This window comes from Pleurodeles waltl, chromosome 5 (genome assembly GCF_031143425.1).
Source record: "Pleurodeles waltl isolate 20211129_DDA chromosome 5, aPleWal1.hap1.20221129, whole genome shotgun sequence".
Taxonomy (NCBI): Eukaryota; Metazoa; Chordata; class Amphibia; order Caudata; family Salamandridae; genus Pleurodeles; species Pleurodeles waltl.
The window spans coordinates 1,381,620,271-1,381,908,628 of NC_090444.1; positions in this window are offsets into that span (position 1 = coordinate 1,381,620,271).

Consider the following 288,358-nt stretch of genomic DNA (forward strand, 5'->3'; position numbering starts at 1 on the left):
ATGTTTGCATCTGTATGGGATTTCTCCATAACGAACATAGCTATTGTTGCATTCTATCAAATACCCTTAAAAGTTTCTTCAGAGCTGATGTTGCATAACCCCTCCCACAAAAGAGATCCAGTGTGCAGTGATGCACGTGTAATCAGTTGTATGACTACAGGTCCACATGTCTGCCATCAGGTGGATAGTGTGAACAGTACTGTGCTGCAAAGCTTGTCCAACCAATTGCAGCACATTATCATGTAGCTCTGGGACAGCAACTCTGGCAAAATAGGTTTGACAGGGAATTTTCTGTTTAAGACAGATGGCTGCCACAAATTCTAAAAATCACACTCTAAAAAACGAAGGAGGTCCCTCCCTAACATTTCAGCCAGCTTCCCATTGTATAAACATGCCATTGTATAGTTGCATTCGTAGGGCCACTCCTGTCTAAATTTTCCTGTAATGGTAGCCTGAATTTTTTTCTTTTCTGGTGCCACTGACACAGCTGACTTCTGAGAATTATGAGGTGGTAGACTCAATGTGCGTCTTGAGGCAGTCACAAGATGCTGTGGTGTCTCCATCTGACTCTTGTGCCATTTCGAGGTTGCTGAAGGGGATGATACTGATGTGTTGCTGGGGACAGGGCTGTTTTGCCTAAAGCACACACCATCTTCTTGATCATCACCTTCATCTTCTATAGTGATAGGAAACGATTTTCTTTTGTCATCATCACCTGCAGCAATTTTTTGAAGGTACTCATGCCCCCAGATTGAGTGATATTTTTTTCCATATGGGTCCTTTGGTCTCCAGTACCATAGTGTGAACCAGGCTTACCACGACGAACACTTGTTTGCCAAATTTAGCATATTGCAATGTTATCCTCCTGCTTGCTAATCGTAAAGAAGTCCCAAATTGGGGAGAATAACTTTTTAGTGGGTCATTGGTGCCTCTGTCAGTGCCCGAAGAACTTGAGATAGGTGTGTGTATCTACATTTTGCTCTTGCAGGGCGTACTTTGACTGAGGTAGAGGTGGTAGCAGGTCTCAGAGGAAGCCTTACAAATATGGGGCTGACAATGGTGATGGTACCATTGCCACCTCCCTCAGAGCAAGTAGAATAAGAGGGGTAACGTCAGTGTCCTCTGAGCTACATTCCATGACAAAAACTGGCTCATCGTCCTCATCCCCTTACTTAGTTGAACGACTTTCAGGAACTTTACTTTTCCCTTCTCTCTTGTGGTGGTTCTTAGACTCTGCCGGGATCCAATCCAAGTCCAGCTCATCAGAAGAGGGGCTTGGAGAAGATAGACTTTCTGCTTTTCACCATGATTGCAGTTGCTGACTTGCTGAGAGACATGGCTTTGTGCGTTGGACAGGGCGATGAAGTTGATGTGGAAGTGCTGCTCCAAGTTTGCTATCTAGAGGATGGTGTGGCAGGCAAATGTTTCCTGAAAAAGTTTTGGGCGGCATGCCAGTGGTGGAAATCAGATTTTTTTTCTCCTCTACACTGGAGACTTTTTTGGCTACACCTTTCTTTGAGGCCGTCTTCAAGCTCTGAGAGTTGGCTGTAACATAAGCAGAAGAGACTGGAAGGTGATGTCACTTGCGTACCTAAATGCAAACAAGCCAGAATTTTTTTTAGTGAAGCTTGGCATTTTTGCAGTTTAAATTATTCATAGCACAGACAACATAATTTAGTGTGGTTATTGGGGTTGGTGTGTCAATTCCAAAGTCTGTTTTGGGGTCCTGGCTAAAGCAGTCTATTAAGGTAAGCATGTTTTGGAGCTTTCACTTTTTGTACAGGAGAAGAGAAGGCCTGTGGATTGTAAAATAGTAACAATATCACAGAGTCAAGGAGAAGGAGAGAAGATGCACTTCATGAGGAGTGGATCAAGAGGCAGAGCAGAACATAGACTGCTGCAATAAATCACATGAGTCATCATAAGTAAAAGTGAGAAGTGAAAGCAATTTTACAATCAATCCCAGACAAGTAGCTGCCTGTACCCAGTTGATCAATCTGACAACTGTCATAAAGTTTTGCTAAGTGTGTCCATCCTGTAATTCTGATGATGTTACATCATCACATGTCTGTCAACAGTCATGGTCCCCAATCACAATCATATAATAAAGGAGTGCTGTCGTAGCATCACTTTCTTTTTACACTGTGGCAGCTCAAGACGTCCCCTACACTGTGCCACATTTACAAACAGGGGCAATGGGACCATTGCACCAGGTTGTAAAGCCTTGCACACTTTATAACTGCACCAGCTATAATGTATGCAAGGTAGGCGTTCACGGGCAAAAAGCCACACAAAACCGGTGATGTTAAATTTCCTACATTTTACTGCATCAATCTGCAAAGTCACTGTGTTAAAAATGCAACACCTGCTCCGAGCAGGTGTTAAACTGATGCAGGACTTTTAACTTGCCTTGCTTGCATTGCTGAAGAAGCATCATTTTTTGATGCTAGTCCAGCAATGCATCAGCTTAGTGCCACAGATGCATCAGAATTCCTGACACATCTGTGGAAAGTTGTGCCCTGGAGCTCTGTATTGTGAATACAGCACATCCATGGCTTCAATAGGGAATTGCAGGGCAGCCCAAGAAATCTGATGCATCTGAGCTGATGTGCCAGATTCTTGTAAATGAGGCCCTTAGAGTCATCATCATGTTGGTTTGGTTTCCCTTTGAAGTAGATAACTTCCTTCTTCTGGCTGTTGAGGTTGTCCTCCCATAGGTCTTGTCTCTGAGTAATGAATCAGTCTGACTCCCAACCCAAATGAGATTGAGATAGACCTGAGATAGACCTGTAGTGCACTTGTCTAGGTTTAAAAATACAAATTATATAGGAGTGATTGAACCTACACAGTTCTAAAAAGTTTGGTTGTTAAAAGTAAAATTATATGTATATAAATGCCAATTTGGCCGGTACATCTGTATTCTTCTCAGAATGTCTGGAATGTCTATCTCGGGGGGCTGGCTGAACCAGTCCGTTAAGGTAAGCATGTTTTGGGGGCCTGGCTGAACTGGTCCATAAAGGTAAGCATGCTTCGTGCAGGAGAAGAGAAGGTCTGTGGATTATTAAATAACAATGATATTGTAAAGTCAAGGAGAGGGATAGAAGGTAAGCTTCACGAGGAGTGGACAAAGAGGCAAAGCAAGGACCTAGGCTGATGCAATAAATCACACATGAGTCATTATGATTAAGAGTGAGAAGTGAGAGCAATTTTAAAATCAATGCCAGACAAGTAGCTGCATGTACCCAGCTGAACAATCTCACAATTGTCATACCATCTAGCTGAGTATGCCCATCATGTGATTCTGATGAGTCAGATAGGAGCCACAGTGCACAAGCATTTCCAGCACTGGCCCTGCCAGATCCCACAGGGCAGGATAGAGTGTGGATAGAGTGGTGGCTGTGGGAAAACTTTCACAAGTGGCAAGAGCTGCAGCACATGAGCATTTTGGGCACGGGCTTCAACAGCACAGTAAGCATCAGGGCACATACCCAAATGAAGACTGAGCCAAGAGTGGGCCCGTATGTACACATCTGTGACCATCCGCACAGGACAAAGCTGCACTGGGCCATCCCCTTGACTCTGCTTTGGCCCCTTTGGAGTCAGGGTGAGTGGCTTTTAAAACTTTTTGTCTGCTGTCCCTCTTTGGAGCATTTTATTACATTTGATGAGGAGTCTGTTTGGGTCCTGAGGCACTTCTTTTTCTCCCCTGTGTGGCTTGTAGGCGTGGTGTTTGGCATGTAAAAGAGGAAAGTAGAATCTGCCAACTTGACCAATACGTGGCTGAGGGCCTATAACCCAATATCAACTTTTCTTAATAACACATTGGGATTAATATCAAAAGACATTATCCATGTGGAAGATCCATTGGCTCTCACTCACTTTGTGGAAAACTCTGTAGTTAAATAAGTAAAGGATTTAGACAGTACTATGCTTATATGGGCCCCACTAAGTGTTAATGACAATGGTTCATTGATGGATGTAAAAGGCACAAGAGAATTCTGATGTAGCCCTTAGTCAAGCTTTGGTTAGACTTTCTAAAGAATCAGTTGGGGTAAAAAAAATGACTTTGTTGTTGCCTTATCGGCCTAATTTGGAAATCAAGTTGGGAAAAAGGAGGAAGAAGGTAACTTTAAATCATACAACCCCTATATCTTTAATATCTTGCAAATGTAACTGTAAACCGAAATCCAAGAGTTTGGAATTGAAAATGTTTGCAGCATTCAATACACTTAACACTTGCTTACTTAACGTGGATGAGAAGGTGGGAAAGTTGGGTAGGTCTTTGGTGTCCTTCTCTTGAACTATAGAGAAAGTGGACATTGGGTTGCATAGTATCAGTCCTAAGTCCAGCAATTCCCTTGATGTTATGAATGCCCTGCCCTAAGATTTGTCTGTAATAGTCCAAAAAATATTTCTTCCACAACTTGAAAGAGCTCTGGGATTATAGGAGGTACTCCCAAGCTTCCTCTGGAAGTCGTCCCCTTTTCAAATAATAAAGAGAAAGGCCCTTTGCTTTCGGCAAATTGTTCTAGTTCTAGTAACCATTTTTCTTCTAAACTCTCCCTTGTAACTCACAAAGAGAGTTAAGCTGTTGGTCTCCCAGAGGGAGTTGGTTTTGATTCTTCCCCTCTAGAATTATAAGGATTAAGCCCTCTCAGGTGGTTATTCAGTTGCCTCCTGCCTCAATACCTTATGTTCTTGTGCAGAATAATGTTCTTCCTATAAAAATAAAGTAATATATAAAGTTTTGAGCACCTTAAAAATAATTATATTGGTATGTACATTCAGCTGGATAGGAAACACCACTAAGCCGGGCACTAGAGACTGTGTAGTTAGAAACTTTAGACATGTAAAGTGTTGGAGGACAGATTTTATCTAAGCTTGAGTACAATTGGGCCCCAGGAAGTAGTATTTCAGCTCTTCCATTCAGTTAATTTTCTCCACCGTGTATGATTAGATCTGACCTGGGGAGGGGATTGCCTTTTAGAAAGCCATCTGAACCCTTTCTCCTGTCTTTGTACTGGTTACATGTCAGTATTCAGTCTCACAATAGGTTTGAGCCCCTGCCCCGGTTGCACAACCACAACTAATTGGCCTTCTATCGAGAGATGGCTATTCTGGATGGGGAATGGGACGTACCCTCTATCAGGGTTCTAAAGGTGGCCAGCTGGAATATAGCAAGGGTGAAGAGATAAGGTCTTGAATGAAGGATGCATTAAGTTGTCATGTTGTGTTGATATTATTTGTTTACAAGAGACCTGGGATGTCCAGGGATGCTGCCTTATAGATGGTTTCACTTCTTATTTTGAGTTCGAATTGAATTGTAAGGTGGAAAGAGTATCTTATAATTCCCCTAACATACTAATTGTCCTCCTGATTTACCTAACAGTTAGAGGTATTTTATTAGTGAAGGTTTATAATTCTGTTGTGAGAGTATCAAGGAATTTTATTTTGGATCTTAAGTTGTTTTTAGATCATACTTTTACAGGATCATCTTAAATTTACACTAATTCTGCTAGCGGGTGACTTTAACTTAAATCCTTGTTTGGATTGTCATGCTAATGTTGATTCATATAATTCTTCCTTTAGTTTGGAAATTGTCCATCTTCGGCATTCTCGCCAGGGCGATATTATTTTAATTCAATTCAATTCTTCTTTATTCAGTTATATAATAATAACCATAAAGTACATAAATACAAAGTACGTTACATACAAACATTTAAAAAGAACTTGCGTAGCTAAAATCCTAAAAATGTCCAATTTCATTTACAATCCAAATAAGATAAAAATGTTAAATAGATTTAAAAAATGTACGCTATTCCGCCATCATATAGCCCCGGACCATATATAGTCACAAGTAGGCAGGGCGATACTGCTCAAAACCGTATTTTTTAGTAGGGGGAGTAAAAATCTTTATCTAAAAGGTACATAAAAATTGCAAAACAGATTAAAATGAATTAAAGACTTTAAAGACACCTCATCACATGGACAAATTTGTATGGGTTTCATGTTGTACTTGGCAAACGGGAAGCACAAATTACTTCTAATTACTCCTAATTGGAAGCGGGTAATGAGTGACCTTTCCCAAACTTTTTGTACAGACAAAAGATGCATCTCAGGACCCGTCTGCAGCTTTAGGAATAAGAAATCCTTCACAGTTGGTTTCCCTAGCTCCTCTGCCTCCCTTTTTCTTCTCAGAATGAAAAAGAAAATCTCTTTTACCCACCATTTATCAGTATGTGTTAGACATTGTGGGGCATTAAAAATTTCTGGGTGACCAAGGGTTGTGGAGGTCAACCAAGTGATATCCTGAGCTCGGTCACACGCCAGACAATCACACAACATTTCCCTATTTAGGGAAGCACACTTATTTGACCAAACAGAAATCCACAGCAGAAGAGGCACAATCTTAATGCCATGCTCTACACACTCCAAATCAAGTTCCTCATGTAGGCAAAATCCGGAGATATTCTGTCCCACACCCAGTAACCTTCTGTAGAAGCGATTTATCTCAATCTGGCGGGCCTTGCTACCCGAATGGCCCCAGAGTGATGCCCCATACATAAGAACCAGGAGGCATTTATGTCTATACACCTCAAGCAGAGGCCGTATAGGCTTATTCCCCACTCTTAAAGCAAACTCAAAAGTAACTGCTACAATGGCATTAAATCGTGCAATTTGCCCCACAATGCAGGGCTTCCCTGTTCCTCTGTCATCAAAAGTTAAACCCACATAGGGAACCTCAAGCACACAGCTGATGATTTATCATCAAAGCATCTACTTTGCTCAGTGGTTTACAACAGGCCAAAAAGTGGGATGTGCTGCGGTTGACCTCTAAATCGAAATCAGACATAAAGTCGCCATACACCGTAACCACCTCACAAGAGCTTTCATAGTCCGGGTGAAGTAATCAAGATTTCCGTTTCTTGAAAGTTTAATCTATTTTATTAAGCATAAGTCCTATATATAGAAACCTCATCCTGTCAGCAAGACCTTCCACTCCAACTGCCCAAGTGAGGAACCTTGTTAGGTTCTTCACATTCTATGTTCCACATTCTTAGAACGGTCTTGTTCATAGCAATTAGAGCTTTTAATACAAACAAGTATATGTACAGTGCTTATCAACAAGTAACTTGGTACAACAATAAGAGTACAATACCACACCGGGCCACAAGCACCGCATCAGCCCCATATATCAGGGACGGGATACTCTTTCCAGGTATATTAGGAACATCTTTGCATCTTTCCACCAAAAAGTTGTGCAAGCCATTTGTGTACAAAAGAAACGAAGTGGGGGCCAAAACACACCCCTATCCCATGGCTCTTAAAATTAGAGGATTTCATGCACTCCCCATGGGTCCCATATCTCATGGGAGCATTTGTCCCTTAGTGTAAGTATCAGAGAAACTCCACAATTTCAGCTCCATGCCCATCGAGGTTAAGCATTCCCATAATTTGCTGCGCTTTACTTTGTCAAAAGCACAGCTGAGGTCCATAAAGGCAATACACAGAGTACCCCTCTTTGCCTGTGTTTATTTACCAATCAACATAAGCATGTTCAGACAAAGCTCCTGGGTCCCCAGCCATTCCCTTAAACCATACTACATCTTACTCATCCCATTATGCTCTCTCATCCGTTCCTCAATGTGCCGTAAAACAATTTGCCCCAGTATTTTCACTGAGGAATCTAAAAGTGAGATTGGTCGATAGGATTTGAGATCACTGTGATTTTCCTTTCTAAACATGTGGACAGTACACGCAGATTTCCAAAAGAGAAGGATTCCTACACTCATTGCCACATTTAAGACATTTAGCATTATAGGTGCCCACAATTGAGGATAGCTTTTGTACAGGTCCATTTGAAGTGCATCAGGACCCAGCGCTTTGTGGGTTTGGCTATCCTTCATAGCCAACATAACCTCCTCCAGTGTGAATCTGATTGCCACATTTGGAGTGTAACCTGACAGCTCATCCATTTCCTCTCCATAAAATCTACCCAGGAAAACACTGCAAAAATGACTCACCCACATGTCCGGGAATGTTACAGCCCAGTCCTTCAGATGTTTCTGTCTCAACAGGTACGCCTGTTTACTATCTTCCAGAACAGGCTTTAGTTTTTAATGCATGAGGCACACTCCAGATCCTCTAAAAGCCTGCTCCTTGAGCTGCTGTTTTCTCTCCTTTAGAGCAAATTTATACTGAGCCTACATTCTACTCACATATACCTTATCTCTGGGCTGTGCCTTCAATGCCCTCTTCAGGGTTTTCTTTGCTGCATAACAGTGTTTGCTGAACCATACTACTAGATGCTTAGGAATGGCCTCTTTATTTTTGGTTATGATATCTTTGATGGCATAATTTACTTTGTTTGCAGCATGAATCACTTCCCCCGGTGAGGGCGATTCAGCTAAAAGAATCCCCATTATCAGATTTAGATTTTGGCACACCACCCTCTTCACTACCTGTGGGATGCTCACCTGTCTCTAGCAAATTCTCCTGCCCGGATCTTTTATTCTCAGACATACCAGCCCGCCAATCACCGATGTGCACTTATTGCCTGGGAAGTTTAGGGACACCGTAAGGGGTTGTGATCACTAAAATACTGCCTTTGAACCTCTCCATTCTGGACCAATTTTCTCATTGATGGGGACATGAAAACATAATCAATTATAGACCCGGACCCGCCCTACAAAAGTTGGTACCTGATTTTTAGAAGCAGATTCCAGGTCAAAGATATTCAACAAGCCCAGGCTCTGTATCCCCTTACTAAGGAATCTATCCCTTGCATCCTCTAAGTCCTCAACTGCAGACATGCTCTGATCTTGCTCAAAAGGATTCTCAGCAGTGTAATAGCCTCCTGTCTTTGCGAGGTTTTAAATAGCTTGGTCGCAGAACTTAAAGTTAGTCAATTTGTAGTTCAGGTTGAGTAACCCCAACGAGCCGGTTCCTACATTTAAGGGGAAAGTTTATAACTCTACTATTGACCACATTTTTGTCTCTGCATACCTCTTCTCCTCCCATAATAATTTCAAGATGATTTGGGTTGCTTAGAGTGACCACAATCTACTGTTAGCATTCTTTTTTTGGTAGGAGCATACCCATGTGAAATGGCCTCATTTATACAAGAAGACAGTAGTAGCCACTGACTAGGGACATAGGATTGGCTGGAAAAAGGTGGTTCCTTCAGATCTACATTGTAGCTTGATTGCCTTGAGATACTCTGACTTCTCCACTTGCCTAAAGGAGGACGGACCTGACACTGGCATCCATCTCAGATTTTTTTCCTCAAATATATGCAGTTCAGTCAAATCTGTCCTTACTAGTTGGGTCCGACATTACCTCCACACCAGTATAAATGGTTTTATAGGAGACATCAGAAGACACATAAGGAGTTAATAGAAGCCTTGCTTAAAACTTGCATTTACGGGATGAGGAAAAGGAGGCTAGGGTCCCATATAATCCAGTTGTTAAAGCGTGAAAACAACAACCTTAAATGGGAGGCTTGGGATAGTTTACTTGCTGTCTGTGCCATAAGGAAGAGTGCAGCCTTTTGGAAATTGGTTAACCAACTCTCATTTTGCTTAGAATATTTGTCTAATTTGGCACTTACAGCCTCTGAAAATGACTGGATTTATCATTTTTTTCATACGGGCTCAAGGTCCCAACTGTCTACTACTTGGATGGTGGAGCCATTTAAAATTTAAATTGAGGAGGTGACAGCAGCAAGCAAACAACCATTTGCCAACAAGGAACACATGCAGGCCTATGGCAAAAGCACACTGACTGACTACACAAATGGCCTCCAGTCACATGGCCAAACAACAAGCATGGAGACATCGACAACAAAGAACACATGCAGTCCTATTGTAAAGCACACTGGCTGGCTACACAAAATGGCCAGTGGCCTTATGGACAAACAACAAGCACAGAAGTATGGATAAAAAAGAACCTAGGCCTATGGACACTGATTACACAAAATGGCAACCGGCCACACTGCATGGAGAACAAACAAAGACAAATGCTGGCCTATAGGAAACACAGACACACACTGGCCAGGGAAAGGAGACATGGTAACAATGAGGAAAACACCACCATTGATTCCATAGAGAGATAAATGAAAATTAAGTGAGCTATCAAAATTATACAACAACCCATATCCCCCAGAGACATCAAAGATTACCCCACCAACATACGTTTTTTGAAGGACAAAAGTGTGAAAATGTGAAATACAAAAAAACACATTTTCAATTCAATCCAATGGCATCCACGGCCTAAATTATTTTTGAAACTACACATACCTTAAACAGTTGCATCATGTATCTATGGCTGCTACTGACTGGATGGGTCGTGGGCAGACCATTCCACATAGTAAAATAAATGAATAGTGCAAAATTAACAAATATGGAAAAATGTGCTGAACTATGCCACCTTTTTTCCTTACAAAAGATTAAAAAAATAAATGCAAAATGATAACTAGACCCCCTAGTGAAACTCCAGGCTACCCCCACAGACAAAATCAAATAAAAAAATGAAAAGATACAAATGAATACTGATGCATGCCTCTATCAAACAAACAAAATCCTTAAACCAAAATGTTTCTACTTATTTGAGATATCACACAATCAGAGTCCTTAAAAGTGTAGGTGTGTGTGCAGCAGTAATTGCAAAGAGAATGATCCTTCTACCTCGAAATCCAAGTGAAAAGTGACCAATTGATTGATAAAGCACTGAAAGGAGTCTGCTCAACAGGAAGAGGAAGTTCCAGTATCTGGGGCACTTCCTTCCTTTTGGAAAAAAACAAAAATAAATTAAATGCTTTTAGCACTAAAAACAACCTGAATGGTCTGTTGGAGTAGATGTTGCTGCTTCCCAAAAATTTGCGTGAGAAGCAGCCACAGCCTCTCACGCTCGCCAATGTCACAAAAATGGTGCTGTAAGGCTTTGTGGTGACTGGAAGCTGTGAGAGCGGCAAGCAAATCTCGAATGAAGTCACTAGCGGTCAGCAAATCTTGCATGCGGTTGCAAGTGCACACAAAGATAAGTCTTGCACAAGCTAAGATAAGAGTCATGCAAGAACGGAAAAATAATTACACTTCGCTCTGGATAGTAAAATTTAGCGTGAACTCCATGTTACACGTGATGTGGAGTTCCCAAAATTGCCAATTTGACTAGCAGAATTATAGTTCTCCCAGACATGCATAATATGAACAATGTTTGAAGGAAATCAAAAGTCAAGGAATGTTCTTACTGTCGTTTTGTTAACGCTCCGACCCATGCAACATCTTGTACGCCAGTGGATTGGTTTTGTGCTAACTTCAGGAAGAAGGGACATTAGCTAAAGTCTTTAAAAGTTCCTCCAAGTCTACTGCTATAAAAGCATTGAATGTAGGTAATGTGCTAGGTAATCGTGTGAAGATACAGCTTCAGGTGACCAGAAACAAATTTTGTGTGTGGACTTCGAGAAGTACATCAGTAATGCAAAACATATTGATGGGGGAGCTTATTTAAAAAGACCTTTTTGCTTAGTAGAGATGGTTGAAAACATCTCATGATAAACCAGTGCCATATGGTGGTACACCTATTGAAGTTGTGGAGGAATTTGATAATGGGATTTCATTCAAAGACAATAATATTTCAGCATAGTTTATGTCGCACATTATAGGTCTTGTCTTCTGGGGTGAATAGAGCAAAATAATTTGAGGATTATTTTAGAGCCAAAGAACCCTGAACAAGTGATATTGAGAAATTATTTGTTAAGTGAGAGATGGGAGAAAGTGTGCTTTATGAGTGTTTCCGAATCGGAAAGCATATTTCCTCTACATTTTTTTCACGAGTTCAGTACATTAAAGTATTGCTGTACAAGATTGGATTCTTATTCGAGGGATGTGAGAGCCATTGTCAAGCAACAACCACAATCATTGTCAGGGTGAACCACAAAAGTCTAAAAATTAACCAATGCTTAACCTTCTGGTACTGTTGCACAAAAGCAATCACGCTTAACTTAGAGGCACCATTATTTAAGAATTTTTGCAGCACCCAAACCATAATGAAGTGAAGACACATCACAACAAAATTCTCATACCAATTAAGAAAAATAGACTACGTTTTAACAGAAAGACCTATCAGTAAAATCAAAATATGAAATTTCAAGGTTTAAGGTAAGAATAGCTCTTAAAAGCACAAAGCCCCACCCATGATCGTGGTTATGGTAGACTGGGAAAAAGTCACAATTTCATGTAGACCGTGGTGAAGCACGTGCTAGATAAATGGACCAGGGTAGTCCTGCTGAAAATATTACTTTCTCAAAGTCAGGCCAAAACATCGAGGTACATATTAACAAAGAGGCCTGCACTGCAGGTGCATCACTTTTTGTGATGCACCTTCACCGCAGGCTGGCTGCACACCCATATCTAGAAGGCCAAGCAAACCCACTTTGTGTGGCTTTACATGGCCTTGTAGATCTGGAGTAAGGCAAAGCAGCGCAAGTCACTGCATTGCCTGACTTTGAGTGAAGGAGGTGTTTCCATGGATTTTAATGTATTCCCAGAATTACAAGGATTCGTAAGCCTGGGAATGCATCAAAAGTCTATGCCTCCCCAGGGGGTGATGTAAGAGTGATGCAACTGGGAGAAATATCTTTATTTCTCCCTGTTGTTTCCTTTTTTCTGCAGCTCACATAGAAGGAGGAAAATACGTCCATTGATTTTTTTGTGCAGGAAGATGTCTCATCCGGCACAAAAATGATCATACCCCCAATTCAGGCTCCCTTGCACCACAGTGCAAGGGGGCCTACATTGGTGCATTGCAGCAATTTGTGGAAAGTCAACCCTGTAGTACCAATATCTGTCAGGCATTGCAGATGGTTGTTGGTTAAGCTTTCTTTTGACGGTCACAATGGGCTGCCATTTCTGTAGAGTGAAGTGCAGATTTCGCATTGCCAGTTGTCACTGACAGTCTGTGTAGCACACAAAGTTGAGTTAATTTGGAGCTTTGCATTTGTGTTTGTCATGGGCAGCAGAGACTCGCTGCAAATGGACCAGTTTATTGACAAGAAATGCCCAAAACATCAAGAGTGATCCTTTTTTGAGAGTGCACTCTCATGCCAGCCATGGGTCTGGGAGCTGTGGAGGCACCTCTTGGAAATCAGGGACCCACTCTAGCAGAGGCCAACAGGGTAAGTCAGGTACAGTTGCAGATTCAGGCAGGTCCCGTTGCCAGCAGGTCAGATAGAAAGCTGCAGGTGGCCTCCTGAGCTTGTTGTGTCACTGAAGCTTAGAACAGGGTGTTAGCCTACTAACACTTGGAGTCATTCAGGTTAGCCTCAGAGAAAGGGAGAAGGTCCAGTCTTCATTCACAGGGAGCAGGACAGGCCTCAAGAGCAGTGCAGACCTCTGGTAACAGCAGGACAGTCGTCTGAAGATCAAGACAGGCCTCAAGCAGCAGAGCCATTTTCTTGAGAACAGTACCTGTGCCCAGGGCCTGTGAATATAAATGCTATAAGTGGGCCTGCACCACTAATCCTGCCAACCTCCTAAGTAGCACTTTAACCATGTCTGGGATCTGCCATTGCAGCGTGTGTGTGTGCAGACTGAAAACTGTCATTTCTACCTGGCAAAACAAAACATTTTGCTGGGCCCCAACCATTCTTTTTAATACATCTAAGTCACCCCTAAAGTAGGCCCTGGACAGCCCAGATGGCAGGGTGCTGTGTATTTAAAATGCTGGACATATAGGGGGTCATTATGACCCTGGCAGAAAGCGGAGAAGCGGCGGTAAGACCGCCTACAGGCTGGCGGTCTTTTTTTTTGTATTATGACCACGGCGGTTACCGCCATGGTCATCCGCCGGTTCTCCGTTCCACCCACCAGGGCGGAGACGACCGCCGGGCTGGAGACCAGTGTCTCCAGCCCGGCGGCCGTCACTATACTGCCGCTGGTATTTTGACCCGGTTTAACGCCATGGATTTCATGCGGTTTGAAACTGCCATGAAATCCATGGCGTTAAGCACTATCAGTGCCAGGGAATTCCTTCCCTGGCACTGATAGGGGTCTCTCCCACCCCCACCCCAAATCCCTCCCCTACCCCCCACCACCCCAGCCACCCCCCAAAGGTGGCAGGACCCCCCTCCCCACCCCAACCCCCAACATAACAACACTCATACACACATGACACGCACGCAGGCACCACCAACACACATACACGCACACACACTGACATGCATGCAAACATCCACACACACAGTCAGACACGCACATCCACATTCAAACATACATGCACACATCCATACAGACATACCTACAGACATACACACACTCATTCCCATACACACAACACCCCGCAAGCATACACGCACTCACACACCCCCTCTACATACACACATGCACACCCCCACGAACGTACACAACACCCCCCTTCCCTGACGGAAGATCGACTTACCTGGTCCGACGATCCTCCGGGAGGGGACGGGAGCCATGGGGGCTGCTCCGCCGACACCACACCGCCAACAGAACACCGCCACGTCGAATCACAGGACGTGATTCACTGGGCGGGGTTCTGTTGGCGTTGCGGTGGAGGTTGAGCAACCTCCACTTCCTCGTAAAAGGATGGAGAACTGCCAACGGTCATAAGAGGCCGAGCGTCAAACCGCCACCACTGGCGGTCTTCCGCACGGCGGTCCCTCGGCGGTCTTGGAAAAAGACCTCTGAGGTCAAAATGACCCCCCTTATCTTTCGTTTTACATGTTCTGATAGTGAAAAACTTGGAAATTCTTTTTTTACCCCTGCAAGAAAAGACCTGCCTCTCTCATGAGATAACATTGGAGTTACTGTATTACATTTAATCAGTGTTATTTTCCAAATGGGAACAGGTAATCCATTAATGTTAGGACTAACTGGGTTCCTATAGCCTGCCCGTGCTCTACTGTGGTCAGTCAGAATTTTGTGACTTTGGCCCTCATTTTAACATTGACGGAAAACTCCGCCTATTGCTACAGCGACGGCCTCCAAAAGACCGTCACCATGGCTACCTACCGTCCACCATAATATGACCGTAGCCGGAATTCCACCAGAATGCTGGCGGAATTCCAGCTATGGTCATGGTGGCGGACAGCGGTAAATTGGCACTACTGCCAGCAGCAGCGTCATGCCAGGAGAACGCTGGTGACGTATCATGACCTTTGATATGGCCTGGCGGTGTTCTGCTGGCAGAGGCTGCTATTGTCTGCAGCGCTGCATCCTGTCTCCTGCCAGAGGAACCTCTGCAAGCAGGTAAGTCAGGTTCTTCAACAGGGGAGGAGGGATGGGTGTGTTGTGTGTGTGTGTGGGGGTGTTTGTTTAGGTATGCATGCATGTGGGTGTGAGTTGTGTGGAATGCGTGTGTGAATGAATGGATGTGAGTGTACGTGTATGTTGTGTGTTGTGAATGCGTGTGTGCTTCATTGTGTTTTGTGGTGTGTGTGCATGTATGTATGCATGCGTGGGTGGATGTGGGTATGCATGTGTGTATGAGTGGAATTCCCTGGCACTGATCGTGCCTACCAGCATGTTTTTCGTGGCGGTAAGATTGCCATGAAAACCATGGCGGGGTCATAATCCTGAGGATGGGATTGTGACGGCCACCTGGCTGGAGACCGAAGTCTGTAGCCCGGCGACTGTTACTGCCGTGGTGGACAGAGCGGTACATTGGTGGTTTGGCTTGAGCTGTTGGCAGTACCTTTCCCCAAAATACTGCAGTCTGCCAGGGTCGTAATGACCCCCTTTGTTTTGATCTGATGCAATCATATACAGTATTTACAGTAGGCGCTTTGTGCTTGAGGTACTATTTTCACTGTAATCTTTAAAAATGAATAACTTTAGTTCTACTGATTGGATTTCTGACATTTTGGTCTTTTTATTAAACTGTACTCTTTTTTCTAGATTGATGTGGGATTTTTCTTGTGTAGTGTTTTCACTCTATTATTGCTTGAAGTTCTGCATAAACACTTTACACATTGACTCTAAGTCAAGGCTGATTTCTCTGTGCCAAACCTGTGGATTAGGTGAGCATTTCATGTTTAGTATATATGAAATTGTAATGGTAAAGTCAGATTTTAAATTACAACTTTGAAAATGCTACTTTTAGAAAGTTGCCATTTTTCTTCCCTTAACCTTTTGTTTCATGAAGACTGTCTTATATCACATGACTGGGTGGACTAGATAGTCACCCAATTAAAGGATTAGGTGTGTCCAGAATGGGCCATTTACTGTCAGGATGGTGGAACAGAGCTGACAGCCCCACTTGCAACTGAATAGGCTGTTCATTGTCTTTACACAAAGGGCTTGTTACCTCCACTTTTTCTTTGCAGCCAGTTTGGAACCAGGAGAGTCAGAACATTCTAAGGAGTTTAAAAAACCTCTAGAAAATTCTCCCAATGTCTGAGGAGGCACAAGTTATAACAATAGGACCCTCAGTGCCACACTTCAGTTAACTTTCTAAACCTGCAGAAGGACTCTAAGAGGACTGCATTTTTCTGTGGTCCTCTGTGTACTCCACAAGTCTGCTTTGCCTGATGGCTGCCTTGAACCCTCAGGGGTCAGCCATGCTGTTTGAATTTGAGCCCTACATCACCACTTGAACCCAAGACTGTCAGAATGACTCCAATGACTAGTTTGCTTACATCCACAGGGGCATAAAACAATCCCACCATCTTGAACCAGCACTGGAACCCAGCCTGAGTGAGTCCTGAACTCCCAAGCGGTGTCCCACAGTTCTGGACCTTTAACTGAGATGCTAAAGATGCCTAGATGGCCAAAATCCAAAACTTTGACTTGTTGGCTAAAAATTGGTCTGAGAATCAAGGGAAAACCAGGACAACCCCTGCTCATTTATTTGCCCAAGGTGCATTGCGGGTTGTCCTGACTGTCCGGCTCTCCTGCTGCATTCCTCTCCGTAGTAGCAAATCCTGTTAAGCGGTCCTTGCCCAAAGGGGGTGTTCAACCTCCTGGAACTGTCTTCAGCGATAGCCTCCTACCTCGTCCTGCAGGAGATTTTTTAATGTAGAAATCTTCACCACAACTTTGTCCAAAGTTTCCCCGACGACAATGCCCGATCCTCAGATACTACCTGCAGCCTTGCCCCATTGAACCTTCTCAGAAAAATGTTTACAAAACTTCCAAGCCTGAAGGTAATCACTGACCGGATGCAATCCAATTCTTGTATCCAACCCATGCTTCAATGAGGTTGGTCATAGTTCTTTATTTTTACCTGATCTCATCCTACTCTGTAGTCTGTGGTTGGTGGTTTGATCAATTCACAACTCAGCTTCTATTGAGTGGATCTTGGAAGTTTTTATGTCAAATTATTTATTAAAATTGACTCTATTTTTTAATTGGTGTGGGGTTTTTCTTGTGTTGTCTTTTCACTTTAGCAATGTTTGAGTTCTGCATAAATACTTTACACCTTGCCTCTAAATTAGGCTTTGATGCATTTTGTGTGAAGCTGTCCTGGGTAAAGAACTGGTAAGTTAAGCTGTTCCTAACTAAAAGCTTTGGAATAATTGAAAATTATTATAACATTGTGCAATACCCCTCTGATAAAAGAGGTACAGCGGTAGTCATCTTGAGAGACATGTATGTAAGGCAGGTAGGCATATTACCAATTTTCTCATAAAAAACTGTTACAGTGACAGGTCCAGGCAACAGTATTTAGCTATTTGGAAAGAATACACTCAACACTTGGGGGAATGGCATGATCAAGGTCTCATTGAGTATGAAGAGTATGGGTTTTGTGGTCTCCCTTAAATACCCTTCCTCTACCTATTACCTAAAATTCATAAAGACATATTCACAGGGCAGACCCATTATTTCTTCCGGAGGCAGTTTCTTGGAGAATAGATTTGAATATTTTGGTTTCTTCCTACATTACTTTATAGGAGCCTAACCTGCATATATTGAGAATACCCATGACATTTTAGCACAGATAAAAGTTGTAGCATGACAGGGCACCTACTTATTGATCACAATGGATATATGTGCACTGTCTACCATCATTGATCACACAACAGTTGTTCAAGCATGTACACATTTTTTGCATGCCAAATCCATGGCATATACTCATCATACTGAGATGCTGCTAAATATGATTTCATTCTCCTTGCATTATAATTAATTTCTGTTTGATGACAAAATATTATTAAGGAAGCAGGGGATTGCTTTAGGTACCTGCTTCACCCCCATCTATGCAAATCTTCTGGTGGAATGGTAGAAGGAGCAGGTGGTCTGGGCATCTGAGATGAGAAATACAACTCTCAAATAGTGACTTGGATAAAGTTTATAGAAGATCTAAAACTATAGTATAAAAGGATGAGCATGTCGACCAGCAGAACAAGCCACAACATTAGGAAAAATAGAAAAAATGCATTGTTTGGAGAAAAAGGTGCCAATTAAAAGAGATCTGAATCCCACATGAGGTCATCTAACATAGTAGTAGTAGAGATAAAATCAAGGATAGACCCCAATTCACCAGACAATAAAATCACCATAATCTCATTAGAAACATAAAAGGAGCCCACATTATCCTTAGTCTTAGCCATGACCACAGCTGAGAAGACAGCGCCCCATGCTGTGCCAGATGCTAGGGCACCAGAAGCTAAAACAACTTGATATGAGAAGACTGGCTCATAGGAGGTGTAACGTAGCAACCTCAATCTCATGGGACAGCTCTCATCAAGAACATCATCAGATTTATGTCCACAGAAAGTATTTGTGGCAGGACCAGGCAGACATCCAGTGCATGTTCAAAAGAGCACCATAAGCAATGCAAAACAGGCTGCACACAGCAGAATACTGGTCAAAATGGCAATGACTAGTTATTATCAAGTTCTTTCAATAGTGCAACTCCAAAGTACTGTATTATGCGGTCAGGACATAGGTGGTCATTATGTACATGGCTGTGTGGCCCGTCATGCCGCGGTGGCGGGAAAACCCGCCATCCGGCATAGCGGGCCACACCTCCTCATAAACAACACCATGAGGACCACCATCAGCAGCCCTCACTCACTGCCAGCCTGCCTCCATCAGGCAGCCTGGCGGTGGTCAGAATCATTATCCGACAGGGCTGAAGTGCTGCCCCTCGGATAATGATCCCTAATCCTCCAGCCTTTCCCCGGCGGGAAAACCCACCAGGGAAAGGCTGGTGGGGGGGTGCACCGGGGCACCCATGGGAGCCCCTGCACTGCCCATGCCCCCGATTTTCGGGCAGTGATCTGCGCAATGGGTGCAGCTGCACCCGCCACACAGAGGCATTGGCAGTGGCTCCATGTGGAGCCGCTGTCAATGTCCCGGCCAGGCATTCCTCTGGGCAGGCGGGTGGAAAGAATGTTTCCGCCGCCAGCCCAGAGGAATGTTCCTAACACCGCCGGCAGGGATCCGGGGGCACTGGCAGTCAGTAGTTTGACCCCCAGCATGAACACGGTGGTTTTGACCACCGTTTTCATAATGAGGGCCATAGTTGGGCTGGCAGGAGCTCCATCACTCTTCTTGGTTGAGATGGGACAGCCATTATGAATTAAAAATAGCAACAGCAAGATACTGCCAATTAATGCCAGAACAATTGGGAAACCTCCAAAAACACTTAAAAAAAGCAAGCGAATGGCTAAAAGTATTATTTGAAGACAGTCTGTCATGTACTTACAAATATAGATCCAACAGCATAAAAAAAAAGTGTACACTGCCTACAGTGTTAGATATATTAAAAATGTGACTCATCAATTCACCATCGTGTTTTGGAAATGTATTTAAAAGGGAGTGTATCTCAGCAGATGACCATGCCACTTGCCGGTCAACTGTCTCGCGGGCAGATGTGAGCACCACTGTTTTTAAAACAATAGTGCTTTTAGTCTGCTCAGCAATTGACATCATAAGTAGCAATGTGAGGCCACAAATCAGCTACTTTTATCTCTTGCATGGGAGGGAAAAGTACATTTTCACAGCAGGTCTCTATTTGAGAAAAAGAAATCACATATGTGAAACCTGTTCTCATCCCACAGCAGCCTTGATCACTCAGCATCAAGTAACTCCCATTTGAGAGTAACTGAAAGTTCAAGTGGATCACAAATATAGGAATGCATTATAGAAGCAAAATAAGTAAGCTACCAAAGCATTGCAAGCACCATGCAATGCCACCTGTTTGCAAATCATTGAAAGGCTTACAAAAGTTTCACATTAGCTTCTGCTGAGAAAAACCTCAATTTCAGCACTCCCACATGCTAACCGCTCAAACCTGCGACCTGGAAAATGTTTAAAACACCAGGCGAAATCGAATGTTGCTATGGGCAGAGAGATCAAATGTAAGATTAAGGTGGTCATTACAACCCTGGCGGACGGTGTTAAAGCTGCGGTAATACCGCAAATAGGCCGGCGGAGAAAAAAAGGGAATTATGACCGGGGCGAAAACCGCCAACATAGACAGCCACTTTAACACTCCGACCGCCACAGCGGTTCAGACAAGCAGCGCAGCGGTCACCGCCAACAGACAGGCGGGAGACAATGTACCGCCCACACTATTACAACAGGCCAATCCGCCACCTTTTCCGGGGCGGATTCACCGTGGATAAAAACACGGCAGAAACAGCTTTTGCAATTGGAAAACGCTCACCTTAACACACTCCACGAGGAAGGAAGGCACCATGGAGACGGAACTCCAAATACTCCCTGCGCTTGTCTTCCTGCTCCTCTACGAACATCAGCAACGGCGGCGCCGAAGACAACGGTGAGTACTGCACCTACAACATAGGGGAGGGGGAGGCAAAAGTCAGGGGGACACAAACGCAACACCCCCACCTCGAACCTCACCCACTACAACACACACATTAATGCATATCCAAACATCACAATAACAAACCACAACCCCCCCGGAAGAATGCAAAGACAAAAGGGAATCAGTATAACTATTGTAATGAATAAAAATACAGTAAGCTCATATATACAGAAATATATACACATTCCAAATATATACATCACAATTAGTAGTGCAGGTATGCACAATTCAATGTCCGTGGACCACTGGGCCCAAAATGCATGGGCGAGGCCTACACAAAATAACTGTCCAGAAACGGAGAGAACACTGCAGGAGCATCAGATAGTAATACAACAGGCACCTCAGGGGGAAGGGAACGGTGGGCACCTCAGCCGGATGAGTGCAAAGCCAAATCCACGACGGGGCTCCATGCCCATTGATGTATCCTGGGGAGTGCAAAGCCACAGTCTCTCAAGTCTCTACAGTGGGTGGTTTGCCCACTGATCAATCCTGGGGAGTGCAAAGCCACAGTCTCTCAAAGCTCTACAGTGGGTGGGTTGCCCACTGTTACATCCTGGGGAGTGCAAAGCCACAGTCTCTCAAGTCTCTACAGTGGGTGGTTTGCCCACTGTACCATCCTGGGGAGTGCAAAGCCACAGTCTCTCAAGTCTCTACAGTGGGTGGGTTGCCCACTGTACCATCCTGGGGAGTGCAAAGCCACAGTCTCTCAAAGCTCTACAGTGGGTGGGTTGCCCACTGTTACATCCTAGGGAGTGCAAAGCCACAGTCTCTCAAGTCTCTACAGTGGGTGGTTTGCCCACTGTACCATCCTGGGGAATGCAAAGCCACAGTCTCTCAAAGCTCTACAGTGGGTGGGTTGCCCACTGTTACATCCTGGGGAGTGCAAAGCCACGGTCTCTCAAGTCTCTACAGTGGGTGGTTTGCCCACTGTACCATCCTGGGGAGTGCAAAGCCACAGTCTCTCAAGTGGATAACAGTGGGTGGTATGCCCACTGTACCATCCTGGGCAGTGTAAAGCCACAGTCTCTCAAGTGGATAAAAGTCTCCAATGGTTCTGGAGGGGGACTGGTGCCCAGAGTGCTTCATCCTGTGAAGGATTCAGGTAGTGGATGCAGTTCTCCACTTTTCTGGAGGGGGACTGGTGCCCAGAGTGCTTCATCGTGTGAAGGATTCAGGTAGTGGATGCAGTTCTCCACTGGTTCTGGAGGGGGACTGGTGCCCAGAGTGCATCACGCTTCTCGTGACGGTCCCAGTTCCGTCACTGTCCCAGCCGCACATGGGCTAACGATGCTTGACTTTGCCGTTTCTGACCTGTTCAGCGGTGCTTGCCATGTTCAGCGGTGCCTGCCATGGCGGTCTTTGACCTGTTCAGCGGTGCTTGCCATGTTCAGCGGTGCTTGCCATGGCGGTCTTTGCCCTGTTCAGCGGTGCTTGACTTTGCCGTTTCTGACCTGTTCAGCGGTGTTTGCCCTGTTCAGCGGTGCTTGCCATGGCGGTCTTTGCCCTGTTCAGCGGTGCTTGCCATGGCGGTCTTTGCCCTGTTCAGCGGTGCTTGACTTTGCCGTTTCTGACCTGTTCAGCGGTGCTTGCCCTGTTCAGCTGTGCTTGCCATGCCGGTCTTTGCACTGTTCAGCGGTGCTTGCCATGTTCAGCGGTGCTTGCCCTGTTCAACGGTGCTTGCCATGGCGGTCTTTGCCCTGTTCAGCGGCGCTTGCCGTGTTCAGCGGTGCTTGCCATGGCGGTCTTTGCCCTGTTCAGCGGTGCTTGACTTTGCCGTTTCTGAACTGGTCAGCTGTGCTTGCCCTGTTCAGCTGTGCTTGCCATGGCGGTCTTTGCCCTGTTCAGTGGTGCTTGCCATGTTCAGCGGTGCTTGCCCTGTTCAGCGGTGATTGCCATGGCGGTCCTTGCCCTGTTCAGCGGTGCTTGCCATGTTCAGCGGTGCTTGACTTTGCTGTCTGTGACCTGTGCAGCGGTGTGTGGCACGTGTGTGATAATAGTGCTGCCCTCCAGGGCACTGACTCTGGCGGTGGTCTCCGGACAGTGACGATAGTGCTGCCCTCCAGGGCACTGACTCTGGTGGTGGTCTCCGGACCAGTGACGATAGTGCTGGCCTCCAGGGCACTGACTCTGGCAGTGGTCTCTGGACCAGTGACGATGGGGCTGGCGGTGGCATCGTGGCCAGCGAGGAGGATGGCGGCCGCCTCTGCCGTGCTGCTCTTACCAGACTTTGGAGACTTCTTCTGCCTCTTCACCACCTTGGGAGGGGTCACAGCTGACTTGACACTCCCCCCGGGACCCTTGTGGGCGGCTCTTCCGGCAGGAGTCTTCACCCTTTCCCGTCGGGCACTGTCCAACTTCTGGTGCTTTACAGGGGGTGGACTGGCAGTGCGTTGGCTCCGTGTCACACTGGCTGCCCTCCACATACCTCTAACAGGCACCACTGGTACCGGACTTTTTTTGGCTGAGGTTCTAGTACGGGACCTATGAATTGGAGGGGTAAGGTTGGTGGGACAGAGGTCAAGGTTGCTCAGGAAAAGTTTCTGACGAACACTGGGATGGGTAGCTGGAGGGGGTCTGGGAGTGGAGGAAGAGGAGGTGGTTGTAGGAGGTGCAACTTTAGATGATTTGGGTGCAGGTTCTGGAGGCGGATGGATGTTGGGTGTGTGTGTGTCCGCGTTTGTGTACTTTGGGAGGGGGCGTCACATACACACTGGGAGAGGACACAGGGGACGTGTAAATGGTAGTGGGGGTGGTGAGTGAAGGTGAGCAGGGTGTGGTGCTGGGTGTTCTGGTGCGAGTCCTAGTGGCTGTAGTGGTAGTGCATGCAGGTGAGAGTGTAGACGACACTGGGAGGGAGGAGGGAGACGACGACGAGGGGGACACAGTGGAGGCAGTGGATGTTGCTGTGTCTGCATGTGGGTGATGCTTGTGTGAGTGCCTGTGGGATGTGTGGTGCCTATGTTTGCCTGAGCTGCCCTTGTGTGTTGAGGTGTGTGAAGGCTAGTCTGATGGTGTGCTTGGGATAGGCTGGGGTACAGGGGATTGGGTCTGGGTGGAGGAAGTTGGAGGGGGGAGGCTAGACACAGGGACAATGGCTGCCATAAGTGCTGAGGCCAGAGATTGCAGGGTTCGATGATGGGCAGCCTGACCAGAATGAATGCCCTCCAGGAATGCATTAGTGTGTTGCAACTCCCTTTCTACACCCTGGATGGCATTCACAATGGTAGACTGCCCAACAGTGAGTGAGCTGAGGAGGTCAATGGCCTCCTCACTGAGGGCAGCAGGGGAGACAGGGGCAGGGGCTGAGGTTCCTGGGGCGAAGGTGATGCCCACCCTCCTGAATGAGCGGGCACGGAGCGAAGGCTGAGGGGCTGCAGGGAGGGCGGTGCTGGTAGAGGGGGTGGCGGCTGTACCTGTAGAAGTGGGGGGCACAGATGGTGCCGCCACCACCAGGGAGCTCCCATCGGAGGACGAGTCTGTGTCGCTGTTTGCTAATCCGGTGACCGACGTGAAGCTCCCCTCGCCCTCCCTCCCACTGGTGTATTCTGTGTCCGTGGTGTGGCCCTCCATGGCCATGTGGACCGCAGACCCCTCGTGCTCCGGTGCCACTGTACCTCCGCCTGATGATGCTGATGCACAAAAGAACAGGGAGAGCACAAAAAGGGGGGGGCAGAAGAAAGACAGGTTGAGTGCATGGCTTACCGCTACCGTTGGCGGACAATACAGACACAGCAGCCCAATGCACTACGCCGTGCTCTTGGCCTCTAAAGATGAAATTCGTGGGATATGGCCTACATGGCTATGATTGTCATCTACCCACAGAGATGACACACGGGCATGTATACCTGTACTTGGTACTCTACAGAGGTGGGGTGGAGTGGCACATGACCTGGATTCCGTAGGGGCCTAGCCTACGGAACTCGCCCTGGTCTAGGGAAACCCACAGCCCTCCTCCCCCACCCAGACACCTCCACTGTGTGCAAAGTCATGAGAATGTGAGTGTACTCACCCCCTTGTGTCTGCTGTGATGTCCTCATGCGCCCATCTAACTCAGGGTAGGCCACCGCCAGGATCTGGAACATCAGGGGGGTCATGGTGCGACGGGCACCCCTCCCACGTTGGGAGGTCATCCCTGCTGAGCCTCCGCCGTCTTATTGCTCCAGCGGCCAATGTCCTCCCATCTTTTACGGCAGTGGGTGCTCCGTCTCTGGTGGACCCCCAGGGTCCGGACGTCCTTGGCGATGGCACGCCAAATATCCTTCTTCTGGTGGGTGCTGACCTACATGACATGTACAGGGGAAGAAGAGAAGTCATTAGCAACAGCACCGTCGAAGTGAGTGGCCCACATCCCTGCCCTTGCCACACTCCTGTGCAGTGAAGGCAGGGGCCCTTTCCCCAGACGCACCAGCCATTGTCTCTTCCAGACCGAGGTCACAGCAGCACTTGCAGTGTAGGTCCTCTCCTGTCGAAGATCAGGTATCGAGTGATTGAACAGATAGAAAATGGCAGTCACGTCCACGGCGGTGCGTGTCATTGGCTCCTGGGACCCATAGAGTCCAATGTTAACCAATGCAGCATTGCGCTGCGGTCTTTGACCGCCTACCGCGACAGTGTACAACGCCAGCGCAGTTACCTCACATCCCATTGTCCCACTTTAGAGGTCAGGCAGCCGCCATTTCAGGGGCCCACATGGCTTCATTTACAACTGTGTCACACATAGCTAGGCCTACACTCAACACACATACAGGAAGGATATTGTATTTAGTGTTGTGTTCTGTGTAGCTGTGGGTACATACCTCAGAATTTGTTGACTCTGTGGTCGCTGTTGTCCTTCCTAGGCACCGTCAGCTGGGACATGTGAGGAGATGGCGGAATCCTCCGGTGTACAGACCGCTGGTGGACCTGTTAACAATGGAGGAGCGACATTTAATCATCACCTACAGGTTTGACCGTGCCACAATCCAAGAACTGTGTACCCAGTTGGAGCCAGACCTGATGTCACCAATCTGCCATCCCACAGGAATCCCCCCTCAAGTGCAGGTGCTATCAGTGCTCCATTTCCTAGCAAGTGGGTCATTTCAGACAACAGTGCCCATGGCATCAGGGATGTCCCAGCCTATGTTTTCCAATGTGTTGTCCAGAGTGTTGTCTGCCCTCCTGAAACACGTGAGGAGCTACATCTTTTTCCCTCAGGTGGAGGATTTGGCTACAGTTAAAGGTGACTTCTATGCCCTGGGACATGTCCCTAACATCATAGGTGTCAGAGATGGGACCCATGTGGCTCTGGTCCCCCCTCACAGGAGTGAACAGGTGTACAGGAACCGGAAGAGTTATCATTCGATTAATGTACAGATGGTATGTTTGGCAGACCAGTACATCTCGCAGGTAAATGCTATGTTCCCTGGCTCAGTGCATGACGCCTACATCCTGCGGAATAACAGCATCCCGTATGTGACGGGTCAACTCCAGAGGCACTGTGTGTGACTATTAGGGGACTCTGGTTACCCCAACCTGTCATGGCTATTGACCCCAGTGAGGAATCCCAGGACCAGGGCAGAGGAACGCTACAATGAGGCCCATGGGCGGACTAGGAGGGTGATCGAACGCACCTTCGGCCTCCTGAATGCCAGGTTCAGGTGCCTCCATATGACAGGTGGTTCCCTATTCTACTCACCAAGGAAGGTGTGCAAGATCATCATCGCCTGCTCGATGCTTCACAATCTTGCTTTGCGACGCCAGGTGCCTTTTCTGCAGAAGGATGGTCCAGATGACGGTGTTGTGGCAGCTGTGGAGCCTGTGGACAGTGATGAGGAGGAAGCAGAGGAAGAAGACATTGATAACAGGGACTGTCATACAGCAATATTTCCAGTGACACACAGGTGAGATTTTTTTTTTTACTATTACATTCACTTTAACACTTCTACCTCTATCCTGTCTGTCAATTTGAAGTAGTATCTGCTAACTGAGTCATACATTTCCATTACGGTTTCACAGGTGTGGTTACCAATGTGTGTCATCTGCTTGCATCCTTCATGGACTTGTGATGTGTGACATAGGTATGTTGACATTACTATTGAGAACGGATTTTGTCACTGTCATAGCTAATACACATTTTCAAAATCACAGACTGACTCCAGATTGTTTTGTGGTTTAATGGTGTTTATTGAAGTGCTAATTATTGGAGGGGGTGGCAAAATGGTGATGGGTTATGGTGGAGGAATGTCCATGGCAGAGTCCAGTCTATTAGTCTCACAGGTGCATTGCCCATATGGGCATAGGAAGTGGAGCTGTGGCAGTTCCAATCTGGACAGGGTAACAAAGTGGGACAGTGGGAGGACAATCAGGGTGGTCTCATTTCCTGGCGGGGGCCTTGCCATTTTGCTCTGTCCTGTTCCTGGATCTCAGGGACCGGTTGCAGGGTGGTTCTCCGTCTGCAGGGGGTGGGGTGCTGGTGTGGTGGTCCTGTGGCGGGGCGTCCTGGCCACTTGCGCCCGCAGAGGTGGTGGGCAGTTCATCATCCATGCTAGTGTCAGGGGCCCCTTGGAGTGCCACGGTGTCCCTCATGGTCTTTTGTATGTCCTTCAGCACCCCTACGATGGTGCCCAGGGCGGAGCTGATGGTTCTGAGCTCCTCCCTGAACCCCAAATACTGTTCCTCCTGCATGCGCTGGGTCTCCTGAAACTTGGCCAGGACCGTTGCCGTCGTCTCCTGGGAGTGGTGGTATGCTCCCATGATGGAGGAGAGGGCCTCGTGGAGAGTGGGTTCCCTTGGCCTGTCCGCCCCCTGTCGCTCGGCAGCCCTTCCAGTTCCCCTGTGTTCCTGTGCTTCCGTCCCCTGGACCGTGTGCCCACTACCACTGCCTCCAGGTCCCTGTTGTTGTTGGGGTGGTGGGTTATCCTGGCTTCCCTGTAGTGGTGGACACACAGCTGACTGACGTGTCCTGGGTACGGAGGTATGGGCCCGCTGGGTGGGTGCTGTGCTGGTGTCTCCAGAGGGCGGAAGGTCAGTGTTGGGATGTGCCTGTGCGAGGGGAACCGACTGTCCCGAAGCCCACGATGGTCCAGGCTGGTCATCTAGATCCAGTTGGCCAGAGCTGCTGTCATCACTGTGGGCCTCTTCTGGGGGTGGAGTGGACATGGCTGGACCCTCCTGTCCGGTGACTTAACGTAGTGGTCCTGCATGGGTGTAAAAGCATGATTATTGCATGTGTGTGTGTCATGGTGTGCAATGGGTGGGTGTGCGTGTACCCCAGTGCAAGCATTCCTGTGTGGGGGCTTGTGTGATGATGGTTGGGGGGTGTTATGGGTATGTGCAGTGGGCATGCTTTAGTGATGGGTGTCCATGCTTAGTTGTGTCATGCAGGGCTTGGTGTTGGGATGGGTGGTTTATGTTATTAGTACATTAGTGAGCATTTGGAGTGATAGGGGAGGGGTGAGGGTGGGGGTGTGTGATAGCATGCAGGTAGGGTGGGGGATATAATAGTTAAGATTTGACTTACCAGTGTCCATTCCTCCACCGACTCTTCCGAGGCCCTCTGGATGCATAATGGTCAAGACCTACTCCTCCCATGTTGTTAGTTGTGGGGGAGGAGTTGGGGGTCTGCCGCCAGTCCGCTGAATCGCGATGTTGTGCCTGGAGACCACTGAACGCACCTTCTCCCGTAGGTCTTTCCCCCTCTTCCTGATGTCCTCCCAATTTCTTGGGTGCTGTCCCACTGCGTTTACCCTGTCGATGATTCTTCGCCATAGCTCCATCTTCCTGGCTATAGAGGTGTGCTGCACCTGTGATCCAAATAGCTGTGGCTCTACCCGTACGATTTCCTCCTCCATGACCCTGAGCTCCTCCTCGGAAAACCTGGGGTGTCTTTGGCATGCCATGGGGTGGTGTAGGTGATGTGTTTTATATTGTGTTGGGTGTGTGGGAGTGTTGTTTGTATGTGTATCAGGTGTGTGTATTTCGAATTGTCCAATGTGGCGGTGTTTTGGAGATGTGTGTGTATTTTGAGCACAGCGGTGTGTACCGCCAATGGAATACCGCGGTTGAAAGACCGCCACGTGGATTCGTGGGTCATAATAGCATGGGCGTGTTTCTGTTGGCGTGACGGTGGAGGATTTGTTTTCACCAGTTTATCACTGACCTTTGGTATGGTGGACTTGTGTGGGTGTCTGAATTTCGGTGGATTCTGAGATGTAGGTCATAATAGCTGTGGCGGAATTCCGCGGCTGCACGGTGTATTGGCGGTCTTCTGCATGGCGATAAGCGGATTTTACCGCCAATGTTATAATGACCCCTAGGTCTTCAGAAAGAAGAAGAGGTGTTCTTTTACAGCTGTTAATTTGGATGTTTGCAATCATTGTTGACATAATTTACCCAAATCATATGTGGTGACGATACCTGAATGTTGTGTGGTGATAGTTAGCAATATTTGCCTGGCATTTGATGTTGGAAATCTGAAAAAATATGCTTCAGCATTTGTGACATCATGCCCAGAAAAAAAGAAAAATTCTCTAAATATGTTTTGGAGCTCCCTACTGGTGGAGTCGGACAATGTTCCGACTTTGTGTAATTGCAAACATCCCTGGGGATAATAGCTCGATGTGAAAAATGGTGCCCATAATAATGATAACAGAACTGAAGTGTTCATACATAAAACTTAACATTCAAACACAGTATAATATTCAAGCTCAGAAAGTTGAGAATCAACGGTTTCAACATCCCGGTCATCAGAAAAAAAAACAAGTGTATTAACGTCATTCATAGAATTTTTAAAAACATATTGTGTTTGTATAATTTCAGTTGGTCTAAATATATCATAAGGAACTGGAACAGCAGAGATGTTCATAAGGGACAAGTCACTTCACACTTTATGGGAAGTCAGATATGGCTTTAAAACCTTATTTACCAGTTCAATGTGTTTAGGAGTATAATGGCCATGTATAAGTAGAAAGAAAACCATTACAAATTTAATCCATAGAAGGAAAGCAAGCAATGCCCATATAATCCACAGATTATCATGGACAAATCAAATTGTTGCATTGAAGCCAATTAAAAAGCTCACGGATTCCAAGTGTTGGTGCAATAGCTGGTTTTGAGGAGGTTGAACAAAAATCATCAACATCTGCAAAATGACCAAAAGTAGTCTGTGCAAAAACTGGAACTGGTGCAGGTGAAAGAACACTGTTAAATGTATCCAAAGGGGGTCTGTTATAGACAATCCCATCTGTTTGTGGTGGATTTGTAAATTGTGGATTACCATTTTGGATATTTCTTGTCAGTGTAGCAGCAACTGGAAATCAACAAAAGTTCATTGTCTACCCACCCCAACCCAACCTTGGGGAAATACTTTCAGCATTGTTTAATGCTTGAAGGGGTATCTGCTTTATGGTAGTGAGAGGGGCAAGGGAACTAACCAGGAAGCCTTGTGTGCAGGATCAGCCACATGATGAAACCTGACATTATCAATGTAGACAAAGCAGTTGTCTTTAGAACATAGCAGTGGTGGTGGAATAACAGTTCTTGTACCATTTATTCCAAGAAACGGCACAGGTGCTCGGTAAGATGGGCCAAATTCCTTCTTCACCGGTGTCTTTCCTCAGTTTAGGTCCCCAATTTTTGCAACCCAACCTGTGGATTTATGTCAAAAGGTGTTTCTGCCACCACGTCACCAGGACCATCAAGATCTGAAATGTACAAAGGGATTTAAAACAGGACTTCATAGGGAAGGTGGCCCCCAAAACATCTTCTATAAAGATTAATAAATGTAGTTACACTGAAACATACAAGGTATTAGACACATCCTCCTCAGCTAAATAGGTAGAACCTATCTTAGTCTATAGGTTATGAGGATACTCCATTTAGTGTTTCTATCTCTGAACTTTGCCCTTTAAATATGTCACAACTAGTGGTAATTCTAGGAAATTGTAGACAACGTGTCACACAACATTTACTTGCAAATGGCTTCCTAATGAGGGTGGAGATGTTACATTCGGGGTTGAAGCCCACAATGCATAGAGAACTGAAATCTTTTACTGGGTCACTTTTCCTGCAGTTAATGCAAATACAAACACCTTTCATAAATACATTATAGCAACTCCACCTGCACAGTACAGAGCATATCAATATTTAGAAATACCACCTACATATCAAGAATACACTGATTTTAAGGTGCATTCCACCCATAATTCAACACATTAGATTAAGTCCCCTAAGTAATAATGGACCTATCTGGGCAGAATTGGCGACATGTACATGACTTCCAAACATGCCTCAGCCATTACAGAATCATCATTTATACTGATGGTTCAGCTCAACCAGCTGTAGGTACCAAATACTAATGCTCCCCGGCTTGGGCAGCCATTTGTGTAGTATGAGGGATGGCAACTTCCACCCTCAACAAACCTAATCCCAGTCCCTAGGCGATTGAACAGCACAACTTGCTGAGCTTAAAGCATTGCTTTTGGCACTAGAACATATGAATCTTCATCATCCAACACGTATTGTGTGTGATTTGTATTATTAATTCCAGTCCTTTGATAAAATACTGTATTACTGGTGCATTAGTGGTTTCTGAGATTCGAAACTAAACACCATAATACACATCTTTTTGTAGGGAAACTGCCACAGACTCCTGTAAAACTTACACTGAGCTACCAATGTGTTGGAATACACATTGTAGGAAACTCATTGGTGGATGAAGCTGCCAAATCCACAGTTGCTACGGCTTCTTTTGCTGCAATAAATCAATCTCAAACAAGGGTGGATGATTACATTCTGGCTGCTGCGCATGCTACGGCTGATGGCGAGCCTTTACCAAAAGTATACCCTACCAGATTTTCCTACCACTTCTCCTCTGCTTTCAGAATGCAATGGAGCTCGAATGATGTGCAGGATCCTGTCCCAGAGACCCACTTCCATAAGGGCCAAATGGCCAAACTAACATCCAGCAGGGAGCCAAGCCCTGTATAAATATAAAACAAAATCAGAACCATAACTGATTGCAGTTCAAAACAAACTCTGATGATGAACATTCTACTACAGAGAAGCGCAGAGCTAAAAAATCAGTTATGCACAAACCCAACCATAGCAGACAACTACTCCTCCAAATGAATGAACATCTATTCATCTGTGTTTAATCAATCCAGGATCTTTGTGTTCAACTCCAAAATGTATCTAGAATCAAGTTGTCTGTGACTCTGTGTGCAACTCTCACCTCTAGGTGACAATCCAGTCTTGTTGATGGCATAGAACCAGGACCAAGTGGAAAGCTCTGCTCACAGAGTTTTCAGACTTCAGGCACTCCCCTCTACACAGTGCAGCATAGAAGCTGTGAATTCAAACATGCAGGGCCGTATTTATACTTTTTGGCGCACAACTGCGCCAACGCAGTTGTGCGTCAAAAAATTTAACGCCATTCCAAAGCGCCATGCGTGCGCCTTATTTATGGAATGACGTTAGCCGGCGGAGCTGCCTGGTGTGCGTAAAAAAAAATGACTTACACCAGGCAGCGCTGGCATAGGGGAAAATGGAGCTTGGGCGTCAAAAAATGGGGCAAATCAGGCTGAGGCAAAATTTTCGCCTCAACCCGATTTGCGCCATTTCTTTTTACTCCCAACCCCCATTTAAATGACTCCTGTCTTAGCAAAGACAGGAGTCATGCCCCCTTGCCCAATGGCCTTGCCCAGGGGACTTACGTCCCCTGGGCAAGGTCATTGGGCATAGTGGCATGTAGGGGGGCACAAATCAGGCCCCCTTATGCCACAAAAAAATAAATAAAAAAATACTTACCTGAACTTACCTTAAGTTCCCTGGGATGGGTCCCTCCATCCTTGGGCGTCCTCCTGGGGTGGGCAAGGGTGGCAGGTGGTGTCCCTGGGGGCATGGGAGGGCACCTCTGGGCTCCTTCCGAGCCCACAGGTCCCTTAACGCCTGCCCTGACCAGGCGTTAAAAAATGACGCTAAAGCGGCTGGACGTCATTTTTTTTTACCCGCCCACTCCCGGGCGTCATTTTTGCCCGGGAGTGTAAATACGGCGCACATGCCTCGGAGTCATTTTTTAGACGGGAACGCCTTCCTTGCATATCATTAACGCAAGGAAGGTGTCCACGCTAAAAAATTACGCAAACTCAAAGATCTTTGGCGCTAGACGGGTCTAACGCCAAAGTATAAATATGGAGTTAGTTTTGCGTCGGATTTGCGTAAAAAAAAACGACGCAAATCCGGCGCAAACAGAGTATTAATATGCCCCGCAGTGTGAAGCAGAGGTTTTTTTCATTCACATGTGTGAGATTTGTTTTGGCACACACTCTCTTGCAATTGCCATCCTATTCTCAGGATGCTAGAGAGTGTGCATAAGACTTTGCACCCGCTCACTCGGCTTCAGGCTGTGATGGCACAAATACTCAAGAAACATCTAAATCTACTAAAAAATACTTTTTCGAGTAGATTTCCTTCTCCAAAGAACCATTCACATTGTTTTTTTAGTGTGAAAAGCCTCTTTTAAACTTTTTTCCAACATGAATGAAGTGTCCCAGAGACTCCAACTTCCTGTTCCTTGTCAGCAGGCTCCAGCAGTGTTTTGACCCATGTCCTGTTCAATTTTCACTTGGATTTTGAGGTGGAAGGATGGTGGAAGAGCCCAACCTCATCCCTGAAATTGCTGGCAATCGTCCCAGTTGGCTGAAGAGTCAGTGCCAGGATCACTGAAACTGTCAATGAAATGGTGGACGTTCCTTAACGGCCATGACTGGAATGCCCTCTACTCTCCTTAGGCCTACATGGTGTTTACAGAACAAATATGACACTCTTCAAAGAACAGCCCTGACATGATAATATGTCTAGAACCAAGGGTTTTCTCTGTAACTCCTGGTGTGGCAATACTAGTTAGAATATCATGTACTAAGCATGACAGCCTTGAGCAGGGCACAGAGTGAAATGTGTGTGAAGTGCTAATAAAATATACAATGTGAACAACTATGTCTTCTCAGAAAAGGCAACTGATTAAAAAACATGAAAACAATGAGCTAAAAGCTAGCTGCACAAAAAATAATAAAATATGTATGTGTGTGAAAGGGCACAAGCTACAGGCCTAGAGCTAAAATAAAGGTGCCCAACCTAGATACTAAGGGAAACCCACTACGAAGGTGATGCAGCGGTTCCATCAGTTCAGCAACAGTAATATGCCGGGTGGATAGAGGATGTGTCTGTTCTGCTGAAGCAAGCACCTTAGGCCCAATTCCAAGGGAATAGGACTGGGGTGACACCACTTGGCAGAGCAGATTAACAGCTGGCAGAGTCCAGACGCAGAAATAGGTTCATTTCAAGTCTTTTATGTCCCTGAGAATTTAAATCAGCAGGCCACTCAGCTGGCCATTGAAGGTAATATGGGCTCTGGATTGGAGAGATGCAGATCCAGTCCTTTTCACTCCCAGGCAAGAGGGCGGAAGGCATCAGGTCAGCACAGCAAAGCAGGAGTCCAGCAGAGTCCAGAACTTATTGAAGTGCTAGGGACAGAGGTCCAGTTCTTATGCCCAGTGGTGCCTTCAAAGTGGGGAAAACTTCAAAGAAGAGTCTTTTAGGTGCACAAAGGCCTTCCCTACCTGCCCTGGCTCTAGACTCACTACAGGGGTACATGCAGCCCTTTGTGAGGGGACAGGACACAGCCTATTTAGGTATAAATGTTAGGATGTAACCAACTGCTCCCTCCCAGGATGGCCTATCAGGTAACACCTAAGCTCCCATTGTGTGTGGATGTCTAGAGGAAATACACAAAGCCCAGCTGTAACTGAACTGAGACATGAAATCAAAGACAGTCTACAGGCACACAGAGCTAAGAGCAGGGAAATGCCAATTTTCGAAAAGCAGCATTTTTAGGATTGTAACTGTTAGAAAGTGGATTATTGGTAAGGGCAGGTAAGTACCTACAGTTAGCAATAGGCCACTAACCCCACTTAGGTCCAGTTAGGCCTAAATAACATAAACCCAGCTGAATCCTTGGTAGCTTGGCAAGGAGCGACAAGGCTTAACTTAGGAGACAGGTATGTAAAACGTTTAAAAATCACAAAACAGTGAATGAGTAAAACAAAAAACAAAATAAAAATCGAACACCAAATGACACCAAAATGATTAAAATCAGATAAGGGGAACTGGAGATATTAATTTTTAAAGACTTAGGCCCACATTATGACTTTGGCGGGTGGCGGAAGCTGCCCGCCAAAGTCCTGTTTCGGGACTTCGGCGTTCCTCCGCGGTACCTATTACAAATTTCCTGCCAGCTCAGAGGGAAACACCAAAACATTGATGCCGGCTTGTAATAGAGGCGGTGGCAATGTTGCGGTCCGTTGGGTGCGACAGCACCTGTTGCACTTTTCACTGCCCATAATTCAGGATGTGAAAAAGCACAAGGGGGCTGTCCATGGGGGCACAGCCTTTCCCCCAGACTTTGCATGGCAGTGGGACCGCCATTCAAGGGCTGCGGAAACACGGGTCATGACGTATTGAGACCTCCGGCATCCCCAGGCTGTCAGCTGGCAGCAAACTAATAGTGCTGGCGGTTTGACCGTGGTAGCTCTGCCACGGTCATAATATGGCGGTGGTCTGAGCACCCCCACAAGACTGGCGGTCCAGGGATTGCCAGACTCGTAATGAGGCCCTTAATGTTTTCTAGTGCATAGATGCTACTAGCGCTCAAACAGTTAAAAAATAAAAAGGTCCCACTGGACAGGACAAAGTCCAGAGTTCAGGCTACCCATGAGGTAACACTGTTACACTTACTTTCAGAAGCGTTTCTTGATTCAGGAAAGTGCTCCACAGCACCAGCCAAGGGTTCAGAGGCTCTGATTTGCCTCTTGGGGTCTGGGACTAAAACTCCCACAATGTATCTCTTCAACTTATGGAGTTGCTCCAAACATCTCCAAACATTTTCCAGATGTCCTTTTAAGGTCCTTAGAGTGCCCATAACTTATTCCTAGGTTCCAGAAGCTCTGAGTTGCTCCTTTGGAATTGGGACTACAATTCTCAGATTGAACCTGGTCTGAATCCTCAAATGGTCACTGGACGCTGGTTAGCTGGGATCTGCTTTCAGTACTTGATGCAGGGGACTCTGGGCAGCCCCTTTGTACCTGTAGCAAATATGGAATCCCTTCTTGAAGTAGCAGAAGACAGGCAAAGTCCTTTTAGCGGTGAAGCCCAAGTGTGCAGCTGGTGCAGTCCTTCTGAGTGCAGTGTCCAGGTGCAGAGGTAGTAAGCAGGGGGGCTGACTGTCCAATTACAGGCAGACTCCTTTTCCCTTTGATGACCACTTCTTGGGAAGTGTGGGAAAAATTAATCCCAGGTATCAACATTCTTCAAAAATCCAACATAGCTGAAACTGATTTTCAGAGGTCAGATTTGGCTGAGCCCACCCACTGGTGTGGCTAAAAATCCTAAACACACCCCTATCTTGCCCTCTCCTAATCTAATCAAGAGAGCACCTAATTGTCCAGGGTTCAGGAAATGGGGGAGGTCCTGAGCTGCTCCAAATGTCCTTCCCTGCCTTTGAAGTCCAGTTTGGCTGCTTTCCACCCATCCTGTTTCACCGTCTTCTGAGGCGAATCACTTCTCCAAGGCACATCACACCTCATCAAGGCAGTCTGGCCAGGCTGCCAGAGGCCCTCAAGGGCTCCCCTGCGATCCCTATTTATTCATGTATTTTTTTAAATAAAATAAATAAATTGATAAAATGCCCTTTACAGGCTATCTGGGACAACGGCTCACCGCCCCTTCTTATATATATATTTACTTTTTAAAAAAAATGAATAAAAAGAAAAACACCCTTCACGGGCTATCTGACACTGCAGTGAAAGCCTTAAGGCTTTCCCTGCAGTGCCATTGCTTCAACAAACACAAAGCTGCTTTGACAACAGCTTTATGCTTGCTGAAGCATTTCATATCTGTCCTCTGCACACGGGCAGGGGACAAAGATGAAAGCTCTGCTGTTTGGCAGCGGGCCCTGCTTTACAGATCCTGCTGTCAAACAGCGTAGTGTTTGCTGTGGCTTGGATGAAGCTCCAGAGCTGCAGTCAAGCCACACCAAACAGCTGTGTCCCGGAGGCAGGTACCCCAGGACATAGCAGGTGGTGGCCCCGGGGGGTAGTGGTCCCCAGTGCCATCTGTGGCTCCACGTTGCCCATCTCCAATGTGAAGATACCCCGGGGGGTTGTTCCCCTGGGCGTGGGTGTCCATAGGGAACTCCTTTATATTTTTATACATTTTATGCCAGGGTGTTGGGGTCCACATAGCCCGATTAAATTCTAGCCCCAGAAATCTCATCCCCCGGAGCCACTTTATTTTTAAGCTAGATGGGGATTACAGCCCACCTTCGTGGTTCTGGAAAGGCCTCTGGGTCCCCTGTACTTGGGCCTAAAACACACTTATGTGGAAGGAAGAACTCCATTACCTGGGACTGGCTCAATCATTGTGTCCCAGAGAGCCCACCCTCAGACCACTGTTTTCCTGCCTATGAGAACACAAGCAGAGAAAACTTGTCTAATTCTGCCTGGTGAGAGCTGCAAAAATGTTCGTGCCAGGTGGAAGAACCCTTTTTTTTTTCACTGCCTGTGCACTTGCGGAGAAGGAAACAGAGATTGCTCATGCTCACTGGGAGCAGAGAAAAATGCCTGTCCCCACCAGGTGGAGCAATGCAGGCTTCCACTTACCCAGGATATATTATAGTAACATAAGGTAACTATAGCTTGCCCCCTTGCTATGCACTGCTTATTACCCAACATATTACATCACTCATGACATGATCTGTGACATCATTAATAACATAACTTCAACATCTGAAATGACATCATTGATGAAAAGACTGTGCATGGCAGGGTCATGCAATATAGTTGCCTTGCAGTTCGAGTAATAGCTACTTGAGATGACCATAATCTGTGTATTTCAGTGGCTTTGGTAGTTTAAAATTATGGGGCATATTTATACTCTGTTTGCACCAAATTAGTGTCATTTTTTTTTACTCTAATTCGGTGCAAAACTAACTCCATATTTATACTTTGGTGCTAGACCCCTCTAGCACCAAATTTATGGAGTTAAAGTAATTTTTTGAAAGTGGAGTCCTACTTTGCCTTAATGAGATTCAAGGTAGGCGTTCCCGTGCAAAAAATGACTCTATGGCCTTAACACCATATTTAGGGGCATATTTATACTCTGCGGCGTATTTATACTCTGTTTGCACCGAATTAGTGTCATTTTTTTTAACTCTAATTCGGTGCAAAACTAACTCCATATTTATACTTTGGTGCTAGACCCATCTAGCACCAAGGCCCTTATTTAAACTTTTTTTGCACTGCATTAACGTCATTTTATGACACAAAAGTGGCGCAAACTTACAAAATATTGGCCCTTATTTATACTTTTTGCTGCAAAACTGCACTAACTCAGTTTTGCACCAAAAAGTTGAGCACCGGCTTGCACCATTTCTGTGCACCAGCCGGGCACCATATTTATGGAATGGTGCAAGCCGGTGCAAAGAGTAGGCTAGAGTTTAAAAAAATGACTTTAGTCGGGTGGGGCTGGCAGTATAGAAGAAGAGGGTTTAGCACCAAAAAATGGCTTTAGGCAGGTTAGAGTAAAAATAAATGACTCTAACCAGATTAGCGTCATTTTATGGTGCTAAACCTACCATGCCACATGACTCCTGCCTTAGGAAAGGCAGGAGTCATGCCCACCACCCCAGTGGCCAGCACAGAGGACAGGGGTCCCCTGGGCATGGCCATTGCACCCGGTGCCATATATGGGGGCCCATTTCAGGGCCCCCTATGGCACTTTCAAAAATAAAATGCACTTACCTGTACTTACCTGGGATGGGGTCCCCCATCCTCGCAGTCCCTCTAGTGTGGGTGGGGGTGCCCCTAGGGCCTAGGGAGGGCACCTCTGGGCTTATTCCATGGTGTTCCACCATGGAAATAGGGCCACAGGTCCTCTAAGACCTGCCCTGACCCAGGTCTTAAAAAATAGGGCAAAGCAAGCTTTGCCCCATTTTTTGACCCTTCCTCCCTCCTTTGCACCATTTTTACATGGGAGTATAAATATGGTGTTAAGGCCATAGAGTCATTTTGTTGCACGGGAACGCCTACCTTGCATCTCATTAAGGCAAGGTAGGTTTCCACTTCCAAAAAATGACTTTAACTCCATAAATTTGGTGCTAGACGGGTCTAGCACCAAAGTATAAATATGGAGTTAGTTTTGCACTGAATTAGAGTTTTAAAAAAATGACGCTAATTCATTGCAAACAGAGTATAAATACGCCCCTTAGCGTCAAAAAATGATGCTAATCTGCTCAGAATCATTTATTTTGACTCAAAACTGCCTAATGTAATTTTTTTTTTAAGCTAGCCTACCCTTTGCACCGGCTTGCACCATTCCATAAATATGGTGCCCAGCTGGTGCTAAAAAATGGTGCAAGCCGGTTCAAAACTTTTTGGGGCAAAACTGCCTTAGTGCAGTTTTGCACCAAAAAGTATAAATAAGGCCCTATATGTTTTGAATGGCATTTTCATCTAACTATAGTGTTTCTCTCTTCCTCTCTCTCTCTGTCTCTCTGTCTCTCTCTCTCTCGCTCTCTCTCTCTCTCTCTATATATATATATATATATATATATTTTTTAACAGCACAAAATGCTGAGCCACCAGTTCAAAAAACATCCAAACATTTATTCACAATGTAAAAAGCAGCTCCCACAAAGTTTTCCTGACACGTTTCGGCTGGAATGGCTTAATCATAGATAAATAGTTGCAGGTGTCCATAAAGCTAGTCCTTCTTACTTGTAACCCATGTGACTTGATAATCACCAACTGGCTTTATGGGCACCTGCAACTACTTCCCTATGAACTTGTGAATAAATGCTTGGGTGTTTTTTGAACTGGTGCCTCAGTATTTTGTGCTGTTTAATGTTGAACTGGATGCTTTGCCTTAGAGCTGAGGCTGCCATGCAGGGTTGGTGGCCCCCTTACAAAGCGTGCTTGTGTCTGTGAATTAATTTAGGGGGGCATGACACGCTTGCTTCCTCACTATATGGCATTTAACCAAGACATTGAAATACAGAGGTGAGCAAGATATGAAGGGGATGTATTTTACCTCTCTGCTAGTAGTTCTAAAACTTCTTGGCAGTTGTGAATGATTACAAAAAGGATAACAGCTCTACAAAATAGTGCACTATTAAGAACTTGGACTGTAACTGTGGTATCTTTTATGCTATACCAGCATGATTAAGATTAAGTACTGCAGTGAAAAGGATGCAACAACATGGTGCACTAAGGGAAATGTAGTATTCTGAATGGTCAAGTCTTTTGAGGACTTGAGTGGAGATGCAAGAGAAGAGTACATTACCGTAGTCGAGGCAGCTGGTGACGAGAGCCTGGATGGTAGTTTTTTTGGTGTTGACTGTGTTCCATTTGAGAGTGTAGAAGCAAAAGGAGGCTATGCCATTGATTTATCACTTCATTGTCAGTTTGCTTTTCAGGATCATGCTGAGGTTGTGTTGTGTGGTCTGTGCCCATGGGTTGGGTCCGAGTTTGGCTGGCCACCAGCTGTGGTCCCATACAGTAGTCTTTCTCCCCAAGATCAGTACCTCTGTTTTGTTGAGTTCTGTATGGTCAAAGGTCTTTTGAGGAGTTAGGTGGAGGTGCCAGAGAAAACTGTGTTATCGTAGTCGAGGCGGCTGGTGACGAGGGCCTGGGTGATGTTTTTTTGGTGTTGACTGGGTTCCATTTGAAGATTATGTAGAACAAGCAGAGAGTGTGGAAGCAAAAGGACACTTTTCCATTGATTTGTCACGTCATTGTCAGTTTGCTTTTAAGGATGATGCTAAGGTTGTGTGCATGGTCCATTGGCCTGGCTGTGGGTCTGAGTTTGGCTAGCCACCAGCTGTGGTCTCATACAGAGGTCTTTCTCCGCAAGAGCAGTACTTCTGTTTTGTTAGAGTTAAGTTTGAGGCAATTGGCTTTCATCCAAATGGCTACATTGATCATGGCATCTCAGAAGTTTGTTCTGGTGGTGGTGGATGAGCTGTGTGTTGTCTGCGTAGGGTATAGTGTTGGGACCATGGGATCTCTTGATGTCCATGTCATGTAGGTGTTGAACAGTGTGGGGCTGAGTAATGACCTTTGGGGCTCACTACATATGTCGTTCTTGGGTCTGGAGGTGAAGGGAGACATCCGGAGGCTTTGGTATATACTGTAAGGAAGGAGATGGTTCATTTAAAGGCATTCTCTTGTGTGCAGATATTGTAGAGTCTGTTGATGAGGGGGTGGTAGGATACAGTGCTGAATGCTGCTGAGAGGTCGCAGAGGATCAAGGTAGCAGTCTCCCCACAATTTAGGTGTATTCTGATTACTTCAGTGGCTGCAATCAGTGTGGTCTCCTTGCTATGGTTGGCTTGGAAGCCTGATTGGGAGATGCCAAGCAGGTTCTTTTGTTCCGGATATTCGGTGAGCTGTTGATTAATGGCCTTCTCGAGTCCTTTGGCAAAGTAAGGGAGAAGAGAGATCAGTCAATAATTTTTGAGTTCAGTGGGTTTGGCAGAGGGTTTCTTTAGGGGGGGTCTGATCTTCACGTGTTTCCATCCAAGGCAGCTATGGTGATGGAGTTGTTGAGGAGACTGTTGAGTTCCATGCTGATGTGATCAGTTCCAAGGTTGAAAAACTGGTGGGGGCATGGGTCGGTGGGTGCTCCAGAGTAGGTAGACAACATGATGGCCATTGTGGTTTGTGTGGTGAGCGGTGTCCATGCAGTGATCATTCGGCTGGTCTGAGCTGGTTGACAAAGGCTAAGGAGGACTGTGGATTGGGGCTCGAAGTTTTTATAAATTGTGTTAATCTTGCTGTGAAAATAGTCTGGGAGGGTGTCACAGAGTTCTTGGGAAGGGTGGATGGTGTTCTCTGTGGCTGCTGGGTTGGAGGCTTCCTTGACTGTTTTAAATAGTGTTTTTGTGTGGTTTGCTTCTGTGTTGATGTGGGCTTTGATGGGTGCTCTCTTGGCTTCCTTTATTTGCTGGTTGTAGTCACTGAGGGCTGCTTTGTGGGCTGCTCTGTCATAAGGGTTCCTGATGGAATGCCTTAGTTTCTTGAGTCTGTAGCAGCTGCACTTGGTGGTTGTGAGTGCTAGGGAGTACAAGCTGACTTCTCTTAAGACTTTGTTGGTTCTCACTGGCGTCATCAGTGTGACTCTGTTAGCGCATTTGATGATCCAGTTGGAGACAGTATGGGTCTGATGAGGCTTTGGGCTGGTAGGTGCTGTGGACCTGAGTCCACTGTGTCTCTTTTACCTTGCCCAGCTGTAGTGGAAGAAGCCGTGGTACTCAGTGATTGTATACTGTGTGCTGGAGATGGTAAAGATGGAACCTTCACTCCAGACCAGGAGCAAACCTTCAGTGAGGATTCCACTCCTGCAAGTCTAAATGATATGGAGCAGCCTGGTCCATCTGGTCTGTCTGGACAGACAGCTCTAGTGAGTCTCACTCTGCCCACACCTCCCACCACCTCACATCTCCCACCCCAGGTGTTACAACCCATCAGCCAATGAACATTTCCACTTCCTGTGTCCAAAGGAACATCTTGCCAGTCTTGTGCTCTCCAGTCCTGGTAACTGTTTAACTAACACCAAAACTACCACCTCCAGTTCAGCTAGGACCTATTTGGATGGGACACACTGGCTCAAGGGCATAGGGTAGTGGGAGGAGAGTATGTGGGAGGCACTCTGGGGGCCATCATAATGATCATACTGGGTTTTTATCACCCAGACCACAATTGAGCAAGTCTTGGGATCCCTACATCCTTCCCAAGACATGATTGGCCAAGTCCTTACAGCGCTGGGAAGTTAAACAGTTGCAGAGGGAGCATAATGTAGAGATGCAGACTCTAAACTCAAATTTGAGCTCCCTTGCATGGGTTGTTTTCTGACATTTCCCACCATGTGTACAGGGCTTTCCAGCAATATCTATCCCTTTCTGTGGCCCTGCAACATCTGGGCCCACTCCAATAGCTCAGCCACAGATAGGGAGCCCCTGCCATAAGCAGAATGCAGAAACACAGGCAACCACTTTAGTCCCTGCAACTGTGGGCCCCCTCCTCAGGAAAGGACGGTCTTCTGGACCAGGAAAGGATGCCAAGACCTCTACCACAACCAGCAAGAGATGAATTACCTAATTTTCTCTAGTGTGTCAGCACCATTTGCTCTGTGGACTAGATTATGGACACATTTACCTTTGAGATGCCCGTTGTATTTTACAAATTGGACATCAAACCATTTTGCCTCTAAAATAATAGTTTTATTCACCATGACTGACTCTTTATTTATAGTTTTCTAGTTTGTCATTAGTTTTTCATCCTGTATTAGTTTATTTGAGTTTTTAAAATCAATTCTAAAAACACAAAGGGCTCCATTTTGAGATTGGGGAATGGGAAAGTCCATCCACCAAACTCCCGACAGGGTAGCCACTGCCTATGCGCCTACGCAGCTGCCTCTCCGCCGGTGTCATTAAGAGTTTCCTGCTAGGTCAGCGGGAAACTGGCTACAGCATTGTCTTTGACTCGTAATCAAACCAGTGACAATGTTGTAGTCAGTAAAGCAGACAGTGAACATTGCGATAGTGCTGGCCAAGGGGGCCCCTGTACTGCCCATTCCAAGTACATGGGCAGGGTAGAGTCCCCCTGGTCCCCCTTGCACCCATTCTCCACCAGCCTTTTCATAGCAGAGCTACTGCCATGAAAAGGCTGGCAGAGACCGAGGTTATAAACCAGTGCTTAATTTGTGTTTGTTGTTTCCGGTGCTGAGCACCGGCACTTATTTTTGAGGGCCGGTGCGTAGTCTTCCGCCACAAGCATTTGCTGCAAGCAAAAGACTCATTTGGGAAAGACGGAGGAAGAGAAAACTGAAAAAGCGTCACAAGGAGAGAAAGTAGAAAGCTGCAAGAGTGAGTTCAAGGGGCAGGGAGTGGCTTTAAATGGATTGAAAAGGCCCGAGATGGCTTCAGGATTGCTCTGTCTCAGTATTCTGTGTTCGCACATTTAATTGCAGCAGTCGCATATTTAAGATGAGGGCTTTGGGCACCGGCACCTTTTTGTTTACAAATTAAGCACTGTTGTAAACCCCAGGGAAGCGCTGCTTGCAGTGCTGCCATGGCAGATTAGTACCACCACCAACCTCCAAACCATTTGGATCTCTGATCCTGTCAGAGCTGGCAGTTCCCTGACAGCCTGCCTGCCAGGGCTGTAATGTGGCAGTCACACAGCCGAATTGGCCGGGGTCTTACCACCATCCGCGAGACTGGCAGTCTAGTGATGACCAGGCTCGTAATAAGGCCCAAAGTCAAGAACACTACAAATCTTAAAGTATTCATTTCATACTTTAGTAAGCATAAATAGTTTGTCCCAAGAAAAAAGCATGGAACATAGAACATAGAACACAGTTTATTTTTGTTTGTGAAATAAATTCTAAAAACACAAAGTCAAGGACTGGTGTTGTATATTTTACTTTTTTATTTCTTTGTTCCATCATTGTTTTAAAAATGCAAATAATCAAAACAATTTTTAACCCAAAAAACTATATTTATCCTATGTAGAAAAAAAGTAAAATATAACATACACCACACTTCTTAAATATTTATATAGTATGTGGACTAGATTCTGGACACGTTTACCTTTTAGATGCTGGATGTATTTTGTACATTGGGCATCAAACAATTTTGCTTCTAAAATAATAGTTTCATTCACCTTGATTTACTCTTTTTTTTGGCTTTCTACATTGTCATTAGGTTTTCATCCTGTATCGGTTTGTTTCTGTTTGTAAAATACATTCTAAAAACACAAAGTCAGGGACTGGTGTCATATTTCTAAACTTTTTTTTTTCTTCCTTCCATGATTAGTTTAAAAATGCAAATAATGCAAATCCATTTTAGTTTCACCTTGGGACACAGGAGTATGCTTAGCTTTGGATTGCAGGCCTTTTCCCCCCTTTACCTGTGGACCTTTTACCTACTTAGCTTGCTCTCTTTTATTTCATTTATTTTATTATTTCTTTTAGCTTTCACCAAGTGCTTCCATTTTTGAGAAAATGTTTTGATTTTTATTATCAGTGCCATTCTGAGAAGGCATCATTATCGGCGTCTCTATCAGTGATACACATAGGTATTGTCATCATGTCCTTTTCCCACTTACGTGTGATAGGAACATCATGCAATCTTGTTAGGGATTGTTTATGCAATTGCTGAAAACAAGTCTGCCACATTATCAGTTGTTTGTGAACATACCTGCTGCAGGAATCCAACATGATCTGTATAAATACACCTCACATGTACAAGACCATCAGATGAGTTCTTTTCAGATGCCATCTATACTGCATGTCACCTTGATGCAGAACTCAACCTTTGTGTCACCACAATGTCTGACCTAGAGACCTCATTCCAAGGTAACGAGGGTTGGGGGTGCTTCTCAAGGACATGGTACTGGCAGATTACGTTTATTATACCGAGCTCTTACCAGGGTAGAAATAGGTTTTCTTGGTTAGGAATTTCATATCTCATGTTTATTGGAAGATGGTAACGTTTTTATATTCCCAACTCTCATATTTGTAGCACATGCATTTTTTATCTTAGATTCAAGTCTTTTCAGTAAATATATTGAAAACTCTCCTTCATCTCTTTCACTGCCTTTTTGTGTATTAGACATATTGCTAATGAGAGAAAAGGGTAACATCTGTTTCACCAAGACTTCCCTGAGAGATCTGATCTTGAGCTCATTCATAAGGCTGCCAGAAATTACCCTTGCTTTCTGAGTTTTGATGAGGTACTGCTTGTGAGCCGGGAGGGTTGGGGCCACAGTTGCAACTTGTTGTAGGAGTGACTCAGTCATCTACAAACAAAAGTGCTGTCATCCCTAAACCAGCAGTCTTGCATGGGAGTGAGAGTCCAACTATGAAACATTGGACATCAAACAATTTTGTCTCTACAATAATAGTTTCATTCACAATGATTGACTCTTTTTTTTTTTCTTGGTCTTCTACTTTGTCATAAGGTTTCCATCCTGTATCAGTTCATTTGTGTTTGTAAAATAAATTCTAAAAGCACAAAGTCAAGGACTGGTATTGTATTTATTTACTTGTTTATGCCTGCCTTCCATCACTATTTATATGCAAATAATCAAATCACTGCTTAGCCAAAAAAAAATGTTAAATTTAGGTGATGTTTCTCCAATTTTCAGAAAGATAAAATATAACAAAGAACACAAATCTTAATGCATTAATTTCACACATTAGTAAGTAAGAGTAGTTTTCCCGAAGAACAAAACATATAACACATTAATAAACAAAATAGCCTGTCTCATTTTTGTTTTTACAGTTCCAGACCTTAATACCATGGAACAACAGGATATAGGGGGTCATTCTGACCTTGGCGGTCCATGACCGCCATGGCGGAGTGCGGCGGAAGCACCGCCAACAGGCTGGTGGTGCCTCCTGGGCGACCGCCGCGGTCGGAAAAGGGGAGCCGGCGGTTTCCCGCCGGTTTCCCACTGGCCCAGGGAACCCGCCATGGCGGTGCTGCAAGCAGTACCGCCATGGGGATTCCGACCGCCTTCCCGCCAGCCTGTTTCTGGCGGTGTCCACCGCCAGAACCAGGATGGCGGGAACGGGTGCCGTGGGGCCGGCTTCATTGTTGAAGGGGCTGTCCCGCTGGGCCGGCCGGCGGTCTTCTGGCGGTCGCCCGCCGGCCCAACGGGAAAGCCGGAATGGCTGCCGCGGTCTTATGACCGCGGTGCGGTCTTTCGGCGGGAACCGCTTGGCGGGCAGCGACCGCCGTCCGCCGCGGTCAGAATGACCGCCATAGTGATATAAAACAGATTTAATAGGCAAACTGGTATTGATTCCTGTCATCATATAGAGCAGTGGTCTTCAAACTTTTCAGTGCCGCGCCCCCCCAGTTGAAAAAAAATAATCATTGGGCCCCCTTCAGAATTTTTCACAATTATTTTAGAAAGATGGCAATGTTTAAATAGGTCTAAACCTATATAAACATTGCAATTAGGTACCGTTACCTTTTTAAAACTGCAATAACATGCTTCTGCTTGAAACAAAGGCATGTTATCTGTATAATATTTCTTTTGCCCAGAGTTTGGCGCCCCATCTGGGATCACTTGAGGCCCCCCAAGGGGGGCCCGCCCCCCAGTTTGAAGACCTCTGATAGAGCCATACCTCCTGCCTCACAATATGAATCCCATATCAATAACACCAATAGTCAAAATCATGGCAGTACACAATTGTGTGACCATGGGATCTTTCCAATACACTGTGGCAGTATCTAGTGTCTTGTCACAACCAACTTTAAGTGGTGTGCTACAAACAGTGGTTTCTACAATGATGAGACACATCAACAGCTTCATACACTTAACACAAAATGAGGATTGGCAACTGCGAAGGGGGATAGGTATTCTATAGTTTGACTTACACAGTGGTCAGAGCATGTTATGCTAAAATAAAATAATGGCTACCTGACTTTGTCAACATGACATTTGCAATCTTTCAACGGAAGTTCACCACATAGTGGGTGTAAAGCTGCACGACGGATGCATACAGTCATAGATTAATGTGTATGATACTAATGTATGAAAGCCAATGGCTGCGCCTGTGTCCTTAGGAAGGCTGTGATGATCAAGTCCTTGAAGCCTGCGTAGTGTGTAGGGAGGAAGAAAGAGAAAGCTTCAGAGGAAGGAATTGAGAGGGAAGATGCCTCTTCATCCCCCAGGAGGAGGATGATCACCTGTCGGTGACATCAGTAGTTATGGCCCTATCTAGAGCCAGTGGGAGGGGAGGGTCTGTGGCATCAGCCCTAGAAGAAGCAGACCTGGTCCTCAGGGAGAGGGAACCCGAGGCACAGGTAGCCCTCATAGCGATGGAGGCAGAGAAGTTGGCCCTAGAGAAGAAGAAGTGGGCAAAGATTGAACAGAGAGATGGTGGCAGTGACAGAGAAGTTGAGGTGTCCAAGAGTGATGGGTTCTGCCCCAGGCTACCCAAGATGGTTGTTTCTGCTTAGGTAGAGGGGGATGACATAGACAAATGGTTGGAGGCCTTTGAAAGGGCTCTCCAGTTGAGCAGGGTTCATCCTCAATATTAGGATTCACTCTTATGGGATGTGGTCCCAATATCTGGTAAGGATAAGCTCCTGTTCATTGGGAGAGGAAGCAGATTCATATCCTAATATGAAGAGCTGTTTTACCAAAAAGTTTGGTCTGACCACAGAGCAGTTCTGGACACCCAGAACATCAATACCTGGTCTTGGGTTGACTTTGTAGACACCTTACTAAAGACACTAGAGGGCTGGGTACATGGTAACAAAGTGAATACTTATAAAGGGTTATACAATTTGATCATGAGGAAGCACATCTTGACCAATTGTATCCAAGACAGGTTACACTAGCATCTGGTGAACTCTAAGCTGACCAAACCCAGAGAGCTAGGGAAGGCAGCCAGTGAGTGGTTGAGAACCAAGGTGGTTGTTAACCCCTTAGCTGCCAGGCCTTTTCCCCCTCCTGTGCCAGGCCTTTTTTTGCCTATTTGGGGCAGTTCGTGCTTAGGCCCTCATAACTTTTTGTCCACATAAGCTAACCAAGCCAAATTTGTGTCCTCTTTTTCCAACATCCTAGGGATTCTAGAGGTACCCAGACTTTGTGGGTTCCCCTGAAGGAGGCCAAGAAATTAGCCAAAATACAGTGAAAATTCTTTTTTTTAATTTTTAAATGGGAAAAAGTGGCTGCAGAAGAAGGCTTGTGGTTTTTCCTCTGAAAATGGCATCAACAAAGGGTTTGCGGTGCTAAACTCACCAGCTTCCCAGCTTCAAGGAACGGGCAGACTTGAATCAGAAAACCCAATTTTTCAAAACAAATTTGGCATTTTACTGGGACATACCCTATTTTTAAACAATATTGTGCTTTCAGCCTCCTTCCAGTCAGTGACAGAAATGGGCATGAAACCAATGCTGGATCCCAGAAACCTAAACATTTCTGAAAAGTAGACGAAATTCTGAAATTCAGCAAGGGGTCATTTGTGTAGATCCTATGAGGGTTTCCTACAGAAAATAACAACTGAAAAAGAAAAATATTGAAATTGAGGTGAAAAAACATCAATTTTTCTCTATGTTTTACTCTGTAACTTTTCCCTGCAATGTCAGATTATCGAAAGCAATATACCGTTACATCTGCTGGACTCCTCTGGTTGCGGGAATATATAGGGCTTGTAGGTTCATCAAGAACCCTAGGTACCCAGAGTCAATAAATGAGCTGCACCCTGCAGTGTGTTTTCATTCTATACCGGGTATACATCAATTCATTTGCTGAAATATAAAGAGTAAAAAATAGCTATCAAGAAAACCTTTGTATTTCCAAAAAGGGCACAAGATAAGGTGTTGAGGAGCAGTGGTTATTTGCACATCTCTGAATTCCGTGGTGACCATACTAGCATGTGAATTACAGGGCATTTCTCATATACAGTAGATGTCTTTTTTACACACTCTCCTATATTTGGAAGGAAAAAATGTAGAGAAAGACAAGGGGCAATAACACTTGTTTTGCTAATCTATGTTCCACCAAGTCTCCCGATAAAAATGATACCTCACTTGTGTGGGTAGGCCTAGCGCCCGCAACAAGAAACGCCCCAAAACGCAACGTGGACACATCCCATTTTTTTGAAAGAAAACAGAGGTGTTTTTTGCAAAGAGCCTACCTGTAGATTTTGGCCTGTAGCTCAGCCGGCACCTATGGAAACCTACCAAACCTGTGCATTTCTGAAAACTAGAGACCTAGGGGAATCCAAGATGGGGTGACTTGTGGGGCTCGGACCAGGTTCTGTTACACAGAATCATTTGCAAACCTCAAAATTTGGCTAAAAAAACACATTTTCCTCACAATTCGGTGACAGAAAGTTCTGGAATCAGAGAGTAGCCACATATTTCCTTCCACCCAGCGTTCCCCCAAGTCTCCTGATAAAAATTATACCTCATTTGTGTGGGTAGGCCTAGCACCCGCGACAGAAAATGCCCCAAAACGCAACGTGGACACATCCCATTTTTTGAAAGAAAACAGAGGTGTTTTTTGCAAAGTGCCTACCTGTAGATTTTGGCCTCTAGCTCAGCCGGCACCTAAACAGAACGTGGACACATCACATTTTTTCATAGAAAACAGTGCCTACCTGTGGATTTTGGCCAGTAGATCAGCCGGCACCTGGGGAAACCTAGGAAACCAGCGCATTTTTTAAAACTAGAAACCCAGGGGAATCCAAGATGGGGTGACTTGCGGGGCTCTGACCAGGTTATGTTACACAGAATCCTTTCCAAACATCAAAATTTGGCCAAAAAAACACTTTTTCCTCTTATTTTGGTGACAGAAAGTTCTGGAATCTGAGAGGAGCCACAAATTTCCTACCACCCAGTGTTCCCCTAAGTCTCTCGATAAAAATGGTACCTCACTTCTGTGGGTAGGCCTAGCGCCCACGAAAGGAAATGGCCCAAAACACAACGTGGACACAACATATTTTTTCACAGAAAACAGAGGTGTTTTTTGCAAAGTGCCTACCTGTGGATTTTGGCCTCTAGCTCAGCCGGCCCCAGGGGGGGGCAGAAATGGCTGATTTTAGGTCAATCTGCCCCCAAGGGGGCAGAAACCACTAGGCACCGGGGATTTGTTTTTTGGTGCCAATGTCACTCAGGGGGGGCGACCACGTAGGCAAAGGTCGCTCCCGGGGGCAAATTTATTTTAGGCCATTTCTGCCCCCCCTGGGGGCAGATCGGCCTATTATTAGGCCGATCTGCCACCATGGGGGACAGAAACCTCTTTGAAGCCTCTCCGGGCCTCCCCCAGTGATTGAAAGAGAAATGCTGAGCATTTCTCTTTCAACCCTGTGACAAATCAGCGCTCGCTCGCGTGCTGACATCACAGGGGGGATGGGGGGGTCGGGGTGGAAGGGGAAGGTCTTCCCCTTCCATCCCCGCCTTGGGGGGGAGAGGGGTGCACAGGGGGGGTGCGCTAGCGCTCCCCCAAGTTCCCGTGCTTTGGACGAGGTGACCTCGTCCAAGGCACACGGGAACTGTAGCCTTGGATGAGGTCACCTCGTCCAAGGCACAGAAACGGTTAAGTCCAGGGGTGAGACTCCAAGAAAGTGGGATCAGGTCCCCAAAAACATAACAAGGGAGGTGGTAAGCCCACGATAGAGACTCCTGCTGTACCACAGAACCCTAAGAAGGAAGGGAGTAAATCCCACTCCCACTCAGACAAGCAGAGGCAGGGAATCCCAAGGTTAAAGAAGCTGCTGGACAATAAGGCATGCTTTGATTGTCAGGAGACAGGTCACTTCAGAGAAGATGCAGCCTGTCCAAAGAGAGCGGTTAGCACTGGGCTGTCCAGTGTAGCCATGGGGGACCTCCCCTTAGATTGTATCCAGGGCAATAACCTCCCAAAGGTGAGTCTGATCCAAGAGGGGGTGGTTGCCCAGGGCGCCCTCCCCAACCCAAAGTCCTGGGAAGCCGGTCACTACAGTTAGGAGACAGGGGTCCCAAAGAAAAGGGAAGAAGAACAGGAAAGGTAGGCCACTCTTAAAGAGAGTTCCAGTGAGCCCAAGGCCTTCTGCCTCAGTAGGGTGGGGTGAGCCCAGAGTTGGCTCACCTGACCCCAAGGAAGTCCTGAGTAGTCAGGCAACTGTATAGCTGCAGGGTATTGTACTTGCACTGCCAGAAGGGCGAGTGGAAGGAGGGTGTCGGCTACAGGATGTGGTAGCCCCCACTCTAAACAGCAAGAGGGGTGCTAATATCCCACAGTTGCCCCTAAAGCAGCTCACCCACCTTTCACTGGAGAGCTTAGTGTGTGGTTCTTGGTTCTGACAGCAGTCAGTAGCCTCTGCTGAGTGCTTGGCACTGCACTTGTCCTGGGAGGCAGACCCCAGAGCCAAAAGCAAAGTAGGCCTTCTGACCCTGTTGGTCATGGTGGGGTTTCATGAGTGTTGGGTGACCTCTTTGGGGAAGTCAGGTGTTGCCCTAGCAACGTTAGGGATGAGGGGGTTGGGAACCTCACTACTCAAGTTGGCAGAGAGAGGAGGAAGGCCCCCCTAGAGGGCACTTACAGTTTAAAATGGGTCCTTTTACTGTTGTGATGGGTTCCCTACCCAGAGAGAGTGACCATGACAGAAGGATTTAAGGAAGAGTAGGCCCTGCGAAGGGCCAGACAGTTTTACCCACTGTCTTCCTCACCTGGAATGCCAGGAAGACCCCCATTTTTAAATTTTTACTGGTGTTTTCCTGACTCTGATGGTTTCCTGGGTACTGCTAACCAGTTCCAGGGCCTGTGCTCTGTGTAAAATGAGTATGCAAATTAGGTTTATTATAATTGGTAATGCCAAACCTACCTATAGTTTCCTAGTATATTGAACAGCATGTGGGTTTAGTGACCCTAACATAGGCAGTGTCCCATTAGTGCACTACTGAGGCACCCACAGTCATTTTAAAGGCAGGCCTGCCTTGCTGGATGCTAGTAAATTTACATGCAAATTCGACTTTTGAATTAAAAGTACTTCCATACACTTAAAATACCTTATTTTTACATATAAGGTGTGCCTTAGATGCCCTCAGGGTTAGGTGCAATGTAACTATAAGCATGGACCTTATAACATATGTTTCATAAGCCCTCATTGTAGTGAATAGGCTCCATCGGCTAAAATGGGGAGACTTTATTTTAATTAATAAAGCCTCCAAAGGACCTAGATATGGCACGTTTGGTCTCAAACTGATTCTTATAATAGATAAAAACAACTTGCCATTGTTGGATTTCATATAAATTTCACCTAGAAACACTTTTAGAACTCTTTCTAAAAGTTACCAGTTTCAGCTCTGTAGTACCCTTCTTTGATTGGCCATCCTCTGCCAGGCTGCCTTGATGAGGTGTGAAAGTGGCCTGGGCTAAGCACAAAGGATGTGCCTAGCGGGGAGATCTGCCTCAGCAGATGGTGAAACAGGATGGGGGGAGAGCAGCCAAACTGGTCTTCAAAGGAGGGAAGGATATTTGGAGCAGCTCAGGATCTCCCCCAGTTCCTGCAAACCCAGACAACCAGGTTCCCTCTCGATTAGACTAGGAAAGGGCAGGCGAGGGTTGTGTTAGGGAGTTTTATCCAAACCAGTGGGTGAGCTCAGCCAGACCTAATCTTCAAAATTCAGCTTCTACCATTTTGGATTTTTAAGAAATATTGCTCCCTGGGATTGTTTTTTGTCAAACTTTCCAGGAAGTGGTCGTCCAAGAGGGTAGTGGCCTGCTTGTGATTGGACAGTTTCACCCCTACTTTGCACCCCAGAAGCAAGGATAAATATAGCAGAGCTGCACCCACACCTCAGATCCCTACAAGGTACAACATTAGAAAAAGAAGGAACACCTTGTACACAGCACTCAGGTGGACTGCACCAGCTGCACACTTGGGCTTCACCACTAAAATTACTTTGCCTGTCTTCAACTGGTTTAAAAGGGGACTCACTGCTTGCTACAGGTGAAAAATAGCTAACCAGAGCCCCCTGCATCAAAGCCTGAAGGTTCTGACCAGGGGCAAATGGTTATTTTTGCATTTGAACCAGGTGCATTCTGGGAGTTGGAATCCTAACCTCTCAAGGAGCAACTCAGAGGTTCTGGAAACTTGGGGTGAGCTGTGGACTCCTACAGAACCTTCGAAGACCTTCTGGAAGAAGATCCAGAAGTTTGGAGAAGATTGGAGAACTTTTGGTAAAAATCTCCATAAAGGGACTGACCTGTTGTGGTGACTCAAGCCAGCTTACCTCAACTGCAACCCGGCCTGGCTTGCAGGTTCATCCCACTGAAAAGTTATGGAGCCCCAGACATCCAGGATTTCGCGAGGGGGCCCTGGAAAGGTAATCCAAAGACCTGCCATCAAAGTCGGCTTGCTATGGAGGGTCGACTCCAGTCAGAAGGAAAGAGCTCTAGAAAAGGGCTTTCCCGCGCAGCATATCTGAGGAGGGCTCCAGGGATGGCGGATCAAGACTCAGCTTTGGCCCGGATGAAGACTTCTGTCCTGAAAATGATCTAAGTCTGAAGGTAGAATTCTTCACCCAGGTCTCCTGTGACGTGTATCCGAAGAGGGCTCTAGGGAGGTCGGATCGGATTGGTGAATTCGTTCTGTTGAAGTAAATCACTGCAGCAGTGGCAAAGCCGCCATATTATAACAACGCAGTGATCCCACCGCAACACAGCCAAGATTCCGCCAGTACCGCCAGTGCGGTCGGACCTCTGCCAATGGCCATAGCCACCTCCAGGCCGAGTCAGCAGACCGGCAGGATTTCCAGGGCGGTCTGACCACCACGAAAAAACAGGCAGAAACGGTCAGTATTAAAGGAGACACTCAACTCCAGGTGCACAGACACATTCCGTGGCTGCCATGGAACCCGAACTGGAAGTCTTCCCACTGCTGTATCTCACCATACAGCTACAGGATCAGAGACAACGATGAAGGCGAACACCGTAAGTGACCCCACCTAGCACACACTGCGGGTAAGGGCAGTATGAAGCACCCACATACAACACACACACCAGGGACGGACAGGGACGACCACACACACACACAAACACCCGTATCAACACACACATCTACACACACACACAAACTACACAAACAGATACACACATCACGCCGAACAGACACGTGCCATATACTCACCACAATGCACAAGTACATCACCGCCACTGTCAAACACATCCATACACAACACCCCACAATCACACAACAACAACAATATCACAAACACACAAATGCATTGTCAGAAAGGCACATTGAACAACTCCACCTGACAACACATACTGGCAGCAATACATAGCAACAACACACAATCAAATAAATAGTGACACACCACGTCCAACCATCATACAAAGGACATCACAGATACATCACTTATCACACGGACGCACACACCACTACTAAACAATGCTGCACACCACCATGACAACCCCTCACAACAAGATCATGGCACAAGTCATCAACGCAGCGCATGCAGCAACACAGATACATCTAATACACATACAACACACACCAATCTATGAAGATATAACACAAACATGATAAAGGAAATCCAGGACGATTTCTTAACCTTGACACCAACATCTTAGTGGTGCAGATGTATTGAAATAATTTTACATTTTAAAAACTATGTACAACTTAGTCATACTGGCCAGTCCAGTTGTCAAAACTGCCCCAGGCACATTGGGCACAGTCACATGCCCCAACCTGACTCCTGACTGCAAATTGACCTCCTTAAGGCAGGAGCATCAATGGGGCAGGCAGGCACCTCAGGGGTGAGGAGGTGACAGTGGTGGGGCTTGGGCTTGGAATGGGGGTCCTTCGGTTTAGGTTTGGGGGTTTGCCTTTGATTATGATAGTGGGGGACAGGGTTTGGAACGTGGGGTAGGAGTACGGACCTTAGGGTTTGGAGGGTAATTTCTTTGCCAGGGGAGGGGCATTTGTACTACTAGGAGGCCATGGAGGACTAGGAGGTGGAAGGACTAGGTTGAGGCAGAGAGTCATCACGCTTAGGGACATCAGAGGGTGGGACAGGAGCAGGGAACAAGTCAAGATGGGCAAGGACATTTTTTTAAGTACACAGGCTTTCTTGGGTAAACGGTTTAGGAGTGGAGGTTGAGGGAGTGGTTGTAGGAGGTGTTGCTGTGCTGGATGTGGATGCAGGTCTGTGCAATGTGTGCTTGTGTGTGGTGGGTGTATGTTGGGTGGGTGAGTGAGAACGTTTATGTTTTTGGGAGGAGAGAGAAGAGATGAAGGAAGACAGGATGCAAGATGTGTGAGTGTATGTAGGGGTGGTGTCTGCAAGTAAGATGGATGTGCTGCATGTTACCTAAGGATGTCATGGTGAGTGCGGATGTGGTATGTGGGGTGGATGTTTGCAGGTCTGCTCTTGTGATGTCTGTGGTTATGACATGACTGGTGTAGTGATAGCAGGTGTGAGTGGTGATGTGACTATGAGGGAGCAGCGGGTGGGGAGAAAGTATAGGGAGTGTCTGTTGTTGTGTCTGCAGGTGTGTGTTGACTATGTGCATGCTTGTGGTGTGTCTTGTGGTGGGTGTGTTTGTCTTTGCGCACCTTGTCTGTTGTAGTGGGTGAAAGCTGGTCTGAATATGTGATCTGGATGGGTGAGGGGTGTAGGATTGGGCACAGGTAGCTGGAGGGGGGATGGATGATGAAGGGATACTGGCTGCTGTCAAAGAGGATCCAGAGTCTGAAATTATGTCTGCAGGCCAGATCGCTGAAGGCACTGTGAATACCTTCTGGGTAAGCATTACTTTGTTGCATCAGGGATGCCAATCCCTGGATGGCATTCGCGATGATTGACAGCCTCACAGAAATAGATCTCCGGAGGTCAAAACTCTCCTCATTGAGGGCAGCATGGCTGACTGGGGCAGGGGCGGAGGTGCCTGCGGTGAAGGAGACAACCACATTCCTGGGTGAGCGGTCAGAGGAAACTGGGTGGGGAGCCACAGGGAAGGCGGTGCTGGTAAGGGGGGGTCGTGGATAAGGATGGTGCTGGGATGGACCCAGATTGGTCCGCCGCCATCAGGGAGCTTCCATCGGAGGAGTAATCCAAAGATGAAGTAGCTGTTCCAGTCTCCCCCATGGTGCTCCCTTGACCTCCATCCCACTGGTCCCTTTGGCACTGGTGGACTCTGCCTCCTGGATCCCATGGGCTGCAGCTGCCCCAATCGTCGGTGCCTTTTCTCCTTCACCTGAGGATGCTGATTCACACAAGGATAGGAGAGGATAGGGAGTGAGGGTGGGAGAGAAAGAAAGGGAGTACAGGGTCAGCACCTACCCATCTAGTACACATACAAACAAGTACTCCACTCCTCCTCTGGCGTGGCCAGGAATTTCATGATACATTGTCCCCAGATATTGGTCATGTACACATAACCTAATATTCAAGCTCTTACCTATTATGGAAGTAATAGCCAGAGACTATTTTCTGCTCTTATGTACACACACACCTCATTATTACTTAAGTAATCTAACTGACACAATAGAAGCCCACCTTCTGGCTGCTGTGCTGCCCTCAAGTGCCCATCTATCTCTGGGTAGGCCACCACCAATATGCAGGCCATTTGGGGGATTAGGGTCCAACGGGCACCGTTCCCACTTTCTGAGGACATCCCTAGCCGGGCCTCTGTGGTCTTCCAGTCTTGCTTGCTCGAATGTCAGTAGTCAAGTGAGCTGGGCTATAGAAAATGGCAGTCACGGCCAGTGCAGTCATGACCATCACCACCGGCAGTGATCATCATTGGCCCCAGTTTCCCATAGACATCAATGTAACCAATGAGGAGTTGCACTGCGGTTCCGACCGCCTACCTCAATGACGACTAACTCCGGCAGATTGAGGTCACTTCCATCTATCCTCTGCATGCAGGACATACGGCTGCCATTTTACATATCTTTATGATTTCTATGTCATCCTAGTACATCATAGCATGATGTTAATCATGAGTTGCTTGATGTACGAGCTCAACTCATGTGAACTCACTAGTGAAGTGAGTGTCGCCTGCCAATATGTATGATGTATCATCTTGTCAATGTGTGGAAGTTTGATAACTGTATCCGACTTATGGATGATATTACTATTTCTGACTTCCATCTCTGTGCAGACCCCCTGTGACAAGTATAGCCATGGTATTTACAGCCAGGATGTTGCAGTTGTGTAGTGTATGAATAACTGTTTCCCTGTGTCAGCTAGCAAATACCTTACAAGTCTTGTCCTGTTTGCTACTTTTATGGTATACTTTTTGTAACAACAGTGTAAGAGGTGTCAGAATTTTGTTCTATCCTATGCCTAGATACTGTCCAATAAGAAGAAGGAGAAATGCACTGGTCTAAGTGCCCCAAGTTAACCTCACTGCCAAGGAAGAGAGACACATTATACAGACGTATTGTCTGAACCATCAGGGATCTGTGTACTCAGTTGGAGCCAGATCTCTCTGACAGCCATACGTAATTCCCATGTGATCCCTCTAACAGTACAGGTGTTATCAGTGCTCTACTTCTTAGTCTCTGGCTCTTTCCAGGTGACAGTTGGCTTAGCAATAGGTATGTTGCAGTCCATGTTTAGTTTTGTGTTGGAAGATGTACTGCCTGCTTTGTTGAAACACATGGGCAGCTACATAAGGTTCCCACAATGTGCTGATTTACCCACTGAAATCATCTTCGATGATGTAGTACATATACCTCATGTGATAAGGGCCATAGATGGCACCCACATTACTTTCATCTCTCCCAGGATCAATGTACAAGTATTAGGAACCAGAAAAATTATAATTCTATGAATGTGCAGGTGGTGTGTTATGCTGATCAGTACATATCTCAAGTGACAGCCAAGTTCCCTGGATCTGTTCATGACTCCTACATTCTGAGGAACAGTAATGTCCCACACATGATGGCACAACTACATAGTGAGTGAGCTTGGATACTTGATGAGTCCATTTTTTGTTGTTCCACAATTAGCTATTCATTCTTCACAGATTACCTTACGCCACTCCTGAATTGTAATGTGTGCAAATGTCTTATACACAGGTGGCTCTGGGTATCCTAAGCTATCATGGCTGCTGACACCAGTGAGATATCCCATCTCAGAAGCTGAAAATGTCTATAATGAGGCCCATGGCAGAACAAGAAGGGTGATTGAACACACATTTGGCTTACTGAAAGCAAGATTCCGATGTATGCACATCTCTGTAGGTTCCCGCTCCACTCTCCGCAAAAGGTCTGCCAGAGAGTTATTGCCTGCTGCATGCTACACAATTTAGCCCTGTGAAGACATGTTCCTTTACTGGAGGAGTAGGAGGTGGCTGCTGTACCAGTGGGAGAAGACAGGGATGAAGATCATGATGATGAGGGTGATGTGCACTCAAGAGCTCAGCTGATCCTCCAATACTTCCAATGACAGTCAGGTGTGAATGCAAAAACTGTTGTCTGAAAATGTTCTGATCTGCAGTGTGGCTAATGAGATAACACTTGCTGGTATTATCTCTATTGTGCAGATGGTGGTTTAAATATTTGTACACAATGAGAAAATGAGGGATATGATGTTTAGATTCAGCACAAGTGTCAAAGTACAAATTGTCTTACTAACATGTTTATGCTAAGTGTTGCACTATCTTGTGTGACAACCTTTATTGGAAACAGCTTACAGTCTTTTCACATGGATTTACCATTTGGGCTTATGGAAACAAACTTATCCTCAGTTGTAAGGCTCTCCCTGACAGAACTCCCAGACCAGGATGTTAAGAAGCAGTCATTGAAACTGTAACTTTGGATACTGTTTGGGTGTGTCAGCTGTGAGGTACTGACATATGTTATAGTATGGGAGGTGTCATGTACTGTAAGCGATGTTCTATTCATTCACATTGAGTAATTCAAATCCCATTTAGTAAGTTTGTAAGAGTACAGCATGTATAGTGGTCACCTACATTGAGATCCACTGTCTTGCACTACTGACATGTAATATTGTTCAGTTAACTCAGGTTCCTGCCTCATCTGCTGGCTGCCTTTGAATAAGAAATCAGATCCTGTGTAAGGAAGAGCTATTTTTTTAGCACTTACCTCTACCTTTCATCCCCTTCCATGACATACATTCTGAAATGTTTTGACATTTTTATTTCTGAATACAAACATTGGTATATCACTCAATAAGAACACATAAACAGTATGTGTGCTCAATGGTGTTTATTCTGACAAAATAGTTGAAAGTGGAAAAAAGTGGGTTCATGGTGTTTGAAATTATCAGAGTGGTAGGCACAGCTGTAGGTAGTACACGTCCAGTATCCAGTGGCCAATGGAAAATGGGGCAATGACAGTAGAGAGTCAATAGGGAGAGTCAATATGGTGTTTCAGTTGCACATAAGGGAGACAGTTCAGGAGAGGGTCACTTCCTGGAAGTGGGTTTGGTCTTGCCTTCATTTCCTGCAGGATGCCTGGCTCGATGACCATGTTTGTGGAGGTGTTCCTCAGCTACAGAGGGAGGGGTGCTAGTGGTCTGTGAGTCCTCTAGAAGGGCCTCCAATCCACTAGACTAAAATGTTTCTGTTGGTAAGCTTCATTAGCTTCTCCTATAAATGTGACATCCCCACCCTCATCTGATAAGCCATGTGCTATTAGATGTAATGTTAATACATGTCTAACATTCTCGGGAATGCCTATAAGGTTAGCCATATTGTGTATTGGATAAAGAGATGGAACACCAAGTGGAGAGAAAAATCATTTTAATAGTTTGAGCACGAACAACCTACAGCCTAATTAGGTACTCCCTGTTCAGCTGAGGAGAATCTTCCCCAAGACCACGGATGTCTCCTCATAATAGTACTTAAGATACCTGTTGTATGTGAGACAGTGATAGTCAGGGTATCCATAAATTAGTGCTTAAACACCATCCTTGGATGCGCCATGTCATAGTTTGACTCTTGCTCTAGGTAAGACTGCTGGTTTAAGGAGGATAGTACTTATGTTTGTAGGTGACTATGCCTGTCCTACAATAAGTCTCAACTGTCGTCCCAAACCCCCGGCTCACAAGCTGCACCTCACCAAAAACCAAACAGTAGAAGATGATTTGTGGCAGCCTTTACGCACGGACTAAAGAGTGTGACATCTCGGGGAGTGTTGTGGTTAAACGGAGATTACTCCTTTCTCACATGAACAATGTGTCTCAATCACACACAGGCAATGAAGGAGATGCAGTAAAGTTTTCAATAGGTTTTATTAACAAAACTGAAATCTACGATAAGTTGCATGGGCTGCAATGATAAGGATAATGAACAGTACAAGAAACAGAATTGTAGAGATGAGAGTCATTAATACAAAGACCCCACCATCTTGCAACGACATGAAATGGCATGGGATGTGAAATATGTCCTAATACTATAATAATGTAAACCTAGTCTCTAACCTAACGAGAGCTAGGTATGTTGAACCTAATCTGCCAACACAGTATCCATGAGAAGAGCCCCCAACTCTCATTACCTTGGAATGAGGAGGTCTCTAGCTCAGACTCCATAGGGACACGAAGACTGGGTCAGCGTCAAGACGACGAGCAGCATCAATGGTGTCTGGTCGAAATTCCTCTATGTGTCTAACTGAGGTGTATTTATATAGATCTTCTTGGACCCCTGACCTAGCTCTTTCCACAAACAATAGATAACAAGACATCCTTTGGACGGCAATTTATGTAAACAATTCCCTCGAAGGCGTGAAGAGGGAGAGTTTCTAATGTGAAAAACTGCATTTTGCTAATCTTTGTCTATTGATCGTGACACCTTAGCGTGGAGACACTGATAACATGAAACTAAAACAGTGGCTTAACTAAAAACAATGCAGCCATCTTGGAAAGATATAATTAAATAATTGCACTAAAACAGAGAAAACTAAGCAGGGTAAAAGTTACTATGTGATGGAGGCACAGGTCTGCAAGCCAGAAGTCTAAGCTAACTCCTGTTTCCCACTAAAACAAGATAGAATTCACAGAGGTTATGATGGCAGCAGTGTCAGGAGGCAAGTTAATTATTTTTAAAACCACGGTGTATATGTACAGCACCTATCCTATCATCAGCGTAGACAGGCCCCGGCATTGGGCCACTACTATAGTCATAGGCTAACATCAACAACATTAGCCGATAGCTGAGTCTATCATGGATGAAACCACCCACAACGATGTCAACTTCCACTGGTGGCAGAGCTTCCAAATGTCCAATATATGATGTCAGGCATCTGCCATTTTAGCGGTTGAAACTACAGTCTTGGTGACTTGTAAATGTGTCACCACCACTACAAATGTGTTGTAACATGTATACTTACGTAGTACTCCATTGATCTGTAATTTCTTCTACACAATCATCAGTGTAGTGTGTTACAGGTCATAAATGCCATATAACCGCAGTGCACTGTACCCCGCCGGTGATGGTATTTTGGGAGAGCAAAACCTACTTTTCAATATCAATGTGCACACGAGGAAGATTTAGTTGTATAATGTGCACATATATGTTTTAGACACATGCTTATATCACAATGGGGATTATAGCTGGATTTTGGGTAGTAGACAATTGCATTGTGAAATGTGTGCAATGGTTTTTCAGCCAGTAATGTTTTATCACATATTTTTGGGCTTCCTCTTCAAATATGTTACTCTGGACACTGTGAATAATACTCCAATTTACTTTATTCCAAACATGGGCGATGGCGGACAGAACAACCTCTGGTATTTCATCCATTTCCAGACCTTCAGACCATGGAAGAAAGGGATGTTATAAAAGGTTTAGTCTGAATAGGCAAACAATACAAGGTTTATGTCTTCAGTTGGAGCCTGACCTCATGCCTAAAAACACTCAGCCAGCATGTATACCACATATTGTGAGACTCATAGCAGTATTACACTTTTTGGCTACAGGATCCTTTCAGTATGTAGTATCTATATCTGATGGTATGTCACAACCTATGTTCAGTGCTGTATTAAAAGATGTGCTATCAGCAATAATGAATCACATTGATACCTATATCAGGTTTCCCAGGTGTGAGAATTTAGCCAATGTGAATGAACAATAAAACATTTTATTTTATGTTTAGAAATATATATTTAAAAAAAGTAAGCGTTTACATCGAATAATATATTAGGAACTAAGTGAACAAAAATCTCAAACTTTGCCATTCACAATCATTTTAAAAACATCAGTTCTAATGATGTATGTGGAAAAGACAATCAAGTTTTACATCTAATACTCTAACTGTAATATAACATATTTCAATAAACATGTTATACACTGAAATAGTTACAGTTATTACTTCCATTAATATTCAAACCCTTTATGGGTTATAGCATACAATAAAGGAATCACAATTACTATTCCCATTTCTAAACAAAACCATATTAGGGAAAGTTTTGGAGACAAATTTGGTCACATTTAGGGGCATATTATAACTTTTTCACACAAAACTGAGTTAGCCCAGTTTTTGCGTGAAAAAATATAGCTCCGGCTAGCGACATTCCAAGATGCCGGGTGGGTGCCATATTTATGGAATGGTACTAGCCGGCGCTAATGCCCTGTCAGCGTCCTTGGAAAGAACGCTAACAGGGCTGGGGTGGCCGAATTATGGCGCTACACTGGTTAGAGGCAGAAATATTGCCTCTAAGTAGTGTAGCACAAATTTCTGGCGCACAAACCCCATGGACATGGATCCTATCTTACTAAAGACAGGAGCCATGCCCACCACCCTAATGGCCATGCGCCATGCAAGGGGCCCCAAGTCAGGGCCCACGAACGGTGTTGGAGGAAAAAACATTATACTCACAAGGCCTTACCTGGAATGGATACCCCATCCTTAGGTGTCCTCCTGGTGTTGGTGGGGTTGGGTGGGGCCGGTGTCCCTGGGGCCAGGGAAGGGCACCAGTAGGCAACGTTCATGGTCTCTGACCATAGAAATCTGCCTACAGGTCCCCTTACGCTTGCTAATACCCAGGCATTAAATATTGACGCTAAGCAAGATTAGCACCATTATTTAAGGCCCCGTCCCCCCATGCTGGAGTTTAGCAAGGGGGGATAAATATGGCACAAAGGCCATATCGTCCTTTTCTAGACGGGAATGCCGACCTTGCATCTCACTGACCCAAGGTAGGTTTTCCCGTCCAGAAAACGACGTTAACTCCAAAACTTTGGCAAAAAACTTGTCTAGCACCAAAGTATAAATACGGAGTTAGGTTTGCGCTGAATTAGTGTAAAAAAATGACGCAAATTCAGCGCAAAACCGAGTATAAATATGGGCCTAAATATTTCACCTCCTATATACACCATTTAGAGGAAGGAGTAGAACACCACAAAGTTGACACTTACTATTCCTTCTCTGAACTAAACCATTTAGGGGAAGGTGTTGGACGCCAAAGTGGTCACATTTTCATTTCCAAATCCATGCTAGGCTATTTAAGGCAGGGTTTTGGACACTAAATGGACATCTAATCCATTTAGAGGAAGAAGTGGGATACTAAGCTAGTCACATTTACTATTCCCACTTCAAGTTAAGCAATTTAGGGGAAGGTACTTGACACTAAATGAAAAATTCATAAATAATTTATATAAAATAAATACACTTTGAATTCCTAAAAACATATAACAATATTGAATTGTGTAATAATACAAAATTAAATTAATAATTATTAAATGCAATTACTATATTATAATTTTAAAATATATATTCAAATAAAATATTCTCCATTAAAAACAAGATCAATAGCTATTTAAATAAAATGGAACCAATAAAAATAAAAAAATACAATATACAAAACAATGGAATAACAAAACATACTTTCTTATATACTACAAAACAGTAAACCTATACACAACACAAACAAAAATTATCATTAAATTACGGTTTGTACAGAACATCTAGAAGCAATATTAATCAAATAAATACAAAATGTGTCTTTTTTAAATGAAATCTAAAAACATATTTTGAAAACAATAAACAAGAAGTTACACATTAGTAATCAACCCCTTCTCTGCCAGGCCTTTTCCCCCTCAGGTGCCAGACCTTTTTTTGGCTATATGGGGCAGTACGCACTTAGGCCCTCAAAACTTTTTGTCCACATTAGCTACCCACGCAAAGTTTGTGTCCTTTTCCTAGGGATTCTAGCGGTTCCCAGAGTTTATGGGTTCCCCTGAAAGAGACGAAGAAATTAGCCAAAATACAGCGAAAATTTCATTTTTAGAAAAAAAAGATGGGAAAAAAGGGCTGCCTAAGAAGGATTGTGATTTCTTCCCTGAAATGGCATCAACAAAGGTTTTGTGGTGCGAAAATCACCATCTTCCCAGCTTTTAGGAACAGGCAGACTTGTATCAGAAAACTACATTTTCAACACAATTTTGGCATTTTACTACGACATACCCCATTTTTACTATTTTTGTGCTTTTAGCCTCCTTCCAGTTAGTGACAGAAACAGGTATGAAACCAATGCTGGATCCCGGAGAGATAAACATTTTCTAAAAAGTAGCCAAAATTCTGAATTCAGCAAGGGGTCATTTGTGTACATTCTACAAGGTTTTCCTTCAGAAAATAACAAGTGAATTAAACAATATTGAAAATGAGTCAAAAACAGCAGCTATTTTTCTCCACATTTCACTCTATAACTTTTCCCTGCAATGTCAGATTTGTGAAAGCAATATACTGTTACGTCTGCTGGAGTCTTCTGGTTTGTGGGAATATATAGCGCTTGTAGGTTTATCAAGAACCCTAGGTTCCCAGAGCCAATAAAGGAGCTGCACCTTGCAATGGGTTTTCCTTGCATACCTGGTATACAGCAATTCATTTGGTGAAATATTAAGAGTGAAAAATAGGTATCAAGGAAACCTTTGTATTTCCAAAATGGGCACAAGATAAGGTGTTGAGAAGCAGTGGTGATTTGCACTCTCTGAATTCCTGGGTCCTCATAACAGTATGGGAATTACAGGGCATTTCTCAAAAGTCGTCTTTTTTACGCACTGTATTACATTTGCAAGGAAGAAATGCAGAGAAAGACAAGGGGCAATAACACTTGTTCTGCTATTCTGTGTTCCCCCAAGTCTCCCAATAAAAAATGGTACCTTACTTGCACGGGTAGTCCTAATGCCTGCGAAAGGAAACGCAACATGGACACATCACATTTTTACATTGAAAACTGATGTGTTTTTTGGAAAGTGCCTAGCAGGGGATTTTGGCCTCTAGCTCAGCGGGAAACTAGGGAAAACAACCAAATCAGTGCATTTCTGATCACTGGACACCTGGGGGAATCCAGGATGTGGTGACATGTGGGGCTCTCACCAGGTTCTGTTGGCCAGAATCCTTTGCAAACCTCAAAATGTGTCCATAAAAACACTTTTTCCTCATGTTTCGGTGACAAAAAGTTCTGGAATCTGAGAGGAGCCACAAATTTCCTTGCACCCAGTGTTCCACCAAGTCTCCCAATAAAAATGGTACCTCACTTGTGTGGGTAGGCCTGATGCCCGCGACACTAAATGCCCCCAAACACTATGTGGACACATCAAAATTATCAAACACAAAACTACCTGTTTTTGTGGAGGGGGGCACCTGCATTTTTAGTCCTGGGCTCAGCAGCCATATAGGGAAACCTACCAAACCCAAACATTTCTGAAAACTAGACACCTGAGGGAATCCAGTGTTTTCTTATCCTCAGCAAACCTCAAATTTAGCTAAAAAATCAAATTTTTCCCACATTTCTGTGTGGGATCACCGCACCAGGACAAATTTCCTACCACCCAACATTCTCCTCAGTCTCCCTGTAAAAATGATACCTCACTTGTGTAGGTGGGCCAAGTGCTTGTGACGGGGAAGAGCCAAAAACATGTTGAAATTGAGGGGGAACCAAATCGGGTCCAAAAGGGCAGTTTGAAAAAAAACATTTTTAGGCTGACAAGTAGGGCAGAATGTTTATCGGTATAGATGTGATAATGCTGGGTGGTAGGAATTTTGTGGATTCCTGCAGATTCCAGAAGGTTCCATCACAAAAATGTGGGGAAAAATATGTGATTTCCAGCAAAGTTGGAGGTTTGCAGGGCATTGAGGGTAAGAAAATGGGGCGGGTGCATGTGAAGCACACCACCCTGAACTCACCCAGATGTTTAGTTTTCAGATGTATCTAGGTCTTGTGGATTTTTCTACATGGCAGCGTCCCAAAGTCCAAAAAGTGCAGCCTTCACCATTCCAAGTGGGACGATTTTGAGAGTTAGACAAGCTCTCTTGGCCCAAATGGAAAACCAAAATCCAAAATAATCAAATGTCCTCTTGCTTGTTGTGGGATAAGATGTTTTAGTGTGCGGGGTAGGGCTGTTACCCCCTTCAGTTGGGGTGGGGGAATGACCATGCCCATACTGTTTTGTAGCCACCACCCCATTATTATTATTTTTTTAAAATCCCTAGCATCTAGTAGGCTTTCTGCCCCCCTCCGGTAATGCATTTGGGGTAATTGCCCCATCTGCCAACCGGTGGGCAGAACAACTTTGGCCCCATTTATTTGGGGTGGGGGTATGGCCATTTTGTAATAACCTTCCCTGGTCTCTGGCCAATAGTAATGTGCCCCATGAGGAGTCACCCTTGCCCAAGGGGTTTCCCCCCAAACAAAACACCCATACACACAAACCAATCCTTGGTGATTAAGTGGTTACTGCCCTCCCTGAGGGCAGATCGGCCTATTAGAAATAGGCCGATCTTCCCCCAGGAGAAGCAGAAATGCCCTAAAATAAATTCCCCCCAGGAGAATGACCCTCCCTTAAGGGGTCGCTCCCCTTGTGTCAAATTGGCGCAAAAAAGAAATCCCTGGTGCCTACTGGTTTCTGCCCCCAAGGGGGGCAGAAATGGCCTAATGATAATTTTGCCCCCAGGGGAGTGACCCTTGCCTAAGGGATCGCTCCCCTCATATAAAAAAAATAAAAAACATCCTCGGTGCCCAGAAGTTTTTGCCCCCCTGTATGCTTTCAGCCTAATTACAATATGCTGATCTAAAAAGGCCTAAAACAAATTGGCCACTCTAGGGGAGTAACCCTTGCCTAACGGGTCCCTCCTCTTGCGTGTAATTGGTGCAAAAAAATGTAAAAATCCCTGGTGTCTAGTGGTTTCTGCCCCCCCCAGGGGGGGGGGGGGGCAGATTGGCCTAATAAAAATAGCAGGATCTGCTCCAAGGGGGACATAAATGGCCTAGAGTAAATTTCGCCCACAAGGGAGTGACCCTTGCCTAAGGGGTCACCATCCCCATATAAAAAAAAAAAACACTAACAAAAAAAAAAGATCCCTGGTGTCTAGGGGTTTCCTCCCCCCTGCGGGCAGAAATGGGCGTAAAATAATTTGCCCCCCTTGGGGAGCAGCCCTTGACCAAGGGGCCGCTCCCCTTATGCATAAAAGGAGAAAAACAATCTCCTTGGTGTCTAGTGGGCATTTCTGATGCCCGATCATATCGCGATCAGGCAGCAGAAATGCTGCGAGAGACGCCAAGGAGTGTCGGGGGGAAGGTTGGAAGGGGAAGCGATTCCCCTTCCATCCCTGCCCAGGGGAGGGGGGTGCTCATACAACATTGTGAAACTTCCCCTAATGATTACAAATATAATATTTATATATTACATCAAATAAAATAGAAATGAAACATAACAAAATAATTAACATACTACAAAAAAATAAACATAAAAATAATATTATATACAACTCAGAAAATAGCATTTTTCGCAACAATATTAAATATATCTAGACAATATTCTCATCCTTGATATTTCTGCCCACAGTCTTTTTGACGTCACAATATTATTGTCACAATAGTTTTGTCTCACAATGTTTTTTTTTCAATATTTTGTCCAAAAACCACTTTAGAAAAATTTCACTTACTCATGGTACAGAAAGCAAGTTAAACAGGGATGGCTCTACTGTGCTCAGAGCTTGTTCCTACATATTGAAGTAATGCATTATAATATTTTGGTTCTAAAACTATTTTACATGTATTTTTCAGAGCATTAAAGATCCTTCTTTTATATGAATTATGGAAGATAGAGAACTGCTGATGACATGTTTAGCTTATATTTTGGATAGATATGAGAATCGAAAATTGTCTTTGTGGTAATATTTACATTTTTATATAGTGGAACCGCTGCCAACAAGATGAGAAAACAAGATTAATGAAGAAGAACATGAAGAATGGAGTTTAAAAGTGATTGAGGAGCTAGTGATATCATAATGAAATACTGTTTGAGTTTCATCTTTCTTTATCAGTAGTGTTTTTATTATAACCCTTTATGTGTATGTATTGAAATTTGAGGCATTGGTAAGTGCTTTTAGGATCATCTTCAAAGTGCATTCACATGTAGTCAACAATAGAGAGACACAGACACGTTAGTATACATGCATACATATTCACATACAAAGCTGCAGACACAAACACTTTCATTTAATGACTTAGACACAAGTAGTAATAGAACCATATACACATACACATATATATGCCGAACGGAAAAAATCTTAGAAAAAAACAGACACATTTGGCCTCATTGCTAATTTGGAGGTCGGACTGCCAGACCACCATAGTGACTGCCCCCAAAAGGCTGCCATGTTGGCAGTTCTACAGACTTCTGTATTGTGAGTTACACAGGCAGAACCGACAAAATCCAGCCAAAAAAAACAACACAGGGTGAATTTTGGAGGGAGTGAAGTAGGTGGTCTAACCAGCAGCACCGACAGCCCGTCAACTAGCCACCGAACCTATTACAAGAACAAAGTTGCAGTGGTGGTCAACCAAAGTGGTTCACGATTAACAAAGTAAAACACAACACAACATTGGATAGATTTGAAAACATTACAGCTGACACACATTGCCACACCCAACACACCTGCAAAGCACACTGCAAAACACACCCCTTCACACACCACAATCCTTTACATCCACAACACCAAACACTGTAGCCTTTTTATCAAAAAAGATACAAAAATAGAAGAGGGCACCCTTCCAACTTTAACTAAGTACATGCCCCACACCCTCAATACACTCCTATCACATCTAATTGCACCTCTCTACTCCATCTACTCCCCGTCACTTGTATAATTTCCACCAACTATCAATTTTTCTATTATCACCACCATGTCACCCCAGAAAAATCTCTGTTTCACTGAAGATGAGTTAAGAGTCTTTGTGGATGAAATCATTAGAGCAGAGCCACATTCCTGTGGAGCCCAGGTCCAGCACACTACTATCATCAGGGAAATGGAAATGTGGCAGAGGATAGTCGACAAAGTGAATGCTGTAGGCCCCACCCCATGCACAAGTGACGACATCAAGAAAAGGTGGAACAACCTCAGGGAGAAGGTCCGTTCCATGGCATCCAGGTACCAGCTGCATTTCCAGAAGCCTGGCGGTGAGCCACCTCCTCCTTCCTTACAACTCACATCATGGGAGGAGATGGTCTTGGCCATCCTGCATCCTGAGGGCTTGCCAGGAGTGGAGTTGGGTAAGTCACAACAACAAACCACTCATCATCCCAGTACCCACCTCTTCATAGACCACTGTCTTTTCCCCAACATGTGAACTAGAATTAACAAGGGCAACAGCATCTCTGTATATTGTGTGTAGTACAGGGATTAAAAGCACTACAATTTCCTGCAGGCACTGGCACTCTACCGCCATTACAAAAACCTAAACAGTCTATGCTACTCCACATTACATTGTTTGTCAACTCCCCATTGGAATGTACACACCTGAGAGGATGACATCTGTATAGCATGTAAGTAGGACAAGCACTGACAAGAATGCTAAGGCCAGGAGACACTGCTACCTCACTCCACTCAGCTACAGCAGTATCCTCTTCTCCAATAACCACTCTCCCTCTACTCAGCCTTTGAATTGTACTCACCGGAGAGGATGCCAAATGCATTCTGTGTGGGTAGGACAGGCACTGACAGGAATGCTCAGGCCAGGAGAAACTGCTACTTCGCTCCACTCAGCTACAATAGTATCCTCTGCTCAAATGATCCTTCTCCCTCTACTCAGCCTTTGAACTGTACTCACCTGGGAGGATGCCATATGCATTCTGTGTGGGTAGGACAGGCACTGACATAATTGCTAAGACCAGGAGAAACTGCTGCTGTCACTACACTCAGCCACAACAGTGTCCTCTGCTTCAATTACCCTTCTATCTCTAGTCAGCCTTTGAACTGTACTCACCTGAGGGGATGACATTTGTATACTGTGTGGGTAGGACAGGCCCTGGCACAAATTCTAAGGCCAAGAGGCACTGCTACTGTTACTCCATGCAGCCACAAAAGTGTCCTCTGTGCCAATGCCCCCTCTCCTTCTACTCCGCCATTGAACTATACTCACCTGAGAGCATAACATCTGTATACTGTGTGGGTAGGACAGGCACTGACAGGAATGTTAAGGCCAAGATGTATTGCTATTGTCACTATACTCAGTCACAACAGTGTCCTCTGCTACAATGACCCTTCTCTCTCTAATCAGCCTTAGAACTATACTCACCTGAGAGGATGACATCTACATACTCTGTGCAGCACTTAGAGTAACATAACAGGAGATCCTAGGAGGGCCAGTCCCCGTAACTCCAATAACCAGGCCAGTGTCCATATAACATTGTGCATCAGTCTGTGAACTTACAAATGAAGTTTACCCACCTGGGAGGGACTAAGATACAGATCATGGTACACTCTGTGATGTGGCCAAGCACCTACATCCATCTTGAGTATCTATGCCAAAATGAAAATATTATGGCAGGGAGGGCAGCTCAACCTGTGTGCTAAATAAATGTGAGATAGATGAAGGGCCCCAAGATGAATCATATGTATGGCATTGGCAGCAGACACATTTACAATGCACTGACCACATGATGACAACTATCACATATACAACAAGGTCTGGGTCTGCCTTCAAAACAGTCAACTAGGTCTTACAATGACCTAATACATCATGTCCAGCCACTTTATAGCCTGGACTGCTGGCAATAAATGAGTCCATGACCACCCTACTAAGTGCTAACTAACGGAGACATTCTTAAGCTAGTTGACTGAAATGGAATTGGTATGTTACCCAAATGTCAGGTCAATACAACTGATAGCATGTGTATCTGACACATAAGGGAAATGTGCAAATACATTGTGTACATGGCCTCAGCAACATTTGACTGTTTACTATTGGAGGTAGATGTCACAATACAACCTTGAGCATTGTATCTCTCACATCAACAGGTCTAGCTGCCACTGCGAATACTAAGCCCACTAAAGAGACTGCCACTGCCCCCTGGAGGAAGCCCTCTGTGAGGACACCACTCCTGGATGTCTGGACAGTGTGGACAGTTCTGGCCCATATGGGCAACTTGGTCAGATGACACCAGTGAGCCTCACTGTTACCACATTGACTCCTCCTCGTTTCAACATCTCAGGCAGCCAGTCATCCCCAAAACTGTGTCCGAGGACTGTGACAACCTTGTGTCCCCCTATGCAGGATCCTGAGTCACAGCAAAACACCTCCGACAAGGATGGTCATGGAACCAATGGTAGGGAGCAAGCTGTGCCAAGGGCGCATGCACGTGGGAGTAGTGTGCATGGGAGGGATGTTGTGTGCCTGCGACATTAGGTTGCTGGGGATAGTACTGGCCAGGACACCATTGGCTAAGTCTCGGGAGCCTACAAACAATCCCAGATATGATGAGCCAGGTACTTGCCGAACTCAGGGAGATGAAGCAGCTGCAGAAAGACTTCCTTTGTGATTCTCTGGAAAAGTAGGAGGCAACAAACACTATCCTGGTCTCCCTAACTGGGGTGTTCAGGGAGATCAGTAGTACCTTGATCAGGAACCTTGAGCAATACCACACCACTTCATTTGTCCAAGCAACACCAGCCCCTCCAACCTCTGTGGCAGACACTTGAAAGGAGGCGCTGTCGGGGGAAGGACCCTCCTCAGACACCCCTGCCTCTGTAACAGCAGATCCCCCCACAAACGGGATGTCCACCTAAGACTCTAGGAGGTGCAGATGGCAAGACATCAACCACTGCCAGCAAGTGACCTCTTTCTGAAGGAACTCCTTTGTGTGCCATTAAGCCACTCTGTTGACTGTTCTTCATCACTTTCCATTTTCCATGGTATTAGGACACTGGACCTTGGACTTCAAATGTTGTGACATCTACTAATTTGATTTCATCCACCATGACTGTTCCCTTCACTTTACTTTTTTGTTGAGTCTCACGATTATGTCTTGTACATATGTAAATAAACACACCTATCACAAAAATACTGCCTACTACCATTTTATTGACATTTTATTGACATTTTGAACAGTTGGATTGTAAAACCATGTGATGCACATGAGGAACACATAGGATGATAATGGCAGGAGGAATATGTTTCAATAGTGTCATGCTGGGGGAGAATTAGCAACAAAATAACATTAGTGTCTGGTCACACCAAACATTTTATTGCACTTTATAGCACATAGGCGGGGTGAACTGTAATATCCAAGAAAGGCAGAACCATCTTGAGTCAGGCTAAATATCACAAATATACCGTCCCCTAGAACACAGAAGAAAGGGCTTTGACAGATCTCGTGCCATAGAATAGGCTAACAAATGAATGTATCTTGAGACTAGTTAGAGCCTTATTACATACCAAATCCATGCCTGCCAACTTAACATATGCCATGGCAACAAAAGGGAAGTACAAAAGTCCCTGATCACTGGTCCATCCTATTACAATAAGCAAGCATTTGGTGACATGACACAACCCTATGTCAGTGTTGTGGCACAGGCACTGTTTTCTGCAATGAGTAAATACATCAACAGCTACACAAAGTTAATGTAGGATCATTGTTAATACATGTGAAGGCAGAATGCATGTATTGCATTGGATATCATTGTCAATGCCACATGATCATATACATGAGACAATTGGACTAACTCACCACATCAAACAAGTGTATTAAGCACTTGAGAATTCCATCCACCCACTGTACAAGCTGCTTTGACACAGGACTCAGACACCCCATATCTGTGACCAACATTACCTGGGTCAAACCTTGTCCTCTTCATATGTCAGAACAGCAGCAGCTACCTGCCAATGTCACAACTACAAAATGCCCACATAAGGATGGCATGGTGAAGCGACCTGAATAAAACACAATTGCGGAGTTTAAGCAGGAAAACATACACATGACCCAAACCTTATATCAAACTTCTGTAGATCCACTCATATTGCAATGAGACTGACACAAACAAAGAAGATCATCAAGGTAGTAACATTTCCAAGTCTGACTAAGCAAGCAAACCTTAGCTGTATACTGCATAGCATGAGAGCCCCTGTCTATTGGAAACAATACCCTACTCAACACATACTGAGCCCCAACAGTTCCCTTTACATTCACAGTAATCACATTAAATTACATACTTACATTCAAGTGAAGTAGTGATTGATGAGATCTGCCACAAGTCTTCACCTTTCTCTTCATCACTGTCATCCTCACCTGGCATTTCAGAATTTCCACCTGGTGGTACTGATATCTCCCCCTCATCTAGAATATATGGGACACCTCTCCTCAGGGTAATGCTGTGGAGCATGCAGTAGGCCACAATTATATTACATACTTTTTCTGGTGAGAAGAGGAGGGCTCCACCTGCCTTGTCATTCTCACAGAGTGTGAGTGTATAAATGCATCTATGCCTAAGGAGTGTAGCATTCAGAGGGAACAGAGGTGTGATGTGTACCATAGTTCCTCAGCTCCTGTCAGATTGCTAGAGCATGTCCCACAAAATGTCAGTTGGCCTACCTAGTCAATGGAGGGTCTGAACAGGGTGGTGGGTTTGTCTGAAGATTGGGAAGTGTTTGTAATCATATCCCTGTACTCAGTGGCTGGTATGTGGCACACTTGGGCAGTTTGGACAAAAAAGAATGTTCATAGCTTTGTGTACTGACGCATGTAACTCAGTAATTTTGGATGGGCTTTGTGTGCATAATTTCTTGTCTTGTCTTGTCTTTTGCATCCATGCCCATCAGAAGAATACAATTTGGAGAGCTATCACCAAGAAGGAGCAGACCCTGGGGGTCCACAGCCAGCAGAGCGCCCAGTGCAGAAAGTGTAGGAGGACCTGAGACGTTGGGCCTGTAAGATCACGGAGGCCCAGCTGGGGCATTTCTCCCAACGTGTGCGGGGTGTCTGTCAGACCATGATCCCCGCTAATAGCTAACATGCTGGCAGTGGCATACCAGAGCTGGATGGGCATTTGAGTGCAACACAGCAGCCAAAGGGGGTGAGTAGACAGCAATTTCCTGACTGTTCCATTGTCAGGTGATTGAGTGTGATACTGACTACTCCCCCTGACAATTAGGGATGATCCATGTATAAAACAGTCAATGGAAGATTGTGTTGACATGTCATGTGTATCAAAATAGTGCTTCTTGCCATATGAACCTGGAGTCTGGTAGAAACCTGGGCGAGGGTACTCAAACAAATTTCCTTGTAGGGACCACAAATGGGTGTGTATAGTGATCTTTCATGTACTTTATGTTGTTGTGGGTATAATTTCTGACCCACAGACCACTTCCCCGGAAAGTCACATACAAAAAATAAGAGGGTTATGGATCACTGTCCTGTACCATGTATCTGGACATCTGTGCATGCAGATATCTACCACCCAGAAGCAAGTTATATTCAGTGTATGATGTGTGCTGGTGCCTCACTGCAGTCTGTGATGTGGCTGTGTCTGTGTTGTGACATGGACATGATTTGTAGATGTAGTAAAGTACTTTCCCTTGGTAAGTGGGGAATGCCTATTAAGTAGAATTATCTCACATGAGCACAATTCCTTGTTCCTACATGTCAACATGTGCCCTTTTCTCTTTAGGAAACATCCTTATTCTGCAATGTCATTCATGATCTGCCCATGTTGATTGGATGATGTCTGTATTCCCTCACATATATGTGTTTGGAAAAATGTTAGTAGAATAGTACATTTACAGTGCTGGTCCATTTCATGTTGTGCCACAGACAGGAGTGTGTCAGCATTGTTTATTGTCTGACAGATACCTTCATGTGTCATAGTATGTCATTTGACATGTAGGGCTGCAGTAGCAATGAGGGACATGACAGGTAGGCCCATATTGTGGAACCACTCTGTATTTATCGATGCCCCAGATGTGGCATCCTGTGCAAAAGTGCACTGTATGTGTTTGATGATTTAGGATCATTCCCTGACTGTTGTCATCCATCATGGAGTAAGTTGCAGTGATGTATATATCACACGTGTTTGGGTTCAGGCATTGATCAACAGATACCAGAGTTGGCATGCCGAAGATGTGGATAGTGATGATGCTTTTCATTGGACAACAGATTGGGGTCCTTCTATTAATCCTTGCAAGTTCTGTGTCTCACATGATGCATCAGGCCCACCACAGAACACAGCGCACTTCTGAACTTCCATCCAAACACTGTGCAAGCTTTCTTGACACAGGTCTCCTACAGCCAAACTCTGTGACCTATATTTCCTGGAACAATCCATGTCCATTTCATATATGTCGGAACAGTATCACATACCTGCAAATGTCACAACTCAGAAATGCCCACATGAAGATGATATTCTGGAGCATGCAGCAAACCAAAGTGATCATCAATAACCAAGGACAGATTGAATATGCAGAGTCTCCTGTTAAGGTTGGGACATAAGTGCAACAAAGAGTCACTGACTTCATGATTGTAGCTCCTGACATTGCTCTCACACAATCAGGACCAATGTCACTTACCAACAAGCCAGGCCCTCTCTGGTTGAAGTTGTGACATCACCTGGGTTATGGTGATGTTCCGCGTAATAAATAATTCATGGACTCCTGGAAAATACGTACATACGTTTGAGATGTAGAGATTTGCCAAACAGACAACTTGCATATTGATTGAGTGGAGTTTTCTCTGTTGTGACAGACTTGTTCAGTGCCCTGCAGTGACAACAAGCCAACATGTGTGCGATCAATGGCCTCTACCATATGGGGGATGTGGGAAAAACCATAGACGTCAGCCTTCACATTGGCTAAATCCTTACATAGGGGAACTGATATGGCTGCCAATATGTTTCAACATTGTTGAGAAGACATCTCTCAACACCAGACTGAACATAGGTTGGGACATACCACCAGATAGGGCCACTGTATGTTGGAAGGACCCTATGTCCAGGAAGTGCAATGCTGACAAGACTTGAACAATGTGTGTTATGCAATTTGGATTGGTGTTAGCTGGCATTAGATCTGGCTCCAACTGATGGCACAAATCCACTATTGTTTGCCTGTTCAGATGGTAGAGCTGGATGACATGGTGTTCCTCCATGATCTGAAGGTTAGTCAATGGACGGTAGACAAGAGGGTGTTGCATCCTCCCAATCCCAGGGTACCTGTGTGTGAAAATATAAGATTTGGACCATTAGTCACTTTTTCTACAGCAACATACATGATGCATGCCAACAATATCATGTGACAAAGCATTTCTGGCTAGAAATACACTACACCCAGTTTAGGTCACAGCTGACAACTACACAAGGGTCAACTGTGACCCCCATGGTTGTGAACACGTATCCACAACATGGATTCAGGCAACACCCAACTATCTGTTACTCAATTACCCCTCAAAATATGACCCTCTTTCCCGACCGCCAAAAATACCCACAAGGATGGTGGACAGCACACCGCTGTCATATGCGATCTGTGCCCTGCAACATACTACACTGGTGGTTGTATTGCTGGACCCACACAACAAGACAGATTGAGAATGTGTGTGATGATCTTAAACATATATTGTTGTTGCAACGCAAATAACAGGGCCACATACAGTATTTCAAACTGCCAAAATGGCAGATACCTGACCTACTCCAGTGGATATCAGGAGCTGCTTGCATCTACTGGCTGAAGTCATCTGTGTGGTGGGTGGTGCCCACCACAGCAGACATAGCCGTAGGCTAACTTTGTTGCCTGTGGCAATCGCGGCCCAATGGCTGTGTCTGTCTGCAATGACGACCGTGTCCGTGGTGTACGTGCACGCTGCATTGTACAAATCAGTCACTTGACTGCTGACACTGCTGCCTGCGACACCTCTACCACTTCAGCTGCTGTGTGTCACCTCTGGGATCAATCTTGCCACATCCATCAGGTGAAAGGGCCCATGCCTTCTCACCAGAGGGGCTGGAGGGGCTTGTGAATGAAGTCCTTCCCTGTATGGTCAGCTCTTTGGCTCACCAGAGAAGCAGGTATGTACCTCGTAGGCACACTTGACTGTTTAACAACATCCTTTTCTCCTCACAGGCTACAATGTGCCCCTATGTGGCAGTTAGGCTTCTTATGTTCCTGTTGTTACAGTTTGTGTGGCATCAATGGGATGTACATGGTGCAGGTCCAGTTGTATATGTTGTGGTCATTCACATTGTGTTGTGTGATGTTTTTTTAGGCTGTGGCTCCTCCTTGTGTTGGATGCACAGAACTAGAAGACTTTACTGCCATGTAAGTTCATTTCTTTGTTCATGAGGGTTGTAAATGTTAGACAACATGTATGTGCATGACATCTGTGTATGCATCTTGTCTAAGTCATTTGAGGATCTTGTAAGGACTGTGTATTATGCCACAGATCATTCACTGGACATCTAGCATTGCCAAATTGTTGCCTGGAAGGCATATCAGGACTCACTGTGCCTTTCAGGTTGCCACACAAGCCACATTGATGATGGACAGATGATGTACTGTCATGCAAGGAAGTGAGCAAAATATGAGTGTTATGCTGGTTCTGTATTCTCAGCCTGCAGAGTCCTGAGCCTGTCATATGTATCTCCCAGTATGTGACATAGTCCAGGGGCTGTAGGAGAGTCACTGTGGCCATGCAGCTGTGTCACTGTGTCCACTCCCTGTAGACCAGCAAATCATGGCATGTGGCCAATTTGAGGCTCTAGCAGCCAAACATGCCATAAATGCCTCGGTCCATTGACTATATTTGGAAGACGTACTGAGGAAAATCCCAGAACTAGTCCACATGTGCATTATGTATCATTGTCTATGTGTGTCTTTGACTCATGAAAGGCCCCTTACTCTCACAGCTCTGTTGTCACCTTCACATAAGTCAAACTTGTCCTGTACAGGCTTATCGCACACATGACAAACCCACAGTGCAGGCAGTGTGTAGCTTCCTGAGAGGCCATGACATGTGATGCAGTAGCTTGGTTACAAAGCAGAAATTGCACAATACATACCTTTGTATGTTGGATGCCATCTTTGTAGGTTACAAACATATGTTCAAAGTTGTGTTCTGTGGTACAGGTACGTACCAGAGAAATCCACCCTGACGTGCCATGAGTCTGCATTTGGTAGGCCACATGCTGACACATGCACAGGGAAGACCCTTTCTGTACCCACCATGCCAGTCCTTTCATTGTCACTCAAGTGTAAGGGTGAAGTCTGTACTATGATAGTTGCCTGTAGTGACTGTATGCATTGAGCCAAAGTTGCTGAGTGTAACTGTGTTTTTCCAGTCAGCACTAAGGAGTTTAACCTTCAGAAGCCACATTGGTGTGTAGTGTTTCATTGTAGCACACATCATAGCACATGTTGCTTGAGCATGAGTCACCTGATGTTAGTATGCTTGATTAGTCATTGTAGGCCATGAACAAGGTACTGGTTTAGTCTGCAGATGACTTCAAAAGTGTGTAGTCATGTTCCTGTACTTATTGGCATGTGTGCTTACACTTGTGATGTGTTGACAATTGCCCATTTTGTGCTTGATGTTTCTGACTTGTGTGTGACACAACCATTTGTGCAAATAGTTGTATTTGTAATTGTGTGATTTATCTCATGCATCCATACTGGTCAACACCCATCATAAGAAGGAGATTTGCAGAGTCATCACCCAAAGGTGTAGACCATGGGGGTCCAAGCCAGCAGAATGCTCACTTTTGCAAGAGGTGGCAGGACCTGAGACACTGGGCCTGGAAAATCGGGGAGGTCCAGCTAGAGCTGTCCTCTCAACGTTGACGAGGGACACGTTGGAGCATGGACCACCTAATGGCCCATGTTCTGGTGGTGGCATACATGGACCTTGATGAGCTTTTGAGGGGAGTCTAGCCAAGTTGCTGTGTTAGGTTCTAGCATCTCCCCCTGAATATTGGGGCTGGGCCATGTGTGACACACACAATGAGAAACTGTTTGTGTAGGTATGGAATTTGGTGCATACTGATATGCCTTACATACAACCCCAGGGTCCTAGGACATAACAAAATTATTACTCTCTAAGTACAATGCATGGCTGTTTACTTTGATCAATCAAATAATGTTAATTGTTGTAGTGGGTCCCAATTCACAACAGACTCCTGTCAGTGTCACAGTCCAAAGAAAAAAAAGTGATGGATTATTATCGTCAGCCATGTGCCTAGTAGAGTGAGTAAACTGGCATCTGCCCTCTAGAGGCCATTTGTTTTCAGTGTGTGATGAGTGCTGGTGCCGTACTACTGTCTATCATGTGAAGGTGGCCATCATACATGTGACAGAGCATACATTACTCTTTGGGTGGAGCTACATACCATTACTTTCCCTTGGTAAGTGGGGAATGTTCATTGCCATAATTAATGTACCATCAGTGTTGCCAGCATTCCTTCGGCCTACATGTTAGCATGTGTCCCTCTCTCTTTTCACAAAATGCGTACACTGATGTCTCATGCATGGTCTACCTGTGTTCATTGGATATTGTTTGTATTCTCTCACATATATGTGAATGCCAACCTGTGATTGGAATTGGACACATGTAATGGGGTTACATTTCTTGTGGTGCCACAAAAAGGAGTGTGTCACCATTGATTGTTGGCTCACACAGACCTTCACCCGTCATTGCATATCATTTGGCATGTATAACAGCAGTAGCAATGAGGGACGTGACAGGTAGGTCTATAGTTTTTACCCACAATGTGCATTTCAATGCCATTGATGTGGCATTGTTTGATAAAGAGCACTGCTCGTGTGAAATTTAGAAGGTTGGTTACCTGACTGTTGGCATGTATCATGGAGTGACTTGCAGTTATGTTGGAATCATATGTGGTTGGGTACAACCATTCATCCATGCACATCTGGGTTTCTAGTACCGAAATGAAGACAGTGATGTAGCTTTCTATTGGGCAACATGTTGAGGACCTTCTACAAGTACTTGTGAATCCCTGGGTCTCTCCAACATACAAAGGACTAACGGTGTCTACTGATGCAATCAGAGTATGTCATTGTAAGGGGTGCCATACAGTAGAGGTGATTTCCCTGTGGCTAGCTGATTCAGGGTGTTCTGCATATTTTGTCAACAGTGTAAATTTCCATGCCAAATGTGTAGTATATTTGAGCAACATTAGTACTACCTCCATTACCCTATTAGGCAAACTTACACATGAGTGTTTCCATGTCACTTTTTCCAGGCTACTTCAATGCTATCAGGAGCAGGGCAGGATTTTGGAGCATTATTTCTTATTGTGTGTTATTGTGTATGTGACAAATAGATGTATGCATGACCTTCTGTGGGATCTGTAGGAATTAACTTGGCATTGGCCTACTACTGTATGACAACAGGTAGCTGAGGTATGGTCCATGATTCAAAGCATTGAAGGTGATGAGGGTTCCTATTTGTTCAATGGTTACTATGTTGCACAACTTGACCCATGCAATTTGAGTTGTCTGAGATTCTGGTTTACCTTTGGGCAACTGTTGACAGTTCATGTGGCATGCATGCATGCATGACCCTTTTCTCTTTCTATTTGCAGCATCATCCCAGGCAACCAAAGAAAACAGGGCAGAACCAAGTGGGGAAACTTCAGACCATGGTACCTCCAGTCATGACACCACAGACACAGAGGGACCCTGTGGCCCAGAGGGTGAGTGGTGTGCCACAGAGGACACAGTAATAACCTTGTTATCTTCTGATTCTTCCTCCAGTGGCCTAGTGGTGGTGGACCTGTCAGGACCTGCGCCTGTACCATTCTTGTCCGCCACCCCAGTTCCATCACCACCCTTCCTGTTGCTCCCCACCCAGTTGGCCATGCCTTCTCACCCAAGAGGGTGGGCATCTCCTTTGCCCCAGGCACCGCAGCCCCAGCCACTGTTACTCCTGCTGCTCTGAGTTAGTAGGCTATTGACCTCCTGAGGAATATCTCTGTGGGGTAGACTGCCATTGTGAATGTCATCCAGTGATTGGAATGTCAACTTCAAAAGACAAATGCTTTCCTGGAAAGCATTCATAATGACATGCCTGGCCAACAGAGATCTCTTCAAGCTGTAGCCTCCACACTGACAAATTCCCTTTTCCCCTACTTGCCCTAAACACACAGACACATCCACACACACCCACCTCAACACACACAGGCAGCACACATCAGCACAGGCACCACAAGACACTCTGGCACGCAGGCGCTCAACATTCACCTATAGACACCACATCAGCCACCATTTCAACAGACACTCCCACCACCTCTACTGACCCACACACTACAACCTTCATACCCAAAGACACCACCACAACAGTCAGTAACACATTCCCCACACCCACCATACACCCAAACAATAGTTCACAACACACATACCCACACACCTCAGACGCCATAACCCTAGACACCAAGACACCATCCCAATATACACAGACGTATCGACTACATCCACCATACCCACAGACACCACCTCAACACCCATAGACACATCCACAGAATCTACCATACCTACAGACACACCCCAACAAACACACACATCCTCAACATCCTCCATACCCACAAATTCCACCCCAACAGACACACACATCCACCACCTCCACATCACACAGTACCTCCACCTCCCAGCCCCTAAGACACATAAACACCCACACTCACACATGCAACAGACACCACCCAACCACCCAACCACAAGCATACCTCACACATGCACATACCCAAGGCATCAACATTCACAGACAAGACCACCACTCCCTCAACCTCCAAATTCCCAAACCCTTCTGATGACCCTACCTGTTTTTCCATAGAGAGCTTCCTCATTGATCTTGGCCTTTACCCTGTTCCTTTCATCCCCTCCCAAACCCAAGAGGCCCCCACCCTCATAGCAACCCACCCTTCCACATCAAAGTCTTCCCCTGTCAGAAGAAGCCCACACCTCCGAAAAAAGCACCCCTCACAAACCCAAACCCACCCATCCCACATCTGACCCTATACCACCAAGGATAATTTCTGAGGTACCTGCCTGTCATCTTGATGCCCTTTCCTGTAGAGGCTCCCTTGCAGTGATTGGAGTCACGGTTGGGCACAGTACTTTGTATGGACTCATATAGACTGGCCATTGACCTTTAACCTACAACATGTTGAGTTGATAAACACAAGTTGTTGTTTTGTTGGGTACACAAATGTTCCTGCCATTACTTTTCTACCTTTTTGTTGTTCCTGAGTATCTTGTGTTGTATGCCTTCAGCTATGTGTGTTTCACCCTAATTGCTGATCCATTTGTTGTTGTTCACAATATGTGACTTTGTGGGCAGTGCTGGTGTCACCCAGGACAAGGGTAGATGTGCACTGTATGGATATGGGTGTTAATACAATTGGGGTGTCATTTCATTGTGTTCTGTTTGGTATGGTAAGTATTTTGTCTTAAATTGGCCAGTGTCAGCATGTATTGTGTTACAATTGTCCCTCTGATATGGATTGTACATTCATCCTATATATGGAAGCTAGGGTATTGTTTGTCCATACATGGAGAGTGTTTAATTGTGCTACCTTCCTTTGCATTTGACTATGAGTCCATTTTGATGTGTGTACCTTGGAGCAACTTAATGCAGATGCATGGCCCATGTTGCTCTGGTATTTGATGTCTTGACTTGCAATTACACATTAGGCGGATAGGTCACTTGGCTCTACTATTGTTTGCCTCTGAGACAAATGACGGGCCAGTTCCTATGCAAATGGTCTTTTAGGGCATGTGCAAAGTGAAAGGTGTCCCAGGGCAGCATCCTTCCATGAGTGCTCCTGATGCCCCCTTTCCTATTGTGCAGGTATTGTTTGGATTATGAGCGTTTGGATCTGTGTCTCTCAAAATATTATGCATCACACTGACCCTCCATTGCAATATGGGTGATATGTGTAAGTCCATTACATGGATGTTTAATGGATGGATATTTGTATTCCATTACACATCCATAGATATGTGCCTTCAATCTGATGACAGTCCATGGCATTTGCGCAATCTGAGGGTGTCAGTCGAATTGGTAGATGTGACGTTGCTATGTTGTTGTGGTTGTTTGACACAATGTTCTGTATTCTTCACTGTCCCTGTGCCAAAGATGAGCAGACATGGTATTGTGGAGTATGGTGGTGAAGTGTCAGTGACATATAGAGCTATTACACACCCAAAGGGGGCGTATAATTGCTGTGTGTGTGTCATTCTTTGTGAATGACTCCGACCCCAACCCAGGACACAATGTCAAGTGTTCTTGATGCCTGTAGCTTGAGACCCATATCATGTGAATGATGGCTCAAAGATCTGTTATTAAGCTTCATGACACAAGTAGGTATCTGTTTTTACCATCAGTTGAATCCAAGGCAGCATGGATTTTGGGCTCCATGTCTGAGCAACATCAGTAGCAGGACTTGTGTGATGGGATCCATGGTAGCACAGGACGTGTAGCGCTGCCTACAGGTAAGGTGCTTCCTTTATGCTCTCTGTTTCCACATGCTGGGACGTGGTGGACCACTATGGTCAAGCTGACAGTAGGCAACATCATAATGTGTCCAGCAGAAGCACTGGCTCTGTCAGCTTGTTTGGCCTGCCTCACCTCCTCAGTAGCCTGGCAGTGCTGGTAGGAGCATAACAGTCTTTCCTATATGGGATTGCATGCATCGTATTACAGTGGTCTGACTGCCGTCATGGTGGTCCAGGGACTGCTAAAATTGTAACCAGGCCCTCTGTCATTTTTATGGAAGTAGAAAATCTCCAATTGGACAAATCAGGAGGCTGTACCCAAAGACAGTTCCTTGGGCCTGGGGAAGGACTATTGAACAGGATTTCCTCACTGTGGTAGTCCTGGGTTCAGGTAAGGATGCAGCGCTTGAGCTGGCCTCCGAGGGTTTAAGGAAGGCTCCAGACAGCATAGTAATCCTTCCAGGTAAGACACAGCAGTCTTGCAGAGTATGCAACAGGTCACAGCTGGAGGCAGTCCTCTGAGAGTCCATTCACAGGTCCATGGTGAACTTGAAGTGGGTCATAGGGTCCTATTTTTGAAGTGTATGAAATTTCTTGACTCCCCTATTCTTGCTCCAAGGTGGCTGGAGTGACAGTGTATAGATGATAGGTCCTTTGTGTGAAGGCAGAGCACAGCCTATTGAGTTGCAAGTGGGGCTTTTCTCATCTCTTTCCCTCATCCTGCCTGCAGATGACCCATTAAGGGACACCTAATGTCTGGGAGGAATTCACCAACTCTACATCCAGTCATGAGACCCAAGACAGGTTGCAACTGTGTGGAATTTTTAAAATTGTAATTAAAATTTACAATTGTAATTAAAATTCTACTTCTCTATTAAAGAGGATTTCTCATTACAATTTCATGGATGACAAACATGAACTGGCTACCTGGTCCCAAACAACAAATACATATTTTATAAATGCGATTAGGTAACTCAATGTTGTCCTATAAGCAGGTAGGCCTCAAAGCAATGAAAACATATTTTAGGAGTTTTTGTACTACAGGACATGTAAAACTTGCAAGAATTTGTCCAACTTTTTAATTAAAATGTTCCATTTCCTGTGGCCTGCCTAGAGTCTACCTAAGGAGAATTTAGGGCTTGTCAAGGGAGTTATATTGGCAAATCAAATTGGAAGTTTAAAACTGCATTCAGCCTGCAATAGCAGCCTGGGACATGTTTTAAGGTGCTACTTATAGGGGTATCACATTAGATGCTACAATGTTTCTGGTAGCATTCAATATACTGCCCTGGATACATGGCATACCACTGTATAAGGGACTTAAAAGTAAATCAAATGTGCCAATCAGGAGTATATCAATCAAACCATGTTTACCGGAGTAAGCACATGCATGTTAGCACCAGTTAGCAGTGATAAAGTGTAAAGAGTTCCAAGGCAACAAAAACAAATTAATCGAAAAGTAGAACGAAAAAATCAAAACGTTTGGAGGTGTCCCTACTGGGAGGGGTAGGTCCAATACCACAGACTCAATCTCTCACATACACCAAGACACAATTACATACTCAGCCATACACACACCAAGACACTCACATACTTGAATGTCAAGAGACATCCTCTCACACTCTCACAACTATACCCACAAACACATATGCTCACACTTTCAGACACAAATAGTTACACCCCTACATACTCATTGACCTTCATATGCGCACACCTAAAACACACACTATATCTCACACACACACACACCTCAACATGCACATATTCACTTGTCCACAGACATACCCTTGCGCTCAAACATAAAGACATACAACTAGACCCAGACCCACAAATTCAGACACATGCAACCCCCATACTCACACACATACACACATGTGCAACCTCACACACATACCTAGACTCACACATACACAAATCATCAAAGACATTCCCTCACCCTCTCACACACACAAACGCACATCTGGATCCACACTTGTATACCCTCACATACTCATTTATTTACACACATACTCAATCCCACACTCATGTACATCCTCTCACATTCACAAACACACACACACATACATGCAGACTCTCACACAGATACTCTGACACACTCAGACATCTACACAAATACAAAACATTAGTAGTGTTAACAGAAGCACATTGACAAACAACATGTGTTTTTTCTTTATTTGAACCAAAAATGGGGTCCTGGAAATAATCTTCTTTATTGATTTTGGAACACTTTTGTACATTGTAAATTTATTTTGTATTTTTTGCTGCTTTACAAGAACTGAGGTAACAAAATGAAAATCAGGAGTATTAGGACGGGGAGATTGAAAAGTCGAAAATGAACGTAAGGAGTATCTTCAGTGGTTGTGATCTTCAATAGACTTCAGAAATGCAGACAGTGTCTGCTCACAGCATGCAGATACCCATGCAGTAAGTTATGGTGTACTGTATATTTGGGATATGTAATGGGAGTCCCTTCATTACAGTTGGAGGCACTGTGTCCCAGATGCTAAGAAGGGATCAGCAATAGAATTGGATGCCTCCATTGCATCCTGCTCTCTCAATCCTCTTTCCAGCCTCTTCATATGCTCAATGTGTAATAGAATTTTTTTTCAGTGCGCTGGGACAGCTTCTTGTTGCATTTATGGTACTGCACTATTTTGATGACAATCTTTTTTTCTTCTGCAGGAATGGTGAAAAATGTCCAAGCTAATAATTCTTTTTTCCCTGGGTAGCTCCTTATCTTCTATCTCCTCTTGGTGTTTTACGCCTTTCGGATCTATTTTGCAACCCCAATTTAAAAATAAAAATCCTAAAAAATAGGCAAAAAAAACTTTGGAGACACCAACTGCAAGTGTTCCCACCTTAGAGATACGCTCAAATGACTGGGAAAGGTGGAACTGTCTATTCAAAATAGATGCAAATAAATTTAAACCAATCAGAAGTATTCTTTGAACCTGTCATCATATACACAGTGCCGTCATTGTGCTGCAGAAATGCCACCGCAAATTCAGAAAATTATGGGAAAACAACAATGAACAAACAAAAGGAGTTAAAATATATTAGTTTGCTTGACCTTTAAGTGAACCTCTTGCCTCAATACTCATCCATGGCACCACCTAAGTCGATAATTCAAGTTTAAATCAAAAATTCAATCAGGACCCACACTTCCCAGAACTGGAAGTTATATCACTTATTGTCAGGCATTTGGCCTCGCAGTGGCTCCTTTGATGCAAAAAGAATCCAAAAAAATTATAACTTATTTTTTCCACCTTTATATATATATATATATATATATATCTATATATATATATATATGTATATATATGTATATATATATATATATATATATATATGTTAATGCTGTTTTCTTCCCAACAATGTAACATGTATTTAGAATCATTTAATAGTAATTTCAAGGAAATAAAATTGATTTACTATGATGAGACAAATGTAGACTAAATTACATTGGTAAAGTGCTTATGTGAAATGGTTCTTTCAAACCATTGACATTCACCAGTTATGGTTCTCTTTGCTAACTATAAAATGCACCACCGCCATGTACTGTTTATTACATCTCAAATGACATCATTGATGGTCTTACTGCTCACATCGCTGATCACATAATTCCCCCCAGCACTAAAACCATAAATGTATTAAAAAGTACATGCCTGATTCACAAAGGCAAACTTATGCTTTTGGTCTTAACTTAGACCAAAAGTCTAACTTTACGACTTTTGGTATTTACACAGGGCATTTTTGAGTAGTATATTTACATCTGCACTCGCTTGGGGTGGAGACATGTTGTGAGTGAAGAGAATACACTCTGGGTGCAGAGAGTACACTTGGTTGTGGTTAGTACACTCTGGGTGCGGAGAGTACACTCCACACCTAGAGTGGAAACTCCACCCTGAGTGCAGACATAAAGATACTACTCGTAAATGCCATTTGTGAATACTGAAAGTCATAAACTTAGACTTTTGATCTAATTTTTGGCCAAAAGTTTAAGTTTACCTTCGTGAGTCGAGCCTACATCTTTTGTTATAGAAATGTAAACCCTAAAAACACTGATTAGTGCACACAAATGTATTCCTGGACAAGCTATTCTCATTGACTAATTTGCAATCAGAGAAAGGATTTCTATGAATAAAGATCTTGTGCATTTTTATTCATTGGTACAGCAATCCAGGATATTTCAACAATTTGCAACATGAAAACACACAGTCGTCAGGCTAAATATTGAACAATTAATTAAAAATTTACTAAAACTACAACTTAAATTAAGTAAATATGTATGTTGTAAATTTAAAATGCCAAGCTGCATGCCCTCTGGTCTTGAAGGGCCTATCTTATACTGTATTATAAGTAAATACAAGTTATATAAAAAGATTTTTTTGTTTGAAATGTTTCCAATGAAAATGCACTGCCTCACAACCATAATACGTTATTCTTTCTGTCACAGTACAAGAGCCATTGAAAAACATATATTTGCAATATCTGTCAAGAATGTAGGTAACAAGACTTCCACTGGGAGTTTGAAGGTGCCACCATGGGGACTGAAGGACCCATCAGCACGGAGGGTGACGGGACTTGAAGGGCGGCTACAATATCTTCAGAATCCGAGAAATTAATGTCGGACCCAAGTGGTGGTGATCCTACACCATTTAGAGAACATACTACTTTGCCCTTCACCACCAGATCCATCAGCACCCCCCCTCCTACTGCTCCCAGTTTAGGCCAATAAGCAGCTCCCAAAACTATAGGGGTCTCCTTCAACCCAGGTATATCAGCTCCTGGCCCTGTCCACCCAGCAATGCTCTCTGAGGAGACTACTGTTCTGTTACAAAGCCTCTCTTTAAGACACCCAGAAAATCATTCAGTAAGTAACATTCCTGGGTAGCATACACAGTGCTATGTGTGCAACACAGAGAGGGTTTGGCCGGAGTCCCCTCCGACTCCAAAAACCCTCAAATAAGACCCCTCTATAATTCTTTGAGGTGCCTGAGCTACAACAACTCCTGGAATGGTAGAAGCCTTTTTAGAAGGAGGAATGCTTTGTATTAGAATCTTTAGTACTACTAAACTGTTACAAAGCTATGTTCAATATTGTTTATTTATTTGATTAAAAAATCTGTTTTTTGTGTGTTTATGAGAGAGAATCATCTAAAAAAATATTATAATGTATATTTCTAACAACATGTTTTTGTTTTTTTTTCACATATACAATGTAAAAATATGTTACATTTTATTTGAGTACTAAACTCAACATATACCATTTTGACATTGAGTTGCATGATACGTTTGTGTACATCATTTTAAAATACCATAGCTGTGAAAAAATAAAGGAGAAAACTGAGAATTAATATGTATCCTTGCCAAATAAATGCCAAATAATTTCAAGTATACTGAAAATCAATATATTGGATGTATGATATAGTAACATCGGGGAAAAGATATGACAGGATTGTTGTACAACAATGCGTCTTAACAATCAAATACACATGTAAGAATATGTCTCATACAAGTCTTAAAAGTATTAATTTTTAAATATTTATTTTAGCAGTACTTTAAATATATAGTAAACATTGCTTAATTGTTGCGTGCGTCTGTCACATTCACAGAGGTGTATGCCAAATTGATAATGGATAGTAATGTAGAAAAACAACAAGGATATAAAAGGCTCTTTTAAACTATTGCTTTGTGTGTGAAGGCAATTGGTAAACGTTTAAAAGAAAGAAAAACAATAACATTTGGGGCATTTTTATAAAAAATGATGCACAACTGTGCTAGGGCAGTTGTGCGTCATTTTTTTTAACGCGAGCTAGTGTCATTCCTTTGCGCTATATTTAAGAACTGATGTAGGATGGAGTTAAGGTTAGCATAAAAAATGACACATCTGCAACATGCCAAAAGGAGAAATTACGTTAATGCTGCAAAAGTGGCACTAGACCGTTTTGCGACAAGTAAACATGTTGCAAAAGGGTTAGTGCTTTTTTTTAACTCATTAGCATCAAAACAAAATCCACAAGCAGGAAAGAGTGCAATTGCAAGAGAATATGGAGTTATCAGGACAGGAGAGACCCCTAGGAGACCCCAGTCACCGAAGTACCAGCCAGAAGGGTCCAGAAAAGTACCAGGAGAAGAGAAAGCGCAAGTGTCGCTTTAGCAAGGAGGAGCATGACATCCTGGTGAGACAAGGTGACGGAGCACCAACACCAGCTCTTTGTCACCTCCAAATTGCCAGTTGGTAGGAGAGATGCAATATAGTAGCAAATAGTGGACAAAATCAACACCATTGCAAATGTAAAGAGGGCTGTCACTGAGTGCGAGAAGCGCTGGCAAGATTGTAAGTGCAGAACCAAGGCCCTTAGGTCCACAGTGAGTTTTCCACTGCACGACCATGTTGTGAAAACTGATGAGATCTGTCATGGAAAGAATCATAGGCTTTTCCCACAACCATCTGGAGCTAAGTTGTCTATTAATTGTGTACACTACTTACTGCTGTGCAGCACAACATAGGTCCTTGCAGAACTACAGCCTCAATATATATCTGAAGTGTACTGAGGCACCTTTGGTTGATATGCCTCCTACAAGAGCCCCCTAAAGACATCTGAAGATATAACCCAAATCGGTACCGTCTTGTCAGTAAGTGTAAGCTATGTGTGGCCCACATGCTGACAATGGTGCTGTGACAAATTGGTTGTCAACAGGCATGCTATGTACATTAACAGCTGCCCTGGCACTGATGGTAGGCATCAATTAATATGTGCCCCTCCATTACAATTCCTTATACACACAATTCCATGCCAGCACACATTGACCCTTGTGCTGCAAGCAAGCCATTACCATTGCACAACATTCCATCAGACATTAAGGCCCTCATTAAGACATTGGCAGTAAATCCCACTTACCGCCATGCTGACTCCCACCAACATACCGCCTCCAGGGCAGATATCGGTTCACCATATTATGACACACACACACACCAATCCGTCACTATTAAGCCACAGACACAAATCTGCCAGTCCAAAGGTCAGTGGTCAACTTGTCGTATCAAAACCCACACTGTTATGCCAACAGAACACCACCTACCACAGTATGACCCACAAATCACCACAGCGGACATTCAATGGCAGTAAACTATTGGCAGTACATACTGTCATGCTCAAAATACACACACTCAAGCAAAAAAGCACCACATTGGACAATTCAAACAACACACACCTGACACCCATACACACACCCCACCCACACCACTATAAAACACACACCCACAATACCCACAACCCTTTACCATTCCAAACCATTGGCACAAGACAGACACCACGACCACAGACAAAACCAGAGACACACACTACATACACCTATACACGACCCACACACCCCACATCACACACCCCGACACATCACCTTCCACACCCTCACGTACACAACTCACACAACACCAATAGCACCACAAAGACACCCCAGATTCTCAATGGAGGAGCTAAGGGTCATGGAGGAGGAAATCATCAGGGTATAGCCACAGCTTTTTGGAGCACAGGTGCAGCAGATATTGATAGCTAGGAAGATGGAGCTATGGAGGAGAATCGTGGATAGGGACAATGCTGCTGGATAGCACCCAAGAACCAGGGATGACACCAGGAAGAGGTGGAATGACCTATGGGGGAAGGTACGTTCCATTGCAGCAAGACACCAACTCGCTGTACAGAGGACTGGCGGGGGGAGGACTTGCAGGACATCAACACCACCCTGGTCTCCATAACAGGGGTGCTGGCAGACATGGCCAATACTATGAGGGAGGCAGTATCACACCAGCGGGCCCCTGCCACTACCCAGACATCTTAACCGCCTCCCTCCTGCACTGCCGCTCCCAGCCACAGGACCAACAGGCCACCAGCACCCTTCACCCTGCAGAGGAGAACCACCCTGCAAACATTCCCTGGGGCCCAGGCTGAAGCCAGAGACTATTGCCAAAACCTCTGCCAGGAAATGAGACTCTCCTGATTGTCACCCTTGTGTCCCACCCTGTCACCCTGTCCACCTTGAACTGCCATTGCTCCCCTTCCTGTGTCCCCATGGACAATGCACCTGTGCCACAGACTGGAACTCTACCATATACTTTCCTCCATCATCACCCCATCCCATTTGACTTGCCCCTCAATATCTTATCACTTAAACAAATAAAAGTATGGAGTATGCCACATTATTTAAGTATGTTTACGTTTACCCATGTACAAACATTGAAAATGAACTTTACAGTGAATGAGCACATATAAAAGACCTGTGGTTGACTGCAGAGATCACACCAGGAGGTACTGTGAGGCACCAACATCTGTAAAATGAGATGCCAAAGGGTACAGTAAATGGGCATGGAAGTGGGAAATAACAGCATGCCAGTGCCAAACAATTTCAAAATAATGACAATGAAATGTGAAGTAACACTGTCTTACCTTTGTGTCACTGGAAGAACTGTCTGATCATTGCTGTTCTGTTGTCCTCATCCTCTCCCTCCTCATCATCATTGTCCACAGGGTCCACTTCTGCCACACGGGCATCTCCAGCCTCCTCCTCCTGCAGAAAAGGTACATGGCGTCTCAAGGCAAGGTTGAGCAACATGCAGCATACCACTATTACCTGGTAGGCCTTCTTGGGTGAGTAGCACAGGAATCCACCTGTCAGATGGAGGCACCAAAAACTGGCCTTCAGGAGGCCAAAGGTCCTTTCAATTATCCTTCTGTATCACCCATGGACATCATTATAACGTTCTTCTGTCCTTGTCCTGGCATTCCTCACAGGGGTCAGTAGCCATGATAGGTTGAGGTAACCAGAGTCACCTGCAAATATTGAGGGACAACATTTAGCCACACTCTATCCCATATGACCCACACCATACCCATACCATGACATCTACTGGGTTCGAACCAGGGCTCACCTATTAACCACACCCTTTGCCTCTGTAGTTGTGCCATCACATTTGGGATGCTGCTATTCCTCAGGACAAAGGCATCATGCACCAACCCAGGAAACTTAGCAGTGACATGGGAGATGTACTGGTCCACCAAGCACACCATATATACATTAATTGAGTGAAAACTCTTCCGATTTCTGTACACCTGTTCATTTTGATGGGAGAAGGACAGATGCAATATGTGTTCCGTCAATCGGACCAATTATGTTGGGGATATATCCCATTGCATAGAATCTGGCATTTACAGTGGTCAAATCCTCAACCTGGGGAATGCAATGTAGCTGCACATGTGTTTTATCAGGGCAGACAACACTCTTCTTAGCACAGTTGAGAACATTGGCTGTGACATTCCTGCTGCCAAGCCCACTGTCACTTGGAAAGAACCAGTTGCCAGGAAATTGAGAACTGATAGCATTTGCACAAGAGGGGGGATCCCAGTGGGGTGAGGGATAGCAGATATCAGGTCAAGCTCCAATTGGGCACATAGCTCTGTGACTGTGGCACTGTCAAGTCTATAGGTGAGGATGATGTGCCTGTCCTCCATTGTTGCCAAGTCCACCAGGGGTCTGTAGACGGTGGTATGTCTCCATCTCCTATTCATCTGCAGCGGCAGGAATCTAAGGGACAAAAGAGTGAGGAGCCGGTCACAAACTGTACAATGGATGCTGTCAAATTGTTATGGGTCATTGAGAATTGTCCTGTATGTCCAAATTTAAATATCCTCATTGGTTTTAATTGAGCCCTATGAGATACAGTGGTAAATGGTGATGTAGGCTGGCGGTGACAGTATGCACCGTCGCAGACGTGACTGCCATTTTCTATCCGATTCCTCACTTGCTACCTGACCTTCAACAGGAGAGGACCTACACTGCATGTGCTGCTCTGACCTGTGTCTGGAACCTACCATGGCCTGTGTGACTGGGGAAAGGGCCCCTGCCTTCACTTCGGCAGAGTTGGAGAGACTGGTGGATGGGGTCCTACCCCAGTACGGACTGCTGTATGGGCCTTCAGACCAACTGGTGAGTACACTGTGGGCACAGTACATGTGGCATGAATGCATGGAGTGGGGTGTGAAGGCATCGTGTAAGGGGGGTGGGTGGCTGTCCCCTGGGCAGCATACAGGTTGTGTGCTGGGCCATGTGTGTGTAAATTGTGATGTCAAGGAGCCTGGTGGGCCATAAGTGTGTCAGGCAGGACTGTCTGACTAATACTATTTTCATGTGAGTATTCCCTCTGCAGGTCAGCACCCATCAAAAGAAAGGTATATGGCATGCCATCACCAAGGAAGTGCAGTCCCTGGGGGTCTATGGCAGGCAGAGCACCCACTGTCAGAAACGGTGGGAGGACCGGAGACACTGGGCACTTCCCAATGAGGAAGGGGTGCCTGTTGAACCCTGACCCCCTTGATGGCCCGCATACTGGCAGTGGCATATCCAGAGCTGGATGGGTGCTTGAGGGCATCACAGCAGCCACAAGGGGGTTTGTGCAGTGCCCATCATTATAACTTACGCTTGGTAAGGTGGTATCCGGGTGGTGGATGTGTGTCAGTGGGTGCCCCTAGGCCAGCCTGACATTGCAGCATAGATTCCCTGGTGGCTAGGGGGGATAATCCTGCTACTTAGGTCATAGGCATCCACTACTGGTCAAGGCTGTGAGGGTCCCAGGTGTGCTGGATTTGGCGGTGTGTGCCCCTCCCCATGCCTTGTTGGCTAGCAACATCACTGGTAGTGCAATGCGTATTGCATAGTCCTGTACCCTGTGTGTGAGTGTGCAGTGTACGCCAACGGTGGTGTTGGTGCAGCCATTGACCAGGTGTATCCTTTGTCTCTTCCCCCCCTTTTTGTTTAGTCACCCTGTCATTATGTACATTAGCATCATCTGGCAGAGGAGCAGAGACACAGGAGACGGAGGGAGCTGCATCCACAGGACCCAGGAGGTGGAGTCCACTGATGGTGAGGGCACCAGTGGGACAAAAGGCGAGGGGAGCACAACGGCGGAGACTGGAGGGGACAGTTCTGACACAGATACCTCCTCCGATGGAAGCTCCCTGGAGGTGGCGGACACCTCTGTGACCAACCCAGCTACAGGTACAACCGCCACCCCCCGAACCAGCACGGCCCTCCCAGCAGCCCCTCAGCGAGTTGCCTGTGCCCACTCACCCAGAAGGGAGGGCATCTCCTTCGCCCAGGCCCCTCAGGCCCTGCCCCAGTTAGCCCTGCTGCCCTGAGTGAGGAAGCAACTGGCCCCCTGAGATCCATCTCTGTAGGGCAGTCAACCATTGTGAATCCCAGCCCAGATTCAACAGACTAATGCATTCCTGGAGGGCATTCACACTGGCTTGCCCACCCAACAGAGATAAATCCGGGCTCTGGCCTCCTCTCTGATGGCAGCCATTGTCCCTGTTTCTACCCTCCCCCTCCAACGTCCTCTTCCCAATCCCATTCCCCTCAACCCCAACCTATCCCAAGCACACAGGCAGACGAGCATGCACACAAGACAACACACAAGAGTGGCACAGGCAAACACAAGCACCACACTTCATGCCACAGACATACCAACATCCACAATTTCCACTGTCTCCCTATACTCCACCTACCTCCCAGTTCTGTCTACATTCACACCTGCATGCACTATATCCACTACCAGCATCACAACCACACCTAGCAGAACACACACCTCACTAACAGACACCACCACAACACATGTCCCCTGTGTCCTCTCCCACTTTGTCTGTCCCCCCTCCTAAAGTACACAAACACAAGCACTCAGACACCCAACAGCTATCCAACTCACAACAGCATCCAGCCCATGCACCTGTACCCAAAATCAGCAGACAGAAACCTCCAATAAGTACTCCCTCTTCCTCCACTCCCAAACCTTCTCCCTCTTCCCACCTCAATGTCCCTAAAAAGCTTTTCCTATTCATCATTGACATCTTGTCAACCCCTCCCTCCATCCTGTACGTCTGGCCAGGGTGTCAAAAACCCAGCCAAGCACCTCAGCCACCCAGTCCACTAGTGATGGGAAAGGATTCAGGGCACATGTCCTGAGGGTGAAGGAGCCTGCACCAGGCAGCCTCAAGGGTAAGGAGCCTGCCCCAGCCGCTGCGAGGAAGAGCAAGGAGCCTGCCCCAGTTGCTGCCAGGAAGACCAAGGAGCCTGCCTCAGCTGCTGCCAGGAAGACCAAGGAACCAGCCTTTGAGAAAGTAGCCTCTTTCTAGCATGGTTACCCCCACTTTTGGCCTGTTTGTGAGTGTGTGTCAGTGCGTTTTGATGTGTCACTGGGATCCTGCTAAACAGGACCCCATTGCTTATAGATAAAACCCTATATGTCAGTGTGTTTTGCCTGTCTCACTGGGATCCTGCTAGCCAGGACCCCAGTGCTCATATTTTGTGGCCGGATGTATGTATTGTCAGTGGTGCTTGACTGTGTCACTGAGGCTCTGCTAACCAGAACCTCAGTGCTTATGCTCTCTCTGATTTTACATTTGTCACTGTAGGCTAGTAACTTCAATTACCAATTTCAATTGGCACACTAAACCCCCCTCATAAGTACCCACTATATGGTACCTAGGTACCCAGGGCACTGTGGTTCCAGGAGACCCATATGGGCTGCTGGAAAGTCCATTCTGAAACTTTAAAAAACAAAGCCTTATCTTCAGTCTGGGGATTAAAACAATTCAATAGTAAATATGGAGGTCCTTCTCTTCAGCCAGTTATCTCTGCTTTTAATGCTATGGTTTGCCCCCAATTACAATATGGGGTGGAAGTTTTAACGTTCTCAGGAAAGCTAAATTGGGAAATAGAAGAAAGCATCTGCGTAAAGCGCATGCTTTCATTGCCCCCCTCGAGTATGTTACAAGCTATAAGAGCAGAATGTCAATTGACGGCGTGGACTTATTTGGGCCTACGAGCCACACTGAAGTTTTGGTTAAGCATAACAGATGAAGGGCTCTGTAAGGTCGTGAGATTGTGTAAGAAAGAAATTATAAAATGCGAGTTACATTGGGCATCGCAAGTGAGAGGACGGTTAAAAAAGATCTGCATCCTCCTAGGTTTACCTGATAACCAATGGTGTGGTGTGCAAATCTCGAATTATAATTTAAGAATAATAGTGAAGGAAAGAGCAAGAGAATTAAGCCTGAAGTATCTAAAAAGTAAAATATCAACCCAGGCTATGATAGCAGGATGGAGGAATCCCGAAATCTTCCCATATATAGAGGCTCTACCTAATTCAAGATTAAGAAATTTAGTGTTACAGTTCTGAATTGGGCTGAACCCTGGATATATGGATCCCAAAGCAAAAGCATTTGTTAAGCTTAGCCAGGGTCTGTGTACATGTGGCTTACAACAGAAATATACCATGCAACACTTACTTGTGGATTGTCAATGGTTTTTAGGAGTGTGCAAGAAGTTTTTAAAACCAATTTTTAAGGAATATAATATTACTAATCGGGACCAAGCGCTTAGGCTACTTATTGATATGAGATTTTTAAATGTAACCTGTGCACTGGGCCTATTTTTAAACGATTTAAGAAGGGAAATATTCAGATTTATAGGGGTTGATAGAAGGTAGGGTATAATGCGGAATGTAGAGTTTTAAATGTTATAATTGATTACTATTATATTGGTTGATGGTATTTTAGGAAATTTTCTATGCTAGGAGAAGGCAAGAAATAATATGGAGAGCACTTTATTGAAAAAAAAAAGCACTTTATGATAAAGTATGGATGGAGCTCTTTTAGAGCTGTGTATGGGATACATTGGTTGGCATGTTGCACTTTATGAAACTATAGGAACTTGAATTATGGAGGAAGTAAAAGGAAAGAAGAGTTTGTTTATTCTAAAATGGTATTGGTTGATAGTATTCTAGATAACCTCACTACGCATAACAAGGCAAGAAATAAAACATGGAGCATTCCAAAATGGGAAAATGCACTTAGGCGATCGCAAGGACCAGAGTCTAAAGAGAACAGTATGTGGGATAATTTAAGTTGCCACGCTGCACTTTCAGGAACTGTAAGAACTTGATTTTAATCAAATGAATTATGGAATTAGAGTTGGTTAATAAGAATTAGAATGATATAAGAACTCTGTGTGTTAATGTAATATGCAATTGTACATGTTATTGCTTTTATACTTTTAAGGCTTATGCCAAATAAAATAATTTTTTGACTGACTGATATGGGCTGCAGAATTTATTTTGCCATCCATAGGGAGCTCAGACAAACCCTTTCACAGGACTGCCACTGCAGCCTGCAGGAAATAGAGCACACACTATTTCACAGCCATTTTCACTGCACTTAAGTAACTTATAAGTCATCTATATGTCTTACCTTCACTTGCTGAAGGTTAGGTGCAAAGTTACTAAGTGTGAGGGCACCCTTGCACTAGCTATTCTGTCCCCACATAGTTCAGTGCCATTTCCCGGGACTTTGTGAGGGCGGGGACGCCAATACATGCGTGCACTACATATAGGTCAAAACCTATATGTAGCTTCACAGTGATAACTCAGAACATGGCCATGTAACATGTCTAAGATCATGGCATTGTCCTCCCAATCCAAATATGGTATTGGGGAGCCAATTCCATGCACCCTGGGGGCCCCACCATGGACCCCCAGTACTGCCAAACCAGCTCTCTGAGGCTTGCACTACAGCTACAGCTACAGCTGCTGCCACCTCACAGACAGGGTTCTGCCCTCCTGGGGTCTGAGCCATCCAGTGCCATTTTGACACACTTTTATCTTAGCCAAGGCTTGTTAGTCATTTATAAACAAAATCACATCTGTAACCATCTTCTCGTCATGGGACATCTTTTGCATCATGCACAAACCTGCTGACATTTTCCTAGACTGCATTTCTGTAGTCTTCAACTAACCGTGGACTTTTCTTTTGCACCCTCTTCTGGGCTGGCAGGGCTCCTGTCCTTCCTGGAACTTCTTTTGTCTTCTGGACTTGGTCCCCTTCTTTTGTAGATCTTCAGGTCCTGGACTCCAGCAGTTGTTGTTTGCAGACTTGTTTGGTTACTGCATAATCCCAATTACAAGGTGATGTGTGTCCCAAGGAAACTTGCAGTACTTTACTTCTGTTTTTATGGGCTCATGGGTGGGGTAATTTACTTACCTTTACTGTATTCTTACTCTCCCAGTGATTCTGCACACACTATACTTGTCTAGGGGGGAATTTGCGATTCGCATTACACTTTCTTAGTATATGGTTTGTGATTCCCCGAGACCTATTTTCTCCCATTGCATTCTATAGCATTTCCTATTGTTTGCATTGTTCTTTGACTATTTACTTGTCTAATTTTGGGTTCTAGTGTCTATATTGTGTAAAAATACTTACCTCCAGAAGGAGTATCTAAGATTTTTTTGGTACTGTGTCACCCAAATAAATACCTTTTTTTGGAGTATTGTCTTTACTTGAGTATAAGTAACATGTAACTATGGGCCAGATGTAGCAAAAAGAAAATTAGCAAGTTGCAAATTGCGAGTCTATGCGACTCGCAATTTGCAACTCGCAAATTGGTATGCAGTACGTTGTCTCAGACACCGTCTGCAAGTCGCTATGGGGTCGCAATGACCCACCTCATTAATATTAATGAGGTGGGTCGCAAATTGCGGCCCCATAGCGAGTCTAGGCACTCGCAAACATGGAGGCCTGCTGTCGTCAGCAGACCTCCATGTTCGTGACTGCTTTCTCAATAAAGCAGTTTTTTTTTTTAAGTGTAGCCCGTTTTCCTTAAAGGAAAACGAGCTGCACTTAAAAAAAAAACGAAACCTTTAGTTTCGGTATTTTTTCAGGGCAGGTAGTGGTCCCTTGGATGTAGCAAATCCTTTGCTACATCTGGCCCTAGAAGTGGTATTGCAGGAGGCTCGCATGTCTCCTAGTTCAGCCTAAGCTGCTAGAACACTACTACATTTCACTAATAAGGGATAGCTGGACCTGGTATAAGGTGTAAGTACCCAAGGTACCCATTACAAACCAGGCCAGCCTCCTACACAGCCCCAGCAAACAGGAAGGGAAAGGGGCCTGGGGCAGGAACTCCAACGGAGCCCCCACTACCAAACATGGTTTTGCAGCCATCCGAGGCTGCAGGGGATGGGCTGGAGCCTTCCCCCACCAGTGGATGCAGAAGCACCACTTCCACCACTGAGCAGCCATCACCGCCGGCGGACGGTATGTAGTCCTGCCTCCATGGGCTTCTGTGCAGCCTGGCCCCTGCAAATCCTGTGGGTCTGACACCCACCTGAGAGACTATGACCTTGCACTCTACATGATCAAGAGCACAGGGCACAATGCCTCCTCTAGAACCAGTGGGTAAGACACCCACCAACCCCTCCCTCCACAGAATCAAGAGCACAGGGCACAATACCCCCTCCAGAACCAGTGGGTGAGATACCCACCAACCCCAGCCTCCCCAGGATCAAGAGCACAGGGCACAATGCTCCCTTCAGAACCAGTGGGTAAGGCACCCACCAATCCCAGCCTCCCCAGAATCAAGAGCACAGGGCACAATGCCCCCTCCAGAACCAGTGGGCAAGTCACCCACTTGAGAGATTGCGGCCTTGCACTCCCCAGGACCAAGCACAGGGCATGTTGCCCCCTCTAGAGCATATAAGCAAGTCACCCACTTGAGAGACTATGGCCTTGAACACCCCAGGATCAAGCACAGGGCATGTTGCCCCCTCCAGAACCAGTGGTGTTGTTCCATCTCCCGGCTGAGGTGCCCCCCATCCCCTGTCCCCTGAGGTACCTGTCTATTTGCCAACTGATTCCCCTGCAGTGTTCTCTCTGTGTTGATGCAGGTGACAAGTGGGGCCCTGGACCTTGGCCTGTGGCTATGTGGGCCACTCAAAATGAGGACTGGGCAGTGGCCCATGAACTCTACAATTGTAAGTATCTTTAAAAGTTATTTATATACTGTGTTGATATTATTACACTCACATTAGTAAAATATTTTTGTCCTTGCAGTATTCAGCTGATTTAGGGGGGTTAACATGTTTTCTTGTGCATCTGGTTATGTGTATTGTGTTGGGTTTGTGTGTGTGTGTGTGTGTCGCTCTCTTCCCCCCTTGTGTGCTAGGCAGCTGCACTCATCGTCGTTGTCTTCACGGTCGTTGGTGTTCATGGTGGAGAAGCATGTAGAAGAGCATGTGGAAGACATTGACTTTGGCCTAGCTGCAGGGGGTACCACCGTGGTGGCTGTTGTTTTCCGCTCTGGCGGTCGGTGTGGTAAAGTGGCGGTCGATCTGAGATCTTTCCACCATGGTTATAATTTGACGGTAATTACCACCAGCCTGTTGACGGTATTATCGCCACATTTGCACCAACCGCCAGGGTTGTAATGAGGGCCTATGTCACCATCCATTCTCCAATTATATCATATCATTGGTCAGACAAAACCATAACTCATAGCATTCCACACTTCAGACTGACTCATACCAAACCTTGGATTGGCACTCATGATGCACAAGATGACATTTTCTGGCTACAACAGGGTCTTCAAATCGGGCGACCTCACCGGTGGTGTAAGGCTGAGGTCCACCTGCAAGACATGAATGGAAAACATTGCTTAGTGTAATTTGTACATATCAGTTAATGGACAACCTTGTTCATTGTCAACTTGTTTGGATGAGTGAACAAGTCATCCTAGTGGTAGATAAGAGCAACTGACAAACATCTATGATCAGTCAATCACACATAGTCTCAGATAATGTAGACTCACTGTCCCTTACACTCCTGTGGTGCTTCTCAGAGCACTATTTATGCATGGCATTGTCACGAAGGTGCTTGTTAGCTCTACACCTCCATGACAATGAGGGACTGCATGACACTGTATACTGTATCTAAGGGGCATACAATGTTTTTTGCAGTGTCCATCCCATTGTGATACCCCTAGCATTTGAGTCTGCCCCAGATGTTGTAGATATCTATCTCATTGTTACAGCAAACTGACAAATAACGGCCCAGTGGTTGTGTGGGTGTTCCAAAGTGTTGAGGAATACTGTGATATATCCTTGAGTGAAGTAAGTAATATGTGTGTGCCATCACAAGGCACACATACAATCAATAGTGCTACTGGGGTTTCCTTATGTGAGAATAGTTGTACCTACCTGCGCACTGACTGATTGAGATCATGGATGTATTGCCAATAGTGGTTGGCCGGCCATTGTTGGCATGGTATACCATTATTTGTCCAGGGAGAGATAAAAACATTGGCATAGACATACTTGCTCTGTGGTCCAAGGATGCATTTGTTGGTCAGGTTATTGAGTAATGTGCCAGTGATGGAGCAGATGCAGGGCAGCCCCATACTGTCAGTGAAAATCGGCAGGCCTGTGGAACAAACTCAGCCCACTTGTGTGTGTGGTAATAGACATAGTTTATGACGTATGTGATACACAATGTACAGGGAGAGGAAAGTGCTAGTAGTCTGGACCCAGTACATGGTCAATCTCCCTTACATTGCCTTAGCCCATGACATAAAGGGGCCGATAGAACAACAGTGGAGTAGAAGTGATTGAATCACTATAGTCCTTGTAGCCCTCTGTGCACAACTTACCCCCACTATGTGTGTGCCTAATGAGAATGAATTAAGGCACAGCGTGATGCACATAGGGTCCAACTGCATCTATTTATGTGTTGGTAAATGATGCACTCAGCAGGAGTTGCAACACAGCAGATCATCACAGCTTCTGCTGAGAACATGGGGGCCCATCATATACATTTATATGCCCCCATATCACACCTGCTCTCAGCAGCCTTTCAGAGTACATGAAATATGGAATTTAGGTATTTCTCATTTTCCATGGTACAGGCCTCATTTTGTGCTGCTCAATACTGAGTTGCCCTCTGAATGCATCACAACACTTTGTTTTGGTTGTGCAGGGAAAATGGTACATCTGCCCTGCCTCGGCTTCATTATTGTATATTTGAATGGCAGGCCTAAGGTGGCACTGAGGCTCTTCATACAGGTAGCATGCGACATGTCCAGATCTACAATCATTACATGCAGTACTCAACCGCATCTGTAACTGTCATAAACATGCAAAAAATTGACCTAGTATGGAAATGGGATACTTACCAACTGATCCACCAAATCTCAGTGCCCAGATGATCCAGCAGAACTTGCTCCCTTGTTCTGAGGTCTGCCCAGCGGTGCTTCAGTTAGTGGTCATTCTTTCCTTTTGCAAACACTCTTGTTACGTGGTGCAGCTTCCTTGTCTCTGTGGGGTAGGCTTGGATGGCACAGCCACCCATTACCAGCATCATGGGGAGGTTATGCTGTATCAGCCATATAAAATCCCCCGGCTCATCAGCCGACACCCCGGCCATCCTCTCTTTCCCTGATGTACTGGACTGTGAATGCAGTTCACCCCCAAAAAAAGAATTCCCTACAACTACCCCAACTACCCCAACAACTATACTACTCCAGACAAACACCACACAATATAAAGACAGAAACAGAACACTTAAAAGACAGGTTGAAAGACAAATAAATGCAACAGTTTCAGAACAAAGCACAATAAACACACCAAACAATCTAATACTCCTACAGCACCAGCTCCACACACCCTCACACAGTCACAGATAATAAGACTGGAAAGTGAAAGTGAAAGTGGACTCACTGTACCATGTTTGCAGGCAGGATGTCTTGCTTCATCACTTCCTGGGCCTGTGCGTCACATTTCCAGTCATGCATCATTTTGTTTGGCACATGACAGTCATGCATCAATTTTTTCCCATTTTGCGTGAAATTGCCTTGGGCGTGCGATAGACATTCAGGGGACGGCATGTTTTAGCTTAGGAGAATAGTATTGTATATATGCGTTAGTGTGTACATTTTTGACGCATGATGGTCATGCATCAATTTTTCACTGTGGTGCATGAAATTGCCTATGGATGTGCTATAGACGTTCAGGGGCTAATCGCCTTTTAGCTTGGGAGAATAATATGGTATGTGCGTATGCATGAAATTTTATGACGCATGAAAGTCATACGTCGATTTTTCACCATGGTGAGTGAAAAGGCATGTGAATGTGTGATAGACGCTCAGGGCCCAGGTGTCATTTTACTGACATTGCATAGTGTAGATTTGATGTGTTTGTATCATTTATTTCACACATGATGGTATTGCATGGAATTTTGCATTGTAGGCCTTGGGTGCACCATGATTCACTTACCATGTCACATGGGCTGTGCTACAATGTTGTCTATATGGTATGGCTACATGTGTATTACTATCCAGTAATGTAATAATAGTGACATTGGTAAGTTAAATCCATAGGTTTGTAAATGTGTCTTCTGCATGCAAATACTCATACCATGTGCATATGTGCATGTGTATCTACACTGTGTCCACATACATGTTAGCTAAGTGTGCTATGTGTGTACACATGTGTTTGAATACTAGTTTGTGGGAGTACTAAATTGTTATATCTGATATACAAATGAACACATACAAACAACACAATATATATGATGGTCTATGTCCAACACATGGTAAGTGTTGGACGTGGCCCTGTTATAGGGTCATTCCCCAGACTTTTGGCTTTTTTCCTCCTTATTTTTCTGACCTTTGTTGGCTGACGTTTTGACTCTGAGCACTTTTTTACTGCTAACCAGTACTAAAGTGCCTGTGCTCTCCCTTACAAAATTTGTATGATTGGCTTATACCTAATTGGCATATTTAATTTACCTATAAGTCCCTTGTAAAGTGGTATCCCTATACCCAGGGCCTGTAAATTAAATGCTACTAGTCAGCCAGCAGCGCTGCTTGCGCCACCCACTGAACTAGCCTGTCAAATCTATCTGAGGCCTGCTAGCGCAGAGCCTGTGTGTGCAGGTTTCTGCCACAGGGACCTGGCATCTAAATTTGCTTGCCAGGCCCAGAACTCCCCTTTTACTACCTGTAAGTCACCCCTAAGGTACGCCCTAGCTAGCCTTTTGGGTAGGGTGCCATGTATGTAGAAGGCAGGACATGTGTCTTGTTGCGTGGCCTGTCCTGGTAGTGACAAACAGCCTAACTTGGTGTCTCACTGCTGTGAGTGCTGCCTCCTCATAGGATTGCATTGGAAATGCCTTGCCTTATGTGTAAGGGGTATTGTCTGATTTATGAGGGGTAGCATAGGCATGTTTGGTATGGCTGTGATAGTGGTGAGAAATGCTGCTTACTAGTGTAGGTGTATTTTTTATTAATTTCACAGAAATGCCACTTATAGAAAGTGCACATTTATCTGTGCTTATGACTTTGGTGTTTTGCAGCTTGCCTCCAATCCACGTCTGGGCAGACTGACAGTTGGGGCTTTGTGCATACTTCTCAGACAGCCTGAACACAGGGAGGGTGGAGGTGTCACAGAGGTGCATCTTCATATTGTAAAGCCTTCCTGGGCTGAGAAAAGGGAGAGGCGGGGCACACCTGCATTTGTAAAGGCTGTGCCCTGGCCTCACACAATAGGGTTGTTTACCCTCCACTGATGTTTGGAGCCTGTGCTGGAGGAGAGACAGGGCACTCCCAGAACCAGTTGTAACTGGTTGGAACCCCCTCTCCTGGCCATTGTAAAACACAATGCAAACCTAGTATGAGTACAGGGGAATTTTCCCCACAATTTAGACATCTTTTGGACATTCTTGAGACTCCAGGAACCTTACCTGAAGCTGGACAGGACGCTGTTGAACGGACTCACCAGGACCACCTTGAACTGCTGCTGCTGTGCTGACCTGTGACCTGCCTGGTCACTAGGTGGAACTGCCACTGCTTGCACACCCTTGTTCTGCTGACCTGCTCCTGGGTTCTCCAGCCCTGCACCCCCTTTCTCATCAGTTGTCTCCAGAGGCAGGGTGCTGTGGTCCCTGACCTCTGTACATTTCTTCCAGCACTGGGAGTGCTCCTTTGTGATCAAAAAGCGTTTTTACCGACTGGCGAAAATCACAGCCGGAGCCCGAGCAGCAGATTTGGTTGTAGTTCTTTGAAAAGGGCTCTTTTTATTTCCCCCAAATCACCGCTGCAACCCGGGTGTCTAGTTTACACTTAGCATGAGGATCGCGCTCTCTCCAGTACCCCCGGGGCACAAAAAGAAGCCAAGCGGAGCAAGCGTGCTCCTGTCGGCGCCCCCGGGACACGGTCTGCTCTCGGGAGCACCCCCGGGGCACCAGCTGCCTCCGATCCTGCAGAGATCACCACGGGAGCCTGGGAAGCTCTTTAAAACACTTGTGCACCGCATCGGGTGCAGGCAAGTGTCTACTCGGGCCCCAGAAGGGGTCCGATCCTTTCACGCGGGACTCGGGGGAAGGCGCGGAGAGCGCCCTCCTTCCCCCAGCCTCTGCCTCAGGAGCAGGGCGGTCCTTTGTTCAAACCAGGCAGCATTTTGTGTGTGTAGAACGGGGAAGGGAGGCCTCGAGGGAAGCCCCTTCCTCTTTCCCCCATATCTGCTCGTTGGGCATCGCCTGGCCCCCACCCCGAGGACAGGGTGTGAGGAGGCCAAGGCAGGTCGCCACCATGATCGCGAGCCCCCGGAGGGGCCTGTTCATCAAGAGGAGAGGGTGCCGACTGCCCCTCTCCCCAGGAGCTACGCGTGGCCCCCGTGAGCGCACAGGAGCGTCGGAGGCCCCCCATACTCCTCTTTCCAGGCACTAGGAGTGCCTTTTTCTCAAAAACAGGTACTCTTTTGATGTACATATGATTTCCCAGTGTTCTTGCTATGGTCATTATGGATATATGTTTTTCATGACTTGCCAGAGGTAATCATGTTCCTTTTATGGGCATGTATGATGTATTCATGACAAGTGCATAGAATTCTTACTGTAATTCATGACTACTGCTTATGTTGCAGAATCCTGAGTACTTACGTGTTCTAATGTGACAACTGCGTATTCTTGCGGAGTATTAGTAACTTGTGTAACGTTCTGACAGCTGCTAAAGTAGCAGGTTATTACTTACGTGTAATGTTGGTCTAATTATGTTTTGTGCAATACAGTTTATTTTTACATAGCTCAGTGTTGTGTTTACTTTGTGGTGTACATTTTTTGTGACGTGTGTTGTGCAAACGCTTTACAAATTGCCTCTGGAATAGGCCTGACTGCTCTGCCAAGCTACCAAGGGGTTGAGCAGGGGTTATCTTGGCTGTGTAACTCCCTTGCCCGGACTAGAGTGGGTAGGTCCTGCCTGGCTCAGGTGCATACCCTAGCCAACCAGAAACCCCATTTCTAACAGTAAGGGATGTGACAACCACAACCTTTTGTGCTCAGAGTATGCAGTGAACTAGGACTGGGTTGACATCACATTACCCCTAGCAATTTGTGTGCATGTGTGTCCACTCTGTGGCATCTTGGTGGATTTTACTTCATGATGCTCAGCTACACATGTTCTGTATGGTTCTCCTTGCATCTTAGTTGCAGGAGATGGTATGTACACATGTTTACTGAAGGTTGCTACATGTTGTGTGTGTAAAGACATGTGTAGTGTCATGTCTGTAACATATGACCACAGTGATTTATTCATGGGATGTGAAATCTCACATTACTATCTTCCTGCATGGACACATGTTGGCATTTGACAAATGCATGTGTAGTCACATCAGTGCCATCTATGTTTCCATAAGCTAGAACACATGTGAAAGTCTTTTCTTACAGTCACTGATCTTGTGATGCCTATGCCCTTACTTTTGTGCTATGTTGCCTTTTGTTCTCAATCCATACACATTACCATGTCTGAGCAATTATAGTTGTACATGTGTGCTGGGATATGTGGTATATGTGTGCATGCCTCCAACTAGGCACTTGCATTTGTCCACATTACGGCCCTCATTACAACCCTTGCGGTCGGTGATAAAGCGGCTGTAATACCGCCATCAGGACGGCAGTAACAAAAATGGAATCATGACAATGGGGGAAACTGCTCAGACAGACACTTTAAAACACAGACCGCCAGGGCAGAATCAACAAGCACCACTGCGGTAACCGTCAACAGCCAGGCTGAAGACAATGTACCGCTCACTCTATTATGACCAGCCTATCCGCCACCTTTTCCCGAGCGGTACAAATGACATCAAATGCCTGGTGGAAACAGATCTCAGTAGTCAAAGGACTCATCTGTGGAGACTCAGGGAACAACCACAATGCCATGGAGCACGAGTTGCTAGTTTTCTCCATGCTCGTCTACCTTCTGTTTCATTATGAACACCAACGCCAGTGAAGAAAACCCACGGTGAGTACTTCCGCCTAGCACACAAGAGGGGGGAGGAAAAAGAGAGTGACACACAGACGCAACACACACATCCCCACCCCCAATCACATACACACAACCAGAAGCAGCAACATAACATATCTACCCCGTACCCCTCAGGAATAATGCAAGAACAAAATGATTTGGAGAAAGTGAGTGTAATATGATAAAATACTATGAATAAGTGCATCAAAATCCAAACGTATATACATATTTACAAATGTAGGGACACTGCTCAGTCCTCAGTGTCCATGGGCCACAGGTCCACAACACATAGGCCAAGGCCCACCCTCACTCCTGCAACAACACAGAGAGAACACTGCAGGGGCATCAGGTCGAAAATAGACAGGCACCTCAGGGGGACGGGGAATGGGGGGCACCTCAGCCGGAAGATGGTACAACACCACTGGTCCTGGAGGGGGCAACATGCCCTGTGAGCTGTCCTAGGGAGTGCAAGGCCACAGTCTCTCAATTGGGAGGTTTGCCCACTGCTTGGTCCTGGGGAGTGCAAGGCCACAGTCTCTCTAGTGGATGGCTTCTTCCACTGGTTCTGGAGGGGGCATTGGGCCCAGTGAGCTCATCCTGGGGAGGAGGGGGTGAGTGGATTACTTCTCCACTGGTTCTGGAGGGGGCATTGTGCCCAGTGAGCTTCATCCTGGGTAGGATGGGGTGAGTGGATGCCTTCTCCACTAGTTCTGGAGGGGGCATTGTCCCCAGTGAGCTTCATCCTGTGGAGGATGGGGTGAGTGGATGGCTTCTTCCACTGGTTCTGGAGGGAGCATTGTACCCAGTGAGCTTCATCCTGGGAAGGATGGGGTGAGTGGGTGGCTTCTTCCACTGGTTCTGGAGGGGGCATTGGGCCCAGTGAGCTTCATCCTGGGGAGGAGGGGGTGAGTGGATGACTTCTCCACTGGTTCTGGAGGGGGCATTGTGCCCAGTGAGCTTCATCCTGGGTAGGATGGGGTGAGTGGATGGCTTCTCCACTAGTTCTGGAGGGGGCATTGTCCCCAGTGAGCTTCATCCTGGGGAGGATGGGGTGAGTGGATGGCTTCTTCCACTGGTTCTGGAGGGAGCATTGTACCCAGTGAGCTTCATCCTGGGAAGGATGGGGTGAGTGGGTGGCTTCTTCCACTGGTTCTGGAGGAGGCATGGCACCCAGTGAACTTCATCCTGGGGAGGATGGGGTGAGTGCATGCCTTCTCCACTGGTTCTGGAGGGCCATTGTGCCCAGTGAACTTCATCCTGGGGAGGATAGGGTGAGTGGATGGCTTCTTCCACTGGTTCTGGAGGGGACATTGTGCCCAGTGAGCTTCATCCTGGGAATAATAGGGTGAGTGGATGGCTTCTTCCACTGGTTCCGGAGGGGGCATTGTGCCCTGTGATGCAGATCTTGGGGAGTGCAAGATCACAGTCTTTCATCTGGGTGTCAGACCCACAGGATTTGCAGGGGCCAGGCCGCACAACAGCCCATGGATGTAGGACTACACAATGTCCGCTGGCGGTGACCGCTGCTCAGTGGTGGTAGTGGTGTTGGTGGCAGTGCTGGCAGTGGTGGGGGGAGGCTCCAGCCCTTTCCCTGCAGCCTTGGACGGCTGCCCACTGGGGCTGCTGCTGTTGGCGTTGCTGGCAGTGGTGGGGGGAGGCTCCAGCCCTTCCCCTGCAGCCTTGGATGCCTGCCCACTGGGGCTGCTGCTGCTGGCAGTGGTGCTGGTGGCGGTGCTGGCAGTGGTGGGAGGAGGCTCCAGCCCTTCCACTGCAGCCTCAGATGGCTGCCCAGTGGGGCTGCTGCTGGCAGTGGTGCAGGTGGCGGTGCTGGTGGTGGTGGGGGGAGGCTCCAGCCCTTTCCCTGCAGCATCAGACAGCTGAACCACCATGGTTGGTGGTGGGGGCTCCAAATGAGTCCCAGCACCAGGCCTCCTGTCCTTCCTGCCTTCTGGTACAGGCCCCTTGCCCTTCCTGTCAACAGCCAGGGATTGCTCCTTTCCCCTCCCTGTAGCAGATGGGGGTACCTTCTTGCCCTTCCCTGAAGCTGGTGGTGGTGCCTCCTTGCCCTTCCCTGTAGCAGCTGGGGGTGCCTCCTTGCCTTCCTTGAAGCAGCTGGGGTTGCCTCCTTGCCCTTCCTTGAAGCAGCTGTGGTGCCTCCTTGCCCTTCCTTGATGCAGCTGATACAGGCACCATTTCAGTGTGGCTACCTGGTGCCCGGGATAATCTCCACCTGGAGTAGCTGTTGACACTACTGTGGTCTTGGACTGGGTGGCTGAGGTGTTCGCCTGTGTTCTGACCACCCTGGTCCGACGTGAAGGACAGCGCAAGGGGAGTGGAGGAAGAGGAGGTGGTTGTAGGAGGTGTCTGTCTGCTGATTTTGGGTGCAGGTGCATGGGTTGGATGGTGTTGTGAGGTGGATGGCTGTTGGGTGTCTCAGTGCTTGCGTTTGTGTACTTTGGGATGAGGGGGCACAGACACAGTGGGAGAGGACTCAGGGGGCGTGAGCATGGATGTGGGGGTGGTGACTGCCAGTGAGGGGCGCATAGTGATAGTCATGATGGTGATGGTGGGAGTGGATGAGGATGTGGTGCATGCAGGTGTTAGTGTAGATGCAACTGGGAGGTAGGTGGACGGAGGCAGTGGATGTTGATATGTCTGCATCTGGATTGTGTTTGTGTGAGTGCCTGTGGGATGATGTGCAGTGCTTGCTTTTGCCTGAACCACTCCTGTACGTTGTCTTGTGTGCATGCTGGTCTGCCTGCGTGTTTGGGATAGGTTGGGGTTGAGGGGAATGGGATTGGGTAGAGGCAGTTGGGGGGGCTAGAAACAGGGACAATGGCTGCCATCAGGGAGGAGGCCAGAACCTGGATTGATCTCTGTTGTGCCACCATGCCAGTGTGAATGCCCCCAGGAATGCATTGGTCTGTTGCATTTGGGCTGCCCGCCCCTGGATGGCATTCACAATGATTGACTGCCCTACAGATATGGATTGCGGGAGGTCAAAAGCCTCCTCACTAAGGGCAGTAGGGCTAACTGGGGCAGGGCCTGAGGTTCCTGGGGCGAAGGAGATGCCCACCCTCCTGGTTGAGCGGGCATGGGAAACTCGCTGATGGGCTGTTGGGAAAGGGGTGCTGGTACAGGGTGGGGGCTGTACCTGTAGTTGCGGTGGGCACAGAGGTGTCTGCCAGTACCAGGGAGCTTCCATCGGAGGAAGTATCACTGTCCGAACTGTCCCCGCGAGTCTCTGCCGTGGTGCTCCACTCACCCTTCATCCCACTGGTGCCCTCACCATAGGTGGATTCAGCCTCCTGGGCCCTGTGGGATGCAGCTCCCTCTGTCGCCGGTGCCTCTGCTCCTCCATCAGATGATGCTAATGCACATAAGGACATGGTGACAAAACAAAAAGGGGGGGAAGAGACAAAGGATACACTTGGTCAATGGCGCCAACAACGCCATCGTTAGCCTATACGACACACACACACAGGGAACAGTCCCACACACTAGGCAATGCACTACTAGTCACAATGCTAGTCACAAGCCCATGGACATGGAAACCTATCGCCAATTGAGGAATACCTGAGACCCACAGACATCTGCCCAGTAGTGGATGCCTACTAGCTTGGTTGGAGGAAGATTACATTACACCCTGCCCAACATGGGACCTACCCTGCAATGTCCGGCCTGGCCTAGGGGCACCCACAGGCCCACATCCCTCACCCGGATGCCACCCCACCACGTGAAAGTAGTATATTGGGGCATTGTACTCACCCCCTTGTGGCTGCTGTGATGCCCCCAAGCGCCCATCCATTTCTGGATAGGCCACCGCCAGTATGCGGGCCATCAGGGGGGTCAGGTTTTGACGGGCATCCTTTCCGTGTTGGGAGCCCGTCCCCAGCTGGGCCTCCGCCGTCTTCTATGCCCAGTGTCTCAGGTCCTCCCACTGTTTCGGACAGTGGGTGCTCCACCTGCACGTCCTTGGCAATGGAACACCATATACCCTTTTTCTGATGGGTGCTGACCTGCAGGGAAATGAACACAGGGAAAGATATTAGTCCGATCGTCCTGCCTGTTACACTCATGGCCCACCATAGCTCTTCACATCCCCTTTCACACAGACATGGCCAAACATACATGCAGCACGCTGCCCAGGGCCCTTCCACAAACCCCCCTACACAAGGCCTTCACACACAGCACTCCATGCATTCATGCACCATGCATCATGCTCACAATGTACTCACCTGTTGGTCTGCTGGCACATACAGCATTCAGTACTGGGGTAGGACCGCATCCACCAGTCTCTCCAATTCCGCAGCGGTGAAGGCAGGGGCCCTTTCCCCAGTGACACGAGACCTGGTCAATTCGAGACACAGGTCACAGCAGCACATGCAGTGTAGGTCCTATCCTTTTGAAGGTCAGGTAGCTAGTGAGTGAACAGATAGAAAATGGTGATCATGTCCTCGGCGGTGTGTACCGTCACCGCAGGTGTACATCCTTATTGGCCACTGTAACCCATAGGGCCGAATGACAACCAATGAGGATTTGCACGGCGGTTCTTGACCTCCTCCCGCAATGGCGCACAACATCAGCGGAATTAACTCATTTTCACATGTCCTCCACACAGGACAGGCGGATACCATTTCAGGGGGAGTCAGGCCATGGCATCTAACTGTGTCACAGTACATATACACACCATTTGGACCTATCCAACACTATACAGTTACAATCACAACATGCAATGAAGTTTAGTGTTTGAATATACAAGATACTGACCAGCTGCTCACCGTTTTGCCCCATAGATTGTAGCCTCTGCAGATGAATAGGAGATGGAGACATACCTGGGCCCATATTTACACTTTTTTAGCACCGCATTTGCGTAATATTTTTACGCTAAAACAGCGTAAACTTACAAAATACAATTGTATTTTTGTAACTTTGCAGCGTTTTTGTGTCAAGAAGCAGAGCAAATGGTGCTAAAAAAGTATAAATATGGGCCCTGGTGGACTTGGCAACAATGAAGGACAGCCACATTATCCTCACCTATATACTGGACAGGGTCACAATCACAGAGCTGTTTGCCCAATTGGAGCCTGACCTGATATCTGCTATCAATCACCGCACCGGGATCCTCCCTCTTGTGCAAATACTATCTGTGCTCCATTTCTTGTCAACTGGCTCCTTCCAAGTGGGCTTGGCAGGATGAATGTCACAGCCAATGTTCTCAATAGTGCTGACCAGAGTGTTGTCTGCCCTGATTACAGACATGTGCAGCTATTCCGTTTTCTCCCAGGTGGAGGATATGGCCACAGTGAAAGCTGATTTCTATGCAATGGGACATATCCCCAACATTATTGGGGCAATTGATGGTACACATAGTGCATTTGCCCCCCTGGAGAAATGAACAGGTGTTCAGAAATCTAAAGAGCTTTCACTCAATGAATGTGCAGATAGTGTGCCTGGCGGACCAGTACTTCTCCCATGTAAATGCAAAGTATCCTGGGTCTGTGAATGATGTCTTTATCCTGAGGAATAGCAGCATCTCATATGTGATGGCTCAACTCCAGAGGCACCGGGTGTGGCTAATAGGTGAGCCCTGCTTCCCAGCCAGTGGATGTTGGTGTATGGGTATGGTGTGGGCCCTAAGGGTTAGTGTGTGTCTAACAGGTGTCCCTCGATATTTGCAGGTGACTCTGGTTACCCCAACCTCTCATGGCTACTGACCCCTGTGAGGAATTCCAGGACAAGGGCAGGGGAACGTTACTAAGAGGCACATGGGCGAACAAAAATAATTATAGAGAGGACATTCGGCCCCCTGAAGGCTAGGTTTCGTTGCCTCCATCTCACAGGTGGTTCCCTGTGCTACTCACCCAAGAAGGTCTGCCAGATAATTGTGGCATGCTGTATGTTGCACAACCTTGCCTTATGTCACCAGGTGCCTTTTCTGCATGAGGATGAGGCTGGAGATGGGCGTGTGGCAGCAGTGGACCCTGTGGACAGTGAAGATGAGGAAGGAGAGGATGAGGGTGAGGACAACAGAAGTGCAATAATTCGTCAATATTTCAAATGACACACAGGTAAGACAGTGTAACTTCACTTTTCATTGAAAGTTTTGTGTTTGACATTGTCACTGGCAGGCTGATTTTCCTACTTCTATGGCCACTCACTGTACCCTTTGGCATCTCTATTTGCAGATATGTGTACCCCACTATTGCTCCTAGTGTGTTGACTGCAGGTCATTCTAATGTATACATTACTGTACAGTTGTACTGCAGTGTTAATTCCTTGTGAAACAAATACATAGTTAAATCATTTGACATACTCCCTACTTGTATTTTTTTCAAGGGGTGTTTATTTAAATACTAATAAGTAGAGGGCGATGTGCAATGGGCTGGGTTGATTGTGGGGGGGGAAAGTCCAGGATAGAGTCCAGTCTATGTGGATCACAGGTGCATTGTCCAAGGGGCATAGGAAGGGGAGCAATGGCAGTTCAAGGTGGACAGGGTGACAGGGTGACAGGGTGAGACACAAGGGTGACATTCAGGAGAGTCTTATTTCCTGGCAGGGGTCTTGGCAATAGTCTGGCTTCTGCTTGGATCACTGGGAACGTTTGCAGTGTGGTTCTCCTTCTGCATGGGTGCTGGTGGCCTGTTGGTCCTGTGGCGTGGCCTCCTGTCCACTAGCAGCAGTGGAGGTGGATGGCTGTTCATCGGTTAGGCTAGTGTTAGTGGCCTGGTGGTGTGCCACTACCTCCCTCATAGTGTTGGCCATGTCTGCCAGCACCCCTGCAATGGTGACCAGGGTGGTGTTTATGTGCTTCAAGTCCTCCGTGATCCCCAGGTACTGTCCCCCCTGCAGCCACTGGTTCTCCTGCATTTTGTGCAGTATCTGGCCCATCGTCTCCTGGGAATGGAGGCATGCTCCCAGGATCTTGGTGAGTGCCTCCTGGAGAGCCGGTTCCCAGGGCCTGTCCTCCCCCTGTTGTGCAGCAGTCCTCCCAGCTTCCCTGTTGTCCTGTGCCTCTGTACCCACTGCCACTGACCCCAGGTCCCTGATCGTCCTGTGTTTGTGGGGTGTCCTGGAGTCCCTATAGTGGTGGGCACAATGCTGATTGATGTGTTCTGGGGACAGAGGTATGGGCCCCCTGGGTGGGTACTGTGCTGGTGTTTCCTGAGGGGGTAGGCTCTGTGGTGGTATGGGACTGTGTCTGTGTAACGGACTGTCCGGAGATCCCTGATGGGCCAGGTTGGTCATCCAGATCCAGGCGTCCAGAGCTGCTGTCATCACTGTGGGCCTCTTCTGGGAAGACTGGATGTTGCTGACACCTACTCTGTGGTGACATCGGGTGGGGGACCTGTGGGGATGTAAATGCAAAATGCAGTGTTATTGTTTCTGCGTGTGACATCTTGTGCATGGGTGTGTTGCCCTCTAAGGTTGTTTTTGCCCTGGCAGCTTTGCCTTGTGTGAGTTGTTATTTGGTGGGCTAGCTGTTTCCCTCTAGTGTGCATGCTTTAGTGATAGGTGTCCATGCAGGTCTGTGATGGGTGACCATGCATTGGTGTTGCATGCAGGGCTTGGTATTGAGATGGGTGAGTTGTGATGGTGGGGTGTGTGGGAGCTGGTGGACTGATGGGTAAGGGTAGGGGTATGTGATGGAATGCAGGTAGGGGGTGATAGTAATAAAGATTTGAGTTACCAGAGTCCAGTCTTCCTCCTACTCCTGCCAGGCCCTCATGATGCATGATTGTCAAGACTTGCTCCTCCTATGTTGTTAGTTGTGGGGGAGGAGGTGGGGGTCCACCGGCAGTCCTCTGTACAACTAGTTGGTGTCTTGCTGCCACGGAACGCACCTTCCCCCATAGGTCGTTCCACATCTTCCTTATGTCATTCGTTGTTATGGGGTGCTTTCCCACAGCGTTGACCCTGTCCACGATTCTCTACCCTAGGTCCATCTTCCTTGCAATGGATGTCTGCTGCACCTGTGATCCGAATAGCTGTGGCTCTACCCGGATGATTTCCTCCACCATGACCCTTAGCTTCTCCTTTGAGAACCTGGGGTGTTGTTGTGGTGCCATGGGTGTAGTGCGAGTGGTGTGGGTGAGGGTCTGTATGGTGATGTGTTGGGGTGTGTGATGTAAGGTGCATGGATGGTGTATAGGTGATGGTGGTGTGTGGCTGTGGCCTTGTCTGTGGTCTTGCTATCTCTCTTGGGGCACTTGTTTGTATTCGTAAAGGGTTGTGGGTAATGTGGGTTTGTGTTTTATAGTGGTGTGAGTGTGTGGGTGTGGTCTGTGTATGGGTGTCAGGTGTGTGTAGTTTGAATTGTGATGTTGTTTGGTATGTGTTTGTGTATTTTGAGCGCAGCGGTATGTACCCCCAATGGTTTACCGCCATTGAATGTCCGCCGTGGTGATTTGTGGGTCATAATGTTGCGGGCATAGTTCTGTTGGCGTAATGGTTTGGGTTTTGGTACTGCCAATTTATCACCGACCTTTGGGCTGGCAGACTTGTGTTTGTGGCTGTATAGTGACGGGTTGCTATGTGTCTGTCATAACATGGGTAGCGGTGATCCACCGCGGTGGTGGTATGTTGGTGGCAGTCAGCATGGCGGTAAGTGGTACTTACCGCCACTGTCATATGAGGGTCTATGTTTGTTATGACTGTCACATACAATGGCATACCACTGTGTAGCAGTGTTGAAGTCTGGCATAGATGCCAGCCTCCTCTTCATCACAACTGTGGGAGTTTGTATGGCAACACAAACGCATGGTTGCATGTGAAGAAGCAGGTTAATTGGGCTCCCGTTTACTCAGTCCCTTGTGCACATGCATCTGGCCCCTGACAATGTCATACATTTATGAAGCAAGAGCAGTGGTCTTTGGGTTTTTGAGTGGGGATCTAGCCTCTTCGTGATTGCTACTCAGCAGAATTAAGCACACTTCCCTGCAGACAGATACATTCACAATTGTGAGAAAACGGACCAGGATATTACATTTTCCACTGCGATATTTGATGTTAGCCTTCCCCTTTCATATACAGAGGACTGGGTGCTTGCACGTGTAGGACATGTCTCATTAGTTGATGTCCTTAGTTGTTTCCATGGGCAGCTTGTTTAGGGGTTGTATGTCTTTTGTGACTTCAATTTTGTGAATGTGCCAGGCTACAGATGGTGTTGTCTGTCACTTCTTCCTGTCATGGTGGCATGCGTTGGACAAATACCAGGGTATGGTAGTGGCAAACCTGACTGGGTCATGTACTGACCTGGCCCCCCCTCTGTACATATGATAAATGTTGACATGTAGACATTGATGTGTTGCACAGTCAGTATTTGTCTATGGGGGTCATTCCGACCCCGGCGGTCCTGCGGGAGCACCGCCAACAGGCTGGCGGTGCCCCGCAGGGCATTCTGACCGCGGCGGTTTGGCCGCGGTCAGACCAGGAAAACCGGCGGTCTCCCGCCGGTTTTCCGCTGCCCTGCGAATCCCCCATGGCGGCGCAGCTTGCTGCGCCACCATGGGGGATTCCGACCCCCTCACCGCCATCCTGTTCCTGCCGGTTCCGACCGCCAGGAACAGGATGGCGGTGAGGGGTGTCGTGGGGCCCCTGGGGGCCCCTGCAGTGCCCATGCCAATGGCATGGGCAATGCAGGGGCCCCCGTAAGAGGGCCCCACTTTGAATTCCAGTGTCTGCTTTGCAGACACTGGAATTCGCGACGGGTGCCACTGCACCCGTCGCACATCCTCCACTCCGCCGGCTCCATTCGGAGCCGGCATCCTCATGGAGGGCTGTTTCCCACTGGGCTGGCGGGCGGCCTTTTGGCGGTCGTCCGCCAGCCCAGTGGGAAACCCAGAATACCCGCGGCGGTCTTGTGACCGCGCGGCGGGATTCTGGTGGTTCCCTCCAGGCGGGCGGCTCCCACCGCCCGCCGGGGTCAGAATGACCCCCTATGTGTGTTCCTTCTACATGTTTTCCCGCTTTACTGGTAAGGTATGTATTGTCTCCTTCATTGCTCCCATTCTTTCATCTGTTTGCACTTTGTACACATCTTTAACAGCAAACTTTGTCAAGCCATACATGGACAGGATGCAACATGTGACTTGTGAAATTCATAGTTGTACACATCTCCTACTACTGGCTACTTGATAGTTATTGTCCCATTGACAGTATTTGTGAGATGTAATGAGTGCCATACACACATGACATTACACCTGTCAGAGCATTTATGTTTTCTCCAAATGACTCATGAATCAATCCGTTAAAAACTGGCTAATCATTGACAGGTGTCAGCTGAAGGTCACAAAAGACTATAATGTTTTTTCTGCCAAACATAACATAATAGTCTGTTCTGAGAACTTCCTGCGTTCTTGGATGAAGTAAAGCTAGCATTAAGTTCAACACCACACTAATCTCATCAATAATTTGAACCTTCAACTTCTTAAGAACACTTGATACTTAATGCCAAGCTTCACTTGATAACTTGAGATACTCCAGTTTGTTGTCAAGCTTAACCGGCAATACCTTAAGTCAATGCAAAGTAATGTTACCTGTTATGCAGTAAGTCAACTGGGTACTATAACAATATAGGCAGCAACTGTTACAGTTTGCCTTTTTGTGTACATGTGCTGTAAGCACTTTTACAAAAAAAAATGTTTGCCTGTGCCTGCCTGACCATTAACATATAAAGGTGTAGGCTTGAATGTGCTACATACACACTCAACTGATTCAGTTATTTGTTTAAAAATTAGTAGTTGTACTTCATTAGTTTGAACTATCAAGGTAGCTAACTTAATATACTCAGTGGCATATTTATACTCTGTTTGCGCTGAATTAGCTTCATTTTATTTTACGCTAATTCAGTGCAAACCCAACACCATATTTATATTTTGACGCTAAATGGGTCTAGTTGTTCACATAATTTTTCGGATGCGTGAATCCTCCTTGAGTCAAGGAGATGCAAGGTAGGCATTCCCGTCCCAAAAATTACTCAAACACTCTAGCGCTGTACTTATCCACCCGGGCAAAAAGGCGCATGGGTGGAAGGTGGCCCCAAAACATGACGTTAACACCAATTTGCATCAAAATGTAATGCCTTGGTAAGGGCAGGCAATAAAATGAGGCAAACACACCACTACTTCAGTAGAACACGCAGAAGCAACATTACCAACCCACAAAAGAAGATGAAGGTGATAATAATCCAGCTTGCAAGACGGCGCAGAGGACAGCAACAACTCCAGCAATCACCACTACTACAACGTGGCCCACAAAGGCAACACAGAAGGCTGGAAAGGGTTTTCAGAACCATGACAACACTTCTTGGCCTCAGGGACCCAGACATTAACAGGACCTTCAGACTGAACTGACAGGCCTTACTACACCTGCTGCACCACATTGAGCCACAAATTACAGCCAGACTGCACACCCTACACAACATACCACCTGTGACAAAGCTGCTAGCTGTCCTGCAAATGCTGGCAAGTGGTTTCCCCCAAACAACGGGTACCCTGGTTACTGGTGTCTCACAGCAGTCGTTCTCTGCATTTCTGCCAAAGGTTTTAGACACTATTATCTCCCAGACACCCCACCACATCAGCTTCCCCGACACCCAGCAAAAGCATCAGGAGAACAAACAGGGGTTCTATCAAATCCATGGCTTCCCGCGTGTGCTTGGTGCAATTGACTGCACCCATGTCCAGCTCGTACCACCTGCAGCAACAGAGAACTGACACCAGAATTGCAAGCACATACATTCCATTAATGTGCAGGACATAATGGATCACCAGGGACTATTCATAAACATTTTGGCCAAGTATCCTGGGAGTGTCCATGATACCTACATATTCCGGCACAGCCCAATCAATGAACAATTCCAGGATGACCAATTAGGAAAGGCCTACTTGTGGGTAAGTCAACAAATCTAGCAATATACACACAACACACCAACCCTGTTGGACAAACAAGACATACACCACTACATTGACACACACAGCCAGGGTAACACAAATGTGCAGGTAACAACACATATGCACCATGCATAATCAGTGCAGACCACAAACACATACACCCACATGTATGTAACACACCCACAACTTGACAGGCACACCACAGGAAAAACAGGTGCAGACATGTAGATTTTGCTGACAGTGGAGCTACACAGACTATTACAAGTGCCCTCCGGTTGCCTACTACGTACACTTCACACACAGTACACGAAAGAAAGAATAGCATACGCCATGCCCATGTCATGTAAGTTCCATATAGACACAGATCCCTCAAGTCATGCTGTGTAAATCACTGCCAGAAAAAATATCAAATAGCAGACAACATGCGCCTATACCAACTACATCTCATGAACACATGCCTTTAGTGTGCAGGGACATCTGCCTGATGCATTGGCTCACACACATAGGAATACAAGATCAATCACAAAACATGTGTCAGATGTGTGATGAGTGGTACCACACCTACTGTAGTGCTGCCTTACATGCAACACTCACTGACTCACAACACCATCATGTCTGTACCAGGTACAGTAAATGGCCCAACATGGGGCAGAGTCACTGTCAGACAGTGCAGATCATGGATGTCATAGTGGGACCCAGTGGGAGAAAACAGTACATCACTTACCTCACATGCACAGTGCCAAGGACACATTTGCTAAGTAGCTGAGCTCCATCCCATAGCCTGCACTGTACATGTCTCAAAAGTATAAATGTTGATTAAAGTTTTAGAAGATAGGAGAGACACTGGTAGTTATGTTGATCATTCTGTAACAATTGGATACACACCCCTGGACACCTCTTGGCTGCCACAAACATTAGTTGCCACTCTGGATCATCAAGGGACCTATGTAATAGCTCACAGTATCATTGGCATGGCCTGCATTGTATGTACAACTTGGCAGATGCCCATTTCATAATGACTTGAAGCCACATTGTAAATCAGCCACCCTCCCATGTTGTATGTGGTGGGAAAGGGTGTGCAAAGTGTGTCACCGCAGGTCTCTCACCATATGATATGTAGAATGATGATGCTGACTTAGATGTAGCTGTCACCTACAACCTGAGTAAGTGCCAACAACAAGCACCACCCCAGGGGTGCTGTATACAGTTTGCAATAAGGAATTAGACTGTGCTTTGAACTCAGATGACTGTGCCACTAATGGATGCTGCATACTGTTGCACAAAGAGAAGGAGCCAATTGCCCATCAAAACATCATATGCATAGGACGGTGTCCCTTCCTGCACAGATACAGGCACCTCCTCAAGGCAGCTAGCCAAGTACCCTGGTGCATGGTAGGTAGTGTAGTGTCAGTGCACGGCTGCATATGACCAACTGGCGCAGGGAAAAACAAAAGGTTGCAAAGTAACATGTCACACATTCTTGCAGAGTCGAAATGTTGCAGGACAGTGGAGCCAATTTTGGAGACGTGTTGTACATTCGCACTTACCAATTTCAAAAGCCCTAAGTGTCACACATCATCTGCAATGACACATTTCAAAATGGATGAGATGTCCAGGCTCTGTAGTGCTACCATGTTGCCACCACATCTGACCAGATTGTGTTATGAGTGTGTCTCATGTCCCCTCTAGTGATAGCACACTGAGACACAGGTGCACTACACAATGCACGGTACACATATTATGACCATCAGTTTGGAATCCAAATCATATGTCCCAGGTCCTTGAGCCAAACACAAGATTATCATGTCCAACAACCTAGTCCTGAGAGATAGTACACAAGGATAGGAATTCACACTGTTAGACCTGACAGCCTTAGGGTGGTTACCCCTAACTTTTTGCCTGCCCCTTCCACTTTTTGGATACTGTTTTTGCTGGTTTTTAGACTCTGCGCACTCTACCACTGCTAACCAGTGCTAAAGTGCATAGGGCTGGGAGAAAGCTCCCAAGACACCGCCCCAGGATGTGGTCAGCTACCTGCTGGCCCACCACAACCAAACCCAACACTTCTGGAAGCAGGCCAAAAGTAGCCTTGAGGCCAGTCAAGAGGTGATGAAGGAGTGGTATGACCGGAAGACCACTCTGGTTGAGTTCTCATCTGGAGACAATGTTTGTGTGATGGAGCCAGTAGAGCCTAGGGCTCTCCAGGACCGCTGGTCTGGCCCATTTGAGATTAAGGAGCATAAGGGAGAGGCCACTTACCTAGTGGACCTCAAGACCCCTAGGCCCCCCTAAGGGGTCTCCATCACAATAGACTCAAACCACACTTTGAGAGGACTGAGGTCAGTATGCTCCTAGTCACAGATGAGGGCATGGAAGAGGAGAGTGAACCTCTCCCCGACCTCTCTGCCAAAGAAGGTGATGGGTCAGTGGAGGGTGTCATTCTCTCTGACTCCCTGGCTCTAGACCAGAAAGGAGACTGGTATGAGTTGTTAGAGCAGTTCTCTTCCCTGTTTTCCCTTACTCCAGGACTTACCCATCTATGTGTCCATGGATGAGATGTCCAGGCTCTGTAGTGCTACCATGTTGCCACCACATCTGACCAGATTGTGTTATGAGTGTGTCTCATGTCCCCTCTAGTGATAGCACACTGAGACACAGGTGCACTACACAATGCACGGTACACATATTATGACCATCAGTTTGGAATCCAAATCATATGTCCCAGGTCCTTGAGCCAAACACAAGATTATCATGTCCAACAACCTAGTCCTGAGAGACAGTACACAAGGATAGGAATTCACACTGTTAGACCTGACAGCCTTAGGGTGGTTACCCCTAACTTTTTGCCTGCCCCTTCCACTTTTTGGATACTGTTTTTGCTGGTTTTTAGACTCTGCGCACTCTACCACTGCTAACCAGTGCTAAAGTGCATAGGGCTGGGAGAAAGCTCCCAAGACACCGCCCCAGGATGTGGTCAGCTACCTGCTGGCCCGCCACAACCAAACCCAACACTTCTGGAAGCAGGCCAAAAGTAACCTTGAGGCCAGTCAAGAGGTGATGAAGGAGTGATATGACCGGAAGACCACTCTGGTTGAGTTCTCATCTGGAGACAATGTTTGTGTGATGGAGCCAGTAGAGCCTAGGGCTCTCCAGGACCGCTGGTCTGGCCCATTTGAGATTAAGGAGCATAAGGGAGAGGCCACTTACCTAGTGGACCTCAAGACCCCTAGGCCCCCCTAAGGGGTCTCCATCACAATAGACTCAAACCACACTTTGAGAGGACTGAGGTCAGTATGCTCCTAGTCACAGATGAGGGCATGGAAGAGGAGAGTGAACCTCTCCCGACCTCTCTGCCAAAGAAGGTGATGGGTCAGTGGAGGGTGTCATTCTCTCTGACTCCCTGGCTCTAGACCAGAAAGGAGACTGGTATGAGTTGTTAGAGCAGTTCTCTTCCCTGTTTTCCCTTACTCCAGGACTTACCCATCTATGTGTCCATGACATTGACACAGGGACAGTCCCCCAGTGAAGAACAAAATTTACAGGTTATCGAATAAGGTGAAGGCCAACATCAAGGAGGAGGTCTCCAAGATGTTGACATTAAGGGTTATTGAGAAATCCAGTAGTCCCTGGGCCAGCCCTGTGGTGCTGGTTCCTAAGGCTTCTGCCCCCGGTGCGAAGCCAGAACTCCGGTTATTTGTGGACTACTGGGGTTCTCAGCCCCCGGGCTGATGAGCTCGTTGACAGGCTAGGTGCTGCCAAGTTCCTGAGTACATTTGATCTTACATCAGGGTACTGGCAGATCGCCCTGACTGAAGAGGCCAAAGAGAGATCTGCATTTTCCACACATGATGGCCATTACCAGCTCTGGGTGATGCCCTTTGGGTTGAACAATGCCCCTGCTACCTTCCAACAGTTGGTTTACGGAGTCCTCGCTGGAAAGGATGCCTATTGCGCAGCCTACCTAGATGACATAGCTGTCTATAGTTCCAGCTGGGAGGAACACCTGCTCCACCTCAAGGAGGTGCTTCAGGCTCTGCAACAGGCATGCCTGACCATCAAGGCTAGTAAGCGCCAGATTGGGCAGGGTTCAGTGGTGTACTTAGGACACCTAGTAGGTGTTGGCAAGGTGCAGCCACTCCAGCAAGATTGACATTATCACGGCCTGGCAACCACCTAGAACACAGACTGAAGTGAGAGCCTTCTTAGGCCTCCCTGGATACTATCGCAGATTTGTCAACGGCTATGGTACCATTGTGTCACCCTTGACAGAACTCACTTCCAAAAAGCAACCTAGGTTGGTGAATTGTCTGAATTGGACAGAGGCTTGTCAGAAAACCTTTGATTCTCTAAAGGAAGCCATGTGCACAGACCCTGCGCTCAAGGCCCCTGGCTACTCCCAGGAATTTATTGTGCAGATGGACGCTTCAGAGCATGGCATAGGGGCTGGTCTAGCACAGCTAAATGAGGAGGGCTCAAACCAACTAGTAGTCTTCATTAGTAGAAGACTATTACCACGGGAATAGAGGTGGAGTGCTATTGAGAGAGAAGCATTTGCTGTGGTCTGGGCACTGAAGAAGCTGAGACTATACCTGTTTGGGACTCACTTCCGGGTTCAGACAGACCACAGGCCCCTTGGATCGCTCATGCAGATGAGGGGTGAAAATCTTAAACTCATGAGGTGGTCCATTTCCATACAGAGGATGGACTTTATGGTGGAGCATCGCCCGGGGATTGACCACGCCAATGCTAATGGTATCTCCAGATACTTGCACCTTAGCGATGAGAGCTCAAAGGAGGTTGGGTAGCTCTCCCCACTTTCAGCTGGGGGGGACACAAGTTAGACCTGACAGCCTTAGGGTGGTCACCCCTAACGTTTTGCCTTCCTCCCTCCACTTTTGAGATACTGTTTTTTCTGGGTTTTAGACTCCACACACTCTACCACTGCTAACCAGTGCTAAAGTGGCTATGTTCTCTCCCTTTAAACATGGTAACATTGGATCTTACGAAATTGGACTATTCAATTTACTTAAAGGTCCCTAGTAGAGTTCACTTTGTGTGCCCGGGCCTGTAGATTAAATGCTACTAGTGGGCCTGCAGCATTGATTGTGCCACCCACTTAAGTAGCCCCTTAACCTTGTCTCAGACCTGCCATTGCAAGGCCTGTGTGTGCAGTTTCACTGCCAATTCGACTTGGCATTTAAACGTACTTGCCAAGCCTAAAACTCACCTTTTCCTACATATAAGACACCCCTAGGGTATTCCCTAGGTAACCCATAGGGCAGAGTGCTGTGTAGGCAAAAGGCAGGCCATGTACCTGTGCAGTTTACATGTTCTGGTAGTGTAAAACTACATTAATTTTTTTACTGGGGGCTGCCCTCATATATTGTTTGAGTGGTACCTGCTGATCTGAAAGGAATAGGACAGTCATATTTAGTATGGCCAGAATGGTAATACAAAATCCTTCTAACTGGTGAAGTTGGATTTAATATTACTATTTTAGAAATGCCACTTTTAGAAAGTGAGCATTTCTCTGCACTTAAATCTTTATGTGCCTTACAATCCACGTCTGGCTGGGTTTAGCTGACAGCTCCTTCTGCATTCACTCAGACACACCCCAAACACAGGATACTCAGCCTCACTTGCATACGTCTGCATTTTGAATGGGTTTTCCTGGGCTGGGAGGGTAGAGGGCCTACTCTCACACAAAGGACTGCCACACCCCCTACTGGGACCATGCAGACAAGATTGAACTGAAAGGGGACTTATTGCACTTCTAAGCCACTCTTTGAAGTATCCCCCACTTCAAAGGCCATTTCGGGTATGTAAACAGGGTCTCTGCCCCTACCAACTAAGACACTTCCTGGAGAAGAAACTTGTAACCAGAACCTGCATCATGCCAAGAAGAATTGCCTGGCTGCCCAAAGACTCACCTGACTGCTTTCTGTGAAGGACTGCTGCCTTGCTGTTGCCCTGCTGCCTTGCTGCTCTCTGGCTGAGGTTAAGAAGTGCTCTCCAAGGGCTTGGATAGAGCTTGCCTCCTGTTCCCTGAAATCTCAGGACCAAAAATTACTTTGGCCCATATTTATACTTTTTTAGCGTCACATTTGCGCCACTTTTTTACGCAAAAACGTGGCAAACTTACAAAATACAATTGTATTTTGCAAGTTTGCGCCGCTTTTGCATAAAAAAATGAAGCAAATGCGGCATAAAAAAGTATAAATACGGGCCTTCATCTCTTCAAGAAGGACTCCTTATGCAGAGAAATTCGACGTATAGTCTGCCAGAAACTACCCACACCTGCCCTGCATTGAAAGTTTCACCGCATGCCAAACCTGAACAACGCAGCTTGACTTCGCAACAAGAAGATCGACCCAGCGCGAGTGTAGCGACTGGAAATTCGACGCACAGCCCACTGGATCAATGAACAGCCGACCCGGAGCGATGCAGCCTGACTTCCAGAGAGGAATCGACACAGCGCCTACCATCCGGTAGAAATTTGACGCAACGCCCTCCCGATCCACACAGCTCCTGTGATTTTGTCCTGCCGGCGCAGGAAATCCACGCATCGTCTCCGGGGCATCGGAAAACCCCGCAACCCAAAGAGAATCCACGACTGAGTGCTGGAAAACAACGCATAGCCGTCCCTGCCTGAAAACTAAACGACGCATCGCTGTGTGCGGCCCGATAAATCAACGCACACCCATCTGTTTCCACGCATCTCTTCCTCTGTGGTTCTTTGCAGAGATTTTTCACGTGAACCAGGTACTTTGTGCTTGAAAGAGACTTTGTTTGCTTTAAAAAAACATAAGACACTTTGGTGGTCATTACAACCGGCGGTAGCAACCAACACCGCTGCGTTCACCGCCAACAAACAGGTGGAAGACAAGGTTCCACCCACTGTATTACAACAGGCCAACCTGACACCTTTTCTGGGGCTGATTCACTGTGAACAAAAACACAGCGGAAACAGGACTTGGAAGGGAAAACGCTCACCTCTACACACCCCACGAGGAACCAGGACGCCATGGAACCCGAGCTCCAGAAACTCCCAGCATTTATCTTCCTGCCCCTCTACCAGGAACAACAAAGACGGCGGTGAAGACCACGGTGAGTACTGCACCTACGACACAGGGGAGGGGGGAGGGAAAAAAGAGTGACACACAAAGGCAACACGCAACACTCCCACCCCTACCCACTACAACACACACACAAGTACATGCAGCAACATTACATTTACAACCCCACCTGGAAGAATGCAAGGACAAAAGGAAATGAGTTGAACGTTTGTAATCTATTCAAATACAGTAATCAAAAAAATATATATATATATCAATATTTACACTATAAACAAATATATACACCAAGAATACAAGTCCAAGGTATTCCGCCATCATAGTCCGTGGACCACTGGGCCCAAAATGCATGGGCGAGGCACACACTCAATACCCGATCAAAACGGAGAGAACACTGCTTGGGCATCAGATAGAAATACAATAGGCACCTCAGGGGGAAGGGAAGAGGGGGCACCTCAGCCGGATGAGTGCACGTCACCAGATCCATGAGGGGGCTCCATGCCCACTGCTTTATCCTGGGGATTGCAAAGCCACAGTCTCCCAAGTCCTTCCAGTGGGTGGGTTGCCCACTGCTTTATCCTGGGGAGTGCAAAGCCACAGTCTCTCAAGTCTATCCATTGGGTGGGTTGACCACTGCTGCATCCTGGGGAGTGCAAAGCCACAGTCTCACAAGTCTTTCCAGTGGGTGGGTTGCCCACTGCATTATCCTGGGGAGTGCAAAGCCACAGTCTCACAAGTCATTCCAGTGGGTGGGTTGCGCCCTGCATTATCCTGGAGAGTGCAATGCCACAGTCTCTCAAGTCTATCCAGTGGGTGGGTTGCCCACTGCATTATCCTGGGGAGTGCCAAGCCACAGTCTCTCAAGTCTATCCAGTGGGTGGGTTGCCCACTGCTGCATCCTGGGTAGTGCAGCGCCACAGTCTCAAAAGTCTTTCCACTGGATGGGTTGCCCACTGCATTATCCTGGGGGGTGCAAAGCCACAGTCTCACAAGTCTGTCCAGTGGGTGGGTTGCCCACTGCTGCATCATGGGGAGTGCAAAGCCACAGTCTCACAAGTATTTCCAGTGGGTGGGTTGCTCACTGCATTATCCTGGGGAGTACAAAGCCACAGTCTCACAAGTCTTTCCAGTGGGTGGGTTGCCAACTGCATTATCCTGGGGAGTGCAAAGCCACAGTTTCTCAAGTATTTCCAGTGGGTGGGTTGCCCACTGCTGCATCCTGGGGAGTGCAAAGCCACAGTATCACTAGTCTTTCCAGTGGGTGGGTTGCCCACTGCATTATCCTAGGGAGTGCAAAGCCACAGTCTCACAAGTCTTTCCAGTGGGTGGGTTGCCCACTGCATTATCCTGGGGAGTGCCAAGCCACAGTCTCTCAAGTCTATCCAGTGGGTGGGTTGCCCACTACTGCATCCTGGGGAGTGCAAAGCCACAGTCCCACAAGTCTTTCCAGTGGTTGGGTTGCCCACTGCATTATCCTGGGGAGTGCCAAGCCACAGTCTCTCAAGTATATCCAGTGGGTGGGTTGCCCACTGCTGCATCCTGGGGAGTGCCAAGCCACAGTCTCTCAAGTAGATGCCTTACTCCATTGGTTCTGGAGGGGGCCTTGTGCCCAGAGTGCTTCATCCTGCCAAGGACTGAGGTAGTGGATGTGATACTCCACTGGTTCTGGAGGGGGCTTTGTGCCCAGAGTGCTTCATCCTGCCAAGGACTGAGGTAGTGGATTTCAATCTCCACTGGTTCTGGAGGGGGCTTTGTGCCCAGAGTGCTTCATCCTGCCAAGGACAGAGGTAGTGGATGCCTTTCTCCACTGGTTCTGGAGGGGGCTTTGTGCCCAGAGTGCTTCATCCTGCCAAGGACTGAGGTAGTGGATGTGATACACTACTGGTTCTGGAGGGAGCCTTGTGCCCAGAGTGATTCATCCTGCTCGTGGTGGCCTCAGTAGCGTCGGAAGCTTTGGCGCTCATTGGCCTGCGTTGCTGGTGGTGGCGGTGTCCTGTGCAGCGGTACTGATGGCGGCGGTGTCCTTGGCAGTGGTGCTTGTGGAGGCGGTGTCCTGTTCAGCGGTGCTGGTGGCGGTGGTATTCTTGGCAGCGGTGCTTGTGGCAGCGGTGTCCTGTTCAGCGTTGCTTGTGGCGGCGGTGTCTTGTTCAGCGGTGCTGGTGGCAGCGGTGTCTTTGGCAGCGGTGCTGGTGGCTGTGGTGTCCTTGGCAGCGGTGCTTGTGGCGGCTGTGTACTTGGCAGTGGTGCTTGTGGCACCACTGTTCCCACAGATGTTGTGGCTGAGGTGCTGGGTTTCGGACCTGGAAAGGCGGGCCATAGGAGACTGAAGGGGTGGGGGAGGTGAGGGGAAGAGGTCATGGTTGGACAGGAAATGTTTTTTGGACACACTGGGACGGGTAGATGGAGGGAGTTTGGGAGTGGAGAAAGAGGTAGTGGTGGTAAGAGGTTTACGTTAGCTGACTTTGGGTGAAGGTTCATGGGCTGGAGGCTGTTGTGAGGTGGATGGCTGTTGTGTGGGTGTGTGGCTGCGTTTGTGTACCTTGGGAGGTGGGCTCACAGACACACTGGGAGAGGACACAGGGGATGTGTGAATAGTAGTGGGGGTGGTGACTGCACATGAGCGGGTGTGGTGGTGGGTGTGCTGGTGATGGAGGTAGTGGCTGAAGATGTAGTGCATGCAGGTGTGAGTGGAGACGAGACTGGGAGGGAGGAGGGAGACGAGGAGGAGGGGGACACAGTGGAGGCAGTGGATGTTGGTATGTCTGCATGTGTATGATGCTTGTGTGAGTGCCTGTGGGATGTGTTGTGCTTATGTTTGGCTGAGCTTCCCTTGCGTGTTGAGGTGTGTGCATGCTGGTCTGATGGTGTGCTTGGGATAGGCTAAGGTACAGGGGTTTGGGTGTGGGTGGAGGAAGTTGGAGGGGGAGGCTAGAGACAGGGACAATGGCTGCCATCAGTGCTGAGGCCAGAGTCTGAAAAGCTTGCTGATGGGCTGCCTGACCAGAATGAATGTCCTCCAGGTATGCATTGGTCTGTTGCAACTGCCTCTCTACACGCTGGATGGCATTCAAAATGGTAGACTGCCCAACAGTGAGGGACCTGAGGAGGTCAATGGCCTCCTCACTGAGGGCAGCAGGGCTGACTGGGGCAGGGGCTGAGGTGCCTGGGGCGAAGGAGATGCGCACCCTCCTGGGTGAGCTGCCACGGGGCACACGCTGAGGGGCTGCTGGGAGGGCGGTGCTGGTAGGGGGTGTGGCGGCTGTAGATGTGGTGGGCAAAGAGGGGCCTACCACCGCAAGGGAGCTCCCATCAGAGGAGGAGTCCGTGTCGCTGGTCTCAGCTTCTGTCCCCGCCGTGGAGCTCCCCTCGCCCTCCGTCCTACTGGTGGCTTCTGACTCCATTGTGTCATCCTCCTCGGCCATGTGGGATGCAGCTCGCTCCTGCTCTGCTGGCACTGATCCTCTGCATGATGATGCTAATGCACACAAGAACAGGGAGACCACAAAAAGGGGGAGAAGACAGAAGAAAGACATGTTGAGTGCATCCAATACCGCTACCGTTGGCGGACACTACAGACACAGAAGCCCCCTGCACTAAGCCGTGCTCTAGAGTTCTGAAATTAATCACAGGGACATGGGTTACAAGGCCTATGCCCAATTCCTGCATACATGGAAGTCACAGGAGCCTGACTAGGTGTAGTTGGCTCTGAACACAGGTGGGGTGGGGTGCCTTAAGAATGGACCTTGCCTACTAAACTTGCCCTGGCCTAGGGGAACCCACAGCCAACCTCCCCACCCAGACACCTACAATGTGCGCTGAATGAGCAGAATGAGAGTGTGCTGTGATGCCCTCAAGCGCCCATCCAACTCCGGATATGCCACTGACAGGATCCGGAACATCAGGTGGGTCATGGTGCGACGGGCACCCCTCCCACGTTGGGAGGCCATCCCCAGCTGGGCCTCCGTCGTCTTCTTGCTCCAGCGGCGAATGTCCTCCCATCTTTGACGGCAGTGAGTGCTCCGTCTGTGGTGGACCTCCAGGGTCCAGACTTCCTTGGCGATGGCACGCCAAATATCCTTCTTCTGGTGGGCGCAGACCTACACGAATAGTACAGGGGAAAAGGAGAAGATATAACCGTCCGCACCGTCACAGTATTTGGCCCGCATCCCTACCCTTGCCATGACGCACATGCACTCACCGTCAAATCATGCACGCCTCATTCTCCCCCCCATCTTTCATCAACACCACTCCACACAGGCATTGGCTCATTCGGCTTGCTCACAGTGTACTTACGTGTTCGTCTGGAGGACCGTAGAGTAGCGTGTACTGGGGGAGGACCCCATCCACTAGTTTCTCCAACTCCACTGTGCTGAAGGCAGGGGCCCTTTCCGCGGACACATGAGCCATTGTCTCTTCCAGACTGAGGTCACAGCAGCACTTGCAGTGTAGGTCCTCTCCTGTCGAAGATCAGGTATCAAGTGATTGAACAGAGAGAAAATGGCGGTGACGTCTGTGGCGGTGCGTACCGTCACCGCCGGCGTACATCGTCATTGGCTCCTGGGACCCATAGGGTCCAATGTTAACCAATGCAGGATTGCGCTGCGGTCTTCGACCGCCTACCGCAACGATGTACAACGCCAGCGCAGTTACCTCATATCCCCTTGTCCCACATTACAGGTCAGGCAGCCGCCATTTCAGTGGGCCACATGGCATTAATTGTGACTGCGTCACACATATCTAGGCCTTGCTTAAACACTAATACAGCCATATATCGATTTTCAAACATTTTGCTATAAAGTTGTGTGTACGTACCTCAGTGTTGGTTGACTCTCTGCTTGCTGTTCTCCTCCATAGAGCACGTCCGCTGGGGCAGGTGAGGAGATGGCCGCATCCTCTGGTGTACAGACCGCTGGTGGACCTGTTGACAATGGAGGAGTGACATGTAATTGTCACCTACAAACTTGATCGTACCACTATCCTGGAACTGTGTGCCCAGTTGGAGCTAGACCTGATGGCAGCTATCCGCCATCACACAGGAATCCCCCCTCTAGTGCAGGTCCTGTCAGTACTCCATTTCCTGGCAAGTGGGTATTTTCAAACAACAGTGGCCATTGCATCAGGGATGTCCCTTGCTATGTTCTCCAACGTGTTGTCCAGAGTGTTGTCTGCCCTGCTGAAACACATGCGCAGCTACATCGTTTTCCCTTAGGTGGAGGATTTGCCTACAATGAAAGGTGACTTCTATGCCCTGGAACATATCCCCAACATCATAGGTGCCAGTGATGGGACACATGTGGCCTTGGTCCCCCCCGCAGGAGTGAACAGGTGTACAGAAACTGGAAGAGTTACCATTCTATGAATGTGCAGATGGTGTGTTTGGCCGACCAGTACATCTCCCATGTGAATGCCAAATTTCCTGGCTCAGTGTATGACGCTTACATTCTACGGAATAGCAGCATCCCTTATGTGATGGGGCAACTCCAGAGGCACCGTGTGTGGCTATTAGGTGAGGACATGGACCCAATACAATGTGACTAGGTGTCTGCGTCTGGGGATGTACCTAAGAGTTAGTGTGTGTCTAACAGTTCTCCCTCGCCATTTGCAGGTGACTCTGGTTACCCCAACCTGTCATGGCTACTGACCCCAGTGAGGAATCCCAGGACAAGGGCAGAGGATCACTACAATGAGGCCCATGGGCGAACTAGGAGGATTATAGAGAGGACCTAGACAACAAGAACACAGTGATCCAGCAATACTTCCAGTGAGACACAGGTAAGAAGATAACACTGCCTGCTACATCTGATTTGATTTTCTACCTCTCATCTGTCTGTCATTTTCACTCAGTGTGTGGACACTGAGTTGTCACTTTCCCTTTCAATTTCACAGATGTGGGTCCCACTGTGTGACCTCTGCTTTGTTTCCGCATGGACTAGAGCTGTGTGACATAGGTATGTTGACATTACATTGGATATAGCATTTTTCCACAGTTATTGCAAATATACATTTTTCGAAATCACAGACTGACTCCAGATTGTTTTGTGATTTAAGGGTGTTTATTTAAGTGCTAAATAGTGGACAAAGTGGAAGTAGTCACAGTTTGACCTACATATTCACGACCTACATATTCATATTGACGTACACGATTCAGGAACCACAAATCGGCAATAATTAACAAGAAACTTGACCAGCCTGTAGCCAACCATTTTAAACTTGTGGACCATTTACTATCAGATTTTAAGATTTTCCCTGTGGAACATGTTTTAAAGGAAGAACTACTGGACATCAGAGAAAATTTCTGGATGCACCGTTTAAAATCACTGCATCCAGATGGACTGAACATCACTGACAATACCACTTGATTTCTGCATATCTGAAGAGTTCTCAGGACTGCATTGATTCCACATCCCAATTGGAATCTTCACTCATGATGCTTTTTGAAAATCCACCAGTGTCAGCTGTGCAGCCACTGAGCAAACCATCTTGTACTACCTGAGGAAGGCGGAAGCTGAAACGTTGTAGTAGAAATATATTTTTGTTCTTTAGTGAGATCATCTGTTTGAGTCACTTCTTTCTTGGATATTACATTTTCTTGTGGCTATTTGTATCCTTTGGGATCCAGATTTTTGCCCTGGCTGGCTGTTGTTTTCTTGTGATCCTGCATCTTCCAGTATATATATATATATATATATATATATATATATATATATTCCAAAACAACGTTCGGTTGAGCACTCCACCAAGAATGATAATTCAATTATTTATTGACTGTGAAAAAAGAAGAGAACAACGCGTTTCGACCGTTACGGTCTTTGTCAAGTTCAAACATTTCATGATTCCATTCCCATTCTATTTATAGCCAATTACATTTGTACTCAAGCAAGATATAACAATTAAGGAAGGAAAGTAAATGACTGTGGAATCGTGAAACCATTTTCTTTTTCGTTTTCGTTTTTTCTGATATTTTTACATATAACAATGGAGGATAGAAAAGCCAAAAGAGCAGAAGTGGACACAAAACTTTTTGATTCAAGCAATGTATTTAATGGAGAGAAATCGGCAGGAACAGCAGTTAACTCACAGATGAACTTATCTTTAAAACAATCATACTTGGAACTGGAAAAACTCCATAAAAAGGAGAATAATAAAAGTTGGGAGATTATTTCTTTAGAAAAATACATTGAAGTAAAAAGAATTCCAAGAGGGTTACGTATCTTTATAATTCCAACATATTCTGGCATGAAACCTGAATTATACACAGAATGGGCAGAAAATAACACGCAATGTTCCTTAAATATGATGAGGATTCTCATTAAACATGCTAAATTGGATGTAGAGGATATTCAAACTAAAATAAAAGAATTAGAAGATAAATTAACTAGTCATGAGGACAAGAGTGAACAGAGTCCTCTACGTCAAACGATGGAGAAACGTCTCAATGTTTATGAGGATGAAATTCAAGAGAGAAAAAGAAATAAATATTTAAGGGATGAACGGGATTATAAATTTGGTAGAGTGTATACATTTGCAAAGAGATTTGAACATTTGAAACAAGAGTCGAGGTATAATAAGTCATTATTAACCCGCAATGATGAAGAAACTTCAATTGAATCAGAAGTAGAATCAAGTGAAGGAGAAGGATCGGGTAATGGCAACACTACTTTTTTAGAGGAAATGCAGGTCCTTTATCTGGACCAACAGTTATCAAGAGGAAGAGGCAGGAGCAGAGGTCGGGGTGTGGGTTTCAGGCGAAACCAAACAGGATCAATAAGAGGAAAACCAGGAGAGCCAAAAGAGGCAGAAACAAGACAATATCCCCTGCGAAGCCAAAAGAAATAGTTATCAGACCAAATCTAGTAGTGAACCTTTCAAACTATCAACTAACTGACACGGAAATGAATATTTTGAATAAAGGTTTGTCATTTTGTCCTGAGATTCATTTTGATTACGCTGATACTCGAATTTACATTTACAAATTTGTAAGGAAATTAAAATTATTGAAATTTCATGCACAGCAAACCAAAAAGGTAACATTTAGTATGATGAATCAAATTATTGAAGAACCGGAAGCAATTCAATTAAGGATTGACCAAGTATCTGATTTAAAAACTTTGTTTGATTTATCACATAATCTACAGGACGAGATGTACACAGAAAAGGAAATTTTACAACAACTTGATATTGACACAAAAGTTCACAAACCTTCTGGATTAAAAGAGAAATCTAAGTTCTGTCCAATACTTTCGCCTGGAAACAAAGTGGAATTATTTTCTGAATTGGTATTAGAAGATATAGAACGGTTGTGCAATAAAAAACAAACCAGGCACTTGGAAAATTTGACAAAAAAGGAACGTTCACAAGTCTCCCTTTACACATCTATCAATCATGCAGTTGGACTGAAAGCAATAGATTTTTTTTGGAAACAACAGAATATTTCTGAATTAGAACATTCTAACATGTTACTATCTATGATTGATATGTGTTTAAAGAATAATATTTTCATTTTTAATCACAAAATTTTTCACCAATTATGCGGCACAGCTATGGGCATTTCTCTTTCCCCAAATTATGCGAACCTAGTAATGGGGTGGTGGGAAAGAGAAATAGCATGGACTAGAATGAATGATCAATGTGTTGAGAGAGTACTATTGTGGGTCCGCTTTATTGATGACCTTTTTATTATTTGGAATGGGTCTAGAGCTGAATTTATGGAGTACTTAACTATCCTTAATAATAATCAGGTAGGCTTAAAATTTACATATGAAACAAGCACAACATTGATCAATTTTTTAGATATCACCATTTATATTGAGAACAACAAAATAGAAACAACAGTATATCGCAAAGAAACTGCTTGCAATAGTGTATTACACGGTCAAAGCTTCCATCCTAAACCCTTGATGAGGAGTATACCCATGGGAGAATTTCTTAGAATGAGGCAAATCTGTTCTAATGATAAAGAGTTATCCATAAAATGTCTAGAAACTTATGAAAGGTTTAAGAATCGAGAATACAATGAAAACATATTAAAGAAAAATATGACCTTAATCAAATCAAAAAAACGAGAGGAAATTTCATTTAAGAAAAAAGAATTTAATCTGAAGGAACCAGTGAGAATGATTATGAAATACACAAAAGAAAGCGGCTGTATAAAGAACATAATTGAGAAGCATTGGAAAATAATTGAAAAGGATCAGGATTTGGGGCCATTAGTGGGTTCCAAACCTCAGTTTTTATTTAGAAAGGCACCCAGTATCAGAGACTTAGTGGTGAGAAGTCACTTCACTCTTAATAAAGACTCAAATTGGTTGGAAGTGGAACAAAAATGTTTTTTCAAGTGTAATAGCTGTAAAGCGTGCAAAATAGGTCAATCTATGAAAAATATTCTATTTGCAAATGGGCAGGTGAGGAAAATTAAATACAGAATCACTTGCAATACCAAATTTGTAATTTATATTATTGAATGCCATTGTGGTCATAAATACATTGGGAGTACCATTTGCAAACTTAAGAAAAGAATATTAGAACACATGAGAGCAATAACTAATAAAGACATGACTTATGCAACAGCAAAACATATGCAGTCACATACATTGAATGATTGGAGAAGTTTGAGATATTATGGAATAGATCACATTCCAGACCAGGAAAGAGGAGGTGACCGTACTAAAAAGTTACGACAGCTGGAGTCTAGGTACATAAATCAAATGCGAATGAGAATTCCGTATGGAATGAATTATGATGAGGAACTTCATGTACATTTATAAAATATATCAATGTAATATTGGAATTTTGAGAAATTTTGATGATGAATTAGCTACTGTGGTTAGTAAACATTTCTTCATTTATTTATATATGGTACGATGTTCTAACACATAAGGAATAGTATGAAATAACACCTAATTTAATATAATTTTGGGAGATTTAGACTTATATGAAAAGATTTTGAGTACTGATTAATTGATGTGGATAATGAGTCAACATTGCATGTGATAGCAGAAGTACTAAACTTTTAATTTTTAATTTTTAATTCATTAATTTTCAATTTATAAAATGTAATTTCCAGTTTTTATTGTAATTAGATTTATGTTAAAAAGTATGCAGGAAATAGATATATGTTCCTTTGCTGATTTCAGCTAGTAAATGTTTTGTAGTTTGGCACTGTTCGTTTTTTCCTTTCCTTTCCTCCATTGCTTAGTTAATACTACGAGTCCCAGCCTGCATTGCTTGAGTACAAATGTAATTGGCTATAAATAGAATGGGAATGGAATCATGAAATGTTTGAACTTGACAAAGACCGTAACGGTCGAAACGCGTTGTTCTCTTCTTTTTTCACAGTCAATAAATAATTGAATTATCATTCTTGGTGGAGTGCTCAACCGAACGTTGTTTTGGAATATTTAATTGAGGGATCGGCTTGCCCTTCGTTTGAGCACCGGCACTTGGAGCGCGGCGCCATTAACTGAGCTGCTTTGTTTTTGAATATATATATATATATATATACAAATGGAGGGACACTGCCCAGTCCATAATGTCGGTGAGCCACAGGGCCATATCACATATGCCAAGGCTCCACTTGACTCCTGCCGTAATATGGAGAGAACACTGCTGGGGCATCAGATCGAAAATATACAGGCACCTCAGGGGGAAGGGGGGTACCTCATCCAGAAGATGGTACAACACCACTACTCCTGGAGGGGGCTACATGCCCACTGCTTGGTCGTGAGGAGTGCAAGGCCACAGTCTCTCTAGTGGTTGGTTTTCCCACTGCTTGGTCCTGGGAAGCACAAGGCCACAGTCTCTCTAGTTGGTGGTTTTCCCACTTCTTGGTCCTGGGGAGTGCAAGGCCACAGGTTCTCTAATGGGTGATTTGCCCACTGCTTGGTCCTCGGGAGTGCAAAGCCACAGTGTCTCAAGTGGGTGGTTGGCCCACTGCCTGGTCCTAGGGAGTGCAAGGCCACAGTCTCTGGAGTGGATGGCTTCTCCACTGGTTCTGGAGGGGGCTTTGTGCCCAGTGTGCTTCATCCTGGCAAGAAGGGGGTGAGTGGATGCCTTCTTCCACTGATTCTGGAGGGGGCTTTGTGCCCACTGTGCTTCATGCTGGCAAGGATGGGGTGAGTGGATGCCTTCTTCCACTGGTTCTGGAGGGGGCTTTGTGCCCACTGTGCTTCATGCTGGTAAGGAGGGGGTGAGTGGATGGCTTCTTCCACTGTTTCCGGAGGGGGCTTTGTGCCCAGTGTGCTTCATCCTGGCAAGGAGTGGGTGAGTGGATGGCTTCTTCCACTGGTTCTGGAGGGGGATTTTTACCCAGTGTGCTTTATCCTGGCAAGGATGGGGTGAGTGCATGCCTTCTGCCACTGGTTCTGGACAGGGCTTTGTGTCCAGTGTGCTTCCTCCTGGCAAGGAGGGGGTAGGTGGATGGCTTCTTCCACTGGTTCTGGAGAGGGCTTTGTGCCCTGTGTGCTTCATCCTGGCAAGGATGGGGTGAGTGGATGCCTTCTTCCACTGGTTCTGGAGGAGGCTTTTTGCCCAGTGATGCAGCACTTGGGGAGTGCCAGGTCACAGTCCCTCACCTGGGTGACAGACCCACGAGATTTGCAGTGGGCAGGATGCATGACACTCCATGGAGGCAGGACTACAGTCCATCCGCTGGCAGCTACGGCTGCATAGTGGTGGTAGTGTTGGTGCTGGTGGCGGTGCTGGAAGTGGTGGGGGAAGGCTCCAGCCCTTCCCCTGCAGCCTTGGACTGCTGCCCACTGGGGCTGCTGCTGCTGGCACTGGTGTTGCCATGGTACAGGTGGTGGTGCAGGTGGCGGTGCAGCTAGCGCTGCTGGTGGCAGTGCCGTTGGTTGTGCTGGCAGTGGTGGGGGGAGGCTCCAGCCCTTCCCCTGCAGCCTCGGACGACTGAAGTGCCATGGTTGGTGTTGTGTGCTCAGATCCAGCTCCAGCACCAGGCCCCCTATCCATCCTGCCTGCAGTGGTCAGCCCTTTGCCTTTGCCCTTGGCAGCTGATGGTCCCTTCTTGCCCTTGCCAGCTGGTGGTGCCTCCTTGCCCTTGCCAGCTTTTGGTGCCTCCTTGCCCTTGGTAGCTGGTGGTCCCTTCTTGCCCTTGTCAGCTAGTGGTACCTCTTTGCCCTTTGTAGCTGGTGGTCCCTTCTTGCCCTTGCCAGCTGATGGTGCCTTCTTGCCCTTCCCAGCTGGTGGTGCCTCCTTGCCCTTGGTAGGTGGTGGTCCCTTCTTGCCCGTGCCAGCTGGTAGTGCCTCTTTGTCCTTGGTAGCTGGTGGTCCCTTCTTGCCCTTGGCAGCTGATGGTCCCTTCTTGCCCTTGCCAGCTGGTGGTGCCTCCTTGCCCTTGCCAGCTTTTGGTGCCTCCTTGCCCTTGGTAGCTGGTGGTCCCTTCTTGCCCTTGTCAGCTGGTGGTGGCTCTTTGCCCTCTGTAGCTGGTGGTCTCTTCTTGCCCTTGCCAGCTGGTGGTGCCTTCTTGCCCTTCCCAGCTGGTGGTGCCTCCTTGCCCTTGGTAGCTGGTGGTCCCTTCTTGCTCTTGCCAGCTGGCAGTGCCTCTTTGTCCTTGGAAGCTGGTGGTCCCTTCTTGCCCTTGCCAGTTGGTAGTGCCTCCTTGCCCTTGCCAGCTGGTAGTGCCTCCTTGCCCTTTGTAGCTGGAGGTGCCTCCTTGCCCTTGCTAGCTGGTGGGACCTCCGTGCCCTTGGCAGCTGGTGGTCCCTTCTTGCCCTTGCCAGCTGGTGCAGACACACTGCCAGTGCCGACAGGTGTCTCCTTGGAGCCTCTCACACCTGCAGTAGCTGCCAAAACTACAGTGGCCATGGACTGGGTAGGTGAGGTGCTGGCCTGGGTTCTTCCTACCCTGGCCCGAAGTGAAAGACCGGGGGGAGGGACAGGGAAGTGGTCAAGGGTGGAGAGGAAAAGCTTTTTAGGGACACTGGTGTGAGAAGAGGGTGAAGGTTTGGGAGAGGAGGAAGAGGGAGTGGTGGTTGGAGGTGTCTGTCTGCTGCGTTTGGGTGCAGGTGCATGGGCTGGATGCTGTTGTGAGGTGGGTGGCTGTTGGGTGTCTGAGTGCTTGCGTTTGTGTACTTTGGGAGGAGGGGGCACAGACACAGTGGGAGAGGACACAGGGGATGTGTGTATGGATGTGGGGGTGGTGACTGCCAGTGAGGGGTAATGGATGTAGTGGATGAGGATGTGGTGCATGCAGGTGTGAGAGAAGACGCTACTGGGAGGGAGGTGGATGGTGAAGAGGATGGGGATACAGTGGAGGCAGTGGATGTTGGCATGTCTGATTCTGGATGGTGTTTGTGTGAGTACCTGTAGGATGATGTGTGGTGCTTGTGTTTGCCTGAGCCACTCCTGTGTGTTGTCTTTGGTGCATACTGGTCTGATGGTGTGCTTGGGATAGGCTGGGGTTGAGGAGAATGGGACAGGGTAGAGGAATTTGGAAGGGGGACGCTAGAGACAGGGACAATGGCTGCTATCAGGGAGGAGGCCAGAGCCTGGAATGATCTCTGTTGGGCCGCCATGCCAGAGTGAATGACCTCCAGGGATGCATTTGATTGTTGCAAATGCCCTGCCAGGCCATGGATGGCATTCACAGTGGTTGACTGCCCAACAGAGATGGATCGCAGTAGGTCAATAGATGTAGGAGTCTGGACTGGCTTGTAGTGAGTACCAAGGGGTACTTGCACCTTGCACCAGGCCCAGTTATCCCTTATTAGTGTATAGGGTGTCTAGCAGCTTAGGCTGATAGATAATGGTAGCTTAGCAGAGCAGCTTAGGCTGAACTAGGAGACGTGTGAAGCTACTACAGTACCACTTAGTGTCATATGCACAATATCATAAGAAAACACAATACACAGTTATACTAAAAATAAAGGTACTTTATTTTTATGACAATATGCCAAAGTATCTTAGAGTGTACCCTCAGTGAGAGGATAGCAAATATACACAAGATATATATACACAATAGCAAAAATATGCAGTATAGTCTTAGAAAACAGTGCAAACAATGTATAGTTACAATAGGATGCAATGGGGAAACATAGGGATAGGGGCAACACAAACCATATACTCCAAAAGTGGAATGCGAACCACGAATGGACCCCAAACCTATGTGACCTTGTAGAGGGTCGCTGGGACTATTAGAAAATAGTGAGAGTTAGAAAAATAACCCTCCCCAAGACCCTGAAAAGTGAGTGCAAAGTGCACTAAAGTTCCCCTAAGGACAAAGAAGTTGTGTTAGAGGAATAATGCAGGAAAGACACAAACCAGCAATGCAACAACTGTGGATTTCCAATCTAGGGTATCTGTGGAACAAGGGGACCAAGTCCAAAAGTCACAAGCAAGTCGGAGATGGGCAAATGCCCAGGAAATGCCAGCTGCGGGTGCAAAGAAGCTTCTACTGGACAGAAGAAGCTGAGGTTTCTGCAGGAAAAAAAAGGGCTAGAGACTTCCCCTTTGGTGGACAAATCCCTCTCGCCATGGAGAGTTGTGCAGAAGTGTTTTCCCGCCGAAAGAACGCCAACAAGCATTGCTAGTTGCAAATCATGCAGTTAGCGTTTTTGGACGCTGCTGAGGCCCAGGAGGGACCAGGAGGTCGCAAATTGGACCAGCAGAGAGAGGGGAAGTCGAGCAAGACAAGGAGCCCTCTCTGAAGCCAGTAGCACCCGGAGAAGTGCCAGCAACAGGCACTACAAGGATACGTGAAACGGTGCTCGCCGAAGTTGCACAAAGGAGTCCCACGTCGCCGGAGACCAACTTAGAAAGTCGTGCAATGCAGGTTAGAGTGCTGTGGACCCAGGCTTGGCTGTGCACAAAGGATTTCCGCCGGAAGTGCACAGGGGCCAGAGTAGCTGCAAAAGTCACGGTTCCCAGCAATGCATCCCAGTGAGGTAAGGCAAGGACTTACCTCCACCAAACTTGGACTGAAGAGTCACTGGACTGTGGGGGTCACTTGGACAGAGTCGCTGGATTCGAGGGACCTCGCTCGTCATGCTGAGAGGAGACCCAAGGGACCAGTAATGCAGCTTTTTGGTGGCTGCGGTTGCAGGGGGAAGATTCAGTCGACCCACAGGAGATTTCTTCGGAGCTTCTGGTGCAGAGAGGAGGCAGACTACCCCCACAGCATGCACAAGCAGGAAAACAGTCGAGAAGGCGGCAGGATCAGCGTTACAGAGTTTCAGTAGTCGTCTTTGCTACTATGTTGCAGGTTTGCAGGCTTCCAGCGCGGTCAGCAGTCGATTCCTTGGCAGAAGGTGAAGAGAGAGATGCAGAGGAACTCGGATGAGCTCTTGCATTCGTTATCTAAAGTTTCCCCAGAGACAGAGACCCTAAATAGCCAGAAAAGAGGGTTTGGCTACCTAGGAGAGAGGATAGGCTAGCAACACCTGAAGGAGCCTATCACAAGGAGTCTCTGACGTCACCTGGTGGCACTGGCCACTCAGAGCAATCCAGTGTGCCAGCAGCACCTCTGTTTCCAAGATGGCAGTGGTCTGGAGCACACTGGAGGAGCTCTGGACACCTCCCAGGGGAGGTGCAGGTCAGGGGAGTGGTCACTCCCCTTTCCTTTGTCCAGTTTCGCGCCAGAGCAGGGCTAAGGGGTCCCCTGAACCGGTGTAGACTGGCTTATGCAGAATTGGGCACATCTGTGCCCAACAAAGCAATTCCAGAGGCTGGGGAGGCTACTCCTCCCCTGCCTTCACACCTAACACCCTCTCTCAGAGGAAGTTCTTTGTTCTGCCATCCTGGGCCAGGCCTGGCTGGACCCCAGGAGGGCAGATGCCTGTCTGAGGGGTTGGCAGCAGCAGCAGCTGCAGTGAAACCCCAGGAAGGGCAGTTTGGCAGTACCAGGGTCTGTGCTACAGACCACTGGGATCATGGGATTGTGCCAACTATGCCAGGATGGTATAGAGGGGGCAATTCCATGATCATAGACATGTTACATGGCCATATTCGGAGTTACCATTGTGAAGCTACATATAGGTAGTGACCTATATGTAGTGCACGCGTGTAATGGTGTCCCCGCACTCACAAAGTTCAGGGAATTGGCTCTGAACAATGTGGGGGCACCTTGGCTAGTGCCAGGGTGCCCTCACACTAAGTAACTTTGCACCTAACCTTTACCAGGTAAAGGTTAGACATATAGGTGACTTATAAGTTACTTAAGTGCAGTGTAAAATGGCTGTGAAATAACGTGGATGTTATTTCACTCAGGCTGCAGTGGCAGGCCTGTGTAAGAATTGTCAGAGCTCCCTATGGGTGGCAAAAGAATTGCTGCAGCCCATAGGGATCTCCTGGAACCCCAATACCCTGGGTACCTCAGTACCATATACTAGGGAATTATAAGGGTGTTCCAGTAAGCCAATGTAAATTGGTAAAAATGGTCACTAGCCTGTTAGTGACAATTTGGAAAGAAATGAGAGAGCATAACCACTGAGGTTCTGATTAGCAGAGCCTCAGTGAGACAGTTAGTCACTACACAGGTAACACATTCAGGCACACTTATGAGCACTGGGGCCCTGGGTTACCAGGGTCCCAGTGACACATACAACTAAACAACATATATACAGTGAAAAATGGGGGTAACATGCCAGGCAAGATGGTACTTTCCTACAATAGACTCCTCACTCAGGGCAGCAGGGCTGACTGGGGCAGGGCCTGAGGTGCCCTTGGGCGAAGGAGATGCCCACCTTCCTGTGTGAGAGGGCACGGGAACCACGCTGAGGGGGCGGTGCTGGTACGGGGTGGTGGCTCGACCTGTAGTTGGGGTAGGAACAGAGGCGTCCGCTACCACCAGGGAGCTTCCATCGGAGGAGGTATCACTTCCAGAACTGTCCCCTCCAGACTGGTGCTCCTCTCGCCCTCCATCCCACTGGTGCCCTTATCGTCGGTAGATTCGGCCTCCAGGCCTATGTGGGATGCAGCTCCCTCTGTCACCTGTGCCTCTGCTCCTCCGCCAGATGGTGCTAATGCACAGAAGGACAGGGTGACAAAACAAAAAGGGGGGAGAAGAGACAAAGGATACACTTGGTCAATGCCAGCAACAACACTACCGTTGGTGTACACAACACACAGGGCACAGCCCTATTCACTAGGTGATGCACTACCAGTCACAATGCTATTCACCAGGCCATGGAGAACAATGCCTAACGCCAATACCAGCATACCTGAGACCCACATACATTGCCCACCATACATGCAGCACTCTGCCCAGGACCCCTCAACCAACCCCATTTTACACGTGTCCTTCACACACAGCACTCCATGCATTCATGCCCCATGAGTCGTGCACACAGTGTACTCACCTGTTGGTCTGGAGGCCCATAGAGCAATCGGTACTGCCCAGCTACATTGTTTTCCCCCAGGTGGAGGATTTGGCCACAGTGAAGGCTGACTTCTATGCAATGGGACATATCCCCAATATCATTGGGGCAATTGATGGTACACATATTGCCTTTGTCCCCCCCCCGGAGAAATGAACAGGTGTTCAGAAATCGAAAGAGCTTTCATTCTATGATTGTGCCGATAGTGTGCTTGGTGGACCAGTGAATTTCCCATGTGAATGCAAAGTGTCCTGAGTCTGTGCATGATGTCTTTATCCTGAGTGGCTTTTTGTGGTTTAACACCATCTTTTCGTTATCTACCCTCTGTATGCATCCATTTGCATATTGAGGTCTTGCGATGGGTGTTGACCTTGCAGTGGGTGTTGGCAATTTTCACCTGTCACAGTCTTACATGTTTCACATACACCCATGAGGTGCTGAGACCTTGCATCATGCCAGGGATGGCATTGCCAGGACACTATGCTCTTGTTACCATTGATGGCTCCTCACGTTGTTGTTTGTGTATGTGTGCTACATTGCATGGCACTCATAGACCTGGCAGAGTTCAGGTTCATCTTCTGTCTGTGTAGGTGTGTTTCCCTTACTACACCCCTATGTCCTCCCCCTCAATGCAGCCCTCCTTGCACTATGATACATGAGGGCAGCCTGGCGACAGTACAGCTCATTTGACACAAGCACAGGGTTGACCCAGGAATGGGCAGCATGGGTATGTAATTTCTGCTGTGTACATCATTCTGTATGTGACAATGCTTTATGGTAAACGAGTCTATGGACATAGCCGGTTAACAGGAGTTGTACTTAGGTGAGGGCCTGAAGCTAATTAGAGGTAATTATGCAGGTAGTTCTACTGGTTCCTAATTTAAAGTGGGTCAGTCCTATGGGCACCTGACTGCCATTGTGTTTTTGACCGCCCCCAACAGCACAGGTGGTAATGGCAACAGCTGCCAATGGCCTGGATCTGACAGGCTTCCAGCAGCTTACGGACTGGCTATGCTCTCTGTCCTGTGACATCAAACCAGTATTACATTCAACACTTTTCCACCAGCCTTTGAATGGCAGGGAAACTTCCATGCAAAGGTTGTTTGTGGTGTGGCCTTGGGTGCCCCTGCACAGCCAATGCACTTGGCATGGGCAGTGCAGGGGGTCCCATGCCCTGGCCCTTTGTCTTTTCCACTGTCTGATTTGCAGGGCTGGGTGCAGCTTGTCCTGTCACACCCAATGCAGACCAAAAGTGGTATTGAGTCTTTCTGATCAATTAAGAATGTTGTGCTAAGTGCCCAACAGAGCTACTATGAGTAGACAGATTTCCAGCCGCTCTCCCAACATGTGACTCATTCTGCCAAGCTCATAGGGTACACTGCACTAGCAGTCTTAAGAACACCGGACTTGCCCATGCACCACCCCCACCCATCGTAGCGGAATTATACGCCATTATGTTCACAGTCATACCCCGTGTGTTGTATGTGTGTGTTTATTTCCCTATTTCCATGTGTCTGATATGGTTGTGTCTGAGTAGTTTTGGGCTTAGCCTGTGACTGTTGTGGCCTACTGTTAGCTATCTGTGGTACATATTTTCTGTAGTGGCACATTCCAGCTAAGCATCAAGATGTGTGGTTCAACACTACTTCAGTTTAGTTGGTCTGGGTAATGGCATGTTACCAATAATACAGGTCCAGCCTGCTATTCCTCCAGCGCATGTTCAGTTAATTGTTCCAAGCACCCAAGACACACCCTGACTGCATGATGGAGTGGTGGGTGCCTCTAGTTCATGTGTTGTCTATGTGGTGCTGCCGGCACATGTCTGGGTACTGTTGGGACAGTTGCAATGACTTGTGTGCTGTGAGATGCAGCTCACATGCATTTGGGCAATGAGGCAAGGCAGTTGCAAGGTGTTACTGCAAGAGACATCACTATGATGTAACCCCAGGAATTGTATTGACTGACTACCTGGTCTCTGAGGTCTTGGTCGTGTTGGTGGTGTTGATATGACTACATACAAGGGATGTTGTGATGACACAACCAGTGGCACTGTGATTATGCATGCCATCCATCACATGTGCTGCATATGTACATGTAGTTATTTAGGCCTGGTGTTCAACGCATGTCCAAGTTGTGTATGTGTCATGGTGCATGGCACTACTAAGGCATAGGTACATGTGTCTCTTACGTCAGCATGGTGCAACTTGCATAATGTCCCTCTATGCTCCTTTGATGTGTATTGTGTGAGTCCTATGTGCCTCCCCCTTCTTGTACTTAACATTTTAGCATAACTTTCCCCCATGCAACTTACCCTGCATGTGTGGTGTTTTCTGGTAGTCTGCACTGTCCTGCGATTCCTGTGACAATTTCCTCCAGGATGACAGTTGCAACCATCCCCTCCATTTCGTCAAAGTCCTCTTGTGGTGCTGGACTTCAAACTCCAGTTTGCAGTGTTGCCTTCCTGTTCCTTGCCATTTTTTCCCTTGTCCTTTGCTTGCAGTCATGCCAGAATTTCTTGCACTCAGTTACAGTTCCCCTGACCTCTGCCACACTGTTTATCTTATCCAGTATCTGCTGCCAGATAGCCTCTCTCCTTCCAATTGGCAAGTTTGAGATGACAAAGAGTTGATTTTGATGCTCCGTCACCTCTCTCACCAGTATTTTGTGCTCCTCTGAGCTGAAACAACACTTTCTCTTTTTCTTCTCCCTCCCCTGGGTCTTGACTGTGTCCTCCTGGTTGGTTCCTGGTTGAATGGGGTCTCTCCTGGCTGCCTGGCTCCATTTTGCCTCTCCTTTGCACTCTTTTCTCCGTTAGCATCTGTATTTGACACTTTTGCGGGCAAAAATGGTGCCTTTCCGTTTTGCGCCGTGTTTACATTTCGTATTGTTATATCATGTTGCTGACCACAGAGTGCACAAAGGCACTCACCCCATATGGTCAGAAACTCATCTGGAAGTGACAGGCTGGCTTAGACCGTCAGTCCTACACTATCAGGCTGGTTTACATATAGGGGGCATCTAAAAGATGCCCTCTGTGTGCATTTTTCAATAAGTCCGACACTGGCATCACTGTGGGTTTATTGTGCTGAGAAGTTTGATACCAAACTTCCCAGTATTCAGTGTAGCCATTATGGTGCTGTGGAGTTCGTAATTACGAACTCTCAGACCATATACTCAGTATGGCTACTCTGTACTTACAAGGTCTAAGAATTGACTTAGATACTGTAGGGGCATAGTGCTCATGCAGCTATGCCCTCACCTAGAGTATGGTGCACCCTGCCTTAGGACTGCAAGGCCTGCTAGAGGGATGACTTACCTATGCCACAGGCAGTGGTTTGTGGGCATGGTACTCTGAGGGGAGTGCCAAGTCGAGTTTGTCTTTTCTCCCCACTAGCATACACAAGTTGCAAGGCAGTCTGCATGTACTGAGTGAGGGGTCCCTTAGGGTGGCATAATACATGCTGCAGCCCTTTAGGGACCTTCTCTGGCCACAGGTCCCTTGGTACCAGAGGTACCTTTTATAAGGATCTTAACTGTGTGCCATGGCTGTGCCAATTGGGTAAACAAAGGTACAGCTTTGGGAAAGAGCACAGGTGCTGGGACCTGGTTAGCAGGGTCCCAGCACACTAGCATTCAAAGCTGGCATCAACACTAGGCAAAAAGTGAGGGGGTAACCATGCAAACAGCAGCATTTTCCTACAAATATTTAATTACCAATCCTAACTGTAATGTCACTTTGGCTATGCATGACATGTGATTGGCTAAAGGGCCCAAACCACTGCTGAACCCCCCCACCTGGGCAAGGCCAAAGGCGTGCACAGGAGGATTGATGACAGGGCCAGGAGCTCAAACCTCTGTGGGCATGCAAGCCTGACTCTGTGATGTAACTATATAAAGGGTGTCATTTGAAGTAAGGCAGATCTACTTACATTGTAAAAGGGCCAAAATACCAATATATAAAATATTGGGAAAATTGGCTTTATGAAGAGGTCAGCCTGTCAACATATATAAAGCAGACCTATTGACTTTCACCAATAATTGTAATCAAATGTACATTTTTCTATTTGACACAATGCAATGTTCAATAAAAGTGATTATTTTAAAACATTTATTACGTTTTATTGAAAGCCCATCCTCAACATGTCTGTGAATCTCTCTTTTAACATTTTTTAACATATAAAATGCAGCCATAAAAACAAGTAGAAGATGGCCCGAAGTCCTGCTGAAGAGCACAGCTGCGAGCACTGGTAAGCTCTCTATAGAGCTATGGATTTCATGATCAAGGAGATGTATTGTTTTCTTTTTTTAATGATTGAGGGAGGCGACTGCCATTCCTATAGTCCATCCTAACATTAAAAGTAGCCTTTGTGATGTTCCTGCACCTTTGAGAAGCACCATCAGCCTAAAAAAAATCAGTAGCAAGCCCTCAAAGGGCATTATGGGGCTTTCCTTGCTCGGAGCAGTGAATAATAAATGAGGGGCTTCTGGTAATCCTTCTTTCATCTGTTTCCTTCAACTTTTTTTGGATGCCCCAATGCCCACCTGGGATATCCACATCTTTATTATTTGTTGTGGACTGTGGGGGAAGCTGCAGGCCCCTGTTGCCGTGCTGCATCCTTGCAAGCAGCCCCATGGGGCAAGACAGAGCTGGCAACATGTTTTTTAAACAATTTGGGGTTTGCCGCGCCCATAGAGGTCACCCCACAGAATTATTTTTGTTGGGGATCTGCAGACGGAGCCCTAGGGCCTCAGCAAGCTCACCAGTTCCCCGAAAGGGGCCCCATGATATGTAGTTGGGTACCCCAGTGCCACTTGGGAGACCTTTACAGCATTATTTATGTTAGGTGCTGCGGGTGGAGCTCTGACGGCCCCTCATACCTGCTGGTGTCCCTGTCTGCACCCATTCAGGGTGTGTCAGGAGCTGACATTGCTGTCACCTGGAGGGAGCAGCTTTTCTTTTATCCCTGTAAAGCTGGAGAAATTCTGGGGCATATTTATACTCCGTTTGCGCCGGAATTGCGTCGTTTTTTTTTACGCAATTCCGACGCAAAACTAACTCCATATTTATACTTTGGCGTTAGACGCATCTAGCGCCAAAGTCCATGGAGTTTGCGTCATTTTTTAGCGTGGACACCTACTTTGCGTTAATGAGCTGCAAGGTAGGCGTTCCCGTCTAAAAAATTGACTCTGAGGCATGTGCGCCGTATTTACACTCCCGGGCAAAATTCACGCCCGGGAGTGGGCGGGTCAAAAAAAATTACGTACGGCCGCTTTTGCGCCGTTTTGTAGCGCCTGGAAAAGGCAGGCGTTAAGGGACCTGTGGGCTCTGACGGAGCCCAGAGGTGCCCTCCCATGCCCCCAGGGACACCCCCTGTCACGCTTGCCCACCCCAGGAGGACACCCAAGGCTGGAGGGACCCATCCCAGGGACATTAAGGTACGTTCAGGTAAGTCATTTTTTTTTTTTTTTGGTGGCATAGGGGGGCCTGATTTGTGCCCCCCTACATGCCACTATGCCCAATGACCATGCCCAGGGGACAGAAGTCCCCTGGGCATGGCCATTGGGCAAGGGGGCATGACTCCTGTCTTTGCTAAGACAGGAGTAATTTCTATGGGGGTTGGGAGTCGAAAAAAATGGCGCAAATCGGGTTGAGGCGAAAAATTTGCCTCAACCTGACTTGCCCCATTTTTTGACGCCCAAGCCCCATATCCCCCTACGCCGGCGCTGCCTGGTGTACGTCGTTTTTTTCCACGCACACCAGGCAGCGCCGGCAGCTAACACCGGCTAACGTCATTGATTAAATACGGCGCCCGCATGGCGCTTCAGAATGGCGTTAGCCGGCGCTAATTTTTTTGACACAAAACTGCTACAGAACGGAACTAGCCAGTAATGCCCCATCCCCTTTGCTGTTGGCTCTGGCGATGGAGCTGGTGGCATGCACGCTGTGTGAGTGGTATATAGATGGGGGTGCAAGTGGGACCAATGACCCATGTTTTGTCACTGTATGCAGAGGACGCTATGGTATACGAATTGCCTGACACTTCAGCCCCGATCCTTTTGAATGTGATGAGGGGATTTGCTAAGCTCTCTGGCCTTCATGCGAATCAATTAAAATCTGCACTGCTTCCATTGGGACAGCTGAAAGATCTACAGGCGGCCCAGCTTCCTGAGTTGAGACTACTTTGGAGCGCAGACAGTTTACGTCATCTGGGCATGCATACAGCGCATGGGCCACACACCCTGAATATGGGGCCTGTGCTCAATAACCTCAAACTGTCCATTAAATTCTGGAGTACCCTTGAATTCTCCCTGAAGAAAGATATCCCTAATTAAAATGGTTGTGCTTCCCCTGTGCCTTTATATACTGCAGGGTACCATGTACGAGATTCCCCAGAGTGTCTTTCGTGTGCTAAATAAGTTCCATGTGGACTAGGAAACAGTGTAGGGTTGGACTTGCCATGCTGGGATTATAATAGGATAGAGATGGAATGGAATGGAAGTACCTGACCTCAAATTATACTAACTTGCATTGCCCCTTCACCACACAGTGCATTGGGGAAAATACCTCTTCAGTGGTGCTACTAGGAATGAGGACCGGGGGACCCTTTTACTGTGTGGGATTAGAATGCCCAAGACTATGACACGTGTTGATATTAGTGTGCAGGCTTTAGGAACTGGCAATACGGGCGCTGCTTCGTAGGGCGACATATGCCCCGAACTGAAGGCCTGGCTGATCCAGCCCTTTGTCCAACTAACTAAAACCATGACTATTGAGATGTTTGGACTGAGAGGGAGCCAGTTTCTCTAATATGCCAAAATTTCAGCTAGGGCAATATGGTCTGGATTTCTGAATGCCACTGCTCCTACTCAAACTATGGTAGCATTGCTGACACTGGTGGGTGGTCACATGGGGTTATTTAAATTCACACAAGGAATATTGCTAATATGTTCAGAGCCCTGTGGGAGATATGCCTAGGTCTCCCCTCAAGGTTGAGGACATATGGCAGTGGCTGACTGAGTTCCCTATTATGGCTAATGAATGGAATAGTATGCATAGGGGGTGCGGAAGGTCTCCGCCAACATCCAATTTAAACTTGCTCAATTCAAATTTGTCCATATTACTTACCTCTTGGCCAAGCATCTACACTCAATGTTCCCCTACTGGAAATGCGGGGTGCTTGTGTTACTGATACTCACCAGTGATCTTCCTTCATATTGTGTGAAGCTGTCCTTGGATTGTATGCTATTAGGACGAGGTCTTGGGACACTTAAATAGTGCTACATACTTCTTGGACTGACTCTGGTCCAATGATGTATAGCCGTTACATGGCTTACCCCTCCTCGTGACTGAATGATTGCAAGATATGACTGAGAGGGCTGGTGCAGAAAATGGAACATATGAAAAACATCAGGCGTAATGACAATCTGGCGGATGAGCTGCTGGAATTGTGGGGCCATGGCCCATGACTTCACTGGTGATGACCACACTGCATCCATGACTGCAACGAGTAATGGAGGCAGGGAGCCTGCACAGATATAGTACCCCCACTCTCAAGGGGGAACGACAACCCCATTGCATGGTCACACCCTGGTATCACGACCTGGTATTCTGCAAGCAAGCAAACTGCTGTGGTTACTATTGCATACATTTGTTCTTTGGATGATGATCTAAAAAACGAGCTGAGCACGGAGGGGGGAGGGGTTCTCATTATGTTTTTGTTTGTTAATGTTGTATGTTCTGTTGCACCGGCCTTGGATATGTTTGAGACCTGAAGTTTGCTTGCCCTGGTTGTAAAGATTGGCTATACTTCCTATGATGTGGAACTGTACAATGTTGAAATGTCAATACAGGCATTTAATTAAAAAAAGGCCCGCTGCGAGGCCTCAGATAATTCCTATTGCCACTACTTAGTTAAAGTCAGGTGGAAGCACCTGCTCATCGACTGACCTGTGATAGCAATTTTGATTGGATTTTATACCCTGCCAGTCCCTCCTTTGTCTCAGCCACCACAGCCTTGTCCTCCATCTTCTCCAAACTTACCCTGTTCGTTGTTAGCTTTGTATTTGTGTCCCCTTGTAAAATACTCCTGCTCTTCAATTGTTTGCTCTAATTCCCTAATTTCTGAAAGTTTTCTTGCCCACAGACCGGTTGACTTGTCCCCCAACGTTTTGGCTAGACACATTATACTCATCCATATCTGGGCAAGATGTCTGAGGTGGCGGAAGGATATTGGTTCAGAAGCAGCAGAAAAGTGGATGATTTTCTTTTTAGATGAGCTTAATATGAATTAGCAACTCTTGTGAAAAACTACTACTAATATTCAAGTAAGTGCAAACTTTATACAGAAATTACCATAATGCAAAGGGGGGAACTGTGCTGTGATGTGAGGTAGTATGCTCCCATCCCAATTCTGTTTAAAAAAGCTCCCTTGATCCAAGAAGCTGATGAGCTTATGGAGGTGCACCTGTGCACCAGTGAGAGGTACTGAGACCCACAAGGACAGTGGCAGCATTCTCAGCAACCCCTGATGAAATGTGTGTTTGATCTCTACTGAGAGGGATAAAATCCAGGAACACATATGTACAGAGATGTACAACACTATCTGCACCAAATCTGGTGAAAAACGACACTAATATTCAAGTAAGCACAAAGTTTGTACTGCATTTACCACAATGTAAAGAGGTGAACTGTGCTATGATGTGAGGCTGTGTGCTCCCTTTCCCCCTTATGAATGAGCAGAATGTCAGTCTGCAGCAGATGGCACTCAGACAGTTTGAGACCAATGTCTGGAGTGAAGATAGGAAATGAGAGATTCTGTTTTGTTACTATCATCAGGTTCTGATGAAATACTTTTATTTGTAGAGTGTTGCTTGACATTTGTGTATAATGAGCTAATATTTCAACTAACACACAGTTGTACATTAGAGTGAAAATGAAGATATTTAATTCTGTCAATAATTTTGAGGTGACATACATAAGGAAAGACAGAGAAATTGTATGTTTCAAAAACAAGCAAATCCCTGATACTATGAAGCGAAATCTATTTTGTAGAAAGGGAAAGTTCTATTCAGTACGTATTCCTCTCTGTGATAAGTTGTTTGTGTTCACAATATTTTACCTGCCATACCCCGATATGCAGACATTTAAATTCACACAAGGAATATTGGCAATATTTACAGTATTTATTATAACGTATTGCAATTGGGAGCAGTTATGTTAGATTAATAGAACACTATTTTGTTCAGAGGATTTGCTAAGGACTAGCATCGACATTAGACCTAGAATGGGTTCGTACATATGGCCCTTCTTCCTCAACTGGCTAACTTCATTAAATGGCAATGATGGGAAGCCGTTCATGTCAAAATTACAGCTACCCATCTTGGACACCTCCTGAAATGCATAGCGTGCTGCAAAATAAATATGACACACACCAGATTGAATGTACTATGTGTCAAAATAATTATGACACCTGGCAGAGTGAATCTGAATTGAACCAAAACAAATATGAAACCTGGCAGAATGAATATGCTACTTAGTGATTAATATGAATTACACACACCAAATTGAATAAGAAATGTACTGAAATATAAATAAATCATTCTAAAATTAATATGGCCCTCACTGTAAACAATAAAGCAATCACTGAAATGAATACAATATTCACCAAAAAGAATGGGGCATTTCTTGAAATTATTGACTTATGCCAAGAGAAATATGACATACATTGAAATTAATAGGCAGATTGAAAATAATCTAAAGTATTGAAATAAATATATTATATTCTGAAAAGAAAACAATGCACAGTGAAACTAATACAATGTACATGGAAATAAACATTAAACATGTTGCAATTAATTTGAATTGTGTTGAAATGAATATTACCGAGATGGCAATGAATATGAGACACACGGAAATTAATAGGAGATGATTGAAAATGAATATGGCTTGTGTTGAAATTAATGTAACCCCTTTGAATTGAAGTTGACATGTCTTCAAATGAGTATGACGACAGTTGAAATTCACATGAGATTTGTTCAAATGAATATGGCACGCCTTGAAATTAGTATGGCACATATTCAAACTAATAAGATACATATTCAAATAAATATGATATATGTTAAAATTGATTGCATTTTACAATTAATAATATGACAATTGTTAATATAAATATGAAATCCATTCAAGTAACCTTAACATTGATTGAAAAGAATATAACACATGTTAAAATGAATATGACCTACATTGAAATGAATATGACCTTCATTGAAATGAATTTGACATGTTTTAAAATAATACGAGTAACGTTAAAATGATTATGACATTTATCACAATGAATATGACTTGCTTTGAAAGTGATATTATATACATTGACATGATTAAAATATATGTTGCAATGGATATGATTCATGTTAAAATTAAGATGTGTTAATATGAATGAAGCATCCATTGAAAGAAATATGACACATGCTAAGATGAATATGACATGCATTAAAACAAATATGAGCTCCACCGAAATGAATTCAACATGCCTTAAACTGAATGTCACCAATGCTGAAATTAAAATGAAACTTGTCAAAATGAATATGTTGTGCTTTGAAATTGATATGATACAGAGCAAAATAAATACTGCATGTATTGAAATTAATATGACCTATGTTGAAATGGATATGACCTGTGTTAAAATTATTATGACAGGTGTTAAGGTGAATATGACATCCATTGAAATGAATGACATTCATAGAAAGGAATATGACACATATTAAGATGAATATGAGCCACTTTGAAATGAATATAACACCTGGTGAAATTAATATGGCCCACATCAAAAGTTATATGACATTCTGTAACATGAATATCACACTTTTTTAAATGAAAATGAAACTGTGAGATAAATGTAACATGTTTTGAAATGAATTAGGCAAATATTGAAATGAACACAAGGCATGTTTAAATGAATATGGCTTGCTCTGAACTTATGTGGATTTGCTCTAAAATTTATATTACATATTGAAATGATTCTTACATACTCTCAAAGGGTCGCATTACGAGTTTTGCGGTTTTATGCACCACCATGGCGGCGGTGTGACCACCATCTGCTTGGCAGTCAGACCACAGTATTACGATGCTGGCAGTCCCATAGGGAAAGGCTGCCACAGTCCCGCCAGCACCACCAGGCAGCGCAGACCACCGCCGTGGCGAGGCAGGCCAAGAAGGCCGACGGAGCAGGTGTTTCAGATGGAAACATTATGATGTTGCCTACCACCAGTGTGACCGTGGCAGTCCAACCACCACATCCCAGCAGGTGGAAACGGAAAACATAAAGGAAGCAACTCACCTGCAGGCAGTGTTACATGACCTGTGCCGCCATGGAGCCCATCACACACATGTCCTGCCACAGTTGCTGTTCAACAAAGCACCCACATTGCAACACAATGGAAGGTCAATGGGATGCACAATAGGTTGTGAAACGAATATCCAAAGCTCACACTGCAAACAATACCTGCATAATAGTGTTGGCGACATCAGGAGCATTCATGGACACATTTCACTTTGCACATGCCTCTATACAGCATTTGCATGGGAACTGACCCTTCATGTATCTCAGGGACAAACAATATTTGAGCCAAGTGATATGCCTATCTGCCAAATGTGTAAGTGCAAGTCAAGAAAGCACATACAACGGCAACAGCATGGTCCAGACATCTAGATGATGTAGCTGTAAGGTACACACATCAAAGTGGACACATGGTCAGTCAAATCCAAAGGAAGCTACCACAATTTAACACCCTCCTTGTGTGGACAAACAAAACTCTAGCTCCCGCACTTGAGACGAAAGTACAATCTATATCAGGGGACAAATCAACACCATACATTGGCCAACACAAGATGAAATACTTACCCTAGCAAGCATAATACAATGCAATGACACCCCAATTGGTTCAACACCCTCATATCCATACAGTAAACATCTACCCTTGTCTTGGGTGACCAACTCTTCCCACAAAGTCAGATAATAAAAAACAACAGCAAATGTGGTGGATGTGTCTGTGGGTGTTGTGGTGGTGTCTGGGGGTATGGTGACTGAGGTGTGTGGGGCTGTGGGTTGTTAGCTGTTGTAGGAGGATGGCCTGGCTTGTAGTGGGTACCTTAGGTACTTACACCTTATACCAGGTCCAGTTATCCCTTATTAGTGAAATGCAGTAGTGTTCTAGCAGCTTAGGCTGGTAGAGGTAGCTGTAGCAGAGCGGCTTAGGCTGAACTAGGAGACATGCAAAGCTCATGCAATACCACTTATAGGGCCATATGTACGAACACGTTTTCCCATAGACACAGAATGGGCAAAACTGCTTGCTACATCTGGCCCATAGTTACACAGTACTTATACACAAGAAAAGACAATACTCAGTGTTACCGAAAATAAAGGTACTTTATTTTAGTGACAAAAGACCAAAATTATCTTAGAGGCAATACTCCTTCTGGAGGCAAGTATTATACACAATATATACACTAGACACCAAAATCAGGTAAGTAAATAGTCACAGGATAGTGCAAACTATAGAAAACACCATAGAATGCAATAGAAAAGAAAGAAATAGGCCTTGGGGCAACACAAACCATATACTAAGAAAGTCGAATGTGAATCACGAATTCCCCCCTAGGAAAGTGTAGTGTGTAGAGGGGCACTAGGAGTGTAAGAAAACCACAAAGGTTGGTAAAATACCCCACCCGGGAGCCCAGGAAAGTAGGAGTAAAGTACTGCAAGTTTACTTAGGACACACTAAAAGTCGTGAATAGAGTTATTGCAATGAACAAGCAAGACTGCAAGCAACAAATTGTGGATTCCTGGACCTGAAGACCTGTAAAGAGAGGAGACCAAGTCCAGAAGTCGTAGAAGATTCCAAGAAGGACAGGAGCCACTGCCAACCTTTGAAGATGGTGCCAAAGAGGATTCTCTGGTTGGAAGAAGTCTGCAGAAGAGCACTAAGGAAGATGGCTGTGGGTTCCTGCATGATGCAAAGGATGTCCCACATGGAGATGTTGGATGCAGGCGAGTTGTAGTGCTGATTAGTCCAACAAGCCTTGGTTCAAGCAATGTCGCGGATTGTGTCAAAATGGCGCTGCCTGGACCAAGGACGGACCTGGGGGCCTCAACTCAGACTGGGGAGGGAGAGGGGGCTCCCAACACTGGAGGGAACACACAGATGACCAGGCAGCACCCACAGAGGTCGTAGGACATGGGGACAAAGAAGGTGCAAATTCCAGTTGCTGCAGCACTACAAAAGAAGGTCCTACGTAGCCGGAGAGCAACTCAGCGAGTTGAGCGTCACAGGATAGAGTGCTCGGGACCTGGGCCAGGCTGTGCTTGAAGGATTCTTGCAAATAGTACACAGAGGCCTCAGGAGGTGAAGATGACGTGGTACACAGGGGTACTGTTGCAAACGGGGAAGGCAAGCTCTTACCTCCTCCAAATTTGGACAGCTGGACCTTAGGACAGTCTATGTCAAAGGGGTCCACCACCTGTGTTCCAAGGAGCACGTTTGTCATCAGGAGAGGAGTCCCAGACAACCTGTCATCATCTTAGAAGGTGTCTGCTGGAGCAGGGAAGTGACTCCGTCACTCCACGGGAGATTTCATTGGTCCTTCTGGTGCAGGGTGAAGACAGGAAGTCCCCAGAGTGTGCACACCATGGAAACTGTTGCAGTTGCTGGCTGGAGCTGAAGTTGTAGAGTCGCAGTAGCCTTTCTGGATACTTTGTTGCAGTTACAGCAGTTCCTGGAGAAGTCTGCAGTTGATCCGAGGTCAGAGGATGAAGCAGGAGTTGCAAAGTATTCCTGGTGGAAACTTGCAAGACAAATCTGAAGAGGAACCCACAGGAGAGACCCTAAGTAGCCCTGAGAGGGGGATCGGCTGCCTACCCAGGTATGCACCTATCAGGAGGGGTCTCTGACGTCACATGTTGGCACTGGCCACTCAGAGATCTACAGAGTGTCCCCACACCTTGAAAAACAAGATGGCTAACGCAGGTGACACAATGCAGGAGCTCTGGGCACCACCCCTGGAGTGGTGATTGGAAGGGGAGCGGTCACTCCCCTTCCTATTGTCCAGTTTCGCGCCGAACAGGGACAAGGTGTAGACTGACTTATGCAAGGAGGGCACCATATGTGCCCTGTAAAGCATTTCCAGAGGCTCTGGAAGGCTACCCCTCCCAACCCTGTAACACCTATTTCCAAAGGAAGAGGGCGTAACACCCTCCTCCTAAAGGAAATGCTTTGTTCTGCCTTCCTGGGACTGAGCTGCTCAGACCCCAGGAGGGCAGAACCCTGTCTGTGAGGTGGCAGCAGCTGTAGCTGTAGTGCAAGCCTCAGATAGCTGGTTTGGCAGTACTGGGGGTCCATGCTGGAGCCCACAGGATGCATGGAATTGGCTCACTAATACCAGATTTAGAATGGGGGGCAATTCCATGATCTTAGACATGTTACATGGCCTTATTCGGAGTTACCATTGTGAAGCTACATATAGGCATTGACCTATATGTAATGCACGCGTGTAATGGCGTCCCCGCTCTCACAAAGTCCAAGGAAATGGCCATGAACTATGTGGGGGCACCTTTGCTAGTGCAAGGGTGTCCTCACACTTAGTAACTTTGCACCTAACCTTCAGCAAGTGAAGGTTAGACATATAGGTGACTTATAAGTTACTTAAGTGCAGTGAAAATGGCTGTGAAATAATGTGTGCACTATTTCACGCAGGCTGCAATGGCAGGCCTGTGCAAGGGTTTGTCTGAGCTCCCTATGGGTGGCAAAAGAAATGTTGCAGCCCATATGGATCTCCAGGAACCCCAAAGCCCTGGGTACCTACGTACCATATTCTAGGGATTTATAAGGGGGTCCAGTGTGCCAACTGAAATTGGTAAATGAAGTCACTAGCCTAAAGTGAAAAGCAGAGAGAGCATAAGCACTGAGGTTCTGATTGGCAGAGCCTCAGTGACACAGTCAAGCACTATACAGACACACACATTAGGCCATAAACTATGAGCACTCGGGTCCTGACCAGCAGGATCCCAGTGAGACAGGCAAAAACATACTGACATACAGGTAAAAATGGGGGTAACATGCCAAGGAAGATGGTACTTTCCTACAGCAGTATTTCATTATCATGTAAACATGTAAAATACCCCAGTATATGTCCTACCTTTTAAATACACTGCACCCTGCCAATGGGGCTGCCTTGGACCTACCTTAGGGGTACCTTACATGTAGTAAAAGGGAAGGTTTGGGCCTGGCAAGTGGGTGCACTTGTCAGGTTGAAATGGCAGTTGAAAACTGCACACACAGACACTGCAGTAGCAGGTCTGAAACATGTTTACAGGGCTACTCATGTGGGTAGCACAATCAGTGCTGCAGGCCCAATAGTAGCATTTGATTTACAGGTCCTGGGCACACATGTTGCACTATAATAGGGACTTACGGGTAAAACAACTATGCCAATCATGGATAAACCAATCATCAGGCCAATTTAGACAGAGAGCACTTGCACTTTAGCACTGGTCAGCAGTGGTAAAGTGCTCAGAGTCCAAAAGCCGGCAAAAACTAAATGTAGCACATAGTCGAAAACACATATTTATTTTAGTTAATTAATTTGTGTTCATATCATATCCTTTCAGAATATGTAATATTAATTTGAATATGTATTGTTAATTGTAAAGCAAATCAACATCGATTCAAGGCAAGCCATATTTAAACAGTGAGCATTTTAATTTACACATGGCTTGTGTTCATTTCGATATGTGCTTTATTCATCTCAAAGCATGCTATATTTATCTCATATAGTTTCATATCCATTTCAATAAGTGTCATATTAATTTTAAAATGGCATAGTAATTTTGATATGGGTCATATCAACTTCATCAGATATCACATTCATTTGAAAATGGTTCATATAAATCTTAACATATGTCATATTGCTTTAAATGAATGGCATATTTGTGTCAGTGGATGTCATAGTCATCTGAACACCTGACATTATTATAATTTTAATATGGGTCATATCCATTTCAACATAGGTCAAATTCATTTCAATATATGCAATATTGATGTTGCTGTGTATCATATTGATTTCAAAGCATAACATTCATTTTGACAAGTTTCATTTTAATGTCAGCATGGGTCATATTCAGTTTAAGGCATGTTGAATTAATTTCAAATTAATTTCAAAAGGGCTCATATTCATTTCATGTCATATTCATCTTAGCATGTGTCATATTCCTTTCAATAGATGTCTCATTCATATTAACGCATGATATTGATTTTAGTATGACTCCTACCAATTGCAACACATATTATAATCATGTCAATGTGTATCATATTACTTTCAATGCAAACCACATTCATTTTTTTTATAAATGTAATGTTCATCGCACATTATCTTCCTTTCAGAATAAAACATTTTCATTTCAGTACCTTATATTCATTTCAAGCTGTCATATTCATTCCAATGTGTGTCATATTCCTCTTGGCATATGTCAGTCAGTTCAAGAAATGTCTCATTATTTTTGACAAATATTGCATATGTTTCAGTGATTGCTTTTTTTATTTACAGTGAGGGCCATATTTATTTCAGTATGATTGATATATATTTCAGTACATCTCTTACCAAATTCTGAGTGTGAGTTATTCATAATAATCACTAAGTAGCATGTTCACTTTGCCCGGTTTCATATTTGTTTTGGTTCAGGTCAGATTCACTCTGCCAGGTATCATATTTATTTTGACACAGAGTACATTCATTCCAGTGTATGTCATATTAATTTTGTAACACGCTATGCATTCCAGGAGGTGTCCTATATAGGGAGCTGTAATTTTGACATGAACGGCTTCCCATAGTAAATCTTAAATGAATTGCTTACATTGTGGTTTGGTAATACATAGCCCATGAACATACAAAAACATCCTACACATTTTTATCCTCGTTTTGCAAAAATAATTTGCTGATCGTTAGAGGCAACGCAATTGAGATGAATCGCTATAATATAATCTAACAGTTCAGAATACAGGTTGTTCAAAAAACTAAAAGCTAACGAAAAGGAATGGCAAACTGAGTCAACCTATCAAAAGAAACGTTGAATGCCTGCAGCGCAAGCCAACCTACTGATAATTTACATTTCTTGTTCAGATAGTGCTCACCTCAAATTCATTGCTATATTTTCAAAACACATAATTTGCTTGGCCCCCGATAAACTGAAAGCCATTCTTTCTAATAAAGTAAGAGTGAATTTCTGCCCATATGCACCGCTCGGTGTAATAAGTTGGACAGGAACAGAAAACACTTCAGATAATGAGGTAACACTTTTATTGGATTGTTTGTGACTAAACATTGTGTAAATACTTCGGTTGAGTTAGAGTTTAGTGTGCAAATTCTCTGAAATGCTCCGGAAAGTTTAATTAGGTGCTACGATAATAGCTCCACTATATGGAATCCAATAGAGCTGAAAGTCATTAGGATTTACTGAACCGAGTGAGTACCGAAGCCTCATCACGGAAATTTAGCAATTGCTCTCCCAGACTTGGGTTAACGCGAGGTTTTATTACTACATCATTTCAATGGGACATTAACAGAGAAGAGAAAAAAAAAGTATTATTTGATGAATGTTAACGGACCATGACATTGCGTTATTCAAAACATAATTTCTGCATAGTAAACTAAATATATGTTCTAAACAATAATACCTTCATGCCTCCGTTTAATACATTCACTCTCCTGGACAAAGATTTGGATTGTGTTTTCAGAAAGGAATGGTCGTCCTCATTCACAGTGTTGCTGTGGAAAGAGATCCATGTTGCAAATGGCAGTAGAGGGGCAGTGGAAGCACAAAGGACCATGGAGGGAGGCGGCAGCGACATGCACATGAAGAATGGAGGCATGGGCAGCAACAGAGGGTAGTGGCAGGACAGGGGTGGCGGCAGCACATCAGACCACGGAGGGAGGGGGCATGGACACACACAGGGAAGGCCAGAGCAGGGTAAGAGGGGCAAAGTCAGCAAAAGAGGAAAGTGGCAGTACAGGGGCAGTGACAGCACAATGCACTAGGGAGGGATGGGCCAGAGGCATGCACACAGACAATGAATAAGTTAGGGGAGAGGGAGCAGGGGCAGCAACGGTGGGTAGTGACAGCACAGGGGCAGTGGTAGCACAATGGTGACAGGAGGAAGGGCATAAACACGAAGAACCGGATGGGGAGGGGTAGGGGCAGCAGTGGAGGGAAGTAGCAGCTTAGGGGCAATGGCAGCTGCATGGACCAAGAAAAGAAGTTGCAGTGGCACACCCATAGAGAGTTGGAAACAGGTAAGGGATGAGGGGTGTGGCAGCAATGAAGGGCAGTGGCAGCTCTTGGCCAGTGCTGCACAATAGACAGGGAGGGAGGGGGCCCACCTGCAAAACTGAGGGGGGGCAAGATCAGCAATAGAGTAATTGCAGCACAGTGGACCATGGAGAGAGGGGCAAGAGCACACACACCAACAACGGAGTGTAAGAGGAGAGGGGATGGCCAGCAAGCTGACAAGGTAGAGCAGGTGAGAGTGGTGATGGCACTACATTGGACCTAAAAAGGGCAGGCAAGAGGGGACTGGGTCACATAGGCACAGAATGTAGAGCAGTTGAGAGGAAGCATGGGCAACAAGCTCCCCACAGACAGAAGGAGAGAGGTAGCAGGGACACCTTAATGGAGAACGGAGGGTAGGAGAGACAGGGCAGTCACAACAAGCTGACATGGTAGATCAGGATGTGGTGGGGTGGCGCTTTCATGCGGGGTGAGCCTAGACCAACACCCCTGCTTCAGATGGCTAAAAGTCATGCGCAGTGGGGTGTTTGCTTAATATGATCAAATAAATCAGAAATTCACAGAAAAAAAAAAACTTAGAGATATGTTATCTCTAGGTATGGTAATATGATTTTCACTTACATCCAAATAAACCCAGAAATGCACAGATCATGGAAAAACAAAGGTTAAAAAGACATTATGGGTAGGTCTGGTAACAAACAAACAAAAAACCTAGAAATTCACTAAGAAAAACAAAGTTTAAAGTACAGTTTAGTTATTTGTTGAAATCTAATGTTTAAAAAACAAAAAAAGCACTAGAATTTGCCAGTTACATTTCAGTGAGCTAACTATAACTTGCACCTGCATCATACAGTGCCTATGGCATCACATATTGCATCACTCATGAAATGTTAAATCATTGACATCATTGATGACATTGCTGATGACAACTCAAATTACATCATGGATGACGTCATTCTATTTATGTTGATGTTTGCTTTACAGTTTTTCATACTGGGGGGTATTCATCGAGCTACACCTAGACTACATTTTTTGTCACCTCTGTAGTGTTAATGGGCATAAATGATTGCAACAGGCAGGAAATAAAGAAAATGTTTGAAAGCATTAACATTTAGCAGATATTAAGTTCTTTTTTACTGGTATTCAAAAGCGAATGAAACTTAGAGCCTGATTTATAACCTGGAGGAGAGGAAACTTTGTTGCATTGGAGACGAAGTTTCCTCCTCACCAAGACTATGGTCCACGTGCCCAATTTAAATTAAATAGCAGAGACTACTCTGAGGTCGGGCCGTTGAAGGTTTGACTATATGTCTACCCACCTAATTTAAATTGTCAGACATATAGCCATTTTTGAATGCCTGTCACTGCTAGGAAAAACCTGGTGGCAAGGGGCAATTAAAAGTGATCAATGGCCCCTCTCCAGGGGAGGAAACTCCCTTGGCAAGGAGAGCGTTGTTTTTTTAATTGTCAAAAAGAAAATCCAGATTCATTATTTTTTTTGGGACAAAATAATGTAACTTTGACATTTGTCTGAGATACAATGCATTGGTACGAAGCACTGTAATGATGTTCTGTCAATGCCTGAAATATCCATTAGCTAGTGGACATTTCAGAATTTGGCATACAGCACCTCTGTCAGGATGAAAAAGTAATTTACTTTATAGCCCTGGTGGAAGATGGGCTGTCCACAAAATTATAAATTAAGCCCTTATTGTCTCTATAGACATTAATGTGCCCAGCTATTTATTTTAAAATGAATAACAATCAAAGGAATATTTGGCCATTATTTGCCTTAATGAGATGTACATGTTAAACAACTCAAATGACATTGAAAATTAAATCAAAAGCTTCACATCTATGCATTCGCCACTGATAGGGCACGTATAACAAGGTCCTATTCACAACCCTTCGTAGCTTGTAAAAATACCTTACAGATATTACTGAAATTAGCAGACAGACACGGTTGTGCTTGTTGTGCATGCCCTACCAATGACAAATGCATAGATGTGAAGGTGTGTGTAGGAAAGTCCTCCTTTTTGCCCTGATCACCCCCAAACATTTTGGACAGATACTGGTAATTATTACTGACTCTTGGCTGTGCCCTGGGTACTGCTTACCAGTCTCAGGGCCAGTGCTCTTTGTAAAGTGGATATGCAAATTAGGCTAATTATAATTGGCAATAGTAACCTACCAAAATATCCCTAGTATAGGGTAAAGCATGTAGGTTTAGGGACCCCAGCATAGGTTGGGCATGCATAGGTGCACTGCCGAGGTGTCCAGTGTCATTTTAAAGGCAGGCCTGCCTTGCTGGCTGCTTTTAAATTAAAGTTCCATGAAAATTTGACTTTAGAATTAAGAGTACTTCCAAAGTCTGAAACTACCTCATTTTTACATACACCCTAAGGTGTGCCCTATGTGCTGTTAGGGTTGGGTAACATGTAACTATAAACAGGGACCTTATAAAAATAGTTTTATAAACCCTGGTGAGGTAACACAGCCATGTTCAATTTTTTTCCCCTCATTATAGTGAATGGCCTCCATAGGCTAGAGTGATCAGACTTTATTTTAATTTATAAAGTCCCTTTAAGTGACAGATACCTCATGTTTGGTATAAAATTAATTGTTATAATAAATCCCACAACTTACAATTGTTGGATTTAATATAACTTGTTCAGGTAAATAGTTTTAAACTTTACCTAAAAAGTTGCCAACTTCAGCCCTGTAGTACTTTGCTCTGATTGGCCAGCTTCGGCAGCCTGGCCACGCTGCCTTGATGAGGTGTGAAGTAACCTGGGCTGAGCACAAAGAGATGTGCCTTGGGGAGGAGAACGTCCCTCAGCAGAGGGAGAGGCACAAAGCAGGGAGGGCTGCCAAACTGGTCTTGAAAGGGAGGGAAGGACATTTGGAGCAACCCAGCACCTCCCTCCCATCCTGCAAACCCAGACAATTAAATTCCCCATTGATTAGATTAGGAGAGGGCAGAAGAGAAGCATGTTTAGGATTTTTAGTAAAACCAGAGGGTGGGCTCAGCCAGATGTAACCTCCAAAACTAATTTTCAGCCATGATGGATTTTTGAGGAATGTTGCTCCCTGGGTTTAATTGTTGCCACACTTCCAAGGAAGTGGTCATCACAGGGAGAAGGACCCTGCACCTGACTGGAGAACCAGGACTCCCTGCTCTTCACCCAAAAGCAATGATAAAACTGGCAGACCTGCACCCACACCCCAGATCCCTATTAGGAAGAGCTACAGGAGAAGAAGGACTGCCCTGCTGGACCCCTGGCTTGCACCTGGACACTGCACACTGGAGGACTGCACCAGCTGCACACTTGGGCTTCACCACAAGAAATACTTTGCCTGGCTTCAACTGGTTCAAGGAGGGACTCCCTGTTTGCTACAGGTGAAAAATTGCTAACCAGTGTCCCCTGCACCAACTTCTGAAGAGGCTGACCACTGCCCAGTGGCCAAATTGGAGTTTGCACCAGGTGCATTCTGGGAGTTGCAATCTGCACCCTTAAGGAGCACCCCAGAGCTTCTGGAACCTTGGGGTGAGCTGTGATCCTCAAAAGAACCTTAAAATAACATCTGAGAGAAGATCCAGAAGTTTGGAGAACTTTTTGAGAAAAGCTGCATAAAGGGACCGACCCGCTGACACAACTCTAGCTGGCTTGCCTCAACTGTGACCCTGCCTGACTTGCAGGTTCTCCCCGGTGAAGAAAATCTAAAAAAAAGTGACTAAGTCCGAATGTAGAAAGTTCACAGGGACCTCCCAGGCAGTGTAGCCGAAGAGGGCTCCAAGGACGTCGGATCAAGATTTAGGTTTTCCCTAGTCGAAGGATTTGCATCTCGCAAAAATTACTAAGTCAGAAGGTAAAAATCTCCACTGAGAGCTCCTGAGAAGCGTATCTGCGGAAGAGTTCCCGGAGGTCGGATTAGACTGGCGACTTGGTCCTGCTGAAGAAAATCTTCAAGAAAATCTGAAAATAAACTTTTGAGCAAAGACTCCCGCAGGCTGCAGCCGAGCAGGGCTCCATTGCGGTCAGTCTTATACTTTAACTTTGTCCGGGTCAAGGTACCACCAGATGACCAGATTGGCGCTATTCGTTTCTAAGTGCTAAAAAGCATTAAATTATTTAAAAATTAATATCTCAAGTTCCCTTTATCCAATTGTATTTATTTTGGTGTAATTGTAAAGCTAACAGTCATTCCTATTCTCATAAATTGGTTTTGGATTTTTAAACTATTTCCTGTGTTTTATTTAATTACTGATTTGTGATATTGAATGCGTTATGCTTTGTCTCCTAAGTTAAGCCTTGTCACTCATTGCCAAGCCACCAAGGATTGAGCTAGGTTTAATTTATTGAGACCTACCTGGACCTATGTGGAGGTTGGTGGCCTATTGTTAAATGTAGGTACTTACCTACCCTTATCAATCAACTATTTTCCAACAGTGTGTGTGTGTGTGTGTGTGTGTTTTATGCTTGTGTGTGTGCTGAAGAGCAAAATAAATGTCTATAAAAACCATAAACATTTCTTAGGGTCACAGTGTTGGGACCATTGGACAAATATGGTCAGAACATCCATACCCTGCACCATCATATATTATAATTATTTTATTTTCAGGACACAGGGACTGAGTCCACAAATGCCTCCAAAACTTGTTTGTTGATAGGAAGCAGTCAATCTGATGTTAACTTTTGTTCTGCCAGGCCTGGTTACTACAGTGACCTCAAATATGTATAAAGTGTGATTCTTAATTTCTCCAAGCTAGTGAACAAATGTAAACGACTTCACAAGAAACACACTTTCTAGGTGAAGATCTAGCTTTCTGTCAAATTTGATGTTTATCCATTCAGCCGTTTTGGCTGTAGCACCTGGCAAAATTTAAACTGAACTTTTAAGCTGAAAATGCATTTTGGAGTCCTTCCTTTTTCTCAACCCCCACTTGACCGCTCACCCTGGTCCAGGAAGCAGTAAAATACATGTGAGCCCTGTTAATGTTGAAAAGGTACTTTCATTGTTGGTACGGCAGCATGGACGTCAGTTGTAGGGTTGACATACTATCATCATTACTTTCTTCAATACATACCCTGATGCCGTTTTTTTTTAGCTGCTTGGTTTCATCCACATCTGACTGGCTATAGAGTGAGTATGTAATTTTGGAGTATGTTGTTTCTCTACCATTGTACATGAGAAAGTTACGGCATACATCTTTAAGGATATTTCACAACACATGGGGCTGTGGACACTGATTATTTAAAAAAAGTAATATGTGATAAACGTAAGGCATCACACTGGTTCTTAAAAGGTGTGGACTGTGAGATCCGCTCCGCTGGTTAAGTTAACAGAGTCTTTGGCGCATTGCACTCTGCTTGGTGCCAAAAACTCCATTAGCCCAGCAGCAGAATGGAGCTCACCAGCGTGTGCACTGCAGCCAGGTATGGGCCACACAGCACAAGAGCAGACAGCCTTTGCTTACGCTGTGTGGCATATAACTGTGCTGCACTTTGCACTCTTAGCTTCTGCAAGCTGCTGCTGAGGTGCTACACCAATGCCAGCTCCCAATCCGACCCTCCCTCCTTTCACTGACTTTAGCAGCCCAGGACCAGGTGTCAGAGGGAGGCAGAGAGCCAGGCTGCTGGCAGCGGGAACACTCCTGGAGCCGGTAAGAGTCTCATTTCACTTTCTCTTCTATGTGCACATTGGGGTTGGCACTGGGCATGGAGAGTATTTGCATATGAGGGGGGTCTTTGCTTGGAAAAAAGGAAATGTGAGGCCACAGCTCCACTTAAAAAGAACCTGTCTCCCCAGAGTCCCTGGGAAAGGAAGTGGTGTTATGGGGTGCAGCGCTGAGGCCAGCAGGAATAGATGGAGACCGGGTGCGAAGCATCAGCTGCTGAGTGGTAGACTGGCAGCCTCTGCTACATAGAGATGTGTGTGGCATGAGAGACTGCCTTAGAGCCCAGGGGCAAGCCAGGCTAGGCAATTTGTGAAAATACCAGAGTGCTTGTGCTGAGCTGTTTTGCTGCTGCTAGTGCTGAGCCCTAAAGAAAGGGCGGTCTGAGGCTGTGTGTAAGTGCAGAGGAAGTGATTGCAAGGCAGGTGCAAGACAGGGGGTGTGCTTGCCCACCGTGACAAGTTTGTGAAGGAGGGTAGTTGGTGAAGGGAAGTGTGCATGTGTAGAGAGCAGCAGGCGCCAGGCCGGTGGGCTGTGTCAACACAAGAGGTCTGAAACAGCAACTTTCATTGCCTACAGCATACCATCCTAGTCTGAATGCGCCCGATCTCGGTAACACTAAGCAGGGTCAGGCCACCCGACCGTGCTTAGTGCTTCTGAGATCGGGCACATTCAGGCCAGGGCTGTAGGGCAGGCGGCACTCCACTGCACTTGGAACTCTGTGGAATTGCACAGAGTTTTTAGCCAACTCTCCAGAATTCCACTGGGTAATGTGTCATTCTGTCTGCATCTGGTTTTAAACTATAGTTATACACAGGCCTGCTTACGCTCTTCAGCTACAAGATTTTTTTATGTATTACATTAGTTGTTGGCATTAGCAAATACAATATCTTTCTCCTTCTTTTCCTCTTCCTTAAACTTCCAAGCCTCCTGTAATTCCAGATATTGAGGACATGTCCAAGGTACTTGGTAATTTTTCCTCCAATTACTTTAGTTATTTTTTAGGTGATACCTCCTACTCCACAGACATACTATTGTTCTTAGGTTTTGCTACAATATATTGCACTATTATCTTTTAGTCATTAGAACTTTTCTTAACTATTTCCAGTCCTACTAGCTAACTTGACACAGAATTGTTTTTATTAGTGATGTCCCTCAAAGTATGCCAACATGTCCTGGATTGTGTCTTCAGCATTAGATGGCCCATGATCCAGTTGTATTTTTCACTTTATCTACTAAGATCTCCTATTCTGAATAACTAAATAATATTTTACACTGCTGGAGTCCATGAATACTGTTTGGCCTAGTTTTTGGCCTACAAAATGGCTTGGTATTGGGTGAAGGAATTTTATCCTTCCAGTAGATTTTGGGAATTAATCAGGTGGTTAATATTTCTGTCTGATACTGTCACACAGAGTCATACTGACCGATGTGGCAATCAGGCAGTGCCCGAAAGGCTGGTCTGATAGGTCAGTTATGGGCTGGAGTTTTGGAGGTTTGTGGGCTTGTTTTATGGTCTGGTGGACCAGTTCTTGCTCTAGATTTCACTGATATCACCACAAGCATTGCCTGTAGGAAGCACATATGCATGTATACCTTGAGAAATCCATGTAACTCGTCTTTACAAGTTAAAGACTGCCATTTTTGCAAATGTGGGCCACTTTTTACCTAGCTGGTTCCCTAACAGTGGCCACTTTTATTTTGGTGCCTGGGCCTGTTTTCTCCCCTAGTCCCATCCTACTGTCAAGGTACAGTGTGTGTTTTTCCCCTACACCCTGTTTAGCAAACAGTAATTCTCGTACTTCATAATGACTATGAATCAGATCTCTGTCTCATTATTCTTTTGTACTAGCTGAAATTGACAAAATGGTGTATTTTCTGTGCCCTGTGCATATAAATATCATATTTTACAGCACCTGCTAAAATCCAGACACGTGGTTTCTTTCAGAAGTGATAATATTTGGATGTTAACATTTACTGCAACCTTAACTTGTGATACCATGGCCCAGTTTACATCCTACAGAATAAGTACTTTTTGGGTTCCATAAAATTCACATATTTACCATAAAACTGGTAGTGGTGACCTAGTTGTTTCCTGTTTTGTTCGACATTTTTATAGCTTTTTCTTTGTTCTATTACGTTTTTCTATTTATATAGTTCAGATATTTATATAGCTTGACTCTAACCACAGGTGCACCATGACTTTATGTAGATCATTATGCTCAAAACATTAGAACATTATTTACACAGGTGTACAGAGACCAAAATTCCTTTTGCGCAACACAAAACACAGGAGAGACTTCGTAAAATCCTGTGATTCTGTTATCATGGTCCTTAAGTCTTTGATACCTGGTTCAAGAGATTGGGTGCTAAGCACTAGAAGTCCTGTTTGCCAGCTTTGTATTTTTTTTTTTTTCGATTTCATTTTTTTTTTTTTAGCAGCAGCAGTCTTTAGGATCAGACTTTCATTGATTCTTATTTTTTCTTAAGCTTCAGGTCTATAGAGTTTATTTATTAGGTAAATGGAAGGTCTGTGTGGTTCAGTTTTGTTCCTTCTTTACTCCGCAAATGGCCTCTTTGTTGCTCCCTAATGGAAACATTCCATCTTTTCTTTCCTCCCTAATGTTATTCTATTCTTTTCATGCGATCCAGATATTTTGAGGTGAGATTTTTGAGTGGTGCATGTCTGGGCTCACGTCATCTTCTCATCCTTGATGAAAACTGCATTATATTAATCAATCAATCAAATATTTTTAGAATCTGCTACTCACCCTTAGGGTCTCAAGGTGCTGAGGGTTATGTTCTCAGGGTTCAGTCGAAGAGCCAGGTCTGGAAGTACTACCTGAATTGAGGTAGCAATGGCGACTGTATAAGGTGAAGAGATAAGGTGTTTTGCTGCCAAGTAGGTGAAAGATCTTCCTCCAGCTGAGGACTTCTTTATGCGGGATATGTTGGCGAGCAACTTCTTGGATGAGTGAAGAGGTCTGGAAGGGAAGTACCAGATGATGCAGTGGTTGAGGTAGCTGGACCCGATGTTGTGGCATGCTCTATAGGTGTGTACGAGGAGTTTGAAGTTGATCCTTATCTCGACGGTGAGCCAGTGAAGGTCTTTCAGGTGTCCTGTGATGTGTTCTCTGCAGGATGTTCAGGACCAGTTTGGCTGCGGCTTTCTAAATTTGTTGCAGCTTACCCAGGTTCTTCTTGGAGGTTCTGGCATAGAGGGCATGTCCGAATTCAAGTCTGCCCGTAATTAGGGTGTGTGTTACTGTTTTTCATCAGTCGGTTAGTACCATCCGAAAATCTTCTGTAGGAGTCGAAGGGTGTGGAACCAGGTGGATGCTCATAGTTGACAAGTATGGTCATGGTGAGCGCTGAGTCGAGGATGACACAGAGGCTTTGCACATAGACTGCGAGGATGGGGGCCTGCCGGGTGTTGAGTGACACCAGGAGTCATCCCAGGCTGAGGAGGAAGGTCCCAGGATGAGGATCTCGGTTTGTCGGAATTCAGCTTAAGGCAGCTCTCCTTCATCCAGGTTGCGACTGCTCTATCCCATCTCTGAAATTCTTCTTGGCTCTTTAGGGGTTCTCCGAAAGGGAGATGATCAGCTTGATGTCATCAGCATAGGAGACAATGTTCATACCGTAGTTCCTGACAATAGGGGCAACCCGAGGTCATGTAGATGTTGAACAGCTTAGGATCAACGAGGATCCTTGGAGTACTCCACAGCTGATATATATAGGTTCTGACAGCTGTGGCGAGAGCCTGACTTTCTGTGCCCTGCCTGTCAGGAAGGAGTGTATCCATTCAGCCTTGCTGCGTATGCCTGCTGTGTGGAATCTGGCGCATAGGGTGCAGTGAGACACCGTATTGAAGGCAGCTGAAAGATCTAGTAGGATGAGGACTGATGTTTGGCCGTTGTCAAGTAAGGAGCAGATGTCATCTCTGATGGTGAGTAGGACAGTTTCAGTGCTGTGGTTAGTTCTGAATACTGACTGGGAGATGCCAATTTACACTAGACACTTTGGCCCTCATTACAACCATGGCAGTAAATGCCGCCTACCGCTGTTCTGACGGCCGCCAACATACCGTGCCTGCGGCGGTATTCCGCCCCGGGTATTATGACCCACACTGAGAATCCCGCCACAATATAGACACGCACAGCCCAAAGGTCAGTGATAAACTGGCAATAGCAAAAACCACACCGTTACACCAACAGCAATACACCCACAGTATCACGACCAATGAATCACCGCAGTGGTCTTTCAAATGCTGTAAACCATTGACAGTACACACCCCTGCACTCAAAATACACACTCATTTACAAAACACCACCAGATTGGACAATTCAAACTACACACACCTGACACACATACACACACCACACCCACACACTCACACCACTATAAAACACACACCCACATTAAACACAACCCTTTACGAGAACAAAGATTGCCAACACAGAGAGACACAAGCCAGGAGCACCCACTCAATCAGAGGCACAGAACACCATCACCCATACACCATCCACGCACATCACAGCACACACCACAAAACATCACACCACACTTCACCCCACACATCCTCACACATATCACTTGCACCACATCCATGGCACCCCAAAGACACCCCAGGTTTTCAGAGGAGGAACTAAGGGTCATGGTGGAGGAAATCATCCGGGAAGAGCCACAACTATTTGGATCACAGGTGCAGCAGATGTCCATTGCAATGAAGATGGAGCTATGGCGGAGAATCGTGGACAGGGTCAACGCGGTGGGACAGCACCCAAGAACAAGGGATGACATCAGAAAGAGGTGGAACAATCTACGGGGGAAGGTGCGTTCCATGGTTGCAAGACACCAGGTAGCAGTAAAGAGGACTGGCGGTGGACCCCCAACTCCTCCCCCACAACTAACAACATGGGAGGAGCAAGTCTTGGCGATCATGCATCCTGGAGGGCCTCGCAGCAGCAGCAGGAGGACTGGACTCTGGTAAGTCAAATCTTTACTACTTGATCCCCCCACCCTACCCGCATGCCATCACAAACTCCTACACTCACCCCATCACTCCACCACCTCACATATACCCCAATATCACAACCCACCAATCCCAATACTAAGCTCTGCATGCAGCACCAAAGCATGGACACCCAACACAGACCTGCATGGACAGCCATCACCCCAGCATGCCCAGTAGGGAGACTCACCCAGCCACAAAATCACCAGTCACACAAGGCCAAGCTGACAGGAAAATTACAATCATACAGAGAAACACACCCATGCACAAGAAGGCACACGCAGATACAATAACACTGCATTTGCATCCCCACAGAACCCATACTCAACATCACAGGAAAGGCGGTGCCAGCTACATCCAGTCCACCCGCAGAAGAGGTCCACAGTGACGATAGCAGCTCTGCACGTCTGGATCAGGATGACCAACCTGGCCCATCCGGGACCTCTGGACAGTCGGTTCCCCTGCCACAGTCCCAACCCACCACAGAGTCTCCCCCTCAGGAAACACCAGCACAGCACCCACCCAGCTGGCCCATGCCACTGTCCCCAGGACACGTCAATCAGCAGTGTGTCCACCACTAGAGGGACCCCAGGCAACCCCACAAACACAGGACGATCAGGGACCTGGGGTCAGTGCCAGTGGGCACCCGGTTCAGGGGAGGTACAGGACAACAGGGAAGCTGGGAGGACTGCTGTGCGACAGGGGGAGGACAGGCCCAGGGAACTGACCCTTCACGAGGCACTCTCAAACATCATTGGAGTGTACCACCATTCCCAGGAGACGATGGGCCAGGTACTGGCCAAGTTACAGGAGACTCAGCGGCTGCAGGATGGACAGTACCTGGGGATCAGGGAGGACCTAACTAAAATATACACCAGCCTGGTCCCCATTGCAGGGGTTCTGGCTGACATGGGCAAGACCAGGAGGGAGGCAGTGGCACAACAATGGGCACCTGACACTAGCCAAACCGAGGAACAGCCTTCCACCTCCGCCGGCACTAGTGGACAGGAGGCCCCGCCACATGACCAACAGGCCACCAGCAACCCACCTCCTGCAGAAGGAGAACTACCCTGCAAACGGTCCCTGCGATCCAGGCAAAAGACAGAGAACAATGCCAAGACCCCCGCCAGGAAATAAGACCCTCCTGATTGTAACCCTTCTGTCCTAGTATGTCACCCTGTCCACCTTGATCTGCTATTGCTCCACTTCCTATGTCCCCTTGGACAATGCACCTGTGATACCAATAGACTGGACTCCAACTGGAGATTCCTCCCCATCACCCCAGCCCCTTGCACATACCCCTCTACTTATTGGCACAAAAATAAACACCCTTGAAACAAATACCATACTGGAGTCAGTGTCATGGATCGAAAAATGTATTAGTACAACATTATCAAAGCATTGCAACGTATATGTTCAGTGAAATATACTACAGGATGACCTTTGGTGGGCAACAGTACATATGGCAGGAACCAGAATGGGGCACACAGATCTGAGAATACATAATCCAAAGGGTACAGTCAGTGTCCATAGACAGAGGGTAAGAGGCTGCCATGTACAATATCCAAAAGATTACTGAAAAGTAAAGTTGAGTTACAGTCTCATACTTATGTGTCACTGGAAGTACTGCTGTATAATATTTGTTCTATTGTCCACATCTTCTTCATCTGCCTCCTCTTCCTCACTGTCCACAGGCTCCACCGCTGCCACAAGACCATCTCCAGGCTTATCCTCCTGCAGAAAAATCACCTGACGTCTCAAGGCCAGGTTGTGCAACATACAGCATGACACGATGATCTGGCACACCTTCTTTGGTGAGTAGTACAGGGATCCACCTGTCAGATGGAGGCACCGGAACCTGGCCTTCAGGAGGCCGAAGGTTCTCTCAATAATCCTCCTTGTACGCCCATGTGCCTCATTGTAACATTCCTCTGCCCTTGTCCTGGGATTCCTCACAGGGGTCAGTAGCCATGAGAGGATGGGGTCACCAGAGTCACCAGTAAATATCGAGGGATACCTGTTAGCCAGACACTCACCCTTGGGGCCAAACCCACACACATATACCAACAGACACTGGGTTGGGACCATGGGCTCACCTATTAGCCACACCCAGTGCCTCTGGAGTTGGCCCATCACATAAGGAATGCTGCTATTCCTCAAGATATATGCGTCATGCACAGAGCCAGGATATTTGGCATTCACATGGGAGATGTACTGGTCCGCCAAAGACACCATCTGCACATTCATCAAGTGATAGCTTTTCCTATTCCTGTAAAACTGTTCATTTCTCTGGGGGGGGACAAATGCCACATGTGCACCATCAATGGCACCAATGATGTTGCGGATATGTCCCAGAGCATAGAAGTCAGCTTTCACTGTGGCCGAATCATCCACCTGGGGGAACACAATGTAGCTGTGCATGTGTTTCAGCAGGGCAGCCAACACTCTGGACAACACGTTGGAAAACACTGGCTGAGATATTCCTGATGCCATGGCCACTGTATTTTGAAAGGAACCACTTGCCAGGAAATGCAGCACTGACAGAACCTGCACTAGAGGGGGTATTCCTGTGGGCTGGCGGATAGCTGACATCAGGTCTGGATCCAATTGGGCACAGAGTTCTTGAATTGTGGCCCGATTAAGTCTGTATGTGATGATAATGTGTCTGTCCTCTATTGTCGACAGGTCCACCGGGGGTCTGTACACCGGAGGATGCCGATATCTCATCATCTGCCTCAGCGGTTGTAGCCTATGGAGGAGAACGGTGAGCAGAAGGTTACATTTCCACTTAGAAAGCACAACTGTTGCAGAATTTAGGTCACACAAGCAGTATTTGAAATTGAGAGTCAGTTGATGGACCAATGTGTTCTGTGACGTGTAGGAGGCTGGCCTGGCTTGTAGTGGGTACCAGAGGTACTTACACCTTGTGCCAAGTCCAGTTATCCCTTATTAGTGTAGAAGAGCTGTTTCTAGCAGCTTAGGCTGATAGAAGGTAGCTATAGCAGAGCAGCTTAGGCTGAACTAGGAGGCATGCAAAGCTCCTACTATACCACTGGTGCCATATGCACAATATCATAAGAAAACACAATACACAGATATACTAAAAATAAAAGTACTTTATTTTTATGACAATATGCCAAATGTGTCTCAGTGAGTACCCTCAGTATGAGGATGCCAAATATACACAAGATATATGTACACAATACCAAAAATATGCAGTAATAGCAAAAGGAAGTAATGCAAGCAGTGTAAAGTTACAATAGATTGCAATAGGAGCACATAGGTATAAGGGCAAAACAAACCATATACTCCAAAAGTGGAATGCAAACCACGAATGGACCCCAAACCTATGTGAGCTTGTAGAGGGTCACTGGGACTGTAAGAAAACAGTGAGGGTTAGAAAAATAGCCCACCCCAAGACCCTGTAAGGTAGGTGTAAAGTGCACCTACAACCCCCAGAGAGCACAGAAGTCGTGGTTGGGGGATTCTGCAAGGAAAACCAACACCAGCAAAGCAACAACAGTGGATTTCCGGACCTGAGTACCTGTAAGACAAGGGGCCCAAGTCCAAGAGTCGCAACAGTGTCGAGAGTGGGCAGATGCCCAGGAAATGCCAGCTGAGGGTGCAAAGGAGCTGCCACCAGATAGAAGAAGCTTGGTCTTTTGCAAGAACGAAGAGGACTAGGAACTTCCCCTTTGGAGGATGGATGTGTCGCGCCGCACCGCGCGGCGCGAGCCGAGCGTTCGGCACAAGCCGCGCGTTCAGCTCGGGCCACGCTTCGCGTCCTTAAGACGCGGCGCGCCCCGAGCCTTTCCTGCACCCTACGAGGCCCCAGAGCTTACTTGGGGCCTCGCTCTGTTCTCTCCCTCCGTTTCTGTTAGTGTCTCCTGACCCCTCTTACCTGTTGTGGCTTCTTTCTTCTTTCTTCTGTCTTCTTTCTTTTTGGGTCTGTTTTTTGCACTTTCCTTTATGTCTTTTCCCCTTCCCAGGTTACCCTTGTCTTCCCAGCATTCCTCCTTCCCTATTCTCTATGGTTTCTATTCTATTCTATTCTATCTACTTTTCCCTATCCAAGATGGTGTCCTTTTTCTTCCTGTGGGTCACTTCCTGTTTTGTGGTATTTAAGGGTGGTTTTTTCTTCTCTTCATTGCGCTGCAACACTCTCTGTTCAGATGGTGTCCTCGCTCCTGATTTCCTAGCCTTTGGTTCTGGAATTCGCCATTTCTGTGTTATTTACGTCAGTTCTTTTTGATTCCTGTTCCTCTGTTCTTGTTTTCAGGAATCCTCTGTGAATCTTCTCTTGGAGGTTTTTTCCCCTTCTTCTGAAGGGGTTTTTTCCCTCTGGCGCTACTTTCTTCAGGTCACGGTCTGTTCTTGGCGTTCCATTGCCTACAGCACCGTGGCTACCAGAAAGAGTCGCCCCTTTTTGGGCCAAAGCCGAACCCTCAAGATCCACGCCTCAAGATCTGCAAACTCCAGGCGCAAGCAGCACGTGAGTCGTGACAGATTGCAGCGCCAAACCATTCCGACGTCTTCTGACACCATTGAAGACACTGTGGTAGCAGCTGCAGATCCGGATCAATCTCTCCTGACGACAATTCAACAACAAGCTCAAGAATTACAACAACTACGTAGTGAGAATGCTGCATTGCGACAGGCTTTGGCTTTCCGTAGTGGTGACGTTCCGACGCTCTCCGCCTCTACCCATCGTTTTTCTGGGGAGCCAACCCAACTGCGTGAGTTCCTTGATTCCTTAACAGTTTACTTCGCCTTCCGACCCACCCAGTTCTCCCAAGACAGAACAAAAGTGGGTTATCTCATCAGTGCATTATCCGGTCCTGCCTTGGCCTGGGCAACCCCGATGGTATCATCTAACGATCCGGTATTGTCGGACTATTCGGCCTTCGTGAATCACTTCAAGCAGATGTTTAGTCGTCCAGGATTGGAGGCTTCAGCGGAAGAAGCCTTATGCGATATTCATCAAGGCTCACAAGATGTCCTTCAATACATAACACGCTTTTGTCAGCTAGCGGCAGAGACCACCTGGGTGGAACGTACTTTGGTGACTTTGTTTCGTAGAGGATTCAAAGAAGAAATAAAGGATGAACTAGTACATTCCACCAGAGTGGAAGATCTTCGTGGCCTGATGGATCAAGCCCTTTCCATCGAGTATCGCCTTCAGGAACGGAGAGCAGAGAAGAGAAAGAGTAGAGGGTCTTTCCAACCAAGCACTTCACGAGTTTTTCCGCATCGTTCTGAGGAACCTCGCCCTCCTGTCAGAGACATCGAAGGAGAACCCATGCAGGTGGATACAACTCGAGGCCCTCTCTCCGCTAGCGAACGAGAAGATAGACGAAAGAAGGGGTTGTGTTTGTACTGCGGTTCTGCCGGCCACATGCTTCGTACCTGTCCAGTACGTCCTTCAAGGCCCTCGGGAAACGCCACTTCCCGTCCTCTGTAAGAAGGGAGGGGACGGGATTAGCAGCTATACCTTCCATCAGTTCCTTTAATGACAATACTACATCCTTGTTCATTGTACCAGTCATGTTACAATTACCTGATGGCCGTCAAGAGAAAACTATGGCACTACTAGATTGTGGAGCTAGTGGAATTTATATGGATAAGAAGTGGGCCACTACTCAACAAATTCCTATACAACCTAAGGAGATTCCCGAACAAGTACACACGGTGGACGGATCCTTGATATCATCGGGTCCAGTTGATACTACTACCCTGATGCTGAGTTTACAGATCGGTAACCATCAGGAACACATCTCCTTTGACCTTATAACTTCCCCCAATCATACCATCATTCTTGGAATCCCGTGGTTCATCAGACATAATCCATATGTGAACTGGGCTACCCGGACGGTTTCCTTGTCCTCACAGTTCTGTCACGAGCACTGTTTTGCTTCTGACAAGTATTGGTCACCCAAGAGATCAATAATCACGGAAGGTACTACCGGTTCGACCACTAATACAGTCCAAGGAGTTCCTGAACACTATTTGGAGTTTCAAGACGTATTCCAAAAACCCTCCAGACTAGTGTTACCTCCACATCGAGATTATGATTGTGCTATTCCCTTGGAACCTGGCACTATCGTTCCTTTTGGAAGGATGTATTCCCTCACGGAAACTGAAAAGGAAGTACTAAAGGAGTACTTGGAAGAACATATTCAAAGTGGTCTTATTGTTCCATCGTCTTCTCCGGCCGGGGCTCCTCTCTTTTTCGTACCCAAGAAGACAAAGGATCTTCGCCCTTGCCTGGATTTTAGAGGTCTGAATAAGATAACTATTAAGGATCGATATCCTTTGCCTCTCATTAGGGACATTTTAGAGGCAGTCAGAGGGGCCCAACGGTTTACCAAACTAGATCTACGGGGAGCCTACCACCTTTTACGCATTAAAGAAGGAGATGAGTGGAAAACGGCCTTTAGGACTCCATTTGGTCACTTTGAATACAAAGTAATGCCCTTTGGTCTTACTAATGCCCCCGCAATCTTTCAGAGATTTATGGACTCAGTGTTTTCTGATCTCCTGAATCAGACAGTTGTCATCTACCTAGATGATATTCTTATTTATTCTAGAAATCCCGAACTCCATTCTTTCCATGTGAAACAAGTCCTTCAACGACTCCGGGCACATCAACTATTTTGCAAACCCGAGAAGTGTGAGTTTGACAAGACGGAAGTCAAATATCTGGGTTATCATTTAAGTCCCACAGGTGTAGCTATGGATCAAGAAAAAGTACAAGCTATTCTAGATTGGCATTCTCCATCTTCTATTAAAGAAACACAGGCCCTCATTCTGACCCTGGCGGTCTTTTCGCAAGACCGCCGAGTTACCGCCGCGGTGAAGACCGCCGACCGCGGCGGTATGCCGCTGTGCGCATTCTGACCGCTGGGAGCGTTCCGCCGGAAAACCGCCAGCAGCCACACTGGCGGTCGGCGGGAAAGTGGAGACTGGTCAACCTCCACCGCCACGCCAGCAGAACACCGCCCACAGAATTACGACCCACATTTCTGTGTGGCGGTCTTCTGTTGGCGGTCTTCTGTTGGCGGTCACCTCCCCATGGCTCCCGTCGCCTCCCGGAGGACCAACGCACAAGGTAAGTTGATCGTCCGTGAGGGGAGGGGGTGGGGGGGTGTTGTGTGATGTGGGCGTGCATGGGGGTGTGCGTGTGAGTGTGTAGAGGGGGTGTGTGAGTGCGTGTATGCGGGCGGGGGGTGCTGCTGTGTCTATGGGTAATGTGTGCTGTTCGGCAGGTGCGCATGTCTGCATGTATGTGTGCGGGTATGTGTCCCCGTTGTGTATGTGTGTGTAGGGGGTGTGTATATGTGCATGTTGGGGGTGTGTGCATGTCGGGGTGCATGTATGTGCATGTCGGGCTGGGGGTGGGGAGGGGGTTCGTACCACCTCTGGGGGGTGGCAGGGGGGTGGACGGTGTGGGGGGAGGACTCGGGTGGGTAGTGGGGGGTGGGGGAGACCCCTATCAGTGCCAGGGAAGGAATTCCCTGGCCCCGATAGTGCTTACCGCCGTGGTTCGCACGGCGGTTCCCGCCCGCAAGAAACCGCGGCGGTAGGCAGGGTCATAATACCCTTGGCGGTCTTGGGACGACCGCCGGGACGGAGTGCGCAAACTCCAGCCCGGCGGTTATGACCGCCGTGGCGGTCGGAGTGGAGAAGTGGCGGTCGGTCGCGGCGGGGACCGCCGCGGTCAGAATGCCATTTTTAATACCGCCGGTCTGTTCGCGGTCCGACCGCCGTCTCTCCGCCGACCGCCAGGGTCAGAATGAGGGCCACAATGTTTTCTAGGATTAGCGAATTTCTATCGGCAATTCATCGCAGACTTTGCAAAACAAACTAGCCATATAACTCACACTTTAAAGAAGGAAAGTCTAACTAAAGGGTTTGTCTGGACTAAAGCTGCCGAAACAGCCTTTCAGGATTTAAAGAAAGCATTCACGCAAGCTCCCATTTTAAGACATCCAGATACCAACAAACAATTTATTGTCGTCACTGATGCTTCTGAAAAGGCCATTGGAGCCGTCCTACTCCAACAACAGGAGGATGATGGTCTTGAACATCCTGTTTTCTATCTGTCTCATATACTCTCTATTGCAGAACAACATTACTCAGTACTAGAAAGAGAATTGTTGGCTCTGAAAACAGCTTGTATAGAATGGAGACAATTTCTGATGGGTTCCAAGGAGCCCTTTGAAGTGAGAACAGACCATCGAAACTTACAATGCTTACGAAATTTCGTATGCCAAAATAGTCGTCAAGCTCGTTGGGCCTTCTTCTTCAGCCAGTATGATTTCTACATTACACTTATTCCTGGCTCCCAAAACATTCTGGCTGATGCTCTGTCGCGTCGTTATCCAGATTGTATTCCTGCCCCAGCTCAACATCTACTGGAACCTAATAAGATCATTGGGGTAGCTCAGTCTTTTCTGGAGGAGGTACAACTAGAATACTCCAATCTATCTGATGACGAAGTAGAGAACTTAAGGCCTCTATTACATAAGAGACAAGGATACTATTATTATCAAGATCTGTTATTCATCCCTACTAACAGAGTTAGAGAAAAAGCATTACAAATGTGTCATGATTCACCGGTTGCTGGTCATAGAGGCATCAAGGCCACACAAGAACTGCTATCACGATTTTTCTGGTGGCCTACTTGGAAACTGGATATTGAAACATACGTTCAGGCGTGTCCCACATGCGCTCAAGTCAAGATTCCCCGAACCAGACCTGCAGGATTACTCCAGCCCTTGCCGGTTCCGCCAACTCCATGCACACCATCTCTACTGATTTTATGTGTTCGTTACCACCTTCAGCAGGAAACCGGGTAATCATGGTCACTGTGGACTCTTTTACTAAGATGGCTCATTTCACTGCTCTGAAAAAGCTTCCTACATCCCAAGAACTAAGCCAGATATTCATCGACCACATTTTCCGTCTTCATGGACTTCCTCATACCATTATATCTGATAGAGGACCTCAGTACATTTCCCGGTTTTGGAGGTATTTTTGTAAGACACTTAATATCAATAGAGCTCTGTCATCGGGCTTCCATCCTCAGACCAATGGACAGACAGAGCGTCTGAATCAAGGCCTTGAACAATACCTTCGTTGTTTTTGCAACTCTACTCAAAGCAACTGGAACACTTATCTTCCTATTGCTGAATTCTCTTACAATAATTCAGTCCATAGTGCCTCCAAGACCACTCCTTTTTTCTGTTCTTATGGTTTTCATCCTACCTCTTTTCCTACTTTTTCTCGGTCTCCCACTCCCTTGCCCGCTATTACTTATTTTTCCAAACGCCTTCTACAAATCCATAGACTGATTTGATCCAATCTTTTACACACCAAACGATATATGAAGAAAGTAGCAGACAAGAAACGTAGGACCACTCCGGACTACCATCCACAAGATAAAGTTTGGCTTTCTTCTAAATTCTTACCCTCACGTCTCTCTCAGAACAAGTTCACACCTCGCTACTACGGCCCTTTCCGTATTCTCCAGTTGCTTAATCCTGTCACTGTCCGTCTTCACTTGCCTCACACGTGGAAGATTCATCCAGTCTTCCATGTCTCCCAACTCAAACCTTATGTGCCTGATCCTTATTCTCGTCAGTTTTCCTGTCTTCCTCCTGTCTTAGTGGATGATGTTCCTGAATATGAGGTTCAGGAAATTTGTGACTCCTGACTTTTTCACAAACGTCTGCAGTATCTGATTCATTGGAAGGGTTATCCTCTCAGTGAATGTTCTTGGGAAGATGCATCTTCTGTTCATGCTCCTCTTCTGATTCAGCGCTTTCACCGTTTATTTCCTTTCAAACCAGGGCCTTTGGGAGGGGGGCCTACTGTCGCGCCGCACCGCGCGGCGCGAGCCGAGCGTTCGGCACAAGCCGCGCGTTCAGCTCGGGCCACGCTTCGCGTCGTTAAGACGCGGCGCGCCCCGAGCCTTTCCTGCACCCTACGAGGCCCCAGAGCTTACTTGGGGCCTCGCTCTGTTCTCTCCCTCCGTTTCTGTTAGTGTCTCCTGACCCCTCTTACCTGTTGTGGCTTCTTTCTTCTGTCTTCTTTCTTTTTGGGTCTGTTTTTTGCACTTTCCTTTATGTCTTTTCCCCTTCCCAGGTTACCCTTGTCTTCCCAGCATTCCTCCTTCCCTATTCTCTATGGTTTCTATTCTATTCTATCTACTTTTCCCTATCCAAGATGGTGTCCTTTTTCTTCCTGTGGGTCACTTCCTGTTTTGTGGTATTTAAGGGTGGTTTTTTCTTCTCTTCATTGCGCTGCAACACTCTCTGTTCAGATGGTGTCCTCGCTCCTGATTTCCTAGCCTTTGGTTCTGGAATTCGCCATTTCTGTGTTATTTACGTCAGTTCTTTTTGATTCCTGTTCCTCTGTTCTTGTTTTCAGGAATCCTCTGTGAATCTTCTCTTGGAGGTTTTATCCCCTTCTTCTGAAGGGGTTTTTTCCCTCTGGCGCTACTTTCTTCAGGTCACGGTCTGTTCTTGGCGTTCCATTGCCTACAGCACCGTGGCTACCAGAAAGAGTCGCCCCTTTTTGGGCCAAAGCCGAACCCTCAAGATCCACGCCTCAAGATCTGCAAACTCCAGGCGCAAGCAGCACGTGAGTCGTGACAGGATGTCCCACGTCGTGAAGAAGCTGGCAGAGGTGTTCCCACGCAGAAAGACCGCAAACAAGCCTTGCTAGCTGCAAGGGTCACGGTTAGGGTTTTTGGATGCTGCTGTGGCCCAGGAGGGACCAGGATGTCGCCACTTGGATGAGGAGAAAGAGGGGGTACCCAGCAAGTCAGGGAGCCCTCACAGAAGCAGGCAGCACCCGCAGAAGTACCTGAACAGGCACTTCAAAGAAGAGTGAACCAGAGGCCATGTGAAGTCACAAAAGGGAGTCCCACAACGCCGGAGGACAACTCAGAAGGTTGTGCACTGCAGGTCAGAGTGTCGGGGGCCCAGGCGTGGCTGTGCCAAAGGAAATCCTGGAAGAGTGCACAGGAGCCGGAGCAGCTGCAAATCACGCGGTACCCAGCAATGCAGTCTAGCGTGGGGAGGCAAGGACTTACCTCCACCAAACTTGGGCTGAAGAGTCACTGGACTGTGGGAGTCACTGGGACAGAGTTGCTGAGTTCCAGGGACCACGCTCGTCGTGCTGAGAGGGGACCCAGAGGACCAGTGATGCAGTCTTTTGTTGCCTGCGGTTGCAGGGGGAAGATTCCGTCGACCCACGGGAGATTTCTTCAGAGCTCCTGGTGCAGAAAGGAGGCAGGCTACCCCCAGAGCATGCACCACCTGGAAACAGTTGAGAAAGCCGGCAGGATGAAGCGATACAAGGTTGCAAGTAATCGTCTTGCTACTTTGTTGCGGTTTGCAGGCGTCCTGAGCAGTCAGCGGTCAATCCTTTGGCAGAAGGTGCAGAGGGAGATGCAGAGGAACTCTGGTGAGCTCTTGCATTCGTTATCTGAAGAACTCCACAAAGCAGAGACCCTAAATAGACAGAAAAGGAGGTTTGGCTACCTAGGAAGGAGGATAGGCTAGTAAGAAAGGTAAGAGCCTATCAGAAGGAGTCTCTGACGTCACCTGATGGAACTGGCCACTCAGAGCAGTCCAGTGTGCCAGAAACACCTCTGTTTCCAAGATGGCAGAGGTCTGGGGCACACTGGAGGAGCTCTGGGCACCTCCCCTGAGAGGTGCAGGTCAGGGGAGTGGTCACTCCCCTTTCCTTTGCCCAGTTTCGCGCCAGAGCAGGGCTGGGGGATCCCTAAACCGGTGTAGACTGGCTTATGCAGAGATGGGCAGCATTTGTGCCCCTCAAAGCATTTCCAGAGGCTGGGGGAGGCTACTCCTCCCAAGCCATCACACCTATTTCCAAAGGGAGAGGGTGTCACACCCTCTCTCAGAGGAAATCCTTTGTTCTTCCTTCCTGGGCCAGGGCTGCCTGGACCCCAGGAGGGCAGAAACCTGTCTGAGGGGTTGGCAGCAGCAGCAGCTGCAGTGGAGACCCCGGAAAGGCAGTTTGGCAGTACCCGGGTCCTGTGATAGAGACACGGGGGATCATGGAATTGTCTCCCCAATGCCAGAATGGCATTGGGGTGACAATTCCATGATCTTAGACATGTTACATGGCCATGTTCAGAGTTACCATTGTGACGCCATACATAGGTAGTGACCTACATATAGTGCACGCGTAAAATGGTGTCCCGCACTCACAAAGTCCAGGGAATTTGCCTTGAACAATGTGGGGGCACCTTGGCTAGTGCCAGGGTGTCCACACACTAAGTAACTTTGCACCCAACCTTCTCCAGGTGAAGGTTAGACCTATAGGTGACTTATAAGTTACTTATTTGCAGTGTAAAATGGCTGTGAAATAATGTGGGCATTATTTCACTCAGGCTGCAGTGGCAGGCCTGTGTACGAATTGTCAGAGCTCCCTATGGGTGGCAAAAGAAATGCTGCAGCCCATAGGGATCTCCTGGAACCCCAATACCCTGGGTACCTTAGTACCATATACTAGGGAATTATAAGGGTGTTCCAGTATGCCAATGTGAATTGGTGAAATTGGTCACTAGCCTGTTACTGACAATTTGAAAGCAGAGATAGCATAACCACTGAGGTTCTGGTTAGGATAGCCTCAGTGAGACAGTTAGTCATCACACAGGGAACACATACAGGGCACACTTATGAGCACTGGGGCCCTGGCTGGCATGGTCCCAGTGACACATACACTAAAACAACATATATACAGTGAAATATGGGGTAACATGCCAGGCAAGATGGTACTTTCCTACATGACGCAGTTAGGTTCCATGCCATGTGCCCTCCTGAAATGGCGGCTGCCTGACCTGTGAGGAGGGACAAGTGGAAATGAGATAAGAGCGCTGGTGTTGTGTGCCATCGCGGTAGGCGGTCGATGACCGTCGCGCAACTTCGCATTTGTTATCATTGGGCCCTATGGGTTCCAGGAGCCAATGGCGATGTACGCCGCGGTGATGGTACGCACCGCCTCAGACGTCACTGCCATTTTCAAACTATTCACTAACTTGCTACCTGACCGTCAACAGGAGAGTACCTACACTGCAAGTGCTGCTGTGACCTGAGTCTGGAAGTGACAATGGTTACAGTGTCTGGGGAAAGGGACCCTGCCTTCACTGCAGAGGAGTTGGAGAAACTGGTAGATGGGGTCCTACCCACTACACGTTACTCTACGGTCCTCCAGACAAACAGGTGACTACACTGTGAGCATAATGTGTGGGCAATGCATGTTTGAAGTGTTGTGGATGCAAGCCACGTGCTGGGGGGTGCTGATGTGTCCTGGCCTGAGTGCTGCATGAGAGGTGGTTAGTGTATGTGCATCAGGGCATGGGTGGGAACTGGGGGCAATGAGTATGCCGGTCCGGACGGGTGAGTAATTTCCTTTTCTGCTGTCTTTTACTCTAGGTCAGCACCCACCTGAAAAAGGGTATTTGGCATGCCATCGCCAATGAGGTGCGGACCTTGGGGGTCTATCACAGGCAGAGCACTCACTGCCACAAGAGATGGGAGGACCTGTGCCGCTGGACCAAGAAACCAGCGGAGGCCCAGCTGGGGCTGGCCTCCCAACGTGGGAGGGGTGCCCATCGCAAAATGACCTCCCTTTTGTTCCGCATTCTGGTGGTGGCCTATCAGGAGGTGGATGGGCACTTGAGGGCATCACAGCAGCCACAAGGGGGTGAGTACAGATTCTGAATCCTGACTTTGCGTGCTTTAGGAGGTTGCTGGGTCGGGGATGTGGGCTATGGGTTCCCCTAGGCCAGGGCGATCATGGCAGGGTAGGTCCCTTGTGTGCAGGCTCTGAAGCACTCCAAACCCAATGGTATAAGTAGACATACACTACTGGGCAGGGTCCTGTGGGTGTCAGGTGTGCAGATGCTGGCGTTAGGCATTGTACCGCATGGGCTTGTGACTACTTTAGTGACTAGTTAGGCATGGCCCAGTGCATAGGACAGTTCCCTGTGTGTTGTGTACACCAATGGTAGTGTTGTTTCTGGCATTGACCATGTGTATCCTCTGTCTCTCCCCCCCTTTTTATTTTGTCACCCTGTCCTTGTGTGCATTAGCATCATCTGTCGGAGGAGCAAAGGCACCGGCGACAGAGGGAGCTGCATACCACAATGTCCTGGAGGCCGAATCCACTGAGGGTGAAGGCACCAGTGGGACGGAGGGCCAGGGAAGCACCACGATGGGGACAGGAGGGGAGACCAGTGACTGCGAATCCTCCTATGATGGAAGCTCCCTGGCGGTGGTGGACACCTCTGTCCCTACCCCAACAACAGGTACAGCCGCCACCCCCCTACCAGCACACCCTCCTAGCGGCCCCTCAGCGTGTTTCCGGTGCCCGCTCACCCAGGAGGGTAGGCATCTCCTTCGCCCCAAGCACCTGAGGCCCTGCACCAGTCAGTCATGCTGCCCTCATTGAGGAGTGATCCCTCACTGTTGGGCAGTCAACCATGCTGAATGCCAACCAGGGTGTCGAGAGGCATTTGCAACAAGCAAATGCATACCTGGAGGGCATTCATTCTGGCGTGGTGGCCCAACAGAGAGCATTTCAGGCTCTGGCCAACTCCCTGATGGCAGCCCGTGCCCCCGTGTCTAGCCTCCCCCTTCCAACTTCCGCTACCCAGTCCCAAACCCCTCAACCCCAGCCTATCCCAAGCACACCTTCATGCCAATAATCACCCAAATCAACACACAGAAGTGGTTCAGGCAAACACAAGCACCACACTTCATCACACAGGTACTCACACAAGCACCATCCCCATGCAGACACACCAACATCCACTGCCTCCACTGAGTTCCCCTCCTCCTCCGTTGTCCACCCCTCTCCCAGTATCGTCTCCACTCACACCTGCATGCACTACATCCTCATCCTCTACGTCCATCACCAGCACGCCCATCACAACACACCCCTCACGAGCAGTAACCACCCCCACAACCATGCACACCTCTCTAAGTGAGTCTGTGACCCCTCCTCCCAAAGTACACAAACGCAAGCACCCACCCACCCAACAGCCATCCACCTCACAACAGCATCCAGCCCATGCACTGTCACCCAAACTCAGCAGAAAGGCATCTCCTACAACAACTCCCACTTCCTCCACTCCCAAACCCACTCCATCTTCCCATCCCAGTGTGCCTAAAAAACTTTTCCTTGCAAACTTTGACCTCTTCCCTGCGCCTCCCCCCGTCCTTCCCCTTAGGCCAGTCTGTTAAGATCCCAGGCCAGCTCCTCAGCCACCAAGTCGGTGTCCGCTGTGGTACCAGCAAGTCCCAGGGCATCAAGGGGGGCACCCGTCAGGGCTGCCAGTGTGCTACCGACCCCTGCAAAGTACAAACACATTCCTCCACCTGCCAAGGTGAAGAAGGTGCCAGCACGCAGCACGGCCAAGAAGCACGACCGACCCAGCAAGGCCTCCTCCAAAACTTAATCTGCCAGTGCCAAGGTCCCAGCAGTGTCTGCCAAGGTGGGGAAGTGCAAAAAACCCCAAGGCAAGGCACTTCAGGCCTCAGAGCCTCCAGGTGAGGGACTGGTGCCCACCATCAGTACCGATAGCACAGCAACATGTACCGTGAAAAGCACCGCCACCTGCACCGCCATCTGCCCCGCCACCTGCACTGCCCCTGTACTGACATTTGCACCACCGCTGCCACAACAACAGTCAGCAGCATCATCCCCAGTGGGCAGCTGTCAGAGGCTGCAGGAGACGGCCTGGTGTCTCCCTCCACTACTACCAGCACCTGCACCACGGCCAGCACTGGCAGCATCGCCCGCCGCAGACACCGCCGCAAGCACCGCCACCTGCACCGCCATCTGCACCGCCACATGCCCAGCCGGTGCCACTACATCTGTCATCAGGAGCATCCCCAGTGGGCAGCCATCTGGGGATGCAGGAGGTGACCTGGACCCTCCACCCACCACTTGAAAGACCACCACCAGCACCGGCACTACCAGCAGTTTGCAGCCTAAGTCGCACCAGGATGGAGTCTGCCTCTGTCTCCATGGAGTATCATGCTACCTGTTCCCTGCACATCTCGTGCCTCAGACACCCAGGTGAGGGAATGGGAACTTCCACACACCAGGTGCATCACTGGGCACAAGGCCCCCTCCAGAACCAGTGGAGATATGCATCCACTATCACTTTCCTTGGCAGGATGAAGCAGACTGGGCACAAGGCCCCCTCCAGAACCAGTGGAAGAAGGAATCCACTCACCCTATCCTTGGCAGAATGAAACACACATGGCACAAAGCCCCCTCCAGAACCAGTGGAGATATATAGCCACTATCACTTTCCTTGGCAGGATGAAGCACACTGGACACCCCTCCAGAACCAGTGGAACATGTCACCCACTTGAGAGACTGTGGCTTTGCACTCCCCAGGTCCAAGCAGTGGGCAGAGCACCCACTTGAGAGATTTGAGAGACTGTGGCTTTGCACTCCCCAGGAGCAGGCAGTGGGCAAACCACCCACTTGAGACACTGTGACTTTGCACTCCCCAGGACCAATCAGTGGGCAGAGCACCCACTTGACATACTTGAGAGACTGTGGCTTTGCATTCCCCAGGACCAAGCAGTGGGCATGTTACCCCCTCCAGGAGCAGTTGCATTGTCCCATCTTCCAGCTGAGGTGCCCCCCTCTCCCTCCCCTTGAGGTGCCTGTGTGTTTTGGAGCTGATGCCCCTGCCATGTTCTCTCCGTTTTGAGGCCGGAATCAAGTATGGGCTTCGCCAATATCTTTTTGCCAACTGGGCCATGGACATTTTCAAAGGACAGTGTACGGACTTCTGTACATATTTTAAATATTTGTATATACTGTTGTTTACAATTGTTAACTTTATCTGCATATTTCTAAATATCACTATTTGCACTCAATTCCTTTTGTCCTTGTGTTCTTCCAGGGGGTTACGGGGTTTAAATGTAATGTTGATGCATGTTTTTGGTGTTGTGAGTGAGGGTGAGGGTGGGGATGTTGCGTGTTGCATGTGTGTGTCACTTTCTTTTTCCTCCCCACTCCCCTATGTGCTAGATGCAGTACTCACTGTGTTCGTCGTCGCCACCTTCCTTGATATTCCTGGTGTATTAGCAGATACACTAGTTCGGGCTCCACGGTGTCCTGGTTCTTCATTGAGTGGCGAAAGGTGAATGGTTTCCATTCTGTGTACTGTTTCTGCTATGCTTTTGATGGCATTGGTACCGCCCGGAAAAGCTGGCGGATTGGTGGGTTGTGATAGGGTGGGCGGTACATTGTCTTCCGCCTGTCTGTTGGCGGTTTCTGCCACGGTGTTTGTTGCTACTGTCGTGGCGGTCGGAGTGTTAGAGTGGCTGTCTGTGTTGGCGGTTTCCACCATGGTCATGATCCCATTTTTTTACTGCTGGCCTGTTGGCGGTATTACCGCCGCTTTATCACTGACCCCCAGGGTTGTAATGAGGGCCTTTGTGTCACTGTCTAGTGGTAGGTGCAACCAGCCCATCTGTCAAACTGACCAAGACAGGGAATCCACAAACAGGCAGAGTCACAGAAATGGTTTAAGCAAGAAAATGCTCACTTTCTAAAAGTGGCATTTTCAAACACACAATCTTAAAATCAACTTTACTAAAAGATGAATTTTTAAATCGTGAGCTCAGAGACCCCAAACTCCAAGTGTCTATCTTCTCCCAAAGGGAATCTACACTTTAATCATATTTAAATGTAGCCCCCATGTTAACCTATGAGAGGGATAGGCCTTGCAACGGTAAAAACATAAATTTAGCAGTATTTCTCTGTCAGGTCATATAAAACACATTACTATATGTCCTACCTTAACCCTACACTGCACCCTGCCCTTGGAGCTACCTATGGCCTACCTTACTTGTAAGAAAAGGGAAGGTTTGGCCTGGCAAGTGGGTGCACTTGCTAAGTCGAATTTACTGTTTAAACTGCACATACAGACACTGCAGTGGCAGGCCTGAGCCATGTTTACAGAGCTACTAATGTGGGTGGCACAACCAGTGCTGCAGGCCCACTAGTAGCATTTGATTTACAGGCCCTGGACATCTCTAGTGCACTGTAATAGGGACTTACTAGTAAATCAAATATGCCAATCATGGATGAACCAATTGCATATACATTTTGTATAGTAGCACTTGCACTTTAGCACTGGTTAGCAGTGGTAAAGTGCCCAGAGTAACAAAAAGAGCAAAAACAGAGTCCAGCACACATCAACAACCTGGGAAACAGAGGCAAAAGGTTAAGAGAGACCTCGCCAAGGATGAAAAGTCTAACATATGTTACTCAATCATTTGTGACAGAATTTTTGATCATGATCTCTTGATGTGTCTTTTACATTCATGCAGGTCAATATCCATCAAAAGAAGACACTATGCAGAGCCATCGCCCAGAAGGTTGGAACCTTGGGGTCCACATCTGGTGGAGTGAAAAATGTGGGGGGACCTGAGATGCTGGTCCCAGAAGATAACTGAGGCCCAGCTGGGGAGGTCCTCCCAACGCGGGCGAGCTGCTTGTCACACTAATGGCCCGCATTCTAGGGGTGGCTTATACAGAGCCTCATGGGTGTTTGAGGGCAGCAAAACAGCCACAAAAGGTGAGTACAGGATATATTTGTGCCTGTCAAATGTTGAAGTCAATGTGTTAGGTTCTGTAGGAAGCTGGCCTGGTGTGTGTGGTGGGTACCTAAGTAGCTTATAGTAGGGCCAGGAATCCCCTATTAGTGAAATGTCAGCAGTGTCTAGAGTCCAGGCTCTCTAGCGGTAGCTGTTGGTGAGCAGCCAAGGCTTATCTAGGAGGCATGCAAATTTCATGCAATACCACTGTAGTCACACAACACTTATTTACATTAAAGAAACCACACAGGGTTACAAAACTAAAGGTACTTTATTATGGTAACCCAGCCCCAAAAATACTATAGAGGCAATACTCCCTTAGGAAAGTAATATACAAGTTATATGTACTAGTTGTCAGAAAAAGGCATACGAACAGTTGGAAAATAGTGTAAATAGTGTAAAACACAATAGATAATAGTGTACCTGGGTGAGCACAAACCATATACTAAAATAATGGAATGCGAGAGTGGCACCACCACCCAGGTAAGTAGAGTGTGTAGAGGATCGCTGGGGATACCAGGAAAGCACAAAGGTGAGTACCACAGTCACCCCCAGCAACCAGGAAAGCAGGAGTAAATGACTAGAATTTCCCCAGAATACCCACTTAGAAGAAAAGAAGAGAATTGCAAAACCCAGAGATGACTACAAGAAACCAACAGTGGTTTCCTGAAGAGGAAGACCTGTGGAACGAAGGGACCACGTCCAGAAGACACAGAAGAGTCCAGTGAGGGCAGGATCCCCTACCACCAAGCTGAGGAATGCAGGAGTTGGTCAACGGTGAAGAAGGAAAGTCAGCACTGCAACCCTGGAGTCAGAGTCGAGTTCCTGGAGGATGCAGTTGAGGTCCCACAACGGAAGATAGACTGCAGTTGGGTTTGTGTGTCTGGATTCCACCAACATGCCTTGGCACAGGCAAACCCCATGGTTGGTGGAAAGTGGTGCTGGTTTGGACCAGCAAGGCCCAGGAGGACTCAACTCAGGAGGGGGAGTCAGAGGGAGCCCTCAGCATCACAAAGAGTCCACAGAGGGACAAGCAGAAGGTACAGGAGTCCTACAGAATGGGGACACAGAAGGTACAAATGGAAATGATGCAGCACTATGAAAGGAAGTCCCACGCTGCAGGAGAGTCACTCAGGATGTGCTGGGGGTTGGAGCTACAAGAAGACTGAAGAACCCTTGGAAGAAGAGTCTTGGCAGCTGCAAATGAGGAAATGCATAGGGTTACTGTCCTGTGTGGGAAGACAAGGGCTTACCTCCACCCAAGTTGGATAGCTAGTAAAGAGGACCATCTGGACCACTTCTGACCACCATCCATGAAGCAGGATCCACGCATCTCAGCGGAAGAGGGGATCCATGCAGCTGGTCGGGTTTGCTGTTGATGCCTGAAGATGCAGGGGAGTGACTCCTTCACTCCAAGGGAGATTCCTTCTTCTTTCCTGTGCAGACTGAAGACGGGCTGTCCTTAGAGGATGCATGACCGGAGAAATGCTACAGAAGCTAGAAGGAGCCAGAGAAACAATGTTGCAGGTGAAGTCTTCAGCTTTCTTGCAGATTACATCCCTTTCAATTGTCCAGTTTCACGCCAGAGCAGGGACTGGGGGTCCCTGAACCGATGTAGACAGGTTTATGCATTAAGGGCATCAAATGTGCCCTTCAAAGCATACCAGTGGACTGAGGAGGCTACCCCTCCCAACTCCAGCAACACCTATTTCCAAAGTGTAACACCCCTCTCTCAAAGCAAATCCTTTGTTCTGCCTTCCCCGAGCTGCTTGAGCAACAGGAGGGCAGAAACCTGTCTGTGATGTGGCAGCAGCTGGGGCTTCCTGGAAAACCTCAGAAGGCTGTAGGAGCAAAGCTGGGGGTCCTCTATGGAGCCCCCACAGTGCATGGAATCATACAACCAATACTTGGAAAAGTATTGGGGTATGATTCCAACATGTTTGATAGCACACATGACTAGGTTCGGAGTTACCATTATGTAGCTGGACATAGGTAGAAACCTATGTCCAGTACATGCGTAACATGGCGTCCCCACACTCAAAGTCCAGTAAAGTGGGTCCGGAGTTTGAGGGGGTACCTCTGCTAGTGCAGGGGTCCCCTCACACACAGGTACTTGCACCCTACCTTCTAGGCTGAGAGGGCCTACCATAGGGGTGACCTGGTACAGTGACCTATATTGGGAATGGGTGAATACACCCGGTTAATGCAAACTGCAATGGCAGGCCTGCAGAACCCTTTGCATTGGCTCCCCATGGATGGCAGAATTACTGCTGCAGCCCATAGGTATCCCTGGAAACCCAGTGCCCTGGGCACCTGGGTACCATATACTAGAGGCTTACATGGGGGCACCAGAATGCCAATTGTGGGATTAAATGCAGAGTTTTGGGAGAGAGAAAATAATCACTGGGGTCCTGGTTAGCAGAATCTCAGTGAACACAGCCAAACACACTGACATCAGGCAGAAAAGAGGGTAATCATGCCAAGAAAGAGTGTACTTTCCTACAGGTTCTGACAGCCCCCCTGACAATTGGGGATTAGCCATGTGTCACACAATAGATGAGTGATTTTTTGTGTTGATGCCGTTCATAATACAGGTAGATGTGTGTGTCCTTACAGTCAGTTGTGCCCACAGCGGCGTTGATTTTGTGCACTGTCAATGATCATCATCAACTGCAGGATGGGCTCTGTGGCAGCACCAGATGTGTAAGGTTGCCTGCAGGTCAGTGTCTCCCTTTATAGTCCCCATTTCCACCTTCTGAGATGTGGTGGTTGGACCGCCACTGACACATTTGCGGTGTGCAACCTCATAATGTGTTCTTTGGAACACTATATCTGCCAGTGTGTATCTTCAGCTTCATGCCCATGGCCTTTTGTGATGCCTGGCAGTCTTTGCTCCATAGGGCAGCATGACTTGTAATTTGATGGTCCGACTACCAACCTGGCGGCAGTCAGAACGCTGCCACCACCACGGCAGACTGCCAACTCATTATTTCTTTTTGCATGTTCTCTGTGCATTCAACATTTCTTAAAACGGTTCTTACCAAGGCATTTATGTAAAAGATAAATATTATCAACAGCAGGAGACAAGCAAGACAAGCAAAATGAGTGACACTTTAACAATCTACCAACTAGCAATGTGAGGCAACAGATTTTTCCTCTTCAAAATGCATGACACTGAGAGATGCAAATTAAACATTTAAACTAGTAAGATACATTTTAACACATCTTCTGGAGTATTTTGTTTCCTGTAATGTGTGTTTAATTTATCGCCAAGGGTCCTATTTTGCAATGAGCTGTTGCTTATGAGAGATATTTCGATGACATATTAGTGTTGTATTTGTTGTTCTCTGGGAGTTCTATAACTAATCTAATTCTTTTATTATTGCACAAACAACAATGCACTTTGTATTCTGATATATTTAAAATGATAACTGCAGTTCAACAAAAACTGAAGCTTAGGTAACATCTGAATTAGAAGCTCATTCCATGGGCTTGTTTCCTTGTGAGAGTAAAATACTACTAGTCTCATCATTACGTACATGTAAAATGTAGCATACACACGTACACTTTCATGTTTTGACACAAGGGTAAATTATTGCTCGGGAACAGAAAATGGTATTGCTTTAAGCTTGTCTGTGTACTGTGTTGTAAATTTTGGGCCTTCTGACGAGCCTGGTGATCCAAGACTGCCAAACTTTCCGTTGAAGTCGAAACACCATACTCCAGGTGGTCAAACTGCCACATTATGACCTTTGCGGTCAGACTGCCAGGGGACCGCTGCCACTGGTGAGAACATGATTCCACACTGCAGTCAGACTTGTGGTCAGCCATGGCGGCGCTAAACTCTGCGCCGCCGTGCTAATCACAACTCTTATTTCTGCCACCCTTTCCATGGCGGGGATCCCACCATGGAGGGCTGGTGGAAATACAGTGCTGAGGGCCACAGGGGGACCCCTGCACAGCCAATGTAAATTGGCTGAGGCAGTGTAGGGGCCACCCTGCCCAGCACCCTCAGAATGCACACTGTCTGCACAGTATATGCAGGCTGCTGGCTGGCATTACTAGGTGCAGAGGAATAGTGGACTTCTGAGGACATGAGTAATGTGTTTTCGAGAACAACAGCTCCCACCTTCACCCCCCAACCTCTTCACATGTGATATTGATGGGCACAGGTTTGACTCCCGTGTTTTTATTTCTGTTGTAATGTGTCTGCTTGAGTGTTTATATCACACACACCAATCAGGATCCCTGAGTTTGTTTAGTATTAGTTCTGGTACTTCATGTCCATTTGCCTACATGTGAACATTGATTTTCTTTTGCAAGATGCTTAAGCTTAATGGAAACACTACATTGGTGATTGCATTTATCCCTTTTGGTGGTAGCATGCAACTCTGATCCTTTAAATCCACTATTATGATTGCATATCAAGTGCATTAAATGTGTGAAACTGGGTGTGGGAAAACAGGGCTGATTGTAGAGGCCCCCTGATTTTTTGCCCCCATTTTTCACTTTTTGCTGGTGTTTTCCTGACTCTGAGGGTGCCCTGAGTAATGCTAACCAGTCCTAGGGCCTGTGCTCTGTATAAAATGAGTATGCAAATAGGCTAATTATAATTGGCTACGTCAACCTACCTATAGGTCTCTATTATATAGTAGGGTATGTAGGTATAGGAACCCCAGCATAGGTGGTGCCCCCATAGGTGCACTGTTGAGGTGTCCAGTGTCATTTTAAAGGCACTGCTTTTAATTTAAAGTTTCATGCAAATTCGGCTTTGGAATTAAAAGTAGTCTCAAAGTCTTAAATTACCTAATTTGTACATATAAGTCACCCCTAAGGTGTACCCTATGTGCCCGTAGGGCTGGGTGCTATGTAACTATAAGCAGGGACCTTATAAAAATAGTTTTATAAGCCCTGGTGAGGTAAAAGAGGCAAATTGGTTATTCCCTCATTGTAGGAAATTGCCTCCCTAAGCTAGAATGGGGAGACTCTATTTTAATTTGAAAAGTTCCCTAAAGTAAAAGATATCTCAAATTTGGTATCAAATAATTGTTATAATAAATCCCACAACTTCCAGTTGTTGAATTTAATATAACTTGTCCAGGTAAAGAGTTTTAAACTTTACCTGGACCTTTGCCAACTTCAGCCAGGCAGTGTTTTGCTACTTTCCTCTGATTGGCCAGCCTCTGGCAGCCTGGCCAGGCTGTCTTGATGAAATGTGAGAAGTGGTCTGGTTCAACAGAAAGAGATGTGCCTGGGAGAGGAGATCTTCCCTTATCAGAAGGAGAGGCAGGAAGGAGGGAGGGCAGCCAAACTGGTCTTCAAAGGCAGGGAAGGACATTTGGAGCAACCCAGCACCTCCCTCAAATCCTGCAAACCCAGTGTGAGAGAACAGGGCTGATTGCAGAGGCCCCCTAACTTTTTGACCCTATTTTCCACTTTTTGCTGTTGTTTTCCTGACTCTGATGGTGCCCTGGGTATTGCTAACCAGTCCCTTGGCCTGTGCTCTGTGTAAACTCAGTATGCAAATTAGGCTAATTATAATTGGCTAAGTCAACCTACCTATAAGTCCCTAGTATATGGTAGGGTATGTAGGTTTAGGGACCCCAGCATAGGTAGTGCACCCATAGGTGCCCACTGCTGAGGTGCCCAGTGTCATTTTGAAGGCAGGCCCGCCTTGCCGGCTGCTTTTAAACTAACATTATATGCAAATTCAACTTTGGAATTAAAAGTAGTTCCAAAGTCTTAAACGACCTTATTTTTACATATACGTCATCCCTATGGTGTGCCCTATGGGCTGGGTGCTATTTAACTATAAGCAGGGATTGTATAAAAATAGTTTTATAAGCCCTGGTGAGGTAAAACAGCCAAATTGGTTTTTCCCGCATTGTAGTGAATGGCCTCCATAGGCTAGAATAAGTCCCCTTAAGTAACAGATACCATAAGTTTGGTATTAAACTAATTGTTATAATAAATCCCACAACTTCCAGTTGTTGGATTTAATATAACTTGTTCAGGTAAAGAGTTGTAAACTTTACCTGAAAAGTTGCCAACTTCAGGCCTGCAGTGTTTTGACTGCTGTGCACTGATTGGCCAGCCTCTGGCAGCCTGACCAGGCTGCCTTGATGAGGTGTAAAGTGGCCTGGCTCCACACAAAGAGATGTGCCTGTGGGAGATCTCCCCTCAGCAGATGGTGAGGCAGGAAGGGGGAGGGCTGCCAAACTGGTCTTCAAAGGCAGAGAAGGACATTTGGAGCTACCCAGCAACACACCCACATCCTGCAAACCCAGACAATTAGGTGCCCCCTTGATTGGATTAGGAGAGGGCAGGAGAGGGGTGTGTTTTGGATTTTTAGCCACACCAGTGGGTGGGCTCGGCCAGATGTAACCTCCAAAAATCACTTTCAGCCATGATGGATTTTTGAGGAATGTTGCTCCCATGGATTGATTTTTGCCATACTTCCCAGGAAGTGGTCATCACAGGGGGAAGGACCCTGCACCTGATTGGTGAACCAAGCCCCCTGTTTTTCACCCAGAAGTAAAACTGGCAGACCTGCACCCACACCTCAGACCCTTACCAGATTCCAACAAGGAAGAACTACAGGAGAAGAAGGGCTGCCCTGCTGGACCCCTGACCTGCACCTGGACACTGCACACTGGAGGACTGCACCAGCTGCACACTTGGGCTTCACCACTAAAAGGACTTTACCTGTCTTCTACTGCTTCAAGAAGGGACTCCCTGTTTGCTACAGGTACAAAGGAGCTGCCCAGAGTATCCTGTATCAAGTCCTGCAAGCAGAGCCCAGCTGACCAGCGTCCAGTTGCCATTTGAGGATTCTGACCAGGTGCATTCTGGGAATTGTAGTCCTAACCCCCAAGGAGCAACTCAGAGCTTCTGGAACCTTGGATCAAGTTGTGGACACTTCAATGATACAAAAAGGACCTCTGGAAGAAGATCCATAAATTTGGAGACGTTTGGAGCAACTCCATAAGTTGAAGAGGTGCATTGTGGGAGTTGTCGTCCCATACCCCAAAAGGCACACCAGAGCCTCTGAACCCTTGGCTGGTGCTGTGGACCACTTTCCTGAATCAAACACTTCTGAAAGTAAGTGTGACAGTGTTACCTCGTGGGTGGCCTGAACTCTGGACTTTGTTCCTTTTCAGGGTGACCTTTTTTTAACCCTTTGAGTGCTAGTTGCTTCTATGCGCTAGAAAGCATTAATTCTTTAAACATTCATATCTCCGGTTCCCCGTATCCGATTTCATTCATTCTGGTGTCATTTTAAAGATAAAAACATAACCTATGTTTATAAATTGGTTTTGGAGTTTTTAACTGTTTCCTGTGTTTTATTTAATTACTGTTTTTTGATATTTGAATGCTTTACTTTGGTGGCCATTACAACCCTGGCGGTCGGTGTTAAAGCTGCGGTAAGACCGCCAACAGGACGGCAATTTTTTTTTTTAATTACGACCGTGGTGGAAACCGCCAGCAAAGACAGCCACTTTAACACTCCGACCACCACGGTTGTACAAACAAATAGCGTGGCGGTCACTGCCAACAGACAGGCGGGAGACAATGTACCGCCCACAGTATCACAACCTACCAATCCGCCACCTTTTCCGGGGGGAGTCACCGCAAACAAAAATACGACGGAAACAGGACTTCGAAGGGAATACGCTCACCTCTGCACACCCCACGAGGAACCAGGACGCTATGGAACCAGAGATCCACATTTTCCCAACCTTTATCTTCTTGCTTCTCTACCAGGAGCACAAACTCCGGTGGCGAAGACCACGTGAGTACTGCACCTATGACACAGGGGAGGGGGCAGGGATAAAACAGTGACACACACGCGCAACACGCAACACCCCCACCCTCACCCATGACAACACACACAAATACAGCATGATACATTACAGTTACAACCCCCAGCCCCCCCCCCGGAAGAATACAAAGACAAAAGGAAATGAGGTGAACAATTGTAATATATTAAAATTCAGTAGTCAAATAATATACATACACTATTTACAAATATATTCACCAAGAATAGTAGTCAAAGGTATTCCATCCTTAAAGTCTGTGTACCACTGGGCCCACACTGCATGGGCGAGGCCCAAACAAGATACCCGAACATGACAGAGAGAACACTGCAGGGGCATCAGATAGAAATAAAACAGGCACCTCAGGGGGAAGGGAAAGGGTGGGCACCTCAGCCGGTTGAGTGCACGATGCCAAATCCACAAGGGGGCCCCATGCCCACTGTTCAATCCTGGGGAGTGCAAAGCCACAGTCTTACAAGTCTTTACAGTGGGTGTTTTGCCCACTGTTTAATCCTGGTGAGTGCAAAGCCACAGTCTCTCAAGTGGATAACAGTCTCCACTGGTTCTGGAGGGGGCTTGGTGCCCAGAGTGCTTCATCCTGCCAAGGACAGAGGTAGTGGTTGTAAATCTCCACTAGTTTTGGAGGGGCTTGGTGCCCAGAGTGCTTCATCCTGCTCGTGGCGGCCTCAGTAGCGTCAGTGCTTTTGGCGCTCATGGGCCTGCGGTGCTTGTGGCGGCTGTGTCTTTGGCAGCGGTGCTTGTGGCGGCGGTGTCTTTGGCAGCAGTGCCTGTGGTGGCTGTGTCCTTGGCAGTGGTGCTTGTGGCGGTGGTGTCTTTGGCAGCAGTGCCTGTGGTGGCGGTGTCCTTGGCAGCGGTGCTTGTGGCAGTGGTGTCCTTGGCAGCTCTTCAGATCTACAGCTACAATACAGTAAGGGCCTCCTTGTGGTATTGGCGGTCTGACATCATTGGGTTGGACGTTGGACAGCCTTATTACGAGTCATGTGGGCCTATAGAGCAAATATCCACAGCAGGCCCCCTGGCACTGCTAGACAGTACAGACCACCGTGGACACAAGGCTGATCAAAGAGGCTGGCGGGGCCTGTATTTCTACCGGACACATTATGAGGGTGCATACCACCAGTGTGACTGTGGCGGTCCAACCACCACATCTCAGCAGGGAAAACCGGGAGTATAAAGGGAGACACTGACCTGCGGGCAGCTATTACACATCCAGTGCTGCCATGGAGCCCATCTCACTCATCCTGCCGCTGCTGCTGATCATCGAAGAAGCACAAAATCCACATTGCCATGGACCCAATCGACTGCAAGTGCACACACATACCTGTATCATTACGCTCAAAAGCAGAGAATCATGGTGTCATGCTCAGCATATGGGGGTCACACTATAGACATCAAATACCCTTGTCACTGGGTTCAGGATCAGAATCAGATGCAAATAAGGACACATTCAGAGTTACACTATGCCTCCTTTGGGCATATCACTTACACTGCACTGTGACACTACGCAAAAACATGTCTGTTCATCTCAGGCACTGGGATAGTGAGGTGCATATAACATCATGTCATACAACACCAACATCACATCTACAAATACAGCTCACACACTCACATTGCACACATACCATGGACTGTCATCACATTCACATCACATTCAACTCACATATATATGTATGTGGCATGGAACACAAACGCCATTAACATTAAATAGCCCGGCAATGAACACACACATCACCCACATTGTAACACAAGGAAAGGACAATGGGATGCACAATAGACCGAGAGACAAATACACAAAGCTCACTATGCAAACAATACCTGCACAATATGGATGCGGTCAGCAGGAGCACTCAGGGAAGGAGGCAGCACTGAGACACATATCCCTTTGCACGTGCCCCTTAAACAACATCAGGGGGACATGTCTAACACCATACATGCTCATTGGACAACACAAGATGACATATTTACCATGCCAAACATTACACTATGCTATCATACCAACACTACATTTACACTCACATACCCATACAGTCAACATGTACCCTTGTCTTGGGGACACCAAATCTTCCCACAAAGTCTGATACTACAAACAACAGCAAATGGATCAGTAAGCAGGTTGAAACTCACACAACTGTAGGCAGACAACACAAGTTACTGAGAACCAACATAAAGTTAGAAAGGGAATTGCAGGACAAATGTGTACCCAAAAAACAACTGCTTGGGTTTAGTAATGTTGAAACTTGAAAAGTCCAAGGTCATTGACTAGTCCAGTTTGAAATGCACAGGCACATCACTGTGCTGTCACTTGATTCCTAACTGCCAGGGAACCTCTATAGGAAGGGGCATCAAGTTGGTAGGCAGGAACCTCGGGGATCTTTTTTGGAGGGGTCGAATTAGGGATGGGTGTTTTTTTTGGGGGTGAACTGCTGTTTAGGAGGGGTGAGCTTCTTCTCGGGGGGAGGGATATGGGTGCTTGCAGTGGGACAAGTGTGACAGGGGAGAACGTGGAGGTGGAAAGGATGTGTTGGGAGGTGGGTGGGGGCCTCTTGCGTTTGGGATGGGGTGGAAGGAATATGCAAAGGTCAAAGTCAAACAAAAAAACTTTCTTAGGGACATAGCAGTGGTCAACAGAAGGGGGTGGAGATTTGGGGGTTGAGGAGTGGTTGTCTGCTGTGTCGGCGTGGATGTTGTGGGTGTGTGCATGTGAGAGGTATGCTTGTGTTTGGGTGGTATCTGTTGCATGAGTGAGTGTGGGCATTTGCATGTCTGTGGGTATACTGGATGTGGTGGATGTCTATGTGTCTAAGTGGTGTCTGCAGGTATGGTGGTTGTGGTGGATGTCTGTGTGTCTGTTGGGTTGGTGTCTGCTGCTATGGAGGGTGTGGTGGATGTGTCACTGACTGTTGTGGTGGAGTCTTTGGGTATGCTTGATTTTGTGTGTGGGACAGTGGGGCTGGGCGGGATGTCGGGGGAAGTGATGACTGATGTGTGTGTGGGTGTCTGTTGTTTGCTTGCACTCTGGTGTGCCTGTTGCTCTTATGAGTTGACATGGGTGCCTGCGGATCAGTCTGTGTGCTTGGGGTAGATAGGGGGAATGGAAATTTGAATTGGGAAGAGGGAGGTGGAGTGGGGACAGAAGGTGGGGGGTTACTGGCTGCCGTAAGTGTGGAGACCTAGACATGAAAAGATCTCTGGAGGCCAGACACTGCACCATGAATGCCTTCCAATAATGCATTGGTCAGCTGTAGTTGGGTTTCCAATCCCTGGATGGCATTCACAAAGGCTCAGGGGGTCAATAGCCTCCTCACTCAGGGCAGCAGGGGTAACAGGGGCTCGGGGGGAGGTTCCTGCAGCAAAGGACAAGCCCAGCCCTCTTGGGTGAGCGGGGATGGCCAACTGGGAAGGGAACAACTGGGTGGGTGGCGATAGAACAGGGGTGGCAGACAAAGATGGTACAGGAGTACCTCCTGATGGGTCTGCCACCACTATGGAGTGTCCACTGGATGAAGATTCCAATGATGAAGATGATGTTGTTCTGGTCTCCCCCGTGGCACTCCCATCACCCTCCAGACAACTGGGTCCCTCTGTGTCAGTGGTATCTGGTCCTAAGGTCTCGTGGCCAGATGCATCCACACTCTGCTATGACTTGTCTCCTTTGCTTCACAGGGCTTATGCTGCAAATTCAAAGAGAAATAGGGTCATCACATGTCTATGAACACACATGAACATCAGCTCTGATTAGCAAACATTGCCATGATGTCAAGTAAACCCCAGCAACAAACTCAGCTAAGTGGCGCAACCATGTGCCGTACCATATGCATGCATGCCATCTGAACTGTCAATAGTTACCCACATGAAAATTAGGATCTAAGACAACTACAAGTGCATGGCTGAAGCTGTGCCATCACAGTCACCATTGAACTTGTTGGAGACCTCCTCACCCTCAATGCTTTGCCCCATGGAGCATACATCAGTTACTTGTTGTCATACAATAGTAGGGCAATGCTAACTGCATACCCACAAGCACCACACAAGGTCATGCACACATCTATTTGTCACCTACATAATGACCCAAAAATAAGAAATGATGCTCCAAAATCATGCCATGTTGCTGACAAACTTACAATAGCCTAGTGCAGGGTTCTGCAAAGTCGGTCCTGGAGAGCCGGGTACATGCCAGATTTTTAGCATATCCACATTTAGAAAAATGTAGATTTCTGAAACATCTTTTTCCTAAATGTGGATATGCTAAAATTCTGGCATGGACCTAGCTCTCCAGGACCGACTTTGCAGAACCCTGGCCTAGTGAAAGTGACATGGAAATACTCATGGCACTGGAAGACGTTCCACAATACACACTTCACCAAGTGATATTTGTCCCTATGGAGTCATGGAGTAAGCACGAATGTTGCTCAGATAGACCACACATTTCGCATGGAAATGGAAACTGTAGACATCATGTTCAATATGTCAGGGAGAGATGTCTCTAAACTCTACAACACAATGAATCAGAAGCCCAAGGGAAATCATCACTAATATCTGCAGCTCTTACAATGACCTACTCTGAGTTCATCAGTAGACATCATTAGTCCCTTGGATGTTGAAGAGGCCCAGAGATTTGCAAGGAAATAAACATGTTGTCCAATTGGAAGCTACTTCATTGTCTCCATTATGGTGATGCAGATCCAGAAGTCTGTGGATGAATAGTAGTATCCAAAAACATGTAATTTCAACATAACTGTGAGTCAATCCATGATGTATGCCAACAGTCAGGTTATAAATCTTACCCATTTCACATGTGCTAAGCACTTTGCTACATGATTGTACATCAAGGGCATATATATTCAAATTGTGGCCCTAAACTCTAGCCCTACGTGTCATGTCCCTCATTCCTACTGTGGTTATACATGCCAACTGGCATGCTATGATGCATGAGGGTGTGTGTCAGCCAATAAACAATGGTGCACACTGCTTTATGTGGCACAACATTAAATGTACCCCAATTGTAAATGTCTTATTCCATACACTGGCTGCCATGCACATATATGTGAAAGAATATAGACATCATTAGCACTGGTGGATCATGCATGAATCAGCAGCTTACAAATGTTTTGCTAATGAGAAAGGGACACATTCTGACATGTAGGTACAAGGAATGTTGGCAAAAGTGATGACACATAAATCATGTCAAAGGACAATCCCCCTTTTAGCAAGGAAAGGTATTGATCGTTAGCTGCACCTAAAGAACAATGTATGCTCTGCCACAAGTATGATGGCCATCTTCACATTACAGACTGTAATGAGGCACCAGCACCTATCATACGCTGAAGACAACTAGCTTCTGGGTGGCAGATGTAATATACTCATGTAACCAGAAACATGGCTGAGGACAGTGATCTATCACTTTCATATCTTTGGACTGTAACACTGAGGAGCAGTGTTCTACTTCATAGCATTTATACCCACTATAAAACCAAGCACTCCTTGATTGATCATTGTACAAATCCATATGTTGTACTTGGAGAGCAAGTTGTTTGTTAATGGTACACAATTGTGTCCTAGGTCCATGGGCCAATAGGCAAGGAACATTGGTATAAACAACTGACAAGATTACACAAACAATCACTCATCCACTGTGTTACACATGGCTCATACCTAATCATCAGGGGAAGCTGTCAGAAACTAACACATTCACTTGGCACTATGACAGATAGGAATATGCACACACCATTGTGGCTACTGTGCTATCATCAAACACCCATCAAGCTCTAGGTAGGTCACTGCCAGAATGTGGGTCATTAGGAGGGTCGAGGTCTGAGGGAACCCCACCCATATTGGATGGACATCCCCAGCTGGACCAATGTCATTTTCCAGGCCCAGCATCCCAGGCCCTCCCACCTCTTATAACAGCTGGCTGTGGATCCCCATGGTCCATATCTACTTGGTGATGGCTCTCAATAGTTTCTTTTTCTGATAGGGGTTGACCTGCATTGATGAAAAAAACAAATGAAGAGATTAATATCACAAGTTTCATCACAAATGGTTGAGTCACATACATGTCAGCAACACCAAGTTAGGACTTTTCAATTCGGTAAAGATTTACAAGTGTGAAAAACACAAAACAACAAGCTCTGGGACCTGACTACAGAGATATGTATTTGCATTTGCAGACGAGCCCGCTACCCTGCTCATGAATTATAATGACTAAGCAAGCTTAATGACATCAGGAAGCCCATGCTCTAGCAACCTGTACTGTGATGTGAGCCATAATGGAACACTACACAACTATGTGACATCTGAAGGGTAAACTCCTTTGGCATGAATGGTGCAACACATTCACACTCTGAGATTGACTCACTGCATACAGTCCCTACAGGCAACTGCCAGAGTACAAACTTCAACATTGCACATGAGGAACAATCTAGGGGCTTCCATTTTGGGTACACAAATCTTCCTTGTCCATTTGTGACATGTGCCCTAACAAATGCAGACTCGTGCTACTTCGGGGGGTGGGGTTCTGTGGTATGTACCTGTGCCACCGAACACTCCTTTGGACATATGTGTCTGTCCTATAGAGATGGCATCAAACAAACAAAGACATGCATTGTATAGCTTCTGCTTTGTGACCAAGGTATTGAGTTTCATGTCATGGCCTCCTGGGAATCAACACACTGTCTGCACTGTGGGGCTGTCATATATACAATTTACCTATACAGGACAAATATGACCTGTGTGAAGGTGACAACAGAGCTGTGAGAGTAAATAATGTGTCATGAGTCTAAGACACACATTGACAATGATACTAAATGTACATATGGACTGCATTTATGATTTACCTGTCTACCCATTCCTAATCTAGTCAAAGTAATGAGGCATTCAGGACAGGTTTTACAACAAGAGCAACATATAAGAAGTACAAAAACACACAGCTTTATAAGATGATTTAACTTGACATTTGCTATGTTCCCTGAGTAGGGATACTCTAGATGTTTGATTGATCTCTTTTCTCGCTGCCCCTACAATACGCTTTGAATAGCTTCTTTGGAAAAATCTATTTTCCAAACAGTCTAATTCAATCTCACATGTATCCAATTCACTACAGTTCCTTTTCAGTCTAATCATCTCGCCAAAAGGGATGGCTGATGTCTGATTCGTAGGATGAGCACTTTCAGCATGTAGTAATGCATTGCATGCTGTTGGTTTGCAATAGACTTTTGTATGGACTTTACTACCTTTGGTAAATATTTCTAAATCCAAGAAGCATATACTGATCTGACTGTACTCATAGGTCATTTGTATATTGAAATAATTTATATTGATATCATTACAAAATTCCAACAATAGCTGTTCAGTACCCGTCCAAACCATTAGTATATCATCAATATACCGCCCCCAAAAAAATATATGTTCAGTCAAATGGGGGGGCCCTACTACTCAAACACATTGTAGTACGTTACAGGGCACTGGTGGGATTTAATAGTGGAGCACAGGCGATGGTCGCTGACGGTCTTTTTGGCAGTCGGGATATACAGTCACATTTCGAGGGGGAATTGTGTTGCACATCTTTGAGCTTGGTCAATATCCATGTTGTAGACACATGTGGAAAACCATGGGGGGCGCATGTGACCCTTGTGTTATTTGTTTGCAGTGATGTCTACTGGATGCCATTTATATCCGTTCAGAATTACCTTGTCACCTAATATCATTGACATGCATCATGTATGTTGCTGGTGACCCAAAGACTAATGTTATAAACCATGTCTTCTCATACATAGGTACCCAGGGAGAGGGAAAATGCAACAACCTCCTGTCTACCGTCCACTGCCAGACCTTCAGACCATGGAGCAAAGACACATAATAACGTGTTACTATCTGGATAGGCAAACAATAGTGCACTTATCTCATCAGTTGGAACCAGATCTTATGTCAGCTATTAGTTATTCAACCAGCATACCACCCTTTGTACAAGTCATGGCAGTACTGCAATTCCTAGCCACAGGGTCCTTCCAACATTCAGTGGCCTTATCTGCTGGTATGTCCCAATGTATGTTTAGTATGGTGTTGAAGGATGTTCTCTCAGTAATGTTGAAACACCTTGACAGCTAAATCCAGTTTCCCTGACGTAAAGATTTAGCCCATGTGAAGGCTGACTTTTATGGTTTTGCACGTATCCCACATGTGCTTGGGGCCGTTGATGGCAAACATGTTGGCTTGGTCTCACTGCAGGCCAATTAGCAAGCTTATCGCAACAGAAAAAACTTCCATTCCATCAATGTTCAAGTTGTCAGTTTGTCAGATCTCTACATTACACATTGTGTGGCCATTATCAGCATTCAGCCCATGATTCCTCCATAATGCAGAACAGCACCATAGAAGGCCTGGCTTGTTGGTAAGTCACATCTGTTCTCTTTGTGTGTGTGCAATGTCAGGTGCTACAATCATCAAGTGAGTAACTCATTGTTGCACATACGTCCCATTTCTTTAACAGGAGACTAAGCATATCCAAACTGTTCTTTGTTGTTGATGCCACTAAGGTATCGAACTAAGCCAGATGAAGTCTGCTTCAGTGAGGCCCATGGAAGAACACAATGGATATTGAAGCAGTCTTTTGTGCTCCTAAAGGCTGGATTTAGGTGACTGGACAGGACGTCTGGAGCCCTCCTCTACTCACCCAGAAAAGTGTGTCAGATCGCTGTGGCATGTTTCATGCTACACAACATCGCCCTGCGGATGAATATCCCATACATCCCGAAGGAGGGGTGGCCTGCAGTACCACTGGGTAAGAATCCTGAAATGCCAAGTGAGGATGACACTGGAGAAAAGAAAGGAGCTGACTTGCAGGAAGATCTCATCAACAGCTGCTTTTCATGAGTTTAAGTATGTCATGTGATGTCAGGACTGTTACTGTGGAATGAACTTTAGTTGTGAGAATATATGGAGATGAGTGTTATAGCAACAACTAGGGATCTGCCATTCTGCAATACTCAGCCAAAGGCTACCTGAAGAGTTATCCTTTGACATATCCCCACCTTGATGATGTTTCTTTGATTGTGTCTGTTTCCTTGCAATGTCATTACATTTCCAGATACTTGCTGTGTGAGTTGTGTAATAGGTATTTTTCTTGCCAATACTGCCTGTTTTGTATTTCTAAGGTACATTCACCATGGCATCTTTATGTTGGCATTTCGGAGTTGTGACATTGACAGGTATCTGATGCTGCTCTGACATACAAGTGGACATAGATTGTTCCAAGTAATGTAGGTCACAAATTTTGGGGTGTATGAGACCTTTGCCAAGGCAGTTTGCACAGTGTTTGGGTCGAAGTTGAGAAGTGCACTTTGGGCTTGTTTTGTGTCCTGTGTTGGGCCGATTGCATCATATGTATCATCATCTGGGCATGAAATATGTGGTCATCAGTTGCGAGCAACTCAATTACCCTTCACATTGGCTAAACCCTATTCTTGTACTGGTATCAGTCTGTATCTTCGATTATGTTATGTTGGATTACGTTGGTTTGGTGCTGGCGTCATCCACTTTAATGTAAGGGTGTTCTACAGGACAATATTGGAGAAACCTCTCCCTTCCATGGTCTGTGGGGCTGTACCCCAATGTTGAGGTTAAACAAGGAGATAATGAGTTTGTGATGGGTGAATTTATTACAATGCTGATGCAGTAAATAAAATCTGGGCAGAAAAGAAGAAAAAATAAATATGCCAGTCATGGTTAATTAAATCATTGGAATAGATGCCACACCATTGGGAGTCCAAACTCCAGAGTACTCCTCCCATTGGAACTGGTAGGTTGATCAGTCAGTTTAGTGAATATCTGGCACACCAAGAAGTTCCTTTAGGAAGAGGTCACTTGCTGGCAGTGGTGGGTATCTTGCCATCTGCACCCCCAGGATTCTTTGCCTGATGTACCTACTTGATTGGTGGGGAGGGGTATCACTGCTATAGAGGCAGGGGTTCCTGGGGTGGGTTATTCCACTGGCAGGGCCTCCCTTCCAGTGGCTAGCACTGATGTAGATATGCCTGGTGTTGATGAGCCAAAGGAAGGCTAAGATTGGTTTGTAAAAGCTCTGCTTAAGACTGTGTGAATGTCCCTCATAAACCCTGTTAGAGAGGCCATGTTGGTATTGTGGGCCTTCATCTGTTCTCGCCTATCGCTATGCATGTCCCTCTTTAGCTACTTGATTTCCCTGTGTTCGGGCAAGACTTGGCCCATCACGCCTTGAGACTCCTGATAGACCCCCAAAGAGTGGCTGATGGTGTAGTGGCCAGCAGTTGTCCCAGTGGCCTCACCCTGCAGACCCACAACATACCTCCCATGAATCCTTCCCCCACAGGCCTGTGCCATTGCCGTAGAGTACCCTCTCCCATTAGTTCCTAGACCCTCATTGTCCAAAGTGTTGCACTGTAACTCAGCATCCAAGACTGAGGGGCACAAAATGGTAGGCACTATGCTCGGTACACAGGCTGGCACTCAAATGGTTGCCTGGAATGCTGAGGCAAACGGGCACCCTCTCCCACTGGTTCCTGGACTTTCACTATCCGAAGTGTTGTGCTGAACTCAGGGTCCAGGACTGGGGAGCACAAGGTGGTAGACATTGTGCTCGGTACACAGGTTGGGGGGCAAATGTTTATCTGTGATGTTGAGGCAACCTGGCTTGGAGGTGTTGATATGGCCACAGTCTGAATAGGTTGTCCAGATGGGCCAGAACTATCTTAGATGTCCAGACATCCAGGAGAGTCTTCTTCTCTGAGGGCGTCATCCAGGGGGGTAGTGGCAGTCTCTTCTGTGGCCTCTGTGCCCAGTGGCAGCTCGATCTATTGATGGGAAAAATGCAATGTTACTGGTTGTATTGTAACATCTCCCACCAACGATTTATTGCTCCATTAAGCATAGACCTTGTTCAAAGTTATTTTGCAGTTAATCCTATTGTGGCAAGTACACATGATATTGATTGTATTGTATGTGACGCACGCCAACTCCATCTAAGTCAAGCAGCTGCTAAATTCTACAGATCATTAGCACTTGGAAGAAAGCCTGAGAATGCCATCCTTCCACCAGTGCAGGTAATACTGTGGCTACGCAAGGTATGTCTTTGGCGGCTTTGAGGCCTAGTTGATTGTGATGCAGGTAGACACAGGAGTGTGTAGTATATGTGAGTGGAGTCACCATGTCGTCAGTGGATTGTGAATGCCTCATGATGCATCTTGAGGTCTTTGGGAGCATTGTTTTGCACACTTGGTAAGGTGTCTTTCCTGTCCTCAGTAGTTTTACCTTGGATAAGTTGGCCAGACACATGGCAGAGTTGAGCATGACCAGTATCTTGGTCCCTCCCAGATGAGGAAACGTCAATTGAAAGTTACCAAGCAAGGGTATTTGGACAGATGACCACTGGTCTTGTATTTGAAGTTACTGAAACAGCATCTCCTGGAAGTTACAGTCAGCTCACTCAATACTATGGGGCAGGAAAATATTGTTTCTGTGGTTGGAGTTAGACACACAGGGCCGATTGCATTTTGCATTGCAGTCACTCCCTCTACTTCCCGCCACCATACACTGTTATCCTTCCAGATAAGTAAACTTCATTTGAGAGTTAATACATAGGGGTATTTGGGCATGAGAGCACTGGGCTTGTGTCTAGAGTTAGAGAGACAGACCACCCTAGCCTTAGCAGTAATGTCACTCCCTCTACTGCATACATGTCATCCCCACAGGTGAGTACACTTCATTTGTGAGTTTCCAATTTTGAATTAGTGAAACAGTACATCTTTGGAGCTGCAGTAATGTAACTCCCTGATCTACACACACTATACAAATATTATCCACCCAGGGGAGTACACTTCAACTGAGAGTTAGGACACAGGGGTCTTTGGACAAGAGAACACTGGACTGCTGTTTGGAGTTACAGAAACAGGACATCCTGGCCTTAGCAGTCATGTCAGTCCCTGTACTACACAAACTATGCAAATGTTATCCCCCAGGTAAGTACACTTCATTTGTGAGTTAACAAACAGGATCTTTGGAGGAGTGGTCACTGGGTTGGTAAGTGAAGTAACAGTAACGGACTGTCCTGGCTTTAGCAGTCATGTCAGTCCCTATGCTACAGGCATTATACAAATATTATCCTCCCAGGTGAGTACACTTCAATTGAGAGTTAAGACACAGGGGTCTTTGGACAAGAGAACACTGGGCTGGCGTTTGGAGTTACAGAAACAGAGCCTCCTGGCATTAGCAGTAATGTCAGTCCCTTTATTACACACACTATATAAATGTTATACCCCCAGGTGAGTACACTTCATTTGTGAGTCTTTGGAGAAGAGGACACTGGGCTGGTGAGTAAAGTACCAGTGACAGACCCTCCAGGCCTTAGCAGTCATATCACTCCCTCTACTACACACACTAAACAAATAGTATCCTGTCAGCTGAGTTAGCGTTTATTCGGAGTTGCCCAACAGGGGTCTTTTGACAAATGAGCACTGCCCTGGTGTTTTGAGTTGTTGAAACAGTGCCTCCTGTGAGTTACAGTCAGGTTATTCCATCTAGTTCACACATTTTTCCAATGTTTTCCCCCCAGGTGAGTATACTTCATTTGTGAGTCGACAAACAGGGGTATATGGGAAAGTGAACACTGAACTGCTGTTTGGAGTTACAGAAACAGGACCCTGCCACTTTTCACTTGGATTTTGAGTTAGAAGGAGCACTCTCTTTGTCTGCTGAATATATACTTTTGCATTTAAGTACTTTGTTATAGTGATGTCAAAACTATTGTATAAGGGTGTTGTTTGTTTGATAGGGCACGCATCAGTATTTTTTATACTTTTATTCGATTTTTAAATTTCATTGTGGTGGGTGAAATGGAGATTCAGTAGGGGCCTAGTAATTTTTTTTTTGCACTTCATTTTTCACCTTTTGTAAAGGAAACACTTTGCACAGTTCAGTACCCTTTTCCATGTTTGTTACATTTGCAATATTCATTTATTTTAATATGTGGCCTAGTCTTCCAACAGGCCATCCAGCCAGTAGGCCCAGTACTAGTTATCAGTGCAGGAACGAACTGTGCCTGTGGTGTATGTTTTTCAAAGCATCATTTAGGGCAGGGATGGCAAAATGTTGGCTATTGTTTGTATTTCATGTTTTTTTCTGCAAAAAGTTTACATGTGTAGTAATATTTGATGCCATAGGAGGATGTATGTTGTTGTAAAATCTTTTTAACTCAGTTATTTTTGTGTTTGGCATTGCTGAATTAACAGTAGTGTTTTGTCAGTGTTACTACGCCTCATTTGTCTGGTCAGTGTGTGTGTTTGCAATAGGCAATAAATTGTCTTTATACTCCATGCCATAAGGTTGGGCCATTTTGTGTAGTCTGTGTCCATAGGTTTGAATGTGTTTGTTGTTCTTTATACCTTTTAGCTCATTGTTGTTATTTGCCAACAACCTTTTTCAGGCGACAAGTGCCTGTTACATCCGCCTTTGGAGAGGAACCTGGGAGCAGTACTCCTGTATCAACAACACCACCACAACCTAAACCCAAGTCCATGTCTGTTAGTGAGGCAGCCACTGCAATCATGGCAACACCAATGAGCAATGAAGTTAAATTGGATGCATCCCTTACGCAAAGTAGTACCCAATCATTTCAGAAAACAGAGCGACAGCAGCCACAACCTGCAATAGTAGATCTTCCAGACATTAGAGCAGAATGAAAGGTGGAGTTCCCTGTAGAGCATGAACCTCCTCTTTTAGAATCATTGGCTCCTAGAATTCAAGCAAGAAAAAGGAAGGGTACTCCAGCATCTTCTCAAAGCACCCCTTCTGATGATAGTGATCTGGATGTGGATTGGACCCAGGTAGAGTCAGAGTGATCCAGGAGAGGTAAGGGAAAAGGAAAGTTCTTAAAAGCCTTAGAATTATGGAAGGATGAGGAAGAGGATGACGAGGAGCCAGTCATAGTTATGGATCCTTCCACAGAGGAGTCCTAAGTTACCCTTCCTATTCAACCTTCTCTACTTATTGTGGCACAAGTGCCACCACCAGCTCCCATATTTGTAAAGCCCCTGATGACACCAGCACTAACCCCTACCCCAGGAGAAGTATGCACTGCAAAGAGGCAATCAACAACACAGTTACCAATCTCCAGTTCTTCTTCTGGCATTGGCACTGGCACAGTAAGAAAGTATTCCTTCCCAGATTAGGACTTTTTTTCACAGCAAGCAGGAGGAGAACATTACAATCTGCTCCATTTGGCATGTGAGTGTTCATCGAGGTAAGCCTGGTTCAGTCTATGGTACTGGAGGCCAAGTGACCCATATGAAAAAACATCACACAATCTGGTGGGAGGAGCACCTTAAAACAATTGATAATGGGTGGTGGTGGTGAAGGTGAGAAAAGCCAGGAAACATCAGCTCCAATCACGGTGGGACGTCATGAGGAAGAAGAGGGTGACATCTTTACGAAAATCAGCCCTGTCCCCAGCAGTGCATCACCTGTCTCCGCGACCTCAAAATGTCACAAGACTCAGACAAGAGTCAGATGGAGATACCAAGGCATACAGTGACTGTCCTAAAACACACATTGAGTCTACCCCCTCCTACTTCTCAGAAGTTGCCTGGATCAGTAGCTTCAGAAAGAAGAAAATCCGGGCCACAAAAGGAGATTCATAGGCAGTAGGGGCCCTATGACTGCAACCATTCAACGTCATGTTTGTACAAAATGTTAGTGCTGGACCTACTCCCTTTTTCTTTTGCAGAAGGAGTAAGATTTTTAGAATATGTGGTGCCCACTTGCCCGATATGGAAGGTTCTAAGTCTGACCTATTTTGCCAGGGTTTCTGTTCCAGCACTCCATCATGATGTCCTGCAATTGGTTCAACAAGCTTTGTACAAAAGTGCTATTCACACTATCCACCTGATGACAGACACCTGGACGAGTTGTCAAGCAACTGATTCCATGTGTATCACCGCACAGTGGATCTCTTTTGCATGGGTTAGATGACAGCTATCTACAGGTCTTAGTGCTCAAGTTACTTTTAGGGGTGTTCAGCAGCAAGAAACAGTAGCCATGTTTGCCATGGAAAACTCCCATTCAGCTGCAACCATCTTGAAAGTATTTAACAGCAAGGAGTATGAATGGCTGTGACCCAGAGGCCTCAGAATTGGATTTGTTGCCATGGACAATGGCAGTAATAGAGTCAAGGCCTTGTCAGATGGTGGCTATTTCAGGCTCCTGTGTTTGGTGAATTGCATAAACTTGGATGTGCAGGACTTTCAGAGAAAAGAAGACATAGAAACATACTGACCACCTGTGGCAGAATCGGTATTCTTTTAAATCCTGGAAGTAGTGGAGGATTAGTCAACATGCAGTACCAGTTAAAGTTCTCATACAGAATGTGCCAACACATTGGAACTCAACCTATTACATGTTGCAATATCTGTTTGAGCAGTACAGACAGATCAATGACAAAGTCACTCAAAGAGGAGGGAATGCAATTAGAAAAGGTATGACTATGGATGTGGAGAAACGGGGCACAGTTGCTACTCCCTTTTGAGGTTTTGACAAGGAGGATAGTATGATGGGCCAAACTATCCAGTTGTTGCATCTGCCACAAGACCAGGTAAAAAGGTGTCTGAAAGGTTTGCATTCACAGGTGTGAATGAAAACACACAAGCGCATGCCTTGGTTGTGTGCTTAGTCCTTCACTTGGTTGTTAATACAAGGCTGCAAAATGCATTATGTTGTACAAAAAGTACATCTGTGCCATATTACACAGTACAAAAAACATTCTGGCCCCTTTCATTCCTTTTTCTGAAGGGATGTTTCAAAATACAAGAGGTGAATTATTGAGCAAGCCAGAGACCTGGAAGAAGAATGGGTGGAAATTAGAGTCCCACTCTGAAGTTCTGGGATGCCGCCTTCAACTTCCGGAGAGGTCAGTCTTGTCTCACAGCAGCCAACACCAGCAACGAGAACACCGGAAATAACCACAACTACAGGAATATAAGAATTGGCCCTAACCTCTGCATTGGCTTGGTTTTTGAGGCAAGTCTTAAGTCCAGTGCAGAGGTGAAGGCAAAAGAGGTCGAACAAGTGGCATCACCAATGACCATTCAGAAGATGTTCCAGGAGTATCTGGATTACTCAAAAGAGGTCTATGTGGATTAAAACCTATTGGCGTATTGGTTGGGAAGATGCACCAATGGCCAGAGCTCAGCAGACTGGCAATAAATTATCTGACTTGTACAGTAGTCAATGTTTCTGTGGAGCATGTGTTCAGTGCAGCTGTCACAGTGAGAAGGACCAGTATTTCATCTCAAAACGTGGAGGGAATGACCATGATCAAAATGAACCAACATTTCATACCACATAATTACACTATTCCTGAATCAGCACAGGAGGAGGAAGATGATTGGCCAGTGTTAGGCGACCAACTTCTGTGTGATCCACCTGAGTTTGAGGAAGAACTCTACTTGCCGGACTCAGTATGCCACCACAGTACTTTTTAATTATTTCTTGTCAAGCATCTTTCTTAGCCAAAAAAAACCCAAAAGATATAAGTGGTGGAATATTATATCTGTCTCTGATTTATGTTTTCCCACTGTTTTTAGTCACATGTATGGCCATATTGAAGTTGGACCAGTGTGGAGTAAAGAAGCCTCCACAATTCCTTCAGGACATTGGAGACAATGCCTGTCTCCCGTATATGGTTATTCCTTTTTTGTATTACCTGGCAGAGCTACTTCAGGAGATCATAGATTTAAATGGCTGCCAATGCCAAATTCCGGTGTGTTTCTTTCATCAAAGAAGAGATATAATTGTTTACATACCACTGGCCCTAGATTGGAATAGGTAACTATAACTCTTGCTTCAATGAGTGATGATATGCAATTGAGTGATTGTGAGTGATGTTAATGATTTATTTGGGGGAAGACAGTGAGAGAGGGTGTTCAACTAATTAGTCATTGATTTTGATGAATTGCAATGTTTGGTGCCTGGTGGGTGATATTCTGTCTTGAAGGTGATTGGCCCTTTGAAACTTAGCGAAAATGTACGTGCAAGGTCCACTAATTTCTTTCTTGTTCTTCGAACACCAAACCAGTCACTTTAACAAACACAAATCTTCACAAAATACTCCAAGTACATTTCTCTACTTGTTCTTTAACAGCAATGCACTTCAGGTCTATCTTGCTCTAGTCTGGACTGGAACAGAGTCTCTGGGAGTCAGAAGTAGGATGAAAGCACTCAGGATAGGACTACCTCAACAGCTAGAAGGAAGACGTTATTGACTTCAAAGGGAAACAATGATGATGAGGACTATGAGGCTTCATACTCAGCTATGTGGAATGTTGATTGGGAAATGCTGATGGGTGTGTGTGCCACCCTGCTGGCAAACATGAAACATGTTTTTGCTCCACCTCTGAGTCTTCTTGTTACCCTCCTCATGAAGCTTACCTTTTTTCTGTCCTTCTCTTTGGCTCTACAATACAGTGTCTGTTTTACAATCAGGAGGCCTTCTCCTCTCTCCATGAATGAAAGGCAAAATCTGAGCTCAACACTGCTGCTTACCTACCAGACCAGTTCAGCCAGGCACCCCAGAGTGACGGACATTCCGAGAAGAATGCAGATGCATTGTCCAATATGACAAGATAGTATAATTTTTCTTTTAACAATAATATTTTTTAGAACTGGGTGGATTAATTTCAATTCTCCATAATTTTACCTTTTCAAACCTAGATGGAAGAACATTTAGATATTTAATAATAACCTGTGTTTCTGGGGCAGAGGGACTGTTTGCAATGCATTTAACTGAACTGTGTCCTACTCATTCCTTCATTTCCTTCCACAACAGATTGATGATGATATGCTGCTATTTTCCCTGATGAATATTGTTGTTGTGTTGTGTAGAGTTTTGTCTTTGTCACACCTTTCCCTGAATCCTCTTCGGATCCAGCCATCAAACCCTTCACCTTTTTTTCCTGGGCTGTGTGATTTTTTTGAGGTGTGACTTAATTTACAGCAAATAGATCACACACTGAGGGGCATATTTATATTCAGTTTGCACCGAATTGGTGTCATTTTATTTTACTCTAATTCGATGCAAAACTAACTCCATATTTATACTTTGGCGCTAGACCCGTCTAGCTCCAAATTTATGGAGTTAAAGTCATTTTTTGGAAGTGGAAACCTACCTTGCCTTAATGAGATGCTTCCAGTAGGCGTTCCAGTGCAAAAGGCAAAAGGCGTTCCAGTGCAAAAAATGACTCTATGGACTTAACGCGGTATTCATACACCTGTGCAAAATGGTGCACGGGAGGCAGGAGGGGTAAAAAAATGGCGCAAAGCTTGCTTTGCCCCATTTTTTAACACCTTGGTCAGGGCAGGGTCTAAGGGGCCTGTGGGCCGATTTCCAGGGTGGAACACCATGGAATAAGCCCATAGGTGCCCTTCCCAGGCCCCAGGGACCCCTCACAGAAGAGGGACTGCAGAGGATGGGGACCCCGTCCCAGGTAAGTACAGGAAAGTACAGGTAAGTATTGCATTTTTTTTAAAGTGCTATAGGGGGCCCTGAAATGGGCCCCCCTACATGGCACTTGGCGCAATGGCGATGCCTAGCGGACCCTGGTCCCCTGTGCTGGCCATTGGGGTGATGGGCATGACTCCTGTCTTGTCATGTGGTATGGATGGTTTTGCTTCAGAAAATGACTCTAGGCAGGTTAGAGTCATTTTTTTAACTCTAAACTGCCTAACATCATTTTTTGGTGCAAACCCCACTTCTTCCATAGCACCAGCCCCACCTGACTAATGTAATTTTTTTTACGCTATCCCACCCTTTGCACCGGCTTGCATCATTCCATAAATATGGTGCCTGGCTGGTACACAGAAATGGTGCTGGCCGGTGCTAAACCTTTTAGTGCAGTTTTGCACCAAAAAGTATAAATCAGGTCCTTGGTGAGGCAGATGTGGTTAAATACAACACAAACTCACTGCAGGATCCTCTATTACCTGAGCAATAGCCCACACCAGCCGCACTTACCCAAACACGCGTGAAAGATCATCATTTGTCAACATCATCATTCAGGCCTTTGTTATGTGTAAACGCTTAACCTTGTCCACTCCAGACTGTGAGCACACTTTTCCTGACTTGAGGACTTCATAACTTTTGTTTTAATTAAATTTCATGCTCCCAATTTACAATTGCTAGGTTGTGTTATATTTTCAGGTATTCTTTGTTGTCTCATGGTGTTGTAGACTGGTCCCAGTCTTTCTAAAGCTGTAATATAAATGTGTAACCCACTAACTGTGTGTTTTCTTTCAACTGAGTTGCCTGTGATGGATAATCCTTTTTATTAAGCCTTCAGTTGGAGCTCACCTAGGTAGGAGTAGGACCTTGCTTATGATGCCTTCCCTGTTATCCCACTACCAATAAGAAGACACTTTAGGAAACCTTCCAGTAAGGCATTGGAAGATTGAGAGAGGTAGCAGCCATTGCTTCATCTATTCAGGTGAAAGAACTATTGAGTGACGTGAACTAGTTTAGCTAGTATTTAACTAATGTCTACTGCAGATGAAGCAGGTCATTTTTTTCATCTAGGTTTCTGTAGGAAATATAGGGAATAGCAGTATACCCCCTAATAGTAAATATCATTATGGAGGGTAGTAGGACAAGGGTATAACTATCTATGGCCCTCATTATGAACTTGGCAGCAATCACCGCCAACCGCTGTGCTGACGGTGAACAAAAGACCGTGAGTGTCGGTGAACTGCATACCGCCGTATAAAGATCCCAAAAAGACAAACCTCCAAAAATCTTGCAACCGTCACCCACCACCAAGGCCAAACATGGCGAAAAGGCAGTCCACCTCAACCCATCACCGCCATGCACACAAATCCCTCACCCACGAAATAATGCTGCACAAATCAGCTCAGCGGACAGTGAACATCTAACGACCATTGGCGGTACGGACTGCCACGGCCAGCAATGGGACCCGCCAACAACAAGTGCGCACATTGGCAAGTTTGAAAAGCACACACCTGACACACATCCACAACACTTCAAAACACACACATACATACCTCACAATCCTTTGCAATGCCAATAGCATGACAGATATTGACACCACAACATGCATACACTGAACTAACCATCATACTAGTCACACACACAAAAACACCACCAAAACTCATACTTTGCACATCCACCATCACAAGCCTCACACTCAACCACACAACAGCACCCTCACTAACACACCTACAATACACCACCCACAACACACACCATGGCACCCCCTAAGCACCCCTGCTTCACGGACAGGGAGTTAAGGACCATGGTGGGTGAAATACTCAGGGTCGAGCCTCACTTATTTGGGGCAAAGGTGCAACAGACACCCTTGGCCAGGAAGATTGAGCTATGGCAGAGGATAGTCAACAAGGTCAACGCTGTGGGAAACGATCCGTGCACAAGGGATGACATCAGGAATAGATGGAACGACCTGCGCTGGAAGGTGCGCCATGGCATCCAGGCACAACATTGCCATATAGAAGACTGGTGGTGGTCCCCCCTCCTCCTCCCCTCAAATACACGACTGGGAGGAGAAGGTCCTGGCTATCCTGCACTTGGAGGGCCTCACTGGAGTCACTTCAGGAGTGGACTTGGGTAAGTCAATAATACCTTAACTGTCACCACACCTGTAATGCATGCATCACCCCATCCCTCTCACTACCACCATGCCCCCATCCTCTACCCAGCCCATAACACCCACACACTCATATCCATGTCATTTGCATGCCCACAATTCCCCACACAAAGTCACCATCCAGCCCCCTGTGCACAGTCACCAACCCATGCATTTAATCTCAGGAGCACCACAACACTCACAATGCACCACCCCCCTCAATAAATACATCAAAATGAACATAAAGGGACCCTGTTTGCCACTACATGGGAAGTAAACCAACAATTACTGATGAACAGTGTTGCAATTGACAAGAAAGTGCAGGACATCCACATCTCTATTGTCTCACACACTGGGACCACCACCCATGGCACCCAGAGAGAGATGTTAAGGAGTGCTAGTCCTCTACCTGAAGACCAAGGCCCCACTCAGGAGAGTGCAGAGGGATGTCTGGACACAGAGGAAATCCCTGGCCCATGCCACATCCCTGGACAGTCACCCCCCAGAAGACTCACCCAAGACACCACTGACATCCCTACCACTCAGCCATCCCCATTATCTCTAGCCCAACTCCCCCACACCGGTGTCTCCAGGCCACGGACTGGCTGCCCACATGTACAGAGGCCCGGGTCTCCACCCACCACCAGGCAGGATAATGAAGGGCCCAGTGCAAGTGGGACTGCCGGACCTGTGCAGGAGACACAGGCACAGTGGGCTAGGGCCAGTGGGAGGGTATCAGTGGCCCAGGGGTTGGCCCAAGGAGGGATGCTGCTGCTCAGGAGGTCATTGCTGAGGTCCTGGGAGCATACCACCATACCTAGGACAGGCTGGGCCAGATTCTGGTCACTTTGGAGCAGAATCAGAGGCTGCAGGTAGCACACCACCAGGAGGCCATGGAGCAATGGAAACTGTTCAATGCTACCATGGCCTCCATTTCAGGGGCACTGCAGCGCCAGACCAAATTCCAACCTGAGTCCTCTGTACACCTGTAGGCCCCTTCCACTAGCCAGGACACTGCCATCCCATCTATATCTGCAGCACCTACTGGACTGGTGACACTGCCAGAGGGCTCACAGGATACCAGCACCCTTTCCCCTGCAGCCCAGCCTCCCTCTCGCAAAGGTGGCCTCAGACCCAGACATCCCACTGAAACACCAGCCAAGACCAAGCCCACCTCCAGGAAGTGACTCTGCCCTGAACTGTCTCCCTTAGTTGCCACTGAGCTACCTTGTTGACGTGCCACTGCCATCTCACCATCTTCCAAAGGCCCCATGGACTATACCCCTGTGCTACCAACAGCTGACCAAGTATGTTGTTCACCAGGTGCCCACTCCCTTCCACTGTCCCATCACTCATGGATGTTTTGACTTTGAATAAATACACGTATGCACTCAAAATATCTGTCCTTAATCGATATGAGCAATCAATTGTGAATGCGAATGCATTAGCCAGATGCCATCATAATGCCGCTTTTATTGCAGGAGGGGGTCTAACAGAAATCTGAAGTATATCACACTGTACATTCAATAGCGTTAACTCACATCTGCCACTTCAGTCATGATTTTGCTATATCACTGGTATGGGACACCACAGCACTTACTACATGAGTCAACCTGAAAGAATACAGTGAAGCCATCAGCATCATAGGAAATGTACCTGGGAGTAATTGGAAGTATAGCAGGATTAGCTCGGTCCTAAAGTTAATGTCTTCACCCTCTTCTTCACCATCACTTTCATCCCTACTCTGATGTGGCAGGGCTTGTTGGACAGCATCCTCCTCTTCCAGAAGTGGGATTGCTTTCCTCAGAGCCAAGTTGTGCAGCATGCAGCAGGCCACCATTATCTTACACACCTTGTCAGGGACATAGGATAGGGATCCTCCAGAGAGATGCAGGCAGCGAAATCTGGCCTTCAGGAGTCCTATGGTCTGCTCAATCACCTCCTAATCTGACCATGTGCCTCATTATAATGCCTTTTTATATCTGTCCTATGATTTCTCACAGATGTCAGAAGCCATTGCATTTTTGGGTAGCCAGAATCCCCTGGAAAAGTGCACGAAAGAGGGTTGAAACACACACTATCCACTTGCATACAGCCTGCCTGTCATCTAAGTAACTGATCCAGTGTCATACACACTCAACTATGAGCCAAGCTCTGTCACCCTGTAGTTGTCCCATCATGTGTGGAACACTGCTCTTTCTCAGGACAAATGAATCATGGACTGATCCTGGGAACCTTGCATTGACAAGTGAAATGTACTGATCAGCAGTACACACCAATTGGACATTCATGGAGAGATAGTTTTTTATGATTCTGAAACACCTGTTCATTTACGCTTGGGGGTATGAGGGCTATGTGGGTACCATCAATGGCACCTATTACATGGGGGATATTTCCAAAGACATAGAATCCTGATTTGATGGTGGTGAGATCAGCCCTTTGGGGAAACTGGACATAACATTGCAGGTGTTGAACAAATACATTCTGAAAATTGGACAGGATGTGGCTGAATATTGACTGAGATACCCCTTCAGCCATTCCCACTGTCACTTGGAATTAGCCTGTGGAATATATGAAAATTAGCATATAACTCAAATGAATTTAAACGTGTGATCACAACAATTACAGAAGGAAATGTGCAATGCATCAACAGTGATTATATCTATCTATTAATAAAGATAGATAGATAGATAGATAGATAGATAGATAGATAGATAGATAGATAGATAGATAGAAATATATTTGCTAAATAATCAAGATTTCAAATACATCACCAATGGGGTGTTCTTCATCATCCTTGCCAGCCACACCGGGGAACCCTTAATCAGCCATGGTAGGAGAGCCAACTGGGATCCCAAATTAGATCCTGGACAGTGCTTCTCCTCCACAGGTGAATTCTTGTGTAGTGCCAATTCTCTCCATCCCTTGTACCTCAAAAAAAGCTCAAGGAGAAATTTCTGGAAAACCTCTCCCTTCTGTTATGAAATTACATGCTGGCTGTACTTCGCCTGCTTTGAAAAACACACAAGAGAGATGGCCAGGCTCCCTATGCGTATTTCTGAGGCAGAGTTGTACATTCCTCTAATGAAAACATTCTCAGCCTTGTGCACTTGTATCTAGTCCACATCCCCCCTAATGTGCTCCAACAGAGTGTGACCGTGTTCTGTTATGCAGAGAAAAACAAGTTCTCTGTTGGAAACAAGCGTGTGCGGAAAAACCTCTGCACTGCCCTGCAACCGTATCAGGGCAGAAAATGGAATCACTCACACCAAACTGAGTCAATAGTCAAACATGTAGTCGGTGGCTAAATACACATAGCATTACAGTGGTGTCTTGAGGGTAAATTAGACATTGGAACTAATATGATTGCTCAGGTTACTAAATTACAGGCTTGTACTGTTAACCTGTTTTTATTACTGCTCCCCCATTTACTCTGCTTCGTTAGTTACAGAAGCCCCCGCATTGTATGGACATAATAGAGCCTTGAAAACTAAAGGGTTTCAGCAAGATACTCACTCTTTATATCCAAGTAGGTGGCTAGCTGTAGTCAACAGACGAATCACATGTATGCAAAACAGGAGAGGCACTCAAAGAGGAGGGCCTCCCAGTAGTAATGCAGTCCTATACTTATCTAGGGTGCTTCCCAGGATGCTCCCTGGAGGGAGAATACAGTCTAGCCAATTGGGTAGGGATGTGTGTGGCCCCACTTCTAGGAGACCCCCACCGGGTGGACCGCACTGTGGTAATCATAATTGTAAACAGACTAAAGTTCCTAAACTCAGTAAGGTCTGCTTTGAGATCAGGGAGTCATTGTTCAATAAGGTACTGTACTGGTTAAGGACCAACTATAATTGTAAGTTAATTATTATGCCAGATATCCTGAATGTGCTTAGGATCTCAGTGGAGTCAGGGCCCTATGATACTATCAAGATTGAGGTGATTTCCCAGGGAATTCTTGATTGCCTTCTGGCAATAGAAGCGTGTGATATTCACAGTACAGGAACAGCGATCCGGCTTGTCTTTTTCAGTGGTACTCAACAATCCTGCTCCACAAATGGAAAGACGGGTAACTCCAGGAAAGAGAGGGCGCTATCCGGTGTAGACTGATTGCCATCTGGTACATCCAATAATTACCCTATTCTTGCACCTTCTGTATCTTTTGCAGCAAGTGTTAGGGTTCTGCTATCTCAGATAATGCCATAGGGTATGCTTAATATTGTCCCTTTCCTTGCAATTTCCATATCTTCTGTAGTAGGTGATGGGGTACCATCGACTCAGATAGTGGCACAGGCAGATTCCTATTTAGAGGGTGAGGCTTTTATACTGGAAAATCCACTGGCACAATCTAATAGCTATGGGTAGTGACAGGTTCTTTCATGGAATATTGCAGGCACATGTGGTAAGTTGGCTAATCCATTATGGGGAGCTTATATAGATTCCTTTCACCTGTGCCTGTTCCAGGAGACCTGGGCTTTAGACCACCCTCTATAGATCAAGGTTTGCCATATTTGTTGTAGATGTGCTCTCCTTTTCTCTGGGTCTCCCTGTTTGGGGCCTTTTGATATGGGTCAAATGATCTCTTAACTGGGCTATTAAACATTTGACTACGCAATCGCTAGACATCCTTGGATTAGCTATAAAGTCTAGTAACAGGTTTATGAATAATCTTTATAATATTAATATCAGTAGATGTATTTCTACCACACTTAGCATCCTTGATAACCATCTAGGATCACTAATGTATAGACCAATGTTTATTTTTGGGGATGGTTTTAATACCACCCTCAAAACATGGTTGAACCGGAAGATGCAGCTTTAGCCATTCTAGGACTTGATGCTACTCCTTTGACATCTTGCCCTGTTGTACATACTGAATTAGCCCTGTTCACCCTCTCTCATAGGATGTGGGCATGTTACTGAAGAACAGCTTCGGATGTGGGCAATGTCTTTACATTTTGTAGAGGGCACATGAGGAGAAGAATTGACTAAATACTTCTCTCCCTTAATCTTTGGCCTTGGTTGGAGGATGTTTGTGTCACAGAGAGAGTAGAAAGCAATCATTATCCACTGCACCTAACCCTTATAAAAGGGCTGTTAGCATCTTCCAGTAAGGCAAGGTTCTTGGGGAATACCATGGCAGGGAACTCGCAGAGGATTCTCAAATGGCCTAAAATCGCCACCTGTCCAAGGCAGCACGCATTGATCTATGATCTGTTTGATATAGCCCTCTCACCTCAGTTTGACACTAACCTGAGAGCTATACCTGTTCTGAGTATTCACAACCACTTATTTAGTTCATTTGGAAAACTCTTTCAGGTGGAGCAAGGTCCTGCAAGCTCTATGTTTACCAACACTGCTGTAAATCCTTGGTTGAGGACTGTAGGCATGCACAATTTAACTGACTACTAACAATTAGATCCTTAAATCTACAATGTATCCGAGATGCTAGAGGCCATTACAAAAAAGTGTTAGAGATTAGTAAAAAGGGGTGGGATGAGCAAAATTGGCAGGGTCTGCTGGAGAATCAAGAATGCATTATGGCCCTCATTATGACATTGGTGGTAAATCCCACTTACTGCCATGCTGTCTGCCGCCAACATATCGCCTCAGCGGTAGATATCCATTCACCATATTATGACACACACAAACCAATCCATCACTATTCAGCCATACAAACAATTCCGCCACACCAAAGGTCAGCGAAAAACTGGTGGTATCAAAACCCACACCGTTACGCCAACAGAACAATGCCCACCACATTATGACCCACAAATCACCATGGCAGACATTCAATGGCAGTAAACCATTGGCAGTACCTGCTGCCACACTCAAAATACACACACACATACAAAGCAACATTACATTGGTCAATTCAAACAACACATACCTGATACCCATACACACACCACACCCACACCACTATAAAACTCCCACCTACATTACCCACAACCCTTTATCATTACAAACAATTGCCACCAGAGAGAGAGACAGCAAGACCACAGACAAGACCAGAGCCACACACCACCATCACCAATGTACCACCCACGCACCTCACAGCACACACCCCAACACATCACCCTACACAACCTCACCCACACTACTTACACAACACCCATGGCACCACAACGACACCCCAGATTCTCTGAGAAGGAGGTAAGGGTCATGGTGGAGGAAATTATCTGGGTAGAGGCACAGCTATTTGGAGTACAGGTGCAGTAGATATCCATTGCTAGGAAGATGGAGCTGTGGCGGAGGATCGTGGACAGGGTCTATGCCGTGGTACAGCACCCCAGAACAAGGGATGACATCAGGACGAAGTGGAATGACCTACAGGGGAAGGGATGTTCTATCGCAGCAAGACACCAATTAGCTCTACAGGAGGAAGGTCCTTCTCCTACCTGGCCGCCAAGAACTGGAACTCCCTCCCGACCGACCTGCGCCTGACCCAAGACCACCTCTCCTTCAGGAAGAAGCTGAAGACCTGGCTATTCGAGCAGTAGCGGCACCCCCCCCCCCCCCCAGCGCCTTGAGACCCTACGGGTATGTAGCGCGCTTTATAAGTGTCATTGATTGATTGATTGATAGAGGACTGGTGGTAGACCCCCACCTCCTCCCAATATCTAACAACATGGGAGGAGCAAGTCTTGGCAATCATGCATCCTGAGGGCCTGGCAGGAGTAGCAGGAGGACTGGACTCTGGTAAGTCAACTCTCTATTTCTATCACCCCCCTTACTGCATGTCATCACCTACCCCCACCCTCAGTACTATCACTCCAGCACTACCCACACACCCCACCATCACATACCCCTCCCAATGCCAAGCCCTACATGCACCACCAATGCATGGACACCACTCACAGCCCTGCATTGACACCTATCACTGAAGCATGCACACTGCAGAGAATTCAGCTAGCCCACCACATACCAGCTCACACAAGTTAAAGTTGCCAGGGAAAATATAACCTAAGAGGGCAACCCACCCATGCACAAAATGTCACACACAGAAACAATAACAATGCATTTACATCCCCACAGGTATCCCAGCCAATGTCACAGGAGAAGAGGTGCCAGCACTAGCCAGTCCCCCCACAGAAGAGGCCCACAGTGATGACAGCGACTCGGCTCGCCTGGATCTGGATGGCCAACCTGACCCATCAGGGACATCCAGACAGTCACACACCACCACAGAGCCTACCCCATCTGGAAACACCACCACAGTACCCACCCAGCGTACCCATCCCTCTGTCCCCAAGATACATCAATCAGCAGTGTGTCCACCACTACAGGGACCCTAGGGCACACCTCGCCCTAAGACAATCAGGGGCCTGTGGTCAGTGGCAGTGGGCACACGGTTCAGGGGACAGAGGCACAGGACAACAGGGAAGCTAGGAGGACTACTGTGTGCTGGGGGAGGACAGGCCCAGGGAATCTACTCTCCAGGAGGCACTCACTGAGATCCTGGGAGCATACCAACATTCCCAGGATTCGCTGGGCCAGATCCTGGACAACATGTAGGAGAACAGGTGTCTGCAGGAGGGACAGTACCTGGGTATCAGGGAGGACCTGCAGGCCATTAACACCACCCTGGTCTCCATTGCAGGTGTGCTGGCAGACATGGCCAACATGATGAGGGAGGCAGCCTCACAACAGCGGGCCTCTACCACTATCCAGACAATTGAACAACCTTCCACCTCCGCTGCCGCTAGTGGACAGCAGGCCCCGCGACAGGACCAACAAGCCACCAGCACTACTCCCCCTTCAGAAGGAGAACTACCCCGCAAACGTACCCTGTGATCCAGGCAGAAGCCAGAGACTATTGCCAAGAACCTCACCAGGAAATTAGACTCTTCTGATTGTCGCTCTTGTGCCCCACTCTCTCAGCCTGTTCACCTTGAACTTCCATTGCTCCCCTTCCTATGCCCTCTTGGAAAATGCACCTGTGCTACAAATAGGCTGGAACTATACACTGGACTTTCCTCCATCATCACCCCAGCCCATTGCACCTCACCCTTTTCTTCTTAGCACTGCAATAAACACAATTTGAAAAAATACAAGTATGGAGTATATATTTGTTTAACAAGGTTCAAACATTGCAATTCAAATGTACAGTAATGTTCACATTGTAAAGACCTGTGTTGGCTGCAGTGATCACACCAGGAGCGATAGTGAGGCACCAACATCTTCAAAATTAGTTGCCAAAGGCTACAGTGAGTGGGCATCATAGAAGTGGGGAATAACAGCATGACAGTGAGAAAGATTAACCATAAAATGAAAATGTAATATGAAGTAACACTGTCTTACCTGTGTGACATTGGAAGTATTGTTAAATCACTGCAGTTTTGATGTCCTCATCCTCATCCTCTCCCTCCTCAGCTTCACGGTCCACAGGGTACACTGCTGCCACATGGCCATCTCCAGCCTTCTCCTCCTGCAGAAAAGTCACATGACGTATCAAGGCAAGGTTATGCAACATGCAACATTCCACGATTATCTGGCAGACCTTCATGGGTGAGTAGCACAGGGATCTACCTGTTAGATGGAGGCACCAAAACCTGCCCTTCAGGAGGCCAAAGGTACGTTCAATAATCCTTCTTATTCACCCATGTGCCTCATTGTATCGTTCCTCTGCCCTTGTCCTGCGATTCCTCACAGGGGTCAGTAGCCATGATAGGTTGGGGTAACCTGAGTCACCTGCAAATATCGAGAGACAACATTTAGCCACACACTATCCCTTATGGCCCACATCATACCTGTACACCAACATCCACTGGGTGTGAATCAGGGCTCACCTATTAGCCACACACAGTGCCTCTGTAGTTGGGCTATCATATTTGGGATGCTGTTATTCCTCAGGATAAAGGCATCATGCACAGACCCAGGATACTTCACATTGATGTGGGAGATGTACTGGTGCATCAGGCACACCATCTGGACATTCATTGAGTGAAAACTCTTTCGATTTCTGAACACCTGTTCATTTTGCCGGAGGGGGAAGGGACAAAAGCAATATGTGTTCTATCAATTGCCCCAATTATGTTGGGGATGTGTTCCATTGCATAGAAGTCAGCCTTCACTGTGGCCAAATCATCCACTTGGGGGAAAACAATGTAGCTGCACATGTGTTTAATCAGGGCAGACAACACTCCGGCTAGCATTATTGAGAACATTGGCTGCGACATTCCTGCTGCCAAGCTCACTGTCACTCAGAAAGAACCAGTTGCCAGGAAATGGAGCAAAGACAAGACTTGCACAAGAGGGGGGATCCCAGTGGGGTGACGGATATCAGATATCAGGTCAGGCTCCAGTTGGGCACACAGCTCCGTGATTGTGGCCCTGTCAAGTCTGTAGGTGATGATAATGTGCCTGTCCTCCATTGTTGCCATATCTACCAGCGGTCTGTACACGGGGGTATGTCTCCATCTCCTATTCATCCACGGCGGTTGCAATGTAAGGGGCAAAAGAGTGATGGCCGGTTACAAACTGTACACTGTAGCCACAACAGTACAATGCATGATGTTATTTTGAAATGTATATGTGGCATTTGTCCAGATTATACAGTTGTGAACTGTGACGCAGTTGTGATCCAGGGCCTGCCCCCCCTTGAAATGGCATCCACCTGTCCTGTGTGGATGGACAGGTGGAAGTGAGGTAATTTCGCTGACGTTGTGTGCCGTTGCGGGAGGCGGTTGGGAACCGCCGTACAATGCCTCATTGTAGGAAGCTGGCCTGCCTTATAGTGGGTACCTGATGGTACTTACACCTTCTGCCTGTTCCAGTTATCCATTATAAGTAGATTAGTAGTGTTCTAGCAGCTTAGGCTGATAGAGGTAGCTATAGCAGAGCAGTTTAGGCTGAACTAGGAGACATGCAAAGCTCCTACTATACCACTTATATCATATAGCACTATATCATCATCACAATACTCAAAGTTACTAAAAATAAAGGTACTTAATTTTAGTGACAATGTGCCCAAAAATATCTCAGAGGATATACTCCCTTAGGAGGTAAGTAAAATACACAAAATATACACACAAACCAAAATCAGGTAAGTAAACAGTTAGAAAAGTAGTGCAAATAGTGTAGAGTACCATAGGAGGCAATAGGCCTATGGGCAACACAAACCATATACTAAGAAAGTGGAATACAAACCACTAAGGGTGACCAAGATACCTCACCCCAAGACCCTGAAAAGTAGAAGTAAAGTTACCCTACTTCCCCAGAAACACACTAAAGTTGTAATAGGAGATTCTGCAAAGACAACAACTGACTGCAAAGCACTAAAGATGGATTCCTGGACGTGAGGACCTGCAAAGGAAGGGGACCAAGTTCAAGGTCACGAAAGTGTCCAGGCGGGGCAGTAACCCACTAAACCCCAAATGAAGGTGCAAAATGGCTGCCTCTGGCTGGAAGAAGCTGAAGATTCTGCAACAACGGAAGAGGCCAGGAACTTCTCCTTTGCACAGAAGATGTCCCACGGCATTCTGGAGGATGCAGAGTTGTTTCCACGCAGAAAGACTGCAAACAATCCTTGCTAGCTGCAAAGGTCACAGTTGGAGAAAATGGGTGCTGCCCGGCCCAGGAAGGACAAGGAGGTCGCCCCTCGGAGGAGGGGGGCGCTCAGCTACACAGAGAGCCCACGGAGAAGCACTTGAACAGGCATTCAAGAAATCTGAGCATGGCGGTCATCTCATCACTACAAAGGAGGGTCCCACGAAGCTGGTGGTCAACTCAGCGAGTTGAGCAATGCAGGATGGAATGCTGGGGACCTGGGCTATGCTGTGCATGAAGGATTCCTTTGCAAAAGTGCACAGAAGGCCTGGCAGCTGCAGTTCACGCAGTACACAGGATTACTGTCTGGCGTGGGGAGGCAAGGACTTGCCTCCACCAAATTTGGACAGAAGGACCTCTGGACTGTCGGGGTCACTTGCTCCTGTGTTCCAGAGACCACGCTCGTTGAGATGAGAGGGGACCCAGAGGACTGGTGATGCAGAAGTTTGGTGCCTGCGTTAGCAGGAGGAAGATTCCGTCGACCCACAGGAGATTTTTTCTTGGCTTCCAGTGCAGGGTGAAGGCAGACAGCCCTCAGAGCATGCACTACCAGCAAACTGTTGTGAAGGCTGTCAGGATTAAGCGCTACAATGTTGCTGGTAGTCTTCTTGCTACTTTGTTGCGGTTTTGCAGGTGTCCTGGAGCAGTCAGCGGTCAATCCTTGGCAGAAGTTAAATAGAGAGATGCAGAGGAACTCTGGTGAGCTCTTGCATTCGTTATCTGATGAGAAACTCACAGGAAAGACCCTAAATAGCCCTCAGAGGAGGATTGGCCATCTAACCATGTAAGCACCTATCAGGAGGGGTCTCTGACGTCACCTGCTGGCACTGGCCACTCAGAGGCCTCCATTGTGCCCTCACACATCTGCATTCAAGATGGCAGAGGTCTGGGACACACTGTAGGAGCTCTGGGCACCACCCCTGGGGTGGTGATGGACAGGGGAGTTGTCCCTCCCCTTTCCTTTGTCCAGTTTCACGCCAGAGTTGGGGCTGGGGGATCCTTAAACCGGTGTAGACTGGTTCATGCAAGGCAGGCACCATCTCTGCCCTTCAAAGCATTCCCAGAGGCCAGGTGAGGCTACTCCTCTCAGGCCCTTAAACACCTATTTCCAAAGGGAGAGGGTGTAACACCCTCTCTCAGAGGAAATCCTTTGTTCTGCCTTCCTGGGACTGGGCTGCCCACACCTTAGGAGGGCAGAAGCCCGTCTGTGGGTTGGCAGCAGCGGTAGCTGCAGAGAAAACCCCAGAGAGCTAGTTTGGCAGTACGTGGGACCCATGCTGGAGCCCCGGGGATGCATGGGATTGGCACCCCAATACCAGATTTGGCATGGGGGGACAATTCCATGATTTTAGACATGTTACATGGCCATGTTCAGAGTTACCATTGTGAAGTTACATATAGGTATTGACCTATATGTAGTGCAAGCATTCAATGGTGTCCCCGCATTCACAAAGTCCAGGGAAATTGCCCTGAGCTATGTGGGGGCACCATGGCTAGTTCCAGGGTGCCCTCATACTTAGTACCTTTGCTCCTAACCTTCACTAAGTGAGGGTTACACATATAGGTGACTTATAAGTTACTTAAGTGCAGTGTAAAATGGCTGTGAAATGACGTGGACGTTATTTCACTCTGGCTGCAGTGGCAGTCCTGTTTAATATTGGTCTGATCTCCCTATGGGTGGCAAAAGAAATGCTGCAGCCCATAGGGATCTCCTGGAACCCCAATACCCTGTGTACCTAGGTACAATATACTAGGGAATTATAAGGGTGTTCCAGTGTGCCAATCAGAATTGGTAAAATGGTCACTAACCTGCAGTGACAATTTTAAAAGCAGAGAGAGCATAAACACTGAGTTTCTGGTTAGCAGAGCCTCAGTGATACAGTTAGGCACCACACAGGGAACACATTTAGGCCACAAACTATGAGCACTGGGGTCCATGCTAGCAGGATCCCAGTGAGACAGGCAAAAACAAGCTGACACACAAGTAAACTATGGGGGTAACATGCCAGGCAATATGGTACTTTCCTACACTCATTGGATAATATTGGCCCCTATGAGGTACAGTGGCCAATGGTGATGTATGCCGGCGGTGACGGTATGCACCGCCGCAGACGTCACCGCCATTTTCTATCTGTTCACTCACTTGCTACCTGACTTTCAACAGAAGAGGAACGACACTGCATGTGCTGCTGTGACCTGTGTCTAGAACCTACATTGGCTCGTGTGACTGGGGAAAGGGCCCCGGCCTTCACCTCAGCGGAGTTGGTGCCACTGGTGGATGGGGTCCTACCCCAGTACGGACTGCTGTATGGGCCTCCAGACATACAGGTGAGTACACTGTGAGCACGATGCATGTGGCATGAATTAAAGGAGTGGTGTGTGTAAAGGCCTTGTGTAGAGGGGGGTTGGTGGATGTCCCCTGGGCAACGTGCAGCTTGTGTGCTAGGCCATGTCTGTGCAAATGGGGATGGGAAGGGGTATAGTGGGCCATGATTGTAACAGACAGGACAGTCTGAGTAATACGTTTCCCTGTGTGTATTTTCTCTGCAGGTCAGCGCCCATCAAAAGAGGGTATATGGTGTGCCTTCGCCAAGGACGTGCAGACCCTGGGAGTCTAGGGCAGGTAGGGCACCCACTGTCGGAAATGGTGGGAGGACCTCAGACACTGGGCACAGATGATGGCAGAGGCCCAGATGGGGACGGCCTCGCAACGAGGAAGGGGTGCCGGTTGAACCCTGACCCTCCTGATGGCCCGAATACTGGTGGTGGCCTATCCAGAGCTGGATGAACACTTGAGGGCATAACATTCGCCACAAGGGGGTGAGTACAGTGCCTATCATTACAAATTAAGCATGGTAGGGTTAAGTCCAGGAGGGGGATGTGTGTCTGTGGGTGCCCCTAGGCCAGGCCTGACATTGCAGCGTAGGTCCCATGTTGGGCAGGGTTCTGATGTGATATTCCTCATACCTAGCTAGTAGGCATTCAGTACTGGGCAGGGCTGTGTGGGTCCCAGGTATGCTGCAGTAGGCGGTATGTGTCTCTCCCCATGCCCTTGGTGGCTAGCATTGTTACTGGTAGTGCACTGCATAGTGTGTATGGCTTTTCTCTGTATGTGAGGGTGCAGTGTATGCCAACAGTGGTTGCCCCACCCTTTTAGTTTTGTCACAGATACCTTCTCCGATGGAAGCTCTATGGTTGTAGGAGACACCTCTGTGACCACCCCAGCTACAGGTACAGCTGGCACCCCCTGTACCAGCACCGCCCTCCCAGCAGCCCCTCATCGAGTTGCCCATGCACACTCACCCAGAAGGGAGGGCATCTCCTTCGCCCCCGGCACCTCAGTCCCTGCTCCAGTGAGCCCTGCTGCCCTTAGTGATGAGGCTATTGACCTCCTGAGATCCAGCTCTTTTGGGCAGTCAACCATTGTGAATGCCATCCAGGGGCTGGCAGCCCAAATGCAACAAACCAATGCAGTCCTGGAGGGCATTCACAGTGGCTTGGCAGCCCAACAGAGATCAATCCAGTCTCTGGCCTCCTCTCTGATGGCAGCCATTGTCCTAGTTTTCACCATACCCCCCCCAATTTCCTCTACCCAATCCCATTACCCTCAACCCCAACCTATCCCAAGCACCCAGGCAGACCAGCATGCACACAAGACAACACACAAGAGGTGGTTCAGGCAAAAACAAGCACCACACTTCATCCCACAGGCACTCACACAAACACCATCCAGATGCAGACATACCAACATCCACTGCCTTGACTGTGTCCCCCTCCTCCTCCTCCTGCTCCACCTCCCTCCCAGTTGCGTCTACACTCATACCTACATGCACCACATCATCATCCGCTACCGCCATCACCAACACACCTATCAGGACATACAACTCACTGGCAAATACCACCCAAACAGCCATGCACACGTCCCCTGTGTCCTCTCACACTGTGTCTGTGCACTCCCCTTACAAGGTACACAACCGCAAGCACTCAGACACCCAAAAGCCATCCACCTAACAACAGCATCCAGCCCATGCACCTGTACCCAAACACAGCAGATAGACACCTCCCGCAACCACTCTCTCTTCCTCCACTCCACTCCCAAACCTTCTCCCTCTTCCCGCCCCAATGTCCCTAAGAAGTTTTTCCTCTCCACCACTGACCTCTTCCCTACCTCCCCATCCTTCGCGTCTGTCCCAGGGTGGGTAAAACCCAGGCAAGCACCTCAGCCATCCAATCCACGAGCCCAGGAGTGTCCACAGCAACTTGTGGTGGGAAAGAATCAAGCCCACCAGCCAGCCTCACAGTAAGGGTGCCTTCCCCAGGTGCTGCCTGGAAGGGCAATGACCCATCCACAGCTGCTGCCAGGAAGGGCAAGGGGCCTGCACCAGCTGCTGCCCTGAAGAGCAAGGAGCCATCCCCAGCTGAAGCCAGCAAGGGCAAGGGGCCTGGTGCAGGGACTCAGTCGGAGCCCCCACCACCAACAATGGTTGTGCAGCTGTCTGAGGTTGCAGGGGATGGGCTGGAGCTTCCCCCCACAACCACCAGCATCAGCAGCACCGCCACCAGCAGTGGGCAGCCATCCTAGGCTGCAGGGGATGGGCAGGAGCTCCCCCCCACATCTACCCCATCCTCCCCAGGATGAAGATCACAGAGCGCAATGCCCCTCCAGAACCAGTGTGCAAGTCACCCACTTGAGAGACTGTGGCCTTGCACTCCCCAGGACCAAGCACAGGGCATGTTGCCCCCTCCAGAGCACGTGGGCAAGTCACCCACTTGAGATCCTGAGGCCTTGCACTCCCCCAGGACCAAGCATAGGGCATGTTGCCCCTTCCAGAACCAGTGGGCAAGACACCCACTTGAGAGACTGCGGCCTTGCACTCACCAGGACCAAGCACAGGGTATGTTGCCCCCTCCAGAGCATGTGGGCAAGTAACCCAATTGAGAGACTGTGGCCTTGCACTCCTCAGGACAAAGAGCAATGGGCATGTTGCCCCCTCCAGGACCAGTGGTGTTGTTCCATCTGCCGGCTGAGGTGCCCAACATTCCCCGTCCCCCCGAGGTGCCTGCATATTTTCAAACTGATGCCCCTGCAATGTTCTCTCCATGTTGTTGCAGGAGACAAGTGGGGCCTTGGACTTTGTGATGTGGCCATGTGACCCACGCATGTTGAGGACTGGGCAGTGTCCCTTGATTTGTACACATGTATATACTTTTAGATTGAATGTACGTATTTTTGATGTATTTATTTATTACACTCACTTTCATCTATTGGTGTTGTCCTTGCATTATTCCTGAGGGGTAAGGGGTATATATGTTTTATTATTGCATCTGATTGTGTGTATGGTGTTGGGGGCGAGAGGGGGGTGTTGTACGTGTGAGTGTCACTTTCTTTTTCCTCCCTCCCTCCACTGTGTGCTAGGAGGCTGTACTCACCGTGGTCATCTTCGCCATCGTTGGTGTTCGTTGTGGAGTAGGACACAGAAGATCATAGGAAATATCTGCAGCTCGGGCTCCATGGTGGCATGGTTGTTCCCTGTGTCTCCAAAGGTGAGTCGTTCCCTTCTGATCTCTCTTTCTGCCAGGCTTTTGATGTCTTTGGTACCGCCCCGGAAAAGGTGGCGGTTGGATTGTCATAATATGGTGGGCGGAACATTGTCTTCCACCTGGCTACCACTGTGGTATCTCTTGTTTCCGCCCTGGCGGTCTGTGTGGTAAAGTGGCTGTCTATCTGAACTCTTCCCGCCATGGTCATAGATTGGCAGTAGTTACCGCCAGCCTGTTGGCGGTATTACCACCACTTTATCACCAACCGCCAGGGTTGTAACAAGGGCCTTTGTTTCTTCCTTCTGGAATAAAATAGCCCATGGCAGTACACTAACTCCCCACAATTTACAGCAGCAGACATGGGTACGACATCTTGCACATCTGTACTTGTCACACCATTTTGAACAGCAAGCGGGTGACTTTGAGCCCGGTTATATCGGATAGCACAACCTAATGACCCCTGAGTTTGATACTTTTCCTCTAGAAGACACTGGGGGTCATTACGACCCTGGCGCAACAAGTCCGCCAGGGCCGTGGGACGCGGTGGCACCGCCGACAGGCCGGCGGTGCCCCGCGGGGCATTCTGACCGCGGCGGCTTAGCCGCGGTCAGTAAAGGGAAACCGGCGGTCTCCCGCCGGTTTCCCGCTGCCCCAAAGGAATCCTCCAAGCCGGCGCAGCATGCTGCGCCGGCATGGGGATTCCGACTCCCCCTCCCGCCATCCAGTTCCTGGCGGTTCTCCCGCCGGGAACCGGATGGCGGGAGAGGGAGTCGCGGGGCCCCTGGGGGCCCCTGCCGTGCCCATGCCTATGGCATGGGCACGGCAGGGGCCCCCGTAAGAGGGCCCCTAAAAGTATTTCAGTGTCTGCAAAGCAGACACTGAAATACGCGACGGGTGCAACTGCACCCGTCGCACCTTCCCACTCCGCCGGCTCTATTACGAGCCGGCGTCATCGTGGGAAGGGAGTTTTCCCCTGGGCTGGCGGGCGGTCTTGTGAAGACCGCCCGCCAGTCCAGGGGAAAACTCGGAATACCCTCCGCGGTCTTATGACCGCGGAGCGGTATTTCGGAGGGGGGAAGCCTGGCGGGCGGCCTCCCCCGCCCGCCAGGCTCGGAATGAGGGCCACTATCATGGGCCTGAAACCTGGGAAAACTCTGATACTAGATTGAATCTCTGGTGAGTAGGACCGTTCCGAGGTTGAGATATGGGCAACAAATATTAACAAATATTAACATCTTGTCCAGTGATATCATGGCTGCGGCCCATCTACCCGATTCCTGGAAAGGTGATATGATTATCCTAATTTTAAAAACAGAGGTGTTTGATCTGAGCCAAGCGACTACAGGCCTATTAGCCTTATTGAAATTTTACAAAAAGTGTTTTGTCACCAGGTTCTAGACAAACTACATGGGTGGATTACAGGCAAATATATTCTCTCACCATTTCATTCCAGGTTTAGATATAGAATGGGGACTGTGCACCAAGTATTGAGACCGTTTTTGATAATATCAAAATATATTGGGATCCTGAGTGACCATTTATATGTTGCCTTCATTGACCTGAGGGCTGCTTTTGACTTGGTTCCCTGAAATAAGCTTTGGGGCTGTCTCAGTTAAATGGGGCTCCATGATATCTTTTAGAGATCTTAATTAGGCTGCATGAGGATAATTTTACCCAAGTTCAATGGGGCATTATTTATACATTTGGGCATCTTCATGGTTGTATCCATGATGCCCCTAAGCTTGGTGGTGTGTCCATACCTGGGCTAATGTTTGCAGATGACACGGCGCTCCTGTCAAAGACCCCAGTTAGAATTCAAAACCTTTCAAACAAATTCCAGAAATTCTGTGACCAAAGAGAGCTGAAGATCAATGCCATGAAGATCATGTTTATGACCATTAGGCCCCATGGATCATTTAGGAAGACCCTGTAACTGGGGAGTACAATACTCGAAGAAGTGAAATCTTTTGACTACTTGGGCACAGGAATTAGTAGCTCACATCGAGAAAAGAAAGGCAAGCATTGTCCACAAAGCAGGTGCTAATGGGAGAATGCATAGGGCCTCCAATTGGAGGGCAGTTTCTATTGCAGTAGAAGTATATAAAGTTGCACTTCAGTCAGCCACCCTCTATGGGGCTGAGGTTTGGAGGATGGCACCTTCTGACACCTTATCTGTTAGTGAAAATTATTTTATGCGATCTCTTCTTTCTTTGCCCCAAACAACACCACTTGTACCTGTAGGTCTTGATCTAGCTCTAAACCAGATTGGAGATCTAGTAATATTAAGACTTCTGACCTACTGGGTCAGAATTTAATCAACCCCAGAATTGAGCTCTGATCCTGAAGGTCTTTGTGAATTGATTATGTTGGACAAGAATGTGGCCACCCCTGGTTATTCCATATTAAACACTGGCTTTATAAACTAGAGATTGGTGAGCTGTGGATTAACCCCTCCTCTATTTATACCTCTGTGGCGTCTCCCTTGAAAAATACCTTTTGGGGGTACATTAATTCTAAGTACCAGCATTATGTGGACAGTAGTAGGCTCACTGGCAGGCTATTATCCTTTAAAATTTCTCCACAATTCGAACTCTGCCTTGATGACATTACGCCACAGTGGGCCAAGAAACTTTTTTTCAAATTCAGACTAGGAACTCTAGCACTTAGTTGCTATACCCATAAATGGAATAAGGAGAACCTTGTCATCAATGATAAAAAAAGAATGTGTCCCGTAAGCCTTGATCATGTGGAAAACATTGAACATGTTCTATTTAGTTGCCCATTGTATTCTCATCCCGAAACAAAATGGTTAAAACACTATTGTTGGAGCCTGGGTTTTCAAAATTATCTACAAGCATTCCATATTCTGAGGACCGACACTAGTCATGTGATGGTATTTGGCTTGAGCAGATACTTACTTGCTGTTGGTGTGATCAGAAAACAGTTGCGCTTCCTGCTTTAATGGAAGCTTGTATGTATATAGGATCGTGGTAACACACAGAGCGTTACATTATTTGTCTTAAGATCACGTGTACATTCTTGTTTATTCTGGGACCAGAGTTTTATACAATAGTGTTATGCAACTGATAGGCATTTTTACTATTTTATTAAGCTCTCCTTTGGTAGTAGGCACCTGCGTTGCTTGTGTTTGGTAATGTTGTGTGTCGTTTTTATCTTATGTGTTTTACTGAGTTTTATGTTGTTTGCTAATCTCATGTGTGTGTATGACTGTTTCTGTGTTTTATCTGTGTTTGGTTATGATCTATGACCAAAATAAAGCATTTCACCACTACTAAACGCCTTGTTGATGTGGCCTGGATCTAAGAGGTGGATGGCATAACTGGGGCTCAGGACAAAGGCATGTGCCTCACCCTCCTCCTCAACTTGCTGTTGATACTCTGCCCAAGTGGGATCCAATCTCTACTACCAGGGCTGGGCTGCTATCTTCTGCTGGGTCGTTGGTGGTGGTGGACCAGAGGAGTAGCCATAGCCAGACAGGAAAAAAACCATAAAAATGCTAAAATTGTAAACGATGCTCTGTGCAAGCACCTGTTTAAAATTAGGTAGTGGCACAGTAGCTGTTCATTTCTGGTCCCCTAGGGCCACAAGCATTTTTGATCTGATTAGGAGAGTCACAGAGACATGTCTCACATAAAATACTACCTGGCTAAAAAGTAATTAAGGCAGCATAATTCCAGATTAAAAGAAGTGTGTTTTTCTCTTGTAAAGGATTTCCTAAAACTACATATACACTTTTTTGGGGAAAAAAATAACTAATTAATGAGTAAGGCGCCATGGAGTGCAAGTATTCCATCCTTGTGCTAAATGAATGAAGGTGTGTTAGCTAGAGCAACGGGTACCAATTTGCTACTCTCTGCAGTCTGCAGCTGGGACAGCGCCAATGGACAATTATCCTACTTCGATTGTAATGACCCTGCTTTTCTTCAAATGCCTTTTAATTCCACCCTGACTCCAAAGAGGCACATGAATAAGATATTTTACACATGTCATGTATAGCATGTGGATAATAAACATCCTGTCTGTCATACGTAGACGGTAGGGAAAACCATCAACTGCAGTATAGAGAAAGGAATGGGATATATATATTTTATTTAACACATTCATAACAGAGTATCCCATCTGCAAAACATGAAATCACAGGCACTTAGTCCCACTTTACTTTCTGCCCTTGCCATCAAACACAAATTATTTGAAACAAACATCTGCATAGGTAGAGGTTTTAATATAGAATAATAGGGTGTCACTGATCATTATGTGCCTAAGCTTTTGTTAAGTCAGACACTGTAGTTAAAACTGAAAGTTGACAATTGTCAAAATGGAAACATTTGAACAGGAGTAAATACATTATGGGAGCCATTTAAAAAATACATGAACCACTTGGCCAGTAAAATGTGGCATATGCTAAGATTTTTTTTTAATGTTTTTGGTAAGCTGGGACAGAATTTATGAATGAATAAAGGAGTGAAGTACTAAGAGGTGACTGAATGGGCAGTGGGAGGAAAGGGAAAGGCACCTTGTTTTGTTTCAGTTTGCAACCCATTGAAAGCTTTGTAATTGCTGCATTAACTGAAGAAGAAGCACATTGAACAGCCAACACTGCAGTGCCAAATTGAACCATGCTGCACTTAAGTCATGGCCTTTAGGTCACAAAATACTATGGGCAGGGAGGTCATGAAGGATGATGGGTGGGATCTGCCTTGCTTAACAAATATAGTGGGTATGCTAGTATTTGTCAATAATCAAGCAATATGACTTACAACTGTCTGCCCCTGCCACCACAGTGACTGCCCCTTCAACAGCTGCATCCTTTGACACACTGGTACAAGTCCCGGCACTGGTGGTCTGTGTGGCTACAAAAAAATTACACATTTTAGATGCCAGATATGCCTCACCATTTTTGTTTAATACAATTACAATATATCACTACAGTTCAGATTGAAGTGTCATGTCTTCTATCTAAAATATCACTTTGGGCATTTTGTTGTCAAGCCAACCAAAAACATTTTGTAATGGAGGGGCACAGATATGATGATGACTGTGAGTCATTTAAAGCCCAATGAAGATGTAGAACTAATTGGTCAAAAGAAGGACATACGTTTTTGTTGGCAAGTAAAAAGGGACCTTCCTCATGCTACTTCCTGCCATGCTATACTGTCATCAAAACTACTGGAATACTGAACAATGCATACAACACTTGGGGGAGGGTCACAATAGCAATGGCCATCCTTTTATTGTTTGAGCATGAACAAGAAAAAGGAAGCCTTTTCAACAAACAAATGCACAACAGCTTGCTAGGGTCCGCAAACTCTGCAATCTTCAAAGCAGAGTACCTAATCCATTCTCTTAGTCTTACAGTACCAGTCCAAAGGGTGTATAAGATAGGGGAGAGGAAAAGTTTAATAGCGAAGCAGAATAAAGCTACAAATTAGTACAAACAAGAGGAGGTCAGCTACAGAAACAGGAAATATAGAAAAAAAGGATAATGCAGGGAGGGATAACAAGACTTTACAATCATGAAATATAATGAAGAGGATATATAAAAAGAAGTCACAGTACAAGGGAAACAAGGAAAAGGCATTGTAATGTGAAGAAGTAAAAGTTAGGGAAATAAATAATATTTGCAAGAACCTATTGGGAACAGAAGAGCCGTCAGCTACTGAGCTGGTGTGGTACTTTCACCCACTGTGGCACTGGTGGTGGCAGCTTCAGTGTGACCCTCCGATGCCCTCTTCTTCTTGCCCATGGATGTTGATGTTAGAATTAAAGAAGATAACAAAAATAGATTAGTGGTACAGTTATTTTCCTTGAAAGTATTTTGACAGGCAAAGGCAAACACAATAACATATTGACATTGTATCTTTCTAAATCAGATAAAGTGTATTATTAATTGACCTGTTCCTAATTTCCTGAACTTTACCTAAGCCCTATTCTAATATTCTTGAACTACATATTACAGTAGGAGATTTTTAGGGACTGTACAAGCTACATAAAAAGAAAGTCACAGAGAATGATAACTCACTGATAATACTACTACCACATTACCAGTATTTTAGTGAAAAAACAGAGGGGTCTTTGACGTCCTAAATAATAAGCACAAGCGAGCACCTACAGTGACGAGTACAACTAGATAGCGTCCATCACCTGGCTCGATCAAATTGGATCACGTAATATTCATAATGTTATGTGAACTTAACTTACCTCTGTGTGTGAACAGTATTCTATCTGGAACAAAATTGCATTGTATGATCTTCTACATTTAGTGCAGATAATTGGAGTTCTTTCCATTTGCTTTGATTGAGTTGATAGTAACAGCCGTGTATGGCTGGGTGGGGTAAAATTAGAAAATTATTTGAATCATGGCTTGCTCAAAGTCTAGGATTTTCTTGTAAGTAGTAGTTATTTGTTTACATTTAATGTGGTTTATGAGTTTGTGGTAGGTTTTGATTGTTTATTTGGTAGTAGGGCATATATAAAAGGGATGATTGTTTTTTGATTTTCACCATGTATGGTGAATATCTACGTGAATGGTTTGAGAAACATTTTGAAGGTCCAATCCATCATCTGGGTTTGGCAATGGCTTAGTTTTTGTTACTTATCTGCTGTAGCGAGTATTACGATTTATTGACCATTGTTTTGGTTGTTACATAAAAGGAAACGTTCTTCATTATATGTCATTGTTAAATATTCAGGTATTTCTATGTCTTGGTATTTTGTAGGGGCAGGAAGGGTATCACTGGTGGCTTTTTTAGTTTCTTTGAAACATATTAAACTGTAGATATTATATGTATCAATATTAAGTCACTGATACCAATCTTGGGATAAACATGTACTGAGTGTAGCTGTACGGTCCTTGACATACTAACATTTGCCTAGCTGATTTCAGAATGAGATGTCAGGCCTTTGTCACACCCTACTGGGCCACATCAACTACTCTGCTCTACAGCAGAGAGATCAAAAGCCCCACCACATAATGAAGCAGTTAACAGTGATTGACTCCCAGCAAACTGGGAAAGGAAAGAGAGGGAGGATATCTGAATATGTTAATTAGCTTGCCATACTGCACCTGAGCTGGAACAGACAAGGCCCACTGGCTAGACCTCTGAAATTAATACTGTAGAGGCTCATACTTGAGCTGTTGGTGTGAAGGGATTGGACAGCTGTCAGATAGGGATGGTGCTGAGGCACTCAGGAGAGCTCTTTCCACAGACAAATCAAAATTATCATACTGGATTGTCTCAGAATGCTGTGCAGGAGAGTTGGGACAGGTGTGAAGTGGTGATGTTGCTCCCTAGTATTGGCCAGTTGTCCTTGACTTCTAGTAATTGCCACCCTACTTAAAAGTCCTTCATAAAGGAGAGTCAGATGAAAGACAATAGACCTGGTAGTGACAGCAGTGAAAGGATTCCCCACTGGAAGGAGAAGTCACCTGATGCCGTGAAAGGATGAACATCATTGATGTGGATGGTGTGCATGGATAGAGCTTGAACTATAGCTAAGTTAGGGTAAAAGGGTGTTTTTGAAGTAAGGCAGACTTACTCAATTTCTCAAAGACCGAGAATATCAAAATATAAAAAGTGGGCCTATGGCTTTATCAAGGGCCCACCATATAAGTATATGCACAGAAGACCTACTATCTTTATCAAAATAATACCTAAAATTATAACCAAATGTATGGTTCGTTAACACATTGCATAGGTTATTAAAAGTAATTGTCATAAAAAAGGTTAATAAAGTTTTATTTAAAAAAATAAACAGGCCTTTAAGTCTTTCTTTTAACATGTTTCAGCCCACAAAATGGAGTCATAAAAACAAACACAAAAGAGCCATGCACTCCAGCTGAAAAACATAAAGCTGCAGCTTGGAGTGCTATTAAAAAAACTATGGTAAGCTGTTCTGAGGTATAATGCACCCACCCCCCACAACATTAAACAAATGCTTTGTGGTGTCCTGCCCCTTTAAAGGGCACCACCAGGATCTCTGCCACAGCAGTTAATAATAAATGAGCAGTTCCTACAATGCTGATGGCTGCGGGAAATGCCCCATGGCTCCCACAGTCCTGCAGGCTCCCCTACCTGCACCCATCCTGGGTGTGAAGGGATCAGGAATGCTCCCAACCAGCAGGAAACACTTTTCTTTTGCTCCCACCCGGGGTGAGAACAATTCTGGGCAAAGATAAACTTTCTACTCCTACCCAGCGGGACCAGCTTTTTGCTTCCATGGGGTAGGAGCATGTAGACATTCATGCTATAAGCGCACAGCAGGGAATCTATGGTGTCCCAGGGAATGGGATCACTGGGACATCATGAAGGAGCCAGCCCTAGGGAATGGAGTCCCCAGGGCCATAGTAAGGTTTACGGAAATGTGCCGCACACACCCTCCCCTCTATTTAATACATGGCCTTGGGTGTTCCCAGGACCTCAATAAGTCTCTGGAGGGGAGGCTGCACCCTCTCCCCCTTTTATAATAAATTGTCCTCTGGAGATGTGGTCCAAGGAGCCTAGGAAAGGCCTAGGAGTTGGTCTTCATGCCCTCTTTAATTTAAAACAGTGCCCTGGGTGGATGGGGCTCATAGGGCCTCAAAGAGGCCCAGAGAGAGGGGCCTCTTGTCACCTCCTGATTTTCTATTGATTGACTTTGGGAGATGAGGTTTCCAGAGCCTGAAAATGGCCCAGGGAAGGAGACAACACAACCCTTGCCCATAGTAAATAAGTTATGCCACTTCAGGGTACTAGCCCACCCCAGGTTTTTTTCTGAAAATTGAGAAAATAACATTTAAAAAAAATATATGTTTTAGGCCCTAGACCAAGGGGGCAGTGTATCCCTACACAGTCTATGTTTTTAACATTGCTTTCAGGAAAGGTGTCTGCATCCTTGAGTCCTAAAAATTTGAAATTGGCTACCGCCACACTTTGTTGATCTGGTGCCAGCCAATCAGGTCTTATCTCAGTGAATCCTCTGCGATGTGAAGCATATATGTTTTGTATGCCTTAATATCTCTAAAACTAAAAAATTGAATTACATTAAATCACAAAAAAGCATACTTTTGGTAAGAATATCTAGCTTTCTGGCAAAGTTGGTGTAATTTCATTTAGCCAATTTGGCTAGAGCTGTGTCAGATTTTCTTATGGAAAAATGTGTTTACCCTTCCTCCTATGGATATATATATATGTGAATATATATAATTATTTTTTTTCACTAAAAAACAAAATGTTACAGGGCCGTAATAAGTAGGTTCAGATTTTACATGTACAAAACCATATTAATTCAGCCATTATAGTTGGAGTTATTTCAAGTAACTATAGATTGTGCCTTAGTGTAACTATAACTTGTGCCCTTGCCATGCACAGGTTTCACATCGATGATTTTACTTCAAATGTTACCATGATATTGTCAATAATTTCATAGAAGATGTAATGAGTGATGTACTATCTGGGGTAATTAGCGAGGGCCTAAGTTATAGTTATCTTAGGGCATGAATGATATACTTTGAAATAACGCTAACTATATTGACTGAATTAAACGGTTTTGAACATGTAAAATCTGAACCTAACTAGAACATCCCTGTAACCTTTGTTGTTTTAATGAATTTCTACTTTTTTAACGTCTATTTCTTATCGATAAAGTCCCTGTAAAAAAAAAAAAATGTCAGCAAACGTCTAAGGTTTTTTTTTATGTTAAATAAAATGCCCATCTCTATGCACAGTGGGGGGAAGAGTTGAACTCAGGGCCTGGCCTGGCCTGGCATTGTGCTGTCCTAACTCAAGGCTTTGTGCTGCTCCTGCCCCCTCCTCCTTGCCATCCATTCCCCTGTTAACTCATTGTAGCCCTGTGTGGCTCTTGTTCTGCAACTGGCTTTCCTGACCACCCTGAACAGTTAGCTTGCTGCCTACTCCACTTCGTCCCTAACCTCTCTCATCCGATTACATGCACCAACCCCCTGTTTCTTGCTCTGTATGGTCCAGTGGGCTGACACTGCCCTCCATTTAGCTTGATGTCCCTGCCCACTCCTCCTGCCCTTCGTTGCTCAGTTCTATGCCCCATCATGTACCTCCTATGTAGCCTCTGTGCTTAGCTTGCTCCCAATAACCTCCTTCCTCCTGTCCTCTGATGTCAGTGTACTTGCCCCTGTTCCCTCCTTTTGGCCACCATGTTCCATGGACCTGCCATTGTCCCTTATAACCACTCTGAATGTACTGTTGAGCTTCCACTGCCGCTCTCACATACCTCGCATGGTCAGATGGCTACCTCCTTTTCCTGCCACTTCCACCATCCCTGTCGAAGTTCATACCCCTATTCACTCCCTCCTGTCCTGCATGGTCCATTTTGTTGCCACTTCCTTCTGCCCTCCATGCTCTGTTGGGTTGTAACTGCTCCTCCTGCCTACACCTAGTTGTCTGTTAGGAAGACCCTTCCCCTGCCCTCTCTTGTCTATGTCCTGCCCCTACCCATCGCTTCTAATCTTCATTGTACTCTGTGCATGCCCTGCCCCTTCCATCTTGCCCACCATTGCCGTTGTGCTGCCACTAACCCTCCTGCTTGCCATACATGGCATCTGTGCTGCCAAAGCCCCTCTCACCTGCCCTGTGTGGTCAGCTTGTTGCCCCTGTTCTCCTCCCATCTTCCCTTTGTTGTCTGCGTGTATGCCATGATAATCTCACTGTTGCTCTCTATGGTATGATGTACTTCCAGTGCCCATGCTGCCTGCCCTCAATCGTCAGCTTGCTTCTCCAGCCCTGCTCCCTTGGCCCCTGCCCTATGTTTTCCATGTGCAGGCCACCATTCTGCCTAATCTGGTCTATTGTTGTGCCTCTGCCTTCTCCCTCCTGCCCTTTATGATATGTTATGCTGTAACTGCCCCCCTGTCTGTCCTTGCTGCCCATGCCTTTTTCCCCTCTGTTCTATCAGGTCTATGTCCATGGCCCTGTCCCCCCCCTATTGCTTTCCATGGTCTGTTGTGCTTCACTGCCATCCCGCTTGCTCTGTGTGGTGTATGGTGCTGCTGCAACCCCTGGCATCTGCCCTCTAAGGTCAGTTTGGTGCCCCTATGTAGGAGGCTGGCCTGGTTTGTAGTGGGTACCTAAGGTACTTACACCTTCTACCAGGTCCAGTTATCCCTTATTGGTGAAATGTAGACAGTGTCTAGAAGCCAGGCTCTCTAGGGGTAGTGTGGATGAGCAGCCAAAGCTTAACTAGGAGACATGCAAATCTCCTGCAATACCACTGTAGTCACACATTACTCACCTACATGAAGTACAATATTCAGTGTTGCAAAAATAAAGGTACTTTTTTTTGGTGACCCAAATTCCAAAAATACCAGACTGTACTCCCTTAGGAGGTAAGCAATACACAAATTATATATACTAGTATACAGAAATAGCTGTAAAAACAGTTAGAAAACAGTGCAAATAGTGAAAATCACAATAGTTAGAAATAGGCCTGAGGGAACAGAAATCATATACTAAGAAAGTGGAATGTGAAAGTCGGTTTCCCACCTAGGCAAGTGTAGTGTGTATATGGACATTGGAAGTACCAGGAAACACCAAAGGTAAGTAATAGAACCCACCCCAGAGCCCAGGAAAGCAGGAGTAAATCACAGTAACTTTCCCAGAACACACAAGAACACTAGAAAGAAGGTATTGCAAGAACCAGAAGAGACTGCAAGACACCAACAATGGATTCCTGGACCTGAAGATCTGTGGAAGAAGGGGACCAAGTCCAATAAGCACAGAAGAGTCCAGGGAGAACAGGAGCCCCTGCAAACCCAGATGAAGGTTAAAAAGAGGAACCACTGGTGAAGAACAACAGTCAGTACTGTAACCAAGAAGAGAGATGCGGGTTCCTGGTTGATGAAGATGATGTCCCACGCTGGATGGATGATTGCAGTCTGGTTTGCAACACTGGATTCTGCCAACAAGCATTGGCACATGCAAAGTTCATGGCTAGCAGAAAATGGCACTGCTCAGAACCAGGAGGGACCAGGTGACTCTACCCAGGAGGAGAGTCATAGGGGCCTCTCAGCAATCCAGAGAACCCTCAGAAAATCAGGCAGCGCACACAGGAGTCCCACAGATTGGGGACAGAGAAGGTATAAAAGGAGGCCCATGCAGCACTAAAACAAAAGGTCCCATGTCGCTGGAGAACCACGCAGGAAGCTATGCATCACAGGAAGGAGTGCTGGGGGGTGGAGATGCATGATGCAGGAAGACCTTTGTGGAAGGATGCCAACAAGCCTTGGCAATTGCAAACAATGCGGTGCAAGTGGGTACTGTCTTGAATGGGGAAGCAAGCTCTTACCTCCAACAAAGTTCGACAGCTGGATGTCAGGACTGTCAGGACCACTTCAGTCAACCACCAATGAGGCAGGATTAATGAAGCTTTTCAGGAGAGATGACCCATGCCGTCAGTTGTCAATGCAAATAGGTGCCTGCTGAAGAAGGGGAATGACTCCTTCACTCCAAGGGAGATTCCTTTGTTCTTCCGGTGCAGGCTCAAGCCACGCTGTCCTCTGAGGATGCACAACTGGGAAACAGTTGCAGTTGCTGGCAGGAGCTGAAGATCCAATGTTGCAGAAGTCATCTTTGCTTCTTTGTTGCAATCTGTAGATTTCCTGGAGGATCCAGATGCAGTTTCTTTGGTGAGAATGTGAAGTAAAGAATGCAGAGGATTCCCGCTGGAATCTTGCAATCTGAATCTGAAGAACCACCCAAGAGAGAGACCCTATATAGCCCTGAAAGGGGGATTGGTCAGCTAAACAGGTCAGCACCTATCAGGGGAGGGGTCTGGCACTAGCCACTCAGATGCTCCAAGAGTGCTCTGCCAACATGGAATCCAAGATGGCAAAACCCATGGACCCTCTGGAGGAGCTCTGCGTACCACCCCTGGGGTGGTGATCAACAGGGGAGTCTCCCCTTTTCTTTCTCCAGTTTAACACCAGAGCAGGAATTGGATTATGCAAGGAGGGCACCATCCAAGCATTTCCAGAGTTTTGCGGAGGCTACCCCTCCCAAGACTGTAACACCTGTTCCCAAAGGAAAACCTTTGTTCTGCCTTCCTGGACTTGAGCTACTCAAGTAATAGGAGGGCAGAAACTTGTCTGTGAGATGGCACCAGCTGGGACTGCCTGGAAAACCTCAGAAGGCTGTAATGGGAATACTGGGGTCATCTAAGGAGCCCCCAGAGTGCATGGAATAATACAACCAATGCTTGTAAATGCCTTGGGGTATGATTCCGACATGTTTGATCCCAAACATGCCTATGTTCGGAGTTACCATTATCTAGCTGGACATAGGTAGTGGCCTATGTCCAGAACCCATGCAAAATGGTGTCCCCGCACTCAGGAAGTCTGGGAAAATGGTTCTGGAAGTTGTGGTGGAACCTCTTCTAGTGTAGGGGTGCCCTCATGCACAGGTACTCTGCACCCTGTCCTCAGGGCTGAAGGGTCTGCTATAGGGGTGACTTATAAGGGACCTGGTGCAGTGTAAATGGCATTGAAAGGGTGCATGCACCTTTTCACACAGGCTGCAATGGCAGTCCCATAGAAGCTTTTGCATGGGCTCCCTATAAGTGGCAAAAGAAATGCTGCAGCCCATAGGGATCCCCTGAAACCCTAATGCTCTGCGTACCTAGGTACCATATACTAGGGACTTATAAGGTAACATGAGTATGCCAATTTTCGGTGAAATACTGGGTTACCAGTATGCAGTGATAAAATTTAGAGGAGAAAGAGCATAATCCCTGGGGTCCTGGTTAGCAGGATCCCTGTGAACACAGTCAAGCACACGGATATCAGGCAAAAAATGGGTGCAACCATGGCAAAAAGAGGGTACTTTCCTAAACCATGTCCATCTCTCTTCTGCCCTCTGTTAATTGAGTCCATGTCCCTACCTCATTCCATCTTCCCTCAGTGATCCAATGTACCACACTTGCCAATATTTTGAACTTGGCAAGCAGGAGCTTTTGAAAAAAAACTTTGGATTGTTTTTTCCCATTGACTTACATTGAAAAGAGTTGATTTTAGTCAGATGACCAATAAAATAAAGCCCTCTTGGGCTTAAAAATTCTGTATGAAATTGACCTTTTGGCATGAATTGTGTACTACAACTTCCTCTCCTTTCTGCCCTCAGTGGTCTGTTTTATTGCCATGGCATGTCTTGCCTGTCCTGCCTGGTTGGATTGTTGTACCTTCCTCTTTTCCCCTTCCCTCAATGGTCCATTGCGCTGTCACTGCCCCTCCTGCCTCCCCAACGTGGTCAACGTGTGTTCCTCTACACCCTCCTCCCTGCCCTCGATGATCTGTGTCCGTGCCCCTGAGATTTACCTCCCCATAGTATTCAACTGAACAACTAGATTGCTAACATTCTAAATTTATTACAAAAATGTGGCACACCTGATGTCAATTTGATGTAGGCAAACCTGTAATACCTAAAGAATTTCCTTTAGAAATTGTGAAAATGAGAGAGTCATATTTACACAGAAAGAATGGCTAAAGCTCTTAAAACTAAAATGAGAACATATTTTGTGAGTTGTCAAATAGAGCCAAAGCAATTTTAAATTATCTGCTATCTTACCTTGATTTTTGTATCCAGTTGATCACTTGATTATATGTTACACTTAGGGGAGAGGATCTGGCATTACGGCCAGAGCTGCAGACTTTTCAACTGGGGAACCAGATTTGGGTTTGGTGTCAGCTTGAAATCCTGTGATTCTGGGCAAATCATTTAGGGCCTCATTACAAGAATGCTAAAGCCAATGCTGGTGCACTGTTTCTAATGGGCTGACCAGAGAAAACCTCAGATTTCTGAGGTTTCTGCCAGTGAGCACAGTGGGAACCTGTAATCGGCCTGGGGAGAGACCGCCAGGTCTACAATGGTCTCCTCTACATGGGGGTGGCGGGCCGAAGTTTGGCCCATCGACCTCACAATGAGGCTCTTAATCTCCTCATACGTAAACCCCAAAATGGAATGTGTCCTTGTATAATGTAGCGGATGCTCATGTTAAGAATTTTAATACCTTGGGTCAAGTCTGCGCTATATAAAACTACAAAAAGACCACAAACTGTGTTTTGCATACACTGGGCTATACTCAGGCCACATTTGGGTGACATATGTGCTACATTTGGTCCCTTTTTTCTCAGGTGGCCATCTTAGGAGACTTATTTGCTTTGAAGTTCACTAGTCTCCACATTTACTGCAGTATCCTCAGTAAAAAATACTTTCAGTTTTCCACTTCGATTCCATCAAGATAGTTGTGAGATGTGGCACACTATTTGCATAAATTCTGAATGTTAGCACTCTTGTTGTTCATTATAATACTGTAAATACTGTAAAAACTTCTGATCAACTGACTGCTGCTGCTGTTGAAAGTGCATGTTTTAGTCTACATGTCAGAATGTTTTAATAAAGTAGAAGAAAGATATTTTAAGAATTCACTTAAAACGTGTCCTAATTATTCTTTCTAAAACACTAACCATAATTTCTATGACGCAATGAAACACCTCATTTTATTCCTTTCTAAATTGAGGCCCACACTTATACTTTTGTAGCCCTGCATTTGAGTCATTTTGTGGCACAAAAGCGGCGCAAACTCACAAAATATAATTGTATTTTGCAGGTTTGTGCTGCTTTTGCGCAAAAAAATGACACAAATGCGGCTCTAAAAAAGTATAAATATGAGCCTAAATGTTTTAAGTTTAATCAGTTTCATTTAATCAAGATGGCTCCAGATGTTCCATACTTTTGTAAGTTAGCAGTCTAGTTGCTCTTTAAAACAAGTTGAGAGGCTGCGCCAGAACACAAGGGAATCAACTGACATGCTTCTTTTGGGTGTACATGTTTTCCTAAGAATGTCAGACTCATATGGATGAGACAAATAATGTGAATTCACAGATGAAATGCTGTCATTTTAGCTTCTGGAGCACCTTCCATAACTCTTAGGAGAAATTTTGAGAAAACAATTTTCTCTCAAACATGATTCATGAAATCCTAGCAGAAGGCTTTTTCACAGGATAAAATCACCCTAGCCACAAATGATTCATATTGTAACTAAAGTCTATTATCACCCTTTATACATTCTCTTGTTTGTGACCATCAAAAACACAACAATTCTTTTCAATGAGGTGCTATAATGTATATTTGTCCCAAGGTGGCTGCCATCACTTTGTGGTTGAAGTGGTGACAGCCAATTAGATCTCACCATGAGGTAACAATAACTTGTGCTATCACCATGACCTGCTAATTATCGCAGAAATGTTATCACTTATGAAATCTTCTTTGACATAATTGATAATATCACTGTATCATATATAGTAAAATTATTGATGAAAAATGTGCATGGTGAAGGTGTGAGTTATGGTTACTTGAATTAACTCTAACAGCTGAATTTCTATTGTTTTGTTCATGTAAAATCTGAACCTAACTATAACATCTCTATAACCTTTGTTTTTTTAGTGAATATATATGTATATATAATCCAAAACAAACAAATAAACGTGTTTGGATGGGGGGATTGTGTGTTTGTTATGGAGTTCATGTAATTTCTACGTTTTGGAATTGAAAAAAGACCACTGTTTTTTTGAGTGCCTTCTCCCATTTGTTTGGCTTATAAATATGGTGTGGTCCTCCACAAGAAGCAGGCATCACACAAAAGCGGTCAAGTTGCTGAACGTTGTAGAAAAACTGAACCTTTGACAAGAATATAACTCTATATGTCCGTAGTTGGCCTTTTGATCTTTTAGGTGCTAGTCTTTAAAAAAAAAGTTAAAAAATTCCAAATTCAGGTTCTGCTGTTTAGATTTTCCTGTTTTAGTGTGAAATAACTGATTAACATTTACACAATTTTTCTACATGGGTGTTGGATTTTTCTTGTGTCATGGTTTGACTTTATTTCTCTTTGTGTGCTGTAAAAAATACTTTCAACATTTCCTTTAAATTAAACCAGATTGTTTTTTTGTGTCAAGATACCCAGGATTAAGCACGGGTTAATTAAGTGATTTTTTGTGGTTCACCCTACAAAGGATTGTGGCTGTAGCTTGACCAGAGCTGACACCACAGTCAACCAACAACCCAAGTTATCACAGTGGGGATATGTGTGTGTATGTGCCTGTCTGCGTCTTCAAGAAAATGTATGCAAATCGGTATGTAGATGTGTCTGTCAATGAATATATGTTGGAGTATCTCTGCCCGTCACTGATTTGCTGATAGTATGGGTGGAGTTGTGTGTGTGTATATATACACACACCCACACACACTCTCTATCTCTCATATATATATATATATATATATATATATATAAAAACATAATGTCACTCACCAAGGACCATGTTTCCAATATAAAAAGCATTTTTTTGACTTTCTTATATCTACACTGAATTTTCTAAAAAGAAGTTCCCCAGTGATTTCTCTTGCGCACTGTAATCCGTCAAGCGTGGCCAAGAAAAAGGGGGAGTCAAAAAAGTCAAGTTTTTCATGTTAATTCTCAAGGGTAGTTTAGAAACGACTAGTGCCCGAACGCAGATTATGCTTCTACTTATTTGGAGTAAACCCATTCAGTGGTTTTTGAGATATTAAAGGAAATCCAAATTTGTGTATCTGTGATCGGGAAGCCTTCACAAACAGTGACAAGCTTGTGCAGGGAAATACACAGTTCTGATTGGCTGCAAACACTTCAAAACCATGATATTTTGGCAGCCATCTTGGGACTCGGCTTGAGCCCAGTCCCACAAAAAAAGTGTAGAAAAAAGACAAGGGGCCAGGGTGGAGTCACGATGACGGCGGGAAAAGTTTACAAACAATCCACGCTTGTTTTTTAATAAGCCCATGGTGGGCTGGGTCAAGGGGGCATTTATTTCAAATAGGAGGGCCTCCTAGCCCATTACCACAGCCCCGGGGACTACCACCTCCACGGGGCTAATGTTAAAGAAAACACCACCTCCCTAGGGGATTTGTTAAATTTGGTGCAGGTGGGCTGCATGCTCCCCTGTGCCCAGTGACCACCACCTCCCTGGGACAAAAATATTTTCTGATGTGGATAGAACCAATGGCCTTCCCCGTAGCCCTGTCGACCACCACCTCTCTGGGGCTTTTAACCATTATGGTGCAGAGGGATGCACAGAATTCCTGCAGCCCTGAGGACCACCACCTCCCCAGGGCTTTTAATTAATATGGCGTGGAGGACCAGGCAGCCCCTTCCCCGCAGCCCCTACGACCACTACCTCTTAGGGGCAATAAGTAAAAAATGTAAAGGGAATCCTTTTTGGACCCTAAACCCTGGGGACCACCACCTCCCTTGGGCTATTTCCACATTGGAGGGGGGCTGCACGCCCCCACTAGAGGAGCCACTGATGGCTCTGGTGGCCACCACCCCCCTGGACTAGCTACTGCTATGTCCCAGAGTGCCCACCCCGGACATAGTTGTATGCTTTTGCTTGATGGAAGCTGACCGCTACCACCAAGCAAAAGCAAACATCCTGTTGTCAGTAAGCAGAGTTTTCATCTGTCTTCCCTGCTCTCAGATATCGGTGCAGGGAAGACATATTAAAACATTGCTCCAGCAAGCAGGGAGCTGTTATCAAAAATAGCTCTTTGCTTGTTGGAGGATTGCTGGCTCACGTAGGAGGCGGGAGCCAGCTGGGACCATGGGGGAGGCCTTGAGGCTCCCTCTGCAGTCCCAGATAGCTCGTAAAATGCCCAAAATAAAAAAAATTAAAATTAAAATTGGCAGAGACCATGGGGCAGTCCCAGATAGCCCATGATGGGCTCAAAATGAAACAACATTCAAAAACAAACCTATGGCCTAATGGTCAAGCTCTCAGACCCTCACAGTGAAAGTTGAGGGTTCTACTCCAGGCGTGTCCATGATCCTTTCTCTCCTTTATCATTTTTTAAACTTCAAATGTTTGAGGTTTATACTGAAAGGTGATCACACTCTTTTTAATTGAAAAATATATTTTTCTTTTTGATTTGACCAGAAATATCTCATCAAAGCCTAAAAACTTGCTATCTCTCTCCCTTTCTTTCTCTCTCTTTCTCTTTCAATCTCTTTCTCCTACTCACATACCCACTCAGACCCTTACACACCCACTCACAGACCCATTCAGACACTCACTCACCCACTCACAGACACATATAGACACTCACATGCCCACTCAGACTTTCACACACTTATTCACAGATGCACTGACAGCCTCATGCACCCACACCCAGGCCCGCTCAGACACTGGTGGACCCACTAAGACACTGATGCACACACTCTCACACCCAAACAGAGACTCTCACATCCACTCTAACCCCCAGTTACACTGTCTTACACCTATTCTCACACCCAGAGAGATATGCTGCAGCCAACTCATGCTGCACATGACCAAGGGGCCATGTGTAGAATAAGGTTTGGGGGTAAAGGGATTTGGCCACAGAGATTAGCTACAGGCCAGGCCTTGTGGGCAACACTTGCTGCGCACAAGCGAAGAGAATGCACAGTGCAATGTTGGGTGTTTATAGGTGGTTGGCCTGAGGGCCTGGACGTATACCAGGTCCTGTGGAAAACTGCTGCCGTAATGAAAATTACTATACTTTTTTAAAAAAAGCAAGCAATTCACTGAAAAAACCCAAAGTTTACAGGGACGTTATATTTAGAAAAAACCCTAAAAAGTCACTGAACGGTATAGTTAGGCTCACTCTTTAAAATTACAAAACCATAGAAATGCATTTGGGGACCCTGTGAATCCCCCAGGTCCCAGGGATCCCCATCTCTCTGGAGCTACAATATATCAAAATATGCAGGGGTGCACAGACCCCCAGGCCCTAAGGACCACTACCTCACTGGAGCCAAAGGTACAAACTTTGATGAGGTGGTCATGCAGACCACCCGATCCTTGGAGCTACAATACCAAATTACAAGGGGGTCCACTAAGACACCCATCCCCGGGGACAACCACCTCCCTGGGGCCAGATAGAAACTAAAAAGAAAGGAGGGGGGCCAAGGTACTATATGACCCTGGGGACCACCTAGGGCTGGCTGCTGCTAGCTCCTGACTTACCCAACCTCAGGAGGTAGCTGTCTGCTTATGCTTGGTGGAAGCTGTGACTAGTTTTCAAAATTTCATCAGCATTCGCCAGATGGCACCAAAGTGAATAGAAAAACAAATAAAACACTTCATCTATGGGAAAAGTAGGTACTAATTATAATATAAATGTATATTCATCTCATTCCACACTGCAACTTCTTTCCTTCCGCGACTATGGCAGCACATGCAGCAAAGTCAGAAATTCTGCAGATGGTACAAAATAGGGGTTTATTGAACACCTTGTGAAAATACAAACATACAAGGCTGCATAGGATTAAACATTATGGCAGACATGTTTCAGCAGAATGCCTTCCATTGGCCCTACTTGCCATTTATGGTGCTTGTTTCCTATACCCTAGTTTTGAGTTTGTGTCCATCCTCACTTTTGAAGGACTTTTTGATGACTAGAACATTGACATTCCCTTTGAAGCTACATTTTTTTGGGGCCCATCTTCTGACTCTGCCATTACAACTCATCACAGTTCGTTTGTAGTTTAGTAACTGGAGTGCTATGTGGAGGTGCATTGAAAAAAAAAAACAGCAACACTATATTCATTATATGCCATAATGTATCACCATTCCATTTCTCTACATGATTTCACTTTGTTCCAGGATGTTTAGAATTGCAATCTGGAACTTAATATAGATTTACAAAATACACTATTCAGCATTGCTCTTTTAAAGCTATTAGTGCATTTGTGCCGCGTCATTTGGTAATAATGTTAGTTGCCCTATGTCTACGAATCCCTTTTTGCTGTACTAACGGAGAGAGAGAAAAATATTAAAATAGTACAGAAAGGATGATCCTGCATAAAAAATATGCCATATGTTCCTTATGAAAGTGTCACCTGTGTATTGCTTGAGAGAATAATAAATGTTACTCATACTGGGCTGGGTATAGGGATGAGGCAGATCAGAAACAATGCTCTATTACATTTTACAAATCTGTTTCACCAAATCACAAGAATGTATTTAATCACTTTGGGGGAGGGAGAGGATATCCATTCTTGTCATATTTGGTAGTCATACTACTTTTCACCTTATTTGGGTTCTTATTGTTTATGTTCTCTTTCAGTAGCTCACAAATAAAGTGCTGGGTATTCTTCCTTACTTCTTCTATTGTGCATTTCCAACTCACCCAAAGTGTTACATGTTTTTCCCTGTTTTATTTATAACCCAATGCAACCATTTTATTGTTCCATTGCACTGATTCCCAATAAAAGCACTTGGTGCTTCATTGCACATTTGAACTTTTCCATTTGTGCTAATCCACAAAGTAAAATGTAATGTGTTTTCCTGAGTTTATCTATTGCACATTTAGCTTTTCTATTTATTGCACAAATCCTCAGATAAAATATTCAAGTGCTTTTCCTTTATATCTAAGTTTAAACTTTTCTATTATATTGCTTTACTCCAAAGATCAAGTGGCAGGTGCAAGGAGAAAGTGTCATGTGTTCGATAAATAAATACATTTTATAAAGGAAATGTCTCTTAAAACTTCCCAAAAATATAAATCTCTCTTCTCTAGGTGTTCAGAATGAAAGGGTTGGCAGTTTTCACACTCACAAATCACTTACTCCCATGTGTGCCATGCACTGTTCTTTCACTCAGTTCCCTACCTAGATTTATGTATATCTTTCTTCTATAACAGGCATTGTTGATAAATGTAGTCAATTAAAATACACATTTTAATACATAACATACAGGGTACCAAATTCCAGTCCAAAATCTACAAATATACATGAAGCTCTTCATTCACATTATGATCTCAAGGTATCTCCGTACCCATGGTTATAAATCAATCTAGATTCTTGTCTTCTCAATTCTTTTTCTCTATCGCCTCCTCGAGCATGAGCTTTTGTGTGTTTGATCCCATAGTAATGGAACGCCGATAGGGATCTCTAATGTCTACAAAGTGGTTAGTCATTCAATTGTTCCTATCACCATTTTTGATTGCTCTAATATGCTGGAGAATTCTTATTTTTAAATTGTACTTCCAACATAAAACTTTCCAGAATCACATTCAAGTGCATATATCAAATATTAAGTATTGTCTGTTATCTTATCTTTTATTGTAACTATACGCCTTTCAAATATTTTGTATGATGTTTGATTCTGAACACATTGGCAAGCTTTATATCTATTGCACTTGATGAAGTCTTTTCCACATTCATCATCCAATTACTTCCTCTTTTGGGGTCACAAAAGCTTTACATTAAAATGACGCACAATTATCTAATTTTTCAGGAAGTGATTGATGGACCTGAGCCGATAATTATTTTCAGGTGCTGATCCTTCTCCTGAATGTGCCAATTCTTATTTAAGATCTTTTGATGTCTGATTGTGCTTGATTGTAATCCAGAAATAATATATTTGTTTTTCACTACTCATTTCCTTCAGTGATCTCTCATTGTAGTCATAAATTAGGGAATTACTCTGTTTTTCACAGTCTACCTCTCAAGCACTGTTAAGAACCCTATGTGGGTACCCATGTTGAATAAATCTTTTCATCATCTTGATCACCTCCATCTCATATTCCTCCTCTGTGGAGCAGACTCTTATTGACCGTAGCATTTTCCAGCATGGTATACTCCATTTTAATGCCACTGGGTGCCCATGTTGGCATGTAGTATTGAGTTCACTGCTGTTGCTTTTCTATTGATGATAGTTGTCAGCTTGTCATTCATGACATTCAATTCAGTGCCCAGGAACTCACCATACTGTCTCCTATGTGTTGTTGTAAACCTGATGTCGATGTTTATTCTAGTTACGAATCCCGCCAATTCAGACTTCTCACCCTCACAGAGCATGAAGAGGTAATAGATGAAGTGAGTCCAGAGCACAATATTTCTCATGTAAAATTAATTTACTTCCGTTCAGGCTACCTTGTTTTCCCATCACCCCCTTAATACATTTGTGTGGGTGGGGGCAAAGGAGATACCTATGGCTGTTCCCTGTTGCTGTAGATAAATTCAAACATCAAAGGTGAACTCATTGTGTGTGAGACAGTACTGTAACATTTCCAGCATCATCTGAGTCTTGCCTAACAGTTCAATTGGTCTGTCCCTTAAAAGTTAATGACATGCAGAAATCCCATCATGATGTATATAACGGTATAGCATCCAATGTCACCTTGATGTATTCAGATCTACGGGTTATACCATCTATTTTCTCCAAATGTTCAGTGGAATCCTTCAAATATGATGGTAGACTCATGAGGTATTGTTGTAGAAAAAAATCCAAGTATCTCAAAGTGTTTTCTAGAAGAGATCCTATCGAACTTACTATTGGTCTACAGGTGGTGTTTTAATGCTCTTTTGCATCTTTGGGAGGAAATATGTTGTGGACAATTTTGCATGTGTAGTTCAAAGATATTGGTATTCCACCCAATCTTGGAGAGCTCTTTTATGCCATGTTTTCAGCAATGAATGATCTTCAGTTTCAATTTGTTTCATGGGATTTCATGGTAAATGCTAGTAATATGTTGTATTTCCAAGCTGCCATTTTGCCTCAGTTAGATAGGTCATCTAGTCCATTAGTATAATACCCCCCATGTCAGATGTTTTAATAATTAAAGAGCAGTTTCTTTTCAATGTTGCAATATCCTTCCAGTCCTTAGGGCTTAAAGTGCTTTTTATTACTTCTTTTATCCCATTTCATTCTAAAATTATTTAGACCTTCTTCTACCACCTCATGAAAAAGGTCAATTTTATTGCTAGGTGCTAGTTGGCAGCAAAATTTACTTTTGGACTTGCGTCCACTTTGTATTGTCATGTCAGTGCTAGATCCCATTTTTCTTAAAGTTGAAATTTGAGATGTGTCTACCTCTGATGACTGTGATATTTCTTCAGCTAGGGCATTATTTTAGATTATTTCAGGAATATTACCAATTTTAAACTCTTATGCTTTACCAGTTGGATTGGGTTTTTCAGTTGCTGCATTTTGGCCCTCATTATGACTTTGGCAGTCTTTACTGAAGATCGATGTGGTGACAGATGCCAAAAGACCGCCACGGGGGCGGCAATTCACCCACCATATCATGAGTCCTAAACATAAAAAATGCCAAAAAGCAGCCAAAATTACAACCCCACCAGAGCCAACAAAGGCAAGGGAGAGTCGCTCCCACCACCCTCCCCTCCATGCCTACAAAAAACCACCCTCCAAATTACGACCCACAAATCACCACAGCAGTCACTTACCGGCTGTTACCCTTTGGCGGTGCAGACCGCCGAGTTCGATTTTGTCACTCCACAACAACAGAAGCCAATATTGGTCAGATTCAAAATCCCACACCTGACAAACATACACACACCATACACTCTGACCAACAACACTATAAAACACACCCCCACACAACCCACAATTCTTTGCAAATTAGAAAACTCTACTACAAGTTGCCAGCCCACACATCTCCAGAACTGCACACACAAACCACAGCAACCTATAAACCCTTCACACATCATACATCAGACCTGTACACCAAACACACACAACAACACTGCACTCAGTCACTACTTCACGTCATCCCACATACTCACATATCCTGTATCCCCACCAAACATTCCACCCTCTGCACAACACACACACTAGATCCACTACACAATTGGCATGTCCCCACAAAAGAACCCCCGTTTCACTGATGAGTATATTCCTGCTGAGTCTTGAAACCCGACTCTGAAGAACCACCCAAAGGAGAGACCCTAAATAGCCCTGAAAGGGGGATTGGTCACCAAACCAGGTAAGCATCTATCTGGGGAGGGCTCTGACATGACCTGCTGGCACTGGCCACTCAGATGCTCCCTGAGTTCCCTGCCAACCTTGAATCCAAGATGGCAAAACCCAGGGACCCTCTGAAGAAGCTCTGAGCAACACCCCTGGGGTGGTGATGGACAAGGGAGTGATAACTCCCCTTTCCTTTGTTCAGTTTCATGCCAGAGCAGGGACTAGGGGTCCTTGAACCGGTGTAGACTGGTTTACGCAAGTATTGCACCAAATGTGCCCTTCAAATCATTTCCAGTGGCTTGGGGAGGCTACCACTCCCAAGCCTGTAACACATATTTCCCATGGGAGAGGGTGTAACACCCCTCTCTCAAAAGAAATTCTTTGTTCTGCCTATTTAGGGCTTGAGCGTTTCAAGCAACAGGATGCCAGAACCCTGTCTGTGAGGTGGCAGCAGCTGGGGCTGCCTGGAAAACCTCAGAAGGCTATAATAGCAGTACTGGGGATCCTCTAAGCAGCCCCCAGAGTGCATGGGATCATACAACCGATGCTTGCAAAAGCATGGGGACATGATTCCTACATGTTTGATACCAAACATGCCTATGGTTGGAGTTGCCATTATGTAGCTGGACATAGGCAGTGACATATGTCCAGTACACACGTAAAATGGTGTCCCTACACTCAAAGTCTGAGAAAATGGTCTTGGACTGCGTGGGGGCACCTCTGCTAGTTCAGGGATGCCCTCACATGCAGGTACTTTTCACCCTGCCCTCAGGGCTGGAGGGCCTGCTATAGGAGTACTTATAAGTTACCTGGTGCAGTGTAAATTGGCAGTAAAAGGGTGTTTGCACCTTCTCACGCATGCTGCAATGGCAGTCCTGCAGAAGACTTTGCATGGGCTCCCTATTTCCCCTATAAATTCTGCAGCCCATAGGGATGGGGGTAACCATGCCAAGAAAGAGGGTACTTTGCTACATGTCTCCATTTACCACTATGCACACCTGTCATCTGAGAGAAAGGTCTCAATGGAGAGGCCAGTCCATCTACACACCCTACTATGTACAGCCATCATCTGAGAAGGAAGTCTGAAAGGAAAGGGTTGTCCATCCTCACACACTGCTACGCAGACCTTCATCTGGAGAGAGATCTCAAATTAGAGGATAGTCTATTCAAACAGCCTATTATGGTAGAAGTCATTTGATTTTTCTATGAAGAGTTCATCTTGTCTTGTACTCACCCTGTGATATTGAAATGATGACAAGGCCTCATGACCTCGGATAAACTGATGTACATTGCTGGACTGCTCGCAGTCCAAGGCTTACTCAAAGAAACTTCACATAACACAAATTATCTCACTCGCCCAGCAACATCCATACATGTTAATGAGCACATACAGCTAATGACCAGGAACTGAATTTGACTGGGAAGGGATTGTGCAAAGTCTCTCTTGTTAACTCACAAGATAGTCCTGTTTGGTCGTCACATTTGCTGCAAGCTTGCATCACACAATGTTATTCCTCTGTGATTGATTGTATGCTTAATGCATCTATGATTCTTGCCCCTTCTGATCAGCAACACACCATGTATTTGTTCATCATGGTGAAAAACATTTTTTTTTGTACCATGATTTCTTGTGAATCAATATGCCTTTTGTGGTTTTTGTGTGAAAAACCACAATTTGGACATATTGCTATTTCCAAATTTGAAGTAAGGTGAAATGTAATAAACTCTGTGTATAATGTTCATTACATGGGCATATGGGAATGGAATATCAGAGTCATTATACAGGGCCAAAGTAAAACAGAAATTGACTTCTGATGACTCCCGACCAAAATCTAATCAGGATCATGCTGTACACCATGTCAGTATCAAAATGTATTCTCTATTAGTCAGTTTAATCAAGTCAACAGCTTCTATTTCCTGCTGCTTCCAGGCTCAAAAAATCATTCTTAGCCAACATCTGGCCACACCTTTTAACTCTCTAGGGTTTCAAAAAAGACTACTACTAGATTCTTTAATATGCATCAAGGAGTAGACTCCCTTACAGCCCACCGAACATTACACAAGATAGATGTGAAAAGTGGAATGTCACCTAGACACCAATGTCAACCACATGAAGGTTGCAAAAACACAAGTGGTAACACTTACACAGACTCCCAAGGAAGTTGAACGAGGAGTAGAACATTGTACAGAACTTGTTGCTTGCAGGTTTCACAAACAGAGCAACATATCACCTGAAATAGTATCTGAAAATGTAAACGTATATTTAGAGTATAGACAGGAGTTAAACAGAAGCAAAAACATGAAAGACATGAAATGATAATGCAGCGCAATGCAGAGATAAAGCCAGGGTCCCCAATAATAAATACTAAACACTTGTTTAATAATTATGTACTAATATCAGCCACAGCATTATTAATTAGAAGACTGCAGTCCTCACTCCAAGGCAGGGCCAGCTTTAGCTCTGGTGGCACCTGTTGCAACAGTGTTTTTTGGCAGCCCCATGACCTGCTTCTCTATGAACTCCCTCAATACCAATCTCCAACAGGACACCTCATGTCTCCATTGCCTCTCTCTGACATGCATTACATTTTTCATAGCCCTAATCATAGTTCACTCACTATCAGTTCTGTGATCTGCATGGTACATGTTCTTTGCAGCAGGCATGTTAACTGACTTCGCTACTTTATGATGAGTGAAAACTGAAACTAGACAGAATTCAGATCTCTCCCCTGTAGAAACATTAAAACCAGAGCTATCTTGACATTTTATTGTTACTTGAAAACTGCTGGACACACGAGGAAGCTCACATGGAGGCCCCTTCCTGCACAAAAAACAATAGTTCCTACAACTTGGTTACCCTTACACCATGGCACAAGGATGCCTACATTAGCACAAGGAAACATGTTGTGCACCGGTGCAAGAAGAGGATAGGAATGTGCCACATAATGTTAAATATGACAAGTCCTGCCTTGAGTCTTTCACACATCACAGTGCAGCAAGGTGTCTTGCTGTATTGTGTGAAACTTAGATAAAGGCCCCTAAGTATTGCAATCCAGTGTTATTTGTAATTCTGCTTATCCAAACATTGATCATGAATACTGATAACAAGTTGAAAGAGAGAACCCACAGAGGGAATCAACAACACCATCTAACTGTCACCAGCAAAGCGAAAGCATTCTTAGATTTTGTGAAAGTGGGTAGGTGTGCATGTTTTTTTTAATTAGGTTGGCCACTGACCATCAGGTCATATCGAGTGGTAAGTGCCTAGGAAATAACTCGAACAGATACAATCTGTACATGATTTCTACGATTTGTTAATGTGATATGACTCACAAAATGTGTTGGATATCAAATCATTGTGAATGTGCCCTGGCCCCAGTGAGTAACTGACAATACTATTTCAGCTTCGCCTGGTAACAAAGAGTATTACGTTTAATGAAAATGTGATCATTGTTAGTCCAAAACGGCTCCAAATGAGTATATGACAATCACTTGCTGGAGGACCTTATTTAGAACCTAGTGCCCATCTCTCTCTGACTTGATCTTTCTGTTGCTTGAAACCTTTGCCCAATGATGAGGAGCATTATCTGAGTGTTGCTTCATGAAAAGCAATGTCAGCTGGTGTTTTTTGTTGGTTTTATGTGCACAAACTCAGTGGTATTAGGCTAGCATTTATAAACTGGATTGATACTTTATTATTGTACGATCATGCATAATGATTCCTATATATTTCTCCATCTGTATTGTTTTTATCCTTACACATACAAATGGATACATTAAACGTTTTTTGTGTGATTACAATTTGTAATTGTAATTGGATTTATATAGATTTTACTACTGCTGACGAGGCTTTGAGGTGCTTTACACTGAGTAGCTCGCTACTCTGGACCCCAAAAATGATTAGTAGTGGATGAGTATAGGGAAATATAGATCATTACTTTGAGAGGTGGACATGTCGGTCTGTTAGTTTGATTGAGAAGTAAAATGGAGGGATCGAGGAGGGAAGAGTCTGAAGAAAGTTATTTGTTGCTCATAGTAGTAAGATGAGGATTGGGAGGAGTCAAAGGAGAGATAGAGGAAAGAAGGGTCTAGATGGGGATTAGGCAGATCATAGTGTCACGACTCACGTGCTGCTTACGCCTGGAATCCGCAGATCGAGTGGTGTGTGTCTTCAATGTTCGGCTTTGGCCCAGAAAGGGGCGACTCTTTCTGGTAGCCACGGTGCTGTAGGCAAAGGAAACGCCAAGAACAGACGGTGCCCTTCAGAAATAGCGCCAGAGGGAAAAAAACCTGAAAAGAGGAAAAACCCTCCAAACAGATAGATTCCTGAAACAGGAACAAAAGAACAGGAATCACCAGAGGCAAAATATAGGTAATACACTGAATTGACAAGATCCAGCACAGAAAGGCAAAGAAACAGGAGCGAAGACACCATCCCAACAGAAAGTGTTGCAGCGCAAGGAAAGAAAGAAACACAGCCCTTAAATACCACTAAACAGGAAACGACCAACAGGAAGTAAAAGGACACCAACTTAGATAGGGAAAAGTACATAGAACAGAATAGACTAGGAAATAGAGAATAGGGAACAAGGAATGCTGGGAAGAAAAAGGTAACATGGGAAGGGGGAAAAAACATAAAGGAAGGTACAACCAGATGTCCCAGAAAAAGAAGAAAAGAAAAGAACAGGTAAGGGGGTCAGGATGCCCGAAAAATGCGGTGCACAGAAACAGAGCGAGGCCCCATGCCCAATCTGGGGCCTCGCAAAGTACACAGCAGACTGGGGGCGTGCCGCGTCCTGCAGACGCGTGGTGCGGCCTGAGCCGAATGTTCGGCTCGCACCGCAGCACGCGTCGCGACAGTAGGTCCCCCCCCGAAGGCCCAGGTTTATGTGGAAATAAGCGGTGAAAGTGACGAATCAGAAGAGGTGGGTGAACAGAAGATGCATCTTCTAAGAGCATTCACTGAGAGGATAACCCTTCCAATGAATCAGATACTGAAGACGTTTGTGAAAGATACAAGAGTCACAAATTTCTTGTACCTCATATTCAGGTACATCATCCACTAACACAGGAGGAGGACAAGGAAACTGACGAGAGTAAGGATCAGGTACGTAAGGTTTGAGCTGGGAAACATGAAAGACCGGATGAATTTTCCATGTACGAGGCAAGTGAAGACGGACAGTGACAGGATTAATCAGCTGAAGGATACGGAAAGGCCCGTAGTAGCGGGGTGTGAACTTATTGTGAGAAAGGCGTAAAGGCAAGAATCTGGATGAAAGCCAGACTTTATCCTGAAGTTTATAGTCTGTAATGTCCCTACGTTTCTTGTCTGCGATTTTCTTCATATATCTCTTGGTGTTCAACAAGTTGGATCGAATTAATCTATGGATTTGTAGAAGTCGTCTGGAAAGGGAAGTAACCACAGGCAGAGGAGAGGTAGACTGAGGAGAAGTAGGAAAAGAGGTAGGATGATAGCCATAAGAACAGAAAAAAGGAGTGACCTTGGAGGCACTATGGACAGTATTATTGTAGGAGAATTCAGCAATAGGGAGGTAAGTGTTCCAGTTGCTCTGGGTAGAATTACAAAAACAGCAAAGGTATTGCTCTAATCCTTGGTTAAGACGCTCGGTCTGTCCATTGGTTTGAGGATGGAAACCCGATGATAGTGCTATATTGATATTTAGCGTCCTACAAAAATATTTCTAAAACCGGGAAATGTACTGCGGTCCTCTGTCAGATACAATGGTATGTGGAAGTCCATGGAGACGGAAAATATGATGGATAAATATTTGATTTAGTTCTTGGGACGTAGGTAACTTTTTCAGGGCAGTGAAGTGAGCCATCTTAGTAAAGGAATCAATAGTGACCATGATAACCCGGTTTCCTGCTGATGGAAGGAGCGAACACATGAAATCAGTAGAAATGGTGTGCCAGGGAGCTGGTGGAACAGGCAATGGTTGTAGTAATCCTGCAGGTCTGGTACGGGGAATCTTTACTTGAGCACATATGGGACAAGCCTGAACGTATCTTTCAACATCCGACTTCCAGGTAGGCCACCAGAAAGATCGCGAGAGAAGTTCTTGTGTGGCCTTGATGCCTCTATGACCAGCAACCGGCGAATCATGGCACATTTGTAATGCCTTTTCTCTAACTCTATTAGTAGGGAGGAACAACAGGTTCTGATAATAATAATATCCCTGCTTTTTACATATAAGGGGGTTTAATTTCTCTACTTCGTGGTCAGACAGGCTGGAGTGTTCCAGTTGTACCTCATCCAGGAAAGACTGAGCTACTCCGATGATCTTACTAGGCTCAAGTAGATACTGAGATGGAGTAGGAGTACAATCTGGATAACCGCGAGACAGAGCATCAGCCAGAATGTTTTGGGATCCAGGAATATAGGTGATGTAAAAATCATACTGACTGAAAAAAAAGGCCCAACGAACCTGGCGACTATTATGGCATACAAAATTACGTATACATTGTAGATTACGATGGTCTGTTCTCACCTCAAAAGGCTCCTTGGAACCCATAAGAAACTGTCTCCACTCTAGGCAGGCTGTTTTCAGAGCTAATAACTCCCTTTCTAGTACTGAGTAATGTTGTTCCAATGTAGAGAGTACATGGGACAAATAGAAAACAGGATGTTCAAGACCATCATCTTCTTGTTGTTGGAGTAAGACAGCTCCGATGGCTCTTTCGGAAGCATCGGTAACTACAATAAATTGTTTGTTGGTATCTGGGTGTCTCAAGATGGGAGCTTGAGTGAAAGCCTTCTTTAGACCTTGAAAAGCTGTTTCAGCCGCCTTAGTCCAGACAAAACCTTTCGTTAAATTTTCCTTCTTTAAAGTGTGAGTTATGTGGCTGGTTTGTTTTGCAAAGTCTAAGATAAACTGCCGATAAAAATTAGCTAATCCTAGAAAACATTGTGTTTCCTTAATAGAAGCAGGAGAAGGCCAATCTAGGATGGCTTGTACTTTTTCTTGGTCCATAGCTATGCCGGTGGGACTTAAATGATAACCCAGATATTTGACTTCCGTCTTGTCAAACTCACACTTTTCCGGTTTACAAGATAGTTGATTTTCCCGGAGTCTTTGAAGGACTTGTTTCACGTGAGAGGAATGCAGTTCAGGACGTCTAGAATAAATAAGAATATCGTCTAAGTAGATTACAACCATTTGGTTCAAAAGATCAGAAAACACAGAGTCCATAAATCTTTGGAAAATTGCGGGGGCATTAGTGAGACCAAAAGGCATAACTTTGTACTCATAGTGTCCAAATGGGGTCCTGAAAGCTGTTTTCCACTCGTCTCCTTCTTTAATACGTAAAAAGTGGTAGGCTCCCCGTAGATCCAGTTTGGTAAAGCGTTGAGCCCCTCTGACTGCCTTTAGTATATCCTTGATGAGGGGCAAAGGATAACGGTCCTTTATAGTTATCTTATTCAGGCCTTGAAAATCCAAGCAAGGACGAAGATTCTTCGTCTTCTTGGGTACAAAAAAGAGGGGAGCCCCTGCCGGAGAGGATGATGGAACAATAAGACCACTCTGTAAGTTTTCTTCCAGATACTCCTTTAGGACTTCCTTTTCGGGTTCCGTGAGGGAATACATCCTCCCAAAAGGAACGACAGTTCCAGGTTCCAAGGGAATAGCACAATCGTAATCTCGATGTGGAGGTAACACAGGTCTGGATGGTTTTTGGAACACATCTTGAAATTCTAAATAGTGTTCAAGGACTCCTTGGACAGTATTGATGGAATATCCGGTAGTACTTTCAGTAGGTGTCAATCTTTTAGGTGACCAATATTTGTCGGAAGTAAAACATTTCTCATGACAAAACTGTGAAGACAAGGAAATAGTACGGGTTTCCCAATTCACATATGGATTATGTCTTATGAACCACGGAATTCCTAAAATGATGGTATGGTTGGGGGATGATATGAGATCAAAAGAGATGTGTTCTTGATGGTTACCAAACTGTAAACTTAATGTCAGGGTAGTAGTATCGACTGGACCAGAGGATATTAAGGATCCATCCACTGTGTGCACTTGTTCTGGAATTTCTTTGGGTTGTGTTGGAATTTGTTGAGTAGTGGCCCAAGTCTTATCCATATAAATACCACTAGCACCACAATCTAGTAAAGCCATAGTTCCTTCTTGACGGCCGTCAGGTAGCTGTAACATGACAGGTAACATGAACAAGGACGTGGCATTGTCCTTAAATGAACTGATGGAAGGTATAGCCGATGATCCCGTCCCCTCCCTTCTTACAGAGGACGGGAAGTGGCGTTTCCCGATGGCCTTTGAGGACGTACAGGGCAGGTACGAAGCATGTGGCCAGCAGCACCACAGTACAGGCACAATCCTTTCTTACGTCTGTCTTCCCGCTCGCTAACGGAAAGTGGGCCTCGAGTGGTATCCACTTGCATAGGTTCTCCCTCTATGTCTCTAGCAGGAGTGCGAGGTTCCTCAGAACGATGCAGATAAACCAGTGAAGTGCTTGGCTGAGAAGATCCTCTACTCTTTCTCTTCTCCAATCGTCATTCTTGGAGACGGTATTCGATGGAAAGTGCTTGATCCATCAGACCACGAAGATCTTCAACTCTGATGGAGTGTACTAACTCATCTTTTATTTCTTCTTTAAGTCCTCTGCGAAACAAAGTCACCAGAGTTCGTTCCACCCAGGTGGTCTCTGCCACTAGCTGACGAAAGCGCGTAATATATTGAAGGACATCTTGTGAGCCTTGTTGGATGTCACATAAGGCTTCTACTGCAGAGGCCTCCAATCCTGGACGACTAAACATTTGTTTGAACCGATTCACGAAGGCAGAATAGTCCGACAATACCGGGTCGTTGGATGATACCATCGGGGTTGCCCAGGCCAAGGCAGGACCGGATAACGCACTGATAAGATATACCACCTTTGTCCTGTCATGGGAGAACTGGGTAGGTCGGAAGGCGAAATACACGTTAATGCATCAAGGAATTCACGCAGTTTAGTTGGTTCACCGCAGAAACGAGGAGGAGAGGCGGAGATAGTCGGAACATCGCCACTGCGGAAAGCCAAAGCCTGTCGTAACGCAGCATTCTCATTGCGTAATTGTTGCAGTTCCTGAGCATGTTGCTGAATAGTTGTCAGAAGAGATTGCTCAGGATCTGCAGCAGCCGCCACTGTATCATCCAAGGTGTTAGAGGACGTCAGGAGAATTTGGCGCTGCAATCTGTCACGACTCACGTGCTGCTTATGCATGGAATCCGCAGATCGAGTGGCGTGGGTCTTGAATGTTCGGCTTTGGCCCAGAAAGGGGCGACTCTTTCTGGTAGCCACGGTGCTGTAGTCAATGGAAACGCCAAGAACAGACCGTGCCCTTCAGAAATAGCGCCAGAGGGAAAAAAAAACTGAAAAGGGGAAAAAACCTCCAAACAGATAGATTCCTGAAACAGGAACAAAAGAACAGGAATCAACAGAGGCAAAATATAGGTAATACACTGAATTGACAAGATCCAGCACAGAAAGGCAAAGAAACAGGAGCGAAGACACCATCCCAACAGAAAGTGTTGCAGCGCAAGGAAAGAAAGAAACACAGCCCTTAAATACCACTAAACAGGAAACGACCAACAGGAAGTAAAAGGACACCATCTTAGATAGGGAAAAGTACATAGAACAGAATAGACTAGGAACCATAGAGAATAGGGAACAAGGAATGCTGGGAAGAAAAAGGTAACATGGGAAGGGGGAAAAAACATAAAGGAAGGTACAACCAGATGTCCCAGATAAAGAAGAAAAGAAAAGAACAGGTAAGAGGGGTCAGGATGCCCGAAAAATGCGGTGCACAGAAACAGAGCGAGGCCCCATGCCCAATCTGGGGCCTCGCAAAGCACACAGCAGACTGGGGGCGTGCCGCGTCCTGCAGCTCGAGCCGAATGTTCCGCTCGTGCCGCAGCACGCGGCGCGACACATAGTAGTAAATGAGTTTTGAGGTGATTCAAAGGAGAGACACATGAGGGAAAAATATGGAAAGGGAAATTTGGAAGATCATATCAGTAAAAAGAGGTTTAGGGTGAGTCAAGGAGGGATAGAGGGAAGAGTCTTGAAAGTGTAATTTGGGAGATCACTAGCAGAATGGTGTTCGGGATGAGTCCGAGAATGGCGGTAGAGGATATATATATATATATATGCATATATATATATATATATATATATATATATATATATAATATATATATATATATATATGTATGTGTATATATTCACATATATATATTCACTGGAACAACAAGGGTTACAGGGACGCTATTGTTAGGAAATGGAATTTAACAATATAGAAATTCAGGTAAAAAATGAAGGTTACAGGGACGTTTGAGTTAGGTTCACATTTTAAACGTACAAAACCATAGACATTCACCAGTTATATTTAGAGTTACCTGTAGCAACTATAACTCGTGCCCTAAGATAACTGTAACTGGTGCCCTTGCCATGCACAGTTTTTTCATAAAGGCCCTGAGGTTAACCTGCTATAAGCACCCAACCCTGCGCTGTGGACATCCTCTGACCATGTGTGGCAGGGGTTGCCCACAGGGCCTGGCCTGCAGCTAGATCCAGCAGCCAACCCCCTAACCACCCAACCCCACACTGCTCATGACCCCTTGACCATATGCAACTGGAGGTGATCACAGCCTGTCTCTCTGAGTGTGAGAATAGATGTAAGAGGGTGTATCTTGGTATCAGAGTAGCTGTGAGAGTCTCTGTCTGGGTACGAGAGTGCATGCATCAGTGTCTTAGTGGGTGCGTCAGTGTTTGTGCAGGTCAGTGAGTGGCTGCATGAGGTTGTCAGTGGGTCTGTGAGTGGGTGTGTGAGTGTCTGAGTAAGTGAGTGAGAGAGTGTGTGAGTGTCTGTGTGGGTCTGTTAGTGGGTTCACATGGGTTTGAATGGGTCTGTGAGTGGATGCATGAGTTTCTGTGAGGGGCTGCGGAAGACTCTAAGTGGGTGCGTGAGTTGGAGAAAGAGATTGAAAGAGAGAGAGAGAAAGAGAGTGTGAGGGAGAGGGATAGACTTTTTCAGGCCTTTATGTATGATATACTTAGAATGAGATATCTCTGCACAATTTTAAAAGAAGAATGTACTTGTCATTTAAAAATAGTAAGCCTACTTTTCAGTATGCAGGTGAAAAAAATGTAAAGGAGGGAAATGACCTTGGTTACTCCTGAAGTCGAACCCTGAACTGTCAGTGTGAAGGTCTGATTCCTTGGTTATTAGGCTACATTTGTTTTTTTTGTTTTTTTTATAATTTTCTTTGACTTTATGGGATATTTGGGACCATGAGGGAACCTCAAGACCTGTTCCGCAGTACTACCTCATTTTTTGTTTATTTTTTGTTGCCTTGAATGTGCTATCAGGGACCACGGGGAGCGTTAAGGTCTCCCCCGCGGCCCCTAATCATTATTTTCTTTTATTATGTTTAGTTCTTTATGGGCTATCTGGGACTGTGGGGGAGCCATGGAATGCTCAGCCTGTGTTAAAGTATCAGAACAATTCCTGTATAATAATTTAAAGCCCACTGGTGGGCGAGGACTACTGTAAATTGACCCATTGAAGGGTAAGCATTGTGAGAGGCACTACAAAATCAAGCATGCATCAAAATTGCATGTCCACTTGGGAGACCACCAGAGGGCGGAGTAAATATAATTAGTAATGTGTAGCAGTGCTGATGGTTTGCTTCCCAGTCACCTGTGAACAAGGACTCTGGAAGTCCGAAATACATTAGGTATTGAAAGCAGCAGAAGCAAATGAAGATGCTGTGTAAGCAGCAGGAGTAAATTATTCTTTGGAGTTGCTCTTCCTGAACGAGAGTGCGTCGCCGTCTTCTGGACAAAGTTTGGATATATCTATATCTATCTATCTATCTATCTATCTATCTATCTATCTATCTATCTATCTATCTATCTATCTATCTATCTATCTATCTATCTATATATTTATATATATATATATATAAAATAAATATATATAACATATATATATATAATATATATATATATTCACATAAAAACAAAGATTACAGGGACATCTTTAGGTTCTGAATTTATTCACACAAAACCATAGAAATTAAGCAGTTATAGTTAGAGTTATTTCAGGTAACTATAACTTGTGCTCTAAGGTAACTGTAACTCTTGCCTCCACCATGCACAGCTTATTTTCAATTATCATTTTACTGCTAATGTTTTAATATTAGTTTTATTGACTTTATAAAAGTTGTCATGAGTGCTGTAATATCTGGGGTAGTTAGCAGTGCATGTTGAAGGCACAAGTTATAGTTTCCTTAGGGCATTGAAGCTGAGTGTGAGAAAATAGCCTCTTTCTAGCATGATTACCCCAATTTTTAGCCTAATTGTCAGTGTTTGTCAGTGTATTTTAACTATGTCACTGGGATCATGCTAGCCAGGACACCAGTGCCCAAGGTTTGTGGCCTACTTGTCAGTCTGTTTCACTGTTTTTGTCAGTGTGTTTAACTGTGTCACTGGAGTCCCGCTACCCAGAATTCCAGTACTTATGCTCTCTCTGGTTCCAAATGTGTACTTACATACTGGTAACACAGTATTTCACTCCAAATTGGCATAGTGTACCCCCCTTATAAGTCCCTTGTATATGGTACCTAGGTACCCAGGGCATTGTGCATCTAGGGGATCCTTATGGGCTGCAGCATTTCTTTTGCCACCCATAAGGAGCCCATACAAAAGCTTCTCCAGGACTGCTATTACAGCCTGTGTGAAATAGTGCATACACTTTTTCACAGCCATTTTCACTGCACCAGGTCACCTAAAAGTCACCTATATGTCAGGCCTTCAGACCCTGCAGAGTGGGTGCTAAGTACCTCAATGTGAGGACACCCCTGCACTAGCAGAGGTGCCCCCACATTGTCCAGGCCCATTTTCCGAAACTTCATGAGTGTGAGGATGCCATATTAAGTGTGCACTGTACATAAGTCAATACCTATGTACAGCTTCACAATGGTAACTCCGAATATAACCAAGTAAGGTGTCTAACAACTAGGAATTGTACCCCAATACTGATTCCAGTATTGGTTGCACAATCCCATGCACTCTGGGGGCTCCACAGTGGACCACCAGTAGTGCCATACCAGCCTTCTGAGGTTTTCACTGCAGCCCCAGCTGCAGCAACCTCACGGACAGGCTTCTGCCCTCCTGGGGCTTGAGCAGGTCAATACCAGGAAGGCAGAACAATGTATTTCCTTTAGGAGGAGGGTGTTACACCCTCTCACTTTGGAAATAGGTGTTACAGGCATGGGAGGGGCAACCTCCCAGAGCCTTTGGAAGTGCTTTGAAGGGCACAGATGGTGCCCTCCTTGCATAATCCACCCTACACTGGTTCAGGGACCCCGAGTCCCTGCTCTGGCGTGAAACTGGACAAAGGAAAATGGGGTGACCATTCCCCTGTCCATCACCACTCCAGGCGTGGTACCCAGAGCTCCTTCAGAGTGTTCCTGTGTTCTGTCGTCTTGTTTTCAGTATGGTCAGGGAACTCTGGGAGCACCTGAGTGGCCAGTGCCAGCAGGTGACGTCAGAGACCCCTCCTGATAGGTGCTTACCTGGTTAGGTGACCAATCCCCCTCTCAGGGCTATTTAGGGTCTCTCCTCTGGGTGTTTCTTCAGATTAGGACTTCAGGACTCCAGCAGGAATCCTCTACATTCTTTGCTTTATCTTCTACCAACGGATCAACCACTGACTGATCCAGGAACTCTGCAAAACTGCAACAAAGAAACTAAGATGACTTCTGCAACATTGTATCTTTAGCTTCTGCCAGCAGCTTCAACAGTTTCGAGGTCGTGCATCCTCCGAGGACTACCTTTCTTCAGACTGCATCAGAAGAACTGCAGAAAGCCCTGGTGGAGGGTTGGAGTCACTTCCCTGCTTCAGCAGGCACCTCTCTGCAGTGACGACCGGTGGCTTGGATCCCCTCTCCAGATGACAGGCATGGCTCCAGCGACATGGGTGGTGGACTAAAGTGACTAGGACAGTCTCAACTTCCTGCTGTCCAAGCTTCGTGAAGGAAAGAGCTTGCCTCTCCACGCAATACAGTACCCCCTTGCACAACGTGACTTGCATTCGCCAAGGCTTGTGTGTGATATTCCAAGAAGTTCTTGATGCGCAGCACATCTTAGCCCCCCGGGACTCCATTCTGCGTTGCAAAGCTTCCTGAGTGGTTCTCTGGGGGCGTGGGAATCCTTTGTGTTATGCTGCATGGGCCTCCATATGCACCTTCTTTGTCCCCGTGCTGTGGAACTCCTGTGAGTGCTGCCTGGTCTTCTGAGGGCTCTCTGAGTTACTGAGAGCCCTCTCTGTCTCCCCCTCCTGGCTAGGGGCCACCAGGTCCCTCCTGGTCCCAAAAGCGCCATTTTCTGCTAACTGTGAACTTTGCGTTTACCAAGTGTTGTTGGCGGAATCCAGTGTCACAACCCAGACTGCATTCATCCATCCAGCGTGGGACATCTTTTGCACCAACCAGGAACCTGCATCTGTCTTCTTTGGTGCAATACTGACTTTGTCTTCTCACCGGTGGTTCTTCTTTTGCACCTTCATTTGTGTTAGCAGGGGCTCCTGTTCTCCGTGCAGTCTTCAGTGCTTCTTGGACTTGGTTCCCTTCTTCCATAGGTCTTCAGGTCCAGGAGTCTATTGTTTGTGTCTCGCAGTCTCTTCTGGTTCTTGGATTATCTTCTATCACGACTTCTAGTGTGTTTTAGGAAACATGCTCTGTTTTAATCCTGCTTTCCTGGGCTCTAGGATGGGGTATTTTACTTATATTTGGGGTTTTCTTACACTCCCTGCACCCCTCTACACACTAAACTTGCCTAGGGGGGAGCGTTCACATTGCACTATTATAGTATATGGTTTGTGTTCTCCCTAGGCCCATTGCAACCTATTGTGATTTTCACTATTTGCAAAGTTTTCCTACTGCGTACTTACCTATTTCTGGTTACTAGTGTATATATAGTGATTTACTTACCTCCTAAAGGAGTATAGCTTACAAAGTATTTTTGGCATTGTGTGACTAAAATAAAGTACCTTTATTTATGTAACAGTGAGTATTGTCTTTCATTTGTGTAAGTGCTGTGTGACTATAGTGGTATTGCTAGAGCTTTGCATGTCTCCTGGTTCAGCCTTGTCTGCTCTGCCCACAGTTACCTCTAGACAGCCTGGCTTCTATAGACTGTCTACATTTCATTAATAAGGGATAATTGGACCTGGTATAAAGTGTAAGTACCTTTGGTATCCACTAGAAACCAGGCCAGCCTCTTACAGATATTTTTTCGGTTTTGTCTTAACTTAGAGGACAGTAATCTTTGAGTGTCTCAAACTTTGTCAAAATAATATTATGTGTAAGTTAGGGTAGCTAGTAAGCCTAGATGTCTCTCCCACTCATGTCAGCTTCTAATATCCTATGGTGTACACTTGGCGAACATCTACAAGGATGACATCAGGAGACATCCTCACAGCTGCTAATAGGCCCTCTTGCCCTCATTGGTTAGGTGAGTCTGAGGACCTTTGGGGCCATATTTATACTTTTTGACGCAAAACTGCGCTAACGCAGTTTTGCGTCAAAAAAATTTGCGCCGCCTAACGCCATTCTGAAGCGCCATGCGGGCGCCGTATTTATTCAATGACGTTAGCCGGTGTTAGCCGCCGGCGCTGCCTGGTGTGCGTGAAAAAAAACGACGTACACCAGGCAGTGCCGGCGTAGGGGGATATGGAGCTTGGGCGCCCAAAAATGGGGCAAGTCAGGCTAAGGCAAAATTATCGCCTCAACCCGATTTGCGCCATTTTTTTCGACTCCCAACCCCCATTGAAATGACTCCTGTCTTAGCAAAGACAGGAGTCATGCCCCCTTGCCCAATGGCCATGCCCAGGGGACTTCTGTCCCCTGGGCATGGTCATTGGGCATAGTGGCATGTAGGGGGGCACAAATCAGGCCCCCCTATGCCACAAAAAAAAAAAAAACTTACCTGAACTTACCTTAATGTCCCTGGGATGGGTCCCTCCAGCCTTGGGTGTCCTCCTGGGGTGGGCAAGGGTGGCAGGGGGTGTCCCTGGGGGCTTGGGAGGGCACCTCTGGGCTCCTTCCGAGCCCACAGGTCCCTTAACGCCTGCCCTGACCAGGCGCTAAAAAACGGCGCAAAAGCGGCCGTACGTCATTTTTTTTGACCCACCCACTCCCGGGTGTGAGTTTTGCCCGGGAGTGTAAATACGGTGCACATGCCTCGGAGTAAATTTTTTAGATGGGAACGCCTACCTTGCATATCATTAACGCAAAGTAGGTGTCCACGCTAAAAAATTACGCAAACTCCATGGACTTTGGCGCTAGATGCGTCTAACGCCAAAGTATAAATATGGAGTTAGTTTTGCGTCGGAATTGCGTCAAAAAAAACAACGCAATTCCGGCGCAAACAGAGTATAAATATGCCCCTTGATCTTTACTTCTACAGCTCCTCTTTCTTTCTTTCACTAACTTTTTTTAAATAGTTAATTTTATATAAAAAGTTAAAAGTGTAATCATTGGCACAAATATTTTCCTTACATGTATTCATCTCTAAAGTGTCAGTATTTGTGGTCAGGATCACTTTTATAATTGTAATACACATTGAAAATAATTATTCCCTCAAGGCTGAATCAGAAAATACTTTGGTAATACCAGGAACAAGGATACTGGTTCCGCAGCTGACATCTTGTGAATCATCCAGAAATTAAACATCTGTGGCTTGAGCTAGTGAATAAGTCAGGGCAAACTTAAAATTCAGCTTGTATAATTTGTGTAGTTTAAGTAGTTTTGATTTATGCCTACACTCGAAATTCCTGAAATTATGCCATTACTCTACTTTACACAATTAAGTGCTATTTGTGGAACAAATTTACAGTGAATTGTGCTATTTATGGTAAACGTTTACCCCAAACACACAGGAACAATAGAAAACAAACAGCTGTTGTTTGCAGTTCTTTGTTCAAGTGAGTCCTCACTACAAAAAATTATGTGAGGATGAATTTTGCCCTAAAACACTGTGAAAATTGATGGTTTTGCATTTCATGTAATTAAGTGTTAGTTTAAGTAGTTTTATTAAAATATCACATAATTATGTGAAAGCTAATTATGTGAAGTTCTTGCACCACTATTAGTGAATAGACATTCATGTATGCATCAGTCTTTAATGTCATGTTCATTGATGTTGACATGATATTAAATGTGTTATATATATTTTTCAGAACATTGTATATCAAAGTATTGTGTAGAGCTTTAGAAGCCAAATTGTATTTGATGCAATTGAACTGTTCTTTTCTCATTACAGGACTAGGGACATTGTGTTGGACAATTATGCTGAACCATCTACAAATGCAGAATAGCAAGGAATCCATGAACATAATCCAATCTTCCTCAAATCAACTAGGACAGAGTCCCCACTGCTTAGGAAGAAAATGAGGCGGAGGAACAGAAGCTGATCAAGCAAATGTACTAGGTTCTACAGAGGAACCTCTACCTACGAGGAACTCATCATCTGCCAACTTAACACTGCCACCGCAACAATCTGCAACATCTCACCTGCATCACCTTCATCCGAACCACCTCCGACGTACACACCTCAACCTTCACCACTACCATTTCAACCACCACCAACTCAACAAACACCAACTCAACCACTACCAAATGAACCACCCAAAACCAAGCAAGAAACAAGACAAGACAAGACAAGAGGGATTAATTTTTAACTTAAAAGGCTAGACAAGATCTTCCTCAGCAGCCTGAGGTTCATTTATTTTAGTAATGCCCTGCCCACTGACATTATTACCTATACATTTAAATTAAAATTAGCAGTTTGGCTTGATTTACTATTGATTTACTATTACTGCATCAATGTCAGAGCGTATATCTTAGCCACAAGTACTGATTGTGTTGGGGAGGTATTATGGAAATGGGACAATTCCCCCTTACCAATTCTATCTCTGTCCAAAGGATCCTTCGTTGGGGATCGCCACTGGATAGCAATCCACAAGCAGGGATCCACCCATTAAATGTCAGGGATATGGGCGAGCGGCCCCTTATGCAAGGGCTTGTGATCCCCCATCTACCCCAAATAAACTGTCTTTTTGACCTGCGGGGTTGAGTGGGGTGATTACACACAACCTGCTCCCCCAGGGGTTGGCCTGGTCATGCTCCCTTCTCAAAAAGGGACAGACAGTCTCTCTGACCCCTTTGGGGCAGAGATTGGAGGTTTGCCCCAATGTGTCCCCGGGGGACAGAAAACCCACTACACACTAGGGAAAATGAGAGAAAAAAACATAGGGGTGGGGGCTGTCTACTATAGACTTGGCCATGCCCCCAACAAAAAAAGCTCACAAAATTCTTTCTACCACGACCCCCCCGGGAAGAAGATGGGAAAAGTACCCAAAATCTTCTTCCTTAGGGGGCAGCAAGCCCACTAGACACCGGAAATATGAAATATTTAGAAAAGTGAGGGGTAAGGACTGTTTACCATGAGCATGCCTTTCTGCACCCCCCAGGGTGGCAAATAGGAGGGCCTACTTGAATCTGCCTCCCCCAGTGGCCAAAAAGTCCACTAGATATCATAGTTAGATAAATGCACTGAAAACATATTTCTGCTCATTCTCACCCTTTTGCCCCACCCCTCCATCCCGGGGAACCCATGAGTTATTTTAGGCAATGTTTGAGGTTTGCAGGGCATTGTGTTCAAGAACATTTTGTGGGGGTCATGCAAAGCCCACTGCCCTGAAATCCCCTATGCATGTAGTTTTAATAAATGTGCATGTTTGCTAGGCTAGCGACCAAAATTCACAGCTACCTACTTTGCAAAAAAAAAAAACAGTTTGAGTGGAAATATGTGCTGTGGCCATGTTGTGTTCTGAGCCCTTTCCTGTTGTTGGCAGTATGTCTACCCCTACAAGTTAATTACTGTTTTTAGCGCAAAACCTCGGGAAATGCTGGGTAGTAGGACATCAGTTGCTCACAATTCATTCCATGTTTTCCTTTAAAAAATATGAGCAAAATGTGTGTTTTTAGTCAAAATCCGCGGCTTGCAAGGGCTTCTGTGTAATGAAACCTGCTCGGAGCCGCACAAGTCACGCCACTCTTTATTCCCCCAGGTGTCTAGTTTAAAAAACATATAGGTTTGGTATGTTTCCCTAGGTACTAGTAGAGCTAGGTCCAAAATCCACAGATGCCCACATTGTATAAAAATGGTCAGTTTTCAGTGTAAAAATGTGATGTGTCCACATTGCAATTTGGTTCCTTTCCTGTTGTGGGAACTAGTCCCACCACATAATTGAGGCACCATTTTTTTGGGAGACATGAAAATGCAGAAAAGTATAACGTGTTATTACCAATTAGTCATTTGGAATCCCATGCTGGTATGGATAACCACAAATTCAGAGATGTACAAATAGCCACTGCTTCTAAATTCTGTGTTGGGTTTCCATTTCAGAAATGCATAGGTTTCCTTGATTCTCATTTTTCACTCCATAAATTTTACAATATGAAATGGTCTTTATTTACTCTGAACTTAATGAAAAACCATTGGAAGGTACAGTTCAATTGTTGGCTTTGGGTACCTCGTCTTATTTGACAACCTGGAAACCCTATATATATATATATACATATATTGCAACAATCATCGCCTTTACTCCAGCCTCTTATTACGGTGAGTCACAGGCAGAGCGGCGACCCCTCATAAATCCTTTCAATGTTAGATCCTTTTGGATCTGTGAACAAGGAGTTAATTCTCCGAAACGCGTTAGAATTCTCTTTTCTTTTGTTTAAGTAAAGCACGTTACTCTGCAATGAGTCCTGGCTTGTTGCTTTTCATTGCAGGGTGAGTCATCTCGTGATGTTCTGCTAACGTTGAATGTATATATATATATATATGTATATGTATATATATCAACTACAAGAGTCTAGGGGATGTAATGGCATACATGTTTTGTAAATCAACCATTGATGATGAAATGGTTGTCTTTTCTACTCTTTTTCAAGATTTTTCATTTTACATTTCAACAGTTAGTTTAGTTGGTAAAACCTTGCGGTATCTACATAACGAGCTGTTGCTGAATTCAGAATTTTGTTTGCTGTTTTGCCTGCTGTTCAGAAATCAGTAGCTTCCTGAAATCACCATTAGTTTTCACACAGTTTCTACTAAAAACTGGAAGTAGGTTGAAAGTACGAACATTCTGAAATATTAGCTACCTCATAGAAAAATGCCAAATCTGTGGTAAACAAATTGGTTTACCCATACAACTCTGCATGTTACTGAAAGCTGGAAAGATAGTGAATCTACCACAGTAAATATTTGTGATGCCTTTTTTTGAAAGAATAAATATAAACTTGGTCACTCAGGGGAAGTAAATATCTAGACTTCCATGACAATTATAAATATTTATGAATCACATTGCTCACTTTCACTGCGCCGTAATTTTAGGAACACATATATATAAATGTATATTTTTTCTGCTTGAATTGTTTTGTGTTTAAGGAGATAAGTAATATTTATTTCTGTTTATGGATAAAAGTAATAAAAGAGATATAATACCACAGTAAGGATATTCATATCCAGTTCTTAAATATTTATAATTATCTTGGAAGTCCAGATATTTACTTCCCCGAGTGACCAAGTTGGTATTTATTAATGAATTACCCAGGTCTAAGGGTTATTTGGGTCTGCCTCATTAGTAATAATAATATTTTTGGAAGAAAGCATATGCCTTTTTGCTGACCACTTTTTTCCTAATCTTCTCACGGAAGCTAAAGAATGTTATCTAAATTTTAACTATTTTCTCAGTCATCTCCAAGGAAATCCACAAACTCTGGAAGGCTTTAGATTTCCCATGATTTTAGGAAAATGTGCACATGTAGCCTGGATACCTTATGTGAAAAAGAAGGTATTGGGACCTAGGCCCAAGGTATCCCACAAAGTCAAAAAAAGGGCTCAGCACTGGGGTTAAAAAAAAACTCAGCAGTTAAGGGGTTAAAAGGGGGTCATTATGATATGTTGAGGCGAACCATAATAGGGTATCTCTGTATATGAATAATACATTTTCATAATCAAATAAAATTGCATCACAGCTGTTAGATTCCCCCATTGTGAACCCTCCATCGACCTCAGCACGAAGGTATTAAGTCAGGCAGGCCTGCAACCCAGGCCTGAAACTTAATAAATGACATGTCTCAGGTGCAATAGCATTTAGCCAACATTCAAACAAGCACATAGGGCCTCTTGGATTAAGATCCCACAGATAGACAGCAAGACAGCAACAGTCCGAGGATATTGGCCCCAATAAATCACATATGGCCAGAGGGACACAGGCATTCCACAACACCTTAAAGTTAGATACTGCATTTAGTTATTTACACCCTGGAAATCAGGGTGCATCACACACAGTACATTAGCTGACCATGTGCCCCCCAGGCCAGACATCTGGACAAGAACGTCCTGGCTCACATTTGTGTCCATGCCAGGTCGGGGCCTACCTCCATTCACTTTCTAGAATTTGCGTTAATGACTCCAGGGCAGCTGTTATTCCCCCCGAGAATGGTATAAAATGTGTCCTGAACTGATGTACTTTGAGAGACAATCTTTCAGACCCGATTCTGTAACTGCTGTCTAGACTGTAATGGTTGTTAAACAAACTGTTTCCTGCTTTGTAAGATGCCTCTTGTCTTTTGTTTTCAAGGTAAAATCTCATTCAAGCAACAGATATTTCATTTTCATGCCACACAATGCATTTAACTACAATTTAAAAACAAAGAACAGAAAGACATCAATGTTTGAAATGTTTTAACGTTTTCATACATAAGTAATACATTGAGAAGCAATAGAAAAAATGATTGTGAAAAATATTAACCATCCTTGGGAATGGACAAAACTAAAATGGGCAAAAATAAATAAGATTGCTTCTTGGTTCATAGGAAAATGCAAACTAGGAGGAGAAAGAATAGGCAAATAAAAATGTCAAGGAAGCAAGTCTACATACAAAGGAATCATTTTAAAACAAAATGTCCCAAAAATATTACATTTAAAAAAATCAAACTGTATAAAAACATGTTTGAAAGGGATGTTAGGTTCCCAAATACAATAAACTAAAATGTTCATTTCTCACCAAAGTTTTAGCATCCCTAATGTTGATAACACAAAATCTTTTGACTAGTGAAATCAACAAAGGAGAAGGGTTTATGCAAAAGGTGTTCGATTATTTCCATAATTCTACCATCTTTCTTTTAAAGATGTTTTGCAAATCTTTAAAACATTGCCTATCTTGGATGTGAGTGTACGTTTATGAGGCAAAAAAGTATTCAAATAGATTATATATTGATTTCAATTTCTGGGTAAGAATTTGGAAAGTATCTAACTAATTGTATTTTTTCAAAATGTTATTTAGAGAAATGTTGTTTGGAAAATAAATTAACTGCATGCACTGTCAGACTCAAATGGATGTACTTCAACAAAGTGGAAATGTTACATATCCTAAAATATAACATAAAAATGATAAAATATCATGTCTTTTCATTATGTCAAGATATAATGATTCGTAAGTTTAATAAAATTACATGCATGTATTTGTAAACTTCTTTCCATTTGTATCCAACGAATAACTCTGGTTAACTACAACATGGAATGTTTGAACAAAGCTAAGACCACACACATGACGGGACATCACAATCAATAAGCATGTGATCTATGTAATTATACAAAAATATACACGCAATCTCTCTGCTACTCATACCCTTCAAGATGAGTGTGGAGTATGAACCAGGCTGCAATTAGGACCTTCCTATGTATTGGTATGATGAGTGGGTACCAAAATGATGACTGGGAGGTATGCCCAGAGTGTCATGGGACTTAATATGGGCCCTGCAAGATAGAGTTTCTGGTATTCCTTCCTTTGCCAGCTATGGACACACACTGCACTGAAGTATGTGCCAATTTCAATCCGGATTTGGGCATTCACTGCAGCAATAAGCTAGGTATCTGGACCACATAAAGCTGTGGGTAGCTTTTGAGGTCATCACAAATATTCTCTTATTTTGCATCAATGAATGGGGAGTCCATGGCATCTTGTTTCTCACCTATGTTGTGGTTTTGGATGGAGAAAGAGCAACAGGATATTTTTGTGGTGAGAGGAAGGCTCAGACAGTCTTTCTTTTCTTGCAAGTAATGTTCTGTTTGTTACTACGGGCAGACATATTCACCCGAACTCAGGACTTCTCCAACCTGTGAGCAGGACAGAGAGATTTCTGCAGGGGGGCAAGATAATCTGCATGTGGGAAGCAAACATTGGCTTGTAGAGTAGGAATCCTCTCATATGTAGGAGGAGGAACCCTGCACATGGAGAAACCTAAACAAATTTAGAGGATCCCAAAGTTTGCAACAGGGTAGTGTACATGATATATGTTTCAAAAGTAAGATTTGTAGTATGTATGTTCTAAAACCTGAGTGCTGTATGTGAGAGTTTTTACTTAAGTTTTTGTTAGACCTGACAGCCTTAGGGTAGTCTATTCCTAAACGTTTTGCCTGTTTGCCTCACATTTTCGCTGAATTATTTTGTTTGGTCATTGGACACTGAGCACTTTACCACTGCTCACCAGTACTAAAGTGCAATAGTGCTTTCTCCTAATCATTGTTTGATTGGTACATCCACATTTGGCATATTTCATTTATTTATAAGTCCCTAGTGAAGTATACTACGTGTGCCCAGGGCCTTGATACTTGCTTTTCAAAGCTGCACCAGCACTCGGCTGAAAGCCAGAAAGCTTGCCGAGGAGGCAGATACCTGGATCAACAAACAAGTGTCCCAGAAGGTATCTGGGGGCCTCCTGAAAGAATGGACAAGGCTCCCACCAGAAGAAGCAGGGGGATATGAAGAGTTCTCACCACGCCCCCAAAACAGTTTACAGGGGAAGGAGTCTCATTCCCAATATGCCCACCAGAAAAAAGAACTTCCCTGACTTGAGTCAGACAAAAACTCTCAAATGCTATGAGTCGTTCATGTTTGGACACTACAAAGAGGATTCCAAGTGACCCAAATGAACACCACCTCCCACTGGAGGAACAATAGCAGGGGTGGCAAGTACATTACTTGGGGCGTGGTTACACAAGTGAATAGGGAGGGAAACTCAAAGAAGTTACCCTAGTGTCCCTGGATGATGAGGAGATGGTTACTAAAAACTATGTGCCCTCTACTACTGGAAAGTGTAGGCAATGGGTTACACTCAATGGGCAAGGTGCTGAGGCACTAGCATGAGGAGCCAGCATGACTATGATAAGTAGTCAGCTAGTGACCTCCAAAGAAAATTATACCCCATACATTCCACCAGGTTGTTGTAGCAGGAAACCGTGAGGGTCACTATACAGTGGTCCTTGTTCCATTTGAGTGGGGAGTCTGACTCTTCTGAAATTTGCAGTGAGCCCTCCCATGCCTGTGGATTGTTAATTAGAAAAGAACTTTGAGTACACTACCTGGAAGGAAGTGCAGGTCATGTCACACCTGGAAATGTTGGAGTTACCTGAATGGGTGTGTGCTACCCCCAAAACCTTGGCTGCCCAGGAAGGGAGTCAAGGAAGTCTCGAGCCTGGAATAATTGCCCAAACAACTGCAAAAATGAGAAAGGGCAAGGGGCGTGGAAATATTGATACAGGGGACAGCTCACTCAATAAAATCTATTGGCTGTCTGACAAAGTGAGGGCCAATGTCAAAGATGAGGGCCCATATTTATACTTTTTGATGCAAATCAGTGCCAGGGCAGATTTGCGTCAAAAAGTTTACCGCTGGGTAACACCATCCCAACGTGCCAGCCGGGTGCCTTATTTATGGAATCATGTTAGCCGGCGCTGCGGCCTGGTTAGCGTAAAAATAAATGACACTAACCGAGCAGCGGAGGCGAAGGGAAGACTGGGGGTTGTGCGCCAAAGAATGGTGCAAGTCAGATTAGAGTAAAAAATATTGGCTCTAACATGACTTGCGCCATTTTTTGACGCACAACCCCCATGGAAATGACCTCTGTCTTAGCAAAGACAGGAGTCATGCCCCCTGCCCAATGGCCATGCCCAGGGAACTTCTGTCCCCTGGGTATGCCATTGGGCACAGTGGCATGTGGGGGGCCCAAGTTAGGCCCCCCCAATGCCACTTTAATAAAAAATTATAATTACCTGCACTTACCTGCACTCACCATGGATGGGTCCCCCCATCCATGGCTGTACTCCAGGGGTGGGCTAGGGTGGCAGAGGGTGTCCCTGGGTGCAGGGAAGGGCACCTGTGGACTGCTTCCATGGTCTCCCACCATGGAAAAGGTCCCACAGGTCCCTTAATGCCTGACCTGACCGAGGCGTTAATTTTTTACGCAAATCTGGATTTATGTCATTTTCCGGCTCTGCCTCCCAGCCGTGCGCCATTTTTGCCCGGTTGGATAAATATGGCGCACAGGTATTTATATCATTTTTTGGACGGGAACGCCTACCTTGCATGTCATTAACGCAAGGCAGTTTCACGCATCCCGAAAATGACGCACACTGAGATATTTTGACATTAGCGGGGTCTAGTGTCAAAGTATAAATATGGGGTTAGTTTTGCGCCGAATTTGCATTAAAAAAAAAAGATAAAAATCCGGTGCAAGCAGAGTATAAATATGGACCATAGTTTCTATAATCCTGGTGTTGGGGGTGATTGAAACCTCCAGTAAACCCTGGTTCAGCCCTGTGATACTGGCACCCAAAGCTGCCCCACCAGGCACTATACCTGAACTTACGTTCTGTGTAGATTACAGTGGGCACAATTCAATCAGCAAGAGTGATGCTCACCCCATTTCCTGGGCTGATGAGCTGATTAATAGGTTAGAGGCTCCTCAGTTCCTGAGTACTTAGTTCAGGATACTGGCAGATTGCCCTATCTGAAGATGCCAAAGAGATGCCAGCCTTCTTCACTCCAGAGGGCCACTACCAATTCAGAGTGATTCCCTTTGGACTCAGGAATGCCTCTGCCACTTTCCAGCAGTTGGTGAACCAAGTCTTGGCTTGCATGGGGGCTTTCACTGTTGCTTACTTGGATGACATAGCTGTCTCCAGTGCTAGATGGGAGGACCATCTTTTTTTTCCTGCAGGAAGTGCTTCAGGCTCTGCAACAATCAGGGCTGTATATCAAGGACAATACATTTCAGACAGAAAAGTGGTCTGTGGAGTACTTGAGCGACCTGGTGGGGATGTGTAGGGTGCAGCCCCTCCAGGTCAAGATAGGGACTATCACTGCCTGGGAGCCCCAAAACCCAGACCAAAGAAAGAGCCTCCTTATGCTTGGGTACTCCAGGAACTTTGTCAAGGCAAATGGCACCATTGTAGTCCCCTTGACAGGACTGACTTCAAAGAAGCAGCCCAGAAATGTGATTTGGACAGAGGCATGCGACAAAGCATTTGACTCCATAAAGCAGGAAATGTGCTTAAGGCCCCTGATTTTTCCAGGGAATAGGTTGTTGAAAACGATGTCTCAGAGCATATCGTAGGTGCAGTACTTTTGCAGCTTAATGATGATGGCCAAGTAGTGCCTATCCAGTCCTTTGACCTTGAAAGTGGATTTGAAGTGCTGCAACTACTAAAATCCACACATTGTCCCCATTGCAGCGGTTGGAACTGAAGCACCTCCTTCGATGCTGACACATTGCTGCTTGAG